Genomic DNA, 288,358 nt, shown 5'->3' with positions numbered 1-288,358 from the left:
GTTCAAAAACAAGAAAGGAATTTCACTGTATATTAGAAATGGAAAGGTATCAGTTACCTGGGAACAGCCATACCCAGATGCTCATATTGCAGCAAGAGATAAGTTGCATTCTACGACCAGGAGCAGAAGTAGCATCACGTATAAAACTGGGACTCAGGGCTGTGCTATAGGTGCAGGTGCAGAACCCAGAATTGTACCACCAGTAATGAACTAAATCCCCAAACAGATGGCCAGAGATTGTTGGCTTTGGAGCTGTGTCTTGAGCAGACTTCAAGAACCACTCACAGGACAGCTGTCATAACTCTGGGCACACATAAATAAATGAGATTGTAAACCAATGTAAAATCAGGCAGTAAGAGACTACAAACTGAAGAAATATAGTCAAAGAAATAAAGATTTAAAAGCTTTCAGTAAAGAACTTTTGACAAGTATCTTTAAAATGTCCCAGAGAATTGAAGGAAAAGTAGCAGCCATAAAAGATGATTGTATGTTTAGTAGGTAATTATCCTCATAGACCAAAATTACTATCCACAAATTTGGAGATCTCCAAAATAATGTAAGTTTTTACAAATATAGGGTAAAAGTATTCAAACCTATCTCTAGAGTATGTTCAGTCTGTGTGTGAGTGTGCACATGTATGTGTGTGTAAGGGATAGTAATGAAGCATATCCTTTAAAGAAGAGGAAGAAATGACTCCAAAGGTAGAAGGAAAAAAATAATGTGGTTAAAAATAATGTGGTAGAAAAAAAGAAGACAAAAGTAAGAGAGAATTTGTTAAGAAAGAAAGAGTAGCTGGATCTTGGTGTTTTCCTAGGTTCAGAATGTAGTAATTTTCTCTCTCTAACATTCCTCTCTAAATTATATTATTTATCAATATGTTTTTATTATGATTTACATGATAATTCCCCAATCATACATATATACATACCCATATATGTATATACATGTTTATGTATAAATGTATTCCCACACTTTTATCTGACTTTCCCTCTGAGCGCTAGACATTATATGACTGCCAACTTTAAAAGTAAATTTGGATGTCTTAGAGGTGTTGTAAAGTTGACTTATTTTAAATTGAATACTTATGTTCCAGCACCAAATGGCTTTCCAACTATTCTTGCCCTTCCTCATCCTAGTATGATACCACAGCTTACAATTTTTTTAAGCCCCAAATGTGGACATTCTCCATGATTCCTCTCTGTATTTCACCACCACTACATTATTGGAATGTATCTGCAAAAGATGTCCATTTTTTTTTCTACCTCCACTGCTATGTCCTGGATTAAGCTGCCATTGTCTCTTGCCTTGACTCTTTACAATAGCCTCCTCTAGTCTCCTAGCTTCTATTCTTAATATTTCCTATAATGCTCAATGTAACAGAGTCTTTTAAAACACTAACCAGATCTTGTCTCTCTCAGGCTTCAATCTTCCAGTGTCTTACTATTTAACTTGGAGTGAAATGCAAACTCTTGACCACAGCCTATGATGTTCTGCTTGATATCACCCCTTCCCAACTCTCCAAACTTTTTTGATGTTCCTCTCTCCTTCCTCAGACTGCTAAAGACACAATTAAATTTTTCCAGCTCTTTGACAACAGAAGCTCTTTTCACTTTGCTTCCTGCCTCATTCCTCAGGCAGAAAGCCTCTTTCTCCATTCTTCATGTTACTAGATCCTGCTGATTCTTCCAGTTTCATTCTAATTTTTGTCCCATACAGAGCTCTTCTCTGACACTATTTAAGAGTACTTCCTTGTTACTGTTTATGTCAGCCACTGATGGTCTTTCTACATAGCACTTAGCATAATGTTTAATGCATGTCCTTGGCTTTTGCTCCATCTCTCCCTGTTTGGCTGCAGCTAGTGCATGAGGACAGGGACTCCATCCATCTTCAACCTACCATGGGTTAGATAACTAGTACATCTGTTTGAGTAATAATTCTGGTTATTTAAGCATGCTGTAATTTAAAAAGAGCTTGGAATGGCAGAATTAATCATATTTGTTTTAATTTCAACTGTCTCCTGTCATCAGTGACCTAAATAAGAAGCTGTATTTATTTATCCTAAATCAAAATTAGTTTAATAAACTTAGGAAAACAAGGTTTTCTCTGAAACATTTTTATGGAACAAAAGATTCTCTAATAGACAAACAATATTGAGAGGTAGAGGAGCATTCCAGGATACTTAGTGAGCATTTCCTATGAAAGAGTAATTCATCTTCAGTGCAGGAAGGGCCTGACTAGCTCTCCGAAGACATAAAATTATACAAACTGAAGCCATTAGGTTGAATTTAAGACATTGAAGCAATAGTCTAAAATGGCCTTGTTTCATGAATATGAATAGCAATTTGAGGTTATGTGAGGTCAGTGGTAGAATAGCTTTTTCTGCTGTCTCATTTGGGATTTTGGATAGAATGGGGTGGTGGGGGTGGGTGTTATATTACTACCATTGAAAGCCGCTTCAAACTCTGAAACAATGCATTGAAAAGCCCATTTTTTTCTTGGCAGCTTCCAAGTTAGAGAGTGTGGGTGGCAGTCGATTTTCTATTTTCACTGTGTGCCAAATTCCTCTGGATTTGATTTGATCCAAATAGCAGGTAACTTTAGTTAAGTGATAAGAAGTTTAGTTGGGGAAGAAGAGGAGAAGGAAAGGATGGAAGTACCATCAACCTGTCATTTGGGGTTTATTTGTTGTTTTTGTTTTACGGGCAAATATAGGCATCAAGGTCTATTTATTCAACTAAATTATTTAGTTTGGGTTTTGTTCGTATTGGCAGGGGCTCTATAAGATTCAGATTAAGCATCCGAGACCTTGTGAGAACCTGTTAGCTCAGATTTACTTCATGACTTAAGTTCAAGGGTGACAGGTCAGTGTATCATAGGGCAGAAGACCCTATGATTTAATCATTTAAACTTTTCATGTTGTGATTTGATAAAAGTGCCATGTAGGGACAACTCCTTGTCCAGGAGATGCCGTTATAGGAGGCAGAAGGAAAAAACTACGTGTAGTGAATTGATTGTAGTAATGACTGATTTTTTTACTCTTCTTAATAACCTTGCTATCTTGCAGTATCCTTCCACAATAATTCATGTGACTTATTTGGACCAAAGAGGTGGAAACCATGACACAAGGAGAGACTGGAAAAGCACTCACACATTGGAGCTTGCTCCCGTGCTGCTCTTGAATTCTGTCCCCATATGAACATACCCAGACTAGCCTCCTGGAGATGGAGAGGTCATTTGGAGAAGATTCAGAGTGCCCTAACTAGCCCTCTAGCCTAACCAGAAGCTGACATTTGACTGCAAACACACTAGTAACCTAGACTGACAGAATTGCAGAGCTGAGTACAACCCAATATTTTGCTCTGCTGATCTATGCATGTTGACAAATGGATGGCTCAGCCACTAAATTTTAGGATGGGTTGTTGTGTAGCAAACACCAGCTGATTTATCAAGGTATGGATAATAGATCCATTCTAAGAAGGGGAAACGAAAGCAAGATCCACCAGATGTTTATTTACTATTGAAAATCATTGGATTAGTAACTGCTGTGAGTTGGAAACCAGATTTGTCTTTAGGAACATTTCAAGTGGTCCAATATGATTGTATACACTTCTACAGGAGAGCTCACTAAACACCTCTCTACTGACTAATACATGATGCAGAGGAGCTAGGATAGTTTTAGGTGTTTTAATTAAAGTGATTTTGTCCTTTTGAAGTTGAGTGGAAGGCTGTTCACCAGCAAGATCTTTCCATTCTGGTCTAATTCTTATGTGGCCTATTTTCCATAATAGTACAGGAAAGACTCCCTAGAAGACTTTATTGCAGATTACAGGGGTGGCCTGTACTGAGAAAAAAATATATTAAATTATAACTTCAAATTTGCTATAGTATTTCCCAAGATCATCATTTGTTTTAAATTCAAGAAGCCAGGTTTGAGTTTATGGTGATGACTGAAGGCCAAAATGACAGCTCTGCTATCTCTTAGAAATTGCAAATACCTTGAAGCATGCCTTCCAACAACACAGCACAGCAAGGGCTCCTAGGAGAAGATGGCAGCTGAAAAGACCAGTCTGGTACCCAGTAAAAAGGAATCTTGCAAGTAGTAATAATATCTCTTAGGAACTGCCTTGGGTGAGCCACTGTAATTTGACATGTCAGTCAAATAAAATAGAGAGCTTTAAAAGAGTTTTTTAAACAGTTTTTTAAAAATTATATTTTAAGTTCTGGGGTACATGTGCAGATCCTGCAGTATTCTTATGTAGGTATACACATGCCATGGTGATTTGCTGTACCCATCCCCCCATCATCTACATTAGGTGTTTCTCTTAATGTTATCCCTCCCCAATGCCCCCACCCCCTGCTGTCCCTCCCCTAGCCTCTCCACTCCCCAACAGGATCCAGTGTGTGATGTTCCCCTCCCTGTGTCCATGTGTTCTCATTGTTCAACACCCGCTTATGAGTGAGAACATGCAAGAAGAGTTTTTAAATTTATCTGAGAGCATCACATTCAAAAGGGATGTTGTAAACATGAGAGACTGTGCAAAGTCTGTTTATCAATGTGTAGAGTGCATAAGGAACAGGTATTCTTTACTATCCCTAAAACAGTGTGGGAGGAGATCAAGACAATAGAAGATACCGCAACAGCGTCTCCCATGCAAAGCACAGGACTGAATATATGTGGGCTCAGGAGCCTTTTCAGTCATAACTGCAGACCCTGATTGAATAAAAGTCAAATGTGTTGGGAATTTTATTAATTATTCAATCAGACAACTGTCTGAGGCTAAACAATGTGATACAGCAAAATTTACAACTATCTAGTACTCTGCCTTTCTACAGATTTCTTCTCATGCAAATTTTATGTTCAAAAGCTGCAGTTTCAGAGACACCAAAATGATCCAAATCATTTTTATACTTCATCCAAAGCATAACAATTGCTAGGACTCCTTGAGTTTATACTATTTGTGTTTGCCTCGGCACTGTTCTAGGTATGAAGGGAACAAAATGTGTTAAAGGGCAATGTTTCCCTTGCTCTTCTTCAAGATGAGCTTTTCCCCTTTAGTCTCTCTTACTCTTTAGGTGTGCTTTGTTTTGCCATGCAGGTTTTCAGATTTGGGTTTTCTTTTTTTAGTTTTTACTGTTTTGGCTTTTGGTTTGTTTTTATTTTGGCAATGCAGAAGACAGAGAATGGACAGAAGAGAATATAAACCAGCAGCGCTTATCCTATTTTGATATCCTAGTCTGCCTGTTGAATCAGAGCTACAGTGCTCCCTCTCTCTGTATTTTTTCCTATCTCTAACAGAGAATGTGGGAAATGGATGAAGCAGGGGAAATAGAACTTTAAAAATTCGAAAACATTTAGTTTTTAAAATAGGCATTGAGAGTTGGGAAGAAGAAAAAAGATGGGAAATTTGTGGGCAGTCTAAGGAATTGGAGAGAATGTGGGGGAATTTTGCCATGCAGAAAGGATGCACAGCAGCTGTGAGTATGGGAGGCTTGCTTGGCAGGGGGTTAGAAATGGAGGGGGGAGCAGAAAAGAGTTTGAAAAGTGTTGCTGTGCTTATGAATTGAATATTCTCTAGGTTTTTTTTTTTTTTTTGAGGGATACAAAGACACATGGAATTCCTTTTTATTTATGTTAGGTTGTGCTTCTTTGAAAATGACTTTATGCAATGACTGAGATATTTTATATAACCAGGGTAGTTGCTGAGAGGTGGCAAATAGAAAATGGCATTACTTCTTTTTCCAATGGCTGTAACCCATTTTCTGCTGACTCTCACTGCACAGATGACCTCTCAGGCTCATAGATTTCATAGATTTCCTCTCACTTCCCATTATTAAAGTCTAGGTGAGTTTTAGTCATGCTTGACATTCAATCTTATTTCCACATTAGTGTTCTTTCCCCCTCTCCTTTTGGTATGTAGCTCCTCAATAAAAGGAGGATTCGTCAGGAGGAAAAAGGTGTCAGTCAGATTCCATCAAGAAATATGCCATAACTCAAAACAGGATAATCAAAGGAGAGTTTATTCAGAAAAGATATTTACAAAGGTAAGTGAAGAGAAAACGAAAAGCATAATGCAGTAGAGTAGACAGGGTTTAGTGGCAGCCAAGCTTTTACCACTCCTGCAGGAAGAAGGGTCAGATGTGGTCACTGGGACTTGGAAGGAGAGTTATGTAAAAGCCCTTTTAAGAGTGGTGGTGACCTGTGTCAAGGGACACAGCCAGCCTGTTTGGTCTTGTAGAAGCAAACCATCATTCTCAGCAAACTGACTCAAGAACAGAAAATCAAACACCACATGTTCTCACTCATAGGTGGGTGTTGAACAATGAGAACACATGGACACAGGGAGGGGAGCATCACACACTGGGGTCTGTTGGGGGGAAATAGGGGAGGGACAGTGAGGGGTGGGGAGTTGGGGAGAGATGCCAGATATAGGTGAAGGGGAGGAAGGCAGCAAATCACACTGCCATGTGTGTACCTATGCAACAATCTTGCATGTTCACATGTACCCCAAAACCTCAATAAAAAGAAATAAAAAGAAGGGAGCCCTAACCTTACTCTTCTATCTCCCTCCAGTTTCTTTCCAGGGTTCCCAATTGGTGAAATCGAACCAGTTTCAGGTGTCAAAAAAGTCTTTTGATGTAGTTCGTGTGGTTGATTTCCTGGGATCAGAATATAGGGAAGAAGGGTGAAGAATGGATCTGGATAGGCAAAAGAAAGCTATATCTTTATCCCATCAAGAGCTGCTCTTCTCTTTCATCTAATTCATGCTTCCAGCACAGGAAAGCAAAAGGTACTACCAACTATCATAGCAGGGAGGAATTATTTCCACCAACTTATAATCCAAGCTGGAATCTAAATGTTTGTTACTGCTGGTATTCTTTATATAAGGAAGTATGGGGGTAAAAAAAGAGTACAAAGGAAATGGTCAAGTAATAAAACAGATGCTATAATTTTTACAGCCCTATCTGGTCATGAGGCCTGAGATGATAATAATTGCTGTTGACTTCCGCCACTCATTCCATGTTCCCCTTGTCTTTTGCCAGCTCCTCAGTTAGTGGGTGGGTTCATTTATGTCTACAGGATCTGAGTGTTTTCTTTCTTTTCTTTTCTTTTTTTTTTTTGAGATGGAGTTTTGCTCTTGTTGCCCAAGCTGGAGTGCAATGGCACAATCTCAGCTCACTGCGACCTCTGCCTCCTGGGTTCAAGTGATTCTCCTGCCTCAGCTTCCAGAGTAGCTGGGATTACAGGTGCCTGCCACTACACGTGGCTAATTTTTGTTTTTAGTAGAGACAGGTTTTTACCATGTTGGTCAGGCTGGTCTCAAACTCCTGACCTCAGGTGATCCTCCTGCCCCAGACTCCCAAAGTGCTGGGATTACAGGCGTGAGTCACTGTCCCCGGCTGTTTTCTTGTCATTTCTTTGCTGTTTTTCTGAGTTTTTTAAATTTACCAGACTATGGGGTAAAGGAACAATAAGAATAGGCCAGCTGAGTTATTTGGGTAGCAGCACCCTAGTTTCTTCCAGAAAATGGGATCAGCACTGTAACTGCTGATTCCTGCTTTGTCTGTTGGTTCACATTTATGAGGAGCCGTAAATGACTAGGAGGTGTTTTCAGCTTCAGTGTATGAGGAATATTATTGTTTCATGGTGGAAGCCTCTTGGGGACTAACAACTACAAATCTACTGAACCTCCATGGCTTAAACACTTTGGTTACAATTTTGTTCTTTTTTCCCCCCATTTCTTCCCTTTTTAACAAAAACTTTTTCTTTCTTTTTTTTTTTTTTTTTAATTATACTTTAAGTTCTGGGATACATGTACAGAATGTGCAGGTTTGTTACAAAAGTATACACATGCCGTGGTGGTTTGCTGCACCCATTAACCCATCATATACATTAGGTATTTCTCCTAATGCTATCCCTGTCCTAGCCACCCACCTGCCGGCAGGCGCCAGTCTGTGATGTTCCCCTCGCTGTGTCCATGTGTTCTCATTGTTCAGCTTCCACTTATGAGTTAGAACATGCGGTGTTTGGTTTTCTGTTCCTGTGTTAGTTTGCTGAGATTGATGGTTTCCAGGTTCATCCATCTCCCTGCAAAAGACATGAACTCATCCTTTTATATGGCTGCATAGTATTCCCTGGTGTATATGTGCTACATTTTCTTTATACAGACTATCATTGATGGGCATTTGGGTTGGTTCCAAGTCTTTGCTATTGTGAACTGTGCTGCAATAAACATATGTATGCATGTGTCTTTATAGTAGAATGATTTATAATCCTTTGGGCATATACCTAGTAATGGGATTGCTGGGTCAAATGGTATTTCTGGCTTTAGATCCTTGAGGAATCACCACACTCTCTTCCCCTAACTTATTGTGGTCATTCTACCTTGTCTTTGATAGTCTGAGTGGCCTTTATCAATCTGAGATGCCATTATTTCCACTGAGATTAGTGAACCCAAAGTGTAATAGCATATATCTCTGCCACTTTTAGTCTTAAGGGGGCAACCACCACAGAGAGCTTCAAAGCTACTGACATCCTTTCATAAATGCTTTTTTTAATGCATTATCTGTTCTCTAGGCCCACCCAGATGTGAAGTAGCTGAGCAAGTTGCACATGATATATACCTGCCTTCTGAAACATTTGGACTTTTTGTATTTTTTGTAATATGTGTGCAAAGAAGTTTCTGGCAGTTTGACCTCAATATTTATAAGCCCTGATTAAGTCTGTATTTTGATTATTTAGCCCTGCAAACTATTAACCCACTTTCTTAAGCTCAAGACAACATATTAATTCTGAATCTCAGGTGGATGTGACGGGACAATGAATTTGGCTCCATCAAATCTTATGTTCTGTCTATTGGATTAACACTCTTAGAATCTATTTTCACAAATGCACCTCAAGTGCTTGTTGGCATACATTGGTAATGCCTTGCCATTGCATTGATGTAAAGGTTTTCTCCTTGTAGAGTAGGCCTTCCATAATTCAGTCTGGGCTATGTGTTATTTTAGCATTAGAGGCAATGAAAGGTGGCAGAGTATGTCTTGACAAAAATGGGCATCAGCTTGAGAGACAAGCAATAAAATACTATTTTTTTCCAGAGAATAATAGTTGAAAGGGGATGTCTCTACTGGCAATGGATGTTCAGAAGAATTTTGAAGTTTAATTTTCGCAGTCCCAACTTCTGGCTAAGATGGAGTAATAGGGATTGAATTTGCCTTCCAATTAAAAAAAAAAAAAGAAAACTGAACACAATTACCAAATAATGATTATCAAGATACTAGACATCAGAAACAGCTGGGTTTGTTGCCTAGCAGATGTAACATGAGTGATATGATTGCTCATCTTACTATCTAGAGAGTGCTTCCAGGCTACAGTGTATTGAAGAAGACCCCAGAAAGAACTTAGTACCCACCCAGAGATGAGAAGACTTTAAGAGGTCAGGAAGACAAGTCAGCTAGAGTACAAAAAGCAGAGTACCAGAGAGAAGAGAGCTACATAGAGAATGAATTGCAGAAATCTGCAGAGGCTCACTTAAATTGAACTAAAATCAGCTTAGTAGTAACCAACATATGCAGGTAAGGAAACTACTAAGGATAAACAAGGAATCACTCCAAAGAATAAAGAGAAAACAATTTCTGGTGCTCCAGTAGGGCTGAGAATAGTACCTACTGTCTTCAGGGGAACAGCCTCATAATTAAAAGGCATTTTAGAGTCCTGCCTCAGTAGTAGTGAAAATTACCTCTAGACTAAAGCTTTAAAATAAGACCTAAAAGAGTTGAAAATAGTCCCAAATAATATAACCATGTTCTTTGCTCTTTATTCTTTTGTACAGGTTTAAATTTCCATCTGGTATCATTGTTCTTTTATCTAAAGGACTTCCTTTAAAATGTCTTATAGTGTAGGTACGCTGGCATTATTTCAGTTTTTTGTATGTCTTATACAGTCTTTATTTCACATTTGTTTTTGAAGATATTTACTAGATAAGGATTTCTAGGTTGACAGTTTTCCTTTCAGGGCTTTAAGGATATCTTTTAGTTTGCACTGCTTCTTATGAAAGTATTGTCATCTTTATGTGTTCCTCTGCACATGATGTGTTTCTTTTCTGTCTATCTCTTGATGTGACTTTATTCTTGTATGTTTATGTGTGTTTGTGTGTGTGTGTGTGTGTGTGTGTGTGTGTGTAGTTTTCTGAGCTTCTGGGATTTGTGGGTTTATAGTGTGTATAAAGTATGAAAATTTACCAGCCATTATTTCTTCAAGTATTTTTTCTTTCCTACTTCCTCCATTGAAGACTCCCAGAACAGGTATATTTGGTAGCTTGAAGTTGTGCCACAGCTCTCTGACGCTCTGTTCATTTCTTTCAATATAATTTTGAACTATTTCTATTACAATATCTCCAACTTCATGAATCTTTTTTTTTTTTTTTTGACAGAGTTTCACTCTCTCATCCAGGCTGAAATGAAATGGCATGATCTCTGCTCACTATAACCTCCACCCCCAGGGTTCAAGTGATTCTCCTGCCTCGGCCTCCCGAGTAGCCAGGGTTACAGGCACATGCCACCACACCTGGCTAATTTTTGTATTTTTAGTAGAGATGGGGTTTCCCCATGTTGGCCAGGCCGGTCTCGAACTCCTGATCTGAGGTGATCCGCCCGCCTCAGCATCCCAAAGTGCTAGGATTACAGGCATGAGCCACCACACCAGGCCATTCATGGCTCTTTTTCTGCAATGTCTAATCTGCTGTTAACTCATTCAGTATAGTTTTCAACTCAGACATTTTTGCTTTTATCTTTAGAAATTTGATTTGTTCTTTTTATATCTTTTAGGATTTTGCTTACTGCATCTTTTCTATAGTTTCTTGAATGTGTGCAATACACATATAATAATTGCTTTAAAATTACATGATTATTACATGTCATTTCTGGGTAGATTTCTATAGATTTTTCTTCTCATTGAGTTTTTCATGAGTTACGACTCCACTTCTGTTAGGATAGCAAATACTAAAAAGAATGATAATTCCAAGTTTTGATGAGGATGTGGAGCACCTGGAACTTTCATATAATGCTGATGGGAATGTAAAATGATATAACCACTCCAGAAGATGTTTGTATTACCTATATAACCCTGCTATTTCAATCTTAGGTACTTATCCAAAAGAGGTAATGTCCATATATTGACTTGTATATAAATCCTCATAACAGCTTTATTTTTACTTGGCAAAAACTGGACACAACTTAAATGCCCATTAGCAAGTGATTGGATAAACAAATTATATTATATCTACAGAAAGAAATACTACTCAGCAATAAAAATGAATGTTGCAATCAACAACATGTATAAATCTCCAACAACAGGCATAAAACAATTATGTTGAGTGTAAGGAGTGAGACAAGTAAAAATAACATAAACTTGTATACAATTCTGGAAAATAAACGCTGATCCATAGTAACAAGAAGTAGATTAGTGTTCTACAAGGAGATAAAGCAGGATAGGAGGTTGCAAATGACAGAGATTACAAACTTTTGCAGATGGTGGTGATTTTAATTATCATTATTTTAGTGATGGTTTTTATGTATGTGTGTGTGTGTGTGTGTGTGTGTGTGCAAGTGTGTCAAAATTGATCAAATTGTATAATTTAAATATCTAGGGTTTATTTTATGTGAGTTATATCTCAATAAAGATGCCTAAAATATAAAAAAGAAAAAAGCCATACAATACAAGCAAAAATCTTCTCTTCTTCATTCTTACCTGCTGCAATGTCTCCCATCAATGCATATGGTTCCCAATCCTTCCTCATAATGGTCTTCCAATGGTAAGAAAGACTTGACAATATTGAGCATTCAATTGTTGCGATAATGCTGCATTCATTACAATCAGACTAGACCTTGTCCTCAGTCATATCTTCCCTGAGATTGCCAGGGATGATGAACTCTTTCAAAGTCACCACCAAAACCTTCTGGTTCTCCTCACATGATTTTAATTGCATGTTAGTGCTTTTTAATTCTTTTTTCACCCTATACACACTCACTAGGGTACTAAATGGAAGATGGGTATCTCCACGATTTGTTGCCATAGAAGGTAAATATCACAGCCATTAGTTCTTCCTCCACCTTTCCTCTGACTGCATCTCATCTCATGTCACATTAGGAATAATTTGAGTACCTGGGACATTCATCTGGCAGTCAGAATTTTGGGATAAGTTACTGCAATAATGATTTGGTTCACCAACCTTCTGAGGTATCCCCTTGATCTATGAGATGTCCACACATCCAGAAGGGCTACACTACACCAATCATAATTCCATTCTTAAAGAATTTAATTAAAAACAAAAAATGAAAAGTTAACCTAATTATAAGACCTTTTTACTTCTTTACCTTAAGTTACTTAATAGCAGCAATGGGTCAAATGATTTTAACATTAACATTTATAAACTATCTGTTAATTTTGAAGAGCTTAGGCCTAGGAAAATAAGTTAAATGCTAGCACAAAAAGTAAGTGAAACAAACATTTATTTCAGTGAAATCTAATTATATCTTAACAGTCATTCCTGTATCACTTCCAAGGTAGAATGATTCTGGACAATATGGATCATGAGATGATTCAGACAGTGTGTTAGATGTTACTACTACAAACAAATCTAAGACTCCTTTTAAGCCCTGTTACAATAAGGTCAACAGGAGGTGAATGACAGGAGGAAGCTTATTGCTTTCCAGGGTAATAAGAAGAGGAACTCAAAATTCCAGATGTTTCTGGAAAGCTAGATAATAATCACAGATTTTGTGCTTCCAAAAGTGTTGTTCAGTCTCTGGTTTTGTGCTTTGCTTGTAAAACAGACATCCATGTGTTCAAACATACTATTTTAGCAATTGGCCGCAAATCAAAAGGAAATGTTTTTATTAGTATGTTTTTCCTTGAGGACAAAATTAGGACATCGTCTTCATGCTATGGAAATTCTCAAGGTGCCCAGAGTTTGACCAGATATGTAGTGGGTTTTCAATAAATAATGATAGTTGGTAATGATGGCATGCTAAGTAGAGAAACAGTCCTTGTATTTGCACCTGAAGACGCATGGACAGTCTGAGTGGCTGTGCTAAGTCCACGTGTGTCTTCTTAAGCACCCCTCCCTCCTGGTGCTCAGGTTGTTGTAAGGGTCATCATATCTAAGCTGCAAAGGAACTACAGTTAACATTAAGTAGCATCACCTTAGTTCATAATTATGTTTGTAACCCAGGGAAGGCCCATGTGTTTGTCCATGTTACTATTTTTACCGCCTGTTCAAACATTTTATTCATATACCTCTACAGTTTTGATTGTCTGTTGCTTATCGTAGTAGTCAAGGCTTTTCATTTTCTTATCCTACCAAGCATTTTCAGTTTGATTTTTCTGCTTCTCATTAAATCCTCTAACCCACTAGATGGGCCACAGTGAGTTAGAGGATTTATAATGGTCACAGTCTTTGCCTTTATAACCTTCTAGAGCATTTACTAGCTATTTGATTTAAATTTAGCAATGTGTTCATTGAATTCCATCCCTGGTCATTATCTGACTTCTCTAAGATTTGGACTGTGACTTTTCAGTCCCTGTCCATCTTCTTTCTTTATCTTGGCACTTCTCAGACTGTCTTAGAAAATCTGCTATAGCCTGTGATCCCAGCACTTCGGGAGGCCAAGGTAGGCAGATCACCTGAGGTCAGGAGTTTGAGACCAGCCTGGCCAACATCGTAAAACCCCATCTCTACTAAAAATACAAAAAAACTTAGCTAGGTGTGTTGGCAGGTGCCTGTAATCCTAGTTACTTGGGAGGCCGAGGCAGGAGAATCACTTCAACCCAGGAGGTGGAGGTTGCAGTGAACCGAGACCATGCCATTGCACTCCAGCCTGGGCAAAAAGAAAGAAACTCTCTCTCAAAGAAAAAAAAGAAGAAAAAGAAAAACAGCTATAGTCTCTAAAACGAAGATATTAATACCATGTGTCTCATAGAATTGCTCTGAGGAGTAAATGAATCAATATATGCAAAAATCTCAGAAAATTGCTTGCTGGAAAGTGCAATATAAATATTAGCTACATACAAAAACTATATAAAATTATAAAGTTATATATATTTGTTTTATATACACATAACACATGTATGTGTACATCTCTATTATATGTTTATCTATTTATTACTATCTTACTGTCCTCCTCCCCTTGGCTGCCTGGTTATTTACACTTTTTCCTCTTTGTATTTAAGTTTGGGAAGTGTCTACTGACATATCTTCAAGCTCTCTGATTCCTTCCTGTGGTCATATTTAGTCTATTGAGCCCATCAAAGACATTCTTCATTTTAGTTACAGTGCTTTTGATTTCTAGCATTTTCTTTTGATTCTATCTTAGAATTTCCATTTTTGTGGATAGAAACCATATAATCATGCATGTTGTATGCTTTTTCTATTCAAGCCTTTGACATATCAATTATAGTTATCTTAAATTCCCTGTTGAATAATTCCAAAATTTATGCTATATCTGAATCTGGGTCTGAATGCTTCCTTTGTCCCTTTAGACTATGTTTTTTCTTATCTTTTAATTTTTCTTGTTTTGCAGTTATTTACTGAAAGTTGAACATTATTTGTTAGGTAACAGGAAATGAGGTAGTTCTTTAAAGTGAGGTTTTATGTTTACCTGGCTAGAACTGGGCTGTTTAATTTTTGCTACAGATGTGGGTATCTGATACTACAAATTCTTTTAGTCTTTTATTTTATTTTGTTTTGTTTTTGTCTTCCTTGTTGTCTTTGGGCTTCCCTAAATATTCCTCCTTAAATAGAGGCAGCATTTGGCACTCTTTCAGCTATGGTCCACTGTTTTCACTATTGATGTGGTGTAAGCTCTGGAAGAGGCAGACTTTTGTTCTATAATCTTATGATTAAACCTCGGCCTTCTAGTGGGGCTTGTGTTTTCATCTGTAATTTCAAAAACTTTTCTTAGCTCCCCTTCCACCTTAGATGGGATGGAAATGCTAGAGTAGGCTGGAGTTGGCAAATTGCCATTTTCTCAGATGGCATAAGGGTCTGGTAGTCTTTCCCCCAACATAGTAGGCCTTGGTCATAGAAAATGCTCTGAGCATAATTCAAAATGGTTACTTTCCCATTCCTCTGCCAGAAACAGGAATTTTTCTCAGTTCTTTACCATGAGAACCTGGTAGAATTCCTGAAAGTAAAACCCATTAGAGTGAGGGAGCTCCCCTAAGAATGGACCCCAGGAGATTCTCATTCTCAAACTAACGTTTCATAATCGGTCTCCAGTAATTTGGCAAGATGATCATTTAAGTTTTCCTATTAGTTTATGGCTCCTGCAACTTCAGCTTCAACCACACCTTAGTGGTGATTCTCTGTATTCTCCCATCTCTCCAGATTTTGGGATAGCAGTTTGCTCTAAGACCTCAGTTTTCTGATGTTCCAAGAAAAGGCATTTATTTTCAGTTTGTTAAACTTTTTTCTAGTTTCAAGGACATAAGCAACAACTTCCAAGCTATTTATAAGTGAGAGCTTGGTAAGTGAAAATGTTAACTCAACAGAGTTTTGAAGGTTCATCCACTCTCCTTGATTTCAATTTAGTGTTTTGTTATTTTGCAATACCTCTTTAAGGGTAATATTATAATCAGTTTAACCCAGGTTTGTGTTTTTGTTTCAAATTTGGTAAATATTTAAAACTCTCATATAATCATAGCCCTACTAGCTCCTTTAGGTTAAAACCTCTCTACTTTGTCACAAATATGTAACCTGTTTATACCATCTGTGTCTGCCATGGAATTTCCTTTCTTGCATTCTTCACATTTCACCCAGCCTTTGAGTCTCAATTCCCCAATAAGACAGACCTTTTCATCCTTTGAGTTTTTATCACTTTGTGTGTATTTATACATATCTGTTGGGGTAAGATGAAGAGATGTCTGTTTAGGGCATAATAATATAACACCTCAAATGGAGAAGTTTTTTTTCTTAACATCATATGTATGTCCGAACTTACAAATTTTGTAAGCAATTAGGGCAAAGAACCTGGCTGTCCTCTTTCTTTTTCATTTATCAGTTGAGAGCTTTCCTTAACATAGGAGACACAGTGAGGTACCACTGAAGAATTCAATTGTATCCATCACTAGAACCCACAAAAAGCAAATACTTTGTCTAGTAGGTTCTCTGCTGCATACTGATGGCCATAAAAGTAATGTGGCCAATTTCTCAAGCACATTTGATTCTCTACAAGCATGAACCTCTCCTTCTTTGACAGTATGCACTTTTTCTGACATCAAGATTCTTGCTTATTAGATCTTTTTGTACAATGTCCAGTCTGCCATATATGGCAAACACTTGACTGTATAGCTGTTGGATTATATCTGAAAGTGTGGATTCTGTTACAGTCATTTTATTTGTAAGATAATTTATGCATCTGCGCTAAACAATTTAAACTCTTTCTTGTTAAAAATAACTGCATGTTTTATAAGCATTTCTATAAATACATCCAGTTTTACAATGCTTCCCATATATAACCAATGTGGTTTCTGCACTATCGACCATGGAGACACATATGTGTCCTGTACTGCTGGATTTGCCAAGAAGTGTTTTTGATGAATGTGTGGAATGCCCTTTTTCCAGAGTCAAACATCTGGTTTTGGCACCAACTTTCAGACAGGCTCTATGCTCAGCACAAAAATGGAATGTACTGGAATTGCTTGGGTAGAAGTTGCTCACGCAATCCACATTTCCAAATGCCAAGGCTTTTGCAAAATTCATTTGAGTTGATTTGAGGTGTGAGGTGAAACCAAGAACAATACTGCTTCTTGCCTAGTCTAGATTTTTGCTAGTTCTACCATTCCATATTAATCATTATGTTGAAAGTTTCTATGTTACAAGGGAAGACCTTATTGATGAGTGACATCAAATAGAGACTAATCAGTAATTTCCACGTCAATAATCAAGGAGGGTACCTGCAGATTTTTTAAATTGCTGCAAAAGCTGAGTGTAACAAGTTTTAGTATTACTAACCTATGTTCAGATGTCAGTATGGAAAAGGCGATTTTGGATTTTTTTCTTAACTGTATCATGTAAAGTAGATTGTTCACTTAAGTCCTTTGGCTTATGTTAAATGGCCAGTGCTGGGCTTTGATCTCTGGAAGTGAGCTCATGCCATATTCTAGAGCTCCTACTATATCCTTTAGTGACATCTTGAAGAAAAAAGAAGAAAGAAAGAATGAAAGAAAGAAAGAAAAACAAAAAGAAAGAAAGAAATGCATATTGAATTCTAACTATGTGTTGGTCATTATAGTAGGTGCTCAGGATATAGCCATGAACAAAACAAAGCCCCTACAAAAGCCAGGACAGGTAAGAAAATGTTAAAATGCACAATGCATAAGTAATATAAATCAAAATAAATTAGAGTGAGAGGATAGTGATAGGTGGGATAATATCTAAGCACAGAAGTGAATCAAATGAGGGAGTGAATTACTTGTATGAATCTCTGGGAGGAGTGTGGTCTGCACTGAGAGAGCAAGAGTGAACAGTAAATACTGTAAGGCAGAAGCTAGATCAACCTGCCCTACTAGAGGCCAGAGGAGTAGTGTGGCTGCAGCAGAGTGTGTAAAGGCTAAGGTAGTAGGAAATGAGACCAGAGAAGTAGCAGCAGAAAGTATCTAATCTAAAGGCTAAGGTAGTAGGAAATGAGATCAGAGAAGCAGCAGCAGAAAGTATCTAATCTAATCAAAGGAAGGGCTTGCATTGTCCCTAACTGTGATGGGAAGATGTTGGGAGATGCATCCCTATGAGCCTAGCAGGGTATAGCAGAGGCAGCTTCATATTAAATATTCATTGAATGGAAATAAAAATGGTGAAAACTCAACTACACATTGTATAAATTTTAAAAATTAATTAGGGCTTTAGAAGGACAGAATAGGATGTAATATTTTGTTCTTTGCCGTATAGTTTCTGTATATATTTTGGATATGTTTTAGATCCTTTCATACATCTAGTGACTTTTACCAAATAGTCACATTAATTCTTTCATCACTACAACAGTGGGACAAGAGGTATCTGCATCATCATAGATGACTTGCTATAGAAGGTCTTGAACTGTTTCCACATGTGCCTTGACACTATTTGATTGCTTCAGCTCACTATTCTGTTGTGGAACACATTAGAAGCATCTCTGAAGTAAAAAAGGGAAAAAGCTATCCGATTTTTTCTTGCCAACCCAGAGTGTATGCCTGTTTCATTCACGTAATCAAAATGGTTTTTTGAGTTTTGCTTTTACTCTGGGTCTGTAAAACAGAGAGGGCAGCCAAAATGTATTTTGACATTTTTATCAGACCTAGAGAGAAAAACAGAGGTTCAGAATTTAGACATAGGTTTTAATTATGAATTATTTAAGTACAGGGAGGCAGTTAAGTGTACAGGCTCTGAAGTTATACCTTGGGGGCATCTATCTCACATTGCCATTGACTAGTTATGTGACATTGGGAAATGTACTTACATTTTCTGGGCTTCAGCTTTCTAACCTATAAAACATGAAAAAAAAAATAGCATTTTCTTCACAGAATTGATGTAACAATTAATAAATTAATGCTATGCATATAAAATGCTTAGAAAGTACCTGGAATATAGATTATAATATGTAAAAAATAAATATTATTATTATTTTTATACTCACTGTGTGTCTCTATACAGATTGCTTAGTATCTGTGACCCATATCTGAAAACTTGGGATTATTGGTATGTACTGTTCAACATTAATAAGAAAAACAAATGAGATAAGATGTGTCAAGCACCTAACATATTGTCTGACACATAATCATAGTGATCATCTTAAAATTGCTATTATTTGAGGTAATTTTAAGAGAGTAATTTATGATTTCTGCTTTTGAATATGATTAAATACTAGATTATACAAATCATACCTTGGTCTGTTGTCCCCATTTAATAATGTATGTTGAAATGGAAGACCCCAAAACAATTATCCTACATTTGTTTGCAATTTAAAAATATCCAATTCAATAAATAAGAAGAAAATGCATGACCACCTAGAGGCAGCCATCCACAGGGAAGGTGAGTTTTGACATTATTGTGTTCACTAGCTGAAGGCAATTCAGAGATGCAGGTCTTTCTATCCTTCACTTGGGTATTTGCCAGATTTATCTTCAGATAATCTGTACTCAAAGTTGGAAGAGGCATCATGTCTGGGCCCAACAATGCCCAGAGGCAAAAACAGCAGCTGGAACATATATCTCAGAAGTTCCCAACAACTCTCCTGATACGTCTCATTGGCCAGAACTGCATCGTATGTCCTCCAATACACTCATCACTTGTATGGAGAAAGGCCTCCCTTGACTGGTTTATACCAACCAGGGTCTACCTCTGGAGTTTGGTAGGGGCATCTTCCACTGAGTTCTATGGGCAAAGGGTGGACTGGAACAAAACCAGGGCTCTGCCCTCAAGGAAGAAAGAAGAATAAGATATATGGTTGACAGCAAATAGTGTCTACTATAGATGATCAACCAAACCTTGCAAAACTACTTTTATTATCCTCTAAAATGAAATTATGTTAAGATTCTTTTTATATGAGTCCAAAGCACTGACCGTTAGCTTGAAATGTAGCTGTTCTCATATTTCTCACCCCAAACTATTACATAAAAAATGCTTCCCAAGCCTTAGATATTTTCAAAGCAACCCTGTCTTTTTAGATACCCAAAGACAACCAGAAGTGGCAAAGAACCTCCCATGGACATTTCAAGTGTTCTGGGTCAGAGATTTTCTTATGACCAGTTGAGTTGGATTTTGCCCTCAAACCAAGTTTCCACATTCCGGAATGCCAGTGGAATGTGAGATAGCCAATGCAGAAGGGAAAATTGTTCTTTTTGAGTTTGTAGTAATATTGTTAGTGTTATAAGAGGGAAAGAAAATGCTAGCTTTGCTCCTTGTTTACTGAATACAGCCTACCATAAACTCATTTTATTTTTCTCATAGCTGTATTTTATTTTCATCTGTGTTGGCGCCTCAAATAAATGTCTGGAAAGACCAACTGGGAAGGATTTGATACCAACAGGAATCACTTTCTAAAAAATAGTTTAATGTGAGGAGCACTGAAAAAGTTAAAACTAAACAGTGGGGAACTTTCCTGCTGGGAGTATAAATTGTACCATCAACATTAACCGTACACTGGCTACAAGGACATAATTAGAGAGAGAGAGAGAGAGAGAGAGAGAGAGAGAGAGAGAGAGAGGCACTTTCATTTGAAATTCCATTATACACTCTTTAATAAAAGTGTTAAATAAAATGCTGAGGAAAATTGACTGTAAATAAGCACTTTCTGACATAGATTTAATTTCCTTAAATGGAGGTACCTACTCTTCTTTATCTCTTAATAGTCTTTATTCTGCTGCCAACACTCTAGTGTCTCTAGATATCCATTATTCATTACCAAATCCAGTGATCCTTTCTCTATTATCCTTCTCATCCTCTCTGCAGTATTTCACTTAATCATTCCCTTCTTGAACTTTTCTTGCCCCTTGGGGCTTGGACTAAATATATTTGAATTAAAGATGTCAATTGTGAATTCTAAATGGAGTGATGGAGCCAGCAGCCACTGGAAGTCAGTGGAGGGTCAGAGATGGGGAATAGTTGTTGATTATCATATAGGAAAAGGCAGTGTGAGTCTACTACCAAATGCATGGTCCTAAGAGTCAGACTCTCTGAGCTCAGAGAGAAAGGTAGAGATCTTGCAGTTAGATTGAAATCTTCTTGGGTTCAATCCAGAGAGAACAATTGGATCAATGTATACTTAAGCCACTAGGATGAAGATACAAGGAAAATGAAGACACAAGTAAATAAGCCAGAGAAACTAGAGGTAAGAAGTAAAGCAAAGAACTTTCCCTAGGCAGCACAAATCACAGAGCAAGGTATGGAAGAGCTATAGTTACAGTGTTTCGTTGTTGTAATAATTACTTTGAAGATCCACAGCCAGTCTTAACGTTTGGAAAAATAAAAAAAGAAAAATATCTATTTTGTTACAATCCAAGAGTCTTCTTTTCCTTTACAAATTGTCATGTCAAGTGAGTAGAAAAATTCTGAGGAGTTCTATGCCTGGGGAATGTAAATGGTGGAGGCACACAGACACGGAAGGGTGTGCTACGTGGCTCAAGTGACATTGGCCTCTCTTATTTTTCTCTTTCCATCTTACTTAAGGATTAGTTGTTCTCTATCTCCTGATTTCTTTAATCATTTCTCTTCTATCGTATAATGGTAGATCTTCCATCTTCTTCTCTTCTTGACAATTTTACTTACTTTTCTGATTTCAAATCTACACATAACCTCTAGTTATGCATTTTAAAACCACTTGTGAAATAGCTCCACTGAGCTGTATCTAGATGTCACCAACATCTCAAGATGAACTCTCTTTCATCAAACCTGGACTTCCTGAATTCCTTATTTTTTGGTTGTTGTTAGTATTGTTTTGTCAGTCACCCTGTCTTGAAACCTCACTAGCCTTGAAGTACACCTTCATCCTTAATCTTCATGCAAATCCTCCTGAATTCTAGACATTCTAACTCTTCCACCTCTCTCATATACATTTAGTCCTCCATTCCCACAGTCATTACCCTTATTTAGGTCCTAACTTCTCATGTAGCCCATTATGATTTTCTTCAAACTGGTATTTCATTTTCCAGTTGCTTTCCCTTTCACTCCATCCTATACAGAGTTGCATAGTAATTTACATAAAGTATATTTCTAATCATTCCCACTACTACTCGAAAACCTTCACTGTATAACTATCACCACTGCCAATATTGTAGTCAAGACCATCATCAATTTTTCATCTGGATAGGCTGCAATAGACTTTTTATAGCCTATTTACTACTTCCAGTTACCTTGACTCCAATCAAGTTGTAACTTGTAAATAAGTGGCTATTTCTTAAATCTAAGGTGAACACTTTAATTTTCCATGTATAGTGCTTCAGTGGTTCTCTAATATTCCCTCAGAAACATTTCTGAATTCCTTTACATAGTTTTGAAGATCTTTCAAAATCTAGAATCTTTTATCATCTTAGATCTTACCTCTCATTATCACTAGCCAACCTCTCCACCTCTTACAACCCTCTAAGGATACAGAACAAAGAGGTAACTAATAGCAGATGTTTCCTCTTATCAGAAAGGCAGCTCATGTGGGTAGGCACCAGTTTACTCTTTAGCAATTGGCTTAGGGCCACAGTGTAAACAAAACCTGATGCTCTGTTTCCACGATACCAGAAACCATGTTGGTTGAAAATAAAAAATTCAGTCAATCATCTGGAGGCATCCCAAATATCCAGATGTTTGGCATCATGTTGACAAAACAGCCAGATGATTCAGAAAGAAATTTTCACTTTTTCAGTTAGAATATGTTTTGGTCTCCTGTAGTTATCAAAGGGGCCAACATGTCCAAGTGACTTTGTTGAGATAATGAGTTCCAGATGGAATTAAAAGCACCAAAAGGATAAGGAGGAATGAGGACTGTGGTTATTGCACTTGTAGGACTCTAAAGACAATAAATTCCTCTGTCTTGTTGTAAATTGTTGTTAATTATCAATAATCTTTGTTGTTATTTGTTTATGCTCCCAATGGGAACTGTGGCAATGGTATCCACATCAAGAAACTTTCACAGATACACTGACATACATTAGGCATGAGTTGACATAAATTGCTCTGAAATGACTGGAGTATCTTTTGTGTACAAACCAATTGATTACCTGGGAGAATCAGGATTACATTAAGGGTTTTTCTTTTAATGGAGCTAGTACTTCTGTACCTCATAACCAAGACAAACTGAAGGGCTGAGGAAAGACTGATACAGTGGCAAAATTTTCCTCCAAACACAATAAAGACTTTATGTGAGCAGTCAGTGCCAAAATTAATATTTTTTTACATCATCTGAAGAAGAAAAATAAACAGTAATTTAATTTACCTATCGAATTAATAGTAAATTAGAAGATGTGCTTCAACTACCTTGAGTGCTATAAGGTAGTTGAAGCACATCTTTTAATTTTACTACTGTTGTTTATCATCTTAGGGAGATTTTCGGCTGAGATGATGGGGTCTTCTAAATATACAATCTTGTCGTTTGCAAATTCTTAAACTGCTCATTAATGGAGTTTTTAAGGCAAAAACATTCACTCCCCTCTCATTTTCTTTCCATGGCCTAAGAATTTTTAAAGATTAAAAAAAATTTTTTTAAGTCAAAAGTTTAAGAAAAGTTTAACCAGTCCAAAAAACACTGAGACATGTGAACAAACCCAAGGAGAACTGATGAAGGTAGTCTGTAGAATTTGTGTCTGAATCTATTAAAAGTGACATTTATTTAAAAGCTCAGTTTACACAGTCTATCACTGAAGTCTCTGCATATACTAGAGATATTCCTTAGTGATTTAAGATTATCTGGACAAACATACACTGCTAGGGGGATCAGCTGTAGCCATTTGTGACTTGGAGAATCTTTGGTTAAAAATGGCTGTTGTCTTAAATGTGTTTATAATTATTCAATGTTTAAATATGGAAGAGTTCCATTGCAAAATTTATCACCAGTTGGTTGAAATTCATGGAAAAATATTTTCATTCAATAGAAAAGTGATGGGGAAATTTTCAACGTAGGATATTAGCAATATACGTAATATGGAAAATTAACAAACACCAACGTAGGCGCTTCTGTTAAGAGTTGAGCAGAAATGATAGCAGAAAACTCATCTCAAAACAGGAAATAACCTAGGTAGAAAAGTGATAATTCACTACAATTTTTCTACTATATAAATGCTTTATTCTATTCAATTGTATAGAAAAATCACATTAATGCGTTGTTTGGTTTTTTAATTTTTTAATTTTTGGGGGTACATAGTAGGTGTATGTATTTATGGGGTACATGAGATATTTCAATACAGGCATGCAATGTGAAATGAGCACATCATGGAGAATGGGGTTTCCATCCCCCAAAGCATTTATCATTTGAGCTTAATGTGTTGCTTAAATGAATATAATTTCTATTTTCCTCAGAGAAAAATTAGAGTAAAAACATCTTATGTGCTCACTGCACCAGTTACACTTGTAACTACATCAGTGACATGTCTCATGAAATTCACCTGGCTAGAAACATGGGGGCTAAATCAACAGAACCTCAGGTATTCTTTCAGCTCTAGAATTTCCTGATTATGCTGAAAAATTGGAAGATTTGTCTGCTCTATGTACAGGAAAAAGTGAGGCTTCATGGGAATAAGCCCTTGTTTTTTAAGTCATTAAAGCTCTAGGTCTTGAAGAATTTTGTGGATTCCAAGAAATAACATGTGGCCCAGCTTCTATGAGACAGATGAGGGCATTTTATTTAAAGAAAAGACAGCAGTTGATGGCTTCCTGTGGGTATAAGTTATTCCTTGGGAATCAGGACACAACTCAAAGCCCTATTAATTTCCGTAGACTTAAACATCCTGTCCACTCACACACATGCATAGGAGTAATTAAAGTTTGAGTGGAAAGCTCTTTACCACATGGGACACAAATATGATGTTGAGAGCAAGTACATGGAATATATACTCTAACATTTGGTTATGATTAACCCTCATAGCTTAAAATAAAAATACATTCAAAGAGCTAGAGTTCGTGCTGAGCTACTTTCATATTAAACTTCAATTAAATCGTCTCATTGGTTCATTGGAGAAGGTTTCCATTCAAAATGAACATTTGTCAATAGATGAATTTATAGACAGCTGTGGTTTTCTTTGGGTATATACAGTGTCACTTTCCAGACCATCTGGACATCCTATGATGGTGTTTCTTATTTGAGTTCTCTCTCTGACATAATAATTTGTCGTCTTCAATCCACCTGATTTCTTCAGAGAGACTTTCTTCTACTCTCACACCTCATGAAACAATAAAAACAACAACAAAAAGCAATAAATTTAAAAGGTTACAGGAGGTGAATAGACCTTTCTAAAGGTCACTGAATGACCTGATGACTCTTCTTTTTTCCTTTTTTTACTATTAAATGGAGCCTCATCAAAGAGAAAGGTCAATTTAAAAACAGAGCAATGCAATATTAATATTTTAAAAAGAAATTGTTTCCAAATATAAATATTTTCTAGGGCTTATTTGCTTGATTTGTTTCTTTAATTTTAGAAACCTTGGCCACTTCTCAAATGATTAAGAAACAACAGCTTTATTTTTCCATGGCTTATCATGCTAACCCATGCTTTACTTACCAGCAATTTTACTCAGAATGATATAACCATGGAAAGAAAATGAGAGGGAAGTGAATGTGTTTTCCTTAAAAACTCCATTAATGAGAAGTTTAAGAATTTGCAGATGACTCGATTGTATGTTTAGAAGACCCCATCATCTCAGCCCAAAATCTCCTTAAGCTGATAAACAACTTCAGTAAAGTCTAAAATTAATTTGTAAAAATCACAAGTATTCCTATATACCAATAACAGACAAACAGAGAGCCAAATCATGAGTGAACTCCCATTCACAATTGCTACAAAGAGAATAAAATGCCTAGGAGTACAACTAACAAAGGACATGAAGGACCTCTTCAAGGAGAACTACAAACCACTGCTCAGGGAAATAAGAGAGGACACAAACAGATGGAAAAACATTCCATGTTCATGGTTAAGAAGAATCAATATTATGAAAATGGCCATACTGCCCAAAGTAATTTATAGATTCAATGCTATCTTCATCAAGCTTCCATTGACCTTCTTCACAAAACTGGAAAAAAACACCTTAAACTTCATATGGAACCAAAAAAGAGTCCGCATAGCCAAAACAATCCTAAGCAAAAAGAAAAAAGCTGGAGGCGTCACGCTCCCTGACTTCAAACTATACTACAAGGCTACAGTAATCAAAACAGCATGGTACTGGTACCAAAACAGAGATATAGACCAATGGATCAGAACAGAGGCCTCAGAAGTAACACCGCACACATACAACCATCTGATCTTCGACAAACCTGACAATAAAAAAGCAATGGGGAAAGGATTCCCTGTTTAATTAATGGTGTTGGGAAAACTGGCTAGCAATGTGCAGAAAGCTGAAACTGGACCCCTTTCTAACACCTTACACAAAAATTAACTCCGGATGGATTAAATATTTAAACATAAGACTTAACACCATAAAAACCCTAGAAGAAAACCTAAGCAGTTTCATTCAGGACAAAGGCATAGGCAAGGACTTCATGACTAAAATACCAAAAGCAATGGCAACAAAAGTGAAACGAGACAAATGAGATCTAATTAAACTTAAGAGTTTCTGCACAGCAAAAGAAACAATCATTTGAGTGAACCGGCGACCAACAGACCTGGAAAACATTTTTGTAAGCTACTCATCTGACAAAGGGCTAATATCCAGAATCTACAAAGAACTAAAACAAATATATAGGAAAAAAACAACCCCATCAAAAAGTGGGTGAAGGATATGAACTAATACTTTTCAAAAGAAGACATTTATGCAGCCAACAAACATATGAAAAAATGCTCATCAGCACTGGTCATTAGAGAAATGCAAAACAAAACCATGTTGAGATACCATCTCACAGCCAGCTAGAATGGCCACCATTAAAAAATCTGGAGACAACAGATGCTGGAGAGGATGTAGAGAAATAGGAATGCTTTTACACTTTTGGTGGGAGTGTAAATTAGTTCATAAAAATATTTTGTGAAGGAAATGACTAGTCATGTAGGAGAAATGCCATTATACTACATGCTTCTTAACAGAGTACTATTTTTAATATACAAGTTTAATATACAAAATACTAAACAATATTATAATGTAATTTTAAAGACCTTAAAGAAAGAGAACTTACTCCCTTTGAAAACCAGTGCATGACTTGCTGCCAACAACAGTGAAATAATGACAAAATTCAAAAAAGTCCAACTGTTTTGCTATTATTAATGTAAAAGAATCAATAGAAAGTTAACAAGATAAAATGATAAGAAGCTAATGGTAGTTTAATGATCATCTCTTCAGGCAACAGAAACGAAACTTCACTCACTAGAGCGATGATTCTGCATCTCTCCCAACTTAAGAGGAAATCATCAGGAAGGAAATGATCCAAAAACTTTTCAAATGCTTTCAGAATGTTCCCATCTAGATTCCATAAAGTACCTTTCCAACTCCTCTATTCTATCAATGGCATCACCATTCTCTTAGTCCCACAGACCTGAAATCATCCAATGATTTTGGGTCCTTCCTTTTTTTTTTTTTTTCAACTACAATTGCAATCGGTGAACAAGTCCCGATGAACCGTGTTTGTCAATCAGTCATGTATTTCCCTCTTTGTCCACCTTTACTTTCTAAATTTCACATCTGGGTACTATTTAGTAACTGAATCCTCACAGTTCTTAACTGACAGTGTAGTCTTTCTAAAATGCTGATTTCATCACATCATCCTATACTGAAGAAACTCCAGTAGTACCCTCTGATGTCAAGCTATATTTCTTTGCCTGGCTGTCCACATTCTCCTAAATTTGTCTGGAAGTTATAGATAGATATTGCTTCCTTCCACCTTGAAGTTTTACTCTGTACTCCAGTTCCACTGTTCCTCCTTCTGCACTCTTCTCTGTCACCTGGATGTCTATTTTACATGACTCGCTTGTCCTCTACCTATTGAATTTGGGATTTCTATGTTAAATAAAGCCTAAGTCAAAGGACTTCTGGGTTAAAAAAAAAAAAACTAGAGGCATTTAAAAGATATTTGCCTTTAAAATAAACTGGGAAAAAAACAAACCATCTTGTTTTCTTTCTGTCCTAACTAGAATCAGAGTAAATTATATAGAAACTCCAAGTAAAGGGGAATCTTAAAAGTTTTAAATTCCAACCACCTTCCAAAGCTAAAGTCTTCCTTAGAGTAGTCCCGAGCTTATGTTCCCTATTTTTCCCCCCAAGAAATTATTTCCAAGTTTTGGCAGTTTTCAGTTCTTCCTCATGTCAAACTTTCTATCTTCCCAAAGTTATGTCCACTGCTCCTATACGCTACTCTGAACCTTTATGACAGCACTTCAAGTATTTTATAACAGCTATTATTTTTGCCTACTCTTCTCTAGGCTGGAAATTTCCAGTTTTTAAAACTGTGTCTGAAAGAACATTGTTTTTCAGACCAGTTACTTTCCTGACCCAGGGAGGCTATTGACCAAGCCTTCCCTGCAGCAATCACGCTACGTGATGAGAACATGATGCTTCATATACTGTCATAGGTGCCTGGCTCCTCTGTCATACATGAGCTCCCTAAAGTCAGTGACTGTGTCTTTTTTTTTTTTCCTGCTTGTATTCTGAGTGCTTTGTCCCAGTTGTTGATGTTTTCATTTTTTTTTAATAGATAGATCATAGTTATCCCCCTTTTAATGCTTTCAGTGTGTCTCTCGTCACAGAAATGAATTCAATAGTCTCTCCAGTATAGTGAGGGTTGGAGCCTCCCTTGTTCAAGCTAGAATAGCCGGGCGCGGTGGCTCAAGCCTGTAATCCCAGCACTTTGGGAGGCCGAGGCGGGTGGATCACGAGGTCGAAAGATCGAGACCATCCTGGTCAACATGGTGAAACCCCGTCTCTACTAAAAATACAAAAAACTAGCTGGGCATGGTGGTGCGTGCCTGTAATTCCAGCTACTCAGGAGGCTGAGGCAGGAGAATTGCCTGAACCCAGGAGGTGGAGGTTGCGGTGAGCCGAGATCGCGCCATTGCACTCCGGCCTGAGTAACAAGAGCGAAACTCCGTCTCAAAAAAAAAAAAAAAAAAAAAAAAAAAAAAGATAGAATAACACATTTCTTAGAATGCAGCCAAAGATTACATCAGCGTGCTTTCTTCCAGCTATACCCACTATTTACTCATGACAAATGAATTTTAAGTTAAAATCCAATTCATTTTTTGCATATTATATCAAATCATATATTCATAGCATATATTAGTACAGAAGCATTTTTTACCCAAATATACAAAAAATGATATTCATTCATGGTAAATTTATTTTCACTGGATCTATCAAACCATTCTTTAAGAACATCTTGGATTCTAATTCTATCATCCTTTGTATTTGTTATCTCTCCTATTCTTTGCTAGTTGTGAGCAAGTCCTCATAATTCTCTTTCCAATATACTGATAAAAGCATACGTTTATTTATTCGCTTATTTAATAACTGTTTATTCTGTATCTGTGACATGTAAGCACTGTTCTAGGCACTGGGGAGTCATTGGTGAGCAAGAGATGTGATCTCAGGCTTCATGCAACTTGCATTCTAGGCCAGTGGTTTTCTAACTTTAAGATGCATTGGATTAACCTAGAAGACTTGTTAAAATACATATCACTAAAATGGCCCCACCACGGAAGTTTCCGATTTAATAGGTCTGGTGTCTAGAGTGGTTGGAGGAGGTAAGATTTTATATTTCCAACAAGTTCCCAGATGCTGTTGATATTAACAGTTCAGGGACCACACTTAGAGAATCACTGTTCTAAGGAGGGATGTACATTTAAATGTCAAGGACATTAAAAGTGAATATGAGTTCGCAGGACTGAGGACAGGTCCTTGCCTATAGAGTACTCCAAGGTTTATTTCATTCTGTGTGTTTGTCTATAATAAAAACAGTAAGTTGGCTTGATTAATTATTCAATATATTGAAGAATAATTCAATATATTGAAGATAAGTAGAGGCCAAATTCATAGAAAATGAAACTTGTCTTAAATGAATTAATCAGTTTATTCAATTAAAATAAAATATTCCATATAATACTTATGAGCTAGAATGCTACTTATGCAGTTGGAGTGATTTTTTTAAATAGCAACTAATACAACAGATTAAATAATATAGTCTCCAGTATTCTGTTCAAAACTAGCAAATTTCTAATAGTAATATAACTTTGAATAAAGAAATGAATGAATAAATAAGGATCAGAAAGTTAAGTGATTTTTCTGAGAAGTGATCCGTAGATAAGTGGCAGAGTCTGAACTTGAACTCATATCTTCTCAAGAGGACAGAGTCAGTAGTACATTAAGGAAAGTAAAAGTTTATTTCAAAGTCATCATCTATCACCTAGGTAAATAGGAGTTACTAAAAGTTTGAGCACTTACTTTTAACAAGTGCTCTTAAGCGTAGGCACCCTGTGAGACAGGAACAATGACGCATCCAAACGTCTTGGAAAGATCCTTAATCTCAGATCTTTAACTATTTCTTAGATGAAAGCCAAATACTTGTACAACCAGTACTGCCAATAGCTGTGATATGGCAGACAGGCTTCTAGGAAAATTTACGGACTGGCCCAGCCACCCAGGGCCTATTTGGCCTGTTGACATGTGCTCTCTCCACACCGCCTGCTGAGCTGGAAGAGGACACTGAAGAGATGGTGTGTGGGTTTTAAAGGTTCTAACTTAGGGCCCTTTCTGTAGCCTATAGGCAGGTGCTCTGCTTCCAGAGTAATACTACACCATAGACCTACCACAATGGTTTGTTTGAACCACTCTTTGTGCTGTTCTGGGGATGAGCCTAATAAATTATAAATCACACTTACTAGTGAGCTAAAGTCTGCCTACACCATTTCAAATACCTCTAGTGTTTATTAGCTCATCAGATGGATGGTTTAGCTTCCAAACACTGAGATGGTTCTGCTTTCCTGTATCAATGACTTTGAATTTTTGACCTGGAAACTTATTTTTGTTTGTTTTAGTCTATGTCTATTTTGGGCACACTGATAATTATTACTGCATTATTTTATATTTATTTACCTTATTAGTGTCCATGTTCCCCCCAGGATGAAGGTTACATATTTTATACCACTTAAATTAAAGTCAAATGAAATCAATTTGAGTTGAGAGTCTTATATCATTGACTGAAAAGGCTTGAAAGAGTCTGGATAGTTTGCACATACAGAGCAGGAAGGTTTATATAAATAGGGACAAAGCAGGCTGCTATGACTGAATCATGCTTTCCCCCATTCATATGTTGAAGTCTTAACTCTCAGTGATGTGATGGGTATTTGATTTGGAGACTGGGCTTTTATGGGATACTTAGTTTTAGATGAAGTCCTGAGGGTGGGTTCCCTATGATGAGATTAGTGTCCTTCACTAATCTAAGAAGAGACACCAGGCACAGCGTGGTTGCTCATGTCTGTAATCCCAATACTCCGGAAGACCAAAGTAGGAGGAACACTTGAGGTCAGGAGTTTGAGACTAACCTAGGAAAAATAGAGCAACCACAGCTCTACACAAATAAAACAACAACAACAAAAAAAAAGACAAAGAAAAGGTTGCCCACACATGGTGGTTCACACCTGTAATCCTAGCACTTTGGAAGGCCAAGGCAGGTGAATCACATTGAAGCCAAGAACTTGAGATCAGCCTGGCCAACATGATGAAAACCCCATCTCTACTAAAAATATACGAATTAGCCAGGCATGGTGGTGCATGCCTGTAGTCTCAGCTACTAGGGAGGTTGAGGCACAAGAATTGCATGAACCTGGAAGGTGGAAGTTGCAGTGAGCCAAGATCACAACACTGTATGTCAGCCTGAGCATAGAGCAAAACTCTGTCTAAAATAAAAGAAAATACATTTGAGGACACACCAGAGAGGTTGCAGTCTTGCTGTCTCTCCCACCCACCCTCAGCACAGCTCCTCAGCACCCCCACTCCCACACTCCCACCATACAACAGTATCTATAAGCTAGGAAGAGGGCCTCCACCAAAACCCAACCATGGTGGCCTCTTGGTCTTGGAACTCTAGCTCCAGAATGGTGCGAAAATAATTTTTTTTTTTTTTTTTTTGAGACGGAGTTTCACTCTTGCTACCCAGGCTAGAGTGCAATGGCGCGATCTCGGCTCACCACAACCTCCACCTCCTGGGTTCAGGCAATTCTCCTGTCTCAGCCTCCTTTTGTTTAAGCTACTCAGTATATGTCAGCCTGAGCTGACTAAGACACAGGCGAAGTGTTTTAATGAAACTTTTGGATGAATTAAACTGTCTCCACTAATAACACTCTTACAATTTTTTTGCAAATGATACAGACTCATTTGACATTTTTAAGACTCATTTTACTGGATCTTTGGGATTAGTTTATTATTTTAATCATTGCAGGTATAATAACAAGATGAGTCTAAATGACTTTTGATGCGGTTACAAACTCATCAACAGTAAGAAAATAGTGGAAAATGCATATCCCTTTTCTTTTCTTCTGCAAGATAATCATTGACATTCAGAGCAATGCCCGGAATCATAATTAACTAAGTTGGATGTGCCATTCTTAGAGTATATAATTTGAAATGCCACACATATTCCACCGAACTACAGCTGTATCTTAATAAAACGTGATAGCAAGCTAAATTGTGTATAAGATTTTGAGGGCTTAGGAAGATCTGATTGGCAGGGAACCAAACAAAGCCATCCTCTGAGTCAGTCAGATGTTCAGATTTCCAGTAAAGGTTCCACAAACAACTACCCAAATGCATTGACAGTCAACTGCCAAAACAACAGCTTCTCTTTTTTTCCAAAGCAGTACTCGTGTACAGTCCATAAACAAACTGTCAAAGATGTTGTACATCTGGACGACACAGTTGCAAAGTTAATTTTGGTTGGAAGAAAACTACATCCCTGGTTTTCATTTGAGTGGAATTTTGATCAGGGAAAGAATGATATTGTGGGCATTTCTAATGTTTCCGTGGACACGTGCAATAGTGCCACAAGCTGCCAAAACAGAGGATTCTGATAAATACAATTAACCCTCTGAGTGAAGTCTAGGACACTATGAAGGCTTTAACTCATGGACTGTTTAGTTTCATGGATCAGCAAGTACCCTGGAGCATTCACCATCACATTATAGACTTGAAAGTTTAAGATTCATATTACAAAAATAACTTTTTATGTATGCATTTTCTAAAAATTAGATAGGTGTCTACCAATTGGATGATGCTACGAAGCTCATGAGAAATACTGAGCAGTTTCTCTTGCCTTACAGGATTGTGGGAAGTTTTGTACTCTTAGAAGGACTAACTACCATTATCAAAATAGTCAAAGTCCTCTAGCACCTTTGCTGATGCATTTAGGACATTAAACCTCTCTGTCTAATATTTATCTCATTCCTCATTTTATTGAGATTCATTTAAATCCTGTGTCTCCAAGTAATGACAGAGAGCCAAACATCTCTTCCCATCCTAGTCCTTTTCAAAAAAAAAAATAATAAGCATGTACATAATGACAGGACTCACTGAAGAGTAATTACAAGTGTGGGGAAAGAAGAAAGTGAATAACTTTCATGATATTGCACAACTGAACCCATATAAAAGTCAGATTCTTTCCACCATGTTCTTAATCTTTCCCACTTCTCCCCTGAGTAGATTATGGTCAACTGCATAATGCAGCTGCCTTCTATTCTGCTGTTGCAATGGATTCTTGATAGTTTCCATCTGTAGTCTGGACCACCTCTGAAGTCTACTCAGTTCAGATTACCACCAAACAAAGAGTCTGAGGCGCCTTCAACACTCAACTATCAGGTTCACCCAGGAATATCTGTCCTAGCAGCCTTCATCACCATTCTAAAAGAAGTGGCCTTCCACCTACATACAGTTGGATAAAATATTTGTATAACCTGGCTCAAGATACTGGCTTTTAAAATATAGGTAAGCCAACAATAACAAAAGAAAGGTTATAAATGGATGAATTGGGGAAACTATTTTTACAAGGATTGAAAACTTGGCCAAAGAATCACCACAATTACCCCAAATAATAATAACTCCTAGTAGAATTACTGTATACAACTTGTTTAATGAATTTTACCTGCAACGTATGGGCAAGGAAAAATATCACCTTTTATGTCAGTATCTCATACTTTTCAAGTATATTAATTCATGTTTTCTTAATAATAATTTTATAACCAATTTAGAGCAAGAATGGTGTCAATTTTACAGCTGAAGATTCTGAGAGCAATTAGAAGACTTGTCTAAGATCATATTGATTGGAATTAAAATTAAAAATCAGATTTTAATATCAATATCTGTGTGTTTCCTACTATATCGTATCTACTTCTGAACCTTTGCACTTAATAAAAATATTTAGGGGAATTAACACGTGGCATCCATTGCTATTAAGGTTTAAGGACCAGGGATCCTAAGTATTAAGGATTATGAATGTTAACTCATGATTAACATTATAATCCATCCATGACACATATTTGCTTCAATGTCATCATAAGTGACTGTCTTTTGACCTCAACATGTCTTAATTACACCCTGTGGACAAGGTCAGGTTCCATCTGTATCTAGGAAATATGAAGCCCCATATATTTTCTAGTCAGCAGGGAAGTAAAGCGTGCTACTAATCTCATATTCTCCTGTGACTTATTTGCAGTATATGTGCTTCTGTATTGATCTTAAAAAGCTACTCTTTATTTTTATTTATTTATTTTTCTGAGACACAGTTTCACTCTTGTTGTCCAGGCTGGAGTGCAATGGCCCAATCTTGGCTCATTGCAAGCGATTCTCCTGCCTCAGACTCCTGAAAAACTACTCTTTTAAACCCATGTTCTACCATCTCTTTCCTCTTGTCCCAGTTCTTAACTTACTTCAATGCCAGACACTTTAGTTCCTTTAGTTTGAGGAACTTTTCTTGTCCTAATAGTCTCTATATATTCAAACAATAGTCGTAACCTTTGCGTAAGCAATCTCAATCTTAGCCTTGCAGGGAGATGTCCTTCATGCCAGTGTTAGTCTGCCTGCTGGGTTCAGGAAGGCTGCTTGGTGATACCATAGATACCGTAGACTTGGAGTCTGATCATGATGGGCTTAGTCATTCATCCCTCACTTTTATCCACTAGATTTAATCTCCACTACAAATCCATCAGGTAGGTATTAAATTCCCAGACAAATTATGAAGCTTATACAAGTCACTTGGCCTCCAGAAGTCTTAGTTTCATAATTTTAAAAATGCTACTACTGTTATTACTTAACCAGGGACTCTAATATTGTCTAGAGATTGAACTGCCCTCGATCACTGCTTTCCAGCCTTTGTGGATTCTCTAGAGATCCTAGAGCATGTATCAAGTCTCCCAGATCCCTTTCTTCCTGGTCAGCTCTACTTTACGGCAATCTGGCCTTCCAAATACCTCAAGGGCAAGTATAAATTAACAAAGCAAAGTATAGCAATTTAGGTGAACACCTTCTTTGCATAAGTTTAAAACAGCAAATGCACATTATATACTATGCAATCTAAAACAATTATCCACTTTAGTTCTTTTCAAATTTCCCTATATTGTTATTCCTCTTTGTACTTGCTACATTCCCATGTTCACTTTACTGTCTTATTTTCCTTCACAGTGCATATTAGTCATTGCTCTCTGGCATTATGTTGTAGATTTATTTGCTTATTTTCAGGATCCCTTTCATGAACAAATGCTCCCCTCATGAAAGGAAGGTTTTCTGTTTTGTTTACCTCTTTTCCCCCCACACATGGAGGGGTATGGGTCATTCATAATTTTTTAATAATATGTGTTAAGGAAGAAGGAAGTAGGGAGCGAAGGAAGAAAGGGAACAAGAAAAGAAGGAAGGAAGGAAGGAAAAAAGGAAGGAAGGGAGGAAAGATGGAAGGAAGGGAGGGAGGGAGAAAGGAAGGAAAGGAGGAAGGAGGGAGGGAGGAAGAGAAGGAAGGAAGGAAGGAAGCAGAAGGAGGGAGAAAGGGGCATGCTTGGGGCCAGTTTGGCAAAGGTGAAAGTTTTAATTTTGATAATAATGATATATAAGACTGAGCATTTATTCTATGTGCTGCTAAGAAACTGATATATACAAATACATATTAAGAGATAGGTAAGATTGGAAAACAAACACAAAGAGGTTCAGTTACCAGTTGTTGGTCACACGGCTCATGCAAGTCACTTGGCCTTCATCTACAGGATGTATTGCTTCTTGCCCGTAGTAAGTAACTGATTCGCTGAATTAAAAAATAAGAGTTATCATCTATACCTATTCAACCAAGTGACTAGATGAAACAACTCCAAGAAGGTTATTAGTATCTGTTATTGAATTCTATAAGCTCAAAAAATCCTCCTTGTTTAGGCAGATTTACTGTGAACACTTGAGATAAGATGACTTGGACAGTGTAAGGGAGAGAGAGAAGGACGAGGCTGGATCATACATTTCTTATCCAGACCCAGGATAGATTAATAAATCTATTGAACTCAGAAGACATCCTCATGCAACTCCAAGGGTATTTCAAGGAACCTTCCCATCTGGAATCTGTGCTGATTCTTTTCATATTGTATTCCCCTAAGGATGACTCACAGGAAATTGAGGTTTCAGAAATATGTTGTGTTTTTTTATGGCATTTCTCTACCTTCCCTGAAAAGTTTTAAAGATAAGTGACCTTGTGGTTATGTTTTTTTCTCATTAAGTTTAAATAAAGAAACACTTTTTCAACTTTCTTTTTTTTACAACTTCTCTAATTGTAATGATGTTTATACTTACATGATGATGATGATGATGCAGTAATGAGGATCCTGTTGATTGTGGTATAAATATTCCAGTAAGTGAGGGTAAAAAGAGGGTGGAAAAAACCTTCAATAAGAGATATAATTGCAGTCAACAACGACAAAAAAAAAAAAAAAAGTTGCTGGGTGAGTGTTACATATATAGAGCTATGCTACATATTGTGAGAGTATGAAAAATACATCACTCTGTCTCACAGAGGGCACAATGTTGGAGTCAGAAGTAGACTAGGACTAGATGTCTCCAGGAAGAGATGAGGCTAGTAGGTATAAAACAGACATCAGGTACAATGACCACACATTCACCGAAAAATGTTTAATTTCAACTGGAGGATCACTCGAGCTTTTGTGAAAGGGTGACATTTGAAATAGGTCTTGAGAGATTGTATAGACTTTCTTTAAAAAACACGATGAGGAGTAAAGCAAAAATTTGCAAAAGGTAGCAGTATTGAGGAAGGAAGTGTCTCCCTCCCTCTTTTTCTTTCTTTTCTTTTCTTTCTTTCTTTTCTTTCTTTCTTTCCTTTCTTTCTTTTCTTTCTCTTTCTTTTTCTTTCTTTCTCTTTTTTTCTTCTTTCTTTTCTTTCTTTCTTGCCTGCTTTTTCCTTCCTTCCTTTCTCCCTCCCTCCCTCCCTTCTTTCCTTTTTTCTTTCCTTCCAGTGCCTTATATACTATTAAATGTTTAATGGGCCAAAGCGGAAGTTCCTGAATTTCTGTTCAGTGTCTAGAGTGATGTAATTTTCAATAAATAATATTTTCTTTTTAATTGACAAATAATTGTATATATTCATGAAGTAGGTAGTGATGTCTTGATACATATATAGTGATTAGATCAGGATAATTAGCAAATCCATCATCTCAAATATTTATTATTTCTTTGTATTAGGGATATTGAATATTCTCTTTTTAATCATTTGAAACTATATATTATTGTTAACTACAGTCATTCTTTGGAGGTACAGAACTGCAGAAATAATCCCTCCTATCTAGTTGTAATTTTTATCCTTTAACAAATCTTTCCATATCCTTCCTTTCCCAGCCTCTAGTATCCTCTGTTCAACTTTTTACTTCTATGGTATCAGCTTTTCTTAGCTTCCACATGAGAGTGAGACCATTCATCGTTTATCTTTCTGTCCCTGGCTTATTTCATTTAACATAATGTCTTCCAATTCCATTCACGTTGCTGTCAATAATAGGATTTTATTCTTTTTATGGCTAAATAGTATTCCATGGTGTATATATATGCCACATTTTCTTTATCCATTTATCTGTTGTTAGTCACCTAGATTTGTTCCTTATCTTGGCTATTGTAAATAGTGCTGCAATAAACATGGGGGTGCAAATATCTCTCTGATATAATTATTTTCTCCTCTCTCAGTAAGTATTATTGAAAAAATGGTTATCATGTGTACAAATGGGGATCTAGGTAAACAATTCTCATTTGCAAATTAAGGCAAAACTTTCAGCTATGTCATTTATTATTTGGAAGTCCAAAAAAGTTATGAAGATCTCTATGATCTCAGCTTTATTAAAATAAAATTTACAAATAAAATTATATATATTTAAGGTATATAACATGTTGTTTTGCTACATCTATATGATATATAAATACATATATTTGATTTTTATATAGTGAAATTAATACCACAATCAAGCTAATTAACACATTCATTACTTTACAATGTTATCTTTTTGTATACATGTGATGAGAAGACTAAGTATACTCTCTTAGCAGATTTCAGCTACACAGTATGTTCTTATTATTAATTATAGTCACCATGCTGTGTTTTAGGTCTCCAGAACATATTCATCCTGTAACTGAAACTTTTTACCCTTTGAGCAACATTTTTCCCCGCACCTGGTAACCACCCTTTTACTCTCTGTTTCTATGTATTGAACTTTTTTAGTTTCCACATGTCAGTGAGATCATGTACTGTTTGACTTTCTGTGTCTGGCTTTTTAAATTCAGCATATTGTCTTTCAGGTTCATCTGTTTTGTTGCAACTGTCAGGATTTCCTTCTTTTTTAAGACTGGACAATATTAGGGTGTTTTAACTTTCAGGGATTTGGGGCAGCAGCTAATTTTAATCAAGATGTTCCAAGGAATAAAATATATAGGTAGTCAAATAAAATGTTTCTTTAACTATATAATGGGAAAAACTCCAGCAGTGTGGTGGCCAAAAAATGACTTGAGTAGCCACAGTGGAGACTAATGGTTTCTCACTTCACTTCCAGACCTGAGCCACTCCATAAACCCAAAGTCCTTCTATTGAAAGAGAAACTGGGTTCCTTAAGAATGGATGCTGCAGCATTGCTGTACATAACATCCTATAAATATTTCTCTAAGCTTTTCCCAAAGGAACTTATAGGCATTTACAAGAGTAAATGTGCATTGGGGAAAAGGAAACACCCACATATATCAGGGATTTCTAGACATTGGTTCTGAGTTGACACTAATTCCTATAAACTCCAAATCCTACCGTAATCTACCAACAGTGAGGGATTATTGTGCTCAGAAAAGAGATGGCATCTAAACTGAAATGCAAATCACCGTAACACCTGAATGTTCATGGCCTACCCCAGGCGTCCCCAAACTACTGCCCGCGGGCCACATGCGGCCCTCTGAGGCCATTTATCCAGCCCCCCCGCCGCACTTCAGGAAGGGGCACCTCTTTCATTGGTGGTCAGTGAGAGGAGCACAGTATGTGGCAGCCCTCCAACGGTCTAAGGGACAGTGATCTGGCCCCTGTGTAAAAAGTTTGGGGACGCCTGGCCTACCCTCTGATAATTTCCCCTGTGATTAGTTTCTGAGTATGTAATGGGAATTCATGTGCTTAGGCAACAGCAGTATCCCCACCTTGGCCCTTTGATTCATAAAGTAAGGGTCAATATTGTAGGAAGGACCAAATGGAAGCCATTAGAACTTTTTCTTCCTACCAGGATAGTAAACTAAAAACAATTGCATCTCGAAACTGGCTAGCCATGGACAGAAAGCAGAAACTGGACCCCTTCCTGACACCTTACACTAAAATTAACTCCAGATGGATTAAAGACTTAAACATAAGACCTAACACCATAATAACACTAGAAGAAAATCTAGGCAAAACCATTCAGGACATACGCATAGGCAAGGACTTCATGACCAAATCACCAAAAGCATTGGCAACAAAAGCCAAAACAGACAAATGGGACCTAATCAAATTCCACAGCTTCTGCATAGCAAAAGAAACAGTCATTAGAGTGAATCAGCAACCAACAGAATGGGAAAAAATTTTGCAGTCTACCCATCTGACAAAGGGCTGATATCCAGAATCTACAAAGAACTAGAACAGATTTACAAGAAAAAAGCAAGTCCATTCAAAAGTGGGCGAAGGATATGAAGAGACAGTTTACAAAAGAAGACATACATGAGGCCAACAAACATATGAAAAAATACTCATCATCATTGGTCATTAAAGAAATGCAAATCAAAACCACATTGAGACACCATCTCACACCAGTTAGAATGGCGATCATTAAAATATCTAGAGACAACAGATGCTGGAGAGGATGTGGAGAAATAGGAACACTTTTACACTGTTGGTGGGAGTGTAAATTAATTCAACCATTGTGGAAGACAGTGTGGCAATTCCTCAAGGATCTAGAAATAGAAATTCCATTTGACCCAGCAATCCTGTTACTGGGTATATATCCAAAGGATTGTAAATCATTCTACTATAAGGACACATGCACCCAAATGTTCATTGCAGCACTGTTTATAATAGCAAAGACTTGGAACCAATCCAAATGCCCATCAATGATAGACTGGACAGGGAAAATGTGGCACATATACACCATGGAATATTATGCAGCCATCAAAAATGATGAGTTCATGTCCTTTCTAGGGACACAGATGAACCTGGAAACCATTATTCTCAGCAAACTGACACAAGAACAGAAAATCAAACACCGCATGTTCTCACTCATAGATGGATGTTGAGCAGTGAGAACACATGGACACAGGGAGGGGAGCACTACACACTGGGGTCTGTTAGGGGGAAATAGGGGAGGGACAGCAGGGGGTGAGGAGTTGGGGAGAGATAGCATGGGGAGAAATGCCAGTTATAGGTGAAGGGGAGGAAGGCAGCACATCACACTGCCATGTGTGTACCTATGCAACAATCTTGCATGTCCTTCACATGTACCCCAAAACCTAAGATGCAATGAAAAAAAAATGCATCTTAGGAAGAATTGCTGGAATTAGTGCCATCAAAGACTTGAAAGATTCATGGATGAGCCAGGTGTGGTGGCTCACGCCCATAATCCAGCACTTTGGGAGGCTGAGGCAGATCACCTGAGGTCAGGAGTTTGTGACCAGCCTGGCCAACATGGTCAAACCCTGTCTCTACTAATAATATAAAAAATTAGCCGGGTGTGGTGACGCATGCCTGTAATCCCAGCTACTTGGGAGCCTAAGGCAGGAGAATTGCTTGAACATGGAAGGCGGATATTGCAATGAGCCGAGATTGTGTCATTGCACTCCAGCCTGGGCAACAAGAGTGAATTCCGTCTCCAAAAGGAAAAAAAAAAAAAAAAGATTTATTTATGGTTATACCTATAATATTCCACTTAACTTGCTTATTTGGCCTCAACATAATGTAGATGGATCTTGGAGAATGACTGTGATGATCATAAAGTGAATCATATGGTAACTCCAATTACAGTGGCTCTCTTGTATATGTCATATCTTTACTGGAAGCAAATGAACACAATCCCTGGCACCTGATAGCAGCTACTGACCTGAAAACTCATTTTTTCTTCATACCAATTTGCAAGGGCTGCCAGAATAGTTTGCTTTGCTCCTTGGCAGGGCCAAAATTATACATTTGCATTCTTGTCCAAAGATATGTCAACTCTCCAGCTCTTGGCCATACAGCATTTTATAGAGATCTTAATGGTCTTGGAAATTCCACACATCACATTAGTCTATTACATTGATAGCATTTCACTCATTAGATCTCATGTGAATATTTTAGATGCTTCCTCAAATGGAAACTAGAGAGTAGCAGATAAACCCAGTAAAATATCTGGGACCTGCCAACTTAGGTCCAGGGATTTGGAGAATATAAAGTTAGTGCTTTGTGAAATGAAACTGTAAATAGACCCCAGGCTTTATAGATGAGATGGACTCTATGTGGCTTATAAAGATGCCCAAATTAGGATACTAGGAAGCCAGTGGCTATGGTGAGTGAGAGAAGGGTAGTCATTTACCCTTTGTTCTTGGAGAGAGCAACTCCAAATAAACATCCTGTTTGCGCCTCTAAGCTAAGATGGTTCCAGAGCTGAGACCCAGAAAGCTCCTCCTACCAGCCTGAAAGGGGCATCCAGAGACTTCTGGTTTGAGGCTTAGAAACTATGCAATTAAGACTCAGTTATTTCAACCAATCAGGATTGAACAAATTTAAATTCTTCATTTGCATATACAGATCTGATTGAGGGCTGTGATGGGAACTTTTCCTACTTAAGCCAGATCACCTCTTTGTTCTCTGCAACCGTGCTTTCATTATACATCTGAGGCTGCATCTCCCCAGCCTCAGATGAATATGTAAATATATATATAAATTTATATATATATATATATATATATATATATATATATATATATATAATTGCTGCCTTTTTTCTCTGCAGATTGCATGGTCTTTTGTTCATACTTCTAATGTGAAAGACAAGTTACAGCACTTTGGACCACCTACCACCAAAAAATGAAAAAGCATAGTGCTTGATGCTTTGTGTATTTGTTCATGTTTGAACCAACATATAACAAATTTAACTGTGCTAATTTAAATCTCCAAAGCATTTTGAGAGGCATGAGGCTCTGGGAGGAAAAGGCTCTGGTGCTCTGCTGTGTAAAGCAGCATTTACACTTTATGACCCAGTAAATCCAGTTGTATTAATCTCTTCTCACACTAATAAAGACATACCTTTGACTGGATAATTTATAAAGGAAAGAGGTTTAATTGATTCATAGTTCAGAGTGGCTGGGGAGGCCTCACAATCATGTTTGAAGATGAAGGAAGAGCAAAGGGATGTCTTACCTGGGGGCCAGCAAAGAGAGAGCTTGTGCAGGACAGCTCCCATTTATAAAACCATCAGATCTCTTGAAACATACTGACTACTATAAAAATAGCACAGGAAAGACCCACTTCCCCATAATTCAATTACCTCCCATGACACGTAGGAATTATAGGAGCTACAATTCAAGATGAGATTTGGGTGGGGTCACAACCAAACCATGTTGCCAGTGATACTTGAAGTACCTGAGTAAAATAGGAATGCCATATGAGCCTCATATAAATGCCAACAGGCTCGTCACCATGAGGGCCTTCAGGAATTTGGAGAAAATCGATGCCTTCTTTTACAGATAACTATTTTTCTTTTGAGAAACAGCTTCTGGCTTTTTCCTGAACTAGTATTAGAGACTGAACACCTAAATCATGGGATATTGAATGGTCAAGTAACCTTAGATCTCCACCACTGTTTGGCACTGTCTGACTCACTAAGACAGGTTGCACATGCACCAAAGCAACGTGTTATCAAGTAGAGATGGTATATAGTCATGCATTGTTTAATGACAAAAAAAGTTTTGAGAAATGCACTGTTTTTGTCATTGTGCAAACATTATAGTGTGTACTTACACAAACCTAGATAGTGTGATAGTGTAGCCTACTACACACCTAGATGATCTTGTACAGCCTATTGCTCCTAAGCTACAAACCTGGATGGCACGTTGCTATATTGAATACTATAGGCAACTGTAGCATAATGGTAAGTGCTTGTGTATCTTAAAATATCTAAACCTAGAGAAATTACAGTAAAAATACAGTATAAAAGATTAAAAATGGTATACCTGTATAGGGCACTCATGGAGCATGCAGGCCTGGATGTTGTTCTGAGTGAGTCAGTGAGTGAGTGGTGAGTGGATGTGAAGGCCTAGGATATTACTGTATACTACTGTAGACTTTATAAGTACTGTCCACTTAGGCTACATAAATTCATTTAAAACTTCTTCTTTAATAATAAGTTAATTTTAGTTTCCCGGATGACTACCATTGTTTATGCACCACATCATGGACTGAAATGTCATTATGAGATGCGTGACTATATATAGATTGTGCTTGAGCAAGTCCTGAAGGCACGCAAGTAATTTGCATGAGCAGGTGCCTCCAACTTCTTTGAGTGACTCTGGCTGCCTTGCTTCCTTTTAATAGTCTCATGATTCTATGACCAGGTAAACGAGGAAGTGAAAACTCAGGCCTAGTACAGATGGTTCTACACAATATACGAACACTACTGAATGTAGACAGAGGCAGCATTATGGCATCATTCAGGAGTGGCCCTGGAAAACTGATGAAGGCAAACCTGACAGTGTCTAGAGGTTGAGTGGTGCACTTGCTTCTCTGTCTTCTCTGGGCTTAGACATACTCAGTCAGAAGTATGAGTCTACACTGATTCATAAACAGTTGCTAATGGTTGAGCTGGATGGTCAGGGCCTTGGGTAACAAAAACCCCACAGAATGAGAATGTAGGGGACCAAAAGGTCTAGGAAAGGGGTCTGCAGATGGAACTTTCAGAATAGGAACAGAGTGTTAAAGCATTAATTTTACATGCAAATGCCCACCAAAGGACTTCTGTGGCAAAGGTGGATAAAATGACACCCTTTGTGGGTGTCAGTCAGCCTCTTTCCTCAACTATTAGAACACATACTAAATGGACCAATGCACAAAGTGGTCATGGTGGTAAGAACAGAGGCAATCCCTGGCCTCACCAATATGTTGAGGCAACAACATGCATAGCTTCACCAAGGCTAGATGCCCAGCCTACAAACAGTAGAGGCCAACACTCAGTGCCATTAAAGCATCATTCACTAGAGCCATTTTCTAGACACTTGACGTAGCAGAAGACTGATTACACTGGAAACCTTCTCACTTGGAGGGGCTACAAATGTCATCACTGGAATAGAGACATATGCTGGATATGAATTTTCTTAATGTACATCATATTTTCTCCAGAACAACCATTTGTGGGTTTACAGAAAGTCTTTTTCATTTGTCATGTTATTCCACATGACATCTCTTCATAAAAAGAAACTCATTTTGAGAACACATGGACACAGGGAGGGGAACAACACACATTGGGGCCTGTTGTCGGGTGAGCTTAGGAGAGGGAGAGGATTAGAAAAAATAGCTATGCATGCAAGTGCAGCAAACCACTATGGCACATGTTTACCTATGTAGCAAACCTGCACACATACTCCAGAACTTAAAATAAAAATAAAATTAATTTTTTAAAAAGAAACTCATCTCACTGCAAAGCATGTAACAACAGACTCATACCCATGGAATTACTTGATCTTACTTTTTTCCCTCATCACTCTGAAGCACCTGGCTTAATACAAAGATAGACTGACATACAAAGAATTCAGTAATGGCACCAGTTAGAAGATACCATGAAAGCAATGGGGTTCTATTTCGCAGGATACAATACGTGATTTGTACTGTTAAACTTGGGGCCTTTGGTACAGGATAATAATGTCTTCATTTGTGAAATGGATGGTTGCATTGCCTTAGGCAGAAACAACATCTTAGGTTGTTGTAGAAAAGTGTCAATATGTGTAGAAGACTTTATATGGGTGCTAAGTAGTCAAAGGGAGTGAACTGTGCCAGTTTTTAAGCTTCTTCCCCTCACCTTCAAATACACACTTGTATAATTTGCTTTATGACCCTGGACACGGGTCTCAGTAAATCACGTTTCTGCTTTGCCAACTGGCTGTATGTTAGGCTCTGCCAATAGGAGTTTCTCAAAATAGATTATAAAATTGGAAGAAATAGAGCAAGAGGCTTGTTCCTTCCTCTCTGCTTTCTGTGAGTTATTTGTTTGTTTGTAATGCCTGTCAGAGGCACCTCAGCAAGACTTTTTTTTTTATCCCGGAGAGAGAGTTCCTTTCTAGAGCATGCCTGAACTCAATTTACAGCTTTTTAAAGATCTGCAGAAGCAGCTTAATTATGTTCTCCCTTAGGGACCCCAGCACCTGCCAAGTAGTACCTTGTCCTCAGAAGTCAGAGTTTCAGCCATGTGGGGGCCCTCCTATAAGCTACTAAGTTCTAATAATTCCAACATCTATCACAAGAAGGTAGATCCTTCTTATGATGGCTTCTCTATGATGTCTTGAATTTCTCTTTTTATGCTTGAATTTTCTTGGGCAACACATTATTCCTGTTAACAAATTATTCTTAGTTGACAAATTCTCTCTGTTGTTGCTTTGTTCCTTGACTGGACACCTACTAATACAAAGCCTTAAAGATTCTACACTCATGTGCATTAGAAAGCAGAGGGAACAATTAAAAGAAGATAGAGAGTAGATATGTCAGACAAGCAGAGAAAGTGGTGTATTATGATAAATTAGGAGAGTTTATAGAGAGAAAAAAAATGGGGGAATGCAAGGTTTGCGAAAACTGTCAGATTGTGATTTTAAAAAATAGACTTTTGAAAAAAATAAATGAATGTGAAGGTTGTTACATAGTTTTGCCGCACAGAATGACACAAAATTTCTCCCTTTGGCCTTTCATACAAGGTTGCATAAAAATTTAAACTGCTTTACAATTCACTGTGGACCTGTATTGCAGGGAGGTGTATTGCAGGGCAGCAAGTAAGTGACAACCCTTAAGGACACAGACGCCCTTGAAGACAGTAAACGTAAACAAATTAGAGAGGAAAGAAGGGGACAGTAGCTAGCTCATTTTCCAGACCCAAACCTCAGACTAAACATAGTTTGGAAAAGAGAATTTGTCTGGAAATCTGGGTGTCTAAGCACATGCTAACAATAAGACTGCTGAGGTCCTCCAAAATGCAAAATGAAAATGAATGATTATTTGTGAATACATTAAATTAAAGGAAGAATATAAGACTACTATCAGAGCATAATAGTTCATTTTGAATCTCTATGTAATGTGTATCTTTGAATGATTTTAGATTAAGTTATAATCATACATTCAGACATGTGATGTATATACAATCAATTTCCTTTCTCTTTGAAGTGATACATTAAGGAACAGCAATGGCCAAAATAACACTCAATCTCTAACACTGTCTACTGAATCTAAACTGGGGTCTCCCCCACCCTATGAGGAGACCCTCTATGACAACATTTTTCAGTTCAGAAACTACCCTTTTTGTGGAGGGACTTCAGAAAAATAATTGCTATGTATTTTTAAGTCTGTTTTCCAATAAAGAATTTACATTATATGCTTTCTTAACTTAATGTCTGAACTCGTAAAGAGTAAAAAAAATATATCATGAGAAAGGGAGCTCCTAACTTCTGTACATATTCGTCTATTCCAAAACATACTACAAACTTGTTCTTAAACTTGCACTTCACTTAGGGTTGCTATGAACCCAGGGAGCAAAATCACGATGACTTCCCCTTACACTCAGAAGCTGGTGTGTATCGCCCCACTTCAAGAAATTCTGTGAGGCTGCCAGTGGGGTGCATAGCAACCCAGACATGGAGACCTTGGAAGTATCTGCAGTTTTATCTCCCAAAAAGAAGTCACCCTTGGCTTGGTTGACAATATATGCCTAGCCTCTATCTGCTTAGCCTCTAGTTTAGTTAAAAAAAAAAAAAAAACTGGGTATAAAAAATAGATTTACTTCAGGGTAATCACAAGGGTGAGTTTGAAGGAGCATGCATCTTTGTAATAAGGTGAAATTGAGGAACACTTGATGGGATCGAATATAGACATCTTAACAGAACTAGGGAATGATCTTAAATAAACCGGTCTTATTAATGCTTCAGCCTATGTCTCTTTTTCCAACTCATATTACTTTAAAAGTATAAATTTCAGATAAATTATGAATATATATAATTAATGAGAAAAACTGAAAAATAACATTCTTATAAGCCTATGACTAGTTAGCCTACACTTGATTCTTATCTCAATCAATACTCAAATCTTATGATTAAATATCAATATTTATAAAATTTATGATGGTGCCTAATATCTAACACATGCCCAATAACACTTACTGATTCCCTCTGTATACAGAGGGAAACAAACACATTTCTGTCTCCCCAGGTAGCCAATTCATAAATTTGTACAATTGGTCAAAAGAGTATGCACAAGTCTGCAACTTAGAATGCAAACTCCTTGTATGTGAAATTCAATCTTGGTAATAATGTTGTTTTCTATTACATGTTTCTTTTACTGTGAGCTTCTTCAATATTTTTGGAATATAATTTAAATTTTGATTAAAATACTGGGAAAATGACATTTCAAATACATTTTCTGCAAAGTTGTTAACCTACGTCAATATACTTACTAGGTTGGTCTTTGCTAGAAATTTAAGATCATAACATTCAACCACACCTTTGCGTAATAATAACCATAAGCAAAGAAAATGTCTCACAGTAGAGATTAAACAACATCAGCTGTAATATGTACACTCTGGGAAAAATTGTATGTTAATAATCAAGAACCAGCTAGCAATTCCATCTCTATTCACTGGATGTTAACATCTCTCACCTGTTTTCTTCTTGCCCGTATTTATTCCCTGTCAGCCAGTTGATCACTTGGATCCAACAGGGTTTTCAGTCTTTCCTGACTCTAAGCTTCTACTCTCCTTCTGAGACATTACAGTTAAAATTGCCTTGGAGACAGATAAATAGCTACTGTATGGGAAATCAGAGAAACAAATATTCCACTTGGCAGCATGCCAGCCCGCTTTCTAAAGATCTTCTGTAGCAAAGTGACAATTAAGACATGCCAAACATGTTTACAATCTCCACTGAATGAAATGCCTCTGGAAATAGAGCAAATGCCATGACACCTTTTGTCTCAAATATTAATAGCCAGCATGCCCTGGACTTGCCTCTGTCAACCTTGAATGAAAGGATTCTACTGGAGTGAAATAAGGTTGAAAATAAGAGTAACTGAGTTATTCTCTGGTGTCCAGATAAATTAAGCACTCATTCCTTCTACTGGAAATGAGTCTGTTAATAATAGCCACCTCTTTGAATGGCTTAGCTGGTCTGCCCTTGTGTTTTGTTTTTTTTTGTTTTTTTTGTTTCCATTTACATTTCTACTTTTCAACATGTTAGATGAATTTTTTGGCTCAGGAGTTTACAAAAGAAGGTACCTTGACCCTAAAGGCATAATAGAATCAGAAATTTTTATCTTAAAGGTATTATTCAGTCCCAGCTCTATATTTGCAGGATGGGGAAACTGTAGCTCATGTTACTTATCGTCATACAGTCAGGCAGTGGCAGGATGAGGACCAGAACCAAGACTAGGGCACTTTCCATTCCAACATAAATAATAGTTCGTAAGTTCAACTTAATATACATTTATCTGCGCCAATAGCAAATGGGAAAATTTCAGCAAAGATTATCGCTAGACAAATTTTCTAGACTAAAAGAAGTAGTAATTTTCCAAGGGACATTTAATTCAATTCAATTTAATGTTGCTTAAACACCAGTATTTCAGGCATGATATATATATTGTCATTCAAGAAGTGATTAATTTGTTAAACCCTTTGATTAGGTCCACATAATGGGACAGATTGTCTCTTGCTTATTGAAAGGCCTGGGAGTATTGCATGCAGAGAGCCTGAACTTGTTATAACTTCCATTCTGTATCCTGAAGTTATGTTGTTGTGTCATTACATTTGAATTCCTCAAGCAGTCAAACTATAATAATTCCTAGGTTGGAAGCCTCTTTCAACCCATTAGTATATAGAAATACTCACCAGTTAAGATACTTATGATGTTAACTTACTGAGCCACCAAGGATATACCTTGTACATGCATGAAATAAAGAGTTTACACAAAAAGGTAGCAGAGAAGAAACTGCTATTTTGTATCATTTGGATGTTACTCTGATGTCCTCTTCATTTGTGGAAACACCTCATTTATTTTGTTATAGCAATCTGAGGATACACCTATTCTGGCCTCCAATATATTGGAATCTTGAAATGATTCTACTTCTTTATTTCTGCTGCCAGGGTGTTTTTTTTTTTTCTTTCTGATGGGGAGGGTATGAGTTAAGAGTGACAGTGAGTTTGCAGGAGGAAGAAGATGCACACTTGACTGTTCCCCAAACATACACCTTACAGTACCAGTAATGGCAAGACAGACTTGGAATTTAAAAAAAAAAAAAAAAAAAAAAAGGAATAGGCAAGTGTGGTAGCTTGCGTCTGTTATCCCAGCACTTTGGGAGGCCAAGGCAGGTTAATCATTTGAGATCAGGAGTTTGAGACCATCCTGGCCAACAGGGAGACCCTGTGTCTATTAAAAATGGAAAAATCATCTGGGTGTGGTGGCAGGTTCCTGTAATCCCAGCTACTTGGAAGTCTGAAGCAAGAGAATCACTTGAACCGGGGACATGAAAGTTGCAGTGAACTGAGATCACACCACTGCACTCCAGCAGCCTGGGCGACAATGAGACTCCGTCTCAAAAAAATAAATAAATAAAATTAAAGAATGGCCTGAGAACCCGAAAAGTTAGGCTGAGGTTGAAAGTTAGGCTCCTTCTTGATGTAAGGCAGGATTAAGCAAGTAGTAGTAAAGCATGTTTACAGTAGTAAATCCTGTCTGGGTTGATTGGTCTTTAGATAATCTGGAAGAGCAGGAGCTGCCCTCCCAAATCAGTCAATGGTTTTCTGAAAGAGCAGAAATCTTGGCTCAGGAAGCAGCTGTTGTTTCTCATGGACAAATTCCCTGAAGCATTTTTATAAGAAAAGTATTGCTGACAACCACTGAGACTGTAATTTACCATGGGAACTGGGTGAACACAGGCCATAGGGCTTTCTGGGATGCAGCTTAGCAAAGTGGGAAAACCACCCTCTTTATAGTCTGACAGATCTGGCTCGGGTATGTGATTCTCTTTGTGCATTTTAGGCATTAAATGGTTGTTGTGATGATGAACATAGCTATTATGGTTACATCTCTCATATTAGCTCCTCATAGAGCTTCTGGAAACCTTGAGATGAATGAACTCTTACCTCTTCCAAACCTAGTGGTTTCTTCATAACTCTGATGGCATATACCATTTGCAATCTTTTCTTATTTTTGTATATATCTTAAAGAAATTCCATTTAAAACTGGGTGTGTGTTATTTCAAAAATGGCATTAGACTTAAAGCTTAATGTGTGACATCCATCAACAAAAACCGGTAATTCGTGTTCAAATAAATGAAAATCTGGGGTTCTGGGATACCTTCTGAGGGCTTTCAGTAATTGTCTGTTTACATTTTTGGTATGAGGTGGTACATCAGACACATTAAAATATGGGGTGATGAATTTATCGACTCTTTGAAGTAATGTATAAAATTAATGCCTCTGTTTTATCCACAGTTGTGACTTGTTTTGGTATGCAATTTTTATTGAGCTATCTATATTTCCTCACATCATTTCTTAATTATTCTAAGCAAACATCTGAAAAATGAGTAGCTAGGAACTCTAGAGTGCACCTATGAAACAGAAGGCAACTCTCCGGCAACTGGGAGCATTTTCACTGTCATCACTACTCTGTTCTGCCCAACTGAGCAAACTGATCCAGACAAAAACTAAGTTAATCATTCTTGATCTTCTTTTCTGCTAAGAGCCATTGTCACATATTTGTCTGAAAGCTGGAAAATAGTGGCGTATAATATTTGCATCTATAATAGATTTGACAGACTTGATCCTTAAGGTGCATACCAATTTCTTCCCAGTCTCATATGGCCATTGACACATCACTTGTTATTTACCTTGTGCAAAAAGGAATTGTGGCACTTGTTAAAACTATCACTCATATGCAGAAATGTTTTCTGAGGATAAAGTATATATATATATATATATATATATATATATATATATATAATGTAATAAAGGCATACTTAAATGTTCAGCGATATAGAATGCATTTCCCCTTTGAGAACCAATGTAACCTATACCTCTAATAACCAGTTTTCCTTTGCTTTTGCAAGATTTACATTTAACTATGCAGGATGGGTTATGAATTATCTGAGAGTAATAGTCTACCCCAAAATTGTTTTATTAGCTCATGTTATCAAGAGCTTGAACTTACAACTGAAACCAAATGTGATTTTCTTGATCGTAGAATGAGGTTTAATTGTTTTAATCAAGAGTATTCATGTCTAACAGATCTGTGTATATGTGTACTTCCTACTTACTTACTCTTTGAGTATAAGCTTGACTTAATGATTCATTTTAATGAATAGAGTAAAAGTGGAAGTGAATATGTATGACTTCACAAACTGGATCATAAAAGCACTCTGGCTTCCTGCTTGCTCTCTTTCTCAGATCACTCACCTGTGGGAAGCCAGCTGCCATGTTATGAGGACACTCAGGCAGTACTGTGGAGAGCTGCACATGGTAAAGAACTGAGCCCTCTTGCCAACAGCCATGTGAGTAAGCCGTCTTTGAATTAGATCTTCCTGTCCCTCTTTAAGCCTTTATATGATTGCAGACGTGGCCAACAGCTTGACTACAACCACATAAAGACCCTAAGCCAGGATATCCAGCTAAGTCATTCCCAATCCTGATCCTTTGGATCTTTGTGCAATAATAGATGTCTGAGTTTCCAAGTATTATGCCATGTTTTAGGGTAATACTGATTTTTTACTGTAGAACTTCTCAAAGTCTTTAAAACCTGTTGGTGTTAGTTGTTTAGGTGTAGGATACAGTGTATTCCAAATTGTTTTTTACCAGAAAGCATTCTTTCCCCAAAGAATCTTAAAAGATAATGTTTCCCTAAATATTTTGGGGAATGGCTCTCATAGAGAATTTTGATAGTTCACAGTAACTTCAACAAGAGATCAGATTCACCTAGTTAAGTAAAAATTTCAAAGTGGTCAATTTAGAGAAATTTGGGAGAGCCCACATGCACTTGGCTCAGTAGGACATAGAAGTCAAAAACATTCCCAACCTTTGATTTTCAGTGCATTTCCTGCAATATGCAGAGGGCATTGCTACACCTAATTGGCAGAAATTTATCAGTATCTGATTAAGTAGATATTTTTCTGGTAACAACCCATTGCCATAATAATTCATGAAAATGTACGTCCGTCATTGTAATGCTGGTCATGTTCCATAGCTGGTTGTAAGAAATTATCATGCTGCAAATGTTAAGCCTTTATAATTCAGCTTTGCCATGGGGAGAGAATTTACAAATTAATAGGAAATGTATTATTTCTTTCCCTTCTGAAACTGAAAGAGCCTCATTCTGCTGAAGAAAATTGCTACTTGAATTCAGTTGAGATTAAGACCTTTACAGGGAAACTACACCATTGCAGCAGGCTTCTTCAGATAACACATGTGGAAAGGCTCAAAGAGGAATTACATGATACTTTGGGTAAAGGGTTTTAAAGAAGTTTATTCCTAGGCTGTTTAACTCCAAAATGCAAACATTGCAGATGGAACTGCTTACTATCTGACCACTTCCCTTGGTTATAACAGTTGCCCATGGATGAGGCAATGTGATTTTGGACCACAACACAAGAAAAGGCTTTAATTTCATTCAATCTGAACATAATCAAGGAAGCTCTCTGTTTAGCCCTTGAACTGAGTCAAGCCAACTCAATGAAACTGCAGGCAACATTACTAGCTTCCTTTGTCAGTCTCATTCTCTTGATTTGAACAAATTTTTGATCTGAACCAATTCTCTAACAGCATGCCTTCTTAGTTCGTGAGTATCTCTCAACTGCATATGTTTAATCAAGTACTCACTTATTTCTATTCCTGGAGCATGTAACTTCCTCTTGGTTGACATTGCTGAACTCCTTAGACAACAAATATAATAGTTTAGCTCCGTGGTGCTAAACTAGATGTGATTCCCCGCCTCCATCCCCCCGACCCAGGAAACATTTGGCAATGTCCGGAGGCACGTTTTGCTACCATGTCTTGGAGAGTACTACTAGAATCTAGTGGGCAGAGGCCACTATTAGTACCAAACATTCTACAATGTATGGGATAACTCCTACATTGAGTATTTTTTTAAATGTATTTCTGTATTTTTAAAAAATGTTTATTTCTCTCACCCTGAACCTGACCTTCTCTTCCAATATATGACTTCTACAGTTGTCTTCAAAACAGAGCCTGAGACAGAGGTGTATGTGATATTTGGGTGTGTGCATGCCAAAGAAAGAGGGTGAAGGCAACAGGAGAGGGCAGAGGGAGGCTCTAAGCAAAAATGTGGTCTCAGCTAGAATCTCGACTCAGCCTGGCCTCATAGGGAGCTCTGGAGTGTAAGTCTGCCTTTTGTCAACCTTATTGCAGTTATTGGCTGTGGGTCACCCATGTTGAGGTGGGACTGAAGCTGGGTAACCTCCCAATGAGGTGGCAGAGAAATGTGCTCCAGAAAACGAAGCAGCTGTAAACTGTTAGCATCTAACACTAAAAGCAGCTGATGACAGGGCTTCCAGCTCAGTAAAGGCAATCTGGCTTAGGCAGCAACAGAGTCCACTAGAGTTGTCATGCATGATTTCACTGATGTTTTTCCAGTTTCACACATGAGTTAGTTGTGTTTCTCTTTTTCAAAAAGAGAAGATGTCCTGGTTAAGATTAATAAACCAAAATAGTTTGGCAGAGATAAAAAAAAATATATACACACATATATATGCCTTGCTGATGAAAGTTATTTACCATAAAGAAAATGTACACAGTAATTACCATAGTGCGAGCCAGTAATTCTTGATTAATGTTTAGGTTGAAAATGTTCTAAGGTAATCATCTTATTTAATTCATATGAGATTTATTTTTTTGATTTGCAATAAATACATCTAACTTAGATGGGTCATTCAAGACTGGGTAAATATTTAGAAGAGAAGATTTTATTTTTAGCAGTATTAACTATAGCAACTTCAATATCTCATTATTAATGTGAAGCTCTTGTAGTATCAGCAATGCCTACATTTGTTTCTTTACCTGGGATCCCCTGACCTGAGCTCATTTGCGTATCCTAACTGCCTATGGAGGGTTTTCACTTTGGTGATCCTACCGGCATCATAACTTCAAAGCATCAGTTTCACTCTCAAACTTTCTCTTCCTTTCTGGTAGCCTCACGATCCTAATCCAAGTTGAAGGCACCAGTATCCACCTGGTGCCCCTCGCACAGTTCAGACTCAGATCCCACTCAGGGACTGATGCAGGGGTCCTCTGACTTCCTGCCAGACATTACGTCCCCTCAGCACTGATTTCCACACCATTGCCAAAGTGACTGTTCTCCAGCACAGATCTGTTCACATCACTCCCTCTTTTAAGGTTTGAAGTGCCTTTTCACTGCCAAATCTAAACTTCTCAGGAAAGAATCACAGTTCCTTCTGAGGAGCCTGGCTGCAGGCCAAAATCCTATGTGAGATATTTCAGGCCCAACCATAGGCAGTTTCAAAGATTTGCCTGGCAAAACTCATGGGGAAAGGTGCCTTGCCACGTTAGATGTGGTGCACAGCCAAAGCACTGGAACTTTCTGGAGGGAGTTGCAATCAGGAACTCAGGCCCAGGAGCTTCCATTTGGAAAGCTCCTTATTGGGGGCCTGGGTTGAGGCACTTTTCTTAACTCTTGACTCAGTAATTTTCAACTCCTATCCCTTTCTTTCTTCCACTTTCTACCCCCAGCCTCCAGAGTCTGTGACAGGCAGGAGCCTTTCATTGGGAACTCCTCAGTGCTGACATGATTCCCCAACCTGTGCTATGGGTTGTCTGATTCTCACCCAGTGCCATTCTATGGGGAAATACGGAATACTTGGGAGCCTTTCTCCCAGTAAGTGAATGAGGCTTGACTGTTAAAGTTTGCCTCTTTGTCCTGCTTGACCCCCTCAACCTCCGGCAGCTGAACACTTTCACCACCCAGCTATCAATTCTTCTAGCCTCAGTTCCTCTAATGCATATGGGATTGATTATTATTAGTTGTAGTACTAGTATCATCATTAGCAAATATTTATTGAACCCTTACAATGTTCTATGAATTGCACTAAACATTTTACATGTATTCGTTCATTTAAACCTAAGAATAATGTTAAGATTTGGAACTCATCCTCACTTTACATATTAGGAAAATGAGGCCTATGGATGTTGACAAACAAAAAGCTTGCTTAGGGTGTGGCAGGGCAGAGGGATTAACTCAGGCCAACTGATTTCACACAGTGTGTTCTTAACCACGTTGCAGTATCCTTACACACACACCCTGCGCAGCCCACACAAGACGATTTGCTAGTGCCTACTCATGCCAAACTTTTGTTTGTCCTTCTATCTTAAATCCAAGGAAATTCTATAGATCTTTTGAGATCTAACTCAGACATGAGTTGCTCACCAAGCCTTTTTGCAACTCAAGTTGATAGTTTTTCCTTCCTCAGAGTACTTGTGCCACTCCTCGTACTCCTTTGCACACCTCATTGTAATATTTATGACCTTGTATTTTGGTTATTTGTTTTCATTGTCTTACCCATGGCTTGCCATTTCCTAGTCAGCAAACATTGATTTGGCTAAGTATTCTAATGATTGGCACACTGAAGAGTCTTGATAAATGTTGATTTAATAAAACATGAGCAAGATAATATTTTTGTTTGCATATATAATTTAATCAGTGAAGAGATTCATACATTTGGATAATTTACTTCTCTCTATATCTAGACCTTGGCAATATTAGAGTAAGTTTTTCAATGCACATATAAATTCTAAATGCTGTTCTCAAATGACTGAGAATCAAAATTAGTTATTTAGATATCTTGATAGTATCTTGATGTTGTGTCTTACCAATCCTGAAGTACCCGATCAATGACAAAATTTGAATATGTACCAGACAATGTCACTTAGTGATACTTGTTTTAAATTTTTCAACAAAAATTCCAAAACATACAATCTAATGTGAAAATTATTTAAAAGTCTAAAATGTTTTTTAAACAAAGTAGATAGAATGATAAAAAAAACTACATATTATTCTCTATTGTATAGTGCAAAAAGGGATAGTATATATAAAAGCAAGGTATTTTGATTCAACGGAATGAAATACAATATTTATTCTGTGAATTAATTTTAGAATCACACCATGGTGATTAATATCTCTATTGAATATTGTTCAAATGTGCCAAATAATGGATTGCTTCCAAGACGGTTCATAGATTTGTTTAAGCATGAAAAAGCTGGATTTTATTTGGCAAGGATAATAATCGTGCATTTAGCTTTCTGCTAATAAAAGGCATCCATTTTACTAGCATTAGTAAATATATTTCAAAGTTAGTTTCTAAACAGATTTTTAAGATTAAGCTATAATTGAAAAGCCTTGATAGTATCTATTATGAGTTTAAGTTTACAAATAAAAATAGTAACTTTCTTGCTTATAAGTAGCAAGAGTATATAATAACTAATAGACTTCAAGTCTGTCTAGTGGGAGAATTGGCTTTAATTCATATGCATACACGCACACAACCACACAATTAATAACTAGTTCCAGCTTATCAGTTAATAGGAGTTAATTAGAGAAATAACTGCTGTTCGTATTTCATTTACTAGTAAGTCATTGGAAGAAGACAGATAAATGAGGAGCCAAGAAAATTTGAGTTATTTATGCAAAAGGAAACTTCAGATGTTTACAACAGTCAAATCCCTGTTTTTATCTTTATTCATTCATTTATCATTTATTTATCGAGCACTTATTACATGTACTCTGCTAGTATCCGGGAATAAAATATTAAGTTAAAACAAATGAATTACATTCTAGTGATGCAAACACATAATAAATATTAATCATCATGAATATCTGATCATAAACTAAAGGAAAGGAAAAAGGTTTTATAGCACATATTACAAAGTTATCTGAATTGGTGTTAAGGAAGGCTTATTAAAGAAAGTGATAATGTTGCTGGGTTCTGAAGGATGAGTAGGAGTTTTTTAGGAGAAAAGGGTTAAGGAGTAAAAAGAGAGTGAGCATTCCAGGTAAAGGGATCATATCAATATCACCTTATGGCAGAAAGGAGAAATCTAGTGGAGCTGGAGTTCAGAGCGGTAGAGAGGGATACAAGATGAGTCTGGAGGTGGTGGCATAAAGTAGGCTAAAAGAAGGCATTGTAGACAATTTGCAAATTTAAAAAGAACTCTTTACCTTCAGTGATGAGAAGAAAATGATACAAAAGCAGTTGAATGAAGGGAAAAGATGGTGTTGACTTGGATTAAGGCAATGGCTATGTACAAATACAAAACATATTTAGGTTACAAGTCAATAGCTTGGTGACAGGTGAAGATACAGTTGAGGAAGAGAAGAAGGTATCAAGGATGACATGCCCAGCCACATGGATGGTCGTGCTAGTCATTGAAATAGATTACACCAGAAGAAGGCCAGGTGTGAGGAGAGATTATGAGAGTCTTGGTTCTGATGAGATGGCTTTTAAAATTCAGGATACTCAAGTGAGTTAGCTTGATGAATCTGGAACAAGAAATCCAAGTCTAAAAGTGCAAAATAGGCAGAATAGACTAGGTAGTGAGTTTTTGGTGACTGTATAAACATACTTTGAAAAGGAATGCCAGAAAAAAGAAAAAATAGTTGTAAATTGAGAGAAGTCTAACCCAAAACTTTTTGTAAAGCTAATTCTAGGAGAACAATAAATGGTTTTATGGATATTAGAAATTGTAAAAGCTGGGGTTTAGTGAACAGAATCAAGTCAAAAAAGAGAGCAAGACCAAAAACTCCTGGTCCTTGAAAGCAATCCCTGTCTTTCAGGAAGGGGTAACTGAGTTATGGTTTGGGAGGTATCATGTATGAAACAAGAGGGGAAAAAATCTTTGAGAGGGTTGTGGGGGTGGCTGGAAGAAAAAGAAAGCAAGTAGTGTTTATGAAGCTTTCCCCATATTAAGATAACTGCAATAGGTTACCCTTAAATGTTTCTTTCAGAAATAACCAGGTTATCCCAGTCTATATTGGAACTGACAAATGAGCATATGCAAGGCCAATTTCACTATGAGAGAAAATTTTATTTTATTCTTTTATTTATTTATTTATTTATTTCTGAGACAGAGTCTTGATCTGTCGTCCAGGCTGGAGTGCACTGGTGTGACCTCTGCCTCCTGGGTTCAAGCGATTCTCCTGCTTCAGCCTCCTGAGTAGCTGGGACTACAAGCATGTACCACCACGCCTGGCTAATTTTTTTGTATTTTTAGTAGAAACGGGGTTTCACCATGTTGGCCAGGCAGGTCTTCAACTCCTGACTTTAACAGTCCACCAGCCTCAGCCTCCCAAAATGTGGGGATTATGGGGATGAGCCAGCACACCTGGCTAGTTTCACTATGAGAGGAAGTTTAAGTAAACTCATGCTAAAACAATATCACGCATTAATTGTAATGTTATGAATATTCAAATAAACCCTTTAGTTTATATAAAAACAAAGTTATGCTTACATTTTAATAAGAAATGCAAATGACAAATAAGTTGCGATTTTACTAGACGAGCAAGAATTAAAAACAACAAAAAAAGACAATTTGATCTAGACCGCTAATAAATAGCTATTTCAAATCTTCAGAGTGTCTAAATTTGCATTTTGGCATTCTACCTAAAATTTCCTTAAGTATCTTTGAACTTTTAGCTGTAACAGTCAAATAATTCTACTTATTTTTGACACAGAACTTATGGGATTTGGTCTTTAATATCATGTGTTCCTTAAAAATTTGAGAAATAAGCCCTACACACTATTCGTTCTTTTTTTTGTTTTGAAGGCCAAGATGTACGTTATTTAATTCCCTCCTGGCTTCAGAAGTTTTACTTTCTTCTGCATTACAAGAGTTAAATATTATTGGAAAACAAGGTGTATCACATGAACTATGTAGCACAGTATATAGATCTATGTAAGAAATTGAAAGAACTCCAAAAGAACCACTTCTTTTAGATTTAGCAGCTGTAAGGTTGGATAGAGAGCATATTCTAGAATCTACATTTAGGATTATAGATTAAGGAGTCTCTGATACTTTCTGGTCTAGTAATTTTTTTCAAATATCTCTCCGGGAAAAACTACTCACTCTTATACTGGCCTAATGGAAAAATTAACTCACTAGAAAATTCCAGATTTTGTCAAAATCTTTATCAAGATTCTCCCTACAAGAAGTAAACAAAATAAAGCTTAAGGGGAAAAAAAGTGATTTCAGTTCATATAATACACACTTTTTAAAAATTCCCCTAATCCTAAGGATAATGTTGGGGGCTAGTTTTAGAATACTTACTGAGCATCAAGTTGTTTAGGAATGAATCAATAAATTTATGTAGGATATGAACAAGTAGTACAAATACTTGTGCTATAAGGCCTAGAAGATTGGTTGGTAACTGCCTTCTTTAGACTTCAGTACCACCAGGATGCTTAATTGTCTTTTTCTTACAAAAAAAAAAAAAAAAAAAAAAAAATTCAGGGACCTGTATTCAGCATTCAGTCTACATCAGTGTCAAGACAAGGTCTAACAATGATAAAATATGACATAAATAGATGGGAATATAATAGAAACAATCTTGAATCTATGTGCAATTTCAAATATCTTATTTCAAATATGAATTTCAGTATGTTTGGTTTGAATGACTAGCCACTGAGGAAAACATTCTTCATGTATTTAGCAAGGGTAGTATCTATCAATGCATCAAAAATATTTCTTAAATATTTTGAATGAAGAGGCGACACAGAAAAACTCAGCATGAAAAGTAACACTTGGAGTTCTACCTACCTAGATTGTATCTAAATTCTCAGCAGCAAGCAGGAGACTCAGAAAATGCTGACTTTAATTACAAACTTTATTTGTCAATACAATTCACAGTTTATACATGGTGCATTCCACCATATGAATTTTCGGAACAGTTATTTGAGAAAATGGGTGTAGCTTTCTTTCTAAAAGAGCCTGACTTTCTAAAATTTTGGTTAGAATTTTTTTTAACTTTATAAAAGTACCTTTTACAAGTTAACTGAATATTTACATTTCTAGCTTAAATTTAAATTTTGGAAAATAAGCATCTATTAGTTTTTTTTTTTTTTAAAGATTCTGGGTTTATTTTTCAAGACTGTAATCTGAATGCCACTTATTCAGATACAGCTCCCACCACCCCACACCAAAAAGTAAAAGAAATCAGTTTTGCAATTATATTTAGGGAAATTATTTTCTTTCTGCATTTTAAAAATTATATATATACAATGTACAGCAGATCTAAGTATGAAAATAAAGGAAAGGGTAGCAATTTATGGGGTGTATTTACTGAATTTTTTCTGAATCTTGGAGCCATCCAAAGAATTACAGGATATAAAATTAAACTAAAAAGAATAATCAGCCTCTTTTATGTAAAAACAAAACAAAACAAAACAAAAACAACAAAAAAAAACAAAACACAGCAAACTCTCAAAATTTAAATTGTGCTATAACAGCTTTTTCTCTAATGTCAGAGATGAATTATGCCTACAATCTGCATTTTTCCATGTGCAAAGTCACAGTGATCCCAACTTCAACTTCTGCCCTCACAGCCAAGTCACAACTCCAAAGGTACACCCACGGAAGGCGAGGACTGTGCCCTGCACTCACCACTGTGCCACCCCCTCTCTCTGGCAAAAGTCACCCAAGGAAAAGAAAGTTACATAAGCCTTTCATACATCAAAAAGCAATTAGAAGCTGGCAGTATACTGTTTATTAGCAAATACTTGTAACACATTATTTTGCTATTATCTTTCCATCAGAATGATAATTCACACCCAGTGTTTTAAATCACCTCAAATAATATCCATTTTTAACAGTTTTCTTCTGTCAGGTCACTTATATATAGATAGATTTTCTTCTTCTGACTTTAAAAAATGTATAGTTATTAATAAATGATAAATTCCAAATACTGCCAGGAAAAAGGGGATTGTTTGGGAGCAGCCAATTTTACCAGCCTGGTCATAATTACAGTGTATATATGTACCACTGGTACCTGAGTCAAATAAATACTCAGAGGGGCCACCTCTGCACCTCATTTCTCTGCAGTGCCTTTAACGCTAGGCAACGCTGAGTGTTGCTTCAATGTCCATCTAATTTGGCATCTATTTCTTCTTCGGGCATCATCACTTCAGTCATTTTACACACTGTTTCCAGCAAGGTATGGTATTCAAACGGGAGAACTGGGGTAAAAGACTGCAGAGGTGAGCCTAGGGGTGGGGGCAGGGAAGGAGAAACCACACATTAGCTAGAGAGGTTCTGTTTCTTCATAAGATAAGGCACTGACTGAAAATTTCTTAGGTAAAAGGCTGCATGAGAATTTCTTGTCATTTACAAAAAAAAAAAAAATGTCATCCATAAATGGTCCATATCTAGGCTCAGTTAGGTAGACCCTGAAAAGTTAAGGACTGATCCCTCAAAGCTACATTGTTACCAGAAACAACTCTAATTCATTCTGAGGCCTTATGGCACATTAGGGAAAGAGAGAGGAAAACAGTCTGGGCACAAAAAGGCATCAGACATTGCTTGTCATTCCACTCATCAAAGAAAGTGGACCAATCCACAAGCATCATCAGAAAGAAAGTGCTGGCTCAGAATTCCACCTTTTCTTGATGGTAGATGACCATGATGGGTGTATCTATTTTGTTCCCCTTTGAGCTCATGCACAATTTAAAAAATGCTACCAGCAACAGTCATAAAGAGCATAGAGAAGTCCTCACCTATGGCTATGCCTAAGGTTCTTCAAAGAGAGGGCTATTTAATGTTCTCAATCACAGCAATCTCTTCGCCAGCACAGTGTGGTGTCAAACCATTCAGATAGATACTGTCAGTCTTCAGTAAGGGAGGCAAGACATCCCTCTCGCTGGTCAGATGGTTCACTGACAGGGTCCTCCTACAAGGAGTCAGCTCCTGGTTGTGGTTTCCAGCCAGTTCTGCCGAGAGCTTCCGCTTGATGGAGGTGGCGCGCTGGAACTTGTCATAAATCTCCACACTCAGTCGCCTCCTGGTTTCTTTGAATTCGGCTGTGACGTTGGCTGTCCACTCAGCAGCGTGTGCTCTGAACTCTCCCACCTGGAGCATACAAGCAGAGAAAAGATAAAGGTGATCAACACACCAATCACCATTTTCTGTGCTTTATCTTCCATTCATTTCATGTTGGGATTTTAAAAATAAGAGTGGAGTAATCTTTAGCAGCACTGGTGGTCTGAGAATTGATGAAATTAGGCAGGGTATACATAGCATGATTCTATATTATATAGATATGGCTCTAAAATTAATCTATGCACTTAAACTCTATGAATCAAATTATATTTCCGGGGCTCTAGATGTGCTTGTTTTTTATACAGGAATCTTGTTGAAATTTCTGATGCTGTGAAAAGGCAATCTCTAGCTTTTTTAAAACATTTTTAGTATTTTTTTCATTTCTATCTAATGTCAAGAAGTATTCGAATGTAGAAAAGGCAGTAAGATATAATAGAAGGAGGAAGACAGAATAAGAGTATGCAATATGAACCCAGGTGACCTTGGTTGGTTCTGAAAACAGCGAGGCTGTTTGCTCAGATGTGAACCTAGTTTTCAGAGATTAGAAATGGTGTGTGCAATAGCTTTGTATCCAACCTCATATTAGTCATTTAGGAGTTCTCTCTTTCCTAAATTAGAAACAAAATATTTTGTTTCTGCTTTCAGGGAATGCAAAGAATAATAACTGGCAAGTCCACTTTGAGGCCCAATTGGGAAACAGTTAAGCCCAAGGCACAGTTTCTCAATAAATGTTTGTGGAATCCATGAAGTTACTCAAGCTGTGAGCTGCCATCTCCTCAACTGTAGAATAGACATCTTCACAGTACACACCTAACAGGGTGGCTGAGCTAATGCATTTTACAAACTGCAAGATTTTATGCATTTATTGTTATGTAGTTCTCTTTTGAGAATTAAAGAAAAAATTTTTGCCATGTCTTAAGCATGTATATGACAAAGTATATATATAACATGTACATACATAACATTTACACATATATGCACATGTTATATATATATGCTTTGTCATATACATGCTATATATATAACATGTTATATATATGCTTTGTTATATACATGTTATATATATGCTTTGTTATATACATGTTATCTACATCTTTGACCTCTTTCAAAACTGTGTTCATATGTTTGTGTCCTAAAACAGAAAATATGACCAGTCCTACGGGAACCTTTATAATCCTCTTAACTAACCAGAATTTCATAATCTAGACTTATCACTTGGAATAATCCCTATTATGGAACAACTCCTCCATTTTCTTCTAGTACTTCTGGTTTCAGTTTCAAACCCACTGAACTCATTTTGTAAGTAACACAGGCTCTCCCTTTCCTCACAAGCAAGTAACTATAGCTCTGTTTAATGTATTTAATTTTTGCTCTCTTGATTTTATTTTTTAAAAAATCAACATGAGAAATATAACTGATAGTGTCTAAATGTTTATAATTACCTGAATTATTGGAGAAGATAGATATGTACATATATTACAATATGATGTGTACATATACTTGGAAAGCCATAGATATGTGTGTGCGTGTGCCTGTGTGTGTGTGTATCTATGTACTCAAAAACAGAAATGAAACTTCAGGTATCCAAGGCAGACAGGAGGATGGTACATGGCAAATCAACTCTTTTTTATCCACACATAATCAGACATACACATTTGGGGATCTACTTTTTATTTTAACAGGACTTTTACTTCCTATTTATCCTGTCCTAACAAGAAATAATTGCTTGATATCTAGCAAAATCAAGCTTTCCTTAATCACTGAGGCAAGTTATGGGAAGCTTGCTGGGAAAAAGGTGCTAAATCTACAGGAATTTATCCTGGAGATACTTACTATTCCTATAAAGGACCCTGTCCATCTGTGCTTAGCTATATAACTGATTACTAAACATGTAATTCTGTTCGGGGGACTCCCAGGTTAGGAAAGGACGGTACCTGTCAGTGGTAACAAATACCCAATCATTCGGATTTGGCTCCCTACAAATTCCATACAGACTTACAAATAAACCCTCCTACAGTTTATATTATTTTTCTATTTTTTACCTAAGTCATGTCTCAAGTCTTGGGGCACTGTCAGAACTGATGGAGCTAAAATGAGATCTATTCTATCAGCTTTATTTTGGTTACCACCAGCCTCTTACCTCACAGCCAATCTTTCATGAACAGAAGGGCTGTGGACTTTCACAGAACCCGCCCCCACTTTACTTTGATAATGGTCTTTTTTTGTTTTATCTTAAAAAATACTTTCTTTTTTTTTTTTTTTTTTTTTTTTTTTTGAGACTGAGCCTTGCTCTGTCGCCCAGGCTGGAGTGCAGTGGTGTGATCTTGGCTCACTGCAACCTGTGCCTCCCAGGTTCAAGCCATTCTCTTCCCAAGTAGCTGGGATTACAGGCTCCTGCCACACCCACCTAATTTTTGTATTTTTGGTAGAGACAGGGTTTCACCATGTTGGCCATGTTGGTCTTGAACTCCTGACCTCAGGTGATCTACCCACCTTGGCCTCCCAAAGTGCTAAGATTACAGGTCACCCATGCCCAGCTTTATCTTAAAAAATACCTTTTTCATATAAAAGTAATAGGCTTTGTGCATCAAAATTCAAATGTTCACCTATTTACTTGCTGATTTTCTGTCTTTTCTAATGAGAATGTAAGTGCTATACACATCCTCAGCATCTAGAACGTAGTATGTAGCACATTTCCAATAAGTACCTGTTAAATGAATAAATATATCACTAGAAATACACATACTCTGTAATCTCATACCACAATGATAGCAATTAGCAGTAGTATTTATGCACACATGCTATCAATTGTTTTTCTTCTATCTGTATACATTAATCTTACTTTCTGACTCTTCTTTTTTTTTATTGCATTTTAGGTTTGGGGGTACATGTGAAGAACATGCAAGATTGTTGCATAGGTACACACATGGCAGTGTGGTTTGCTGCCTTCCTTCCCCTCACCTGTATCTGTCGTTTCTCCCCATGCTATCTCTTCCCACCTCCCGGAGGGGAGCACTTTCTGACTCTTCTATCTCAATTACCATCAATATTTTGCAAAAAAGAAAAAAAAAGGTCTTATAGTATATACATTGTTTTGTACATAGTTTTTTTCCTCATCCAATTTTAATCCTTTTTCCATGTCAGTACTCATTATTTCACTCATAGTTTACATCAGCTGCCTGGCACTCCCCAAGGATAATGGTTGTGGCATGATTTAATCATTCCCCTATTGGTGAACATTTGGATAGATTTAATTTTTTTAGCTATTAAAAATAACACTTCCATGAATATTCTTGTACCTATATCTTTGCAAATGTGTACAAAGTATTACTGCAAGTGGAAACACTGGGCCAAAAGGCGCAAGTATCAAGATGGCTTGTCTGTGTTCCCACCCAAATCTTATCTTGAATTGTAGCTCCTATAATTTCTATGTGTCATAGGAGGGAACCTGGTGGGAGATAATTGAATCATGGTCAGGGGTGTCTTTCCCATGCTGTTCTCATGATAGTAAATAACTCTCAGGAGACTTGATGGTTTTATAAAGGGGAGTTCCCCTGCATTCACTCTCTTGCCTGCTGCCATGTAAGAAGTCCCTTTGCTCTTCCTTGGCCTTCTGCCATGATTGTGAGGCCTCCCCAGCCATGTGGAACTGTGAGTCCATTAAACCTCTTTCCTCTGAAAACTGCCAAGTCTCAGGTATGTCTTTATTAGTAGCATGAGAACAAATACTGATATTTTTTGATTTTGCAAACACTGTGAATTTTCTGTCTGATTTTACTGGAGTGGCAGAATAACGTGCTGGATCTAGACCTCTAAGTTTGAATCCTGGCTCCCCCACATATTCATTGTGTGTCCTAGGCTAAATTTTTTAACTTCTTTAGCCTCAGTTTCTTCTGTGAAATGGGGGAAACAATAGAATCCTCCCTATAGAGTTGGTATAACAAGTAAGTTAATATACTGAAAAGAGCAACACCAAGCACATAGCAGGCACTAGATACACATACAAATTTTACACAATCTCATGACATAGACCTGTATTGCCAGTCAGAGTCTTTTTTATTATGGGTGTCTACTGAGCACTATTTTTAGACTCAGAATTCCCAGCAGCCTCACCATTTCCTTTCTGCACACTTAGATGTAACCTCTGCATTTTTGTAGTGAAAGGCACCTTATCATTGGCACCCACATAGAAAGTATTTTAAATATTTTAATCATCTCTTTATTACAATTTGAATCTTAAGTGGTCCCGATAAGTTGGACAAAGAATGAAAACTTCTTAGATTTGACTGAATTCTCTTGAGACGTTTCACAAAGTCACTGGGATCTCACAGGTTGCACCTGGCAAGCATACAGGAATCAGGAACATGTAGCACCGAGTGCTTTTACAAGTTAGTGATTTCTGCCAATTGGGAAAAGGCTGAATGCAACAAAAGTTCAGACTTGTTGAAGTCCATCAATTATTATTAATACTTTCTTATCTTTAATTGCATTCAATTTCTGTCAGGGTGGTATTTTTGTCCAATTTTAGACACATACATATATATTTTATCATTTCTCTAGAATTTCCAGAGGTTGGAAAGTAAACTCTGCAGGTCATAAGAGCTGTAGTAACAATCTGTCAGAAGTGGGGCAGAACAGGTGGAGAGATGAATGGGAGCCTCACCTCCTAGCTCTGTAACCGCATTCTGTGTGCCCACAGCCATGCATTTAACCTTCTTTGAACTTCAGATTCCTTATCTATAAAATAGGGATAATAACCTATTTCACAGGACAAACAAATTAGATATATATCCAGCCAGGAGCTACGTAATGATTCTTTTGGTCTGCATATACAACAGTGGTACAATAAAATTATAATACTGTATTTTTACTGTATCTTTTGTATGTTTAGGCATGCTTAGATACACAAATATTTACCATTGTATTACAAGTGCCTGCAGTATTCAGTATAGTAACATGCTGTATAGATTTGTAGCCTAGGAGCAATAGGCTATACTATACAGCCTATGTGTATAATAGGCTCTACCACGTAGGTTTGTGTAAGTGCCCTCCATGATGTTGGCACAAAATGGTAAAATCGCCTAATGCCACATTTTCTTAGAATATAGACCATCTTTAAGTGATGCATGACTGTGTATATATGTATGTGTATGTATATATATATACATATATATATATGTATATATATCTGTGGCTGTGCATATCTGTGTGTATTCTCAAAATATAAGGGGCTACACAATTATTAATTATGATAATAGGTGAAGATGATATAGTTTGCCAAGGGTACTTTAATTATTTATTACTTCTAAGGCCTAAATATCTTTTGCAGGAGTGCAGGGCAAATTCACACTGTATAGAAATCTACCCTATAGCAGGTTACACTGTGGTGAGGATACACTGCCTCAATTTCCTAAAGATACTGAAAACAATACATTGACTCATAAAAGAACGGTCATCTTGGGAAACTCACAATGATAGTATCTGTTCCTTTTTTAAAAAAAAAAGTTTTCTTCCTTTTCTTAACTTTCTTTGTTTTGAGATGATAGGGTCTCACTCTGTCTTCCTGGCTGGAGTATAGTGGCACCATTATGGCTCATGGTAGCCTTGACCTCCTGGGCTCAAGCAATCCTTCTGGCTTAGCCTCCCGAGTAGCCAGGATTGCGGTGCATGGCACCATGGCCAGCTAAATTAAAATAAATTTTTTTCACAGATAGAATCTTCTGAGTTGCCCAGGCTGATCTCAAACTTGTGAGCTCAAAGCTTGAAAAGCAGGAGAAAAGAAAGAGAAAAAGAGTCCCTCAAAAACTAAACCAAGGCAAGAAAGAATTAATTATTCACATTCCCTCGCCAAAAAAAGAAAAGAAAAAAATCTTGACCTTCTAAGATTATAGCAGGGGTATCTAATCCTTTGACTTCCCCGAGCCACACTGGAAGAAAAAGAATGGTCTTGGGCCACACATAAAATACACTAACACTAATGATAGCTGATGAGCTAAAAAAAAATTACAAAATATCTCGTAATGTTTTAATAAAGTTTACAGATTTATTTTGGGCTGTATTCAAAGCCATCTCCTGGGCTGCATGCGGCCCATGGGCCATGGGTTGCACAAGCTTGGTTTATAGAAATGTAGTCATTATTCACCAAATAACACATAATCTCCTAATGTACAGACTCATATATTTTACAACTTTAAAGATGCATTTTCTGTTTTCAAAGAAATTCAAAAATAAGTTCCTGAGAATATCACATTTATATAAGTAAAATTTTTTCTTAACAGAAATAATGCTTCTGGTGTTCTGGATAATTAAAACTAATCCTTGTACATTAAAATACTTTTGCTTCATCGGATTTTTATTTAAAAAACATTTTTCAGCAACTTAAATAGTATTTCATCTTCCTATAACCAAGCAATCTGCATTATTAAACCAAGCTGAGGACAAAAAGTGAGCAAAACAGCTCCAAAAAATCACAATGAATGTCCCTACAGGTCACGTAATTTATGGAAGAAAGAAGTCTTTACTGGAATTTCATATATTCTTAATTCTTACATGATGCCCACAGCCCAGGTGATCTGATTTACAAAAGAAAAGGAAGGAAATGGAGTGCTATGCATAAGCAGGCACTTGTTCTCTGACTCTACTGGAACTGTTCTCATCCACTTCACCAAGTTCTCTGTCCTCAACTCGCCGGATCTTCACAGCTGCAAATGGCACTGCTCCGTCCCTCCCAATCAGTGTTTGCTCTTAGTTTTCGAGTCAGCACACTCTCTTGGTTGTTGTCTTACTGTTCAGGTCAATTTTCTCAATCAACTTTGTAGCTTCAGTTTCTTTTGCCCTCCTCCTTAACTACCTTTGTTCTGCAGGGTTCTATTTTCATTCTCCCCGGATAATTACATCCTTCCGATGTTTCAATTACCATCTATTTGCTGATGACTCCCAAATCCATATTTCTAGGTCAAATCTTCACTGAATTCTGCATCTGTATAACTGACTGCTTATTAAGCATCTTCACTTTCCATGACTCCCAGGCATCTCAAACTTAACATGTCCCTAATTGAAATCATTTAACTTCTGGGGTTTTTTTGTTTGTTTGTTTGCTTTTTGTTTTTTTGAGATGCAGTCTAGCTCTGTCACCAGGCTGGAGTGCGGTGGTGCGATCTTGGCTCACTGCAGCCTACACCTCCCAGGTTCAAGCAAGGTGGGACTACAGACACGCACCACTCCTTCCTCAGCCTCCTGAGTAGCTGGGACTACAGACACACGCCATCATGCCCGGCTAATTTTTTATATTTTAGTAGAGACAGGGTTTCACCATGTTGGCCAGGATGGTCTCGATCTCCTGACCTCGTGATCCACCCACCTCGGCCTCCCAAAGTGCTGGGATTACAGGTGTGAGCCACCGCACCTGGCCCATTTAATGGCTTTTTTTTTTTTTTTTTTGTAAATAGAAAAGCTTTATATCATATCATGGTACCACTAAGTTTCCTAAGATGAACTTCAATATAACCCCTTGCTCCTCCTCTTACTAATCTTATCTCAAGTTCTTACTCAAATTTATTCATTAAATCAAATCTTACATCCAACTCCAATTCTTGCTTATTTACCTCTTTTCTTCTCAATTCCTTCACTTCTTTCCATTCCTATTGTCAATATTGTTGAAGGGTCCACCATTTTGTCTCAACTGTATTACTTCTGTGGTCTGCTAACCAGTTCTGCTGACTTAACTCCCTCTCCCCTCAAAGGCATTCTCCACACAGCAGCCAAATTGTCCTGTAATGAACACAAATTGACCTAGTACTTTCACCTGCATAAAACCAATTGATTCCTGTTTAACATACAATAAAGTTCCAGCTCTTTAAAGTGGCTTATATAATCTAGCGGTTACCTGCGGTTTCAGCCTCGATTTTAATTACCATCATCTCAAACTCCACTTTGGGGGCCATCCCAAACCTTTCTTTTATTTCCTCAGATTTCTACTCTTTGTCTGTTATTCTCTCTGTCCAGAACACTGTTTCCCAGTCCCTCTTAAATATTCTCTACTAAACTGGACATCCTCATGGAGCCATCTCTCAATCCCCTGAAATACATTAGAATCATCTGCTAGTTGTGCCCATACCACTCTGTACTTTCCTAGCATTACTGCTCAACACAACTTATTACAATTATTAGTTTGATTGCTCTCCCAACTTTGTGACACTACAGAGGATGTGTCTGCCGTATTCTATTCAGTATTTCCAGTGCCTAGAAGAGTGTACATAGTGAGAATGCAGACAGTATTTGTTGGACAAATAAATGGGTCAGTCAATAAAGGGCAAACAAATCAATCATATTTTTGATACACAAGCCAGTACAAAGAATCTGCTTCCTGATTGACTGATGGGATAATCTTGATCTTCTCAGCAGGAAGATGCAGCCGGTGGAAAGCACTGACTCATAGCCATCTCTATTCATAGTAAAGGTCCAAAATATGTTTCCTCAAACTAACGTTTTAGTCACTGCAGAGACTCCTCAGCATTCTAAGAAGCCTATGATGCTAATATCTCATTCTCAAAGTGAAGAACGTCACGCCTATTGTATATATAGATCCTTTAAATCAGATTTTTTTTTTCTTTCTCCTTACCAGCCCTCTAACTCTTTTCACTTCACTCACCATTTTTCATGGCAGTACTTCACCAGGCTATTCCAGAACCTGGGCTTTATCATCTCTACAGAATGCAGTCTCTGAAGTTAAAGAAAGGTTAACAATTTCACTTTAGAAGAATCACTAACATCTTCCTCTGGAACTATAAATATTAATCCTCTGATAGTTTTTCAGTGGAGTAAAGTCTCATTATTTCAGAGTTCGAGAATCTGCCTCCTTAATAACAGTTCCAAACCTTACAGTCCTCAGGTTATCTAATGTATCTCAAACAATGTCAAGAAGGCCCTTGTCACGGTGGGAACATAATTTAAAAACAAGCACTTGCCATATTTCAACATTTTTAGAGAAATTTTCCTCAAGTACATAAGATTGATAGGATATAGCCTGAGAAGGATGAAAGTTCTCTACTCTAGAAGTTTGCAATTTATGAAGTTTATAGTAAGCTCATTCGTAACCATAAAAAACACTTATTATTCCATTGACTCCAGTCAGCTACGTGGCCGATTTCTTGAAGATAAGGACCACTGCTCTATTTCTTATCAAGTTCAACCATCCTTCCCCTTCCTTCCCTCTCAACACTGGAGCAACTTCTTAAAGTGCTATGAGTATAGGAATTTAATAAGTTTAGTCTTCCCAACTAGATGGTAAGCTTAATGACGGAGACGATGCATTCTGTCAATTTCTTCTCCTCATGAAAGTACTCAGCATGGTAATTTTAGACCAGGCTCCTACACACGTTCTGACTGGTGAGAGAAATCTGTGACCGTTGACTGACACAGCCTTCCTCCTGTACAAAAACACTCCAGAGCTTTCACATAAAGGTGATACTTGAATAGGTTCTCTACCAGGGTGTGTTGGTACAACCTGAAGAGAAAGCAACTTATAAACCAATTTTAATCAGATGAAAATCTTCACGTCCTTTCATAAAAGTAAATAATGTATAGAAGTTAATTCTGACCATGAGTTTCCAGCAAAGGAAGAGATAAGTATATAAGAAGATATTCTTTGAGACATATTTTGAATAGCATAATCTTGAGGCTAATATTAATGTCATGTATGAGGTCAATGTTTATGAGAAACCAGTCAGCTACAGAAACCATTTTCTACTACTATGGTTGTATTAAGTAAAGTGACAAAGAAAATAAAACTTTATTTTTACCAGCTGATTACAGCTATATAAAATAATGGATGCATATAAGCAAGGATATACAGAGTATATAAGAACAGAAACTATGGATTTTAGAAATTACCTATTGAGTATCAATTACATGCCACGTCCTGGGCTTAGTGTTGGCTTTCTTGAGGTTAAAAAGCTATTTAAGTAGTATTTTTAAGTATTTTAAGTATTTAAGTCTCTCTTTACTGGTGTTACATTATGTAGTACACAGCCTATCCAGCCCTAAATAAACCTTGTGGAGGCAGCGTCCTCTATGGGGTGCTATTTATTTGCTCAACACAACCTAAGTATCAGAATTGGACTGCAATTGCCTCTTGATTCGGCTATCACAGTAAAAAAATACCTTGAAGAAGGCATTTAATGTTCAATGTTGTAAAGACATTTAACAATGATTGAGAGTATTTGAGTCTGTATTTCCAAATCATAGCTCTACATTATTAATTAAAGTGTAATTCATTATATTTTACTACACACACGTGTGTGATAAAGGGTAGTTCCTCATCCTGAATTGCATGTTTGCATAATGTTTTCACTTCTTTAAGTTTCCTTGACTCTCTCTAGGTCTACTCCAGGTCATTGGAGTAGTGATTTTCTTGTCACAAAGAGTGCAACATGATTTAAAGAAAATTTTTAGTCTTTTCCGTTTAAAAAAAAAAAATTGACATTGCATTTTTTAAGTGTTTGTTCTCTATGAACTGCATTTCTAAGGAGATTATTTTCCTCCAAACAACTCTGCAAAATGCCAGCTTCCTATTTTTTGCAAGAAAGTGAAGCCAATTTTTGAGGAACAGTACTTACTGATTCTTTCTCTCTCTGATGTTTTTGAGCAATGCCTCTGTGACAGGCGGAGGTATCATCCTACCATAACTTTTGATAAGAGAATAGTGTCCAGGGTCAGTTTCGTCTGAAAATGTTTTCTCCACATGTTAGAAATGAATGTTTCCCCTCTAGCTGGGGTTACCTAGAATTTCACTGTTGAAGAGTAGCTAATACCCAGGAGGTTCTCCAATTTTAGATAACGCTGTTGCATGAGTCCTGTTTCCCATAAAATTCAACAATCACCAAGAAATTGAACATTGTTTCATTTTGAATATGCTGCTTATTTATATAAACTTAGAAAACTCCTCAAATTTAGACTAATTCTAAAGAAAATTATTTATTTTGCTTAATTATCTATTTTACTTTGACCTTCAGAGCCATCCAAAGCTTTGTCCTCCTGAACAAGTCTTCAGCACTTCCATGCCTTTCCATACATTAGAAAACCTAATATTCTCTGCTTCAGTATTTTTACCCAGCCTACCTTCCCCAACCCGTTGTGAGCTTTGAAATCCTCCAGTACTCTTTATAGAGTTTTGATTTATGGTCATGAATAAAAGTGTAAAAAATCAAAATTTTCTAGTATTCTAAATAGTCCATCTCCAAAAGATGAGTGTCCCAACAGCATTATTGCAATTATCTGTAGTCAACCACCTTAGAATAGAAATATGTGGTGTGATTTGGAAGTGTGGAAACAGCAACTCTGCCATGTGTTCCATGGTAAGAGAACAATTCGTATTTTCTTTCTCTCAAAGCCCCTTCCACCAAGAATTCCTTTGACTCACTGCCTTCCCATTCTCACTTTATGTACAAGGTCATTTATTTTCCCCTTGCAGTCCTACAATCTTGTCCTAATCAGTTTCTTCCTATGAAGCTTACCCTGCCTTATCTATATTTTTAATTTGAGTTGGCTTCACTTTCCCTTCTCAAGTAATGCTCAACTGTCTATAAATATCACTTGTCAAAGCTAAGCCAATCCCTGTCCCAGTATCATTACTAGATAAAGAATTTCTAACCGAAGCTCTGTAAGGTTTTTCCAGTTACCAACAACTAACTGAAGTATTGATAATACTTGTAAGAGTTTTTGCTTTTTTTTTTTTTTTTTTTTTTTTAGAAAAGATCCTGTTCTGTACAGATAAAATCATTGTTTTTGATGTGGGTAGAGTAATAAAAGGAGAACCTTTTCCACCTAAGGGGTGGCTTCAAAAGAATCTGAGGCAAAGCTGAGAATTTAGGATTTAAGAATGACTGTTTGGTAATTTTCTCTATCAGAAATAGAACTAAAGAGGTCTTCCTAATCTTTGACCAGGGTTTTTTCCTGTCCCTTTGACAGTGGGATTTTAATTTTAATTTGCTTTTCTCAGTGCTCGCATGTTTATATACCTTAATGCTTCGAGGAAAGTTAAATATTAAAAGCAGCTAGCTGAGTTAAAAATATCCCCCTAGTTAAATTTGTAAAAATAATTAAAAGCCTACTTTGCATTCCAATCAGCAGTTGCCTAGACTGAAATTCCAAACAATTATCATTAATTCATTTTCTAAAGTATTGACATTTCATTGTATGGTTGAACTGTGCTGGTAAAAGGAACATTTCAAATTATTCTGTTTAGCAATCAGGTTTAAAGAAAAAAAAAACCTAAAAGGATTATTTAAGTATCACATTATCTTGACAGAACAGTACATGATGTTTTCTCTGCATGTCAGAAAAGTATATGTAATATTCATAAGGTCTCCTTAACCTAACCTGCTCTTTTTTTGGTTAGTAATTTCTCTACTTCTTAATATCACCCATATTAATGTAATTGTGTAAAGATTAATTACGAGAGTACTTAATCTTTTTAAATAAAGACAATGTCAAGAAAAATAATACAAAAATTTATAGCATTATTTTAAATAATCTTTCTTCTAAAAATGTCTTAAGTATGAAATACAGTGTTAACTGTCTTAATGATGAGGTGTGGCTGCAAAACTAAACACTCACTTGTTGCAGAATAAGCTCAACTTATTTTTGTCATCATATCACTGAGCACCCTTGAAATTCTCTTCACTGCCCTGCTATTGGGGGTCCTTTAACAATCCATTTTATGAAGCGCATCCAAATTACACACTATCTTATTGTATTGTAAAGATGATAATATAGTTCGGATATTTGTCCCCACCCAAATCTCAGGTTGAATCATAATCCCCAATGCCAGAGGTGGGGACTGGTGGGAGATGTTTGGGTTGGGGGCGGATCCCTCATGGTTTGGGGCTGTTTTCACAGTAGTGGGTTCTTGTGAGATCTGGTCATTTAAAAGTGTGTGTCACCTCCTACCCAACTCTCTCTTGCTCCTACTTTTGCCATGTGATGCGTCTGCTCCCACTTTGCCTTCTACCATGAGTAAAAGCTTCCTGAGGCGTCCTCAGAAGCAGATGCTGCCATGCTTCTTGTACAACCCGCAGAACCATGAGCCAATTAAGCTTCTTTTCTTATAAATTACCCAGTCTTGGGTATTTATTTGTAGCAATGCAAGAACAGCCTAAATACAGATGAGGATACTGAATTTCAGAAACAATATGATTTGTGTACTTTGATAAAATTTCATACACTGTTATATGATTGAGTTATAGTAACTACATACAGTTGATTCTTAAACAATATGCATTTGAACAGTATGGGTCTTCTACTTCTATGTGGATTTTGTTCTGCCTCTGCAACCACTGAGACAGCAAGACCACCCCTACCTTTCCCCCCAACTCCTACTAAGCCCACTCAACATGAAGAAAATAAGGATAAAGACCTTTTTGATGGTTCATTTCCAGTTAATAGTAAATATATTGTCTCTTCCCTATGATTTTCTAAATAATATTTTTCTTTTCTCTAGCATATTTTACTGTAAGAATATGGTACATAATAATTATACAAAATATGTGTTAATCAACTGTTTATATTATCAGTAAGGCTTCTTTTCAATAGTAACCTATTAATAGGGTTTTTGTTTTGAGATGGAGTCTTGCTGTTGCTCAGGCTGGAGTGCAGTGGCACATCTCAGCTCACTGCAACCTCCACCTCCTGGGTTCAAGCAACGCTCCTGCCTCAGCCTCCTGAGTAGCTGGGACTATAAGCACCTGCCACCATATCCGGCTACTTTTTGATTTTTAGTAGAGACAGGGTTTCACCATGTTGGCCAGGCTGGTCTCGAATTCTTGACCCTATGATCCACTTACCTCAGCCTCCCAAAGTGCTGGGATTACAGGCATGAGCCACCATGCCCAGCCAAGAAGTTTTTTAAGGAGTCAAAAGTTATACGCAAATTTTTAACTGTTCAGGGAAGGGGGTCAGTGCCTCTCACTCCTGCATTGTTCAAGAGTCAACTGTTATTTGTCAGGACAATGTGAAGACTCTACAAGTACCACTGATGACCAGGGTGGTGGTAGTGATGAAGTGGTGGAGGGTAATCACCTGTTTGTTGTTCAAGTTCTTAAGATAATTTAAAAAATACCAAGTCAAAAGTACCAACTGAATAAAGAGGTGAGCTGCAACCTTGAAGTCATTTGCCAAAATATGCATTCATTATATATTTAGCAAAATCAAAACATTTAATAATGGTTCAAAACTCATTCAGGAAACCTAGATTTAATAGTATTTATTTATAACAAAGGGGCATTTTATGTTCACTGCAGGAATACAGGACAGCCCACTAAAACATGGTTTTGCTTTCTTTCCTCTTCCTCTCCCTTCTCTAAATAGTTCAGCCCCAAAACGGTGAGGTGAGCAGAGCTAGTGTAGTTGGTTTTAGCCGTCAGTGCAGTTGGTTTGGGAGGGAGCCATGGTACCAGAGTGAAATGTCAGAGCCAGACTAGCATGAGAAGAATGTCCACTCAAGGGGTGACAGCAGAGTGGGGTCTGAGATGGGTGATGAGGTCAACCCAAAGAGGGAGGCCCAGCACAGAGTGTCAGAGACCAAGCAGGGTAGAGAGGGCGTCCCTGCAGGATTCCTGGTGGTGGCAGTAGCGGCAACTCAAGATTGGATTGGCTACATACAAGGAGACTGATCAGGTAATAGATTGAGAATAACAAGAATTAGAAGCTTAACCATGGATGAGAAAAAAATTACAAACACGAAAAAGCAGAAAACCAAAAGTAACTCTATTATGTCGGATTGGAACCAGAGATACTGATACGAATTCATGGTTCTCAAGATATATGGATAGATATAAAATAAACAGATATAAAAATATGTGTATGCATGAATATAAAATATATTCCTTAGCTCTGTCAACCGAGAATGTCTGAGAGCAGTGATACCCCCAATAGCAATAAACACCCAAATCTTTTTCTCTAAATATCATTGTCCTTTATCCACTAAAAGAAATCATGGAACTTTGGAGAAATGGAGGATTCAGGGCTAGGATAGAGAAACTGTAAGTTGAGTCTGGAACATCTAATGTGCTGGAGTATAAGGAATTGCTCAAGGAATAATAGGGATATCCCATAAAGAGAAGTTTCGAGGGTCTCCCAGTGGCCAAGCCTTACACAACTTGATCAAAATAAATGACTGTAACAGATTATAACCCATTGATTGCAACAGAAACCCATGAGTCTGTATTCACATAAATAATTAATTGATGGTTTGACGATGAAAGGGATAATCATAAAATCTCAAAATGCCTTTCCAAAAAATATGCATTAAATACACAGGGAAAAGAGTAGGTTTCTGATGGAAAAGGCTGGCAGACAGCACCTTCTGTAATCTGATTAATATCATGAGTCATGGGATGAATCAAAATTCTGCATCATCTGATAGATGCAATGAGGAGCTTTTTCCTGTGCTACTTAGAGTTCTGTTGGGTATCAACTCACTTTGACATTTATATTTCAGTGGCACATTTGAGGAGATATATAATAGTTATAATTAAATGTCACTGTTTAAATTTCAGTGATAATTGTATTTTTTCTAACTATTTAACCTAAAGTGAAGAGTTTTAGATTTACACTAAAATCTTAAAATAGGCACAGACAGGATTAGATCTTCAGAATATCCTCAGAGAGCTCACACACAACATAGGTGAAGGCCACTGCTCTGGGAAACTGCTGGGCAACTCCAGGATAAACCTCTTTTCTTTACGCATTATCCAATCTCAGGTATGTTTTACAGCAACACAAGAACGAACTAACACAAATAGACATCTAGTTGGTAAAATCAAAGATATACTTCTTTCTTCTAGATCTGTGTATCTCTCTGAGTTCCCTTTTTCAGATATGACAGCCATTAAATTAATCATCAAAATTAACTGCATGACGAAGCAAAATTGGGATTTGCTACAAGTGTGAAATCCAGATTTGAAAAAATAGTGGAGCATACAAATCACGTTTCTCCTATTATGAATGTTTAGTGAGAGCAAAAATGGTTTTGTATTATCAATAAGTATAATTTAAATATTTTAGCACTATATCATACTCATCATTTAACATTTGTATTTTTGCACACATTTTAAACATATGTCTAATGTATCAGTACAGAAAGAGTAGTACATCTATGCAACTTATAAATATGCATTCATTGCAGCACATACTAAAATTTTTTTTACTAGTAATGATTTACAATAAAAGTTTGGAGATCATAGGATAAAAGAAAGGGGCTGATGAGAAGTCAGGAGGGAAAGAGAGCATGTCGTAGGGACGCTACTGTGGCGGACCAGGGAGATGAAAGTGGTACTTTTGGAGATGGCAAAGCATGCATCAAAGTGGTGGTATAGAGACTGAAAACGGAGTAGTGCATTTACATGTTTTGTTCATAGAATCACTAGGACTTGTGATGCATAAGCCGTGGGGGTAAGAAAGAAGACATCAGGAATGACTGAAAGGATTCTGACATGAGCAACTGGATGAATGCTGGGTGATATTTACTAAGACTGGGACATTAGAGGAGGACATTGCAACATAGGGATACTAGGATTCTATGTGGGTTATGTTAAATTTGAAGTGGTAAATAAGTGGTTGATTTGTAAAGTATTCCCCTTCCCAGCAGCTCCTGCCATCCTCTTGGGGGAGTTTCCATTTCTATGTCAGTGACTCACCTTCAGACTTTCCAGTACTTTAACCTTTGCTGTAGGTCAATATCCACTCCCATGTTCATAGACTGGATCTAATCTCTGACCACAATTCTAATCACTCAGCTGTTTTACTCTATTTCCACTATTATCCTATACTGTGACTGCATTGAGTCTTGTAGACAGTTTGTCCATTAATGCCTTAGTGAAGTGGCCCCCTTTCGACTCCTCCCTTCACTCCTCTATTCCCCCATGAAGCAGCGTCTTTTCACTGTCCCAGGGCCTTATAAATTTTTTCTTTAGACTTCCATTCTAGTACTGTATCATGGCTACTGGTTTATGGCTATCATCATGCTTCCTGTTTGTTAGACCCTGGTCAGAGAGAGCTGAGACTGTATCTTATTCATCTTTCTATCTCCAGCACCAATCTTAGTGCCTGAAATGTAATGGCTGCCCAACAAAACTTTAAAACCCTGGATTGTGCAGATAAAAATAACTGCTTTTTCTTTAACCTATTTACCCTAAATCCATCATAATACTTCAGACTTATCAATGTTCAAAAATCCAGTTCAATAAACTAGAGGTAGTTATTTTAAAATTTAAAGCCATTAAATCTAGTTTGTATTCATACTGGAAATTCTATCCCAAGAAGTGACAGATTTCTTTTTTTTCTGGGAAGTCAAGGGAAAAAATTATTTAGGTTTCTTGGGCTAAAGCATTCTCTGATCAAGTGAGTTACCAGAATTAGTGTCAGTGCAAGTTATAGATGAGCAGCTGGAGAGTTTAAGAGTGTGAAAAGGAAGATAAGAAGTGAGTAATAAAGATGTGAGGAAAAACAAGTCTTCATTTTGTGGTTCTTTGTTGCTGTTGTTTTTAGAGGCTAATGCATGTATCCCTAAATACATGCTCCATTGGTTTAATAATATCCTTATCATATTTAAATTCCGCCTATAGATATGTGGGAGAAAATATTCAACATGGTTAAAGCAGATCGGGGAAAATGATTTTTCCAGTTTCTTTTTCAAAGGTGAAATTGCTTCTAGAAATTTAAGAGTAAACTCTCCCATGTACAATTACATGGGTGTGGGTGGTTGACATTTATGGCAATCCTCTGAAATAGTTGATAATCCACAGATGATCCAATGTTCACTTTGACACTGGATAAAATAAAATACCCGGGTAGCAAAAGAAATATGAAGCCCTAAGATATTTTCCAAGACTCATTTTAGATTGGAAAAAAAATAAGCAATGTGTATTTATACATTTATTTCATTGTCCCTGTAGTTACTCTTGTACTCCTCCTCATTCTGTTTGCAATCATATCAGTTACAGACCATAGAATTTCTAGGAGGAAAAACACAATATATATCATTAGCACAGAAGAAACAGCTTTGGTTTAAGACCGGTTACTGCCAGCAATTCTGATCTTAGTTATAGCTGTGCTGTCCGCTTCAGAGCCACTGCCATTGTGGCTATTCGGTGCTTTAACTGTGGAAAGTCTGATTTGAGATGTGCTCTAAGTGTAAGATACACATCGATTTTGAAGATTTGTTATTAAAAAAGAACATAAAATATCTCACTCATGACTTTTATATTATTCAGTATTTACATGTCAAATGATAGTAGTTTAGCTATGCTATTGGGTTAAATACAATATATTATTAAAATTAATTTCACCTGTTTATTTTTACTTTTTTAGTAGGACTATTAGAAAATTTAAAATTACATATGTGGCTTGCATTTCTATTTTTATTGGAAATAGAAATACAATATTCTATATATAAAATATAAACATAACATACAAGTAACATATATAGTATCATATGTAATAGCATTATGTATAAAAATATTACATATTAATATATATTATGTATGATAATCTGATATATAGAATATATTTTTACATCATAGAATATACAATATTAATATAATTTATATATGCAATATAGAATATCTAATCTTTAATAGTAATATATATTCTATATTAGTGGTTACTTTATAAAGTGCTAATCACAGAGCCCTTTCAACACTGTCTTTAAATTGGACTACTGTAAATCATGCTTTTATTCTTTTATGAATATATAAAAAATTTCAAAATCAAGAAGATAAACCAAAAGTAAAAGTGGACATGTATTTTGGGAAAACATTGTAAAATCAGAAATATCCCCCACCCTATTTCAACAAGTAAAAGTAGCAGAGAAGGTCTAATAATGCAAAGTACTCATGCACATTAAGTGAATGCTCACAGCTGCCTTTCCCAAACTAAATATAGCACTGCCAAATTAGTTCTACAGAAATGCTGTTCACTGTGCAGGACATGCCCTGTCTTACAAGTATGCTGCTGTATTTTAATTAACTTGGCTAAACTGTAATGAGGATACCTTAAAAAACAGGAAGAAAAGACAGAAAATAAAATAAGGGGTAATGGAAATATTGTGGAGGTGACAGGAACGCAAGGCTGGCCTCTCACCCCAGAAGAGTGCAGAGGCTCACCCTGAGCCTGGTGGAACAGATCAGAAGTGCCGTGGGCCTGTCTCACCAGCTGTGTCCACTGATAACTTATGAATTTGGAATTTGGGGAAAAATAATGCCTCTGAATGTAAGCATAAAATATGGGACTCTTCCATTGTGAAAGGAAATCAAAGAGCTATGCTTTAATATCCTTTTAACAAATGTTCCTAAACAGTATCCTAAGGTAGCATGATGGACACACACACGGCCACCCTTTGCCTGTGGCCTTCAGAGCTGTCCAAAGTATCTACTCATATTCCATGAAAAGTCAAGGACTGTGACAAGAGAGAAAATGAAATGGAACCCCTTCACTCCCACTGCTAGTCACCTTAGGCAAACTTTCATATATAGCACTTATGATATCACTTTATGCTTTAGAGAACACGATTTGACCTATTTTTTTTAATCCATTTAACAGAGAGCTGTGTTATAATGGGTTTCTGTTAAACCTTGGTCTAGTTATTTTATGAAGCCTATATTACATCAAATAATAAAGGGGTAAGAAATACTCAAGGAGAGAAGAGGCAGAGGAGAGAAGCAAAGACAAATTCAAATGCCTCCCCTGGTGCCTTACCAGTATTACCGATTGCCTTTTAATTGGTATTAACTAAAAACATTTTTTTAAAAATCCCCCCAGCTTCATTAGCTTCATTATCTCTTAGTAAATCGATGCTTAGTGAGAAGGAACTTTTTTGCCTTTGTCTGATTTTAACATCTTCAGGGCTCATAACAAAGCTCTCAAAGGCTTTAACTATTCCCCAGTTTCTCTCTCACTAGCCTGCTTTTCCTCCTCCTTTCAGATGTAAAAGTTGGTCGACCATACATTTTGAATAATGGAAGATAAAAACTTTCAGGGAAAGAGAAAGGAGAAGAAATTAACCAGTTCATTTTTCTCTAGTTTTAAAATACCTTCAAACTGACAGTTTCTTCATAGGGGACAATCCATGTAGACATGATTTTGTTTGTTTTGAGACAGGGTGTCACTCCCATTGCGCAGGCTAACGTGCAGTGGCACAATGTGGGCTCACTGCAACCTTGATCTCTCGGGCTCAAGCCATCCTCCCACCTCACCCTCCTGAGTAGCTGGAAGTACAGGCATGCCAACACACCAGGCAATTGTTCTGTATTTGTGTAAAGACAGGGTTTTGACATGTTGCCCAGCCTGGTCTTGAACTCCTAGGTTCAAGCGATCCAGCTGTCTTGGCCTCCCAAAGTGCTAGGATTACAGGTGTGGGCCACTGAGCCCAGCCATGATTGCTCTGTGAGACAAGATACCCAGCTACTGGGAACTTTAGTAAACACAAGAATATGATGCTATTCATGGATGCTGATATGGTTTGGATGTGTGTCCCCACCAAAATCTCATTTCAAATTGTAATTTCCAGTATTGGTGGTGGGACCTGGTGGGAGCTGATTAGATCATGGGGTCAGATTTCCCCTTGGCTGTTAGTCAGCTACTGCAAGATCTGGTTGTTTAAAAGTGTGCAGCTCCTCCCCCGGTCTCTTCCTCCAGTTGCAGCCATGCAAAGCGTGCCTGCCTCTCCTTCACTTTCTACCATAACTGTAAGTTTTCTGAGGCCTCCCCAGCCATGCTTTCTGCTCAGCTGTCCAATTAAACCTTTCTTTATACATGACTCAGTCTCAGGTACTTCGTTATAGCAGTGGAAGAATGGACTAATACAGATGCCAAACATGGATAAATAGAAATTATTTGTAACCATAAACAGGTTCAAAGAGGCAGTGGTGTAGAAATATAAATGTAAAGTTGTTTCCGCCTCAATTAGCAGTGTCATATTAGAGATAAATGCAAAGACCCAAAAAAATGGACAATAGGAAAAATGAATTAAAACAGAATATTTATCAAATATAAAATTCTAGAACTTTGACATTACCCAAGAACTTCTGAGACAACACTTTTGAGTTACTTGCTTTTAATTTATAGAATCTACACTTTTCATCGTTAAGTCCTCCAGTTGATTTGGCAAGGTGGGGAGGATCTGCAAGCAATTTCAAATTTACATGTCTAACAATTCCACTGTATCTCTTAAGGAAATACTGTTTCATGAGATTCAGCTTTAGCTAATTACTATTTATTTAATAGTAATTAATCAGCAATTTATTTAATAGTAATTTTGTAGTAAAATTGGAAGAACTTTTAAATAAAGTTTAATCTGCTTATTTAAAATAAGAAGGGTGACTTTAGTAGCAATTTTTTTATTAGGCCTCCCTTCCAAAAACTACTAATGATGCCATTGCCCTTCCCCTACACAACAAGAACTGCAGGAAGTATGTGAGTCTTCCCACTAGTAAAATGCAGGGTAACAAAACTACTGTCTGTGTTGGATGTGAAACTATATAAAACATTTCCATTTGGAGAGCCTGTAAATTGCATGATGTCGCAAAGCCAGGAACGCATTTAATTCCAGTCAAGCATAAGTATCCCCCCTAACTTTTCCCTCTGGAACTGTAAAAAAATACAGACTTATTTTATGTGTAGTCTTTAATGAAGCACAAATATAAAATACCCACATTAGCATTCAAGTGCCAGAAATAGCATCAGTACACTGACGGTCTTTTAGTATGTAATACTGGCAAAAGGAGAGAGAGGTAGAACCAATTATTTCCTGGAGCTGCTCATTCTGAATTCCTAAGTGGATCAAAGGGAATCTCAGACACATTATCTCGAGTAAAGAACATTCCTGCTAAGTTCCACTGGAAGAAGAAAACTTGTGTTATTTGGAATTAATAATCATTGTGAAGCCAGCATTTCTGGCAAAAGTTTTTAAATTAAAAATAGAAGCAGTAGATTATTTAGTATTATCCATCAAAGGTAACGTATTTTCTCATTGAAGAGGCTGGAAAACCATACCAGTTTCTCATTTAGAGAACCATGGTGAATTAATTTCATGTTAAGAACACACTTTCTCTAAGCACCCTTTTGACTTTATCTAATACTATTACCATGCTTATTGTTCTCTAGAAACATATCAGTTAGATACGTAGCCTTTCCTGCCTGCATTTTTTTCTTCGCTCAACCATAGATTTCACCTTTCAAGTCAAATACATGTCCTTCAAATCAGCCAATTTGCCATTTTATATAGTTTATAAAGTTTAAAAATATTTAAAAACCTTCTTGAAAATGCAACTAATACTTACAATAGAATCAACTGTTAAGAGAGACATTTCACACGTAGGAAGTGGCTACTCTTTAGCTAGAAAACAGGGAATCCTAAGGACCAAATACTTAAAAGTAAAACAACAAAATATTAAAAATCCAAAAAATCTTCCAGCCATAAAACTATCATATCAGAAATAAAAAATGAAATATCCCTGACATTGAGCCAGGTGTGGTAACTCACACCTGTAATCCCAGCACTTTGGGAGGTCAAGGCGGGTGGAACATGAGGTCAGGAGATGAAGACCATCCTGGCTAACATGGTAAAGCCCCATCTCTACTAAAAATAAATACAAAAATATTAGCCAGGTGTGGTGGTACGCGCCTGTAGTTCGAGCTACACCGAAGCTTGAGGCAGGAGAATTGCTTGAACCAGGAGACGGAGATTGCAGTGAGCCAAGATCACGCCACTGCACTCCAGCCTGGGTGACAGAGAATGACTCTGTATCAAAAAACAAAGAAAAGGAAATATTCCTGACACTTTGTTGCAGCTAGAGACTAAGTTTTGAACTGGCTTCTTGTTTGATATATCAAACTTTGTACCACACCTTACAGCAATTAGTAATTACTCAAGATTTTGTTTATTAAAACATGAATCATTTTAGCCTCTTGAAAATTTTAAGCAGCTTATTTGCTAAGCTATTTAAATATAAAATTAATAATCCCTTAAATATTAATTGCCACTGATTTTATATCTGTAAGCAATAACAGAATGAATATAAACCACCAAAATAACTATACTTTGGTTCTACTGAAAACATTTTAAAAAATGAACAAAATTAAAGGTTTAACCATTTTTTTCTGAATTCTATCCCTTCTGAGTTGAATCATTCTATTCATCCATTCAATTCAACAAGCATTTACTGAGTGCCTATTATATACTAAGCACCATTTCACTTGATTTTGATAAAGCAAAACAGCAACAATTCCTTGTCTTATGAGGAATACCTTCTAGGAAGAGAGACACCCAGTAGACAATGGCACGTAAGTGAGTACACTGTATAGAATGGCAGACGTCGGTGAATATGATGAAAATGGAGAGCAGGAAAGGCAGAACCAAGGGTGCTTGAGGAAAAGGAGGGTCAATCTTAAACAGAATGGCCAACGTGGGTCCCACTGACAAATGGTGTTTGATGAAAAGACTTGACAGTGTTGGGAGGTGAGCCAGGTAGGTACCTGGGAAAAGAGCACTGCCGACAGAGGGAACAGTCAGTGCGAAGACAGGAGGACAAGAGTGTGGCTGGTATGCTGGAGGAACTGCAAGGGGGCTAGTGAGGCTGGAGCAGAGTGAGCAGGGGAAAGAGAAGAGGAAGAGAAGAGGCTAGAGGAATGGGGGCTGGATCATCTAAAACCTTTTATGCTACTTTACAGACATTCGCTTTTATTCTGAGGAAAAAGGGAAGCCATCAAAAACTTCTAAGCAGAGAAATGACATGATATGACGCATGTTTGAAAGGATTATTCTAGCTTTCTTTGTTGAGAGCAGACTTTACAAAAATCAAAGGTGAAAGTTAGGAGGTCTGTGGAACAACCTAATATGAGCTCATGGTGGCACAGGAAAAAATGATGAAACAAGTGAGAAGTGTTCGGATTCTGGAGACATTTTCAGATCAGTATTTGGGACCACTTGATAGAGAAATGTAAGACAGGAAAGAGATAAGTTAGGGTAGGACCTTCGTCATGCATTTTTCCTATTTCACCCAGTTAAATTTAGTAAGTTCCAATTTTGTGCACCATTGCATGTGAAGCATATTCTGTATATCCCTATTATAGTATCTACCCTGTAGTGATTATTAGTAGATGCTTATATACGCCCTTGAATCTATAAATTTCTCCTTGAGGGAAAGTGCTACAACTTTCCTTTCATATACCTTTATTCTCAATACCTAGTCCTGACACATCATGGACAATCAAAACATGTCTATGAACAAACAAATCAATGAGTACTCGTGGAATGGAATGATTAGTGCTATGCATATTTTCATAATAGTCCCTAACTTGCAAATCAGAGACACTATTCAGCAAAGTCATTTTTTCTATACTCAGACTGTATTGACTTTTGTTGAACTTGCATAATTTGCATGCTGCACTTCATGAAGCTGCACAATAGGAAAGCAATTCTTACCCTGCTCTGCTTATTTATGACCTTGCTGCCTTGTCTGTGCATTCAAAAACATGTACTGAACATGAAACAGGTCATTAAACCAAAGTTATGTTTAAGTTAACTCTGCTCATCAGGTTCCCAAAGTGTGGTAGAAGCGACACAAATGAGAGCTAAGATGAATTTATATGTGTGTGTATGTGTGTACACATACACATACATATATACATTTGTACACACACATACTATATATATATGTACTATATATTTATAGTATATTTTTACATATATATAGTACATAATATATAGAGTATATATTTATATATACTATATATATAGTGTATGCATACACACACACACACACACACACACACACACATATATATATATAAAACTAGGTATCATAATATATGCTCTCACTAAAAGAAATAGCTTCTCAAGAATAGGCAACAGAGCTGGGTGCAGTGGCTCATGCTTGTAGTCCCAGCAATTTGGGAGGCTAAGGCAGGTGGATTGCTTGAGGTTAGGAGTTTGAGACCAGCCCGGCCAACATGGTGAAACCTCATCTCTACTAAAATATAAATATTAGCAGGGCATGGTGGCGGGCACCTGTAGTCCTAGCTACTACACAGGCCAAGAAAGGAGAATTGCTTCAACCCAGGAGGCAGAGGTTGCAGTGAGCCAAGATCGTGCCACTGCACTCCAGCCTGGGTGACAGAGCAAGAATCCATCCAAAACAAAACAAAATATGCAAAAGGAAATCAAAAGGGCCACTGACATATTACAAACTTTGACATTTGTGAGAAATTCCGTGGAAAAAAACATCATATTTATACTCACAGTCTCCAATTTTGAAAATGAATTTCTTCATATAGTAAGATTTCCCAATAAAATTTATTTTCTACCTAACTTTAGGGCAATATTTCATACAAAGCATTTTTCTCAGAAGATACTCAAGTGCAGGCTGATGTTGAGAGCTTATGAAAATTGCAAAACCAGAGTGGTTATGAAGAAACAGCTGCAAGACATGAGAAGCATTTTTGATATTTTTGTTTTGTTTTTAAACTTTTATTTTAGGGTGGGGAATACATGTGAAGGTTTGTTATACAGGTAAACATGTGGCATGGGGGTTTGTTGTACAGAATATTTCATCATGAAAGTATTAAGCCCAGTACCCAATAATTATCTTTCTGTTCCTCTCCCTTCTCCCACCCTCTCCCTTCAAGTAGATCCCAGTGTCTGTGGTTTCCTTCTTTGTGTTCGTAAGTTCTTATTATTTAGCTCCCACTTACAAGTGAGAACATATGGTATATGAATTTCTGTTCCTGTTTTTTATTTAGTTCTGTTTAGAGACCAAGTCTTGCTCTTTTGCCCAGGCTGGAGTGCAGTGGCACATCTTGGCTCACTGCAACCACCACCTCCTGGGTTCAAGAAATTCTCCTGTCTTGGCCTGCAAAGTAGCTGGGATTACAGGTACCTGCCACCACGCCCAACAAATTTTTGTATTTTAGTAGAGATGGGGTTTTATGTTGGCCAGGCTGGTCTCAAAGTCCTGACCTCAGGTTTGCTGAAGATATTGCTAAGGATAATATCCTTCAGCTCCATCCATGTTCCCACAAAAGGCATGATCTCATTCTTTTTTTATGGCTGTGTAGTATTCTATGGTGTACATGTGCCACATTTTCTTTATCCACTCTGTCATCAGTGGGCAGTTAGGTTGATTTCATGTCTTTGCTATTGTGAATAGTGTTGCAATGAACATTCACTTGCATGTGTTTTTATAATAGAATGATTTCTGTTCCTCCAACTATAAACCTAGTAATGGGATTGCTAGGTCAAATGGTAGTTCTGTTTTTAGCTCTTGAAGAATTGCCACACGACTTTTCACAATGACTGAACAAATTTACAATCCAACTAACAGTGTATGAGTGTTCCTTTTTCTCCATGACTTCACCAGCATCTGTTGTTTTTTGACGTTTTAATATTAGCCATTCTGACTGGTATGCGATAGTATCTCATTGTGCTTTTGATTTGCATTTCTCTAATGATTGGTAATATTTAACTTTTTTAATATGCTTGTGTTGTTGTTTAATTAAATGTGAAAAACCAGACGCTTTAGGAATACAAAGTAACATATATGCTGGATGGGAGCTAGAATTTATCATTGTAGTAAAACCTCCTAAATTATGAAGGCACTACTTTGGTGAGCATATCTGTTTATTTATTTGCTTGTTTACTCACAGACATGTAAGTCAAGTACTTGTCCACCACTCTTGGGAACAACTTTACATGAGGAAGCAATTCAAATGCACATGCTTCAGACTGAGACAGCCAATGTCACAGTTAATCATTTCAAACAGCAGTCCCCAAACTTTTTGGCACTGGGGACCTGTTTCATGGAAGACAGTTTTTTCCCAGACAGTTGGGAAAATGGTTTCAGGATGAAACTCTTCCACCTCAGATCAGCAGTCATTCGATTCGCATATGGAGTGTTCAACCTAAGTCTCCCGCATGCGCAGTTCACAATAGGGTTTCCGCTCCTATAAGAATCTAATGCTGCCACTGATCTGACGAAGGCAGGGCTCAAGCAGTAATGCTCACCCGCCCACCATTCACCTCCGGCTGTGCAGCCCGGTTCCTGACAGCCTATGGACCAGTACTGGGGATCCCTGATTTAAAACACTATCTCCATCCTTTCTAACTGGTGTTATCCTTTCTAACTGGTGTGAGATGGTATCTCAATGTGGTTTTGATTTGCAGTTCTCTAATGACCAGTGATGATGAGCATTTTTTCATATGTTTGTTGGCCTCCTGTATGTCTTCTTTTGTAAAGTATCTGTTCATATCCTTCGCCCATTTTTGAATAGGCTTGTTTGTTTTTTCTTGTAGATCTTTTTTAGTTCTTTGTAAATTCTGGATATCAGCCCCTTGTCAGATGGGTAGACTGCAAAAATTTTTTCCCATTCTGTTGGTTGCCGATTCACTCTACTGACTGTTTCTTTTGCCGTGCAGAAGCTGTGGAGTTTGATTAGGTCCCATTTGTCTATTTTGGCTTTTGTTGCCATTGCTTTTGGCATTTTGGTCATGAAGTCCTTGCCTACGCCTATGTCCTGAATGGTTTTGCCTAGATTTTCTTCTAGGGTTTTTATGGTGTTAGGTCTGATTTTTAAGTCTTTAATCCATCTGGAGTTAATTTTGGTGTAAGGTGTCAGGAAGGGGTCCTGTTTCTGCTTTCTGCACATGGCTAGCCAGTTTTCCCAACACCATTTATTAAACAGGGAATCCTTTCCCTATTGCTTGTTTTTGTCAGGTTTGTCGAAGATCAGATGGTTGTGGGTATGTTGTATTTCCTCTGAGGCCTCTGTTCTGTTCCATTGGTCTATATCTCTGTTTTGGTACCAGTACCATGCTGTTTTGATTACTGTAGCCTTGTAGTATAGTTTGAAGTCCGGTAATGTGATGCCTCCTGCTTTGTTCTTTTTGCTTAGAATTGACTTGGCTGTGCGGGCTCTCTTTGGTTCCATATGAAGTTTAAGGTGTTTTTTTCCAGTTCTGTGAAGAAGGTCATTGGTAGCTTGATGAGAATAGCATTGAATTTGTAAATTACTTTGGGCAGTATGGCCATTTTCACGATGTTGATTCTTCCTAACCATGAACATGGAATGTTTCTCCATCTGTTTGTGTCCTCTCTTATTTCATTGAGCAGTGGCTTGTAGTTCTCCTTGAAGAGGTCCTTTACGTTCCTTGTTAGTTGTATTCCTAGGTATTTTATTCTCTTTGTAGCAATTGTGAATGGCAGTTCGTTCTTGACTTGGCTCTCTTTAAGTCTGTTACTGGTGTATAGGAATGCTTGTGATTTTTGCACGTTGATTTTGTATCCTGAGACTTTGCAAGTTGTTTATCAGTTTCAGGAGATTTTGGGCTGAGACGATGGGGTCTTCTAGATATACAATCATGTCATCTGCAAATAGAGACAATTTGACTTCCTCCTTTCCTATTTGAATACCCTTTATTTCTTTTTCTTGCCTGATTGCTCTGGCTAGAACTTCCAGTACTATATTGAATAAGAGTGGTGAGAGAGGGCATCCTTGTCTAGTGCCAGATTTCAAAGGGAATGCTTCCAGTTTTTGCCCATTCAGTATGATATTGGCTGTTGGTTTGTCGTAAATAGCTTTTATTGTTTTGAGATACGTTCCGTCAATACCTAGTTTATTGAGGGTTTTTAGCATAAAGGGCTGTTGAATGTTGTCAAAGGCCTTCTCTGCATCAATCGAGATAATCATGTGGTTTTTGTCTTTGGTTCTGTTTATGTGGTGAATTATGTTTATGGACTTGCGTATGCTGAACCAGCCTTGCATCCCCGGGATGAATCCTACTTGATCATGGTGGATGAGCTTTTTGATACGCTGTTGCAATCGGTTTGCCAGTATTTTATTGAAGATTTTTGCATCTATGTTCATCATGGATATTGGCCTGAAATTTTCTTTTCTTGTTGAGTCTCTGCTGGGTCTTGGTATCAGGATGATGTTTGTCTCGTAAAATGATTTGGGAAGGATTCCCTCTTTTTGGATTGTCTGGAATAGTTTCAGAAGGAATGGTATCAGCTCCTCTTTGTATGTCTGGTAGAATTCAGCTGTGAACCCATCTGGACCTGGGCTTTTTTTGGGTGGTAGGCTCTTTATTGCTGCCTCGACTTCAGACCATGTTATTGGTCTATTCAGGGTTTCGGCTTCTTCCGGGTTTAGGCTTGGGAGGATGCAGGTGTCCAGGAATTTATCCATTTCTTCCAGGTTTACTAGTTTATGTGCATAGAGTTGTTTGTAATAATCTCTGATGATGGTTTCGATTTCTGTGGAATCTGTGGTGATATCCCCTTTATCGTTTTTTATTGCATCAATTTGGTTATTCTCTCTTTTCTTTTTTATTAATCTGGCTAGTGGTCTATTTTGTTGATCTTTTCGAAAAACCAGCTCCTGGATTTATTGATTTTTTGAAGAGTTTTTTGTGTCTCTATTTCCTTCAGTTCTGCTCTGATCTTAGTTATTTCCTGTCTTCTGCGAGGTTTTGAGTTTTTTTGATCTTGCTCCTCTAGCTCTTTCAATTTTGATGATAGGGTGTCAATTTTAGATCTCTCCTTTCTTCTCATGTGGGCACTCATTGCTATGTATTTTCCTCTAGAGACTGCTTTAAATGTGTCCCAGAGATTCTGGTATGTTGTGTCTTCGTTCTCATTGGTTTCGAAGAACATCTTTATTTCTGCCTTCATTTCATTGTTTATCCAGTCAACATTCAAGAGCAAGTTGTTCAGTTTCCATGAAGCTGTGTGGTTCTGAGTTAGTTTCTGCATTCTGAGTTCTAACTCGATTGCACTGTGGTCTGAGAGACTGTTTGTTATGATTTCCGTTCTTTTGCATTTGCTGAGGAGTGATTTATTGCCAATTATGTGGTCAATTTTAGAGTAGGTGTGATGTGGTGCTGAGAAGAATGTATATTCTGTGGATTTGGGGTGGAGAGTTCTGTAAATGTCTATTAGGTTTGCTTGTTCCAGGTCTGAGTTCAGGTCCTGGATATCCTTGTTGATTTTCTGTCTGGTTGATCTGTCTAATATTGACAATGGGGTGTTGAAGTCTCCCACTATTATTGTGTGGGAGTCTAAGTCTCTTTGTAAGTCATTAAGAACTTGCCTTATGTATCTGGGTGCTCCTGTATTGGGTGCGTATATATTTAGGATCTTTAGCTCTTCTTATTGCAGTGATCCTTTTACCATTATGTAATGTCCTTCTTTGTCTCTTTTGATCTTTGTTGCTTTAAAATCCATTTTATCAGAGATGAGAATGGCAACTCCTGCTTTTTTTTGCTCTCCATTTGTTTGGTAGATCTTCCTCCATCCCTTTATTTTGAGCCTTTGTGCATCCTTGCATGTAAGATGGGTTTCCTGGATACAGCACACTGATGGGTTTTGGCTTTTTATCCAATTTGCCAGTCTGTGTCTTTTGATTGGGGCATTTAGTCCATTGACATTTAGGGATAGTATTGTTATGTGTGAATTTGATGCTGTCATTTTGATGCTACCTGGCTGTTTTGTTGGTTAGTTGATGCAGATTCTAGATTGCGTTGATGCTCTTTTACCATTTGGTGTGTTTTTGGAATGGCTGGTACTGGTTGTTCCTTTATATGTGTAGAGCCTCTTGCAGGAGTTCTTGTAGAGCAGGTTTGGTGGTGATGAAATCTCTGAGTTCTTGCTTGTTCACAAAGGATTTTATTTTTCCTTCACTTATGAAGCTTAGTTTGGCTGGATTGGAGATTCTGGGTTGAAAGTTCTTTTCTTTAAGGATGTTGAATATTGGCCCCCAATCTCTTCTGGCTTGTAGGGTTTCTGCTGAGAGATCTGCTGTGAGTCTAATGGCCTTCCCTTTGTGGGTAACCTGACCTTTCTCTCTGGCTGCCCTTAGCATTTTCTCTTTCATTTCAACCCTGGTGAATCTGACGATTATGTGCCTTGGGGTTGCTCTTCTTGAGGAATATCTTTGTGGTGTTCTCTGTATTTCCTGGATTTGAATATTGGTCTGCCTTGCTAGGTTGTGGAAGTTTTCCTGGATAATATCCTGAAGAGTATTTTCCAGCTTCGATTCATTCTCTTCATCCCATTCAGGTACACCTATCAAACGTAGATTAGGTCTTTTCACATAGTCCCACATTTCTTGAAGATTTTGTTCATTCCTTTTTGTGCTTTTTTCTCTGTTCTTGCCTTCTCTTTTTATTTCATTGAGTTGATCTTTGACCTCTGATATCCTTTCTTCTGCTTGGTCAATTCGGCTATTGAAGCTTGTGCATGCTTCACGAAGTTCTCGTGTTGTGTTTTTCAGCTCCATCAATTCACTTATATTCCTCTCTATGCTGTCCATTCTCATTAGCATTTCGTCCAATCTTTTTTCAAGGTTCCTAGTTTCTTTGCGTTGGGTTAGAACATGTTCTTTTAGCTCACTGTAGTTTCTTACTACCCACCTTCTGAAGTCTGATTCTGTCATTTCATCACCCTCCTTCTCCATCCAGTCTGGTTCCCTTGCTGGTGAGGAGTTGTGATCCCTTTTAGGAGGAGAGGTGTTCTGGTTTCAAGAGGTTTTATCCTTTTTGCACTGGTTTCTTCCCATTTTTGTGGTTTTATCCACCTCTTGTCCTTGTAGTTACTGTCTTTCAGATTGAGTCTCTGAGTGAGCTTCTAGTTCGTGGATGCTGAAGTTACTTCTTTTTTTTTTTTTTTTTTTTAAGCTTTCCTTCTAACAGTCTGACCCCTCTGCTGTAGGACTGCTGAGGTCCCCTCCGGGCCCTGCTTGCCTGGGGATCACCTGCAGCAGCTGCAGAACAGTAAGGGTTGCTACCAGTTTCCTCTTCCGCTATCTTTGTCCCAGAAGGATGCTCACCAACTGTCAGTCCGTTCTCTCCAACAAAGGATAATTTCTTGCTCTGGCTAAATATCTACAACAAGTCATCAGGGGCGTCTGCTCATTGCAGTTACTCAGGGACCCAGGCTGTCATGGCATCCATGAGCTCCTATGGTAATTGTGCTAGAGGGCAAGGAAGATCTTGAGGCACTCACAGGTGCAATTAAATCTTCTTCCTGGCCAGGCACGGTGGCTCACACCTGTAATCCTAGTACTTTGGGAGGCTGAGCGGGGCAGATTATGAGGTCAGGAGTTCGTGACCAGCCTGTCCAATATGGTGAAACCCCATCTTACTAAAAATACAAAATGTATCCAGGTATGGTGGCATGTGCCTATAATCCCAGCTACTTAGGAAGCTGAGGCAGAAGAATCACCTGAACCCAGAAGGCGGAGATTGCAGTGAGCAGAAATCATGCCACTGCACTCCAGCCTGGGTGACAGAGTGAGACTCCATCTCAAAAAAAATCTTCCCATTCACTCACATGAATTCTGCCCACAACTCCTTGGCCAAATCTATTTATATGGTTCACCAAACACAAAAAAGAAGAGGAAGTACAATCCTAATATGTATCTGAGAATACTTCATGATCAATACTAATGACTAGCACTTATACTGGAGAAAGAATAGATGTTCTATCTTGTTTTGAAATAAGAGATTTGATGTGTATGCCCATGTGCCCATGGGCACACGTGTGCATGTATACACAAGCACGTGTGTTGTTTATTAGAAGCCGTTCTTTTCGTTCAAATCAAGTTTGAGGCAGGAAGAGCTAAATTCTCTTATTACAATTAGGGTGCCATCCACTGAACGTTTAACAAATCATCATACTTTGTTGCAAAAGATGATTAAATAATCCCTTATTTGATTATTCAAAGTGCCCCCTACTCTCAGTCCCAACCAATCACAAGCTAATATTCATTCAATAAAGCCATTTATAAAGAGGAACTAAAACCAAGTTCGTTTTGATTCATGTTTGAAAGCACAACTTCTTGTGTTCTCAGCAAACAGAGTTTGATTTTTTTGTAAAATGTGATTTTTTAAAATCTCTGAATACAGGCAAGTGCAATAGTTTGGTTTGCTAAAGAAAGTCTAAAAACAATTTTGAAAACCAAGTTTATGGTGGCCACTTTCCTAATGCAAATTCTCAAAACAGGTAAGAGTCTCGAAATAGTCAAAAAAGAAAAATAATATTATATCTTGATGCACTGAATCCTCATAATGTGCTCTCTAGCTAAAGAAAATGAATTTACTTATAATGAGCTTTGAGGCACAAACTATTAACTTATTTTCCTATTATTTACAAAGGAATAGAAACAAAATTATTCTGAATTTTCATTACCAAATGACATTTTGTGAAATACATGAAGCAAAAAAAAGTTACCATTTATACTGAGAATTCAACCTAAAATTTTAAAAAATGAAGAAAACAAAAGTAATCTTCCTGCACATTTTTATTTTTAAGAAAACAATTGAGCTACTTACTGCCTCTTGGTTTAACAAAAGGAAGAACCCAGACAAGTTCTACCTCAGTTGAGACAGCAAGACACCAGAAAATTTGGGGGTCTAATTCAAGAAAAAATATGAGTAATCTGGGTAGATTTTAGGAATATTTAATATAGAAACTAGTTTTTAAACAAGTCCATGAATATCCAACATATTTGAAATTTCTGTATTCATTTTATCTAGGCTGTTTTGGACTCTGGTTTTGTGATTCATTTCTAGCTATATACATACCCTCAGTTTTTTGTTTATCTTTTCTTTTATGTTTACTTACTATTTCAACCAGATAAAATGTTTAAACCTATAAGCACTCATAACATTTTATGCTTTACATAAAAAATACATTTTATATATATATATATATATATATATATATATACACACACACACATATATATAGTATTAGAACTTTATAAGATTATTTAACTTGAGATAATTTGATGTTAATTTATTCAGAAAGCCATGTGGAAAGAAATAAGCATTCACTAAGCATTCAGCCACATCACACACTCCTCATCACATCTTCACAGCAAACTCATAAAGGAGGTACCATTACCTTCATTTTACCAAAAAAAAAAAAAAAAAAAAAAAATAGGGACTCAAAGAGATTAGACATTTTGGTGATGTTTGCAGAGCTAGTAAATAGTTGAGATAGAATTAAATCTCAGTTTTGTTGGCCTCAAAACCCTCTCACTTTTCAGAAATCATACAAATCATTTCTTTTCACTTGAAAGAATGTAAAAATTTTAGGTTTAAAGATTTCACTGATCTATACCATAAATAATTAGTAACCAAATTAAATACACAAAGCCCTTCTCTGTAGTTACAGAATAACAGATGGGTAAGCCTTGGGCACATGTTTCTGATGAGTCAATATTACCCACATAAGGCAAAAAGAAGAAGGAAGAGAAAGGAGAGAGAAAGAGGAAAGAGAAGGAGGGAGGTGAAGAATGAGGGGAGGACGGGGAGAAGTGAGATGAGAAGACAGAACAGAAATAGGCAATACCAACGACACATAAGAAACATTGTGAGCACTTGGGAAGCAGCATCGCTAAAATGTTAAAAGGCTGGGCCATGGAGTCAAGCTATCTGAGTTCATTATTGATTCTTCCACTTTACCAGCTATACAACCTTTCCCAAGTCACCTCTGTGTGCTTCTGCTTCCTTATTAGCCATTATTATTTGACAGCTGTCAATTTTATATCATTATCTCATTTAGTATTAAAAGAGAAATAACTTAAACTGTATTCTAGAAGAGAAGTGTTTCCATTTCTGAACGCCCTCAAATCATGTTTCATTTTACTATACATTTTGACTTGTTAAGACCTTCCTAAAGTTAGACCCACAAAGGTTCATAGCATGCAACATAATACTGAGGCTATATATAGATATATAATTTGGGGGCTTGGTCCTGCAGAAATGACTGCTCATACAATTCGCTTAGAAATTAGACATGCCTGGGCTTCTGACAGTTACTATTGCCTTCAAGCATAATTTAATTCTTGCCTTGTTTTATTCTCCTTTCCAATTGGCTATTTACTAAATAGACAATAACTTGCTGAACTGAGTCTGTGACTGGAGAAAGGAAGAACTTTCTCCTTTGCAAGATTAGGCGGAGCCAACATTGACCAGCAGATGAACCTCAAAAACTGATTGCACTGATCTTTTCCCCATCACATCATGAAGGACAGCCCTCTCCCTGCAGGAAAGAGAACACGAGCCATTTATTTGTGCCTTAGTTTGAATAGCTCATTGTGACACTTCCTGCTTCTATTTTATTTTATTCTTATCCTTTGGCCAAAAAAGAGTTATATGTATAAGACATAAACCTGAGAAGTTTTACAGTCACTGAATTCTGTGTCCATAGTTCAATTTCAAGTAGTCATTTATAACTACTTTAATATCTCAGTAAGAGAATAATGATAAGAAACACCACCAGAAAAATTGTACCAGAGAACATTGCCTCCCTGCCCTACTAATAGACATCGAAGCAACAATTACAAAGTCTGATACATAGTATGAAGATCAAAGAAAAGAAGGAAGGAAGTGATGCAGGATGGGAAGAAGAAAAAGAAAAGAAAAAAGTAAAAGTAGGCTATGTTAAGAACTGATCTCCAATCAAAGACTCAGTACCTTCTTAGTCAAAAGCTCCTTTTTCCAACATTAGAGGAAGAAAAGTAAAAACAAACATTATAAAGATCAGTAAGCAAATATACCACCTATGCAATCCTCCCAGTAAAGAATGAGTCTCAAACTACCACAAAGAGTTACTCCCAGCACCCAGTGCAGCTCTCATCACATAATAAGAACTTAAGAGCACTTTTTGAATGAATTAATAACTTAGGAACTCATCATTAAATAATTCTAATTCCTAACTGGTCTCCATGCCTTGGCTCAATTCCCCAGGGCACGGTCCACATGGGTTTCTATTAGCTGTGCTCTAAGGGCTCCCATTTCCATAACAACGCTGTGACTGGTGCCCTTTGAAATTATGTTTTATGTGGCCAGAACTATCTTAAGATATAGCTGCTGTATTGCATCCACGCCAGGGAACAAGATTTACATTGTTTTTACAAGAGTGGTGCATGGGGAGCACAACCTGATAGGGAATTCTAGTTACTTAATTCATCTATTTTATGTTATTATGTTAGCCTTTCCTTGGTTCCTTTTTCTTCACCATTGTCTTTAGCCAATATGATCCTTCACTGTAAACCATCTTCCTCCATTCAAAACCAGGATGCCTTTGCCTTTCCAAGGGACCCAACCACAAATCAATTTATTTAACTACATTATTTGCTAAATAGTCCATAGTCTCCACATCCCACTCCTTAAGTGAAGGTGTTACTCCATGTTCTGTTTTTAACTCGACTGTTGACTTACTTTTATAGGTGAGTTCATCTATACTCACAGCTCTCAGGTAGTGATGACCCCAAACTATCTTTTCAGCTTTAATTACTCCTACATTCCAGGCATGCAGATGCAATTTTCTAGAATCGAATTAACTACCTGGATGTCTGTCATGTCTGCAATCACAACCTGTCCTAAATAAAACTATCTCATTCCTCCAATTTATTCAAAGTCTCTCATTTTCCAGTGTTCTGTAATCCTACCCAAAGTTAGAATTAGGGATGTCATTCTCCTTTCCTCTTTACTATACATGGTTAATAGGTTACCAAACTCTATTCCTTTTATCCCCCAAATATTTCTGAAATCTGAACTTTCATTTCTATCCCACTGCTACCCTAGATCCTTCATTTTAAAGCATTTGGATACCTGCAATAACTCTCCCAATTGATTTTCCTGAATTCAGCTTTGTTTGCATCTAATTCATCTTTCTCACTATTGCCAACATCATTCGTTCCACTTACTTAAAATCCTTCAATGGCTCCCAAAAGTTTTCTGAATAAAGCCCTAGCTATTTTCAAATGGCATATAAAATCTTTCAAATTGAAAGCACTTCTCCCACAAGAAATAATGATAAAGTGATCTACTGCACACTTTCCAGGGCCAAGGCTGCAACTGCTTTTTAATTGCTCATCTCTGGCCAAGATAAAGAGCCACCAAGTCTGAGCTCTTTTCCTGAAAGAGTCATTGCCACCCAGAGTGAAATTTAGAGGAGACAAAATGCTACCACCAGATAATTCACAAAACAAAACAACTATGTTCCTTCACATTTCCAGGCCCCTTCACAAAATTGAGATGAAATACAAGTTCAGGGACAGGCTTTCAAGGCTTCTTGGCACTAGCATTGTCCAGTCAAAGTGTGTATTTTTCATATGATACAAGGCCAGTTTACTAAAGTGAGAGCCTCCATTTGCATAAACATCTCCAGAGACTAAGAAATTGTATGGGCAGAGAAGCACTGCTTGGCTATCAGTTCACTGTGGCCAGCTATAGTGCCACCCGCCCCGACAGCACTGGCATGCTTTGGTATATTTATCTCATATGTGCACAGGAATACCCAAACACTGGTGTATGGGCATCAATACAGGGAGTATGTAGAAATTACAGGCCCTTTCAAGCTCAAGAAATGTAAACATTAGGAACCTGAGGTATGCCTGTGCATAGCAATGACACCCTACTCCCTGCTTTCTTCCTAAGCAAGCATAGATTTTACCTTCTGAGTTTTGTGGTCATATCTTACTTCTATTATTCCTCTCTCATTGTAGCAGTATTATTGTATTATCCAGAATATCTAAATAAGCTTTATTTTGTAGGTGGAAGCATTATTTCCTCAGAAGATAGTACATAGTTTCATAGAAAAGATTAGTTTTCTATGAAAACATGTGCCTATCCTCCACTGGAGCTTAAAAAAAAGACAAACGCTTTTACAGACATGCATATGTTTCAGTGGAAAACTGGAAAATTATCAAGCTCACTATTGTTTTCCTTGATGCAGATCAACTATAATTACATGTGGCACTTTTGAATATATAGTGTGTTTCAACAAATCATTTCCTCTTCAAATATTTCAGATGAATTAGCTATATCATGTTGTATTTCAATATGTTTATGGAAAACAATACATAATTTCATTAAAATTATTCTTCATTGCAAACATTTTTTTTTTTTTTTTTGAGACAGAGTCTTTTTCTGCTACCCAGGTTGGAGTGCAGTATCATGATCTCAGCTCACTGGAACCTCCTCCTCCCTGGGTCCAAGTGATTCTCCTCCCTCAGCCTCCATAGTAGCTGGGATTATAAGAGCCGGCCATTAGGCCCAGCTAATTTTTGTATTTTTAGTAGAGACAGGATTTCACCATGTTGGCCAAGCTGGTTGGTATCAAACTTCTAACCTTAGTTAATCCACCCACCTTGGCCTCCCAAAGTGCTAGGATTATAGGCGTGAGCCACAGCCACCTGACTGGAAACAGAATATCTTTTAACATAAAAAGCAGAAATGGAATAAGGGCACATACGACTAGATCTGTATTTTCATACTTAAACCAATATGGTTTATGCAGATTTGTTTTTGAAAAAATAATATAAGACTCGGGTTATTAGCCGAAATCTTTTCATTCAGGGAAGGCATGTGTCAAAGTATGCTTATCACTTGGAAAATTTAAAGCTGTATTTAATTTTGTGTTTTTTATAGTTTGCACCAGTTACATTTTTAGTGAAGAGGATTCCCAATTATCAAAAATGTTTAGTGTTTTTATTCATCAAAACTGAAAACTAGAAATAACCTTGTTGTTTCTTAACACTTTGAGAGTTTTTGAAACTAACAGTGCCTGAGATGACTTGCGCATGGAAAGTAAGGAATACCTATTGAGCAGATCACCTGGCGTCATCTACATAGAGATGATTGCTTCATCTACATAGAGATGACAACTAAAATATATTTAGTGGGTTTTTATTCATTTATACCCTTTAGCAAGTTATTTTAAAATTTAAATTAATAATCATTTTTCCATTGCTTTAGAAATCTTAGTGTTTTGTTTATAAAAATTTTGGCAATGATAATATTTTGATAAATTATAAGGGGCCTTTCTCTTTCGTCACATTCTCTGTTGAATTTGTGACCCCATTTTGCAGTTCCCTACACTGTATTATAAATTAGAAAATATATATATTTGCTCCCATTGAAAGCTCCATTTCAACTGGCTCAACCATCCAGAGAAGCTGCATCTTTTCAGGGTTCACTTAAAGCTTTGGTCATAGCCTTGACTCATGTGAGCTTCTGACAGATGCAATCACCAGAAAGTAGATGCTACCCAGAATACTAGGTAGATACCAAAAGATGTGTGGTAAGAAAAATCAAAACAAAACCCTGCAACGTTTAACTAGCATGAAAACACAATGAAACATCTCATACTTTCAGTTGAGAGTCATGAAGCTCACTGATAAGTAGGCACACAACCTTTTTTTTTTTTTTTTTTTTTTTTCCAGACAGAGTCTGGCTCTGTTAACCCAGGCTGTAGTGCAGTGGCACCATCTCCACTCATTGTAACCTTTACCTCCCAGGTTCAAAGGATTCCCCTGCCTCAACCTCCTGAGTAGCTGGGACTACAGGCACCCACCCCCACGCCCAGCTGATTTTTGTATTTCTAGTGGAGATGATGAGGTTTCACTATGTTGGCTAAGCTGATCTTGTTCTCCTAGGCTGAAGTGATCTGCCTGCCTCAGCTTCCCTAACTGTGGGATTACAGGTGTAAGCAACCACACCCAGCCTTCTTTTTCATTTTCAATGAATCAGTTATGTAGAAATTTAAATTTATTTGAAAAGATGGTGTTATGGCCTAATTTGTGTCTCCTCAAAAGCCATATGTTGAAGCTCTAAGCCCCAGTGTGACTGTATTTGGAGACAGGGATTTTAATAAGGTAATTAAGGTTAAATGAGGTCATAAAAGTGGGGTCCTAATCTGATAGGACTGGTATCCTTGTAAGAAGAGAAAAATACACCAACGAGCACATGTTCACATACTCTCGCTCTCTTTGTCCACGCATGTACACAGAGAAAAGGCCATGTGAGGACACAGTGAGAAGGTACCACCTGCAAGCCTAGGAGAGAGGTCTCACCAGAAACCAACCCTGCTAGCACCTTCTTGGACTTCTAGCTTCCAGAATTATAAGGAAAAAAAAGTCCATGTTTAACCCAGTCTGTTGTATTTTGATGTAACAGCCAGAGCAGACTCATTAGTCCGGAAAAGTATGCTGATTCTTTGACCCAGCTAGTCCTATCACAAAAAGCACTGTTTTTTAATAATACAGGGTTTTTAAATTTAAGCAGGTATTCTATACCAATTTCATCAATTCATAAAGATATAAAATTTCTCTTTGTACTCTATGTGCTTTAGTGGGTTTCAAACTTTTGGACTGTGAACCACAAAAATATTAGTGTATATGTGTATATAACATATTATTTATTTATAATATTGTATGTGTGTATCACAAAACAATACCTTTCCTAACTGCCTGACTGTTTGAAATAGGTTCTGTTCAAGTCTATTTTATTTAAAAAATAAATGCTTGCGTGCATGTGTTTTTAAATCCATTTGAAAGCCAGATGATGACTGGATGTTTGAGTAGTTCTCTTTTTAGCTATGTTACTCAAAACATTCCCTAGCTACAATTTCCATTTTTTCCTTTAGCATCTCAATATACACATGAAGTACACATGAAGAATAGCCATCCATCATATTTCTCACGTTCTCTCCCGCCCCCAGCTCATCACAGAAACCACACTCACACATGTAACCCACATACAATGAGCCTAAGGTTGAGGCAAATCCACTGAGGTCCTATTCAAAGCAAGACGTTTCATACAATTTAAATTGGAGTGTCAAGCATATTGTCTTACTGACTTGTTCATAATAAATAGATTCTGGTTTGATGCTGCAACTAAGATATAGACTAATGCATACAGACTGAATAAAGTAAATTCCCAACTGGGAACTATGATATTCTTGAAGTATGGATAATTTACATTCTTGCTAGTTCATATAGGCACCATGGGTATGATTAAAAAATTATATAATGTGGCCAGGCGCAGTGGCTCATGCCTGTAGTTCTGGCACTTTGGGAGGTAGAGGCGAGCAGATCACTTGAAGGTCAAGAGTTTGAGACCAGCCTGGCCAACATGATAAAACCCTGTCTCTACTAAAAATACAAAAAAAAAAAAAAAAAAAAAAAAAAATTAGCTGGGTATGGTGGTGCGGGCCTGTAGTTCCAGCTACTCAGGAGGCTGAAATGGAAGAATCACTTGAACCTGGAAGGCAGAGGTTGCAGTGAGCTTAGATCATGCCACTGCATTACAGCCTGGGCAACAAAACGAGATTTCGTCTCAAAAAAAAAAAAAAAAAAAAAAAAAAAAAAAAAAAAAAAAAAAAACTATATGACCTTATAGCTTTCAAAGAAAATGAAGAAAACATTTGTAAGGGAAGTTAATTTCATCATTTTCTATCTTATTCTATTTCTTTGGTATATATGCTCAAATAATTCATGCTTGTAGCAGTCAAAGAGTTTGACACTGATGTCTGTGGTCTAAGAATAGATAGTTAAAGGAAGGCAATAGGTACTATAGGTACAAGTTTTACAGATTTGTTGTTCTCTGAAACAATTAGCAAAGTTGACTAAGACCCAGAAGCAAGAAATACACATTTCTTAGTAAAACATTGCTCTGTCACATTCAAACTAATAGTGATCCTAGATAGGTAAATTTAAAATCAAAATTGAATTTCCAAACTGTAGAATTACAAAACCAATATTTAAATTTCAAATTTTCCAAAATTTCATGGGTCAAAATTCTAATTGTCACTTCTACATATATAGTTGTACATGATAAGTAAATGGACACCTTTTTTAAATTGTTAAACTCTATATATAGGGAAAATGGCCATAATGCATATAGCTTTGTAATATATCTATACGTGTGTATGTACAAATTTATATAGAAATAAGAAAAATAAAATAATTTAAAGGTAAAAACATGCACATTATTTAAAACATTCACTATTTCATGCTACTGGTATCTTAATACAAATATTTTCTATTATATTTTTCTTTACAGAATAAAATTCATTTTGTGCCCTTGAGAACAAAAGAAAGAAAACAAAAGAAAAATAAATAATGAAGAAAATTATTTTAGTTACATCCTTTTTCATTTAATTAGAAATTACCCTCAGTTCTGAGACAGCAATTGGCACAGAAACATTTTCTAAGTGAATAAATTAAACTCATATATTTGCGCATAGCCTCATACAGCAAATTCATGCCAAATAGAAAATACTAACATTTTAAAATGTTTAAATATTTGAAATGTAAACAAAAAAATAAGTTAAAATAACCTTTACTGAATTAACTAAATAGAAGTGTTTTTGCACACTTCTTCATTCTCACCTCTTCTTTTGTCTTTTTAGATATCACTCGGAGCCAATCTCCAATCATGCTCAGGACAGCAGCAAAGTAAGCAAGTCCTACAAGGATCCAGAACCACACAACAGGCTTATAGAAGTCCAGATATTCAATATCGGATCCACCTGAAGACATAAACAAAGTAGAACAAAATAACTTCATATTCCTAAAAGTCAACAGTCCAGGTATTGCTAAAATTACTAACTGAATTTTGGTTTGCAAAACATAGAAATCTAGTATTCTTGTCAATGGATCCTTACTGTTTTCTTCATTTTTAATTTCTCATTTTCACTCATGTAGTTCTTACCTATTTTTCAAGAACAACTTAAGTTTTTCTTAATGAGACCTTTCATTGCTTCTTCAGATCATCATGATTTTTCCTTGCTCCATGTTTCATTGACATTTATATAATCTGTCTCAGTCTAAATTATTCGATGTGCACTAAGTTTCTTTTTCCACCTCTATTTTAACAAATGGAAGGTAGAGATTATATTTCTGTTGGTGTGCATTTAACTTAGTATATTTACCTCATTGCCAATAAATACATGCTAACTAATCAACTTAATGCCAAACTGAACAGCAAGTGAACGACTCTAGTGATGGTTTTTATATTAAAGTCATCGGTACAATGAATCACTAACAAATGCCAGAGACAATGACTTGGTGGTTCGCATGAGAACAAATAGAAATTTACAGGTAATACCGCCGCCATTCATTATTCTCTGACTTTTCAGAGAAATTCCCATGACTGCCATAAAATAAAACCCTAGCTCTCAAGGAAAAAATTGGCAAACTCTTTTTCTTTAATCCTTGAAGTACTTCTCAAAATTGGAACTTCATCCACTTGGAACACTAACTCTATCTATGAGAATCCGGGTTCATTTCGACGCACCCTTTGTTCAGTGCCCCATTAATATGGGGGCACTTATTAAGTCCCAACAGTGAAGCTACTTTTATTTTCACAAATAAGAAATCAAATACCCCTCTTGAAAAAAATCATAATTTAGCCCCCAAAAAATCCTCATATAGACAGTTAACATCAATGGGGTACATTGCATGATGGCAAGGAGAATAAAAAAGTACTATGAGAGGACATAAAAGAAGTGATTTTTACTTCTGGAAGAAGGAAAGCAAGAAGGGAAAAAGTGAGTCTTAAGTAATGGGAATCAAAACATGGAATAGTCCAGTGTGGAAAACATACAGTATACTCAAATAACTTTTAGTCATGGATAAATCTCCATGTGTATCGGGTCACAGAGCAGATAGGTAGAAAAGAGGAATCTGGCCGGGCACGGTGGCTCACGCCTGTAATCCCAGCACTTTGGGAGGCCGAGGCGGGTGGATCACGAGGTCAAGAGATCGAGACCATCCTGGTCAACATGGTGAAACCCCGTCTCTACGAGAAAAAAAATACAAAAAATTAGCTGGGCATGGTGGCACGTGCCTGTAATCCCAGCTACTCAGGAGGCTGAGGCAGGAGAATTGCCTGAACCCAGGAGGCGGAGGTTGCGGTGAGCCGAGATCGCGCCATTGCACTCCAGCCTGGGTAACGAGCAAAACTCCATCTCAAAAAAAAAAAAAAAAAAAAAGAGGAATCTAGAAAAAGTATGCTGTGTCAGATTGTAAAGATTTGGTACTCAACAGAGAATAGATAAAAGTCTCTAGGGGGTAAGTCTTGATACTCAACGGAGAATAGATAAAAGTCTCTAGGGGGTAAGTCCTATATATCCGTGTTTGACTATCTGCACAGAAAGATCTAGTGGCATAGAAGAGCAAATTGCCAGGGAAGCCCATGAGAAGCTTTTGTTCTAAATTAGCTAAGAAATTATTGTGTCTGAGTTAGGGCAGAAATGGAATGAAGAGTCATTTTAGAGGCCGGATCAGCAAGGACTGATGGCCAATTAGTTGGTGTGTAAGTGAGAGGAAGAGCTGTCTGATAACCAAAGACCTACATTTGGGAGATGATACCGTAAGTGAATAGGGGAAGAAATAGTGACTTTAAAAAAAGAAAAGTAATTGAAACTGAAACTGAGAGGTTTGAAGTGCTGGACATAATAATCAACAAGATTCTTAAATGCAGATCCAACACTTAATAGAACAGGGCAGAAGATAAGGATTTTCGGACAAACAGCACAGACTTGCTCAATTCACAAAAATTCAACCAGCAAATTGCAAGTATATTAAAGATCAAGTGTAAAATACGGAGTTAATGTTATTGTAGAGAAATTAAATTTTGCTAATAAGTTGCAGGTATATATTAAAAATCAAGTTGAAATTGCAAAGTGGATAGTAAAATCAAGTATAAAATACTGAGTATAATATTATTGTAAAGAAAATTAAATTTTAAGTTGCTCATAATGACAATTTCAAATAATAAAGAGTCAGAGTAAAGAGACAGCATTTTTCTGTAAGGTAAATAATTTGAATAGGCACCAGTTCAGCTTTCTTTTGGGACAAAAATAATTTTAAGGACACATTTTACAAAGTGAATAATATTGCTTTCAAAATATTGTAAAATTTTTACTTTGTGCGACCACAAAATCATTTCTGGGAAGAATTATAGAGGCTAAATGCATCTCGTGATGGTTAAGAGTTGGCCCATGGAGGATGCAGCCCTGAATTCACAGAACTGACTAAAGAAATATGTGTGTAAACCTGTTACATGATAGGCTACCAGTGAATTTCATTTTTTCAAATGTTTCCATTTCAATGAAACCAAAATGACATTTTTTTCCCAAGTACTTTCTCTTTCAAAACCAGAAAACCTTCATCCAAATACTTGTGACTCATTTAACACATAAGTTCACCAAGATGTTGACTTTAGAAGAGTTAGTTCATGCTCAGATTACTTTTTATAAGTCTTCTTTCTTATAAACAGGATGTCACAGTTTGAAAAGAGTAAATTAACTTAATCACTAAAAGGTCTATATTTGGGTAAAATGTTTAACCCACAAGTTTTAGTGGAGTCTAAGCCCAGGGGAAAAAATGTTTTTCCTTTTTAAATTGCCACTCTCGAGATGAAATACTGGCAGTCAGATGATCTAGGAAAAACGAATACTATATGTAAGAAATATTGTCAAACAAGTCACAAATCCTACTCACTTGCTGATATCTAAGATTTATGAATTAATATTCACATTAATCAATTCACTTCATCTAAGAATCTTATCCAAATTAACATATCTGTGATGGAAGGATAACTTCCTAAGAAATATTGTTTGTTTTATTTTTAAATTAGAAATTAAGAAATACTTTTTGAAAAAACTTCTGGACATTTATAAGCATAAATTTCAGTCTAGCTATGTTCAGGAAACCTACCCATTTGTCTCTGGCTTAGTAAGAGTCTAGGGTGATTTCTATTATTGACCTCTTATATAGTCCCTGCCCCTATCTCCCACACTTTGTTTTTTCTCTTTCCACAGACTTCTGAGATGCAGCCCGTGAGATGCCATCACCCGCTCTCCCTCCTAGGTCCCACACCAACCTGGCAGAAATATTCACTCCACTGGTTTTTTTTTCTTTATTGCCACTAAAAACATGCATATAAATCCTTTCCATTTTAAGAGCTTGCTGGCTAATCATAATAGGACACTATACAGATGGTAATAAAAATAGCAAAGAGGTATGGAGGTACAAAGGTTTTGGGAATCTTATAAACTTTTCCAAGTAGTTAAAATAAATCTAATCATCCTGACATTCTTATATGATATGTGACAGCTGCTTTTAGATGGTGTGCTCTCTCTGGATCTCTTCTCCTTAATGCTTGTGTGAAAAACTCAATCAGAGCCTGATCCAATCTAGTAGATTAAACTACAAAAAAATATAGCTCAGGAAAGTTCAGGCTGGTATTATTGCTAGGAAACCATTATCTCCACAAAGCAGGTTTCTCGAACATTTGTTGGAAACAGTCCTTCTACCTAGCATTAAGAAAGCCCTGTCCTAGCTGGCTCCAAAGAATCATTGATTAGGTGACAGAACAACCCATGATGCTGTGGCAGGCACTTCCTAGAAGACTTTTTTTTTTTTTTGAGATGCAGTCTCACTCTGTCATCCAAGTTACAGTGCGGTGGTGAAATTTCAGTTCACTGCAACTTCCACCTCCCGGGTTCAAGTGATTCTCCTGCATCAGCCCCCTAAGAAGCTGGGAATACAGGTACCCACCACCACACCTGGCTAATTTTTGTCTTGTTAGTAGACACAGGGTTTCACCATGTTGGCCAAGGTGGTCTTGAATTCCTGACCTTAAGTGATCCACCTGCTTTGGCCTCCCAAAGTACTGGGATTACAGGCATGAGCCACCACACCTGGCCCCTACAAGACTTAAAAAAAAAATTGGCCCCATAAATCTTGTTTAACCCAGTTAATATGCTCATTTCTGCTGATTTACAGAATATTCGAAATCAGATTGGAAGAGTGGGGTGAAAAGGAAGACTTACTGATTGCCCCTGCAAATGAAATAATTCCATCCTAAAGCCCTCTGGGTAGGTGTTAAGGGGAGTTGCATCCTCACTCTTCACACTTCCATTGACTTAGGGCAGGGCTGTTAGTAAGACCATTTGGCTATAGAATTAAGTCACATTGCCAGCTTCCTTTTGCAGCAGTAAAGCTGATGATCCAATCGCCATCACTCTCATGGACTGTTTGGAGCTCAGGAATGAAAGAACAGTTTGTAATGGCTCCCTGAAATCCGAACAGTAAGTATCCCACTTTAAAATAGAGATGTCATAATCTCAGTAGAGAAAATAACCTATGTCAGCCCACCCAGGAAAGGGGTAGCAGAGCTAGAGTTCAACCCAGGTGTCTGAAATAGCTCCGAAACATAGGCTCCTTCACTGAACACAGTGGTCCATGTCACCTATGATGTCAGCTACTGTTCTTCCACCAGCCTATTTTGCTCATTCTGCCTGGGAAGTACTAAGCTGCAGTAGGAAACACTAAGTTGGACAAGGTGTGCTTCTTCTCAAGGTTCTCACCTAGAAAGTATGTGGGTCTGAAGACAGGCATCATTCCACCAAGAGCCTCCTTACCTTGCTCTGTCCTCTCCCCAGCAGCTCCCAGCCATGGGCTTCTAGTGCTAAAGAACTTGGGCATCCTATGTCCCCTCTCCCTTAAATGTAATTTTCTTTTTCTCTGATTTTTTTTTCCTGAATCACAAAATATTTATAAAGGAAAAAAATATATATCCTGGTTTTAAAGAATAATCTAGCCACTCCAGACTAAAGTTATCAGTTCCATACACCTCTTCTGATTTTCTAAAATGTTATATCTGTTTTAGAATATAAACAAAAATATATAACTTCATTCTAAAGAAAATGGGGATCATCCCTTTAAACTGGCCTATGAGTATTTTAGCTTAAATATCAAACATGGATTTTAATTTTGGGGGGTTGGTTTGACTTTATATTTTTATTAATTGAAGCTATCCCACCTTAATATGAGAGGAAAAGTCTCAGTTTCTGTTTTAGTATATATTATTTTGTTTTTAAGTAATTTAACTGAATAAGGTGTTTCTCACTGCTTCAAGAACTGAGAACCTCTTTTAATGATGTTATAAATGCTGTTTTCATTTTGGCAAATGGAAATGTGACTTAAGCGTTAAACAATAGCTTACCTACTAAACCAAACTTTTCATATGCCATTGTGTCAGAAAACCAGAATGCCAAAAAAAGTGACATTTGAACTTATATTTGGGGATTGTAAATTTTAGCATTCAAGAAGTTGTCCATGTCCCTCTAGGTACTTGTCCTTAAATTGGAAAAACTGCCATGAGAAGAACAGCAGTCTCATGATCATAAAGAAAGAAAAAACAACACATGGCGTCACTCACTCATCCTTTACAAAGATGGAACAGTATATAGATGTACCCAGTTGTTATTCTTCAAATTGTCTTTAAATCTCAATCTAGAACGATTTGGAGTATTTTTCATGGAATGTAGTACAGTTTACTTCCTCTCACAAAGCCATAACTATCAATCACTGAATGCTTTTCTCCTCAATTTTTTCTCCACGTTTTTACAAGACTTCTATATATCCATTCTGAACTCTAAAAGTTAAGTAATTTCTTGGTTTGTCCACTGTCCCCAAGACTTCTAAAACATCTGAGTCAAATCCCATTTACTTCATCATGCAGATGGCTATTCTCTTGTGAATTCTCTGAGAGTCACAAATTAAATCAAGGAGTGACCAGACACTTCACAGAATCTTCTTACATTATAGAACAGAGAAATACCAGGAAGAAAAAAATATATTCCCTATTTCATTGTTGCTCCTGGATTTCATACGTTCTGTCTCACAGGAACAGAAACTAGAGCGATTATTGTCACTAAGTGCCAAGCACAGTATCTAATACACAATATATGTCCATTAAACACCTAAATGAACAAAGGACTAAGGAATATAAAACATCTCCCTGGCAGTCACACAAACCCTCCTTTTCCAATCACAGCAATTTTTCTGAGCCATTGTGATGGTGGTAATGACTGCTCTTCAACAGATCTCACTCGTTGTCAGGGACTTTCCTTGTTATCTGTTAAATTCCTGGCAAATTTTTGCTCAGTGATCAGCTCAGCAGTAGCAATTTAAATACCTGGCCTTTAGACATAGTTGCAAAACTCTTAGTCACCATAAGGTGCTGCTTTCTAGAGGGTCTCTACTTAAACTAACTGCTTGCGGGTGGGAGGGAAGAAGCATGCCATGGTTTTTAAAGAGATTTATGTTCCATGATAAAATCAAGCAAGCTCTGGGCACTCCACTGAATGAGTCATAATTTCAGTTATACAAGAAAACAAATAGTTTGATTACTAAAAACTCCATTTTCAATAATGACTTTGAAAATGTAATTCCAAGAAAACTGAGTCCTCAATATGAGACATACAAATATGTGCTTCCGAATTTAAAAATGTGATGGCAAACGATTATAAAACTGTGAAAACTATAAAAATATAGTAAAGGTGAATGTGCCAGAAGCGGAAAAATTTTACCTTAGTAAGTCCCAAATTATATTATATGTCTATATAAGGGAGCACAGTTGCTGAGCATGAAGCCTGACTGACCTAGCAGGATTCAAAACCACATGTGTGATAAAGAAAATTTCATTCTTTAACCAAATATACTAAATTTCACTGATCAGAAATCCATGATGATGTCTTTGGATGGTTAAATAAATTCATGCTCAGATGGAGTATGTGTTTTCATAATATTAACCATGAAGGTTTCGTAGAACATCTGGATTTTTGCCTAGAATTTTTGGATTTTATTAGAAAACTACATAGTGTGAGGACACTGCTTTCTGAAACTGTAAATTCTTCTCCAGCCTTTTCACTCCTTCACATTACCCCTTACAAAATATTAATCTCAGGTTTGTGAAAGGAGTCTTTTTTGTCATAAAACTTAGTAACTGTCCTCTTTTAAAAAAAAAAAAATTGTTTAAATTTTTGAGAGAGGGACTTGCTTATCACCCAGGCCAGAGAGCAGTGGCACAATCATAGCGCATAGCAGCCTCAAATTCCTGGGCTTAAATAATTCTGAAAGGGAGTGTTTTTAAGGACTTCTCTGGGCAGCCTCTAAACAAGCTATGGAATTGAATTTGTTGGCTTACATGACCCCTTTAAGGTATAGACCCTAGGGGTAGATATTAAAGGAGCTATCAGCCTTGAAAATGAATTTTAAATTGTGTTAGAATGGGTAATTATTTCACTTTTCTCTAATTTTGAAGAATTACCAACTAATTCTGTATGCGTTTTTGTTAAAAGTCTTGGACCTTTGTAAAAGAAGACAAGTTGTAAAGAAGCAAGTGTTCATACATTACCACATAATTAGTAAGACTTAGATTTTAATGAAGAAAGGTTGATTTAGCTCTCAGGAAGGCAAGCACGACTTAACAACTTATCACTCCAGACTTCCGGTCAAATGGAAAATAAAACGACAAAAGTTAGGAAACAGAACATAGAGAATCAACTCTAATTCTCACATACAATTTTGCCATTAACTTTAACTTATATCTACAAATTTAATTATACATCATTATTGGTGCTTTTAAAATCCAGGGGCCAAGGCAGAAAGATCACTTGAGCCCAGGAGTTCAAGACCAGCCTGGGCAACAAGGGAGACCCCATCTCTACAAAAAATACAGAAAATTAGCTGGGTATGGTGGCACGTGCCTGTGGTTCCAGCAACTTGGGAGGCTGAGGCAGGGGGACTACTCAAGCCCAGAATGTTGAGGCTGCAGTGAGCCACCATCGTGCTACTGCACTCCAGCCTAGGCTACAAGAGTTAGACTCTGTCTCGAAAAATAAAAAAGATAATATAAATTGAATAACACTTTGCAAAATAATTTCCTTTCTCTCTTCTCACCTTTTAGGAAGAATTACTCTGCACTTGCTACTCTTAGCAATAGGGGTCTGCTTATTCATAAGTGAAATTCAAGTGTCTACTGATTCTGTGACCTCCCAAGTCCTTTTTAGCCCCAGAACACTGAGCACTGAGAAAAAACATAAAGCGTCATCAGGAAGGAGCAGACAGATGCCAATCACTAAGGTAACCAGTCACGAGAACACGTTCTCTGCATAAATAAATATAAAGTTAAAATTTTCTGGGAAATCTCTTCCAGTGGCAAAGGGACTGAATGCTGAATTCCTACATTCAGTCACATACACAGAATAGGTATGTATATTCATATACATAAATAGGCACCTGAGCATTGCCTATTTATCTGCACCAGTGGTCTTTAAATGCTTTTAATTCACCATCCACAGTAATAAAAAGAAAATATGAAAACTTCTATTTCTATGTATTTCTAAATTTCATTACTTCTTTACTTTTTATTTTTATATATCATAATATTTGTGTAAAGAAGTAATGAAATTTAGAAATACATAGAAATAGAAGTTTTCATATTTTCTTTTTTTTCAAGGTGGAGCCTTGCTTTGTTGCCCAAGATGGAGTGCAGTGGCATGTTCATAGCTCACTGCAGGCTCCTGGGCCCAAGTGACCCTCCCACCTCAGCCTCCCAAATAGCTAGGACTACAGGTGCATGCTACCATGTGCAGCTAATTTTTAAAAATTTTTGTAGAGACAGGAGTCTCACTATGTTGCCCAGGCTAGTCTTGAACTTCTGACCTCAAGTGATCTTCCTGCCTTGGCCTCTCAAGTGCTGCCATTTTGCCACCACACCCAGCCTAAGTGTCATATTCTCTTATCATAGAAAATCTACTTTTCTTGCTCCTTCCCTGGGGACAAGCACTGTTTCAGAGTTCTGATCTAAATCACCCCATCATCACTTGTTCTTAAGATGCTTCTAATAATTATACCAATGTTAAGTAATACAGATCTATTACAATCTGTATCCTAAACATTTATAAATCACTTTTCAAAATATACCTCCTTTTTTTGTAATAACACTGCAGTTTGAAGAATGCATTCTTTAAGTTGCCTTCAGAAAAGTTCAATATAACAATGTAACTGAACCCTGATCCTCCTCAGAGCAGGTTTTGCAAGTTTTGCAGACTGACATCAAATATTAACCTTGTATTATGAAAGGGACACCTTTGTTTCCTTATGAGATTTATAACCCAAAAGAAAGATGAGGACGTTCAAGTTAGACAATGCCTCTTGCTTTTCCCTGGCAAAAACAGCAAAATTAAGTGAGAACACTGTCTTTAGTACATCTAGTAGCAAGAGGGAAAGTTCTAAACAGTAAATAATTGGTATTTCCCAGATGGGGAATTCAATAGCTAATTTTATAGTCATAAGGTACGCAGAAGTAAAGTCTAATTTTGTGTAGCCTATTGGACTATGTGAGGCACTTCTTTTTCAAGACTCTTTTAAAAAGAATCACAATGTCTGTTTTTCCAAAGACTCTTGCAAAGGGCACACATCTGCTACCCAGCCGTTGCCACATCTGGCCCCCAATCCACAATTTCATTCCAAAAACACTCCCTAGACACGAGGACCTGGCAAGTAAAGATTACAGTACTAGGAACAGGGTCTTACAGCTTCACAAAAACCAGCACAGCCACAAAGTACATAACTTACGGAGATAGAATTGAGTCAGCAAAACTAGTGTCAATTTATCTTACTCAGCATCTGTCACAATCATATTAAGTTCTTATGTTAATTATTATCAATGTATATTTCTATAATTTTATATTATTTCCTCTGTCAAAAATAAGATTAAAGTTACAGATTTGAAGATGGGTAACAATATAATAAAATCTAGTAAAAAATAAAGTTGTTTATTTGATTATTCTTATTTGTACATATCTATTGTTCTCTTCTCCTATACTATGCCATGACTGTAAATTCAGGGCCACATTGATACACACAAGATATTTTCATTGAACTTCCATCCTTGGTCAATTGAGAGTGGCTACTAACAGATCTACATAATCTAGTCAGTTTCAAAGTGTTGCTCTCATAAGGTAAATTAAAAACAATTTTTTTCTTCTGCAAAACCATAAAGTAAAAATATTTGTTTCCTAAGCCAGTTTATACAATGGTTGCACATATAATATTGTGTAGGACTCCACCCACTTTCATTTTTATTTATGCTTTTTGTATTTTTTTGGTCTCAGATCATGAAGGCCACATACTGAATTGACACTGTTGGTTGTTCAAAATAACACTGATATGGTTTGGGCTGTGTCCCCACCCAAATCTCATCTTGAGCTTTAGTTCCCATAATCCCCAGTGTCATGAGAGAACCCAGTGGGAGGTAACTGCATCACAGGGGTAGCTTCCCTCATGCTATTCTCATGATAGTAAGTTCTCACAAGATCTGATAGTTTTATAAAGGGCCTTTCCCTTCACTTGTTCTCATCATTCTTCTCCCTGTTACCATGTGAAGGAGGACATGTTTGCTTCCCCTTCTGCCATGATTGCAAGTTTCCTCAGGCCTCCCCAGTCATGCTGAACTAAGAGTCTATTAAACTTCTTTCCTTTATAAATTACCCAGTCTTGGGTATGTCTTTATTAGCAGCATGAGAATGGACTAATACAAACATATACACTATAAGACTGAAACCATATGACATAAGGCCTGAAAATATAGAACCTGTTATATAATACCTATATATTCCACAGTTGCTATAAAGCCTTATTAGTTATATTTAAAAAGTGATAAGACAGCCCAAGATTAATGCATCACACGTATACTTTTTGTTATCACTGTGTCTCACTTTCTCCTGTATTAACAAACTTTCCACTTCAACTTAAGGCAGTTATGCATCTTCAATAAGAGGCAGAAAAATGAGTATTTTAGGACACAAGCTTATCTTATATGGAGTTATAAACGTCTGAAATTCTCTCCACATTTTGCTAATTATAAAACTAAAAGATCTTCAGCAGAGTTATGTACCCTCCTTTCCCAGGTCCCCTATTCAGTACAGAGAGGTGTACATCGTATTTTTGACCAAAAGCAAAGCTTTGTTCATAAAAGTATCTCCATTTTCATGGATATTAGGGGCTTTGCCTCATTGAACCTTAATTAACAAATCAATAGAAACAAATAAACATTAGCCCTCTCTGAGATCTTACAGAACTTCAGAATGTATTTTCTGTTCTAAATATATTTAAGTAAGAAATTTGGGCCAAGGAAGAACAGTAAACAGCCAAAATGTATAAAACTCTTAAAACTAAATTAAGCTAATGAGGTTATTCTGAGAATTTTAGTAACATATTCCTATTATAATTTTTACCATGTTTTTTACTACTTCGAACTGAATTTTTTTAAGAGAATGATTTAGATTTATGGGAGCTGGTAAAAAATGATCCATAATAGATGAGCACACTTACTTTTATCACCATTGTTGTATTTGATTTAAAATTAGAGTTAGAACAATAATAATTGTGGGAAATATAACTGGGAAAGAGAGAGCTGAACTAATAGGCACATAAGACCTTACAGATAAAATAAAGCAAATGGCAGTTGAAATAACATATATGTTATTGAAGAGGAAAAGTTTTAAAATTGTGAGTAGAAAAATGCAGACACTTTAGATCTACATAACCTACTTTAGGTAAGTTAAAAAATGCTGTCCTAGGAATGGAAACTTGAGTAGGTAAGTATCTTAGAGAAAAAAATATTTTAAGTAGCCGAGAACTCCTTCTGAAGTTTTCCCCTTTTTAAAACTAAGGCAGAAAAGGGCCTAAGTAAAAAGGGCAAAGAAAGTTAAATCTGAATTCTTATGCCACTAAAATAATAATAATAATAATAATAATAAATTCACTGCTTTTTCCCCCAAGATGGAAGAAAGGATTAACGGCTTTTAGTGTGCTTCGGCCACTTGGAAATAGCAGGATAGTGCATAAAGATCAACTCTGTAAGCTTTAATTCAAGAAGGAAAATGAGAATTCGCTGAAATCATGAAGAAAACCCTAGAATCCAGGGGAAGAGAACATGGCAAATAGCCCCCATGACACCATCTGGCTGATAAAAATGAGTGAAGCCTCAGGACATAAGAGAGGCAGATAGCTTCCCTCTGTGACTCACCTTTCCATTGTGCAAGCAACCCAGGCCAAGGGAGAGAAGTTGTTTCTCCCAAGCCCTGGAACTAACTTTGGGAGAGGCTTGGGGATACAGTGAGGGAAAGACACTGGGAAAAGCTGCAGGCATTTTCCCAGACCTGGGACAGAGAGCAGGGGCCATTTTTAATCTGGATGAATACAAAGTCAGCAATTCTGTGGTGACCTCGCAGTATGCCTGCACAGGATTTTAGTTTCGGGCCAGAGACTGGAGTGGCTTGCTCTAGAGCGGGGTAGGAGCTTCCACAGCCAAAACCATGGAAAGTGCCTCAGGAGTAGGTGTGGAATTGTGCTCTCCTCCATCACAGGCCTGGATAGGGTGGCGTGAGGAGAGCTGCTGCAGCTGCAGTTTCTCCTGGGCAAGGAGACTTACAGCCAGGGGCAGATTGGTGTCCTGGAACCAGTCTGCATGTGTCATTACTGAGTGCCCAGCATGCACCCCTGAGATTGCAACTCAGTGGGGCCCTTCCCACTGAACCTCCATGGAGAACTCCAGGCACTCAGAGCACCCACTTGCCTGGTTCAGCAGCCTAAGCTGCCCAGCCTTTCCTGGACATAGATTGTGCAATAAACCCCTCTCTGCTACAACCCTAGGCAGAGCTCCAGGCATCTGGAGCGCCTCCTCACCTGGATCAGCAGCCTGAGTAGCCTTGCCATTCCTCTGCATAGATCACGGGGCAGCCGGGCCCTCTCTGCTCCACACCCAGGCAGATCTCCAGGCATTCAGAGCATCTGTTTGCCTGGTTCAGCAGCCTGAGTCATCCCACCCCTCCTTTGCAGAGATCTTGGTTCCAGGGGGCACTCTCCGCTGTACACCCAGGTAGATCTCTAGGCATCTGGAGCAACTACTCTCCTGGATTAGGAGTTCTGATCTCCCCCATCCCTGTATAGAGAACATGGGGTCAAGGAGTTTCCCAGCTCCATGCATAGGCACACTTGATTTATTTTAAGATATTTATCTCTTAAAATACTATTTTATGTTATGTTATTATGATATTATGTTCTTCTTTTCTTTCACATGGGCACTCAGTGGCCATGCACTGGATTTTCCCTGAGTGCGGTGCTTTTACCTGCCATCAGGGGACCTGTAAGCAAACCTGCCCAGTCCAGTCCTGCCTTTCTTGGTTTCCCCCATGCTGAGCAGGGAGCTCAGAACACTGAGCAATCAGAAAATCATCCCATTGCCTGATGCAACAGAAATATTTTCCCATTAAACAAGGATTAAGTATATACCCAGCCTCATTGGCCACAGCTGGCTCTTACCCATAAGTGCCATCTACTGGCTTGTAAATCATCAGCATAGCTCAAGATAAAACCTGCTGACAGAAGTACATAAGGCTATAGAAGCAAAGTCAAAATACCCTGCCCAGCATTCTTTACAGTCACACCCCCTGTAAGAAGCAGGGGAGAGGAGGAAAGAAAAGAAGAACATAATAATAATATAGGGAAAGAAAGAAAAATAAGAATATGCTGTTCACATAAAAATTACAATAATTAGAAGTGGCAGTGTCTCCAGATGAGAAAGAGCCAGTGCAAGAGTTCTGGCACCATGAAAAAACCTTAATGTAGTAACACCACCAAAGGATCACAATGGCTACCCAGCAATGGCTCCTAACCAAAATGGAAACTCAGAAATGATAGATAAAGAATTTAAAGCATGGATTGCAAGGAAGCTTAACAAAAGCCAGTACACGGTTGAAAATCCACACAAAGAAACTTCCAAAGCAATCCAGGAAATGTATGAGAGAAACATCTTAAAATAAATCAATCAGAGCTTCTGAAATAGAAAAAAATCACTTAAGGAATTTCAAAATAAAATTGAAAGCTCTGCCAACAGACTGGACCAAACAGAATAAAGAATATCAGACACTGAACTCTAACCTTTTGAACTAACACAGTCAAACAAAAATAAAGAAAAAAGAATTTTAAAAAGTAAAGAAATTATTTCAGAAATATAGGATTATGTAAAGTGACCAAATCTACAAATTATTGGCATTCCCAAGAGAGACAGAAAAATAGAAAACTACCTGGAAAACATATTTGAAGAAATAATTTAATGATACTTCCCTAATCTTGTTAGAGAGGTAGACGTTCAGACACAAGAAATCCAGAGAACACCTGTGAGATACTATACAAAACAAACATCACCAAAGCATATAGTCACCAGAGTGTCTGAGGTCAATGCTAAAGAAAAAATCTTAAAGGCAACTACAGACAAAAGTTAAGTCATATGTAAAGGGAATGCCATCAGACTAATAGTGGATTTCTCAGCACAAGCCTTACAAGCCAGGAAAGATTAGGGGCTTATTTTCAGCATTTTTAAATGAAATTCCAACCAGTAATTTTATATTCCACCAACCTAAGCTTCAGAAACAAAGAAGAAATAAAATATTTTTCCAGACAAACAAGCATTAAGGGAATTTGTTACCACTACATCAACGTTACAGGAGATACTTAAGGACGTTCTAAACATGGAAAAAAGAAATGATACCTGCTACCACAAAACACATTTAAGTATATAGCCCACAGACCCTATAAAGAAACCACAAAGTAGAAACAGCAAAGCAACCGACTACATAATTGGATCAAAGTCTGGCATATAATTATTAACCTTGAATGTAAATGGTCTAAATGGCCCCACTTAAAAGGCACAGAGTGGCAAGTTTAATAAAAAACCAAGACCTATCCATCTGCTGACTTCAAGAGACCCATCTCACAGATAAAGACATCCTTTGGCACAAAGCAAAGGATTCAAGAAAGATCTATCACACAAACAGAACACAAAAAAGAGTAGAGGTCACTATTTTATATCAGATAAGACAGACTTTCAGCCAACAACAGTAAAAAAAGACAAGGAAGGTATTACACAATGATAAAGGGTTTAATTCAACAAGAAGACTTAACTATCCTAAATATATATGCACCTAACATTAGAGCACCCAGATTCATAAAACAGGTACTTCTGGACCTATGAAAAGACTCAGCTAGCCACACAATAAGAGCGAGAGACCTTGACACTCCACTGGCAGCATTAGACAGATCAACAAAGCAGAACACTAAAAAATTCTAGACTCAAATGCAACACTTGACCAAATGGACCTAACAGACATCTACAGAATACTCCATTCAGCAACCACAGAATGTACATTTTTCTCATCACACATGGAACATATTCTAAGATCAACCACATGCTCAGCCATAAAGCCAATCTCAATAAATTTTAAAAAAATTTAAAGCATATCAACCATATTCTCAGACTACAGTGGAATAACAGAAGTCAATAATTAAGAAGATTTCTCAAAACCACACAGCTATACACAAATTAAACAACTTGCTTCTGAATGAATGTTGAGTAAACAAGAAAATTAAACTAGAAATGAAAAAAAAATTCTTTGAGATAAAACAGAAACAACATAACAAAATCTCTGTTATGCCACAAAAGCAGTGTTAAGAGGAAAGTTTATATAACCAAATGCCTACCTCAAAAAGTTAGAAAGATCTCAAATTAAAGATCTAACATCAAACCTAAAGGAACCAGACAAACAAGAAGAAACTAACTCCAAAGATAGCAGAAGTGACTAAAATTAGAACAGAAAATAAAGAATAAAATCAGAGCAAAACTGAATGAAACTGAGACTCAAAAATATGTACAAATAATTAACAAAACCAAAAGTTGGTTCTTTGAAAGGATAAGCAAGATCAGTAAACAGCTAGCTAGATTAACCAAAGAGAGAGAGACAGACGAGAGAGAGAGAGAGAGAGAGAGAGAGAGAGAGAGAGAGAGAGATCCAAATAAACACAATCAGAAATGACAAAGGTGACATTACAACTGGTACCACAGAAGTAAAAAGATTCTGAGAGACTATCATGAACATCTCTGTGCACGCAAATTAAAAAATATAGAGGTAATAATAAATTCCTATAAAAACATAATCTCCTGAGATTGAATCAGGAATAAATTAAAACCCAGAACAGACCAATATTGACTTCCAAAATGGAAACAGTAATTTAAAAATCTACCAACCAAAGGAATCCCTGGATTAGGTTAATTCTCATTCAGATTCTACCAGATATACAAACAAGAGCTGGTACAAATGCTACTACAACTATTCCCAAAAATTGAAGAGGAAGGACTCCTCCCTAACTCATTCTATGAAATGAGCATCACTTTGATACCAAAATGTGGCAAAAGACACAATAACAATAAAAATCTATACACCATTATCCCTGATAAATGTAGATGCAGAAGTCTTCAACAAACTGAATCCAGCAGCACATCAAAAAGTTAGTTCACCATGATCAGGTAGACTTCATTTCTAGAATGCAAGGTTAGTTCACCATACACAAATCAATAAATGTGATTCACCACATAAACAGAATTAAAAACAAGAACCATATGATCATCTCAATAGATGTGGAAAAAGCTTTTAATGAAATATAACATCCCTTCCTGATAAAAATCCCCAAGAAATTAGGCATTGAAGAAACATAAGTCAAAATAATAAGAGCCATCTATGGCAAACCCACAGTCAACAGCATACTGAATGGGAAAAAACTGGAAGCATTCCCCTTGAAAACAGGAAGAAGGTAGGGATGCCCACTCTCACCACTTCTATTCAACATACTGCTGGAAGTCCATAGCAGAGCAATCAGGCAAAAGAAAAAAAATAAAAACATCCAAATAGGAAAAAATAAGTCAAACTATCTTTCTTCACTAACAATATGATTCCATACTTAGAAAATCCTAAAAATTCTGCCCAAAGGCTCCTATAATAAACAACTTCAGTAACATTTCAGGATACAAAATTGATGTACAAAAATCAGTAGGATTTTTATACGCTGATAACATTCAATATCAGAGCCAAATTAGGACACAATCACATTTATAATAGCCACAAAAAATTTAAAAACCCCAGGAATACAGCTAACCAAGGAGGTGAAAGATCTCTACAAGAACTATACAACACTGCTTAAAGAAATCATAAATAACACAAAAAAATAGAGAAATAGTCCATGTTCATGGACTGAAACAATCAATATTGTTAAAAGGACCATACTGTCCAAAGCAATTTGTAGACTCAAAGCTATCTCTATTAAGCTACAAATATGGTTTTTCACAGAGCTAGGAAAAGCTTTTTGAAAATTCATATGGAACCAAAAAGGAGCCTGAGCAGTCAAAGCAATCCTAAGCAAAACAACAGCAACAAAAGCTGTGGGCATCACATTGCTCAACTTCAAACAATACTACAAGGTTACAGTAACCAAAACAGCATGGTACTGCTACAAAAACAAATACATAGACCAATGGAACAGAATAGAGAAACCAGAAAAAAAGCCACACACCTACAATCATCTGATGTTTGACAAAAGTCAGTAAAAATTAGCAGTGGAGAAAGGATTCCCTATTCAATAAATGGTGCTGGGATAACTAGCTAGCATATGCAGCAGGATGAAACTGGACCCCCACCTTTCACCATATACAAAAATTAACTCAAGATGGATTAAATATTTAAATGTAAGACTTCAAACTATAAAAATCCTAGAAGAAAATCTAGTAAATACTATTCTGGATGTCTGCACTGGGAAAGAATTTGTGACTGTCCTCAAAAGCAATTTCAACTAAAACAAAAATTGACAAATAGGACCTCATTAAACTAAAGTGCTTCTGCACAGCAAAAGAAACTATCAACAGAGTAAACAGACAACCTATAGAATTGGAGAAAATAATTATAACCTATGCTTCTGACAAAGGTTTAATATCCTGAATCTTAAAGGAATTTAAATAAATCAATAAGCAAAAAACAACATGATTAAAAAGTGGGCAAAGCAGTAAAAAGTGGGCAAAGGACATGAACAGACACTTATCAAAAGAAGACATTCATATGGCCAAGAAACATGAAAAAAAGCTCTAAATCAATTATCATTAGAGAAATGCAAATTAAAACCACAATGAGATACCATCTTATGCCAGTCAGAATAACTATCATTAAAAATTTTAGAAACAACTGATGCTGGCAAGGCTGTGGAGAAATAAAAATGCTTTTAGACTGTTGGTGGAAATGTAAAGTAGTTCTACCATTGCGGAATATAGTGTGATGATTCCTCAAAGACCTAGAACCAGAAATACAACTTGACCCAGCAATCCCATTACTCAGTATATACCCAAAGAAATATAAATCATTCTATTAAAAAGATACATACACACATATGTTCATTGCAGCACTATTCACAATAGCAAAGACATGAAATCAACCCAAGTGCCCATCAGTGATAGACTGGATAAAGAAAACTTGGTACATATATACCATAGAATATTATGAAGCCATAAAAAGGAATGGGATCATATCCTTTACAGGGACATGAATGGAACTGGAAGCCATTATCCTCAGCAAACTAACACAAGAACAGAAAACAAACACCACATTTTCTCACTTATAAGTAGGAATTGATTGATGAGAACATGTGGACACATTGTGGGGAATAATGGACACTGGGGTCTGTTGGGGGTGCAGGGGTGGGAACACAACAGGAAGAATAGCTAATGGATGCTGGGCATAATATCTAGGTGATGTGTTCATCTGTGCAGCAAACCACAATGGCACACTTTTACCTGTGTAACAAACCTTCACATCCTGCACATGTACCCCTGAACTTAAAAGTTGAAGAAAAAAAGTGGGCAAAGGACATGAACAGACACTTCTCAAAAGAAGGCATACAAGTTGCTAACAAACATATGAAAAAATGCCCCACATCACTAATCATCAGAGAATTGCAAATCAAAACCACAATGAAATATGATCTCATACCACTCAGAATGGCTATTATTAAAAAGTAATAAATATAATGCTGGTAAGGCTGTAGAAAAGGACATGCTTATGCACTGATCATGGAAAAGAAAATTAGGTCAGCCTCTGTGGAAATCAGTTTGGAAATTTCTCAAAGAACTTAAAACAGAAGCACCATTCAGCACAGCAACCCCATTACTGGCTATATATGCAAAGGAAAATAATTCTTTCTAACAAAAAGTCATATAGACACATATGTTTACCACAGCACTATTAACAATAACCAGGGCATGGAATCAATCTAAGTGCCCATCAATGGTGGATTAGGTAAAGAAAATGTGGTATATACACACCATTGAACACTTCGTAGCCATAAAGGAGAACAAAATCATGTCCTTTGCAGCAACATGGAAGCAGCTGGAGACCATTTTCCTAAGTGAATTAATGCAAGAACAGAAAACCAAATACCACATAGTCTCACTTGTAAGTAGGAGCTATATAATGGGTACTCATGGACATAAAGATGGCAACAATGGACACGAGACTACCAGAGTGGGAAGGGAGGGAGGGGGACAAGGGTTGAAAAACCAACTATTGGGTACTATGCTCAGTACCTGAGTGATGGCATCAGTCTTATCCCAAACCTCATCATCACACAATATACCCAGGTAACAAACCTGCACATGTACCACCAAACCTAAAATAAAAGTTAAAATCAGGCCGGGCACGGTGGCTCAAGCCTGTAATCCCAGCACTTTGGGAGGCCGAGGTGGGTGGATCACAAGGTCAAGAGATCGAGACCATCCTGGTCAACATGGTGAAACCCCGTCTCTACTAAAAATACAAAAAAATTAGCTGGGCATGGTGGCGTGTGCCTGTAATCCCAGCTACTCAGGAGGCTGAGGCAGGAGAATTGCCTGAACCCAGGAGGCGGAGGTTGCGGTGAGCCGAGATCGCGCCATTGCACTCCAGCCTGGGTAGCAAGAGCGAAACTCCGTCTCAAAAAAAAAAAAAAATATTATGTTCTATCTTATTATAGTAGATCCTCAAAAACTGGATTATTTTCAATGTACTCTTTCCATCAAAAAAAAAAAGTTGAAATCATTTAAGAAAAAAATCAAAATATGTGCTAAACAAAACAAAAAAATTCAGAGGCAGATACTTGGTTTCAAATATTAGGGTGGAAATATAAAATTCTGAACAACCAGTGGTTACATATCTTTCATTAAATAAAAAAAAAATATTCAACTCCACCTTTCCATACACCTCCAGTGTCACAGAGTCACTATTTGTCTTTGCCACTGTTATGATTGTGTCCTCTAAGATATGCCGAAGTCCTAATTCCCAGTACCTCAGAATGTAATCTCATTTTCAAATAAGGTTCTCAGGCCAGGTGTAGTGGCTTGTGCCTGTAATCCTAGTACTTTTGGAGGCCGAGGCAGGTGGATTACCTAAGGTCAAGAGTTCAAGACCAGCCTGATCAACATGGTGAAACCCCCATCTCTCCTATAAATACATAAATTAGCTGGGCCTGGTGGTGCAGGCTTGTAACCCCAGCTACTTGGGAGGCTGAGACAGCAGAACTACTCGAACCCAGGAGGCAGAGGTTGCAGTGAGCCAAGATTGTGCCAGTGCACTCCAACCTGGGTGACACAGCAAGACTCTCTCTAAATTAATAAATAAAATAAAAGGTTCTTGTACATATAATTAAGATATGGTTATGGTATACTCGGGTAGGATGAGCCTCTAGTACAATTTGACTGGTATGCTTATAAACAGTAGGGAATTTGGCTGCAGAGACAAACACAAGAAGAAAAACATGTGTTGAAGGAGGTGGAGATGGGAAGGGATGCAGCTGCAAGCCAAGAATTGCCAAGGACTGCTGGTCTCTACCAGAAATTAGGGAGAGGCTAAGAAAAATTCTACTGAGTCAGAGGGATCATGGTCCTGCTGGCACCTTGATTTCCAACTTCTGTGAGACAATAAATTTGTTTTTGTTTAAAGCCACCCACTTTATGGGTACTTGGTTATGGCAGCCCTAGAAAACTCAAACAGCCGTTGCGTTTTGTTACAAACCTAAGTGAAAAATCTAACTAATAAACCCGTTAGGAGAGTAACATAGGTGCCAGGAAAAGCTTACCTGCAACGTAGTCACCAAATCCAATAGTTGTTAGAGTGATAACCACAAAATAAATGGCGTCCAGGGCACTCCAGCCTTCTATGTGTTTGAATATGATCGCGGGCAGAGCCACAAAGAGTACACAGCCAAAGAGTATAAATATGATTGTTGAGATGATGCGAATCTTGGTCTGACTAACATTCCACTTCTAGGGATGAGATAGAAAGGTGTATGTGTAATATATTTATGGAGAGAGAGAGAGAGAGAGAGAGAGAGAGAGAGAGAGAGAGAGAGAGAGAGAGAGAAATTAATTGCATACTCACAAATTTAACCTATAAACTGTTATGAGCAAATTAGCACATAAGCATGTTATTTGCTTTTCTTTTATACTTAGTTTTCAATTGTCTTTACTTATGAAAATTAGGTATCATCAATAAAAAAAATCAGTGCTAATAATGATGCTGCTTTATCCTCACACAGCTTTACAACAGGTAAAATTCTTTTGAAGGTAAATTACATTTGCCCTCAGAATGCAATTTTAGATTTGCATCATTATTATTTACCTGAAGTGCTTTTGAAATGTTTCTATTCTATAGTCATATATACAACTGATTGCAGGCCAAATACAACACAGAACCATATGAAGATAAAGACACCAAAACAAGAATTAAGTATTCATAATTGCTCATTGATAAACATTAATTTCATAAAGACTCTTTTTCATCACTTCCATCACTTTTTCCGATCATTAATTTAATTGATTAGAGCTTAACTTCCACAGTTTGATTCCAACATGAACCAGGTGAATTCTTTCTCTGTTCTATGGTACTAAATTGTACAACTAACAAAGCTACATGATCAACAGGTAAGGATAAGTCTTCAATATTCCTAGGCCATAGCTGTCATCGTAATACCCATGTTAAAAAAAATCTTCTTCTCCAATAAAAAAAAACTCTAGAGTGTAATATATTAAATGAAGTTGGTATATATACAACAGTTTATATCCAACTTTCCATTTGAGGTTAGTTACTATATATTTTCAATCTGACTGGATCTGTCCTATCTACTGTAAAGAATATAGGTCACAAACCACGCTGAATATTAGAGCTTGAGAATTTTTAGAAATAAAGACCTATGAAATCACAGAATGGAAAGGGTACACAGGCATTCCTCTACTCAACCATCCTCATCGTATACGTGAGAGTTAAATGACTTCCTGTTTATAAAGATTATAGAAAAATGCTTGGTACCAAGCACTGAACCATGATTACTGGAATGTCATCACCATGAGGGCATGGAATTTGTTTTTTTATGCACTGTTGTATACGCAACATAAAAAACATTAGCTAGCATGTAGGAGGCACTAAAAAATTTGTTGAATGAATGAATGAAGAATTTAACATTACTATGTTTATGCCACTAACCTGCCCTCTTGATTAATATAAACAGAGGATTCTTTTAAATAAAAGTACAATACCAAAAAAAGAATAAAACTTGAATTTTAGAATAACTATGTGTTATTCCATTTTAATAGTGAAAATGTTTGAGATCTAACTTTGATCTTAAATCTGAAACATGACCAGTGCTAAAACTGGAACTATACTCCAAATTGAGAAAACAATGCTCAATATTTTATTTCATCAGTGGAGTTAAATGTAAATATTTTGTTGAACTTTGTGTGAAAGTAGAAAACATTACTAAATGATGAACAAGGTTTATTTGCAATAGTGGTGCTAGAAGTAACAAATCCTTTATAATCTCACCCTCTAACAGAAACAACTACTTTTTACATAATTTTCTTCCAAGAACACAAGCTTATAATCATAGGAGTATTATTGTTTGTCACTTAAAATTTAACAAAAGCATTAGCATTTTGTTGTTGTTGACTGCCTTGAAGATCTTCATGTGTACTAAACCTCTGGTTCTACTAAATTACATTGTGTAGATACATTTCTATCAATGGCACTACTGAATTAAGTTATATGATCACCTTTATTATGTTTGCTCTCTAGATTGCTCATCTTTCCTAAAGGGGCTTTATAAGGGTACCAAAGCAAATTTTTAAATAATGTGGTACTGTCAGTCATTTACTACTTACGTTAAGATCAAATTTATATTGCCGCCAACCCTCAGAGCAATCCCTCCCTAGTACCATTATTGAAGTTACACAAATAAGAAAATGTAGATTTGAAGGGATAATAACTAGTTTAAGAGAATATAGCTAGGAAACACTACATATGTAATTTGAATCTGGCTGGGCATGGTGGCTCATGCCTGTAATCCCAGCACTTTGGGAGGCTGAGGCAGGTGGATCACAAGGTCAGGAGTTTGAGATCAGCCTGGCCAATATGGTGAAACCCCGTCTCTACTAAAAATACAAAAATTAGCTGGGTGTGGTGGCAGGCACCTGTAGTCCCAGCTACTCGGGAGCTGAGGCAGGAGAATAGGTTGAACCTGGCAGACAGAGGTTGAACCCTAGAGGCAGAGGTTGCAGTATGCCCAGACTGTGCCATTGCACTCCAGCCTAGCAACAGAGTAAGACTCTGCAAAAAGAAAGAGAGAGAAAGAGAGAGAAAGAGAAAAGAAAGAAAGAAAAGGAAAGAAAGAAAGAGAAAGAAAGAGAAAGGAAGGAAGGAAGGAAAGAAAAAGAAAAAAGAAAGAAGAAGGAAGGAAGTGGAGGGAAGGAAAGAAAGAAATTTGAATCTAAGACTGTTGAATTTCTACTTTTTTCTGTCATATTTTTGAGTTTTTCTCGTGCATTTATTAATTCAGATTAAATATAAACATAATTAAAATGCAATGAGTTACATGCCAATAGAGATGAATATAAATTGTTATGGAAACCCTAATAATTGAATGTCTAATTGTATCTGAGGTAATAGAAAAGGTATTTTTTTTTAAATCAAAACAATAAATGTATGTAGTTAAATATCTATCATACTCACAATAAACGTATCTTCCACTTTGGCAATTCCTTTTCCAAATATGGTGCCTAGTTGATCTCCAACTCCAGCCAAGAGAAAACCAAAGAGGGGAATTCCCAGTAAGGCATAGATGATACAGAATATTTTCCCGCCTTCTGTGCGTGGTGAGATGTTTCCAAATCCTTTTAAAAAAATTACATTGTTTATAAATGAGTAATAGTTGTTTAAAACATGAACTCAAGATTGATTTAGAAACTCCTAAATATTGCAAGATATCAATCACTGATTTCGACTAGTTAAGAATCTGTTTGTACTATACTTTTAATATGTTCTAATATAAGATATATAATATAAGCAAATATTTCAAAAATATACAAAGTATAGTTAATATTCCAATTAAATTTTGATTAAGATGATGAAAACTAAGGTGAAACACATGCAATATTTTCATTATTATTTCAAAATAATAATATTTTCATTAAACTTATTTCTTTTTTCTTTTTTTTCTTTATTTCAAATTCTGGGATACAACTGCAGAATTGGTAGGCTTGTTGTATAGGTTTACGTGTTCCATGGTGGTTTGCTGCACCTGTCAACCCATCATCTAGGTTTTAACCTGTGGATGTATTCGGTATTTGTCCTAAAGCTCTCCCACCCCTTGCCACAACCATCTGACTGGCCCCAGTATGTGTTGTTCCCCTCCCTGTGTCCATTTGTTCTCACTGTTCAACTCCCACTTATGAGCAAGAACATGCCATGTTTGGTTTTCTGTTCCTGTGTTAGTTTGCTGAGAATGATGGCTTTCAGCGTCATCTATGTCCCTGCAAAGGACATGATCTCATTCCTTTTTATGGCTGCATAGTATTCCATGGTGTATATATACCACATTTTCTTTATCCAGTCTATCATTGTTGGGCATTTGGGTTGGTTTCATTACTTTAATATTGTAAATAGTGCTGCAATAAACGTACGTGTGCAAGTGTTTTTATAGTAGAATGATTTATATTCCTTAGGTAGATACCCAGTAATGGGATTGCTGGGTCAAATGGTATTTCTGTTTCTACATCCTTGAGGAATCACCACGCTGTCTTCTACAATGGTTGAACTAATTTAGATTTCCACCAACAGTGTAAAAGTGTTCCTATTTCTCCACAGCCTTGCTACCATCTATTGTTTCTTGACTTTTTAATAATAGCTATTCTGACTAGTGTGAGATGGTATCTCATTGTGCTTTTGATTTGCATTTCTCTAATGATCAGTGATACTGAGCTTTTTTTCATATGTTTGTTGGCCACATAAATGTCTTCTTTTGAGAAGTATCTGTGCATATCCTTTGCCCACTTTTTGAGGGGTTTTTGTTGTTGTTGTTGTTGTTGTTGTTGTTGTTGTTGTTATAAATTTATTTAAATTCCTTGTAGATTCTGGATATTAGACTTCTGTCAAATGGGTAGATTGGAAGAATTTTCTCCCATTCTGTAGGTTGCCTGTTCACTCTGATGATAGTTCTTTTGTTGTGAAGAAGCTCTTTGGTTTAATTAGATCTCATTTGTCAATTTTGGCTTTGGTTGCAATTGCTTTTAGTACATTCAACTTACTTCTAGCTCTCTATTGCTGATAATCCTGTTTACTATAAAGCTTTTATCATTCAGAACACACTAAGAAGAGTATATTGCCTTAATTTAAGAGTATTTAGACATGCTTAAGTTATTTAAAGATTAAAGTTAATAGCAACTTTAAAATCTTTGTATTCAAGTTTTTACCAAAAAGCAATATTTAAAAACTTAAAATTATTAAACTTCTTTAAAGTGCTGAAGATCTGGAAGCCTTTCAAGTTTTGTGCAAGGACATCTACTTGTTACTATTCAAGTATCTCAACTTCACTTACTGTTAACAGCAGAAGTACTGTATACACATATATGTCTGGGTTAAAAATCCACTCTTGTTGTGTCTCTCACAATACTTTCCATGCCCTCGAACACAACATGGAAATTTTTAAAAATTATTTTTCTATGTTTCTGTCATCTCAATGCAACTTTTTGGTGATGTGAGGTAAAGGCATGTTTATATAAACAAGGAATTCAATCTCTAAATTTACCAAAGTCTTTTAAGATGTTAGATATCGATTATCTAACAGAAAATCTACAGGTTTGCAATGAGGTAATCATACATCATGTTGTTTAAACTCATTTTACTTTGGAGCCTAAAATTAACTGATTGAAAAATATCAGTCAAGACAAAACCTAGTAAGAGTTTAGCAGTATATTATAGCCACTCCTAGAACCATTATTCCTTAGTTATGTGACCTTGAGCAAATTATTTCCTCATCTGTTAAAAGGGCATATTGTTATTACATACTTCATTGAGTTTTAAGTACCAAATAAGGTACTATGTGAAACGTGCTTAGTCTATTATACGATATGTGCTCAATATATGTTAGATATACTGATAATTATTATAATCACTATTAACAGTAACATTGGTAGAAGCAAAGATTAGAGGATCAATGTATTATGCCTCATCAGTATGCAAACTATTTAATAGCCAGGTTAATGCAGTCATGATTACACATTGTTCTTCCACTGTGTTCTGAATGTTTTGTCAAGTTATGAATGCCATTCTTTATAAGGGACATTGGCTAAACAGCATGCTCTATACTAAGGCAACTTCTCGCATATAAAAGTTGAATGGATTGGAGGTGTTTGTGCTGAAAAAAAGAAGGGTAAGAGTAAAAACAGGCAGGCTAGCTGATCCCAACTATGTGAATGATTAAAACTCGGAAAAGGAAACACACCTATTCTGATGCTTCAAGGAAAAGAAAAAAGGCAATTTGTGCAAACTATGGAAAGTGAACTCATGCTAAAGTAACTTCAGCCAAAACAGAGTAAATGACTATGAGAGTCAGAAAGAAGCCATATAGTGACTTGCAATATTTCATACTTTGGCCTGATGGTCTTCTAGGATTCCTTATAATACAAAGTAGTTATGAATCAGTGGGCAAATAAACATGCATAACAAAAGTAGGTTTTCTAATATCTGCTTTTTCCATGGATTACAATTATTCATTTATACATTCAAAATATTTTATTAAGGACATACTATTTGCCAGGCACTCTGCTAAGCACTTAGGGCTGCAGCTGTGAAGTACACAGACATAATCTCTCAAGTTGACAATCCAGTGTGGACACATGCAGGAGACTGACACAAACGTGTGGTAAGTGTGTGCTACGAAAGTACAGAATGTTCTTGATGCACAAGATTTAAGAATGAGACATGCTGCACACAATAAGTGGCCCTGAAGTTGTGAGCTGAATCTTAGTAGAAGTCACCCAGGTAGCGTAAATAGTGAAATTAAGGTTGAAATAAATAGGTTCTTTGAAACCAATGAGAACAAAGACACAACATAACAGAATCTCTGGGACACAGCTAAAGCAGTGTTTAGAGGGAAATTTATAGAACCAAATGCCCACAGGAGAAAGTGGGAAAGATCTAAAATTGACAGCCTAACATTACAATTAAAAGAACTAGAGAAACATGAGCAAACAAATTCAAATGCTAACAGAACACAAGAAATAGACCGGAGCAGAACTGAAGGAGATAGGGACACAAAAAAAACCTTCAAAAAATCAGTGAATCGAGGAGCTGGTTTTTTGAAAAGATTAACAAATAGATAGATGGCTAGCTAAACTAATAAAAAAGAAAGAAGAATCAAATAGACACAATAAAAATGATAAAAAAGAGATCACCACTGATCTCATCGAAACACAAACTACCACTAGAAAACACTATAAAGACCTCTATGCAAATAAACTAGAAAATTTAGAAGAAATGGATAAATTCCTGGACACTTACACCATCCCAAGACTAAACCAAAAAGAAGTCAAATCCCTGAGTAGATAAATAACAAGTTCTGAAATTGAGGCAGTAATTAATAGCCTGCCAATCAAAAAGAAGCCCAGGACAAGATGGATTCACAGCCGAATTCTACCAGAGGTACAAAGAGGAGTTGGTACCATTCCTTCTGAAATTATTCCAAACAAAAGAAAAAGAGCAACTCCTCCCTAACTCATTTTATGAGGCCAGCATCATCCTGATACCAAAACCTGGCAGAGAAACAAGAAGAAAAGAAAATTTCAGGTCAATATCCCTGATGAACATCAATGCAAAAATCCTCAATGAAATACTGGCAAACTGAATCCAGCAGCACTTCAAAAAGTTTATCTACCATGATCAAGTGGGCTTCACCCCTGGGATGCGAGGCTGTTTCAACATACACAAATCAATAAATGTAATCCATCACATAAACGGAACCAATTATAAAAACCACATGATTATCTCAATAGATGCAGAAATGAATGGCCTTTGGTAAAATTCAACACCCCCTCTTGCTAAAAACTCAATAAACCAGGTATAGATGGAATGTTTCTTAAAATTATAAGAGCTCTTTACGACAAACCCACAGCCAACATCATACTGAATGGGCAAAAGCTGGAAGCATTCCCTTTGAAAACCAGCACAAGACAAGGATGCCCTCTCTTACCACTCCTATTCAACATAGTATTGGAAGTTCTGGCCAGGGCAATCAGGCAAGAGAATGAAATAAAGGGTATTCAAATAAAGAGAGAGGAAGTCAAATTGTCTCTGTTTGTAGATGACATGATTATATATTTAGAAAACCCCATCATCTAAGCCCAAAATCTTAAGCTGATAAGCAACTGCAGCAAAGTCTCAGGATAAAAAATCAATGTGCAAAAATAGCAAGCATCCTATACACCAGTAATAGAGTGCTGAATCATGACTGAACTCCCATTCAGAATTGCTACAAAGAGAATAAAGTCTATGCATACAACTTACAAGAGATTAGAAGGACCTCTTCAAGGAGAACTGCAAACCACTACTCAAGGAAATAAGAGAGAACACAAACAAATGGAAAAACAGTCCATGCTCATGAACAGGAATCATCAACATCGTAAAAATGGCCATACTGCCCAAAGTAATTTATAGATCCAGTGCTATCCCCATCAAGCTACCACTGACTTTCTTCACAGAATTAGAAAAAAACTACTTTAAATATCAAATAGGGCCGGGCGCGGTGGCTCAAACCTGTAATCCCAGCACTTTGGGAGGCCGAGGCGGGTGGATCACGAGGTCAAGAGATCGAGACCATCCTGGTCAACATGGTGAAACCCTGTCTCTACTAAAAATACAAAAAAATTAGCTGGGCATGGTGGCACATGCCTGTAATCCCAGCTACTCAGGAGGCTGAGGCAGGAGAATTGCTTGAACCCAGGAGGCGGAGGTTGCGGTAAGCCGAGATCGCGCCATTGCACTCCAGCCTGGGTAACAAGAGCGAAACTGCGTCTCAAAAATAAATAAATAAATAAATAAATAAATAAATATCAAATAGAACCAAAAAAGAGCCCGTATAGCCAAGACAATCCTAAGCAAAAAGAACAAAGTTGGAGGCATCATTCTACCTGACTTCAAACTATACTACAAGGCTACAGTAACCAAAACACCATGGTCCTGATACCAAAACAGATATATAGACCACTGCAACAGAACAGAGGCCTCAGAAATAATGCCACACATTTACAGCCATTGGACATTTGACAAACCTGACCAAAAAGAAAAAAAAAAAAAAAAAAGAAAGAAAGAAAAAAGGCAATGGGGAAGGATTTCTATTTAATAAATGGTGGCGGGGAAACTGGCCAGCCACATGCAGAAAACTGACACTGGACCCCTTCCTTATACCTTACACAAAAATTAACTCAAGATGGATTAAAGAGTTAAATGTAAGACCTAAAACCATAAAAATCCTAAAAGAAAACCTAGGCAATGCCATTCAGGACATAGGCATAGGCAAAGACTTCATGACCAAAACACCAAAAGCGATGGCAACAAAAGCCAAAATTGACAAATGGGATCTAATTAAACTAAAAGCTTCTGCATAACAAAAGAAACTATCATCAGAGTGAATAGGCAACCTACAGAATGGGAAAAATATTTTGCAATCTATCCATCTGACGAAGGGCTAATATCCAGAATCTACATGGAACTTAAACAAATTTACAAGAAAGCAAACAACCCTATCAAAAAGTGGCAAAGGATATTAACAGACAATTCACAAAAGAAGACATTTATGCAGCCAACAAACATATGAAAAAAAGCTCATCATCAGTGGTCATTAGAGAAATGCAAATCAAAACCACAATGAGATACCATCTCATGGCAGTTAGAATGGCCATTATTAATAAGTCAGGAAACAACAAATGCTGAAGAGGATGTGGAAAAACAGGAACACTCTTACACTGTTGGTGGAAGTATAAATTAGTTCAACCATTGTGGAAGACAGTGTGGCAATTCCTCAAGAATCTAGAACCAGAAATACCATTTGATCCATGAATCCCATTACTGGGTATATACCCAAAGGATTATAAATCATTCTATTATAAAGACATGCACATGTATGTTCATTATTGCACTTTTTACAATAGCAAAGACTTGGAACCAACCCAAATGCCCATCAATGATAGACTGGATAAAAAAAATGTGGCACATATACACCACGGAATACTATGCAGCCATAAAAGGATGAGTTCATGTCCTCTGCAGGGACATGGATGAAGCTGGAAACCATCATCCTCAGCAAACTAACACAGAAACAGAAAACCAAACACCACATGTTCTCACTCTAGAGTGGGAGTTGAACAATGAGAACACATGGACACAGGGAGGGGAACATCACATACTAGGGCTTGTCAGGGGATCAGGATCTAGCAGAGGGATAGCATCAGGAGAAATGCCTAATGTAGATGACAGGTTGATGGGTACAGCAAACCACCATGGCACGTGTATACCTATGTAACAAACCTGCACGTTCTGCACATGTATCCCAGAACTTAAAGTATAATTAAATTTAAAAAAAAAAAAGAGCAAGCCCCATCAAAAAAAGAAGTTACCCAGGTGGCAGAAATAAGTAGGGTTCATGATAAGGCTAAGGAACAACACATGTAAAGTCTTGGAGGAAAAATAAAAAGGTAATTCAGCACCTTTGAGAAACTGAAAGAATTTTAGACAGATAAAAAAGAGAGTGTGTGAGAGTGGCAGCAGATAAAGGAAGAAAAGAAAACTAAGGCTGCATGATGAAGAATCATATCCATGCTCAATAGTTGGCGCTCTGTCATGTAGTCTGAATGACTAATGCAAGACTTTTAGATGGATCCTGTTACATGTTTATTCTGGCTATAAAGAGGAAGATGTTTATAGAAGGGCAAGAATAAAGAAGTGTCAAGTCAGGTTCTGGTATGAATAATAGATGACCTTGGCAACATTTCTCTGAGACAGACACAAATGAAAAATGACCAGGTCTGAGGGAAGCCAAAGGCAGGATCGAAGAAGTAAGGAAGATAACAAATTTGGAACAGATTGATGTTGATATGCCAGAGGAATAACCAAAGGAGAGATCCACTGAATATGGCATGTGTAAGTCTGAAACCCAAGAGTGATATGAACTAGATCTACAAATTATGGGGTAGATAAAAGACCCAGGAAGAACATATGGACTTAGAAAAAAGAGAGCCTAGGACAGAATCCCCAAAAGCACCAACACTTAAAGTGTAGAGCTGTCAAAAAGGGTCCTCAAAGAGAATGGTTATAAAAAGATAAAGGGAAGAGAATTGTTAGGAAAGTCACAGGAAGAGCAAGTTAAAAAGAGAATGATGAACATTGCCAGCTATTTCTGAAAGGTCAAATAAGATCATCACTGAAGAATGTCTAACGAGTTAGCGACACATTGGGCATCAATGACATCAGAAGTGGTCATTTCCATGGAGCAGTGGAAGGAGAAGCCACACAATAGACCTGTGCTCCTGAAGACTGTTTCCTTTCTTTTCTGTTTTACCTTTTATTTTCAAAATATCTTTAACTGACAGAAGAGGTATAATTGTACACAGAACTCCTGCATATGCTTCCTGTACATGTTCATATTTTTCCACTTTGCTTTCTCACTCTCTCCACATACAGACATTTCTTTTTTCCAAGCCATTTTATAGTAAGCTGTAGACATCAGGCCATTTTATCCTTGACTTCTCTGCTGTGTTATTTCTTAAGAAAAACAGGGCTTTCTCTTAAGTAACTACAGTATAATAATCACACTTGGGAAAGTGAACATTAATACAGTATTATCGTCTATACTACAGTCTACATTCAAATTCTTCCAACTGTCTTACTAACGTCCTTTAGACTTTTCCCTATTCTAGGATCCAATTCAAGAGTGCACATTGTATTTAGTTGGCATATCTCTTTAGTGTCCTTTAATATCCCAGAGTAGTGCATAAACCTTCTTTCATGTTTTGTAACTTTTATGTTTTTGAAGAATAGAGGGCAGTTATTTTGTAAAATATTCCTCGATTTAAATCTGTCTGATACTGCCTCACAAATGGGCTGAAGTTACGCATTTGGGGCCGAAATACCACATCCTTCTCAGTGCATCACATCCGGGAATATGATATTAACTTGTCCTATTAATGATGATCCTGACGTTGAGAACTTGGCTATGGTAGGTCTTCAGGGTTTCAGTACTGAAAAGTTACTATTCTTTTCCTTTGCAATTAATAAGTTATTTGTGGGGAAATACCTTAAGAATAAGAGTATGTAAGTATTATGCTCTTCAAACTTTTGTGTACTAGTTATAGTATCAGGAAAAAACAAAAATGCAAACAGTGCTAGAAAAGAAAACATGAAGGGAAACAAAACAATAGGATAGTAAATAAGATAATCCTTTAAAACACTCCCAAATTGTATTACATATATAGCAAGAATATTCTTCTTTAAACATGTGCTTTTCTATTTTAGGTAGTAGAAAAAAAGCCTATAACCATCCCCTTTCTGTTCCCAGTAGATCCCAGTAGGGGAAAGAAAGAATCAGAGAAGATGCAAGTAAAGTTCTTGTCCCCACAGTGTCTCCTCAATGGAACACAGCTTCAGAAATTTCCGTAAGTTATAAAGAATCCAGAAGTTCCTATATGCTGTGCTTAGAGGACAAGGAGAGGCTGAGAGCCCTGGAGGACAGGAGGAAGCCTAGAGTTAAGATGAAGAGTCTGCCATGACCGGCACCCTGAAACCTAGGAAGGGCTGGCAGGACCATGGGCTCTGATGTAAGGAGTCTTCACACTTAACACATTTGTCTCTTATTCGCTGTTATCTACTAATGCCTTGGAATATTCTACAGCAGAGCAATATGTGCAAATGATTCTTCAGGGCAAGCCAAGAAAGCTTGCATCAAGGTAATTTAAGGGAAAAAAAGCTCATCCCAAAGTTTAAGAAGTCAGGAAATGTTCAACTGACCTACTTGGGAGAGTGAACCATTTCTGTACATGATCTGAGAATAGAACTCTAGAACTCAACAACCTCAAACCCATCCTCTATTCTAACATCAACAAACTGAGTACCAAAAACTTGAAGGACTTGCCAAGTCAGCAGGGTGCACTATTTTGACATGGGTTTGCTGATTATCTCAGAGTCCTGCTAAGATCCAACACTGTCCTGTACTGCCTTCTCTAGGTCCCTAACTATGTGGCCTGGCATAGGGCAGGCATCTGAGTTATCCTATTTTATCCGATTCTTTTTTTTATTTTTATTTTTTGCATAAGATGACATACGTCTTTAGAGTCATATTCACAAGAAGTAACCTACCTCTAAGATGACAAATGGTTTTAGAGTCACATTCATGAGAAATAACCTACCTCCAGGAAGGATCAGGGAAAAAATAAATAAAAGACACAACTTTTGATTTTATTTTTATCCTCACAGTGGCATTGCTAGAAATAGGACTTACTGTTTTAATAATAAAAGCCTAGCTGTCAAGAGGACTTAATTTGATCTATCCCATGCAAGTTAAAAGAGCATAAGAAATGAGAACTCCAAGTTTTCATCAATCAGTGACTCAGATTTAGCCTGGAGGCCACTATGGAACATCTTCAGAAAATCTGTCAAAGAATATCCTCGGGAAGCCTATTTACATCACCAAAACCAAAGAGAATTCTAGATGTTAGGATAGCCGATCTACCTTTCACTGACCACAAAATGGAGACAAGTCCCTTGTGGAATATCTGTATTTCATTTTATTATCTCTATGACAGAAAACAGAAGAGAGACCTAAGGGAGGAAGAGTGAGGGATCCTGACAGAACCCTTCTCTGAACATTCTCTTCTTCTCTTTTCAAATATTTCTTTAGCTGCCATTGTACTGAACTCTAAGGCTGAATCTGTGTCTCAGAGGAGGCATCCCTCACAGAATGATACTCCCCATGGCATAAAAAAAAAGGTGGCCTAGCAGTTTTTCAATGCAAAGGGCTTGCTTAGAGCTCCTGCAAACATTCTCCTGGTGACAGTATCAGGTAGTTCTTTAGAGGAGGCTTCCTGATGCTTTCTTCCCTCTCTTCCCTGTGTACAATAAAAGTAAACTTCCTGGCCAGGTGTGGTGGCTCATGCCTGTAATCAGCACTTTTGGAGGCCAAGGTGGGCAGAACACGAGGTCAAGAGATCGAGACCGTCCTGGCCAACATAGTGAAACCCCATCTATACTAAAAAATACAAAAATTGGCATGGTGGCACATGCCTGTAGTCCCAGCTACTCGGGAGGCTGAGGCAGGAGAATTGCTTGAACCCGGGAGACAGAGGTTGCAGTGAGCTGAGATTGCACCACTATACTCCAGCCTGGCGACAGAGTGAGACTCCATCTCAAAAAAAAAAAAAAAAAAAAAAAGGGTAGACTTCCCTCCACAGATGCACCACAGATTCTAACCAATGAATACAGACACGAGTTCAATGATGTGATATTGTTAGTGGATTTACGAGCATCAGATAAAAGATGTCCATTGACTGTAAGCAGTAAGGTAGACTGAGCTTTCTAAACTATTAATATTTTTGATTGTCTGGACTCCCAGCCCCTTCCCTGGTCAATCAGCAGCATCCTTATTGCCTTAATAAAATAGTACTATTACAGCAAGAAGAAAATCAGGCAAAAAAGTATTCAATTTTGTTTTAACTCTTAAAATAAGGTATTCACACTCAAAATGTTTCCCTTGAGGGAAAGTAAAGCTTTCAGTTTATGGCATAATATATGCAATAACAAGAGAGTGGAAGGAATGGCAGTCATTCTGGCTTCCAAAGAGCTTAAAGAATACAGAAGATTGCAGATTAATGAGTCATAATCATCAGGGAGGTGCAGAAGGGCAGTGGCCAAAGGACAGAATTTTGGATCAGGTAGGGAGAAGGGGTTTAATGGTATACTGCAGCTGAATTGGCGGCTGTTTAGGGGAGCTCTAATCATGCCCTTTGTGTTCAGAAAACTGCTAGGTCACTTCTCTTTGTGCCCTGGGGAGTGGTCGCTCCATGAGTGATGCTTCCTCTGAGACAGATTCAGCCTTAAAGCTCAGTATAATGGCAGCTAGAGAAATCTTTGAAGGAATTCTGCATGGTAGCTTGAAATTATCTATAATAAATGATATGGTTTGGCTCTGTGTCCCCACCCAAATCTCATCTCCAATTGTAATCCCCAAGTGTCAGAGGTGGGGCCTTGTGGGAGAGACTGAACCATGGGGGTGGACATTGCCCTTGCTGTTCTTGTGATACTAAGTTCCAATGAGATCTGATGGTTTAAAAGTGTGTGGCACTTTCCCCTTCTCTCTCTCTTTCCTGTTGTGCCATGGTAAGACGCGCTTGCTTTCCTTCACCTTCTGCTATGACTGTAAGTATCCCGAGGCCTCCCAGTCATGCTTCCTGTTAAGCCTGCATCCTTGTGAGTCAATTAAACCTCTTTTCTTCCTAAATTACCCAGTCTCAGGTAGTTCATTATAGCTGTGTGAGAATGGACTAATACAGTAGAAATATGTGTACTACAGAAATTGGCAAGCTCTGTAATTTTAGGTCTTTTTCCCCATCAACCAGCTAACATACCAACACATTACAGAGTAAGAGTCAAATGCAGGGGACTATAGGCAGTCTGTGCCAAAGAGCTGGATGGACACCAAGCTAAAGCCTTTAACATTTACATGAGTACATCACACAAAAAAGTTAGTATCTCTTTTTCACATTGCTTTCAAGGAAAGGCATTCCATGGACAGCTATCATGAATTCCACTGCAAGTGGTAGGTGGATCATCTAACAGGAGGCCTGCATATGCTGCTCCTGGCTAAAAAGTCCCAACTGGACAGCAATTTAATAACACTTTGTAATTATATAATTATTTTCAACGATCTATTTTAATGTCTATCTTCCCCACTCGAATTTGAGCTCCTGAGTATAGAGACTGATTGATTACATTACACACATACACACACACACACACACACACACACACACACACACACATACAGACTACCTATAATATATCTATACATATATATACACAAGTAATTTTTTATAATTGTAAAAATTATAAAACTTTGCATGAGTACTTCCTTATTTACTACTGCATTAAAGAACTTTGCATGAGTACTTCCTTATTAACTACTGCACAACTGACAATCAATATATATTATTGACTAATTGATGCAAATAAAAACACCTCAATATACTTTAGAGAGAGGGTACAGAAAAAGAAAAACTTAGTGAAATACAATGTTTCTTTATGGAAATTCACTAAAAAAAATTAAATCTCTCCCTGAATAAGTAACAAATTTACTATCTTTGCAATGAAAATCCATAGTTTTAAAAAATTATATAATTTAATGAAATTATTTAGAAATTCATCTGGAATAAAATGAATACTAACAGTCAATAAATATTTAAAAGGACACTAATAGGAGGTATATGCTGCTTCAAAATTATAAAGATGTTATCTACAGTTTTAAAAATTAAGATTATGAGGCAAATTAATGAATGAAAACATCATAAAGCATAAAAAGGACTCCAGTATGTAAATGAATTTCATATTTCATAAATACAATATTCTAAGTAATTTAAAGAGAGTTGAATATTCACTAAATAGTGATGAGGTAAGTTCTAGGCTACTTCTAAATAAACTATGTCTATTACACACTAAATATTATAAGACAGATTAAATCATCAAATATTTAAAAACGACTATAAAATATTATGAAGAAAGGACAAGAGAACAATTCTTTAATATAACTACAAGGGAAGAGCCATAAAGAAAACAAAGGATAAATATGACTACATAAAATATAACTGTTGGTACCAAAACAAACATATAGGCCAATGGAACAGACGAGAAACCTCAGAAATAATACCACACATCTAGAACCATCAGATCTTCGACAAACCTGACAAAAACAAGCAATGGGGAAAGGATCTCCTATTCAATAGATCCTTTCAATAGATTCAATAGGTCCTGGGAAACTGGCTAGTCATATGCAGAAAACTGAAACTGGACCCCTTCTTTACAACTTATAAAAATTAACCCAACATGGATTAAAGACTTAAATGTAAAACTCAAAACCATAAAAATCCTAGAAGAAAACCTAGGCAATACCATTCAGGACGTAGGCATGGGCAAAGATTTCAAGACAAAAACACCAAAAGCAATAGTAACAAAAGCCAAAATTAACAAATGAGATCTAATTAAACTAAAGAGCTTCTTCACAACAAAAGAAACTATCATCAGAGTGAACAGGCAACCTACACAATGGGAGAAGATTTTTGTAACTGACCCATTTGACAAAAGTCTAATATCCAGAATCTAAAAGGAACTTAACCAAATTTACAACAACAACAAAAAACAAACAATCCTGTCAAAAAGTGGGCAAAAGATGTGACCAGACACTTCTCAAAAGAAGACATTTTTGCAGCCAACAAACCTATGAAAAAAAGCTTAGTATCACTGATCATTAGAGAAATGCAAATCAAAAGCCCAATGAGATGCTATCTCATGCTAGTCAGAATGATAACTATTAAAAAGTCAAGAAACAATAGATGCTGGAGAGGCTGTGGAGAAATAGGAACACTTTTACACTGCTGGTGGGAATGTAAATTAGTTCAACCACTGTGGAAGACAGCGTGGCGATTCCTCAAGAATTTGACCCAGCAATCCCATTACTGGGTATACACCCAAAAGGATATAAATCATTCTACTATAAAGACACTTGCACACCTATGTTTAATGCAGTGCTATTTACCATAGCAAAGTCATGGAACCAACCCACATGCTTGTCAGTGATAGACTGGATAAAGAAAATGTGGTACATACACACCATGGAAACTATGCGGCCATAGAAAGAAATTAGATCACGTCCTTTGCAGGGATATGGATGAAGCTGGAAGCCATCATTCTCAGCAAACTAACACAGAAACAGAAAACCAAACACCGCATGTTCTCGCTCATAAATGCAAGTTGAACAATGATGACACATGGACACAAGGGAGGGGAACAACACACACCAGGGCCTGTTGGAGCGTGGGGGGCATGGGGAGGGAACTTAGAGAATGGGTCAATAGATGCAGCAAACCACCATGGCACACGAAAACTTAGAGAATGGGTCAATAGATGCAGCAAACCACCATGGCACACGTATACCTATGTAATACACCTGCACGTTCTGCACATGTATCCCAGAACTTAAAGTAAAAAAATTTAAAATTTTAATTAAATTTTTGAAAAAAGATGTCAGAGAAAAAAAATGTAGATATATAACAATGCAAAGGCCAAAGAAAGAACCAGACGTCTCTGTAATTTGTCCTTCCATGACTCTTTTTGATCAAAAAGGTAAGCTTTCATTTTTTTTTTTTTTCAGGACTGAAGATGGCCCAAATCCATCATGTTTGCACTTGTGATTTGAGATATTCTCCTCATTTAGCTTTCCACCACAGTTATTTAAATCTTGGATCATGACTTAAGAATATACCTAGTTACTGAGAAATTTCAGATGCCATAATGATAAATTGACGAACCCCACATACATTCTTGTTTATGTTTGCTTGGGATATTTAATGAAAGCCTATCAAATAGCTGACTTTTACAAACAAGTTCACCTCCATTGAAAGATGTCAGGCTAAACTTGTAATAAGCAACACTTTTGGATAATAGCAGCCTTTCTCCCTCTGTGTGAGACTTACTGAAATGAAGTAACAAAGTTAAACTGTTTAGACTTGTTGGCTGCAGTTTACGTACTCTGGATTGAAGAGTTCTCTTTGACTAATAGGCTGTTCCTGAAAATCTTGAATCCCCTAGCCAGCTTCAAATGTGGAGGCAGTTGTTTATTGTTACATTTATTGACAACAGTAATGATAAAAACAATAATAAATTAAAATTGCATTGGTATAGACTCTTCTAGAATTTAACACATTTTTAAAAACATGTAAGTAATTCTGACTGAAAATGTAAGAGGCAGATCTCTATTACCCCAATCTCATAGAAAGAAATTTTAGATAAGAAAAAAAAAATGCATACTATTATATTATCTCTATATCATAAAGTACTAAGCTATACATAAAAATGAAGCAATCAAATATCACTCCAGCAATCAGTATCATTTCTGTTTAGTTAAAAAATTTTCATTGAATACTACTTGCCAATCACCATGCTAGATATTGAGGAAACACAGATGAAGAAAACGCTGATACAAAATTTTCCAAATTAATAATAAAATCAACTAAATATGCTACCCACTGGCTTTTCTTTATGCCACTAATGAAGGCACACAAATAGACAAAGATTTACTACACTGAAAACCAGGGAAGACAGCATGCACATGAGAAAGGTTCTGATTAAAACACTGCACTTAAACAGCTTGGACAGTATCATTTTGGGCTCCTGTTTACTGTGATCTCTGGAACTCAAGGGCAAGCCAACTAGGAAGTGGAGAGGAAACTGTTTGCATTTCTCTTTTATCAGTTGTGCATTTTCTGGTAGTGCCATATGTCTCATTTTCTTTACCTCCATCATCATTTATCCCTAAGTTAGGTCTACTCAAGTGTTCTATCTACGTAGAGGCCACATGGCTCTCAATATGCAGCATTTAGGCACTGACGGTAGAACAAATTCAAGACACCTTCAAGTAACTCCACACTGGGACAAAAAATGTTAATGTACTGTATCAGGGAATTCTGCAAGGACCTAAGGATAAATGAGGAATGAGGAGTTAAAGGAGCATGAAAAAAGAGGGGAACAAAAGCCTTCCTTCTCAGCATAAGCCTCTAAACAAAAAGTCCATGAATAAATCAAATGGTTAGAAAAATAAACACAATTAACACTTAGAAGAGGGATTACTGTAAATGAAAATAATTTCATAAGATGGTCTGAACTAATGGGCAAGAGCTAAAAAGACAGAGACATTCAATGAGTAAGGTAAGTATTGTTAGGCTAAAATGCCTGGGCTCTTATTCCACACACTACAGCATTCCTATACTCCCAGAAATAACCATCACAAATATAATACAAAACAAAAAATCCTCAATAGCAACAAAAATTTACAGAATAAATATAATAATATGAAAGTATTCTAGGGATAAAATTACAAACAAAAGTTCCAAAATGAATGGCATGCAAAAAGACCTGGAGAAATAAAGAGGCATCAATTTTTATCAAATTTATGCATAAATATAATGCACATTACAGTAAATATTGTGAAATTGTTTTCAGTGGAACTTCATGAACTTATATAAAGATCATCTAAAAATGTTTAAAAAAATGGACAAAAAATAATGACATTAAAAAATACCCTACATAAGAAGATTCATATTAGCAATTAAAAAGTAATATGGTTAAGACAATGTGGTCTTGGACAGGGTACTGAACAGAGAGAGGCTGACCAATCCAAAAGAATAAAGAGCTCAGAAACAGAAGTAAACATATTTGCAACCATGAGATTCTACCAAAATTAGGAGTATTAACTAACCAATGAATAAGAGTGATCAATCCAGTGAGACTAGGAAGGGCCTTCAACTGTCTATATTGTGTTTTATTCAACAACAATAACAACAAAAACTGCATGAAGCAATGTTAACATCTGGTAAAGGTAGATGTGCAATATTTTTCTCTCTAGACACGTCTACATATTTAAAATATTAGCCAGTAGCACAAAAAGAGAGAGAAAAGAATACCTATAAATATATTACATTTATAGATGAAGAAGACATTGGACAATACTCTGTACCAATTATTTTATTTCTTTAAAAGCCAGAAATATAAAATTATTTTATCATGACAAAGAATATCTCTCAAAGCATTTAATATCATATTTAATATTAAAGTACAATTGGATGAATTCTCTTAAAATCAGGAAAAATAATATCCTAAATTTACAACTATTTTTATTATTATTCTGAAAGTTCTAGCAGGTATAATGACAGTAAAGAAATTTTTAAAAATAATTATTTTAAAGAAGAAGACAAATATATTAGCTGTGGGTGGAATTAAATACCTAGTAAATAAAGGAGAATATTGAAAATTAGGAGGCGGAGGTTGCGGTGAGCCGAGATCGTGCCATTGCACTCTAGCCTGGGCAACAAGAGCGAAACTCCATCTCAAAAAATAAATAAATAAATAAATAAATAAGAAAAAAAGAAAATAATTAAATAAAGAAAATTGGAAGATGAATAAAGAAAAGCTCAGTAAAATAGCTGAATGCATGATTAAAATATGGAAAACAACATTATTGTAATATTTTAGCATTATCTCAAATGTACTAAGTGAAATGGAAAAATATTTATTCATGATTTTAAGAGAAATATGAAAATCACCTAAAAGTAATTGTTTTAAGTCATATGCAAGAACTTTAGAGAAGTGCTTGAGCTACTGCAGAATGGGATGAAATGAAGCAGAAATGAACAGAATAAGGTCAGGAATAATGCATACTAATTTAAAAATGTATCATTACATTTAAAAACATCACAAACAAGTTGGAAATTAAACAATTAACGGTGATGGAAAAATTGATTACTCTTTTGGAGAAAAAAAATATGTGAAATAAGCAACAGGCAAAATACAAATAAGATAACAAATAGGATACAGGTAAGTTAACCAAACCAAAATACTTCCCTATTGGTCCCTCTGATTATGTTACTTCCCTTGCCTCAAATGCACATTCTCCCATCCCTGCTGCTCTTGCATGCCTAAGAATTACTTGTTTGTTACTTGGGTTAGATATCAATTCTCTAAGAAACCGTCTTTAAACTCTCAATACATAATCCCTAGACTGAATATGAACTCCTCCTGCATACAGGGTTCCCTCTACTAAGACTAATCTTACTAGATTATCATAATTCATTCTATAATTAATTAGAAGTTCTGTAAGGTCAGGCGCCATGTTTAGTCATCATGGTACCCCTGGTATGGTCATCATGGTACCCCTGGTATGGCTATCTAAACAAAACCTAAGTGCTTCCTGGAGCTATCTTCCTACAGTCTATACTTCGTGGTAGCCTTCTCTGCATTCTACTCAGGCAGTCTCTCATCTTAAATGTTGAGGTTTCCAAGAGTATCTGATAAAGTTTCCGAGCGTGGACCTAATTCTCAGCCAGCTTTTCAATGTGGCTTTCACTGAAATCTGGGTTAAGAAACATGCTATATGAAGATATCCCACTGGTGACTCCCTGAATTATCTTTCAAAATCTCTTTTGCACATGGGTTTTATCTGTACTTCATATTTATTGAGTTGACTTTGGACTAGTACTTTTCCTTTAAAAATAATGATGCTAGCTTATTTCATCTTCCTCTTTTTAGTAATTCAGAGTGTTGACCTTAGTGAATGGCTAGCAGGTAACTGTGGTCATGACTCACTTTGTCTTGCCATTCTCTGTTAGTGACCTTTTTCTTTAACACCTCTTGGGTTGCATTACAACACTTTCTTCATAAACTGTCTTTTCACGGAAGACTGTCTCTTCTCCAGCACCCCTATCCCCATTGACAGATGTGCCAAGGAAGTCTCCTAACTCTGGGCAATACCTTAATCTTTTCCTTTTCCTGAACACTCATGACCTCTACCACCACCACCTTGTTATGTTTAAATAACATAAGTTGTCACCACCGGGCCAGAGCTCTCGAATCTACGTCATCCTCAGACAGCAGCAGGTTTCGCAGACAATGAGGCAGACCTCCTCATCACCACCGCCCTTCCCTTCTTCCCTGCTTCTTAACCATTCCATTGCTACTACCTCAAAGCGTTAAAACAGCCTGTCTGTGTTTTTCCTCACACAAATCCATCTCCTAATAACTAACTCTTTCTAAAGCGCAGCTTCAGTTTTGATATTCTGTAGTTTCAAAACCCTTAATAGTTCCAAAATCTCTCAGTATAAATCATCACTCCTCATGTGCCAAGACTCCCTGGTGTACAATTGCTCTCTACCTTTTAGAAACTTCAGTCATCATTACTCGCTGAGAAAAATAAGCTGAACTTTTCTGATTCCTTCATTTTTATGTTGTTTGCTCCTTCTAGCTGACACAAGGGTGGCCCTTCAATTATCGTGTTGAAATCCTGTCTGTCCTTTCCTCCCACCTCACACCACTTTCACACACAGTCATTCCTTACCCTTTCAACCAGCTGTGATCTTGCCTTCTTTCAACATACATGGTACTTTTCTGCCATTAAAGGAACTATGTATTACTCTAACGTGAACTCTTGTCATTTCATTACAGGCTTTTGTCTCTCTTCTTAATCATAAACTTGCTGGGAACAGAGATTCCCCAGTAACTGTTTTTCTTTCCTTGATATATCTTGTATAGAGATTTGCTCAGAGCAGCTATTCAAGAAAAAATGTTGAATTGAAAAGAATGATCTATAGGTTTTCATTAATAGTGCATATTTTAATTAAATAGACATGTTCAGATCTAGACAGTTCTACTGTTCTAATTATTTGTACTGAATTTTATTTTATTCTGGACTGTCAAGAAAAAGCAAAATTATTGATACATAATACAAAAAAGGGTGATATTTAAAACACCCCTAAAATAATTAATGTACAGGTGTGGTGGGTCATGCCTGCAATCTCAGCACTTTGAGAGGTGGAGGCAGGTGGATCACTTGAGCCCAGGAGTTCAAGACCAGCCTAGGCAACATGGTGAAAACCCATCCCTGAGAAAAAGAATACTACATGTACCTGTAGTCCCAGCAACTCAAGAGGCTGATGTGAGAGGATGGCTTGAGCCCAGGAAGTTGAGGCTGCAGTGAGCCATGATCCTACCACTGCACCTCCAACCTGGACAACAGAGCAAGACCCTGCCAAAAAAAAAAGAATAAAGAAGAAGGAGGAGGAGGAGGAGTTGGAGGAGGAGGAGGAGGAGGAGGAGGAGGAGGAGGAGGAGGAGGAAGAGGAGAATGAGGAGGAGGAGAAAGAAAAGAAAGGAAAAGAAAATTTTAAAAAATTTAATATCATTTGAATACAAAAAAAATTTAAATTAATTTAGAGGCAGAAAAACAACATTAATAATACAGGGAAAAAGAACTGAAAGTGGGATGAGAAAAAAAGAGCAACATACATTTAGGAGATGCCCTTAATTATCAACCTAAGAAGAAAAGCAAGGCTTTCAGAAATCAAAGGGAAATGACACTCCCATCTTGTGCTTTTGTTTGTTTGTTTGTTTGTTTTTGTTTTTGAGACAGAGTCTCACTCTGTCGCCCAGGCTGGAGTGCAATCTTGGCTCACTGCAACTTCTGTTTCCTGGGTTCAAGCAATTCTCCTGTCTCAGCCTCCTGTGTAGCTGGAATTACAGGCACCTGCCACCACGCCCCGCTAACGTTTGTGTTTTTGTTAGTAGAGACAGAGTTTCACCATGTTGGCCAGGCTGGTCTCGAACTCCTGACCTCAGGTGATCCACCTGCTTCAGCTTCTCAAAGTGCTAAGATTACGGGCACAAGCCACTGCACCAGGCTACATCTCATGTTTTCAGAAAAGCGAGTCAAAGCTACTGTTATGCCATCTGAGGAAATAACCTAACCAAACACTGAAGAAGAAATATGGTTCCAGAAAAATATGATTCTAATTATAAAACAGTATCTTGGTGATAAGATCTGTTCATTTTAGAACTTTCACACTTTGTACACTTTTCCTCTATAACACTAGTTTTAAACCAAAGATCCATAGCAAAATCATGTATGGAACTTTAAAAACCCACCTCAGAAAAACTAAATTATTGTCTTTTACTGGGAAGGGAGGATGCTACGTGTGCCTTTAAAAGTATCTATGGAAGTGATTCTGATTCACATAGATGTGACGATCTATATCATAGATGCAGGGTTTGTGGGTCTCGAGCTATATAAGGCTCTGTAGGAAAGAAAATAATAAAAATTAAAAAGAAGGCCTATACATATGAGGAGTCTTAACCTTCAGCCTGGACGTAAATCTGCCTCTGTCTCTTGGTACATACAACAATTTTGATTAGGTTTATCTCTTCTAGACTGCTATGACATTACTATATTACTATATTTTCATTATCAACAATAAAATAATTTTCTTTACCCATAAAAAGGGTAATTGCGACTATTTCTTGAACACTCACTGTCTCACTGCATATCAGGCACCATGCTAATCCCTTCATGTGTACACTAATTTAAACTTGCTCAACAATCCTATAAGGTTTAAGTACAACTAGCTATCCCCACTCTCCGAATGTGGAAAGCGAGATCTACTGAAGTGAAGTAATGTGTACAAAGTCAAACAATTGTTAAATATTAAAGCTGAGATTCAAACTATTAATTCAGTTGCTTGGAGCAAGTGTTTGGGATGAAGGCTTCAAACTTAGTGTTTTTCTCAGTTACATCACAACATATAAATCTGGTTTGGGACAAGCCATTCTGCAAAGATGCACTGTTTTACCTTGTGAGACTGAAAAATAATGTATATATAGGTGCATCAAAACAAATGCATCAATTCAAGTAACTAAATCAAAGGGTTGTTTTGACACTGTGTCAACTTTAAATGATCGAACTTCCTCTTGGCCCAGAAACAACTGTGCCTGCAGTTCAAACAGTATTTCACAAGATGGCTCCCTTGCTATTTTTAGTTGTAACTTACATAATAAAATCCTACATGACAATTGTAAATTTCAAAATCTATAGGAAGTTACAGGTTTCTTATGTTACTTTTTGAATAAGCTTCCACCAAACATTTTTTGGTCACAAGATACATTCATATAATCTAGAATTGCAGCTAAACGTTGAGGGGCTATTCCTTTGAAAAGAAATTTTGCCAAAGAACAATAATAATCTACCTACAAATTGTTTCCCAACTTCCCCAAATGTTTCCTGATACATTGGAAATGCATACTGATCTCATAGTCCTTCTCAGTCTCCACATATGTCTCAGAATGAGAGTATTTAACTGCTCTGAATTTCGAGTATTTAAAGATATGCATTTTTTTTAAATAAATCATGAGCACTAAATGTTGGCCAACTATTTTATCTGAAGCTCAAGCCAATCAAGAGTGAACTGTTCAAGGCATAATAAAATTATATTTCTGTCAATGTTTGTAAATTCATGTGCTATTTAAATACTGATGATCTGATTCTCCTCTTATTCCAAAATGAGAAGAAAAATAATTCAGCAGCATTAAGGAAAGGAAGAAATATTTCTTAGCACAAAATGGGAATAACTTAAGTTTTCCTGCATATTGAAAGGGATCATAAATCAGGAATCTGAGCTTTTATCACAAAGCATTTTCTGGAAATCATACTTTTAAAAGTACTGTTAAAAGATTTTTCCAATATAATTTGGTGGTGTATTCCTGACCAGACTTGGCCTCAAACAATAAACCATAAAATCAACAAATAAAACTCTACTATAGCAGTAAACTGATAGAATTATGCAATTTCTTTGTCATCAAATTGTCCTAAAATAATACATTACACATAACAGATTTTTTTTTTAATTTTAGAAAGTTGGATCTTGGTGAACAGAAGTAATCTAAAGTGCCGGGAAATCATGCTATCTTTGATTCACAATAATTTTTCTCAATTGCAAATAGATTTATTCAAAATTTTTTTCAAGTAGCATAGCAGTTAAGACTTCAGGCTCTAGAGCCCAGATGTCCTGGTTTGAATCCTCGCTTTGATACTCTGTCACTGAGAAAGTTACTACACTTCTCTGTGCCTCCATTTCCCCATACGTAAAACAGGAATAAGAATACATAATATAATGAACATAAAGAACTTAGCACGAAGCATGGCACGTAGTAAGTAGTCCATAAGTATCAGCCAGCTAAAGTCACTTTTATAGTCACCAAGCATAGCTCAGGTACTACCACTGAAGCTCAGAATAAGTGTCTGATGTCAATAAAAAATAATGGTGGCAATCATAGTGATGCCAACGATGATGGCACTTTCCCTCCTGAAACATATTTCAAGTAAGAAGGGGTTAAGTCAAAAATTCTGTTTTCATACTCTTCTCTTTGCAGAATATGCAAAAATAGAAAGCAACTATTTGATATCCAGTCAAATAATCTGTGAAATGAAGTGCTCTAAATTACTGTTCACATTTCATTCTCCTAGCCAGGCAGATATTAGCAGCTATCAGAATATTTAATCCTTCATTAGTAAGTGACAAAATAATTTTACGACAGCAAAGCCTGTTACTTTGAAAGCATTAGCTTTGACATCCCTCAAAGAATTGCTCAACAGTATCTTGTTTAAGATGGCCTATTATTTTTTATATGCACAATATAAACCATGAATGGATGAGGTAAAGCCTCTGATGTTTTTAAGCAAAATCATAAAACGTAAGCATAGACACAGCCAACAGAATTCTAACTTCATCAATACACAAATATGGAAAACTGAGGCCAAAAAAATAAAATATTGTTGGCAATAAGGCAGAATAGATTGAAGAGATAAAACTCAGTTTTCAAGTACTGGCTGTCATACTGAATATAATTTACTTGAAGTGAGGGTGTAAGGAACTAACCATGCCTTGACTACTACCTTGGAGTAGCAATTTAAAACTTATCAACTACTGTCTCAGACAGGAGTGAGAAAGCAAGTTGACAGCCAACCCATCTGAAAGATGTGTAACTATACAATACTGAATTTGAATGATGACAGCTAAAGTTAGGTCATTTAGATGAAAGGCTATATCACTAAAACCACTAAGGGGCATCAGTTAAACTCAATTTAATGTAACATCCATTCGCATTTTAAAAATTCATCTCTGGTATGGGATTCAGCTCCCATGTACACTTTTATTTTGACAAATATCTTCAAAATAATTGATTTGTGTATCTTAGTTTAAAAAAGATACACATTAGAAAATAAGTAAAGGTTGTATGTTTACATTTTTAAAAACTATACCCTCAGCATCAAAAGAGCAATGTCATTTAGCATAAATATCATACAAGGTTTTCTTACACATGGTAGAGGTAGAAAAATTTGACTTAATTCAGTATTTACAAGTAAACTAAGTGTTGGGAGATACATCGGAGATATAGTTCAGTGTTTTCACACTGATTTTTTGCAAATTACTTGTAGACAGTAATTTTCCAAAGGTGACAATTTTTACTTGTTGAAAGTGTTTTCCAAGGCAACAATGGCATAGCCCTTCCACTTAAAAAGGTAGAGACTTAGAACTAACTCCCTAAACCATTAGCAGCAAAGGTGAACATATATCATCAGTTCACTCAAAATTTATGGAAAAACATAGATAGATACCCAACATTCTTCAACATGTAATTCAATACAGGTCTGGCTCCCTGGCCACTAGAGCCAGAGTTAAGAGGTTATCAGTACTAACACTACAAGTTAGGCTCTGTGGGCTTAAAACACCACAATGCCACGTATTTGCTGCATGATTAGGCACATTGTTTAAACTCTCAATGCCTCAGTGTACTTTCCAAAAATGGGAATAATGGAAGCAATCACCTTGTAGGGTTGTTATGGGATGAAATTTTGTAATATATGTAAAACACTTAAAACAAAACCTGGCACATACCACATGCTAAATACTGTTACACAAGAGACCATACAAAAGGCAAGTCTTTCAATCTGATGCCTTAATTTTTCTGACATATGACATTTTAAAAGCCACTGATACCAAGGCTTACCATGTTAAGGGCAAATCAAAAGTGGCCCAGCCAGTGTACAAAGGCAGATCTGTGTGACCTCAAAGTCCTGCCCTCCTATAGAAACAGGCAGCTTTCCCTTGGAAGCAAAACACTTCCACTTCTGCCCCACCACAGATACACATACACAGATACACACATGCATAGCACATACACAAATAGATCTACTTACCTGTTTCATACTTGTTAGAAATTCCTAGGTTTTAATTTAAAAAAAGGATTCTAGGGTCTGGGAGACAGAGAAGATGCACACTTTCTCATTTGATCTTGACGTGAAGTACGACCACAAAAATGACAATTATGAGAAGGCCCACCCTTGCACTAAATATGGACCCTTCTCTTCACAACTATGATGACTATCTCAGATTACACCCTTTATCCTAAATTTAGTCTATTAGAAAACCAAATGCTGGAACCCAGGGTTTTAGCAAGAAATCAACAAGACAACTTCCAAAGACAACTAAGAAAAGCAGCTAGAAAAAAAATTTCTTCATTTCCATAACAATTCAGAGCCTACAGAGAGAGAATATGGAAAATTTTATACTCAGCAGAAGAAAGTAGACTGAAATGCACTCATTGGCAACCAACTATAACTATGCTATTCCACTACTGAGCCTGCTCATATTGAATTGAGTAGAAAGAATATTTGAGGCACCAACCTCACTGTCTGACCACAAATTAGAAACACAAATTCAAAGTAAAAACAAGTAATGCGGCCAGGCACAGTGGCTCACATCTGTATTCCTGGCACTTTGGGAGGTCAAGGCGGGCAGATCACCTGAGGTCAGGAGCTCAAGACCAGCCTGACCAACATGGAAAAACCCTGTCTCTATTAAAAATACAAAAATTAGCCAGGCATGGTGGTGGGCTCCTGTAATCCCAGCTCCTCGAGAGGCTCAGGCAGGGAGAATCACTTGAACCTGGGAGGCAGAGGTTTCAGTGAGCCGAGTTTGTGCCATTGAACTCCAGCTTGGGTGACAGAGCGAGACTCTGTCTCAAACAAAACAAAACAAAACAAAAACCCATAAGTAATGTAAAAAAACAGAAAATAAATATCACCTTTTAGACGCCATTAAAATTGTTCCTCCCATTCCCAGCCTATTTTGCTGATCAATTTTTCCCCAAAGCTATATAATTAACATATAACATGCTATATTACTTACTTTTCTATTAAGTTTCTCACTCAATTTTTGTCTTTGTTGTCTATTTTAACATCTAGATTATATACTCCAACCATCTAGAAGCTGTTCGATGAAAACTCTAAAAATATTTTGCGAGGAAATGAAAGAATGATTTGAAAGAGCATGTCTCTAAAAGTAGTACACTATGGGACCCAGAATATGTTTGGAAATCACAGCAGGAGAGAATAAAACATCATATCTATAAACTTGGAGCCTAAAGCCAACAAAGAATAAATTCACTGTGATTTAAAGACAAAATTAGGGCAAGAAATGGGTAAAAAAATAGATGATTGAAAGAAACTGAATACACAATTGCAAAAGTAAAATCTGCATTCAATGTAATTAAGAAGCAGAAGAGAAATAGTACAAACTCAAGTCAATGATGCAGCTCACAGAATATAAAAGATTTCCCAGAACTACAGAAAAAAAGTAATGGAAGAAAGAATTTTAAAAGATAAACAAAACATATACAGAACTGAGGATACAAAAGCAATATACAATTTTGCAGCATCTTTGAAGGTGGAAAGGCAGAACCATCAGCATAAAATAGCTAAAACTACAATATAATGGAAAACTTTCTTTAAAAACAATGCATTAAGTGTAACAAGTGCAAGATTTTTTTTTTAATCTCTTAAAAACATGAAAATGGCAATTAGTTGGAAAATTGATTACTAATAAAGGAAGGAAAATCAGGTGGATATAACTTCTCCCTGCAGATGCCAGAGAACAACAGAGAACAATTTTTAGAGTTGGGATAGGAAAAGATGTGATCCCAGAATTTTATACCCAGCCAAATTAGCTTTCATGTGTGAAAGCAAGAGAAAGCCATTTGCAAGTATGAAATATTTATTCCATCTATATATCTTCATTTTTAAAAAGTATCTGAGGGTTATATAAGCTAATTGTGAGATAAATCTTCAGAATAATAAGATACAGTCATGTGCTGCCTAACATTTTGGTCACCAATAGACCACATATACAACAGCAATCTCAAAAGATTATAACAGAGCTGAAAAATTCCTATCATCTAGTGACATCATATAACAACCTATTCATGTTTGTGGTGATGTTGATATAGAAAACCTTCCACACTTCTCACTGTATAGAAGTACAGCACATATAATTATGTATAGTACATAAAACTTGGTAATAGAAAATGATACTATGGTACTGGTTAATGTATTTACTATATTACACTTTTTATTATTATTTTTGATTGTCCTCCTTCTAAGAAAAAACATTGACCATAAAAGATATTCCAGGAGAAGTCACTGTTATCATAGGAGATGACAGTTCCACACATGTTACCAATAAAGACCTTCCAGTGGGACAAAATATGGAGGTGGAATACAGTGATTTTGATGATCCTGACCCTGTGTAGGCCTAGGCTAGTGTGTGTGTTTATGTCTTAGTTTTTAGCAAAAATATTTTAGAAGTTTTTATAAATTAATAGAAAAAAAGAGGCCGGGCGCGGTGGCTCAAGCCTGTAATCCCAGCACTTTGGGAGGCCAAGGCGGGTGGATCACGAGGTCGAGAGATCGAGACCATCCTGGTCGACATGGTGAAACCCCGTCTCTACTAAAAATACAAAAAAATTAGCTGAGCATGGTGGCTCGTGCCTGTAATCCCAGCTACTCAGGAGGCTGAGGCAGGAGAATTGCCTGAACCCAGGAGGCGGAGGTTGCGGTGAGCCAAGATCGCGCCATTGCACTCCAGGCTGGGTAACAAGAGTGAAACTCCATCTCAAAAAAAAAAAAAAAAAAAATAGGAAAAAAGCTTATAGAATAAGGATCAAAGAAAATATTTTCAGATATTTTCTTTATCTGAAAATACAAACACAGCTGTAAAATGTGTTTTAAGCTAAGTATTACAAGAGTTAAAAACTAAAAAAAAAAATTTAAAAGTTTGTAAAGTAAAATAGTTACAGAAAACTGTTAATTTATTATTAAAGAGAGAAAAATATTTTCCATAAATTTAGTGTACTCTAAGCAGATAATGTTTTTAAAGTCTACAGTAGTGTGCAGCAATGTCCTATGCCTTTACAATCACTCACCACTCACTCACTGACCCATGAAAGCAACTTCCAGTCCCACAAGCTTCATATATGGTAAGTGCCCTACACAAGTGCACTATTTTTAAAAAATTTTTTATACCATTTATTTTGTGTATCTTTTCTATGGTTAGATATGTTTAGATACACAAATACTTACAAATACCTAACAATTGCCTACAGTACTTAGAACAGTAACATGCTGTACAGGTCAGCAGCCTAGGAGCAATAGGCTATAGCATAGAGCCTAGGTGTGTAGTAGGTTACACTATCTAGGTTTGTATAATTTCACTCCATGATGTTTGCACAATAAGGAAGTTGCTAAATGACACATTTCTCAGAAAATGTCACTGTCAATAAGCAACACATGACCGTATTTATATGGCACACCACAGTTTTTCCCACAGTTTAAGTGACATATACTGGATCTCACACTGGATGATACAACAATTTAGATGACTGGATCACCTTGCTAAAGAATTTTTTTCCCCCTTGGAAAAGTAAAGACAGACAGTATAACAAGTAGCCACTGTAAATGACAAGTAATGACTTTCTATATGTGAAGTTCATATTACAGTACCTGAGTCATTGTTTATGTTTTTAATTTGAAGCCTAATAAGTCATTCAATGGCAGATACTTATGCCAGCAAAAGACCAATGATATTGGCATGTTAAATATCTCTAAAAATCAGTGATTATGAAATAATATAAACTAAGTCAACTATATATAGGAAAACCACTGTAAAAGAAACATGGTCTTATCTAGTTATTTCCCTTTTTTATACACTTCTGTATTATTCTATTTTTATACTAATCACATATTACCATTTATGAGAAAAGACTAATCTAAATATATACTTTGATAACAAAAGAATCGCCCCATAATATTTTTATAAGTGGGGGAAAAGGCATTAAAAACTGGTACTGGATTAAAGGAAAATGTAAACTTATACATACGTATGTCATATCATACATATGCTTTTCTTTTTAACCTCCACCTCCCAGGTTCAAGCAATTCTCCTGCTTCAGCCTCCCAACTAGCTGGGATTACAGGCATGTGTCACCACGCCCAGATAATTTTTAATAGAGACAGGGTTCTACCATGTTGGTCAGGCTGGTCTTGAACTCCTGACCTCAGGTAATCCACCCACCTTGGCCTCCCAAAGTGCTGGGATTACAGGCATCAGTCATCGCACCCAGCCATATATACACATTTTTAAAAACACCCAAAGCAAAAAACAAATGGTCATCAACATAGAATTAATGAAATTATGACCTATACCTAAAAGGAATACTATATAGCTGCTAAAACAATAAGCAAATCTTTAACAAATGATTTTTTAAAATTTCATGACCTCTTATTATGGGGAGGTAGGAAGGTACAGAGAGCTTCACTTATATAATAAAGGAATATATCTATATTAATTATACACACACATACTTCCACACATATATATCCATACCTAAATGACTCCTAGAATGATAAGAAATGGGAATCATGTTTGACACTGTAGGGGATGAGACACTGAAGGATCAGCTGCAGGTGGAAGACTTACCTATCCCTCTATATTCTTTACACTACTTGTTTGTTTCTTATTGATTAATGATGTATATATACTCTTTATTAACTTTTAATAAAAGCATACAGTATTTTAAGTGACCATGCTATTAATTCCTCACTATTTGTATGTCCAATGTTGCCATGTGAAAAAATATGATTTTCTTTCTGCATTGACATAAGCAAAGTACCTATCTTAAGTTGCTTTGATTTATATACCCTTCCTAGGGTTTCCATGAATTTCAAAAGATAACTAGTACTGTCCATCTTCAGACATTTAGCAAACATTTATAAAAGTTATCCAGGAAATATTGTAGAATGACAATATTTGTGATTTGCAATCAGGTCTACGCTATTATTTTTCTCTCTGTCATTATCCACATTAAGAATGGCTTTATCATAACAACCTTCTTTCTATTCTCATAAACCCATATACTCTTTTTTTTTTTTTTTTTTTTGAGATAGGGTCTCCCTCTGTTTCCCAGGTTGGAGTGCAGTGGCATGATTGTGGCTCAATGTAACCACCATGTCTGGCTAATTTTTTTTTTCTTTTATAGAGACAGGGGTCTTGCAATGTTGCCCAGGCTGACCTCGAACTCCTGGACTCAGCAATTCTTAGCCTCCCAAAGTGCTGGGATTACAGGAGTGAGCCACTGCACCTGGCCTATAAACCTACAAGTTCTATCCCCTGATTTCCTCTTCTAAAAATATAGTGATCCCTTTTTCTGACACTTAGATTTCATTTTCTTGACATTTTTCCCCCAAAGTCTGAATTTTTAAAACCAGAATGTCATGGCTTAGGATTTGCAGCACTCTAGTTTTCTCAAGTATAACATTTTGTATCATGTTTACAGAAAACAACTCAGAATCTGCAGGAGGACAGGAGTACTGAAAATATCTGACACTATAACATCACACAGAGCTAAACAGTAGAATAAGACTTTCTTATTTTTAGAAATACATTTCCCTATGGTTCCTTCTGAGCACTATATACTCAGTTTTTAAAGCAGTTATTTAGTCTGCTAGCATCTATATTGGCACATGCTAATATAGTATTTTCTCTCAATTTTTGAAGTAGCACAAAATTGCATTTTTTAATCAATCCGAAAATTAAAACAAATTATACAAGCCAATGGTTCTAAACCCTTTTGTGGTTTATGGACCCCTTTGAGAATCTGATACATGCTGTGGACCCCCTCTCTCCAGAACATGATTACAGTCCTTGAAGCTTATCCAGCTGCCTTGCACTAGTTCATAAAAATTGAGTCACAAACTGTATTTCAATCTTCAGTGAATAGGGAAAAACAGAAAAATACAGCAGCTTATTTTAAATTGAGCAATTTTATTTGCATAATACTTAGGTTACTAACTACTATTAAATACATTATCCTTTGAGTTTTCACAAAATCCTGTGAGATAGCAAGGGCAATTATTACCCTTCATATATTAGAAAGTCATTTAGACTATTCACATGAAGGAAGCAAATAACTCAGAAAAGTTCAATGACCTGGTCAAAAGCACAAACTGAAAAAATATTAGAATCAGGATTCAAATCAGGTTTTCTATTTACAAATCTTATTTTTCCTTGCCTTACATTCTTTCCTTTAGTCCAGTATTTGGCAATAATTTTCTATAAAGGAACTGATAGTAAATATTTTCAGCTTTGGAGGCCGTATGGTCTCTGTTGTAATTATTTGATTCTGCCATTACAGCACGAAGGCAGCCAAAGTCAATACAAAACAAATGGGCACGGCTGTGTTCCAATAATTACAAAAACAGGTGACAGGCTTGATTTTGCTCATGGGTTATAGTTTGCTGACCCTGAATTATCCCCAGTACAAAATAAGTGACCTAAATCTTTTAACTTATTTTCCTAAATAGTTTGAATGCTTTTGTCACTGTGATGTTGACCTTGTTAAGTGATCATTGCCACAATACTCTAAATGCTAATGGAATCTCTAAATGCTAAGTGATATCACCAATAACAGCAAAATCTCCGCCAAAAACCTATGATAAAACTGTTACATATTAATTTTTATTTTTATTTTCAGACAATTTCAATGATGCAACCCTCATCTAGGAAGGTCCTTTTGAAACATAATCCCCTTCAATAATACAAATAGGACTCAGTATTACATGGAAAAAACTAAAAAAATTTTTGCATTAATAGAGTTAAGGAGACACCGTTTGGAAAAGCAAATTAAAATATAAAATTATAGTTTCCTATAATATTTAATGAGTCTGAATATTGAATAACATTAAAGGAGAGTATAAAATTAGTATACATGTTTAAAAAAAGATCATGGTAGTCATCAGGGCTGTCACCAGATATCCTGGCTCACTTGCGCACCCTTAAAGTTGGTTTGGCCAATGCCATGTGAGTGAAAACAACCCATGCACTTATATGAAGCTTTATTAGCCAGTGTTCACTGTGCCTTGTTCTGGTCCCTAAGCCACAGTGATCATGGAAGAACCTGGAAAAACACCTGCAGAGGTCTCTTAGCAAGTACAATGAGGAGAACCCTCCTGTGTTTCCACACTGGACACTGAGTGTAACCAAGAAATCGACTTCTTTTGTAAGGCTACCATGATATGGGTATTATCACAGAATATATCTTAGCATATCCTAACTAATATAAAAGCATAGATTTTTTTTAAGTTTTTAAAAATTTATACTAATATTAATTTTTATTATACTTGGTCAAATAAAAGAAGCACCTCAAGATAACATTATATACTATTAAATAAAAAAAAATCTCAAGATAGCATTATATACTATTTTGAGGTGTGGTGACTCACGCCTGTAATCTCAGCACTTTTGGAGGCCGAGGTGGGTGGATTGCTTGAGCTCAGGAGTTCGAGACCAGCGTGGGCAACATAATGAAACCCTGTCTCTACTAAAAATATATATAAAAAATGCTGTGTATGGTGGTACACACCTGTAGTCCTAGTTAGTTGGGAGGCTGAGGCAGGAGAATCACTTGAACCTCGGAGGTAGAGGTTCCAGTGAGCCAGGATCATGCCACACCTGGGTGACAGAGTGAGACTCTGCCTCCAAAAAAAAAAAAAAGGTGACAACATTACATACTATTTTGATTATTGCATTTTGGATTCTCTATATATCATTAAAATAACTGGTTGGTCATTTCATGAAATGAAAATAAAAATTAGGTGAAGAAATCAGTGAAGTGTGACACAGCCTTGTGAGAATAACTGGTTTGGGACTGAATTTTGTACATTCAAAGTATACCAAAAAATTTAAAAAATTTTTTATGCTATAAAAATAAGAAGTATGGATTAAAGCAATAACAAACAATAAATTTTATTTTATAAATATCAGTGGCAGGAATAAATATGTAAAACATAATACTGGCTTATGCTAAAAATAAAAATTAGTTAATAATAAAGGTAGCTTACCCTAAAAATTAGTATACAGTCATTCAGTGTACAAACTATTTTCATATATGCAACCCCATTTAGCCTTCACAATTCTTGAGAAATACTAGCCCCAGCTGACAAATGAGAAAATTAAAGATAATAGAACTGTGATTTGCTCAGAAAGACAACCCCAGGTAGTGTCAAAGACAAAACCCTAAACCTAAGTTTTCTGAAGTGAAATCTGATATTCCTTGCACTATATCACTTTTTAAAAAAAAATGTAGAATTATTTTCCTTCTAAGCAACTTAAGCAAAACTAGTCTGTGTCAATATGAACAGCACATATTTTAGTTGTAGTATAATGTTAATTAGGAGGTCATGTCTGCAGTCTTCTTTTTCCATCAAGTTAAAACATAGCTTCATAAAGTTGTCTACAGGTACCACTGAAATTATCTATCAAAACATGCATATTTTAAATAGAAGCTATTTAGGCAGAATACGATATTTCATATTCCTCATGATACTATAATTTATAAGAATATAAATTATAAGAATATATATATATATATATATATATCTTCATCCCAAGTTCCTGGCACAGAGCTCCCTAAAACCCTTGTAATTTCTTGAGCAAAAGGGGTACTAGGAGGATCTGTTATTCTAATCATTGGTTTTTGTTCTTGGTTCTTGACAGAGCTCCTAATCCCTTAGCATTTCCTGGGTGATAGAAGCACCTTTTGTTCTAATGAGGTGACTCTTACTGGATTCCTGGATAGCTTCAGGATGGAGGCTGGTCACCAGAAAAAAACAAGCCATGACTGCAAGCTTGGAACTTTCAGCCCCATCTCAATTCTCAAGAAAGGTGAGAGGAACTGGAGACTGATAATCAACCACACCCAAATGATGAAGCTTCCATAAAAATCTCTGAACTACGGGGTTTGGAGAGCTTTGGGGTTGCAGAACACATGGATGCATCCCAGAGAGGGCATGAAAGCTCCTCACCCCTTCCTACATACCCTTCCCTAAGTGTATCTTTCATCTGTATCCCTTGTAATATCCTTTGTAATAAACTGGTAAATGTCAGTAAACTGTTTCCCTGAGTTCTGTGAGCTGCCCCAGATGGAACCCAAGGAGCCTCAAACTTGTGACTGGCATGTGGAGTGGGGGCAGTCTTGTGGGACTGAGCCCTTTACCTGTGGAATCTGATGCTAATTCCAGGTAGGTAGTGTCAGAAATGAATTAAAATAGAGGAAACCCAGCTGGTGTCCAGTGGAGAACTGCAGAAAAATCCCACACATCTGGTATCAGAATGTCCTATGCCAAGTGGTAAGAATATAGTGGGAGAAAATGGTTTTTTTTTTTTTCTTTTACGCCCCTACTTTCCTTTTTTCTTCTCTTGCTTCTTGACTAGGCAATTTCACTCTTTGTTAGAATCTTCAATAAGGGATATTTATGCCTAGAGGGGAGAGGTATGACACATCAACCAAACCTGGCCACTTGCTTGTTGTTTTTGCTTTAAAAATAAAGTTGGAAGGGGAATAAATTTAAAATTAGCAATTAGTGTGCATTTTTAGATAACCTGTGGCTTTCAGTAGTTCATATTATCACTATTCCTCCCAATGCTCTGTTAGAACCAAGAGTTGGCTGTATGGAATTCCTTTCCATTTGGAATGAGTCATATCTGCATTGTACTTTAGATGCATATAAATCACAACAGTTAAACATGAACTTCGTTTGGCACAGGTACTTTTTTTGTAAACATCAGGCAATATGCACCATACCACAGAAATAACAATGCCAATTTTCCAAGAGTAAGATTGCACAAGCCTAAAATTAAAAAAAAAAAAAAAGAATTGGGAATAAAACAAATATGCAGCCTAATTACCAGCTGAAAGTAGACAGGCCTGAACAAACATTATCACATTCCTTTCTTATCAAACGAACACCTAAGACACTTACGAAAAAATTTTCTGATGACCATCTCGTCTAGTTTTAATCACATTCAGAGCAATACTTGCACATCTGATGGTCAGTCAGATGCTCTGCAAAATCTATAATCTAGAATGAACAGCTCTGCCTTTCACAAGTTAGGAAGTGGGAATGGCAAGAAAAAAAATAGGTTCTGTATTGATTCAGGGATTGAACTTCGTGACTATTCCTTGCTTCCAATGTTTGGTAATTTCAAGATCACAACATTTAACAGTGATTGTTTTTCAGAAGATTAAAATATGCTATTGCAAACTTTTCCAAATTATTCAGGAATATGTGAAAGTGTGTTTTGTTTCAGAATACAAGCAATTCCTGACTTGAATTAAACTAGAAATATGGACAACTATGATGCTGGTACCCAATGGCCAAACTTTCTCTTGCTGGAGCTTCTGCTAGATCTATAATATATTGTTATGTTTTCTCCTGTTACCAAAAACAAACAGAATAACTTAAATAAAAGAAAGCAAATTATGCCTAACTTCTGGGAAGATTATATCCCTAATGTTCCCAAATCCCCTTTCTGGTAGCAAAGGATTCTGAGTATTAGGTGCCCTTCTTGCCTGATGTAACATACATATGCAATGAGAAGAGATGATTAATCTATTTCATTATTGCTTTGGAGTCTACGATACTATTTACGTAATGATTCAGCTTTATTCCCTATCACATATACGTTTGCACTCTGCCAGCTTAGCTATCATTCATAAGAAATTTTCTCTGAGAAACACATTTTGACTTAGAAAATAAGCCTACATGAAGATTTTTAAGTGGTAGGAGCAAATATAGGTTTTATTTACATTAATTTAAATAGATGGGATGAATAACACAGAATCAAAGACCCAAATTTATTTCGATTTCTATATTTCAACTACACAACACCAAAAGTACATACTGGAAAAATAATCATCTACTTTAACAAACTTGCATAAAGAAAAATGCAATTAGTTTGTAGAGTAAAAACTGTAAGTCACCTTGTAAAATTCATAGTCTTTTAAGCTGCCTGAAAGAATCTTAACTTTTCTACTAAAAAAAAAAAAAAACAAACTTGCAGGTACACAGTTCTCTGAGAACATGTAAGAGACTAGTGAAATGCCACAGAGTTATGAGTATACTAAATTAATAAGTTAGCACCCAACACGTAGAACCACAATGACGTCATCCTTTGGGAAAAGGCTTACTGACAAATTCCACACCATTGCTTCAAGTCCATTCATTTCCAAGTTCAGGCAGTGGCTTCTGTGGTCATAAAGTTGGACAGAAAACATAATTTTTCCTCATCCTTTCAAGTTTTGTAGTTTTGTACCACATCCAACAGAAAAAAAGGTATTAGACTCCCTGCTGAAAACAAGCATAGGCTTTGCAGTTTTCAGTATAATTTCTGCATTTCCAAAAGTAACTCCTTTTTTATCTGGAATTGCTTGTTAAAACTACTCCAAACTTTTAATTTTCTTCTTGGTGTTTTTTGTTTGTTTGTTTTCATAATCAAGCCAGTATTATACCAAACTGGAGTTTGCAGTAAATCTGTGATTGTTATCATAATAGCTTTAGCAATTCAATCTAGGTAAAAGCAAACTGAAAGCCCCAGTGGCAGGTTCAAAATACAGAAACAAAAATACACACACACACACACACACAAAACAGAGAAATGGTTTAGCCAAATTCAATCTCTACAATTCAGTGGTAGAAAATAAGAGTCCTTTGAAAATATGAGAAATGCTGCTTTAAGGAAAAATTAAGTTTTCCATTAAGACTTAAGAGAAATGCTCTGGGATCTTAAAGTCACTGTAATGACCTTCTTGTTATTTGCATTCTGACACTCAGAGATAATGATAATTGAGTGATAAATTTAGGCAACTCCCAACCCTGATACTGCAGTTTACTTTCCACTGGAGAATATTTTATTATTTCAATGATACTTACATTAAATTGTATTACCATATAACTATATTAATGTATACTTATAATATAATTTTATATATTAATATATTATATACATTATGTTAATATATAATTCATATAAAGTATATATTTTAATGCTGTATTAATATATGTAACAATATAATTATATATGTAAATATACTAATTACCTATTACTATGTCAATATAATTAATATATAATACATAAATTAATATTATATTTATGTAATTATAAAAATTATAATTTTAATGCTTTCAAGTAATAAAATCATCTTACATTTCATTCTAATCTTTAAACTGGTCTTGAAGTAGAATACAGTTGTCTATACCTCATTTTTGCTAACTGCCTTTTCTGCAGTTTAACTGATTAGCTTTAAAAAAAACGTAAAAACTAAAAAAAAAAAAAAAATTAAATGCTAAGCCCTCTAAAGCATTATTCTGAGAGAAGTATATCTCCATCTGTAAGCTTTTTTAAAAACCACATATTTGTCCACCTTTCCCCCTCCTCACTGCTACCTCCTTAGTTCAAGTCAACATCTTTTCCCATACGGATTAATATAATAACATCTTTGTGAGGTGTTTCCTCCACTCAGTTTTCTGATTCTTTGACAACAATTCAGTTCAATTCTGCAGGAGTCCAGATCTACAGATTAAGGGCTCAGTCCACAGGACAGCTTCCAGGTCAGACACCAGTGGCAAATGGCATGCTGTGCTGCCCATATTTCTACCTGGTCAACTGTAAATTTAGGGGTTCCCAGGACCTCTCCTCAGATTGGTTAACTCCCTAGAAGGATTCATAGAACTCAGGAAAGCACTTTCCTTACTAATACTAGTCTATTATAAAGGATATAATACAGGAACAGCCAAATGGAAGAGATGCATTTGAGTATGCATAGAAGTCGGGGTATGGAGCTTCTGTGTTCCACAGCTTCCCCCAGCATACTACCCTCCCACCGCCAGTTTTCACCAACCCAGAAGCTCTCTGAACTCCATTGTTTAGGAGATTTTATGGAACTTTCACTAAGTAGGTATGACTGATTAAATAATTGGCCATTGGTGATTAAACTCAACCTCTGGCCATTCTTCCCTCCCCGGAGTCCTGTGAGTGAGGCTGGATGTTCCAGCTGGCTAATCACATGGTTGGTTTCTCTGGCTATTAGCCCCCATCTTGAAGCTATCTAGCAGCCCACCAGTAGTCATCTCATTAGTATAAACTCAGGCATGGGTGAAAGGTGCTTGTTATGAATAACAGAAGACATTCCCATCACTTGGAAAATTCCAAGGATTCTAGGAGCTCTGGGCCAAGAACCTGGGCCAAAGACCAAACATATTTTTGTATTATACTACATTTTTCACTGGTCTTCTGCTTCAACTTTTGCCTTCTGAATGGCAGCCAGCATCACATCATGCTTGTGTCTTTTGCTTCAGCGATTGCCTACTGAATTAAGAATGTTACCATGACCTGTGAAGTCCTACATGATCTTGCTGCCTCTTATCTCACTAACCTCACTTCTTTTTCCTGCTCCTCTTCCTCCAGTTCCCCAGGTGCTGCCTCATCTGTATTCCTTGAACATGCCAAAATCTGTCCCACCCAGATCTTTGCCATTGTTTTGTCCTTTGCCTTCATTAATCTTTCTGCTTTTTTTACATAGCTGAATTATTTTCATCATTCAGGGTTCAGCTTAAATGTCACCTCCTCAGAGAGTTCTTGAATCAGTCTCTTTAGAACACCTCCCACTCCCTGTTCTGGCTCCATCATCTATTCTCTATCATGAGTTTCTTTCGCTGCATTTATTGCAGTCATTCATGGTCTTGTTTTTAATGTACTGATTGGTCATTAGTCTCTTCAACCCCAATGTGAGCTCCAAGAGGGAGCCAATATACCTTGTATTTCTAGTCTTGTTGAATTCAAGAAGAAACAAACAAACAAACAAACAGAAAACGGGTTGGGGGAGAAGGGGACTACTAAAATGAAGCCTCCTAAAATAATACAACATTTAAAATCTTGGCCATATTTTTACTCCTTTCTTACACACACACACAAAACAACTAGCACTGTCCATGAATTACAAGCCTACTGCCTAAATATTCACTTCACTTTCAATATTTTGACTCCTGTCTCTTCATTCTATTAGTCACCAAGGCGTGTTGATTCTTGCATCTAATTATTTCAACATTTCGTCTTACTCCTGTCCTTCCACATCAACTCCAATCATCCCAGTCAATACATCGCTCTTCCCTGGGTCAATGCAATGCCTCCTAACTACTCTCTCAGATAAACTATCAGTATTCACTAATCCTCTTCCTGACAAATGCATCTTGTTACTTTTAAACTTTTACTTCACTTTTTTAAAAAATATTATGTTCTATCTTATTATAGTAGATCCTCAAAAACTGGATTATTTTCAATGCACTCTTTCCATCTAAAGCAGTCAATATTATTTCCCACTACTTCTTTAAATGATTCTTCTTTAAACAATTCCTTTAAGCAAGTCTATTCCAACAGTTACCTTTCTATCCCCAAAATGAATCCAGCTCATTCCTCTTTTTGGATTTTTGCTTAGTCGTGCCACAGACTGGGAGGGTTTTTCCCCTTCCTCAGTCTAAATCAAAACATTTTCTTCAAGGCACAGTTCAAATCCTGCTTCTCCATGTAAGCCTTTCCTCTCAGTTCCAGCCCACGTGTTCTTTCCTTTTTCTCAATTCTCATAGCACTGAAACCCCTGTTCTATGTAACATTTGATTATACAAGACTTATTTTTGTTATTCTTCAGTCAGTTCATATGTGTAAATGTTATCTCCCAAATGAGATTGTAAGCAGGGACTATGTCCTTACTTCCTTTGTACTCCTGGCAATGGCAGAAGTAGCACAAATCCAGCAGGAGCTCCTTACGTTGACTTACTAATTAAAATGATTCTGAGGATGAATTCCCCTCAACTCCAAGCAGCCATTCTAGATAACTGACGATAGCCAAACAAATCACACTGTCTCTTACTCCGGGTCTTTTCCACATGAGCTCCTGATAACCTGCAAGCCTCCCTTTCCACTTTTCTCCACCCTGCAAATTCCTAATTCTTTCCAGTCAACTGGGACAATGCCTACTAAGGAAAAGGAAGCATTCCTTGCCTCTTTCTCACTCACCTACCTACCCAACATCTATGTAAAGTGTTGCACCTACACATTCCCATTAATTGCTCTTAACTTACAACTCCTGGCACACTGTATTATAAATGTTTATTTACCCACATTTCTCCCTGACTGATCTATATACAACTTAAAGTCAAGGAATGTCTCCTTTATCTTTACAGCAATGGAGTGATAGTGTTTTATTATTTGTTAAATTAATAAATGAACAAACACACTGGCAATGAAATCTGTTGAACGGGCTAATAATTTAGCTTCACAGGTATCAATATGGTGTTATATAATTTTCAATAAGTCATAGCTCAGACTGTATAGAATGCTCATTTGTTTTCAGTTTCAAAAATAATTATTATGCACCTAATATGTATCAGGCATTTGGAGATACAGACAAGATCCAAATAATTAAACATCCCTAACTTCACAGAGCTTGCATTTTACCAGGAAAAGCAGGCAAGGGACTACAGCTTTTGCTCTGATGAGTTGGAGACCATAGAAGAGTTCTGAGCAGAAGGTTTCTGCAATAACCCTGGCATGCGATGATGCTGCTTTGGGTCAAAATGGTGGCAACTTGAATGCTGAGCAGTAGGGAAAGCACGAATCTAATGTAAAGGTAAAGCCAACAAGACTGGTATATGTAATGGAAGTGGGAGACGAGAGAAAAGGAATGGACAAGAATGGATTTCAGTCTGCATAACCACGGAAAAGAATTTGTGAAGAATTTGGAAGGATATGACTTTGGAAAGGGTATTCAGATATACGAAGAGACATTCTAAAATTTGGTCTTAAATTTTAATATTTTATTTTGTATAACGTCCCTTGGGCACATTTCCAAGGAATAGTCAGATCATGTTTGCTTCTTAGAACAACTGATAAAATTGAACAGAAAAACCTTGGACAGCTGTGGCCAACTCTCCATGAAGCACTGCCTGTACCAGGCACCTTATAAAAGCCACTAAAATTTCTTTTCCAAAACTCTCCCAACTTCTAATGTCATTTTAAAATGTCTTATGCAATGCAGCTATTGCTAAAGATCATAATTTCTATGACTGCTAAAACACACTTCAAAGCCCATACAATTATTATGGGCAAAAATTAATAATTATACTTTGAATTTTATGGAATAATGAATTTGATTTCAAATGCACACTTAGGAAAGACGTCAGATGTTTTCCCTTGCCCTAGACTATCGTAACCTACTCCAAGGTTACAGGTGTTGACTTGAAGAGTAAAAGACCATTCAGCAAAAAGTCCTCACGTGGGTCACCCAGAATGACTTAATCCACTAAAGACGAAAGCCTGAGATAGAACAGTAGGAGATCTGGACTCTCAGGCAGCTACCTAAACCACCTAAATGATCAGCTACTGTGCTTAATGGCTATAATTTGGGGTAAGGCTGGTAATAGTGGTTTATTTTTTTTCATGTGTTGAAGTGTATGTCTGCAAAACTTACTGTATTTGGGGATTCAAAAAATGAGACTGTTTATAAACATACAGGGCAACAGTAAGTCTGTATAATGACTGAGTCTCCTGCAAAATAATTTAGTGGTGGTCATGATGAGTTATAACTCAGACTTTTGAATTTTCATTGGCAGAAACAAACCATTCTCACTTGGTCTGTAAGCTTTTTTCTTCTAGACTCTAAGTAGTTTACACAATAAATAGTTATTTCCATAGTAGAAATGGCCACGATGTCTAAGCCCCAAACTTAACCTGTTATTATGGTTGGAAATCAAGGTTGCCATTCTTCCAGATTTTCACAGCCACACAACTTTTGACCTAGCTGATGGAAATGAAAGAGTAAACATAGTTTCCTGATCTCTTAAAAAAGGCAAAAAAAATCAACATGCTAAGGTATTTATTTTGTAAGTGATCCAGCGCAAAGAGGCACTACAGTGAGTTCATATAACAATAGAACAGTACAAATACCTGTAAAAAGAAAATTTTAAGGGAGAGTTCATCCATAAATTTTCCATATTCTCCTATTTAGTATTTTGATATAACCTACTGATATGAAAACTTTGTACATATTTTATGAATGGCATAAAAAATAAGATTGAGACTTTCAGGATTTCAATTTATCCCATAATCTGAGATTAGTCCCATTACAAGGGTAAGCGGAAAGAAAAAATTCCCTTTTTTACATATATTTTCTCACACCTGAAATTCCTTTATAACTGTGATGAGTCAATTACCTTTTTTTCTTTCTTTCTAATTTGGAAAAATATTTGTCTTTATTTTTCAAAACACTGAACCAGTAACTGTAATATCATAGATGTGCAGAAGTCTCCAGAAAATATAAAATATGCTTTAAAAGCATCTCTTTCCATGAGCAAGGCAGCTATTACCCTTCCCAATTCTCACAGAATGACAAGCCTGGCTTTCACTATGGGGTCTTGTGTTTAGGTTTCCTGAATACCTTTTGGGCACTGAATGACAAACTAACAGAGAGAGGACATCTACATGTACCCATTCTGCTGCTTTGGAAGATGTCAAACACATGCGTGGGTGAGTTCAAAAAAGAGACCACATTCCATCACGCAACCCTTTCAACATTATAACAAACAATGCAATTAAAAGTTTAGTAAAACATCAGGGGCCTAAACTTTCATACTTTTTATAATCCTCACATTTCAATGTTAAATTTCACATATTTGTGCTACTGGCAAAATATAATGTATGAAAAACAAGCCCTGAAGTCATCATCATAAGTGAGCATATAACAGGCATAATCTGTTAAAATGTACAGTTAAAATTTACAAATTGAAAAAGGTGATATCACATGAGAACATCCATGAAAAGAATGTTAAAATTGTATTCAAATCCTTTTCTACTACACAAAAAATATCAAAAATTCAGGAAGATTAAAAACTACTCATCTAAAGAAATAATCATTTTGAGCTGTTTATTGACATTACTACTATTAGTCAAATGACTGAACTACGCTGCTCCTAAGTTTTACATGTATTTTAAAGTCAACTCAGCATTCTAAAATAACTAGTTCATTTCCATTATTCCTTTGTTTAAAGCGTTAAACCCCCTTTTCAAAATCAATTTACTATCATCTAGTTTTTCTACCTTAAGTAGATCATTTTGACCAACTATATAAAAAATTTCAAACAAATCGATTTCAGCTCACAAACTGTATCAAAATAAAAAACAAAAATAAGTTGTCTCCTACCTATGGTTGTAATAACAGTGCCAGCAAAGAAGAAGGAACTTCCCAAATCCCAGTGACTGATTTGATTGGAGGTGTTTCCTAAAGGTATAATCCCTGCATTTATTGCTGCCACTATTTGCTGCAAGTTTAAAAAGAAATTTATCAGTACACATGAATCATCACATGGAGACATCAAACAGCACACAGTCCACCCCAGAAACTAATTATTTGACAAAGAGAATCAACTCTAAGATTTTGCTTTTCCATTTAAAAATGCATAATATAGCTTAAAACTTTACGCTGAAGAATTTAATAACAGTTAAGTTATAAGAAACTTACATGTGATATCAAGTGAATTGATTGGTATGAAGATTATAATATTGTTCCAATATGCATTCATATTGTCAACATATTTAATGACTTATTTGAATTAATAACTAAATATAACAATGTTCTCTAGTAAGCACCACAGAGTAAAAATAGTAGGTTGCAAACTATAGTTACAATATACAATAGCTTCATCAAAAAGAAAGGATTTTCAAAGTGCTGCTCATTTCAAATGTTAACCATACGCATCCAAGTCTGGGTTGGCTATAACTGTACCAAGCCTATATCAAAAAGAACTAACAAAACAACTTAAGATGAAAGGAAAAGGCAACAGCATTTCACGATCAAGCTTAAGGCAGTCTATGTAGATCTATACTCTTAGAATTTCTACAGATTTTGATAAATTTTATGACAATGAGAATCACCAAAGCTCTGCATGACAATGAGAATCACCAAAGCTCTGCAGATGACAATCTGTCAGCAGTATCACATAGAGATCACTATTGCTGAGAATGTTGAGTAGTACTAAGAGAAAGACAGGAAGATGACATTATAATCCTTCTTCAATCAGCACATTTTGGGAGGTGGAGGTTGGAGGAGGAGAAACACAAAAGATAAGACAATATGTTAGGAGAGAATGTATAGTAGAAGACAGACATTGCAGGAAATGATGGTTCTGTTGGAAAAATAGCTTTGGAGATCTTTACTATTTAATTTTCAGATAATAGAATTGGAAGAAACATCATTTGATAAGGAAATTAAAGGCTAAGCAAAGAAAAGTGGTTGATTTAAGGTTAAACAGTTTGCTGCAAATGGACAATAAGTACACTCTGAAAATGGGGTACTACTCAAGGAAGTTACTGGTACATGAAAAAGAACAGGTAGCCCACAGCTGAAACGTAACATAAAATCTGATTTCAGAACTGACTGTTATGAAATACATCTGATTTGTCTTAATCTATGAATTAAAAAGTTAATTAAATTACATTGCTTTTATTTACTTTAACAGTGATATTTAAAAAAAAAAAAAAGGTGGGGGGGAATACAAAAAGGCGTAAAGAGTATAATAGAAAGTATCCATAATTCCAGAATCCAGAGACAACCACTGTTAATGTATTACTATGTCTATGCCTAGTAGTTTTGTATCCTGTTTTACATAATTGTATTCTCTATTCTTAGTCAACACTATTACATGCAATTTTATGTCATTACCATATTTATTTAATCATTGCCCAATATGTAGACATATACGTTGCTCTAAAATTTGAATTAATATAAAATGCGCTGTTGTGAACATATTTATGCACAAATATTTTTCAACTTCTGAGCATTTCCCCAGGAGAGATTGCTAGGAATAAATTTGCCACAGTAAAGATTATGAATATTTTAAAGCATTTGATGTATAGTAGCAAATAACTATCTTAGAAGGTTGTTTCAATTTACAACTACCCCCCAACAATTTACAAATGCTTAGGAATACCTCTAATATTAATGACATTTATTTTTAATGAAGTGATAAAATATATTTCCATTTACATAACCCTATGAATAATACTGAACATGAATGATTCCTTTATCTAATATTGAATGCACATAAATATATACATATACATACATATGTACCACACACAGTGAAGTTTGAGATAGCTAAGTCTATTCATCTGACTCTGTGTTGTAGCTATAATGTCAGATAAGGCAGCTCTCCCTTCATTATCTTTCTTTTAAATGTTTTTGCAGTTATTACTCTGTTATTACTGTATAAACTTTAGCATTTAAATCTTATAAAAAATTTCATTTTCATAGGTTTAACATATTTCCATTGAAATATGTTAAATATTTCACATATGTTAAATGTTTGAAAATAGAGGAAATCTATAAATTAAAAAGTAAACACTATTATAATACTCAAACTTCATACAAAGGAATATGGTGTGAATCTCTATTTATTGAGCCTCCCATACCATACCGATTATATATTCCATATAGATCTATAAGGTTATTACCAAATATTTCACTTTTTTCTACTTTGAGTTATAATTGGTTATTGCTGTAGTATATATAAATATATATTGCCAGTCCTCTGCACCAGCAATTCTCAAAGTTTTTATCTTAAAATACTTTTCAATTTCAAAAATTAATGAAGATATCAAAGAGCTTCTGTTAGTGTGGGTTATTACTATTCATATTTCCTGCATTTGTTTGAATTTCTGATTTTTAAAATGTTCATGTAAAAATAACAAGAAAGCCCATATATGTTAATTAAGTGATCTATTTTTACAGAATAATTATGTCTTCCAAAACAAAATACATAGTGAGAAGAGAGGCAGTTTTACAATGTTATAAATCTCTTTTAATATCCGGCTTAATAAAAAACAGGTATATTTTAATATGTTTCTCCCTTCAATCTGTTGGAATAGCACATCACATAGCCACTGGCAGACTTCATTGTACACTCAAAAACTGAGACATGGCCAGGCGTAGTGGCTGACACCTGTAATCCCAGCACTTTGGGAGGCCAAGGAAGGTGAATCACCTGAAGTCGGGGGCTCGAGACCAGCCTGACCAACATGGAGAAACCCCATCTCTACTAAAAATACAAAATTAACTGGGCATGGTGGCATATGCCTGTAATCCCAGCTACTCAGGAGACTGAGGTAGGAGAATCCTTTCAACCCAGGAGGCGGAGGTTGCAGTGAGCCGAGATCACACCATTGCACTCCAGCCTGGACAACAACAAGACAAAACTGTGTCTCAAAAAAAAAAAAAAAAAAAAAAAAAAAAAAAAAGAAGTGAGACAAATTATTATATATTTTTTATATTTAAAAGACAAAAACATCTTAGTACTACAAAGAAAATATCTTTGGCCAAGTGTGGTGGCTCCTGCCTATAATCCTAGCACTCTGGGAGACTGAGGCAGGTGGATTACTTGAGCTTAGGAGATGGAGACCAGCCTGGGCAATACGGTGAAACCCCCTCTCTACAAAAAATACAAAAATTAGCTGGGCCTGGTGGCATAATCCCAGCTACTAGGGAGGAAGAGGTGGGAGGATCGCTTGAACCTGGGAGGTCAAGGAGGCAATGAGCTGTGATCATACCATAGCTCTCCAGCTTGGGTGACACAGGAAAACCCTGTGTCAAAAATAAATGAATAAGTGAATAAAATAAAATAACTTTGATGTTAACAAACCTCTGAGCGGCTCTTGAGGACCCCATTTTGAAAACTACTATTCTGTACTGAACTCGTTATTTTTGTTTGTCTGATTTCATTTTTTACCTGGAAAACCAAAGTAAGCAAACTTATCACTTAAAAATATATAATTTTATCCCACATCTTTTAATAGCTATGTATTATTGATTTTAATGTCTTATTGAATTAAATAGTTTTTCCAGAGCTAAGTTAAATAAGTATAATGACAGCAGATTCTTTATTTTTGTCATATAAAATCATTAATGGTTTAAGTGTTTAATCACTAAATATATTGGCTGTTGTCAAGAAAATGGCATTTAAATAAAATATGACAGCAAGCAAATAAAAAGACATAAAACATTAAGAAAGTAAAAAATAACTTTGAAAAATATTTTAAGAGCAATAAGCATATAGGAGATGGAGCAGAGGTAATAAGTGAAGAAACATAAAATGGTTCCATTTTATCATAAATCAAATAAAGTTCTTGGTTCATAAACTCTAATCTAGTGAATTCATAGGCTATGTAGCTTAAATATATATATATCAAGGCTTCATAAATCTGAAAGAGTTTCTTGTGATAATCATGCTCTTATCTAGTTACTCTGGAGGGAATAGCTTCACGGTTAATAAACATGGAAATGCCACTCTGATTCATGTACACACAAACAATACAGGCACAGGCACAAAGACCTCTAGGATTGTAACTCCCAGGAAGAACTAACTGTTTCCAGTAAAAATCAGAGAAGGAGAATTTAGACAGATTATAATTGCATCAAAAGTATATTTTTAGATTTTATGTACATTTCTTCAACACGTTCATTTATTAAAAAATATTTAGCATTTGTGTATGATACTAGGTGATGGGGAAGCAACAGAAAAGAAAAAAAGTACCTGGTGTTGTAGATGAGAAAAGATAAGGTAGGCCTTCACACTCTGCCCATTAATTAAATTTAATTATTTTACTGACTATAGAAGTTGATTTAATATATCCTCCATAACCAGCACTATTTTAGCTTATTCTTTTTCTCATCAGTGATGAGGTACAACATCACCCAGATAAATGGATAAAGTCCACAAATTATTTAAATTCAAAAGAAGCAAATGCAGACCTATAATCAGAAACAGTAGTATCTGGCAACATGTAGGCTGTAAATAATTATCATAGAGCTGTAATTATTGAAACAGAGGTTTGAGATAGAGCTAAGGATATGTCAAATTACTATGAGAATGAGTCTACCATGAGGTCTTTTCTCTAGAATATTCTTGTAAGTCTATTTTGTATTTTTGTATGAGGTCTCTTGCTCAACATCCACAGGAAATTGGATGCCCTTTCCCACTCACTGAGGTAGAGCTAAGAATCTCTGAAATTTCAACATCAGTTCAGGTCATCAGAGTACTTTTCCAGTGTCTTCATGAGAACTGTTTCTGGGTGTGCCATATTACGTGGCTAAAGTAACATAATCACCTCACTGAATAGATAATACAATTTCACTTTTTCATTAGAAGCAACTTTTCTGTAGAATCAAGTCATGTTGACAACTTGTGAGTAAGTTGAGTGGTTTAGGTTAAGATAAGTGAACGCGGAATCCTATGTATTCCATCTTAACATATGATTACCTGAAATGCCAATTAATAAGAAAGGACTTCCAAACTTAAAACCTACCATAGAGGCAGTAAAGGATAATCTTGATTGGATTCACATTGAATTTTGCTTCTCAGTTTATAGACACACATAGAATGTACACTAGGGAAAATTAATACTTGGTTCCACTTAAGAGTGTAGCATTACATTTAAGAAATAGAGCTCTAGGAGGCTTATACTCATGGACATGATAAAAATAATTATGGAAAATCTTGGTTTCCATGACAATGGTGGCTTTAGAATCAAAGTTCACAGAGTTCTTCTGTGAATTTGTGCATTCTTGAATTGTAAATGCTGATGTCTCAATGCCATCTGGCATTCTGCGACTTTATTCAGCTTTAACACCGAACAATGATAAGACACACTTATTTGTAAGTATATGGGACCAGTACAGGCTTGGCATTCAAGGCAATGACTGACGATCATGAGAAGATTTCTGTCAGTCCAATTCCAAGGAACAGCTTTTCGCATGCTATAATGTACTAGAATGGCCATGTTTTCATTAAAGAAAAAGATATAGGAAATTGAGCAACTTTGGAGAAGCCTGAAGTATTGCTTTCAGAGTAGGCTATATTGTGGATCTTAAAATACAAATGGCACCAGAAGTTCTGATTTTATGTATTTTTCCTATACTGAGATGTTCATGTTCATCAAAACAATACAGAATTCTTCGAATAAATCCCTCTTCTGTTATATCATCATCAGGATTTCATTAAAATATGCTATCACATCTATGTTCCTAAAATTAGAATCACATTAATAATTTGAACACTTTTAAGCTATAAAATAAAGTTCTGAACTGCAGGTACAAGGAGTTAATGCCTAATTAGGTTATACCAATGATGTATGTATAACTGGTTCAATGCTAACTTATTTTAATTGGACATTCAAGGTTGCTTACAATGGCCAAATCTACTTATAATTATACTGACATATATACAATTATACAGCTCCTCAAACAGTAGCAAGTATTGTCTTACCAAATTTCTGGTAGTTGCAATTACAGATCTTTATTTGTGACTATTTCTTTGCGGGGGAACCAGTTCCACCCTGAGAAGAAACTCGTGTTTAGGGAAGGAATCCAATCACACATCCATAACACTGCATCTGACCACTTCAACCATGTAAGCAAGATTGTTTTTAAAAACTTGAAGAATGTGGAATGAGGAAAGTAGAATAATAAATGATACTCTCATTGCCAAAGGACTTTGTGGGAAGATAATAGTAGGTATCATTACAATTTATGGTTACACCACAAAAATAATCATCACCCATCAATAATACACAGTCATATGTGTGTATTGTTGCCAAAGGCTACAGGATCCTCACACATCTCATTCTTAACCTCTGGCTGTGTGTCAACATTATGATTACCTTATTCCAGATGATGTGAACTGTTTTCAATAGTCCTGCTAATAAAACCAGAGAGTATCTCAACATGGCCCCTGCTCTCATAGGCTCAGAATTCACAGACAGCAGTGGTGGAGGCTAGGCAACCTTGACTGGCATGTTTGAAGCAATAAAGAACCACACTGGATTATCCATTTTCTAAACATTTTTTTTTAAATTTACTCGACATATATGTCTGAAATGTTATTTATGTTATTTAAGGACATCAATTATACAAGACACTCCTCCCCTGATGTCAGTAACATGTAGCAGTCTTATGACTGGGCTGCTTCTTGGGCCATTTTACATATCAAATTAGGTTCCAGTAAGGGGCAGCAGGATAAAGGCTTTTTGTGAACTTACATGAAAACCATCTCATGGCACATTCTTTGCACTACAGGGAATAAGTCACAGAAACCAGACCCATCTTCTTTACCTTTTCCTCCTTTCATGATATTCTGGAAACTAAAGTATGTCATTGGGTTCCTCGCATGAATCTAATAATATAGGGTAGGACCCTTAATAATCGACCAAAGGAGCAAATAACTTCTTGAAAACCACGCTACACTAGCATATTGCTCTTCAAGAATATTCCAGGAGCAGTTCTCAGTTAATGCTAACACTAGGTTGAAGCACATAAAATTGCCAATATCTAAGCATTTGGTACATGAAAAATGGCAATTAAATATGAGCATGCAAAAGAATAGTACTTGTGTTTTGATCAACAGTGTGTAATAACATACTAAATTTCACTGCATTGTGATATTGCAGAATTAAGGCTAATTTCCATGAACAGGAACTTGTTACTAGCAAATCAATCTATTAGGCTCTCTTTACAATTCTATAGTGAAGGATATGTTCTTATTAAAGGTAAACCCTTTATTGCTGAGAATGGTATTCTGAGAAAATGTAGACTGTTGAATCCTTATTGGAAATTCACGTTGTATTCCATTTTTCCATACATCTGAGAAATCCAGAGATACTCATATTTAAGATAATTAAATTTCATAGAAGTAATTTCATATATACATGATTTGATATCAAATCTTGTGACTCATTACATGAAACTAGTTTTTCAGAAATTCTGTAGTTATATGGACATGGCACTTGTTTTATTTTTGTCTGGGAAATATAGAGGCATCTGCCTAAATATAAAATACAGAAATCCCAAAGTTACATTCCACAATTAAATGAAATGTTATAAAGTATTAACAAATGTTGGATTTTCAAAACCTAGCATCAATAATCTTTTTCCTTTATAAAAATATATTTCTGATTTCATGTGGAAAAAAAGATGGAGTAGTACTTGCATATTTTATACAAAATATAGGTATTTAAATCATACTATATTTAGAGACCGATAAGCATATTTCAAGGTTCCCCCACAGTATATTTTATAAGGAAGATTTTGTAAGAAATATGCCATAATGTTTTTAATCCATAGTTTTTGTTGGAAAAATTTTGAGTCAAAATATATTTCGTGAAGCTTTTCTTAAATAAAATTTAATTCTTATAACTTAAAAGGGATAGTATTTTTACAGAAAGCAGTTTCTGCACACTAGACTTCAAGTAAGCATGTCTAACAGTAAATATCTTGCTTACCTTCTCACATATTTCCTTGTATTGGGGGATTATGCAATTGAATGTCAAAACTATTTTTAAACAGACTAATGAAGCCTACAGCTTTTTCCTTGCTCTTTTGAAAGTGTAAATTTATTTTCTGTTAGTAGAAACAAAAGCTGAAAATCCAAATCAGGGAGCAACAGATTTGAGCGTGGATATCATCAAAGGGCCAGAAAGCAAGAAGCATACTGCTGGGTATTTGGGTTGTCTTTCCTCATCATATCCATTTAAGGAGTTTTTTTAAAATCATATAAGTAATATAAATGTTATTCAATATTTGGAAACATAATACTAAAGAAAAAAATCACAGTTCCTAAAACAGCATTTTGCAACATGCGTATTTTCATATTTTAATAGTTCTAACAATAAACCTGCTGAAAACTCTTTTCACATAACATAAGCACCTTCCAAGGCATTTTATAGTCTTCAGAACCATAATTTTTAAGGACCTCAATAGCTCACTAAGTAGCTACATTTAACATAGTTTACCTAACTAGTCCTCTACTACTGAGTAAACTTGTCTAATGGTGTCTCAGGGCAAGTAAGCATTCGCTGAGTTGTTATAGAGAAGACTTATACCTCCGGCAAGGACTGAACTTGAAACACTGAAATTCTTTTTCCTTTGAGCCTCAATGAAATGAGCACCGAGGTGTATAGACGAAAACAAAACAAACATGAAGAAGACCCTGTGCGACTCTGAAGGAGCCAGCAACACGCCTGGGAGGCAAAAGCACACTGAGGCTGCATTTCCCCAGCATGCATTTTCCCATGAGTCTTCCTACATTCCATATCATTGTGTGGAATAATATTTTATGAGACTACGAATTTTTGTCTATCTTTCTAGCCACCTTCTTCCCCATCTCAGAATGAGTGGAAGAAAATGGTTAATAAAAGAAAAGGAAAGCACGAAAAGAGGAGGTAGAAGAAGTTAGAAACAAAAAGGCAAGAGGGAAATAGATCACAGTTGTTTAGTCAGTAAGGAAAACTCAGCTCTAGGAGAGGAAGATATTTATCTACGCAGTTCCTTTAAAAGAGGTTGTCCTCAGGGATGGGAACATCACACACCGGGGCCTGTCAGTGGGTGGGGGGCTAGGGGAGGGATAGCATTCGGAGAAATATCTAATGTAGATGACCGGTTGATGGGTGCAGCAAACCACCATGGCACGTGTATACCTATGTAACAAACCTGCCACGTTCTGCACACGGTACCCCAGAACTTAAAGTGTATATTAAAAAAGAGGTTGTCCTTAAAATAGGATTTGAGTAGGCAGGAGACTGACATCAGGGAGACAGTACCAGAAACAATATTTTTGTACCATTTTGCCCAAGACATGCAACACTAACCAACATTTATTTACACGCTATTTTTCTAAGGCCTGAATTCCTAAACTGATGAGAAGAAAAAAGCTAAAATGTGAAAAAGAGTGTTTTTCTCTGTCAATTACACACATCCATAGGGTTCCTAAATTTGGAAAATTTGTTGTTTTTTCCAATAGAAAGTCACTGATCCCTATCCATTTGATTTCCCAGTGCACTTAAGCCTATAGTTCCATAATGGATACAAGTTTAAGCAAAAAGAAAGTGTTTTATGCCTATATAAAAGTAACCACAGGGGAAATAGTTATGAAAAGTATTCAAGTTTCCACAGAAAGGCAATATTTTTATGTAAGTTTCAAAAACAAATGGATTTTTCCCTGTCCTTCCAGAATCATAGTGAGAATTGAAACTAAAAATTCATAGTAACTAAAATATACATAGTGAGGATTGAAAATCTCAAGCTCTGTATACACACACACCACACACATACACACACACACACACACACACACACACACACATACATTGCAACAAAATAACCAGTTAACACAATTTGTATTTGAATAAATCAAACTTCCTACAACCCAAATTAGTCATGAATAAAGGCACTATACTAAGACATTCCAATAATATTCTGATAGAGAGCTCCTGTTTCAGGCCCCATAAAATGTGTATTTCTCACTTTGAGTGGGTTGACTCATTGCCATTAATAAGCCTACAAGAAATTTCTGTGCTTTTAGGCTCCAGGTAAAACTTCTTAATATACTGCAGAGGAAGTTTATTAATGACTTGCTAACATTATGCAGAGAAAAGGAAGTCTTGCAAAACGGTTTAATATGTTTATATTTCTTGGCTTAATGTCACAAAATCAAGACAGCGAAAATAATATATAACTTCCCAAAACACAGTGATTCATACTTATTCAGTCTTAGTTCTTAGGTTTTTCCAAGTTTCCCCCGTCTTTCTCAATTACACACCCATACACTCACCAGTTATAGCAAATACTGAATTGGTTTAAATCCATTTCTTTTGAGAAATAAGAACCTGATAGAATTTCTTGCCTTTTTTTGAGCCAACTGGAATAATGGAGCTATCCTTTGACACCTGTCCAGTAGTTACTACACAAAAACGCAATTAAACCCTTCCCTCAGGCACCTCTGGCTGGCAGGAGAGTGTCACACCACAACCATCAGTGGTGAAAACGAGCTTGGCACATTTCCTCGTGTTTTCTACATTAGTCACTCACATATGCTGTATTGTTCGTCTTCATGCACACTAGGATACTAACCTCAAGAGTGCTTCCAAGCACAGAACCCTATGAAGGGGAAGATGCTTCAAAATTCACATGATAACCATGAGGCTGGTGGGTCTTTTCTTCACTTCCTCTGTCTCCTAACTCCCATAATCCAAGAATATGTTTGTGAACATGTTGGTAAAACAGGCAGAAAACTTTTAAACTGAGTAGGGAAAGAGAAGAGTAAAAAGTCGCAAAAAAAGTCCTTTAGTCTCTCGAGGATTCAGAAGAGGTATGGAGAGGAAAGGTTATGGACATTAGGCAATGACTGAATACACTTGAACCTCACTCACACTTTCATTTTGAAGCACTTGCTGTACATCTGTTGGGGCTGGGTGCAGTGGATCATGCCTGTAATCCCAGCATTTTGGGAGGCCGAGGTGGGCAGATCACTTGAGGCCAGGAGTTCCAACACCAGCCTGGCCAACGTGGGAAGACCATGTCTTTACTAAAAATACAAAAATTATCTTGGCATGGTGGCACATGCCTGTAATCCCAGCTAACAAGGAGGCTGAGGCATAAGAATCACTTGATCTGGAAGGAAGAGATTGCAGTGCGCTGAGATCGTGCCATTGTAATCCAGCCTGGAGACAGAGCGAGTTACTGTCTCAAAAAAATAAAAATAAATAACATCTGTTGGGCATCCTCTAGATAGCTACCTCTCCTTAAGCCAACTATTTAAAACAGCAGTGCAAGACCTGAGGGGCTTCACCAAGAACCTTGTGAGCATTATGCATATAGTTTTACTTAAGAGAGATCAGATACCCTCATACCTTTCACAAAAGCTGCGGCGTAGAGAGGCTAAGTGGGTCACTTGGTCAAAATAAGTAAAATATGCCAAAATAATGATAAAATAACTTGGCAAGCCAGGCTCAGGTCTTGGTGTTATATTAATAGTTCAGCTGTATTACAGCTTTTGGCCTAGCCTTGGATATAGCTATCATCTACAGTATTATTTCTATGTGGAAATACTGAAAGTTCTGAGCAAAAAAAAAAAGTACATTTATAAATAATTTTTTAAAATCAACTAATAAATTTGAATGTTGGTGAATATTTTATTTTATCCACATGTGTACAATGCATTCTAAATAGTCATCAGACCTTGTCTTATATCTTGATGTCGCATATGGGCTATGTGTCCAGTATAATCCTAACTGCTCAAGAATCATTTGTAGTATATTCTATGCTTACTGATTTTGGAGTAGACATAAAATCACTATCAGAAACTGACAGAATACAGTATAGTCATCTATTGTTAAGTGACACATGACTACACTATATTCTGTCAGTTTGTGATAGTGAGAAATGTGATGCTAAGAAAGGTGTTGTTAGGCAATTTCATCATTGTGTGAACATCACAGCATGTGCTTCCACAAACCTAGCGAGCTATTGCTCCTAAGCTACAAACCTGTTCAGCATGTTTCAGTACTGAATACTGCAGGCAACTGTAAGACAATGGTAACTATTTGTGTATCTAAGCATATGGAAACATAGAATAGAGTAAAAATACGGTATAAAAATAAAAGCAGTACACCTGTGTAAGGAACTTACATGAGTGGAACTTGCAAGACAGGAAGTTGCTCTGGGTGAGTGGTGAGTGGATGTGAAGGCATAGGACATTACCGTACACTTAGGGTACACTAAATTTATTTTGAAAATAAAACTAACTTTCTTCAATAATAAATTCACCTTAGCTAATTGTAAATTTTTCTTTATAAACTTTTTTAAATTTTTTATTATTTTGTCCTAGCACTTAGCTTAAAACACATAGTACAGCTTTATAAAAATATTTTTTATATCTTTAGTTCATAATCATTTTTTTTACTATTTAATTTTTTTTAACTTTTTAAGCACTTAAAAAAAAAAAAAACTAAGAGACAAATTAGCCTAGGACTGCACAAAGTCAGTATTGTCAATACTATCGACTTCCATCTCCACATCGGGTCTCACTGCATTTCTCCCAAGAAAGGGAAAGAGGAGACTGAAACATATGTCCAACAAGCAAACTTTCCAAAAGGCTTCTTGAGGGTCTGGTGCCTGTCTTGTCCAACTAAGAGCATTAACAGGACCTAACATGCTCTACAAGTCTGGGAGCCACTGAGAACAAAGAAGAGCTGAGCAACAAGTGGTAGTTCCAGAGAGGGCAAGAGATTACAAGCCCCTGAAACAAAAAGAGTAAATCCCTGTACTTGGTAACTTACATGCACAAGTCCAGAGAATGCACAACCACAGAAAAGATTGGAGCCCCACAGAATCTCCAGGCAGGCTGATTAGGGCTGATTGGTGATTAGGTTTTTCCCCATATGAATCCAGCCCTTAGAGATTTACAGAAGTGACTCTTTATTTTACATGCATAGATTCCATCATAAAAGTTACAAGGCACATAAAGCAACAAGGAAACACACCCCAATTAAAGAACAAACCAAATCTCCACATACTGATCCTAAAGTAACAGGCATATGAACTATCTCATATAGATTCAAAATAATCATCATAAATATGTTCAACAAGTTCAGAAGAAATAATATATGAACAAAATGAGAATGTCAACAGGAGACATAAAATAGAAACAAGAACCCAAAACAAATTTTGGAGTTGAAGAATACAATAATTTAGTGGGAGAATTCACTAGAGTGGTTCAACAGCAGACTTGATCAAGCACAAGAAAAAACCAGTGAAATTCAACAAAGATGATTTGATAGTATCCAGTTAAAGGAGCAAAAGGAAAAAAATAATTAACAAGAGTAAAGAAAGTCAAGTGACAGAGGAGGAACCATCAAATGAATGAATATATGCAACAAATAAAAGTCATATGTAACAGTCCACAGTTAACATTATAGTCAATGGCGAAAAGCTGAAGCTTTTATCCTCTAAGATCAGGAACAAGATAAGGAGGCCCACTCTCACCATTTCTGTTCAATAGTACTGGAAGTCCTAGGTAGAGCACCTTGGCAAGAAAAAGAAATAAAACACATCCAAACCAGAAAAGAAGACAAGAAATTACCTCTGCTCTCAGATTACATGAAAAGACATACAGAAAACGTAAGCGCATATTACTAAGTGAAAGAGGCCAATCTTACCAAGCTGTATGCCATATAATTCCAACGACATGACATTTTGAAAAAGCAAAATTATGGGGATAGTAACAGGCTGTGATTGTCAGGATTTAGGGGGTTAGGTAGAGCACAGAGTATTTTTAGGATACCAAAACTACTCTTTAGGCTATTGTAATGGTGGATACATAACATTATATGTTTGTCCAACTCCATAGACTCTACAACACCAAGACTGAACCTTAATGTAAGCAATTAGGTGATAATGATGACAGTGATGTGATAGTAATGTGTCAGTGTAAGTTCATGAATTCTAACAAATGTGTAACTCTGATGAAGGACATTGATAATGGAGAAAGCTATCATGTGTGGGGGCAGAGAGTATATGGGAAATCACTGCAAAATGTTCAGTTTTGCCATGAACCTAAAAGTGCTCTAAAAAATAATGTATTAAATTTAAAAAATAGAATGTTTGGGATTAGAAAATATGAAAAAACTAAAACAAAACAAAGATAAATATCAAATGTAAGTGATGCTGTCATAAAGACAGGCATAGGGACCAATGGAACAGAATCAAGAATCCATACATACACCTATGCATATATAAAATCAAATGATTTTCAACAAGGGTGTCAAGATATACAATGAGGAATGGATAGCCTTTTCAATAAACAGTTTTGAGAAAACTGGATATCCACATCAAAAAGAAGGAAACTGGACCCCCTTAGCTTACACTATACACAAAAATCAACTGAAGTTGGGTTAAAGACTTAAACATAAGACCTAAAACTATACGTCTATTAGGAGAAAACATAGTGACCTCTTCAAGACATTGATCTAGGCAAAGATTTTATGGCTAAGACCTCAAAAGCACAGGCAACAAAAACAAAACTAGACAAATGGGACTGTATTAAACTAAAAAGCTTCTGCACGGCAAAATAAATAATCAACAAAGCGAAGAGGCAACCTGTTGAATGAGACACAGTATTTACAAACTATTCATCCAGCAAGGGACTTATATCCAGAAGGTGCAAGACACTCAACCCAACAAATACTAAATAATCCCATTTAAAAATAGGCAAAAGACATAAACAGACATTTTTCAAAAGAAGACATACAAATGGCCAACAGGTATACAAAACATTGCTCAACATCACTAACCATCAGAGAAGTGAAAATTAAAACCACAATGAGATATCATCTTACCTCAGTTAGAATGGCTATAATTAAAAAGACAAAAAATAACAGATGTTGGCAAGAATATAGCAAAAAGGGAACTTGTATATACTGCTGGTGGAAATGTAAATCAGTACAGCCACTATAGAAAGCAGCAGAGAGATTCTCAAAAAGCTAAATAAAACCACCATAATATCCAGCCCACTATTGGGTATTTACTCAAAAGAAAAGAAATCAATATATCAAAAAGACATACTGTACTGTACTCCCATGTTTGCAGCACAATTTCCAATAGCAAAAATATGGAATCAATCTAAGTGCCCAACAATAGATGAATAAGAAAAAGGTGTCTCACACACACACACACACACAAACACTATTCAACCATGAAAAATAATTAAATCATGATATTTGCAGCAAAATGGATAGAACTGGAGATTATTACATTAAGTAAAATAAACCAGGCACAGAAATACAAATCTCACATGTTCTCACTCTTACATGGGAGCTAAAATCAATCCCATGGAGGTAGAGAGTAGAAAGAAAAACACTAGAGACTAGGAAGGGTGTGTGGGTGGGAGAGGGGCGGGGAAGAAGGAGAGGTTGGTTAACGGGTACAATCATATCGTTAGGCAGAAGAAATAAGTTCTAATGTTTGATAGCAGATTAGGGTGACTGTGGTTAACATCAATATATATTTTAGAATAGCTGGAACAGAGGAGTTAAAATATACCCAACACACAAAAATGATAGACACTTGGGTAACAGAGATCCTAAATACCCTGACTTGATCATTATACATTCTATGCATGTAACAAAATTTCACATGTACTCCGTAACTATGCACAAATATAATGTATCAAAAAATTAACAGAATAAACTATATATATGCATACATATATTCATTTACTTCTGCATTTTAACAAACTAAATGGTAATAGCAAACTGTTTTCATTTTCTCCACTTTATGCTTTTCAATAACATTATATCCTGAAGTTTACTCCATGTTAGCACATGAAGATATGCCTTCATCTCTCCCTCCCTCTTTCCAACCCCTCACACACAAATATCCACACACACCCACCCATCCAACCCCATGCGGATGAATAGTACTGTTTTATGTGTATACTATAATTTACACAACCAGACCTCTGTTAATGAATGAGTTGTCTGCTGGCTTTTGGTATTAAAAGTAGTCCTGCATAATAAACTCTTTACCAAAAAAAAAATGACTTAAATATAAGACCTGAAACTATAAAACTTCTAGAAGAAAACACAGGGGAAAAGCTTCATAACATTGGCCTTGGCAGTGATTTCATGGATATGACCCCAAAAGCCTAAGCAACAAAAGCAAAAATAGGTAAATAGGACTATGTCAAACAAAAACTCCTGTGCAGCCAAGGAACAATCAGCAGAATGAAAAGACAACCTGTAAAACAGAAAAAGTTACTTGGAAACCACATCACCACGGTATCCATGAGTGACTGGTTTCAGGACCACATCACCCCATAAATACAAGTCCCTTATATAAAATGGACTAAAAGTAAACATAGTGACCTCTTCAAGATTAAGGTCTTCAAGAAGATCGATGCCTTCCAGAAAATCAATCCTCAGTCCCTTATACATAATGGTGCGGCATTTGCATATAACCTACACACATCCATTAAGTCATCTATAGATTACTTACACCAGGAGTCCCCAAACCACAGTCCTGTACTAGTCATGGCCTATTAAGAACCAGGCTACAGAAGGAGCTGAGCAGCAGCCAGGGAGCTTTATCACCTGAGCTCGGCCTCCTGTCAGATCAGTGGTGGCATTAGATTCTCACAGGAGTTCAAGCCCTATTGTAAACTGCGCATGTGAGGGATCTATAATAGGCTGTGCACTCCTTATGAGAATCGAACTAATGCCTTATGATCTGAGGTGGAATTGTTTCATCCTAAAACCACCCTCCCCCGCCCCACTAGTCAGTGAAAAAATTATCTTCCATGAACACAGTCCCTGGTGTCAAAAAGGTTAAGGACTGCTGACTTATAATGCCTAATGCGACATAAATTCTATGTAAATGGTAGTTACACTGTGTTGTTTTTATTTGCATTATTTTTATCGCTGTATTTTTTTCAAATATTTTTTATCTGTGGTTTGTTGAATCCATGGATGCCAAACCCATGGATACAGAGGGCTGATTACACCTGAGAAGAGATTAATATCGAAGATTTATATAGAACACATATGATTCAATAGAAAAAAACAAGTAATTTGATTTTTAAAATGGGCTAAGAACTTGCATAGACATTACTCCAAAGAAGACATAACAAATGAACAGCAGGTATATGAAAAGATGCTCAACATCACTAATTATCAGGAAAACACAAATCAATGAGATAGTACTTCATATATACCCCTTAAGATGACATCATCAAAACAACAGAAAGTAACCAATACTGGCAAGAATGTGGAGAAATGAGAACACTTGTGCACTGCTGGCGGGATGGTAAATGGTGCAGCGGCTATGGAAAATAGTATGGAAGTGCCTCAAAAAAATTAAAACTGGAACTACCATATAATCCTGCAATCCTATTTCTGGGTATTTATGTACAATAACCATACAAAAGAATAAAACACCTAAAAATACATCTAACCAAGAAAGTGAAAGCTCTCTACAAAGAAAACTACGCAACACTGCTGAAAAATATCACGGATGACACAAACAAATGGAAAAACGTTCCATGCTGATAGATTGAAATAATATTGTTAAAATGGCTTACCACCCAAAGCGATCTATAGATTCAACACTATTCCTATCAAATTAAAAACATAATTTTCACAGAATTAGACAAAACTACTGTAAAATTCATAAGGAACCAAAAAAGAGCCCGAAGAGCCAAGGCAATCCTAAGGAAAAAAAAAATCCAGAGGCATTGCATCATTTGACTTTAAACAATGCCATAAGGCTACAGTAACCAAAACAGCATGGACTTAATATCCAGAATTCATAAGGAACTTAAATCAATTAGGCAGAAGACAGGAGCAGACACTTCTCAAAAGAAGACAGATAGGGGCCAATAAAGTTAAAAAATGCTAAACATCACTAATCATCAGAAAAACGTATAAGATCAAAATTACGATGAGATAACATCTCACAACAGTTAGATGGCTATTATCAAAAAGTCAAAAAAATGACAGATGTTGGCAGGACTGTGGAGGAATGTGAATGCTGGTACATAGTAGGTGGAAATGTAAATGAGTTCAGCCACTGTGGAAAGCAGTTTGAAGATTTCTCAAAGAATTTTAAATAGAACTATTATTTGATCCAGCAGTCTCATTATTAGGTATTTACCCAAAGGAAAATAATCATTTTACCAAAAAGACACATCCACCTAATGTTCATCACAGCACTATTCACAATAGGAAAACCATGTCATCAACCAAGATGCCTATCAATAGTAGACCGAATAAGAAAAATGTGGTACATACACACCACGGAATACTGTGCAGCCATAAAGAACAACAAAATCATGTCCTTTGCAGCAGCATGGACGCAGCTGGAGGCCACTATCCTCAGTAAACTAATGCAGAAACAGAAAACCAAATACCACATGTTCTCACTTATAAGTAGGAGCTACACATTGAGTATACACAGCCATAAAGATGGGAACAATAGACACCAGGAACTATTAGAGCAGGGAAGAAGGAAGGGAGGAGTGCAAGGGTTAAAAAACTATTGAGGACCGGGCATGGTGACTCACGTCTGTAATTCCAGCACTTTGGGAGGCCGAGGCAGGTGGATCACGAGGTCAAGAGATCGAGACCATCCTAGCCAACATGGTGAAACCCCGTCTCTGCTAAAAATACAAAAATTAGCTGGGCGTGGTGGCGCGTGACTGTAGTCCCACCTACTCAGGATTCTGAGGCAGGAGAATTGCTTAAACCTGGGAGGTGGAGACTGCAGTGAGCCAAGATCGCACCGCTGCACTCCAGCCTAGCAACAGAGTGAGACTCCATCTCAGAAAGCAAAAAAGGGCACTGTGTTCAGTACGTCAGTGATGGGTTCAATCATACCCCAAACCTCAGCATCACATAACAAATATGCAGATGTACTACCTGTATCTAAAATAAAAGTTGAAATAAACAACAATTATTAAAAACAAAAGAACTGAAAATAGCATCTTCAAGAATATTTACATTCCCATTTTTATTCCAGCATTATTCACACTAGCCAAGAGGTGGAAATGTCCATTGATGGATGAATGAAGAAAGAAAATGGGCTATATACACACCATGGAATATGATGCATCCCTAAATGGGAAGGAAGCCCTGTCATCTGCTACAACACGGAGGAAGCTTGATAATACTATGCTAAGTAAATCAGTCACATAAGGACAAATACTATATGCTTCCACTCATATGAGGTATCTATAAAATGGTCAAACTCATAGAAGCTGAAAATACAGTGGTGGTTGCTAGCGGGTGGGAGAAGGGAAAAAGGGAGACTTCCTGTTCAGTAGGTATAGGGTTTCAGTCATGCAAGATGAAAAGTTCTATAGAGATCTGTTGTACCACAATGCGCACATAGTCAACAATACTGTATTATACATTTGTAAATTTGTTAACTGGGTAGATCTCGTTATATGCTTTTTTTCCCCACAACTAGAAATGTATTAAGTGCCTGATATAAAAGAATAGTTTTAAAAGATGGTATATTCATAAAAAGGCATACTACAAAGCCTCTAAAAAGGGTTCTATAAATTTATATTTAGAGATGTAGGTAGATGTTGACGATATATTACAAAGTGAGATAATCAGGATATGAAAGAATATGTATAATGAAACACAATTTGCATAGAAAAAAATCCCGTAGCCCCTTACAATGCTAGGCACGCAGTAGGAACTCAATAAATATTTATTGATCTCATAAATTTCATTAATTTACCATACCAAAAATTGTTTAAATTCTAAGTTGTCTCAATTCTGTTCACTAACATGTTTTGTATTTATCATCCATGAATTTGTGAAGTCCTCTTTAAAAATCCATTTGTAACCTCACTTGAGAATTTTGGTGATGAGATACTTCACAAAGACACCACCTGCTTTAATTTCCCCCAAGATTCAGGAGGATTTTTCCCTAATCCTAAAATTCTGAGATGTTTCACTAATTCATTCAGCAATGCACAGGAGGCAGCAAGCAAGCACTGGCAAGAGAACAGATGATCAACGCAAAACAGTGAGTCACACCCTTGGGAGTTTGGGGCAAACTGCCGCTCTGTAGGGCAAAGAAGAAGATACACGGATTACTGACTCACAGAAATAAAAAGTGTTAGAATAGCTAGCTCTGATCCTAGAATGATGACGGTTTTTATAAGAGAAAGTAAAAGTAAAAAGGGGACATTAGAAGGGGGGTAGTCTGAAAAACCAGAAGTCATGGATCCAGTGTTTGTTCTACGGCTAACTGGTAACATGTTCTTAGGAAAATGATCAAATTATTTGTTTTCTTAGCTCTGAAATGACAGAGTTTGAATAGGCAATAGCTACGGAAGGTCCCACGTTCCAAATTCCATGAGTTCTTTGAATGTTACATGCAAGTAATTCAAAATATATTTTGAAACAATTTTGCGGATGTTTTCTACGAATTGCCTGCCTTTCGGATATAGTTGCCATTTTTGCTAGTTCTTTGCATTTCCTTTTAGACTCAAACACATTCATCTCAGTTTGGCCTCTATATAAGACTAGCTCGTTTTTTTCCTCTTCTTCAAGAAGAAAGGAATCTCAATATGTTTCTATTAAGAAGGCTTATCTGAAGCAATTCAATCCTGCATCAGAGGAAAACGATAGGGACTAAAGCAGACACACACACACACACGAGCTGTCTATGGATCAAGAAATAATATGATTCTGAAGTTTCAAATAATGGAGAATAAAGCAGGAGTTGTTGTCCCGTCAAAAAATACTTATTTGCATAATAGCACAGTACAGCTGTCCAAGAAAACTGTGCCTCAGGAATGATATCATTATTATAAAATAACATCATTTACCATTTTAATTAAGCCAAATTATTTTAAATTACCCTCATGAAATAGATTTTTAGGCCTGCTTAAATCAAGAGCCAAATGTCATTGTCTGATAAAACATCTCCCAGAAATTAAAACTGATGTGAAGCTTTAGAACTCGTTAACCCGAGAGAAAATAGGAAACCTATATTTATTAAGAATAAAATAATTATACACTCATTTCTGGTAGCATGTAAGCTGTAACATGCACTGTGATATCAATATTGTGGAAGATTTTTAATAAAAAATAGATTTTAGGGGTGAAAGCTACATCTTCTATCTTAAAACAGATGTCAGAATTTGTTTGGAGAAAACAGAAATAAAGAGCTGTGCTACACAGAGCCCATGCAGGAGAATCGTCTAGTATCATCTATGCTCATAAAAATGTATCTTGTTCTTAAGGAATCTTAGACACATTAAATTCGATACCTAGTACCAGCTTCAGAATCCGTAAGCAGCCACCTCCTGTCTCCCTATATCATCCCAGAAGTACACACATTCTCTGCCACAACACCTTAAGCATCTCTTTCTGAAAAGTTCTCTCCTTTCCTACTATCCCAAACCCTGTGTGTTCCCTCTCAGTCCTCATTCATGAAAATTCGTCACAATGCCAAATTTCATAAACATTTTTCCAATTACTCTTTCTAAATGTATTTGATCTAATACCCCTAACAGGCCACTACATGACAGTCACATATTGCTTACATGAGGATATATTCTGAAAAATGCATCCTTAAGCAATTTCATCCTTGTGTGAACTTCACAGAGTATACTTCCACAAGCCTAGATGGCATAGCCTGCTATGTATCTAGGATACATGGTAGAGCCTTTTGCTCCTAGGCTATAGACCTGTACAGCATGTTACTGTACTGAATACGGAAGGCAGTTGTAACACATGGTAACTACTGGTGTATCTAAACATAGAAAAGATACAAGAGAGTGCACCTGTATAGGGCATCTACCGTGATTGGAGTCTGCAGGACTGGGAGTTGTTCTGGGAGAGTAAGTAAGTGAGGGTGAGTGAATGTGAAGGCCTAGGACATTACTGTACACTACTGTCGACTTCATAAACACCATGCACCTAGGCTACTAAATCCATTAAAAATACTTTTCTTTCTTCAATAGTAAATTAACCTTAACTTACTATAGCTTTTTTACTTTGTAAACCTCTTAATTTTTTAACATTTTGACTCTTTTGTAATAACACTTAGGTTAAAATAAACACATTGTACAGCTGTACAAAAAACTTTTCTTTCCATGTATGTTTATCCTATAAGCTTCTTTATTTTTAAATATTTTTACACCTTTTAAATCAAACAGTTTTAATAAGAACTAAGACACAAACACACATATTAGCCTAGGCCTACACAGGGTTAGGATCACCTGTATCACTGTCTTCCATCTCCATATCTTGTCCCCCTGTAGGTTGTTCAGGAATAAGACATGCACGACACTGTCATCTCCTATGATAACAATGCCTTCGTCTGTAATGCCTCCTGAAAGACCTGAGACCGTTTTACAGTTAACTTTTGTATATATTAATAGAAGGGATCCCAATTGCCCTCATTTAACCATGACATATTAGATACAGGTATTAAAGTATCACACGTACACCCAAAATATGCACAACTATTATATCAATTTAAAAACTCAAAAATATTTGTAAAAATAAAATAAAATAATGAAAACAGTATAGTATAGTGAATACATAAACCAGTAACATAGTTGTTCATTGTCATTATCTAGCATTAGGTAGTACATAATTGTATATGCAATACTTCATATGACTAGCAGTACGGTTGGTTTCCTTACACCAGCATCACCAGAAACACTTGAGTAATGTATTGAGATAGGACATTTTGATGGCCACATCATAGGCAATCCGCCCGCCTCAGCCTCCCAGAGTGCTGGGATTACAGGCGTGAGCCACCACGCCGGCCAGTTTGATAGCATCTTTAATTAGATCACAGCATTGAATTCGAATTTCTTCTGCAAAGAAAGTTGGGGGGCATAAGACACCGGGATGAGGAAGGAGGACCTTGGGCTCTAGCAGATGGATTTGTCAGGAAATGTGGCACTTTGTCTTAAGAAAACAAGGAAAGAGTAATTTAAAACCAAGGAAGGAAACCCACAGCACACCGTTTGCGGCTGTCAGCGCTCTGCTGATGTCACAGTGGCTGCGCGTCCTTGGGGTGGGTGAGGTGTGGGGAGCCAAGCCCCTGGCCCTGCCCCCCACGCCCCACACCCCTTCTCTCCCTTCTCAGTTAAGCCATAGCGAGACCTCTGCTCGTGTCAGATGTGAATTTGTTTTATAGATTATAAATATGCATATACAGTGTACGTATAAAGCAGAATGCCTGCTTTTCCTGGTTATTTTTTGTACCATATTGTAAATCATATTATTTATTCTTTACCAATTTTGGGAATAAAAGGTGTTTTGGTTATTTAATATAATAAACAAGGGCTGTTAAACTTCAAAAAAAAATTTAGTTCCATTATCATCTTATTGGACCACCGTCATATATACAGTCCATCGCTGACCAAGATGTCATTATGCGGCACGAGACTGTGTCTGCCCAACACAATGCTGATACCATTATCTATTTCTTTCTGAAATTTTCTATTTGTTCACTTCCCATTGCACCTAAAGCCCAGACCACTTGTCCTACCAGGCCAACCTCCCTCACCTCATCCCCTACAGCTGTCCTGATCCACCAGGGATGGCCCATTCACATCAGATCTTCTATGTGTCTTAGAATATACCAAGTATGTTCTAGCCTTTGGATGTGCTGTCTTTTCCTTGAACACTTCCCGCCCACCCCCAGAAACTTTTATATGACTGACTTTCCCTCCCCCAACCTTATCTAAATGTCATGTCCTCAGAGAAAACTTTTCTCAACATGGCCCATCTGGAGAAGCCCACCTCCCATCTCTATCTCACTAGGCATCTGTAGTCTTCAGAACATTAGCGCCTTCTGAAATTATCTTGTTCAAATAGGTATTTGTTAATTTTTAGTCACCCCTCACTAGCATAGCAGCTCCATGAGAACAAAACTCTGTTTAGTTCTATGTTGATTATAACCCATGCATAAAACAATGCCTTTCAAAAAACAGAAACACAAAATGGATAAACGAACGAACATGGATTTTTACTATTTCTTGCTTTAGATGTGTAGATCATCACACCGACTATCTTACCTCAGGCCTCTACAACAGCTAATACATTATCCTAATAAAACAGATAAATGCAAAAATGATTCTAAATAAGGATTCAGAAAGAGAACTCAAAATAATCAGTATGGGTCCAAATGCCCAAATTCAGATTCACAAAACCATACTGCAAACCAATTCTCCTTTTCTCCTACATGAATGATAAGTCATTTTGACCAATAATTAAATGTAACTTTGTCTTACAAAATTTTACTTAGTAACAACCTGGAATACTTGTCTCCCATGTGTTTGTTATGGTTTATGATGGTTTGCAACAAATGGAAAAAAAAAGCAGAGCAGCAGCCTGCCTCATTTTCTGAGAAGCAGGAGTAAATTGAGTGTTCTGAGAAACCATCTCCTAGTACAGGAACATCAGAACTGCAACCAGGAATGTTTAAATTTTTTTATGGACTGTGATGCCATTAACATTGCACTTTTTTTTTTTTAACTAAAAGAGGCAGAATCACCAAATTAAGCTTTAAAGTAAAGATCAACAAGACCTCCATCATATTCACTAGCTTCAATGCTTAAGAAACACCTAGGTCCCAGGCATCTGAGATCCTGCTGTATGTATTTTTAAAACGCTGCCCATTAAACATAATTTGTAAGCCTCTCCATGGCTATTTTAAGGAAAATAAGATGTCCCATTTATTCCCAATTCAAAATAAAATATAAGAACTCTAAATTCATCTAATAACTATGCATCTCCTTTCTCACATATTTTAGCCTGCCTTGCTTGGAAATCTACCACACTGTTACCCTGCTGGGGACACATATGACCCATAGATGCATGGTGTAGTGACTAGTGACTCCTGGGTTAACAGGACAAAACCTTACTAAGGACTCCCTGCAACGACTCGCCACATCTAGAAGATAAATGAGTTACCTCTGCCCTCTAGGTTAACTTCAAAATGTCTACATGGACGCAAAGCCGTGCGCCTTTATTCACAAATCTCAGAATCTATTTTCCTGGTACTATTAATAGCACACTGGTGCAGAAACCACATGACGTCCAAGGAAAAAGAAGTTAATTTTATTGTATCTGTCACTGAAATCAAATGTGTTCAAATCACCCTTTGTAGCATACAAATAATAGTGACAGGAAAGGAGAATTTTTTATTTGCCCGAAAGGAATATGTTCCTGTTTTAGCAATTATGAGTTCTTGATTAATCCCCTTCTTCCTCTAAGGAAGTGTTAGCTAAATAATAATAACAGATGCATAACTGTAGAAGAGGAACTTTACAATAGCCAAGAAACTATGTTGAGACCTTAAAAATGGAAAATTTAAAAATTAAAGACTTTTTTCCTCAAAATGTGCTTCACTTTAATCTGTGTGGTCATGTAATGGGGTCTACTGAGATCTCCTCCCTTTCCTCTGTCCTGACATGTACTGCTTTACTTATTTCCCTAAGCTTTCGTTCACTGCCACATTACCAAAGAATAAATTACACATTATACTTCTACAAGCTTCTGGTAAATTTCCTTCCTTAGGTACTTCTAAAAAGAATACAAACTTAACTTAGTGCTTCACAAGTATCAGCATTTTCACTCAACATTACTGTAGAGTGAGGATACACTTAACTAGAGCTCTCTCATGTGTGTATAACAATAAATCCAAAAGAAATCTTAGTTTTTTTATATATAGTCCATGGAATACTATACAACAATAAAAAAGAATAAGAGCATGTCCTTTTCAGGGACATGGATGAAGCCGGAGGCTGTTATTCTTAGTGAACTAATGCAGGAACAGAAACCAAATGACACATGTTCTCACTTATGAGTGGGAGCTAAATGATGAGAACACATGGTCATATAGAGTGGAATAACACACACTAGGGCCTATCAGAGGGTTGAAGATGGGCTGAAGGATAGAATCAGGAAAAATAACTAACAGGTACTAGGTTTAATACCTGAGTGATAAAATAATCTGTACAACCAACACCCATGACACAAGTTTACCTATGTAACAAACCTGCACACGTATTCCTGAACTTAAAATAAAAGTTAAAGAAATATATACACACATATATTTTATCCATAGAAGAAAAAAGAAACTCTAGTTTTCTGAGAAACACTTAAAACAGAGTGAAATCACATAGAGAATGTCTTTGAACACATACGCACTCTTAAGCCATCATAAGGAAAAATAAAAGTTCTGTGCAGAGAAACCATGCTCTACCAATCAAATAGCTACTATGAGGTGATAAATTAGGAGAGAAAGAAAAATCAATTCACAAAATGTAAGTCATCATAAAAAAAGATTATCTACAAAGACTGAAAAATAATTGATTCCTTGTACAAATAAGTATGTTTGACCAGGGATCTAAAAGAAAGAATTTTAACAGTTAAAACGTGTAGATACAATAAATATATATTTGAAGGGATAAGTGTAAAGCTAAATATCTGTTCTGTGATGTTTTAATATATAATAAAAAAGGGAAATATCAAAATCTGGAAATGTCACCATGATCTTTAACAATGAGAAATATTCAATGTTTAATTAAATTTTTAAAATCTTACAAGCCAGGGGAATGAGACACATAAATGAGAGTTGAAGCTCATCCTTGTCATGTGGAAACTAATGTATTTGGGGGAAGATAAGCAGACTGCCCTTTTCACATAGTGGTTTCAGTGACCTAGAAGAAGGCTCAAGAATCACCATGACTCTTTGCCTAAGGGCATCATTCAACAATGCCAATATCACTAGAGAGATAATAGAAATTGTTTTAAAAAGAAAGAGAAAGAAAACAAAAAGCCACTCATGCTAAATTAAGATTCTCCTCTTCTGGAATATTGTCCACAGTTCTAATTGACACTTACCAAAGTCTTAAGTAAGCAGAATGTGTGTCTGCAAAGCCCAACTCAAATAATCAAGCAACACTATAACTGCAAAGGAACAGATTAAAACAAAACTAGACCCAAGACACACATGACGATGGATTATAAAAACAAAGAGTTGAATAAGAATTAATTCTAGATGTGGAAGTATCATCCCATTCTTTTACTGATAAGAATATTACCTATCCAATGCGGATATTTAATCAATGATAAAATAGGACTGAATGAGGCCATCGGCCATGCCTATGAGTTCAGAGAAGACCCCATTTGAAGGGCTGAAAGGAGCCACCTTTCATTTCCCAGAAGTCTCTTCTGCAATGTCACAGGTTCTATTCCTCTCTATTTCACTTATTAAAAGAATGAGCCATTTGGACCAACGGACCACAAGGACATTTAAACTTGTATTACTCATCTTCAAATTCTAAACTTCACTTTAAAAAAATCACACCATCATTTCCACAATTCCAACCAAATATCATAAAGCAATTGACACCTTCTAGAAAGTAATCATTAAACTTTATCTGCTACTAACCATTAGAGAAAATTGTCGAAAATTAAAGCGACTGCATGAAACCATAAGGAATGAACTCACAAAGGTAGCAGAGAGCAAGAAAATTAATGTAATTTCAAATGCTGCCAAAAAAACATTTTTCTTGATTAACATTCACCTCAAAAAAAGGAAGCAATAGGCAATAACAGAAGAGTCATTTAATTTTTTCTTTTAAAGAAAAAAAAGAAGGTAAGGATGGGGGAGAGAAGAGAAAGAGAGGAAGAGAAGGTACCAGAATGGAAGGGGACAGGAAGGCAAAGAAAGAAAGAAGCACATGTCTGTAAGTCCTAATCTGAGAGCAAGACCATGGCTACCAATTTAAGAACTTTTACTTCTGTACCATCAGACTCATCTAGAATTTTCTTACACGCCTTTCCAAAGCATTATTTTTTATCATAATTATACTTTTAGTCCATACATGAATATAACCATTCATTGGTTATATTTTACCATTATCCACCAGCTAACACAACTATTCTTAGTAACTGCAGATACAGATTTTTACAAATGCATTTTAGGTGAAAACTCGCTCCTTCTCTGTTGATCCAGTAATTATTCTTCCTGCTGTTCATGTGGAAGCAGGACTGAAAGACAGATCTCCCACTCAGATGCTGGGCTCTCTATCTCTAAGGATTCAGGTTCCACCCTCAAAAGAACACAAAGCACAGCACTATTGTTGAAGAAATGATAAGGATTAGAAGGGCTGAGAGAATAAAAGAGCTTATTCTAGTACAACTCTGATAGGCTCCACTTAATGCAGTTTTGAATGTTGTGAAATCAGAGGTACCTCAAAGACATCATAAATCTAAGAGGGAAGCTTTCTACTAGAAGGAACTCAGTATTTTAGTTTAGATTCATGTTCCATCTCCTTAAAAATGTGTTGTACCAGTTTGTGTCTGTGCTGCCTATCAAAACATGTGAAATCAAAATAGTCCATGCCGCGAAGATTCTTAGAGCTGCTTTACCAAAAACAGCTGCTGTGCAAGGTTCCTCATGACCCACCCTACTCTGCCCCACCAGCGTGAGGGGACTCATGAGTCAGAAGCCCCCTGTATCAAGTCCTCTGTGTCACAGCATTTGATGACTATATTTAAAAACAAGACTTAGAAAATTCTTTGCTGCCAGGCTGAACTGTAAATCTTTATTCAGGACTATGTATTAAGATTGTAGAATGGGTGTAAGACAATTGGCAGGGGGTGAAAGTGGGTTTGATTAAATGGATCTTTTATGGCCCTATGAACTATCCTTTACTTGAAAGCTTTTGAAAAGTGAAAACGTCATTTTGTTGCATTTCCCCATTTCTTGTTTTTAAAAGACCAGCAAATCTCAGGCCCTATAAATGGCTTGTGTTGAACTTTTATATTTGAACTAAAGATTGTTGAACATAAAAAAAATTCTTTGCTGCCTATCCAAAGAAATCATAAATGTTTGAGGTTATGAATATCCCAGTCACCCAGATTTGACTGGGTGCACTGTATGCTTGGATCATAATATCACATGCACCCCACAAATATGTATAGCTATTGTGTATTCACAAAAATTTTAATGTAAAAATTTTTAATAGGAAAAAATAGTGTTACTAAATCAACCCCTAACAATGGTGATTGAAAAATGGAGACACCAAAATGGCAGGTGTACATGATCCCATACGTGCAAAATCATGTGTGGAAAAATGTGGATGTATGGTCACACACACACACACACCTCAGTATATCCATGTATGTTTATAGGTCTAAAGACAGATATCAGCCAACTCTAGGTAAAGGAAATTTCTGATATTTACTTTCTTCTTTCTACTTTCTTGTATTATTTGAATTTTGTGCAACAAGAAACCATTATTACTTTGTGAATGCTGGCAAGCAAGAAATGATAACAGTCCCATAATCCCACAGGGAGCACATTAATTTAGTGTATCTTTGCAACTATTTCCCTTTGCCCCTCCTCTTGCCTTTCCTGATTTACCTCACCTGGTCATGCCCCGCCCCCCACCCCACATGAGGAATGCCCACTCACACAAGTTTTAGCAAAATATTTTATTTGCCCTTTTGCGTCTTTATAATTGTGCTCAGTTTACCATTAGCAAATGTCCTGCCTGTGCATTTACAGACCTGCTGAGTCTTCGGCTGCTCTCTTTGCTAGTACAGCACAAAGCACACAGATGCCTTAAGCGGTGTTTACTGGGTTTGCAATCCAGCAGCAATGTAAAATTAAGGAAGCACGTCCTAGAGGCACAGATCATAAATCTGATTTGGTTTGTAGAGTTGGGTAAAATAGGAGCCTGGGGTGAAAAAATGCAACCCAATAAAGTAGCTTCTAAAGAGGCCATTTGATACTATGGAAAGAAGCATTAGAGTCACCTGAATAGAAGCTTTGCAATTCTAATGTTTGCTGTGCCACTTTCAGCCTCTCAAGCTGAAACAGCCAGCATGGTCTTTGGTTAAACAATATGTGCCTCAACTTACTCATCTGCAAAAGGGTGATAATGAAGAAAAGGCTTTTTGGTTTCCTCACAAAGTAAGACAGAAGATTTATCGAAGTACCTCTATGATGATGGTTGTTGAACTAAATATTTATTGGGTATCTAATATTGCTAGACATGTGCTGCACACATTCCTGTATAACTGTCTAAGAGAAAAACACTGAAGATGGAGTCATGAGGAAGAATCTCATTAAGGTACCATTTGTTTCTTTTTGAACTGCAAGGTACTTCATCTGTCTGTGCCTCAGTTTCTCTATTTTACAAATATGCATTACTATATATGTGCCTAACAGATGTGAGAATTAAGTAATATAATTTAAAGTGTAAAATGATATGCAAATATAAGATAAAATAAACATGGAATATACAACTCTCAGAATTTTAGAGCTATTATTCTAATTACTATTAACAGATCTACACTGGGCAAACCTCACTCTAATACTGGTTTGAGCTCTACATTTAAGTCTTGATTTTAGCTTAGACTAAATAAATTTTCAGCCAAAAAATATTTTAAAATATACAATTTGCCTGCAGAATAATTTCTCTCATTCTCAAATAACCATCCCATCTATCAAATAACATTCTAGCCATTATTTTTAAATAATGCTCCTTCTTAATCACATCAGTTTGAGTGATATTTTATTTACCACTCATGGGACTTTTCTAATTTTGTATCCAATATTAACTTGTTAATCTTCATATATTCTTCAAAGATAAAATTTTCTGACAGACTACTTCTACGTTTATAATAAAAAGCTAGTTATTAATAAATAGTACATGAAAATGTCTCAATTGCTACTTGATGTAGTTATACAAGAAAAAGTACTTTGAAAGCCAGCATGAACATACGGGCAGAGAGTGAGAGCAAGAATGATTTATTCCTCTAAGAAAGTGGCACGTACAGGAGTCCTAGGAAAATTGGAAATGGACACGGTTTTCTTTAAGACTTCTATGTCCCCATTCAGTAGCCCAATTCCCTCTTGGAACTCTTACCTTTGGAGCACTGACATTTAAGTAGCATCCAGTTAATCTGGTAAAATAATTCAAGCTACTAAGTTAATATACATCCAAGAAGGTTACATATGACGTTGCTTTAAAGTGCTTTTTCCAGAGATTAACCCAAAAGACATAAAGTATTTATGGGATGTTTAGACATTTTGCAGGCTATTTTTATGTCCCTAAAATCTATAATTAGATACAAAAGGTTTTACAAGAAGTGTAAAACCACCGGTAAGAAAAGAAAGCCTTTTTGGATGCTTTCTGGACAGCTTGTTATCTGTCCATAAATAAAATGATTTTTAAAATTATACTCTTTCTAAGACTGAGGTCAAATATCTAACATACCTGAGTGCTTATACAAATCAGAATGACAGCCACCAAATAATTGTATTAGGTCGGTGCAAAAGTACTTGCAGTTTTTGCCATTGAAAGTAATGAAAAAAACCACAATTACATTTGCACCAACCTAATATATAATCATGTAGTACACTCTCTACCACAGAAAATCAGCTCTAACCCACTCTTTGTATGTCAAACAATCCCATTCACCCTTAAGAAAGTTATGATCTAAAACATAAATGGATGTGCCTACTCACACACACACACCTTCAATGGCTCACATGCTTAGAGATGCACTTTTTTGAGACAGGGTCTTGCTCTTTAGCCCAACGCTGGAGTGTAGTGGTATGATCACAGCTCACTGCAGCCTTAACCTCCCAGCTCAAGCGATCCACCCACCTCAGCCTCCCAGGAGCTGGGACTACAGGCAAAGCACGTGCCACCATGCCTGGTTAAGTTTTGTATTTTTCATAGTAACAGGGCTTTGCCATGTTGCCGAGGCTGGTCTTGAACTTGGGGGCTCAAACAATGCACCTGCCTCAACCTCCCAAAGTGCTGGGATTACAGGCATGAGTCACCACACCTCACCGAGATTTACTTCTTAAATGTTTCTTTTAAACAGCCCTTAAAGGAAAATAATGAAACCTTCAGAGGTCTAGGGGCATAGAGTGACACAGTTCCCTAAAATGAGAGCAATATTCTTGAAATCTTAGTTTGCAAATCAATTATTCACGTGCATTTTGGATTCTAGTCCTTGCAGATTCTACATGTTGAAGTGCTCCTGTAATCACACTAGAATCTCTGTTCATTTCAACCTACGCTCATTCCCCAGATGATTTTATCCAGCATCTTGATTTGAAATAGCTTCTATATAATGATGACTTCCAAATGTGTATCTTCAGCTTGGCCTCTCCCCAAACTCCAAACTCATATTTGCTACTTCCTACTCAACATCTCCACTTGGATGTCCTAATAATCAACTCAAATTTCACATGGCTGTGCTGACCTGAAATCAGTCTGAGAAATCAGAAATCAGACTCAGCTGTTTTGCTTAAATACCTACACAGCACTGTCCCTTGGTAAAAGCACGAGACACGTTCATCAAGAGTGGTCACTTTATAACCGTGGTCTGAGGCGTTTCAGGGAGGTTGGTACCAGCTTTTCAGCATTGCTTATTAACAATAATGCAATGGATGATTTGCACCTGGTCTTGGTGAGACTCTGGAGAGCTATGTCACTGGGGCTGGTTATGTAGGAAGCATATGCCTATGTGACCAGCAAGATGTAAGAAACCCCGGCTAACACCCCATTGTAGGCTATTGGGTCCCAAAATCTTCCATGCACACATCAGTGGTTCTTGATTCAAGAGAAGAACGTCCTGGTATGGCCTTGCAGGAGAAGCATCGCTGAAGCTGGCACTGGCCTCCTCAGATCACTTGCCATCATGCAGCCTTTGCCTCTGATGCATGGCTTTCCTTGGTTCCTACATGTCTATCATTTTCCTGCAATAAACTGTGGATCTGTAAGCCCTGTTATTTGGCATCCCATAAATCTTTCTCAATAACTGAAACGTGTCTAACTGACACAATTAGTGCAATATCCAAAGCTAAACTCCTGACGTTATGCCCCAAACCAGCTCTTCTTCACTCTTCCCCATCCCAGGAAAGTGGGAGCCCCATTCTTTTCATTCCCTGGGACAAAAATCTTGGGGCTGTCTTTGACTCCTCTCCCTTGCACTGCACCTCTGGTCACCCCATTGGCTCTCCTTTCAAAATACATCCAGAATCTGATTGTATCTCACAACCCCATGGCTACCCGCTCCATTCATGCTCCCCTCATTTCTTACCAGGATTATTACATCAGCCTCCTGCCGGCCTCCCCTGTTTCTACCCACAGTCTTGTGCAGTCTATTCTCAATACCGTAGCCACAGAAATCTGGCTGAAATGTAAGCCAGAGCTGGATACTTACCTGCACCAAAAAGCCAAACTCCTTATGATGATGACTTACCGGGCCCTACATGACCTGGCCCCCATTACCTGCCTGACATCACCTTCTACCTCTCCATCCAAGCATCCTTGCAGCTCTTCTACATGCCAGGAACTCTCCCCTGAGTGAGAAGCTCTGTCTGTGCAGAGTATTCTGCATAAGTGTTATTCCCCAAACAGCTATTAGGCTATTTCCCTCTCTCTTTACTTATAAGTCACCTTATTAGTGAAGCCTCCCTAGTGGCCATATCTGAAATTAATCACCAACACTATCCAACATCTCCTAGCTCTCTTCACTGCTTTATTTTTTCTCCTGAAACTTATTCCATCAAACATAATACCTTCCCCAGAAAATGTAAGCTCACTCAAGGTACAAATTTTCATCTGTTTTTACTCTCCACTGTCTTTCAGCACTTAAGACAATGTACATAGCAGGGATTCAACAAATATTTTTGAATGGATGAATGATTATAGAATATAAAACAATGTTTTGTTTTGTTTTTAAAGGCCATGATCATTGGTATTCTAGAAAAGGCATGTTTATTTATTTATCCTGCAGCTCCAAGTATCCTCTGCTACACAGCCAAGTGCCCACACACTGACAGCAGGTGGAGGAGGAGGCCTAGGATAAAGCCCACCTCCCTGGTATGGAACAACAATCCACGGTCTCCTTTGTTAGACCTGCTCATGTCCCTGCCCCTCACATCCAGATATTCAGTTACTGGAGCATACAATGCCCATTCTGCTTAGAACGTCCGCTAGTCCCCTCATCTTCTCCTAGAGCACTCTAAGGCACCCTAAAATCCAGTTTCCTTTCACATCTTCTGTATCTTCCTAACTCTCATTAAATGCTTAATTTCTCCCTCAGTGCTCCAACATGTAGGGATTCCAGCTCCAGTCTGTAAGTACTTCTATGGTAATGCTATTATATCTATGTTAATATCTATGTCCTTTGATTGACACATAGGAGGGGGTGCCTTGAGAGAAGCCATATTTTATTCCATCATCTTAAATGGCTCAACACCCACCATTGAGGTAAACACATTGGAGGTCCTCAATAAATGCCACTGAATGAGCCAAAATGAGAAGCCTAGCGTAAAGAGAAGATAATCCTTCAGCAGGAAGACTCCGAAGATCTAGACCTGAGGCCACCAGATGACCTTGTCCAAACATGTCAGTTTCTTCACCCCAAAACAGATAGAATATCTTCCCAGCCAGGCTCAGGGAGGAGTGGGGCTCAAATTAGAAAACAAAAAAAGTCAAATCCCCTGTAAGATATTTTTATTATCAATATATAGATAGTAGATTTCACTCTCGTTTAACCCTATAATTGATTCAGCTAACACAGAAATAAATGAAGACCAGGTGTGTCTAATGTGATCAACCTCTATTGGTTTACCATATTTAAATGGGAAAATACTGACACAATCCTGTTGTCCAGAAAGAATATTAAGATCCAGGTTATATACTTTCCACTTTAGAAAGAAAGATATGCTATATGTACATAGGACTATAACATTTATTATTCCTTATCATATGGAATAACAGGAAACGTTACATCAATGTTTATGATTTTTCAAGGCAGTCCATACCAGAACTAAGTGCTAGAGTTTATCCGCAGATTTGAATGACAGTTCTGCCACCACGCACTCTTGGAAACTGAAGCACCCCTTGCTTCAGTTTCCATATAAGGTAAAAGCAGATAATAAAGCACCTACCTCTTAGGGTTGATTAAGAAGTTATATGAGATAATACATGTAAAGAGTTAGAATGATGCCTTGCACCTAGTAAGTGCTTAATAAATTTTCGCTGTTGTTAATGGCATCCACGGCTCTTAAAACTTAAACGATTTGCCATATATGTTTCTGTATTGACATCACATTAGTTTAAATGTAATGGGAGTTGAAAATCATATTGCTCAAATCACATCAGGCTGACAAAGTTATCTGTTTTGGTATCTTTGCCCCCTCTCAATCTTGTCTTGAAGGTCCTGTGTCAAACACAACACTTAGCACATACACACAAGCTTCTATAACAAAAGAAGCAGCTGATCTCATCTGCCTTAATGCTCCATTACTTATATCTTCCCTCACCTCTGCAACCCCACCCTGAGATACAACCACAGCATCAGATCAAGTTGGTGTAGTCCAACCAGAAGAGTAACTAATAACCTAATGGCTGAGACCAGATTAGACTAACTGCACTTGATACTGGCTCACTGTCAGGCTACACACTTCCTCCTCTGTCCTCATTCTCGATAAAATGTAGCAGAATTTCTTCACCAACACTATAGTTGAAATGCTAACCACTCCAACTATTTCCCCACTCAGCAGTGAAAGAAGGCAAGCTCCAAAGGAGCAGACACTCTGGGAAAAATGTCCGACCGAAGGATTCTGAAGACCTGAACTCTCATCGGAATGATGCTATCTAATCCTCAATGTTGTGGTATTGCTCCCCAGTGGACCCACTTACAAGGTTTTAAGGCATGATTAAATGGGAAAATAAATTTGAAAAAACATTGGGAAATTTATAAGAATCATATGAAGGAAGTGTAATTCTAACATATGATTACTGGCGTATTTACCTTCCTCCCTATTTACACACTGACCTTGATCCTTGAAGCCATGGCATTGTAAAGATTTCTTTTATCAAAATAAATTATGTTTAAAGAGTAAATATAATTCATCAAAACCATTGGGTTATAAAGGTGAACAATATAAGAGTACATAACAGGTAATTTATGCATTGAAAAATGTTGAATCAGCATAAAAAAGATTTTTATGAAGCAAAAACAATCAACAGAGAAAATTAATGAAGTTAAAATGGATTGCCCAAGCAGAGCATAAAGAAAAAATTAGGTCATATTTTGAGCTCTGTTTCCATTTCAAAGACAATGTAGCAAAAAGTGATCAGTATTCACCACCAGATTGCTCCTACCTGCCATGAGCTTCAAGTTATCTTTAGAGTTCTGAATAAATCTGAGTAATACTGGACAGTGAGACTCTTTTCAAATTCACACAAGATTTCTCCCAATGTTGTCCTGAAATGCTGGTCATGGTTGGTTTGTTTTTGTTTTCCTGTCCTGTCCAACCAAGCATCTCACTCCAGGTGATAAGAAAGCGACTACATGAATCAGAGACTACAATCCAATGAAGAACCAAGAGAGGAAAACAATGACCACAGAAAACAAACCTAACACTTTCTGAGAACCCAAACACTTTACACGGATTATCGCTTTACCTCACAACAACCTTACTGGACAGATACTCTTTCCTCATTCCAGATAGATCATTTAAGGCCTAAAGAGGAAAACTACTTGTTTCAGATGACACTTCTAATAAAGCACTCAACTGCAGTTTAAAACACATCCTATCTGCTCCCAAAGTTGCAGCTTTTACAGCATGCTGCCTCCACCAAGACATCCAAGAGCTCTTCTTCCTTTGAAACTCAAAGGAAGAGGGGATTCCTCAAAGATTTTTAGTACCTCATAGGATTATGTGGCCCAAAGAGAGAATGAAGTGAAAGTAATCTTACATGAGACCAGAGAAGGGTACAGTTAGGACAATAATGTTAGCTGACACTTTCACTGCCAGTAACTAAAAAGGTCACCATCATCTAAAACTCATAGAGCTCGGTATACAAGTAAACAGCCCTTTCAAAACTTAAAGTCAAATTTTCAGATGCAGAAGTTTCTGAATGTGGTAGAAACTAAATAGATGTCAGAGAACACTAGCATTGGTATTTTTCAATAAAACTTGAACAGACTTGTATGCATATGCTGTAAATTATGAGGGCTGTGAAGGGCAGAGGTAACATTTGGGGATCCATGGCAAGAGGAGATAAGAGAAAGGGTCCTCAAACAATAAGCGAGATTAAAGCCAACAATCATTTCTCCCCTCAACCCACTATTCCAACTCATTCAAACAATGTAAAACCAAATATAAAATAAGAAAGAACATGCTCAGATGATGACTCACAGATAATTTCCATTCCAATTTGAATTAAACCAGGTAAGAAAAGTCCACTCTTTAGGAAAACAGATGCTTATACAATTAAAACATTTTCAACAACCAGTCAAGTCTCTTCTTCTGAGAAAATTCTAAAGCTTACTTCTTAAGATCCTTATTTGAACAATAAATTGTTTTATGCAATTTACAAAAAAGAAATTTACCAAAAAAATACAGTCATCTGTAAAGAGCCTAACTGAAACTTATTGGGATTAATTTTTAAAACAAAATGTTTTTCTGTAAGGATACTGTTCTGCTATTACGAAGTAAATTAAAACTAAATTAGGTTTATTCAAAAACTCTGTATAGTAGTAAATTTCTCTCAGCTGGGAGTTAGAAAAGCAATAATCACTTATCTGCAGATAGTTTAAAAAGGTAGTCATCAAAGTTATGCCCTGGCTAGATTAAAGAAGTAAGCTATAACTTGTTGACCCGAGGGGTACCTATCTCAAGAGGGTCACATCACGAATTCACCTTTTCTATCTTATGATGGCCATTGCCAGGATTAAAGCACATTTCTTTCTTTTGTTTTCCCCACCTTTGCCACAGCAATTTTTCTCAGCTGTCAATGATCATCCTAACGGTGAGGGCCTCCGGCATGGTAAGCCCAACTCCAAGGGTGATCACTGCCGCTTCTAAGAAAGGGCAAAGGGAAATAAAGCAGGAAGACAACAGGAAAGAAATACAGAAGAACAGAAGCAGAAGAGGATGTGGAGGAACACTGGGAGGGAGAACTAAATGAGGGGGAGAATAAAAAGATGGCAGACGCGAGAACATAGGCAGGAAAAGTGGAAATGAAAGAAACTAGGGGCAAGAGTTGTATGCACGAGGTGGGATAGGGCTCCCTCCAGCACACTCAAACTACTGGGCTATGAGTTGTCTCCTCCTATCACTTTCTTTCCCATTTGGGGGAACGGAGGAACAACTCCTCCCATGCCATTACCTGAATGAGTTCGTCCAGCTCCGTTGAATTGACGCAGGAATGTTGGGATATGAATGTTTGCTTCTGAATCACAATGGTGGTCCTCTGCGAAATCTCATGAGGCTGCTCCAATGCTTTGAACACGGTGGCTCCGATGATCAGATAGAGGACAACCACCAGGAAAATCGTGGAGACCGTCTTCCATTTCATCACATTAATGGCCGTGTCGCTCTCCACCCGGGAAGCAAGCACTGTGGGTTTCGTGGAGAACGAGAGCCTCGGTTTGGAGTTCTGAGCGGCAGATTTAGGATCCAGCAAGTCAGGTGCCGCCACTGACAACAACAAAGAATGAGGGTTAGGTTGGAGGAGATGAGAGGGGCATTGGTCGGGCTTCCTCTTAAAGGGGTCTGAGAAGGTTGATTGAATTCCGCTTGCTCTCTTGGTGGAAGGAAGCTCTGGAACCCAAACCAGGATTGCTGTCACCAGATCTCAGGACCACATATATGGATTCAAGGAAAAGGGGCTGGATCTGTGCTCTCTGTTGCTATTGGAGTTCCAAATGAGAGTAAACAAAACAAAGCAAAACAAAACTGGAGTCGAACCAAGAAACTTCAAAAAAAGAAAAGAATGCCTGAAGGCTTCCTAATAAATGTCTAAATTTACATCTGTCCACTATGCCAGTCCACAAAGAGATACTGAACTCCTAAGAGTTGATGGTACTTAACTAGATATTTGAATACTTGGAAAGACGGCTCATGGTTATTACTGTTCTCAAGAACTTTATACCACAAGCAAGCATTATAAAGAACATTCTCTATTTTCATTGTAAAATTTATTACAATAAATGAATTGCATTATAAGAGAATTTGTGAGCCAAACATCGTTGCTCAAAAGAAATCATTCATCATTTTCTGGTAAAAATGATGAATGGTGGTAAATAAACTACTCAATGGTCAAATCTTATCTTTTTGCCTGTTCTCCAAAGTGGGTTCCTGATAAAATATTCCCTGTATTTTGTTTTTCAATCTCCAATGTGTTTTACAAATGAAAGTTATTGCTAATCATTGTGTCAATCCTTGACACAACCAAGAGAAGACAAGTACCTTCCTTCTCAAATGTGAACAATATCAAGAAAAAAAATTAAAACTATGGCTCACACCTTAGACTCTACATGCTCTGTTCAAAGCTAATTGCTCCATTAGAGTGGATTTATATGGTTGTCTTACAAATTGCCATATACTCTGAGGTGACTCTAAATTCATTTATTATTTATCACAGCTGTTCAAAATATCATTAATGGCTCTTTTTTTCAAAAATATAAGAGATACTAGACTTCTACTTGCTAAGAGGAAAATAAACCATCTACTACAGAACATTTCATGGAAAGACAACATTGAACTAAAAGGGGTTAATACAATGGCTGAAAAATAAGAGACTTTTAAAAACCACAAACTGAAACAGAATTATCAACTTAAAGTCCATAATTCTACAGATTTCAGTAACCTTGCTGTCATGTATATAATATAAATTATAAAATAATAATCTTATCTAAAACATACTTTTAAGTAAGTATACAAGAAATCTCCATGGAATTGCACTCAAACACCCTACAGGCACCTGAAATTACTTCAGTATGAGAAGCTAATAAAAAATGCCAATTTTCACATGGCTACCTATCTTGCCTTCTTACCTAACACTGTGAGTTAAATGTAGGCTACCATAGTTTTAATTCACAAAATACATCTCTAATTGCCCATCAGAAAGAAGCTTTGCAAACAGAGCTATTTAAAGCACTAGACCTAAGTAGTGTTGTAAAATGATGGCAGATGACAGGACCCTCAACCAGCAAAGCTCCGAATGGATCTGACTTGGAAGAGATGAAATTAAGCTGTGATGAGGTTTCTGTACCCTGGCTCCAAGTGGAGAGTCCATGTACATATCGCTTATTACAGCAATTTCCTAAGGTTCAACCTACTACACAGAGGAATGCACGTTTCTCTCCTGATACATTCACCTGTTCCAAATAAAGCCACAAGCTAGTAGGCACCTTTCAAATATTTATAAAGACAACTTGACTCAAAATTAGCACTGGACATGTATTTAATGCTAACATTAAAAAAAAAAAAAACTGTTAAAATAGAAGTGCTGATAATAGCTAAAATCACTATCATCTGCAGACTCCCCAGAACCTGCCAGCTGCTTAGTGAGTCTGAGTGAAAAACAAAAGTCATAATTTAAAATTTAGCCATCTTTGGAATAAAAACAACAAAAAAAATCACATAGAAGTTCCACAATATTTCTCTAAACGAAGCTTTCCAAGCCTCTCCTCTTCAGATCTGTGCTATTTGTGATTTTTTACATCAGTGATTTCCACTCTGCAGAACCAGAAAGCACCAAGACTGTTTACCTTGATGACACCAAATCCCAATCTGAAATCCCATTAAGACATTGCCACATTGCATTATATGGTTTGGGGGGAAAGAGACAGATTTTTTTAAAAGATTGTGTGTGTGTGTGTGTGTGTGTGTGTGTGTGCGCGCGCGCGCGCGCGCGTGCGCGGGGGCGTGTATATTAACCTAATACATTTCCTGAAGGAGTTTAATTCTTTTAAGCTGTTGCCTTATTTCTTAATTAGCAGAAATATATGTAATATACATTTGGCAGACAGAATGAACAGAAACTGATGAAATATCAAAATAATACTGAAAAAAAAGGAGACTGTTTTCTTTATCTAATACAGGGAACCTCTGGGTTTCCATCTCCACGCCATTCGATGTATGATCAGGGAGAGAAGCTGCCCTTTCCACACACACTCAGCACCGTCACTACCCACTGCCCTCCCCCCAGCTCATCACAGTCTTCTGTTAATCCTGTGCTCCTGTTCTCGCCCGGGTATGTCTTCGCTCCAGCTGCTACTGACCACCGATTAGCAGGGGAAACAAGCTGTTTTCAGCACCACTGCCTGTCCCACCAGGCAATGGGCAACAAGTGTGACCGGGGTCACCATAGGTCCTGCCTGTCCGCTGCTCCCAAGGGCTGACAATCCTTCTCCATGGGAAACTCCCCCAAGGTGTTCCAAACCCATACCTCAGGCAGATGCAAAATCCCCGGACACCGGCGGGAGAGGGGGGAGAAGCAGCCAGGAGAGGATCTGAGCATGGGTTTGCCTCCAAATCCAGATTATGACCCAACACTTAGGACGCGAAGCGAAGATGGGAACCGGCCGCTCGCTGAGAGGGGGCATTTGCAGTCCTCCCAGGACAGGCTGGGGCAGGAGAGCGTGCGGCCAGAAGGGTGGGGGTACGAGGGGTGTCTCACCTCCTGCTCTATAGCCGGGTCTCTCCCGCGAGGCGCTGGGAAGCATGAGGCATGCAGCATTCAAAATGTTTTTTGAAAAAGATGGACTTGAAGCTTTATTTTACAAACACGCCATTGTACTCACTTCTTATTCAGAGACGGGCTGCGCGCTCCGAGCTGCACGGGCAGGCATTTTCCCCGGCTTTGTTTTACAAGGTGGGGAGAGCGGGGCTGGACGCGGGAGGGGGCGGGGGGGAGCGTGAGAAGAAACGAAATCGCGGGAAGGAGGGGACACCGGCGGGCTGGGCAGAGGGCGAGGCGGAGGCCAAGTTGGGCTCGGGCGCCGCCGCCCCCGCGCGCGCCTGCTGCCGGGCCCGGGTCACCCGGAGAGCGCGGGCGACCCGGGTCCCGCGCCTACCCGCCGCCGCCGCCGCCGCCGCCACGCGCTCAGCCCCGGGCTCCTCGCTGGCCCGGCCCCGGCACGGCGCGGCGCGGGGGCGGTGGGTGCAGCCCGGGCTGCCGTGCGCCCCGGCGTCTTTGTGCGCGAGCCTCGCTCAGCCGCTCTTCGCATGTCTTTGTGTGTCTCCCCCGGCAATGCCCTCCGTGCCCCGCGGGGGGTGTGTGGCACGGTCCGGGCGCCCGCGGCTCCGCAGCCGTCCGCTGCTCTCCCTTCCCGGCTCGCTCCGGTCGCCCCTCGCCGGCTCGTTTCCCTCCTTTCGGAACTCCCTCCTCCTGCCTCCTCCCCCTCCCATCTCACCGCCAAGGCTGGCTTCCCCGCACCTCCTCCTAGCCCTACCCTTGCCTGCCTCGCCCCTGCAAGATGCTCCCTCTAAAGACCCCTTCTTCCCGCCTCCGGGGGGCACAACCCCTTGGCTCACCTGCTGCCTCTTCCCCTCTCCGCCCCTTCCACTAACCCCCATCCCCACCCCCCAAAATCCTCACTCTCGCTACCTGGCATCCACACCACACTGGGATGCCTCCTGTCTCCTTCCTGGTCAGGGTGCCGGATGTGAGACCCGGTGTGGGACCAAGCTGTGGGACGCGAGTCGTCGGACCTCTCTGCACGTGGGCATCCTCCTCGCCCTCGTGGCCCTCCAGACTTTTACAGGCAAGTGTCCCCATTGGCACATTAAGACCCCTGGAGTAGGGGCGATAATGAAGACACTGGCTTCTTCCAGTCTAGACCTTAGGGAAGGGCTAGGGAGTCACCAAACACACCACCACTTCACCTCCGAGGGTGCTGGACTTGAGCAGGGCGCTATAATCAGCCAACCGCCCCTGACGGAAAAGGACAGAGAACGCACCTGGAGCCAGGGCGAAGACATCTAAAGCTGCAAAGGAAATGGAAGAAAACCCGGTTCGGTTCTCTCAGAGCAAGACCTCTTTGCTGCGGGCGTAGGTTTCTAAGCGTAGCCGGTGGGAGCTGCAAGGTGGGAGAACTCTGACTCCAGCCTGAACTCAGCGCGCCCCGACCTCCTCCCCATCAACATCCCTGTGTGGCAGGTACCAGACCCTGCCCAGACTCCAAGATCCCGGCGCTGGGACAGCCAAACTCGCGGCCACAGTGGGGCGGAACGGAACCCCTCAAAGAGGGTAGAAAGCCAGGAGATCAGAGGTTGCCGTCGTCGGAATAGGCGAATTCTCTCACAACACATGGGATGTAGCGGAACTTCATTCCGTTTCTGAACTCTCTTCCTTCCCACTTTCTCAGCGGGAATCCCCTGATGATCTCCACTCTCCCACCCCAAATGCTGTTTGCGAGAGTTTTTCTTCCATAACTGCTGCTCCGCAGATTGGAGTATTTTCCCAGTTACAAGAACTTCCTACTGAAAAATATAGACGTAATTGTAGGGGGAAAAAAAAATCTTGTAAATCTTTTGCAAAACTGTGACCCTCATTGATAAAAATGCAATTTTTTTAGATTCCAGAACACATTCAGCACTTCTTTCCCCTATTAAAAAAAAAATCTTCCTAATATCCTTCCTGCTGGAATTCAAACACATTTTTCTCAACTTGTGTGCACAAAAGTAATACAATCAGATGTCCTTTCTAAAAAGTGAATCTGGTCCTCTCACAATCTTTACAAAGTCTCGAGGTCATCTATCATGTGCTTCCTGATCTGGCTACTCTTTTGCACTCTAAGTCTTCCCAGGCAGTCACCTCCCTCACTGCACACCCCCCAACACACATCAACTTTACATGACTAAGGTATTTTATCAGTAAGGTTCTCTGCAGAAATGGAACACATGTACACACACAAATATACATACATACATGTGCGTGTACGTGTATGGGGGTAACAGATTTGTTTTAAGGAATTGACTCAGGATGATGAGGGCTGGCAGGTCCCTCTGAAGTCTACAGGGCAGCTCTGGCAGGATGGAAACTCAAGCAAGATTTGACGCTTCAGTCTTAAGGCAGAATTTCTTCTTTTCCAGGAAATCTGATTTTTTGCTCATAATTTCTTGTGATGTAGGCCCACCAATATTACCTAGACCAATCTCTTTTTTAAGTCAACTGACTGTAAATGCTGAACATGTTTATGAAACACCTTCATGGCAACACTTAGATTCTAGATTCGTGTTTGATTAAATAACTAGCTACTGTAGCCTAGTGAAGTTGACACATACAACTAACCATCACAAGTGTTATCTTGCGAATCTCCATGCTGTCAAGAAATTTCCCTGGAATCCTGGCCAGTCAGGTGTTTTACCATTTGCTTCCCAGGTCAACTTGTCTTTCACTTATCTTTATACTTGTCACATTATGTTTCACTTCTTTAAACTAGATTGTATGCTCAGTGAGGGCATAAACCATATCTCTCTGTTCACCATAATATCTGCAGTAACTAGCATCTGGTGCTAAATACCTGTTGGATAAACATCGGAGTGAAATCGTTATTCCCAGTAAATAGCTGACATTTTCTTATATTCACCTGGTCTCCCTCCAGGTATTTAGAACCAGGGTATATCCTACATACATAAGAAATGAGAGGAATTCACTATCTTCTGAATCATTTTCTATCCTGTCTCAAAAGCTCTTTGTTCTCCAGGTGAAACTGCCTCAAATTGTTGTGAATTTTTCAGTTTTTCCATTTTGTTCTGCAGCTTGATGATTCTTTTTTATCCCCCCTCTGATTTTTCTGCAAATTTAACCACATCTTGCCCAGCACTGGTCCTCTGTCGAACTGGCTAATGCTTACTAGACTGGGAGATTAATAGTTCAAATATGCCCGTTTAATAGTTTAAATGTGTTTTGCTATACGCTTACACAGTGCTTCCATTTTCCCAGATTCATAGAACTTAGGTCGCACCATGAATCCCAAATGCTGGATTGCCAACTTTCCCCTTTTCCCTGTCAATTCATATGATAGACTGTCCTTCACATCCCCCTTTGTATTATTTTCACATTAGTTCCCACATTCATGTAGGGTGCTTGGGGGTTAGGGGGGAAGTGATGTACCTTGCAGAGATGTTAAGATAAGATAAAAAGATAAAATTCCAGACTGTAACATTGGCAGGAATCATTCCAATAAGGCAAAGGCTCAGCCTCACAAATAATTTGAAAGAATCAAAAAACCACCTAGTACTCGCATAGCCCCATCTTTAAACACTCTGCCCCCTTTAAAAGCCCTCTTGTTCCAAATGTAGACTTACTCATGGCATCTGAAGTAAGAGGGGGGAAAAAAGGTAGTAGACTAGTTTGTATGTCATTCCAACTGGAGGAACAAGGAAATAGGATAGTTTGTCCTCTTTAGCTTTATTACAACATCACTCAATGATATGGTTTGGATTTATGTCTCCGCCCAAATCTCAAGTTAAATTGTAATCTCCAATGTTGGGGGATGGGCCTGGTGGGAGGTGATGGGGATCATGGGGGCAGACGTTCCCCTTGCCATTCTCCTGATAGTGACGTCTCATGAGATCTGGTTGTTTAAAACTATGTAAGCACTTTTAGTATCTGCAGTAACTAGCATCTGCTACTAAATATGTGTTTGATAAATACTTGAGTGAACTCATTCCTTCGCTCTCTTCCTCCTGCTACAGTCATATAAGATGTGCCTGCTTTCCCTTCACCTTCTGCCATAATTGTAAGTTTCCTGAGGTCTTCCCAACCATGTGGCCTGTACAGCCTGAAGAACTGTGAATCAATTCAACCTCTTTGCTTCATAAATTATCCAGTCTCAGATAGTTCTTTACAGCAATGCAAGAATGGACTAATTCACTCAATATATATAAACTCCATCAAAAGTGTAATAGAAAGAAAAAATTGACTATATTTCTTTTATGCTGCAGGACTACTCAACACCTCTTAACTTTAATAAATAAGAAAACCCAAGATATTTAATTTTAAAAATTAGCTCTCCAAAGTTCCATACTGCCCTTATTCTGGAGCTTTCAAATCTATTGTTCTACTCCAACTAGCAGCATGAAATCTACAGGACTTCACTTGTATGTTTATTTTGATTTTTGACCTTAACCTATTCAAAATGTCACAGTGAAAATTAAAATTAAAATTAAAAAATGATCATGTCACTGCCTTTTCTTGTAATTCCAATCATATCTAGGATTTTGGAGTCAAAGAGATGTCTGTGGGTATTCTCCCTCTACCATTTCTGAGTCATGTGAATTTGAAGAAGTTACTTTCTGAACATCAGTTTGCTACTCTATAAAATGGACATAAAACAATGAACTTACAAGAGACTGTTGTAAGAATCAAAGTCAGACAGCATATATGTGCTCACTATGTACATTCCTGAATGTGGGGGCAGTATCCCCCATGCTGTTCTCATGATAATGAGTGGGTCTCTTGAGATCTGATGGTTTATAACCATCTGGCATTTCCCCCACTGGCACTCATTCTTCTGCCACCCTGGAAGAGGTGCCTCCCACCGTGACTGTAAGTTTCCTGAGGCCTCCCCAGCTATGTGGAACTAAGAATTAATTAAAACTCTTTTTTTGTGTGTAAATTACCTAGTCTCAGATATTTCTTCATAGCAGAAACACACAGCAATATCCACTTTCAAGCTTAAAAGTGTGAAGTTCAAAAGTTCTTTTTGTTTGGAATAGCACTACAAATTTTATGTCATTAATACCAATAAAACATTTATTCATTCAGTAAATCAGTACTTATCAAGCACCTACTATGTAGCAGAAAGGGTTTTTTCCAGTATTGGGGGATATAGTAGTAAAAATCCTCATCATAATGGAGTAAACACACTGAGGAAAGAATGACACTAGTGAAACTGTCCATATCTATTCAGTAAAACACCACTGAGTTGCTGAGAGGGTTTCAAATTAAAGCGCCTCACCCTGAAAAATTTTTTAAATGTTACTTTACCATAAAACTTTGCAAAATTCATTAAAATTAGCTGGTTCATTTTATAAAAATAAAAATTCCTAAAATATATGACATTCAACAGTATCTTTTTAACGGCTTTGTATATTTGCTTACATTAAAACAAACATATACACTCAAGAAGAAAGGTAAGTTTTTAAATGTAAACAATGGTCTTTGCTTTATAATAATAGTTCTTAGTCTGATATGATTTCTTTTTAATTTTAAAAATTCATGCAGGTCAAAACACCCATGTTTTGCATATAAAGATTAGTGCTTTAATTAGTGTACATACAACATATGTTAACTATTTAAAATAAGCTAATATTCATATTTAACTTTGCCCAAAAGGGAATAAGATATCGAATAAGGGCACTGAAACAGAAAGAAATCTTTATTTAATGATACTCTGTTATAAGAGAATAAATTCAGAAAAACATTAGAATTTATTCCGTTTTCAGAGAGAGGAAATTTTGCTGTGAGATTTCTTTTTCCCTTTCAAAGCTAAGTGTCATAATAAACTATCACTAGGAAATAAACACTTAACCATATTTAGACTTCAACATTTCCTACCCCTGGCATTACAGGTAAATCCTCCACTGACAATCCTCCACTGACAATGAATTTATCAGATAATTTTTAAGTGTTTCAATACTAGGCAAAGCAATTATAGCAAATGTGATGCTTTTTAAAAGAATCAGCCATAAATCCAGAATGAACCACAGCATTCTCAGTGTTTCTTGATGGCTTTCATCATCTAATGAATTTCTAGCACATCCAGTACTTTATTTAAAACTCATATTTGTTATGAACATTTGCCAGTCCAGCATTTTGCCTTCACCTGAGATCACAAATTCTGTTAGTGCTGAATGTGGCTTTATGAAGAGCAAATCAATGCAATTTCCCTTCTAAAATGAATTCAAAAAACATAAATCAAATAAAAAAGCAAATAGAGGATGTATTTGGAATCTCCTAAAGACATTTTTTAATGTGTTCAATAACCAAAAATGTTGACTTCACTCTATATATAGAATCTAATTTTCCCTTTTACCTTTTTGCATCATGATTAAATGAGCCATATGAGGCTTGCTCAAGGCCACTTGTTAAGTTTATGGAAGGATTGAGATTAAAAAATCCGTGCATCCCCCTGGGGCATATTCATTCTAGAAGAAAACCCTTAAACATAGAAGAAAGTGCTTTTTTGTGGAATTTCAAAATGTTAGGATGATTGCATGATCTCCCCAAATTCTACAAAGTGATCAAAGCAGGACTGCCACCATGCTCACCTCAGCCACCTTTCCTCAGGCCTCTTCTCCACCGATCTCCAGTCCATTTTCCACACTCAGCCATCTGGAGCTCTTACAAATAAAATCTGGCTGTGTTGAAGTTCTTATTAAAATCCTGTGCTAGCTTCCCATTGCCTTCAGGATAGAGACCATATCACTAGACCGTATCCCAGGGCCATAAATATCTCTTTCCTGTCAATAATAATAACAAGAATAGGAATCATAATATTAAGTAACATCTAACAAGGACTAATGATGTCCAGCCATTTCACTCAGTATCTCATCTAATCCTAATAAGACCCATGTGAGGTAAACACTGTTATTATCCTCAGGGAAGTAAAGTAACTTCCCCAAAATAGCACAGCAACTAAGTCAATATACCCTGCTATATAAGGCCCACCCCAGAAGGCTCCATGATTTTCTCTCTGTGGTTTAGTCACTGCCCAGATTCCAGTTTCTTGAACATACCTTACTCTTCCTTCTTTCCTTAGAGCCTGCACAAAAACAAGTCCTCCCAGGCTAGACTGCACCTGTCTCCCCCATTACCAGAAAGAAATAACTTCTATTCATCCTTCAGACCTCAGCAAAAACACATCTTCCTCAGAAAAGACCCCTAACCTCCAAACAAGATCAACCCACGTGTCCCAACTTACACTCTCACAGCACTCCGCACCTTCCAGTTACTACCCCTTCACAAGAATTATTAGTACTTGTTCCAACTGTTCTTTAGTAACTTCCTGTGTTTCCTAAGGCTGCTGTAACAAAGTGCCAAAGACTCATGTAGCTAAAGTAGCAGAAACTTAACAGTCTCCAGGGTAGAAGTCAGAAATTCAGGTGTCTGCAAAGCCTTGCTCACTGTGACAGCTCTAAGGAAGAATCCTGCCTTGCTTCTTTTGGGTTCTGGGGTTTACCAGCAATCCTTGGGTTTCCTTGGCTTGTAGACACAGCCCTCCAGTCCCACAACCACCTTCTGTCTGTCTTCTCGTCATTATCCCTTTGTGTGTAACTGTCTCTGTGTTCAAATTTTCCCCTTTCTAAAGGACACCAGTCATACTGGATTACTGTCTATCCTAGTGACCTCATTTTAACTTCATTACCTCTGTAAAGACCTTATTTCATATGGTCACATTCTAAGGTAGCGGGGTTAGCACTTCAATACATCTCTCTATTTATTGCGGGGAGGGGGACAAAACTCAAGCCATATACCTTACTCTTCCAAGAGGTAAGGGACCTTGTCATCTTGTACCTCAGCACAATGTTTTACACATAGTATGCATACACATCATTTATTAAATTTAATAATCATTAAATTATTAAATTAAATATTATCATTATTTATTAAATGAACATAATAGCTATATTGTAAGGACCCTGCAGTTAAGCAGAATTCAGAATCTCCAGAATTTCAATACCTACAACACCAGGCAGGTAACGTGCCCACATGAAGTGGGCTCAGAGAACTGGAGAAAATATTCTCGTCAGCTTTAGTTGATTACTGCTGTGAGAGAACACAGATCCAGGGTGCTAGACCCTCCAACTTTGCAAGAAAAGCCTGACATCCAAATTGTTTTTAGAAGAAATTTTCCAATTTTTAAGAGGCAACTAACTCAATTTTTAAAAATAACCATTGTTTATGGCAAAGAAAACATGTCTGGAGACTGAACATGGTCTTAAAGTCTCCTGGTTGCACCTTTTGTGTTAAGGTAGCATCAGATATCCTGTGAGATCACACTGACAATAAAATGCAATAGTTCTATTTACCCATATAGTGTAAGTGTCGAAATATCTCACTTCAATTGCAGTCATGCAGGGCCAGCACTAAGGAGGTACTTTCCTCTGGAGTAAAATGTAAATGGTGTCAAAAAAAAACATAGTCATCAACATGAATAATATTTTTTAAATCAACATTAATTCAAAAAATCCACGATGAACCAAAGATTACAATTCTAGACAAAGGCAGGATCTAACCTTGCACTTGCACAAGTTGGCCTTACTTGCCTTACCCTAATCCTTGCCAGCTGTCTGTTTCACTGACATTTACCCTCACTGTTTATGGACTCTGTCTTCCATTGCATTGATTCCCCATTCCGGGAGCTCCAGGTACTGTGCTACATTACAGAAGAAGCAACCCTTCATCCACCCAAAATTTTATGCCTGAGCATGCAGTGCACTGAAATTTTGATGATGTGATTTATGCCTTCTGCAGATTCTCCTGTTCATCTTCCTTCTCTGAAAGAATAAACTATTTCTTTTCCTACAAGGTGGTGCCACTCAATTCTGATGGAATTGCTTTAATTACAGCTTTCTCCCAGGCTTCTCCTTCTTACCTGCTGACTTCTGCAACACTACTAGATGCTTCAGATAGGGATGTGTTTCTATTCTGCAACAGTCTGCTACTGGAACATAACAGATGCAGGCTAGTTACCATGTAATGCTCTTATGTTGACTCAGCTCTCAGCTCAGAAATCACATCTGAAGTGTTTTAAGGCTTGATATTATGGAAAGCACTTCTGACCTTTCCTAAGCAATCACTCAAAATATAGACACTCTCATCTATCATCCCTGCAAACCCCTCCATGAGATAATGTGCATGATTAGGTAATAACTGGGGACAAAATGTTGATTCAGGGTTGTCACAAGCTTCTCTCAGACCTTGAGAATCACAAGACATGTCAAAATCACACCAGAACTAGCATAGCCAATTATGCAAATATATTTATGGAATGTCAAAACATCTATTGGGAGAACAATTGGAACCAGCATGGAAACTCCACTAGTTCAGAATTCTGGTAACTATAATTTGAATAAAAACAAGATATGATGAGGAAAATTAGCTTGGCCCCCAAGTTCCCATGGAATCTGTTTCTTCATACATTAGAAGATAAATATAATTAGAAAAATTTAATTGGAATAATTAATTTAATTAATTTAATTTGCTCAGGACAATTGCCTGATCATATATTCTGAGTATACTCCCCTGTGAAACATTCCCTCTTCGTTACATCTGATAAACTTGATCATAATTACATGTGCCCTGATGTATGCTCATAGCATCTTTTATGCTGTGTGTCTTTTTGTCTACATGTCTGGCTTCCTCGACTAAACTGAAAGCTAATAGGGCAGCTGAAGGAAGGCATCCAACATGATTTGTCTGTGTCCCTACCCAAATCTCATCTTGAATTGTAGCTCCCATAATTCCCATGTGTCATGGGAAGGACCCAGAGGGAGATAACTGAATCATGGGGTTAGGTCTTTCTAGTGCTATTCTCGTGAGAGTGAATAAGTCTCACAAAATCTGATAGTTTTATAAAGGTAGATTTCCTGCACAAGCTATCTTGCCTGCCACCATATAAGATGTGACTTTTCTCCTCATTCACCTTCAGCCGTGATTGTGAGGCCTCCCTAGCTATGTGGAACTGTGAGTCAATTAAAACTCTTTTTTCTATAAATTACCTATTCTCGGGTATGTCTTTATTAGTAGCATGAGCACAGACCAATATAGCATCTCATTTTTATTCTTTAATTTCTTAGTGCACATGATGAGTATTCAAATATTTTTTGAATGGGTGTAAATAATTACCCTTACCCCAACACACACAAAATTACCAGTCTTATGAACTCCAAGAAGGATTTCATCATAAGGATGACTTTTATCATCAAAAAGCATTTAATTCACATCAAGAGACTTTGAGTATATTGAAATTCATTGTGTTTCTTCCATGACCTTCATTATCCCAAGTAATTATATTACAACATAGATTCACATGAAAATCAGCATTGTTTACAGATAAAGGCTGAACTGCCCAGATTTGAAATCAGACCCAGCCAATTGTTAGTTGTGACTTGGTTTCCTCTGCTGCAAAATAGGGGTGAAAATTATATAAATCCCAACTTGTTAGTGAGACCCAAAAGAGTTAATATTTGAAAATGTGTTTAGAATAGTGCCCAAATATATTAAGAACTCAATAGACATTAGTCACTATTCATACTATTATTACCACTGACAGCACTGAAAATTGGAAAGAGGGAAGGAAGATGGGTCTGAGAAGAGAAAACAAAAAGGAAGAGGCCAATTATCTTCTGAGGCTTGGCCCAGGAAACACCTGGAGACTGGCTTTTAGGAATCAAATGAGCCATTGCAATTCAGGATGTAATCAGGTAATTTAGGTTGCAAAGGAGGGAGTCAAATTCTAGCCCCTCTATTCCAGAAAGGAGAGGACCCTGCAACTTAGGCAGCTCCTTCTTAGGGCAGGGAGCTTTTGCTATACACCCAGATTTGGAAGAAATACCCAGGATATAGTCGACAAAGGGCAGATAGGTAAGAGCCAGGTCGGTTAGAAAGGACGAGAGTAGGGGTGTTCACAAGCCTACACTGGGTGTCTACACATCTTTCCTCACTGTTAAAGATGTGAGGATGCCACCTTCTTTACCATTGACATGCTCAGATTTCCCTGAGTACATTTGTACTGTTGCTAACTGAAACTGTCCCTTAAATTGTGTTGACTTTATTTTCCATCTCCTTAGCAACGATGATTGCTTTAAATGCTTTGAGTTTGCTTGATTTTTGTCTCTTTTCATTGTTAACAATGTTGTTTTCTGGACACTGATAAAACATCTTTTCCACAAACAGGTTTTCGATTAAAGTAAAACTTTTGTAACCCCAAGTAGTTGGTTGCTAAGGGGATCAAAGTGTGCGAATAACATATAAACACAATAAGGGCTCCAGGAAGGGAGTTTTCTATTAAGCCAACAGGTATAACACATATACATTACTAAGACTCGTATGCTGTACCTGTTCCTTCTTTGTAGATTATCAAGAATGTCCCTTATCCCCATCACCCCAGTATCCCCACATTATGCTCATCTTAATTAAGACTGAGATGTCAAATGTTTACTGTTCTATTTTTAACAATTACCTATGAAAATCTGCCAGACACCAAGTGTATCTATTAATAGAATAAATTATATTTTTGTTTGTTTTTGTATCTACCCCAACAATGGAATCCTAAGTTTTTTGGTGGTTTTTTGTTGGGTAAAAGAAAAAAAAATGAAAAACTCATTTAGTGTTTTCCATTCGGTGTCAATAGCACATTTTTCAGATTCCAAAATGCCTTTCCAACCTTCTTGGTAATTAACCATAGTGTTTCTTTTGCCTGAAGTGATGGATGTCATCCGTACCATTTTGGTATGTGGCAATATAGTCTTCATACACTGTACCTGCATATTTCTGGCAATGTGAATCTTAACTCCACATGTCTTATCTGGTAACATTGGTGCCAAAAAATCAGTTCGGGGTTGAGTACCCCTTCACTATCTTCTCATAAGACATAGTAGGAATTACATAAAAATTGAACCATCATTATCATTTATATAGTACTACACTAAACACTCCAAAGAGTGGGTGATTAATACATGAAAACCAGATAGCTCTCACTGAAGAGTTGAATATCTAGCTGGGAAGATACATTTCCAGTAAATTCAAAAAAAAGGGGGGGGAGGAAGAAACATAAAGACAGCAGACTTGGAGGAGATCATATAGAAACATATGCTAAGGTCCATTATTTATTGAAGCTGGGCACGGTGGCTCACACCTGTAATCCCAGCACTTTGGGAGGCTGAGGCAGGCAGATTATGAGGTCAGAAGATCGAGACCATCCTGGCCAACATGGGGAAACCCCAGGTCTCTACTAAAAATACAAAAATTAGCTGGATGTGGTTGTGTGCACCTTTAGTCCCAGCTACACAGGAGGCTAAGGCAGAAGAATCTCTGGAACCCAAGAAGCAGAGATTGCAGTGAGCCGAGACAGTGTCATTGCACTCCAGCCTGGGTGACAGAATGAGACTCTGTCTCAAAATAATAATAATAATATTTATTGAAATAAATTACACAGGAGTATTTCCCTGTTATATTTTGAGGATCTCTCATTTAAAATATTTTGTTTGCAATTAGTTTGAAATATTAAATATGAAAGTAAATTCTTAAAAATTCAACAAGTGTGATGACTTTTTTTTTTTTTTTTTTTTTTTTTTTTTTTTTGCCGTGACTCTGACCTAGATTTCCTCAAAGTTTTCTAGGAAAAGATCATTATAGAGTCAATCATTCTATTTTGAAGCCATTACATATAACATGATTGTGATCATCACATTTTATTGGGAGTATTTGTTATATCCCTCTTTCTTCCTGATGATGAGGTCCTTCGGCTAGAGTCCCCATAACCCTATTATCTATGTTCTTAGTGTCTAAAACATGGTAGATTCTCAAACTATTTCAGCAGCCTCAGAGACCTCTTTTAAAAATTATATATATCATGTAATTTTTAAATTGATAAATAAAAATTTTGAATACTTAATGGGATACATGTGATATTTTGATACACAAATTATGTAAATGTTTAATTATTAAATATTTTAAAGTACAAAAAAGAACTGAAAATAGTTTAAACCTGGATTTTAAAAATACTAACATTTGGCAAATTCTCTTTAGATAGATTCCCTCCTTTTTTGAGGAAAAACAGTCACAGCCACAGTCTTAGTTCAGCCCAGCCCAACCTGTTCCTTTCTTCTTCCTCCCTCTCCACAAAATAACCACTCTCCTGGAGTTGGTGTTCATCCTTCTTTTGGGTATAAATGTATTTTTCTGATGTATGTGTGCTACCACAAAAATATAAAGTGTCTTAAAATTTACAAAAATTATATCATAATATATAAATTATTTTCAACTTTTTTTTTCATTGAAAACGTCTGTTGCCAAGATTGACTCATGTTGAGACATGTAGAGCTTTTTCTGAATGATACATTTTCCCTAATCAAATTTAGAGTAAAAATCGTTATCCTCTGAAATCTACTACTTGGCCTGAAGTTATAAAAAAATAAAAAAAGATTCCCAGACAAAGAAAAAGGGGCAAAAAGTCCTTTTCATACCATTTCACACTATCAGACTACTTTGTTAAGCCCTCTCTACTGACTATTGCATGGAAGCAAAGAAAAAACAAACAAACAAACAAACAAACAAACAAACAAAAAAAAACCCCGAGTTTAGAGCCAGGAATCAGAAATGACAGGCAGGCTGGCCCGAAGAGCCACACCAAAAACAGCTCCGCAGACACCAGATTAACACTCACTTTTGAGCACTGGCAAGAAAAGAGGTGGATTCTCTTTTGAAATTTATTTATTTAAAATAATTTTTTTTAGAGACAGAGTCTTACCATGTTGCCCAGGCTGGACTCAAACTCCTAGGTTCAAGCAATCCTCCCAGTTCAGCTTCCTGAGTAGGTGGGACTACAGACATGTGTCATTACTTCTGGCTTTCTTTGAAATTTCAGAAGAGATATTCTTCCTTTCTTTCATCCCACTTTTCTTCCAAAAACATGCATTTTGTCAATAGCCAGACTAAGCCAATGCATGTGTTACTGATGCAAGCTGTCCAAATTTTGCCATCTAATAAAGATACATAACATTTGCAAAACAAGGCAGTGACTTAGAGAGGCTTCGTAGTTAATTACATGAACAAGTTCTTAAAATAATTTGCCTTCACAAAGTCCCTTTTACCATGTGGCTCCTGGGCACCTAATTCTCATTTAACATAAAACTGAGACATTAAGAAGTCATAATTTACTTCTAGTTAGTAGCCAGACAATCACTGCTAAGGAAAAAACTTTGGTTTTGAGGTTCTAAATGCTCTTCATATCTCAATTCATGAATTTCATGCTTAACTTCACTTCTTGCTTTTCTTTTTTTCCCTGAATATTTGGGTAAATAAAGACCAAGTCTAGGTCATTTTGGGAAATATAAGCAGCATGTAAGTTTCTCCCTAACTTCTGGTTCACAAGTATACATATTTAAAGACACCCATGTACAAAATCAAACTTTGAAAACAAATAAAATAGATGACAGCCACTGGCTTTGTAAGATTTATCTTAGAGCCTCTACAAATTAGGAGTGCCTACACACTGGGGTCCGTTGGGGGGAAATGGGGGAGGGGCGGGGGATGGGGAGGTGGGAAGAGATAGCATGGGGAGAAACGACAGATACAGGTGAGGGGACGGAAGGCAGCAAACCACACTGCCATGTGTGTACCTATGCAACAATCTTGCATGTTCATCACATGTACCCCAAAACCTAAAATGCAATTTAAAAAAAAAAGGAGTGCCCCTAAAAATCTTTTTCCACTTTCAATGCTCTGTTTACAATAAATTTTAAAAATACGTTCTGAAAGTATATAGCTAGATATATATGAGTAAGAAAACAAAGCCGTAATTATATAACATCTAATTCCCAACTTAGAACTACTTTAAATAAACACAATATTGAAATAACTAAAATATTTAAATCCTGTATTACTTCAAAGACTCCCCAAATCAGATATAAATGAATCTATTTGACAAAACACAGTTAATATTTAAACACTTTAACACAATACTGTGACATCCCACAAACACAAGAAATAAAGAGGGCATACAGGGGCTAGAAATTGGGAGGAAGTGGGAGTTAGAATCTTTTCTGTTTGGAACAGTGAAGGAATTTAATAATATAACACAAAAAAATATAATTACAAGATATGAACTTCAGCTTGGACATTTCAATATAAAACAACTGTGCTGTCAATGAAGCTTGGCCTTGATGCTTAAGAAAAACAGAGTGGTCCCTGTTTCTCAGCTCCCTAAAGACCATACTCTTAGGTGGTATCATCCTCTTTTTCCCTGACCCAGGTGCCAGCTGTACCTAAAGCAAGCCATGGTTTTCTGGGTTACCTGCATTTCTTTATGGATCAGCTCTATGTTTAAGTTTCCAGGTGAGCTCCCTGGAAAATACTGAGCAAGTCCAGGCCTGCTGGAATTACCCAGGGAAGCAAATGGTGCCTCCTGCAGAATCTAGGCACTGGATACTGCAGCTTCACCACCAAGGTGATACAGCCAAACCATCCTGTCTAGGGCTTGGGCAGTTTCTAAATATTCTGAACTACATGAAATCTAGTTGTTTATTTTTTGGTTGGATTCATATTACACACACACATACACACACACACACACACACACACACACACACAGAGAGATCAGAGGCATTATCTATAGCACAAAAAGTTGTTGAAAATGCAAAATTGACACACTTTGTCTCAGTTATCAAGATATTTTAGATGTTACAGGTAAAAGTGGCACTTTGGCTTAAATGCTTCTCATGGAATCTCCTTTCTCTAACTTTCTTTGCACCACCACAAGGGAATCAACATAGCTTCTTTCTGTTGCAATCAAAAAATGGTAAAAACCTGATAGATAACAATGATTTGTTTTTCCTGTCTTGTCACACACACATTTCCCCCGTACACACATCACAGTACTTTCCATACATTTGAACTGTACTCAAGCAATTTAATCCATAAAATCTTCCCAGACATACTCTGTATGCCTCTTGTCCCTCTGGTGATAATTTATCTGTGACCTTTATAAATCTAACCAGCTGTTAATTTTGGTTTCCCTTTGAAAATATCATGAAGGGAGCTCTATTTCTTTGCTTTCTTTCTCCATTCCATTTGGCATCCTAACCCTCCGGTTCTGATGCGTTCCAGGCCCCTCAGTATGACACTCCATTAAGGAAAAGAAGGCTAATGTACCGTGTATTATACCTCTCCTCCATTCTCCTCCCAATCACAAATGACCTGCTCTGCGTGCCATTCTTTCAGAAGAGTCTGGGCGAGAGAGGACTAGCTAATGTGGTATGTTAATTTATGTTCATTGCTTCTTTCAGACAATATAGATGCATTTCAAGGAGGTATTCCTTAGAGAATTTAATGGTATTATTATTGTTAGCACAGTTCCCCCCTGAAAAAGCAATTTCAGGTACTCACGATATGTTGACTAGAAAATCCAAAATGCAAGCATGCCTGGAGATACGGATGGGGACAGGTGAGCAAGATGGACCTGTTACCTCATTCTGTTCACCTGGGTGACTGCAGCAGTCTTGGAGTTGGTGCCCCTGCCACTGCTGTATCTGATTCTAATCTTTTCTCCTTGCTATGGTCAGACTACAGCTCCGATAATAGCATAACCCAGCTGAAAACCTGCCATTGGCTTCTCACAACCTTAGGGATAAAATTCAAGCTACTGGCAAGAAACAGAAGGTTCTTCAATCGCATGTTTCTCCAGCTTTGTGTTCTGCCTTGCTGCTGCAGTACCCTAGTTCCCAGCTTTATTACTGCTTATTGCTTACTGTTCCCACAAACAGCACTCTCTCATTCTTTCTCTTACTCCCTGACCCAAATCCATCAGTCTAACTTCCACACAACCTTCAAAATTCCTTCCAGGATTGAGCATTGCTTTCCCTCTTTTTTCTTCTCTCGCATGAACCTTTCTGGAATCCTTCTTCTAGGACCAAGTTTATCATTTTAATTCTTATCCCACTATATTATATGTACTCATTGGTTTTCTGGTGTGAGCATTCTCCTATAAAATCAGGATCTGTATCTTTTCCTTCTTGTATTTCAAAATTTCTGACTGGCACACAACACATAGTTGAGTTGGTTGTAATCCATGTTTAAAGAGTGAATAATTGAGTTTGGAATCAGCAAAAATTAACTTAAAATTACCAAATAAATTTTAAAGCAGGCCTTTGATTTAAACAAACCTTCTATGGTCTTATTTGCACAGTTCTATAGCCAACTCTCTCTCAATAGTGATGACATTAACTTTAGCCCATCCCACATCTAATTATCATAAATAAAACTCTAAGCCCAAAACAAGAACTCTATGCCTGAAATGATTTAGATAGTACCTAAATGATCTATGTTTGTCCCACCTTCTCCTTAGAGGTTGCCCTTTTTTGAAGCCTGATACCATATTTGTTTCCCGAGTGTGTTCCACCTGTGTGTAAATATCTGATGTTGTAGAATAGCTAAGGTACTAGCCACAAGATTCAACAAGTTTAGCTCATAAGCTGAGCACATGCCTTGTTCATATCTGAAGTGGTTTAAACTGATACAAAGTGGTACATTAGAAAAACGCAAATCAGTACTGATTGCCTTTGTTTGCTGGCCAGCATTCATCTCTTCTCTTTAAATTAAAGCCCAGACTCTTATCTTGTCTTTGGTTTCCAGTATAATGTTTTTATTCCCAGAGAGCAGTTTTTGGCCTTTTGAACAGGCTTAGACAATTAAGTCTGTCAGAGACCTGTCTGTTATTTAATGAAAGCCATGTATTGGCTAGAGCAGAAAGGGAGAGTGTTACCATTATAATCATAATATTGTGCTGAAGGTTGTTGGCATCTATTATTATATTGTAAATTACTTCAAACTGTTGTATAATTTAATAATTTTTAGAATTTAAAGTCTGTGTTTAACTAATCAATATATAATTCCAAGATGATTTCCTTTTAATAAAACAAACTAATTATTCCTTCTTTATTCCTCCTACTTCTAGATGATTTCCTACATAATTTTGCTCCTAAGAAGTATCCTGAGGATCTCAGGCTTACCCTTCATCATTAGAACTAGTAACAAGGACAACCATCTTTTATTCTGAATTTAAAAAAAAAAATTCACTTCCCTTTTAAATCTGTTGAATTATCCAAACAAAAAATTAACTCTTAAAATATTTCTACGTGAAGGCCCCAAGAGTTGCTGCTAGTGAACTGATTAACTTTCAATCCTTAAGACTATTTGCATATTTGACAGACTATCAGAAGTTTCTTTTTTAAGCTTTATACATGATTTTTTCATCACAAAAATCCCATGCCAATAAAGCAATTAAAATACTTTTTCTCTGGAGATGTTTTTCTTTTAACTTTTAAACCTAGAAACATGTGATAGTCTTTTTTCTGAACCTCTTCCTCCCAAAAAACCAAATCCCTTTAAGAGGAACATTGAGACTCAATCTGGGGAAAAAAAAAAAATAAACCATATATATACTAGAAAACTCACACCTCTAACAAATTTCAAAATTCAAAGAATTGCAAACTTGATTTTTTTTACATGAAAATTGAAAGCAGATGCTTCTAAACATTTTGAGAATTAAGCCACGGCCATATTGTTTGAAGTTGATACTTGGTGGTAATGATAACTCCATTAATACTGAACTTTTATTCTCATATAAGCTAATTAATATGTTACCATTTCCTGACTGATTAGACAAAATATGCAACATTTTATGTATGAACAAAAGTATTTCTAACAGAAAAAATGCTCTAATAAGCTTATGTCCATCATTAGAGCGATGGTCAAAAAAATCATAATATCTATATATTGTTATATATTATATACACATTAAAAACTACTAATTTCTATTAAAATACAGTTGTATCATCCAAGTTTTTCTAACATTCACGTCTTCTGTAGTCAAAAAACTTATTTAGAAAGTTTAAAAATATATAAATAATCTTCTAGTTGCATAATTATATAATCTTAATATTTAGCTTAAATCATATACTTTTAATATTTAACTTAAATTTATTCTTTCATATTTTTATACTGATGAACTTAAGAAACCAGATTCTGTGCTAATATTATTCATCCCATATTTTATAGAGAAGATAATTTATATTCAATGAACACCCAAATCATTGAAACAAAGAATGAGTTTCAGGTGAACACTGTGGACTAGATGATAGAAAGTAACTCATACTGCTTTCAGGCATGTAGATAAATATAGATTCATAATTTTTTCTACAGCTACTCTGATCTGCCTCAACGCCCTCACCTCCTACATGGCATGAACACTTTTTTAAAGGAAATTGGATCCAATTAAGTTTAAAAGTACATATTTGAGCCAATAATGAATACCACACATTTAGGTTTCACTCAGTCCTTTGGGGATATTTGCACTGGTCTTCAGACTCTTTCCTTCTTTTGATCTTTTCAAAGACAGTGTCTGGGCTATTAGAAAATGTTTACCTCATCTCTTGGTAGGAAGCGGATGTAAACAACTGGTCATGCCACACCTTCGTTGTGTGTTAGCTGATGCCTCTAAAGCATCAGCCTGGTCTCTCCTGGAGCATACGACTACCACCTCTCCTTGACTCCTCTGGCCAATATATCTAGTCTCCTTTTTGTCTCTCTCTCTCTCTCTGTAAGTTGTGGCCGAGTCCTGCCTGCTCATTCAGCCTCCTCTCGGCGCTTGCTGGTGGGCACTGCAAACTGAATCTCTGCCAAGTCTACAGGTCCAGGGCAGGCCTGTTGGCTCTTACTCAGTACCTGAGCCACAGGGAAAGTGAAGGGAACAAATATCACAAACAGGAGGAGGGAGTGCCTCTGCTTTCCACTGCAACATGGACACTCCATCTCCCGGCCATGCTGATATGCCATCAACTGCATTGGAAGCCACAAGCCCACCTGTCTACATTGCCTCAGCACCTGCAGGAGGGTCTCCTCGCTAAAAAGGAACAGATGCCAGAGAACATCGGCTGTGAGTGTTCCCCAGGCTTATGGAACACACACATCTGAAGTCCTGAGTTCAGACCAGAGAAGAGGAGACATTTCTGGGTTCTGACCTTCTACCTCTCAATTCTTCTTTTCCATCTTTCTCCCTTTATCTAGGTCCAGATAATGCAGGCTTTTCTTCTACTTCCTCTTCTTGTCTATCACAGGTTGCCCATAAATAAAATTCTGTGATCTAGTTTGGCCAGGCCTTTTGAACCATTAAGTGGGAGATACAGAATTTTGGAAAATCCTTTCTCTTTCAACAGTCTCCAAACATTTCTAATCCCAATTTCACCCCAAAGCAAATGGATACCTTGAACTGACTTGGGAAAACTGTACATTGAAAGTAAAAACTATCTTATTAATATTTTTCTCAAAATAGTACATCATGTTAATTTTATGACTTCTTGACTAGGAAATTTTACTCATACTAACTTATCAAATTAAGGGAGTACTTGGAAGGCATTCAGACTTCCTGGCTTAAATATAGTGTTGATTACCTGTAAATTTCAAATACTAACAAGGATTCTGTGTTTAGAGGTTAAATCACTAATCCAGCAGCATTCACTAAAATATTCATTAGGTTCAGATTATATGCTGGACATATCTCTTGGCACTGGGGAAAGATTCTGTGAACTAGACGGGCAAGGCCTTTGCTGTCTTAGAGCTAAAATTCTAGGGACAGGGAGAAATACATATATGTATATACATAAATTCTAGGGACGGAGAGAAACACATATACATATGTATTTCTCATATATATATGTGTGTGTGTATATATATATATATATATATATATGTTTGTATATATGCATATGTATTTCTCCCTGTCCCTAGAATTTTAGCTCCAAGAGAGAAGAGCTAAACTTGCCCATCTAGTTCACAGAATCTTTCCCCAGTGCCAAGAGATGTGCCCAGCATATAATCTGAACCTAATGAATATTTTAGTGAATGCTGCTAAATTAATGATTAATACATGTGTGTATATATGTATACACACACATACACACACACACGCACACACATACACACAGCAGACAAAAGCAAGTTAGAAGAGTCTATGTACAGAAACAAAATAGCAGACTGTGACTCAAAAAAGTGAGTGACTTTCACATGGAGTGGTTATCTAAAGCCCCTCAGAGAGTGACTTCTAAACTACAATCAGAATGACAAGAAGGAGTCTGGCTATGAAGATAAGAAAGAAAGGAAACAGACATTCAAAAGGCCCTAAAGGGGAAAAGAACAACACTTGGCAAGTTCAAGAACCATAGAGAAAAACATCTTCACTATGGCTCCAGGGTAGATTGCAAGGAGAAAAGTAGAATGAAATTGGAAAGGTCAGGGGGCGATTATGCAGGGCTTTGTAAACAAGGAGAAAGGGTTTGGATTTTAAACATAGCACAAAGGGAAGCCATTGCAAAGGTTTAATTGGAAGGGGGGATGGTTTTATCTTTGAAGAAAGATTGAAGGAGACAAAAATGGAAGTAAAGGTCATTATAGAAATCCTTGTGGTAGTGAGATAGTAGTAGAAACACAAAGCGGATAAATTTAGTTCATGCTTTGGAAGTAAAAATAACAAGATTTAGGATGTGTTGATGGGTGAGGGAAAGAGGAAACAGGAATAATATATTTCCTTTTGGAATTCTCTGAGAAGATATATAGAGGAGGATAAGCATACAGACATCTCCAATCTGTATAACTAATGGTCCTGGATTCTGTCTTCAATTAACTCAGCTTCTGCTGCTAAAAGAAACAAATGTAAGATGCAATCCTGTCTCTCCTGAAAGGAAAAGAGGAAGGGGGAAAGTCAGAGACATGAAGAGTGAGGACCTCTGCCAACCAGCGAATACGTGAATGGTAAGTGCTTAGTGAAGGGGCATGGCCGTGAGGACGGAGAGATGGCATCCTTTGAAGAGAGCTTGGGACAAAGCTTCAATCAAGTCCAGTAGCATTCAAAAACAAATTTCTCATGTTCTCCTTTTCCCTTTTCATTCATCATAGTCTACTTTTCCACTCCCTACGCCCAGGGCTGCTTCTTCATCTCTCTATTATTCTCTCTTTTGCCCTTCATCATCCTCATCGTCACCCTCATTGTCACTATTATTCACTGAGCACAAAACTGGTACACATTTATTTTCTGAGTTATTTCTTGCATCCTCCCTGTAAGAAAGATATTATTAAGCCCCTTGATAGGTACCTTAGGGCTTGGCGAGATGAAGCAGCTTGCCCAAGGTTGCCAGGCCAGGAAGGAGCAGAGCCAAAATGTGCAAACAGGTCTGTCCGACTCTGAAGCCAGTGTTCTTCCCACGCTGCCCTTTCTCTAGCTGATGCAGCCCCCCCCCGCCCAAACTTTCTTCTCTTATTCTTGTTTAACCCATCTTGCCATTGCAAATGTGGAATTTTCTATTATTATAAACAGAAAATAAAAGCTATAGACTATTCAAGCAGAAAGAACTTGAGTGGCAGCGGCAACATAAAAGCAGGTCTTCCCTGTCTTACTCTTGTGCCCCCCACCCACCTCTCTTTCTCGCTTTCTCCTGACTCCTTTTTTGTACTCCAGAAAATTGCTGCTCCAAATGCACAGATATGGATTAGGTGGAAACCATGTATTTCACTGTCACCCATGTGGGTCCTGCCTCAGCTCTCATACCCAAAGCCATGCTGTTTGCATTCCTTCTGCCTGACCTCCAGTTCAGTCCCTCTGCATTTGAGACATTTCTCATATGCCCAACCAGGGTTATAAGCACTTAAAAGATCATTTTGCATCTTTTTTTTTAACCTATAACTTCTATGCTTAAATATGCGTATCTAAACTTCACTCAAAAAGAAAAAAAAAAAAAAAAAAACTTTGTACCTCTGGTTTGCTATTGTCCTAAGCATGGGCTTAATCCAATTTTGGGGTAATAGGTGACACAATGAATACAGCAAGGAAATGGCTGGGGGCAGGGGTTAGGAAAGGAGTAGCTGTGTATACATTTAAAAAAGAATGATACAGCAAAGTAATAAACTTACACGAACTCACTCTTAGCTAGACAGGTATTAAGTTGTTTACATGTAGTTCTTAAACAAACATTTTAGATAATTACTCATATTATTCCTATTCTACTTATAAAGCAGTTCAGTTTCTGGGATAGTAAATAAATTCCCAGGATTTGAATGTGGTTCTGTTGTCTCTACAGCCTGAGTGAACTTTTTACCCCATGTACATCCTGCCTTAAAAATAGAGTGGACGACTGGATGGGGTGGCTCACGCCTGTAATCCCAACACTTCGAGAGGCTGAGGCAGAAGGGTCACTTGAGCCAAGGAGTGCAAGACCAGTCTGGGCAGCATAAGGAGACCCCATCACTACCAAAAAATAGACTGGGTACTGTCCTTTACAAATGGTTTATACATTAAAACATTTAGATGACTATGGCATTATTTTATTAACTAATTTCTCTTTTTCTTTTCTTTCTTTCTTCTTTCTTTTTTTTTTTGAGACAGAGTCTTGTTCTGTTGCCTGGAGTGTAGTGGTGCAAATCTTGGCTCACTGCAACCTCTGTCTCCCAAGTTATATATTAAAAAAGCTACTCTAGATAACCTTATGCCTCTAGTTTTCTTTGATTTTTTTTTTGTTTGTTTGTCTTTTTATAAGCCACTCCTTCAGGTAATATAAATATGACTTTTTTTTTTTTTTTTTTTTTTTTTTTTTTTGAGATGGAGTTTCACTCTTGTTGCCCAGGCTGAAGTGCAATGGCGTGATCTTGGCTCACGGCAAACTCTGCCTCCTGGATTCAAGCAATTCTCCTGCCTCAGCCTCCCAAGTAGCTGGAATTACAAGTATGCGCCACCATGCCCGGGTAATTCTGTACTTTTAGTAGAGACGGGGTTTCGTCATGTTGGTCTCAAACTCCCGACCTCAGGTGATCTACCCGCCATGGCCTCCCGAAGTGCTGGGATTACAGGTGTGAGCCACCGCTCCTGGCAGACATATTTTTAAAAATGAAAGACAGAGGAATTTATCTTTGAGGTATCCTTACGCTTTAAATGTGTTTTAGCATTTGCAGCCCACCAGCCACTGTACATAAAAGAGAAATCTCCAGGAGTTTTCTGTGCCACCAGCAAGGAATCCATCAAGGACGATGCGATGTATGATCACTCAATTTAGATTTCCATATTCATGGGTTGCAGCCATTTCTCAAGTAGATCCAAAGGTCAATGGCAGGTGACAAGCATTCCTCCACTAGGCCTAACAAACATTCCTACCAGACACAGAAATCCAACCAGGAGGCAAAGGATTTAAACTGCAATGAACACAGGATGGGAAGAAAGCACAGAAAGAAGACTAGAAAACTTTCTCTCTTTATTCAAGTAGGGAAAAGTGAGGCCTAAAGAATATAGGAAACTGTGAAGGGTGTCCTCGGGCCTATCCTCATAATAAAATGAAAGCTCTTCAACCAGTAACTAGAAAAGCAGGTTCCTTTCCTCTGTTACCTATGCGAGCTCCTAAGAATATACTTGAAGCTACAGAAGCAGTTCTATAGGGACGCCATATTGCATCTTGTTTAAAAACCAATGAGCAGTGCAATGCCCCTTTGTTAGTTCTTTTTCATAACCTTCCTTGTATTCATGAAAAACTGACATGTGTCATACCCTCTGCGAAATAGAAATACATTCTGAGCATGTAGTGAGGATTTCTAATTGCAGAGTGATTGGAACACATAAGAAACTTGTGTAAAAGTGCTGTAACAGACCCAAAGAGTGATAAATCTGAAGTCTTTCTCTGCCGTGTACCCAGGTATACTGGTAGAACATTTTAAGAGACAAAGTGCCATAGATACGTTTAAAGTAACACAAACTAGTTATTCAAGGTCAAAACTTTCAGAGTTCCCATGCATTTTAGATTTAATAATAAGTTATGATATTCATATAATGTGCTTAAGTAAGCAATTCATCTGATTGAGTTGCCATGGTATTTTAATTCTATGTTCATTATTCAAATTAGTGATTTAACACTTGAATTGTGTGCTCAACATCCAAATTAGTGATTTAATGATACGGTTTCATGAACATTCATAGTATTTGGTAAAGACAAGTAGAAACAAACCTTTTGGGAAGAATACATTAGGAAAAATGAAAAACAAGGTAAAGTACACGTGCACTGAGAAGAGTCTTTTTGAACAAGCCTTGGTTGGTTTGTGTGGGAAAAGGCTGAAAACTCCCCCTTATAACTCAAAACCTGTCCCCAGTCAGGTCATATTTTCATTGTCTCCACCAATGTATATGGTTTGCATTATCACTTGTTATTTATAGAAAGACACACTAGCTACCTTGACACAGAACTTGCAAACTTTTCCCTCTGCACAGTAACTAATGGTTGGTACTTTCTTGTCCCCAGCAAAGCTCAGTAGAACAGTGGTGGGTGTGCAGTGCAGCCTACAGGAGAATCAAAAATCTCAAACATGCATTTGGTATATGCGTGGGGAAGCTAAATTCCCTATACATTGAACAGAATACAGCACCTTTCATACTCATTTGATACATTATGTATTCTTGGTGCAGGGATGGTCCTGAAAACAAAACAGCCTTTGAAAAACTATCAACAGTTTTCCAAACTGACCTGGAGGCTTCTGCAGTCAGAGCTAACATTTAAATGGAGCCATGTATAAGTAACTCTTTCTGACTTGGTGGAGAAAGACTAAAAACTCCCTTTAACAGTCTTCTAACTACCAAATTCCTCTCCACCAAAAAACATGACATTAACAACTCTGCACTAAGGGAAAGCTCAGCAACCATAGGTTTCTTTAATCATGAATTAATACTTACAGAAATAGCACAGCTCGAATAATATAGCTGCAGCTCAGACTTATATCTTATGCTGTCTATGCTATCATTTATTTAAGGTGAAAACCCATTTTGATTAACTGAGAAAACACAGCTTTAAAATTCTCAATGCATTCAAAGCACAACAGTCCGGGATTGTATTTCATTTTTTTTTTTTTTTTTTTTTTTTTTTGAGATGGAGTATTGCTCTGTCACCCAGGCTGGATTGCAGGGGTGTGGACTTGGCTCACTGTTACCTCTGCCTCCTAGGCTCCAGAGATTCTCCTGCCTCAGCCTCCCAAGTAGCTGGGATTACAGGCATGCACTGCCATGCCCGCTAATTTTTGTATTTTTAATAGAGATACGGTTTTGCCATGTTGGTCAGGCTGCTCTCAAACTCCTGGTCTTACGTGATCCACCTGCCTCGGCCAGGGATTGTACTAAGTACAAGAATATCTATCTAACACTTTTACTCTACTTTTGTAAGCTAGAAACACAATGCAAAAGAGAGGAAGCATTCACTTATTTTTTAATTCTTTATTTTCTAGAATTCCCTGGTTGCAATTGTGATTTGAGTTCAAGCATAGAAATTTCAGTTTTCCAGAGGAATTCTCTGTTCAAAAATCTTTCAATACCTTGTACATTTAACAATTTAACATCTTCCACAATCTGTTTGTTGTTGTTGTTATACTTTAAGTTCTGGGGTACATGTGCAGATCGTGCAGGATTGTTACACAGGTACACACACCATGGTGGTTTGCTGCATCCATCCCCCATCATCTACATTAGGTATTTCTCCTAATGTTATCCCTCCCTAACCCTCCACCCTCTGCTATCCCTCCCCCAGCTCTCCCACCCCGCAACAGGCCCTGGTATGTGATGTTCCCCTCCCTGTGTCCACGTGTTCTCATTGTTCAACACCCACTTATGAGTGAGAATATGCAGTGTTTGGTTTTCTGTTCTTGTGTCAGTTTGCTGAGAATTTCTTTTCCCCAGATGGAAGTCACAAGCTCATCAATTTGGTATATCATGCCATGGGATACCACTCAGCGATTTAAAAAAAAAAAGGATAAGATTGAGAATGATGGTTTCCAGCTTCATCCAGGTCCCTGCAAAGAACATGAACTCATTCTTTTTATGGCTACATAGTATTCCATGGTGTATATGTGCCACATTTTCTTTATCCAGTCTATCATTGATGGGCATTTGGGTTGGTTCCAAGTCTTTGCTATTGCAAACAGTGCCACAATGTACATATGTGTGCATATGTCTTTATAATAGAACGATTTATAATCCTTTGGGTAGATTTTAATTTGGTTTGTCTACTTTATCTCTTATCACCCACATGTATGTTCATTTGTTTATTCACTACTTATTCAACAAAGTTCCCAATGTCTAACCCCAGGTCCTAGTCCACGCTAGGGCCCCAAACATTGGTCATTCGACTAATTCATTTCTGCTGCTTCCCTGCCCACTACCCAGAATATATAGGGAAGATATATCAGTCATTGTTAATCTTATCCCAGGAAAATTTCAAGGAAACATGTAGCATTCTCTTCTGAGAGTTTGTTTTTTTATGTCTTTCCAAAAACTTTTTCATCTTGCCTGCATTTTACAGATGGAAGCCACAAGCTCATCAATTTGGTATATCATGCCATGGGATACCACTCAGAGATTTAAAAAAAAAAAAAAAGTATAAGATTGATACATGCAAACTCAGATGCATGTCCAGGCTTGGATGAATTCTCCCAGGCTGAAGCAGCCCGAGCAGGGCACAGAACTTTATGAAACAGCAGGACTGAATTTTAATCCCGACTCTGCTCTTCGTTGAGCACTCAATGGTAAGGCATACTCCTAGCCAAAAATGGCATATCTGGATATTCTCTGTAAAACACTTGTGGCCCATTTGACTTGAATAAAATTTAAGTCAAAATTCATACAAGCCTTTTTAAAAACCAGGAATTGAGAGAGGTTTAGTTTTATTTGTTGTTGAGTATGTGTTTGCTGCAAAGTATGATTCTCAGCAACACATAAGATCAGCTGGTGTTAGACATACATTCAGAAAACCACAAAGGCTCTGAAAATTTTGCATGAAATTTTCCCTTTAATCACTAAGCTTTTTTTCTTAATCTCACACCACTGGAGTTCTCATGAAAGCTTTTAGTCTGAATGATACTCACACTCTGCTTAGAGAGAAAACAAAAAAGATGTTCACAATATTTCTTCTGCAACTCTATGGTTAAGTGCTGAACTGATGACTTAGAGTCAATACCAAATTCACAATTGATAGAAGAAAAAAGTATAACTTTTTTTTGTAATTAGTAGTGCTATATCGGTTGATGAGGGATTGCACGCAGCTATGTGTTAATTCAAGCATGAGAAAAATAAAGATGTTTGTTAAGCCAGGGAGGCCACTATTTAAACCCAGGAATACCTTTGAAGGCCTGTCAAAATTATTTAAAATCAATAAACTTAATTGGAAAAAAATGTTATCAGAATGTTCACTGATATTACTCTATAAATTCTAGATTCCTGATCAATATTCTTGGTAAAATTCCATGAAGAAAACAATATCATGGAGGAATTCTATGCGTTTTCATCCACACAGATTGACTTCCAGACTTCACAGATGTATGAAGCTTTCAAGCCTCCCTTGATACAGATCTAACCACTATTCACAGAGTTCTGTCTATAGACAAAGAATACCTCGTATCAAAATATTTCATTCCAGATAGAGATTGTTAAGGAAAATTATGATTAATTAGATTTGCAAGATAAGAGCTAAGGTTTATGCACTATTAAAACAAGGAGAAAAGTTTAACTACTCTAACATGTAAAAAGTAATTTTCAGAAGTTTGGCAAATTCTCTAGGATATTTGAAGTTTTAACGTACTAATAGAGGTAGCAAACATCAATACCATTGCTTATATTGCTTAAGAGGACTGATGTATATTCTGAAATTATGATTAAAATTAAAGACTTAAAAACCAAAGAAATCCAGGTTCAAATTTAGGCTCTGTTATTTGCTAGATATGAGACTTTGGGAAAGTTACTTCATCTCTCTAAACTTCAGTTCATAGACCTTGCTATGCCTCAACTCTAGAATGAAGATAATAATGTTAACTCTTTATTCAGTTGTTTTGAGAATTAAATTAGAAAATTCAAAGATGCTAAAGTTCTGTGTCTTTTTAAACTAATGCAAAATGCTTAGTACAATGGCCACATGGCAAGCATTCAATAAGACATTATTTTTATTAGTATTGTTCAAAACCCACTATTATGATGAGAATTTATCCAAATACAGCTGTCCATTTTCTGTGTTAAATCTTTTCAAGGAGAATATTAAATCATATTTAATTTTCTGCAAGTTAAAATCAGGCAATTTTTTTCCCTTTATAATGGTGAAATTTTCAATTTTGAATTCTAGAAGGAGCCACATTTTAAATCATTTTCAGTCTTTTCCAGACTCTAAGAAGTTGTGAAATAAACTTTGACTTGATCATCTTAGATAATTTCTAGAACATCATTATGGAGATATTTTTAACCCCTGAAACAAGGGATATGTAAAGTCATTATTCCATGTTCAGAAATAACAGTTTCTCTTTTTACAAGCTTAACACTGAAAGTGGTCTATAATCTGCTCAAACTTCAATACTTCCTTGGATCAAAAGCTTGTGACAAGGAAGCAAATCCATTGCTCAAATTCATATCCCATGGTAAATTCAAGTAATATATCTTCTGGTGTAATATTTTTACCATTACCTTCATCTTTAAGTCATGTTATTTCTGTTTTTCTCAGTTTCATGTAAGAGGAAGACATAACATGTCATTTATACAAAGTAATACAGATTTTAAAAGCTGAGGAAACTGATCAGAACCTATGAATACAAAATCTGTATCTGTTTATTCTAACGGCAGCCTTCTCCTAACTATGTTACATGTACCTTTTGGCCTGAGAACTTTCAAAGCTAAAAGGACAAGCAACAAAATGAGTATTTTACATCAGAATATGAAGTCTCCCCAAGTTCTATATGCTTAAATACTAAGATCAAACTTGACCCTAGTCAAATATAGTCCCCAATCATATTCACAACACCTGGAAAATATTAAACTGATACAGCATTGACAATGAAAATTAATGAATATACACATATATTTGTGTGTGAGTGTGTGTGTATGTGTGTGAATGTATATATCTTTTGAGGATTTTTCCCAATACATACCTTTTTATGCCAAGAACCATCTCTATAAAACGTAGAGCTGCTGTATTTCTCAAATTGTACTTTCCAAATCAAAACCATTTGGTAACAGATATTTTTATTTACCCCAGAGGACAATTCCATTAGGCCTATTTTCCTGGCAATGACCTAGAATTTACAAGTCTGAATACAGCTTAAGATCTAAATATTTCTAAATCACTCCCTTATTGTGAACAATCTTTGTTATACCAGATTTTTCCATGATTACATGAACCATTAATATGTATAATTCAACCAACAGGAAGCTGTAGAATTCCATGTGTTACATTCTGAAGGTATTTTTACAATATAATGTGTTTGTCTGTGTTCTGCTAGTGGTGAATTCTTCAACAGAGTAATTACTGCAAATTGACTGTACTGATATTAGCATCAAGGGACACATCCATAAAACATACATCAGCACTTTTACAGAAGTCACACATTTGTTAGCATGGCAAATCCAAGGACAACAGAATGGAAAATTTATTTATAGGTGAGAGCCCAGGGAAACCTTTTGTGAACATATAAGAGCACTATGAATAACTATAAAGGGGCATTATTTTATTTAAAAAATTATTCAAGACCATACTTTACACATATTAAAGAGGGCTTTCAGATAATTCAAGGACAGGCTTTTCATATGCTGTCTATCAAACTAAACAAGGGTTATGTACATATTTTGAGTTATTTCATATGCATTTAGGAATAACTCAAGACATACATAATCCTTAAAAATCATTATCTCAAATAGTACTCACAAGGTCATCTTTTGATGAACAGCAACAAGCAAGATTACAGTCCTCTTTGGATTTTAGTTTGCAAGGAAAATTGTCACATTCAGAAATGAAATTAGATTCCTTCAGCAGCTCATACAGGGACATAATTAATAGTACAAAGACCCATACAAATTACATCCCTAAAGCTACTATTGGGTTTCATATTGGAATACCAAGGGTTATTTTATTGATAAGAATAGTTACTGCCTCATAGTTTGGCTAGTCCCAAAGTTGTCTTTAACTCTGTTCATCTTTTAAGAAATTCTTGTCAACTTGTCATCAACACATATGCGCGCGCGCGCGCGCGCACACACACACACACACACACACACACACACATTTATCCCCAAGTAGGTAGTATTGGAAAACCACCACAGCCCATCAGGATCCCTAATTATGGCCCAACTTTTATATGTTCCCATCAAATGGTATCAACTTGTAGCTCCACTTTTTCAGGATTTCACTTTTTACTGCAAGGTATTATAACAGGTGATAATTTGTTAATCTATTAATTAAATCAATTAATGAGTTAATTTGCCAAAAACCACAACTTCTAATATGTAACCTAATAGGAAATATCTACCTATAATATAGATATTATTGTTATTATTATTCCCATTTGATATGAGAAAATTGAGAGACTCAGAGAACTAACATACAAATCCAGGTCTGCTGACTAAAAAATCCCATGTACTTTCATCAATGACATCATTCTTTCCAAAGGAAGTTTTGAAACATTACTAGGTGTTTTGTTTGAATAAACCAGGGAAATTTTGGGCTAAAGAAAGATTAAAAACTGGCTAGCCATGTGCAGAAAGCAGAAACAGGACCCCTTCCTGACACCTTACACCAAAATTAACTCCAGATGGATTAAAGACTTAAACATCAGACCTAACACCACAAAAACCCTAGAAGAAAATCTAGGCAAAACCATTCAGGACATAGGCGTAGGCAAGGACTTCATGATCAAAATGCCAAAAGCAATGGCAACAAAAGCCAAAATAGACAAATGGGACCTAATCAAACTCCACAGCTTCTGCACGGCAAAAGAAACAGTCAGTAGAGTGAATCGGCAACCAACAGAATGGGAAAAAATTTATGCAGTCTACCCATCTGACAAGGGGCTGATATCCAGAATTTACAAAGAACTAAAACAGATCTACAAGAAAAAAACAAACAAGCCTATTCAAAAATGGGCGAAGGGTATGAACAGATACTTTACAAAAGAAGACATACAGGAGGCCAACAGACATATGAAAAAATGCTCATCATCACTGGTCATTAGAGAAATGCAAATCAAAACCACATTGAGATACCATCTCATACCAGTTAGAATGGCGATCATTAAAAAATCTGGAGACAACAGATGCTGGAGAGGATGTGGAGAAATAGGAACACTTTTACACTGTTGGTGGGAATGTAAATTAATTCAACCATTGTGGAAGACAGTGTGGCGATTCCTCAATGACCTAAAAATAGAAATCCTATTTGACCCAGCAATCCCATTACTGGGTATATATCCAAAGGATAAATCATTCTACTATAAGGACACATGCACACGAATGTTCATTGCAGCACTGTTTACAATAGCAAGGACCTGGAAGCAATCCAAATGCCCAATGATGATAGACTGGATAGGGAAAATGTGGTACATATACACCATGTAATATTATGCAGCCATCAAAAACGATGAGTTCACGTCCTTTGTAGGGACATGGATGAACCTGGAAACCATCATTCTCAGCAAACTGACACAAGAGCAGAAAATCAAACACCGCATGTTCTCACTCATAGGCGGGTGTTGAGCAATGAGAACACATGGACACAGGGAGGGGAGCACTACACACTGGGGTCCGTTGGGGGGAAATGGGAGAGGGACGGGGGGTGGGGAGGTGGGAAGAGATAGCATGGGGAGAAATGACAGATACAGGAGAGGGGATGGAAGGCAGAAAACCACATTGCCATGTGTGTACCTATGCAACAATCTTGCATGTTCTTCACATGTACCCCAAAACCTAAAATGCAATAAAAAATAAAATAAAATAAAATAAACAGATTTCTGCAACACAGGAATTCCTAGATCCGATGTGTTGTACAAAGCACCAAGAGGGGTAAAATTTATACTACTTCCCAAAGTCATTAACATGTGGTTGTCCTTTCTTCCCCAGCTCAGACTATCACATAGGACCAGTATTTTCCTGAACACACTTTGGAAAAAACTGCATTAAAGTATATGGTTCTTTTTCATATTCATTAATTGTACTTAAAGAACCTGTACATTTTGTAACCTTATGTCCTTCAACTCAGCAAAATTTTTATTTCTTATTTTCTTCCATGATTCTTATTTGTTATCTTTGTTTGATCCTCTTATTTTCTATACCTTTTGAAGATTTTTATTATACATCTATCTTTTCTCTCATCTTTTTTACTGTGTTAATATTTTTCGCATCATCTACAGAATTTCTTGCATTTGTCATTAATGTTGCTAATTCAATTTAGGGGGGGAGTATCTAACTTTGTTTACTATCCCAACATTTCTTTAGACTTCTTACTGTGGTAAAACATATATAATAATAACATCTCAGCATTTCATTCAATTATAAGTATACAGTATATGGTATTAAATATATTCACATAGATGTGCAAGCATCTACCACCATACATCTATAGAACCTTTTCATCTTCAACTGAAACTCTGTACCTGTTAACCACTAACTCTGTTCCTCCCTCCCCCAAGCCCATGGCAACTACCATTCTCCTGTCTCTACAATTTTGACTACTCTAGGTATCTTATGTCAGTGCAGTCGCATAGTATTTGTCCTTTCATGAATGGCTTGTTTTACTTAGCATAATGCATGATTCATCAATGTCATAGCATGTGTGTCAGTATTTCCTTTCTTTTGAAGGCTTAATATTATTCCGTTGTAAGCATAGACCATATTTTGTTTATCACCCATATGCCGATGTATATTTGGGTTTTTTTCACCTTTTGGCTATTGTGAATAGTGCTGTTATGAACATGGGTGTACAAATATGTGTTTTAGTCCCTGCTTTCAAATCTTTTGGCTTTATACCCAGAAATGAAATTGCTGGATCAATGGTTATTCTATTGATTAATTTCTAATGGTTAATTTTTTGAGGAACTGCCATACTGCTTTTCACAGCAGCTACATTTTACAGTTCCACCAGCATTCCAGCTTCTCCACATCTTCTCTAACACTTTTTAATTTTTGCTTTTTTTCCCTTAGTGGCCATCCAATTCCAACTAGGTGTGAAGTCACTTACATTATAAGAAGTGATTTGAATATGGACTGCTAGACCTGTGAGGGCACATACTGGTTTATCACATGATCACGAGCACCTTGAGAGTAGGTAACACATAGTGGCTGCATAGTCATAAAATAGTAAATGTTTATCGTGCAGTGTCAAAGGAGGTAACACTAAATTCAATAAGAGAGCCTAGAAGGGGAGGATACATTGGCATTTTGTCCTGTGGGTAAGTGGGAACCACTGTGAATTTAGAAAAAGTTAATTAGGCTAAAACATAGGTATTTGCAAAAATTTTTCTGGAGGTGAGCCCACTTAGGAAATGGCAAGGTAAGTCATGATTTTATGAGAGAATAAAGTAGGCACATCAACCTAAGAAGGTTTGTAAAATAAGAGGCAGGACCTGATAAAAGAAGGAGAAGTAAAAGGTGACACTGAGTTTAGTGCCTTTGATAAGCATCAAGCAAGAGTGCTGGTGACTGAAATTTTAAAATGTGATTGTAAAGACAGTGTGTTTGTTCTTTCTACTCTCCTACTCTTATTCTTAGTCAAATTAATTCAGTGCTTCCTTTGTCTACTCATTTTACTTCTGCTGATGCCCTTTCTCAATGTTGTATTTGGGCCAGAATATGTTCTTTGTTTCCACAAATTATCAGGTCCTTTTAACTTTGTCACTGACTCATCCTATGACACTAGTTCCTCCATGAACCTTACCAAGTTTCTTTTCCTACCCCTTGTTTTCTTAACTGGGACCTCCAATGACAACACCTTGTCTGGGCAAGCCACATTTACAAAGTGCAACTGAATAATTTTTTCACTACTTGTGCCCTTCATCTTATGTCCTATCTGTGTCTTTCTGCATAAATATTATTTGCTCAGTACATGTGCTCTTGATCTCATGCCCTATCTGCATCTTTCTGCATTTGCTTAGCATGTATCTTTCAGTATCTGATAGGGTTTGGCTGTGTCCCTACCCAAATCTCATCTTGAAATGTAGCTCCAACAATCCTAAGAGCTCATGGGAGGGAAGAGGTGGCAGATAATTGAATCATGGGGGAAGGATTTTCCTGTGTTATTTTTGTGATAGTGAATAAGTCTCATGAGATTGATAGTTTTATAAAGGAGAGTTTCCCTGCAAATGCTCTCTTCCCTGTCACCATTAAGGCTTAACTTTGCTCCTCCTTAACCTTTTGCCATGATTGTGAGGCCTCCCTGGCCATGTGGAACTATGAGTCCATTAAACCTCTTTTTCTTTATGAATTACCCAGACTTAGGTATTTCTTCATAGCAGTATTAAAATGGACAAATACAGTATCCAACCGGATGGTCTATGACAAAATGAACTGTACAGGCTGTGCCCTTTCCTTAAGTTAAACACCAAAAATACAGTTTGTAATCTTGTTAGCTCACCTGAAAATCATCAATGATAGAAATGATGTCTTAATTCTGTGCATAATCCAGGCACAAGTAAATTAAATAATTTAACACACATTTTAAGGACAAATATCTGAGTTTAAAATTCAATATTTTCCACAAGCTAATATGAAGATCTGACTACATATGATTTTCTTGAATGTCCACATTAAGGTAGATAGAGATAATATGAATCCCAGAAAATCTCCAAACCTCATTTTAAGAAAAAGTTAAGTTGGGCTTTCCTATCACTGTGGATCAGAATTGCTCACAGAATTAAACGCTTCATTTTTACCTTGTTTCATACCTCTGAGCTCTTCTCACCAGCTAACTATGGGTTAGCACATACTATGTACCAGGCACTCTGTTAAGAACTTATGTGTACTATCGTATTTAATTTTTATTACAACTTCTGGAAGTGGCTTTTATTATCCTCAGTTTATAGACAGGAAAACTGAGGCTTAGTGAAGAAAAGTGACCTACTCTGAATAAATCACTAAGATGTGGCAGAGCTGCTGACTTAATCTCCAAAAAGAAAACAAAATGGGAAAAAATGGGATGAGGCATAATCTTCCAAGTGAGTGTTTGGTTTCTGACACATTGAGTGCAGATGCTGGACATCTAATAGATTTCCTTATTTTAGCCAGAAATAAGATGGTAGATGAAGAAGAGAGGAGTGAAACAGAAGAATGCAGAAGTTTAAAGGGAAGTGAAGCCTTGGGTCTGGGTTCCATATTGTGGCCTGAAGGTCTCATTCAGACCTTCTTTGCTTGGCTAGTTCAAGCTAGGGAACAACTGGAGAGCGCTCCACTCTGAGCATGGTTCCTTCACATCTGCCACACACAGACGTTGCCCAATCAGCAGTTTCCTGTCAAATGTTTGATTTGAATCTCAAACAGTCTTCAGAATTTGACATGTCTGGTGTATATTATAATGCTGGTGGCCACTGAAAGTTGATAGCTGGCTGCACCTCAGTTACAGATGAGAGAACTGATTTGCTCAAGACCTCATAGCTAGGAAGTGGCTACACTGTATCTAAACACACAAAGCACTTCATGCCAGTTCACAGAGGTAGTCTTCACTTCTAGTGACAGCCACTTGCCTACTTCCATTAACTGGAAGTATCTGTTTCTGCTAAGTCCCAGGATCCCCATTAGTCATACAGTTATGTAAATTGAGGCTCTGAAGGAATAATTATCTTTCCCAGTATCACACAGTTACTTAGAAGCTGAGCCACATCTGGTGTAATCCAAATGAATAATGTCTTTAAAGTCAAACTGGCCCTGGCTCTGATTCCATCTTGCCATTGAACTAGGAGAGTGACCTTGGGCAAGTTATGCAACCTCTCTAATCATCTGTTTTGTCATCTGTAAAGTGGAAACAATAGTATTATTTGTCTTATGGACACATTTTAAGAATTAATGGTAAGAGCAAATGTTATATAACACTGTGCTTTACAATAAGCTTCTAAGGCTGATAAATTATTATTTTCTTACTAGATAAGGGCATACAGCAGAGATGGGTTAAATAATTTACCTAACATTCCATATTGCTAATGTGGGGAATTCACATTCAACCACAGGCTGCATGGCTCAAAAGCCTGTGAACATGGCGTCACTGTAATGTAATATAAAGTACTTAGCACAGGAACTGAAATACATTAACATCTCAATCCAGAGCTCCTTCTCTTATACCATGCTTATTCCTCCCCATTTGTAAAAATGTCCAAAGAATAATATTCCATAATGTTCTGCAAAGTAGCATTTCCAGATTGCTCAGTCCTCGGTTAATTGTAATTCACTGCAGAAAATCCACCTTCATTTATACCTCCTCTGTCCCAAGCACCTAGATCTCAAGATGTTCAGATCTTCAGGGTGTAAATTAAAAATTATTAAAAAGCAAATTGCATGCAATGACAAAGACCCAAGTTTGAACTATCCACAGTCTGAATTGAGAAAAGCACTTGCAGAAAGAGAACATAAAGAGAAAAACTAGTTATATAGTCCATTAAAAAACTTGTGCTTGGTTTCTCAGGATAATGTTAATAATATTCTGAAGTCATAAAATGCTCTCTTCTCAGCCTCCTTTCTAAGTTTTGTGATGACAATTATGTTTAAATTGAGTTCCTCTAACAAATTACAAAATAGCTTACCTTCAAGTTACTTCTCTTCAATATCCAATACTATGTTATTTGGCAATGATTCACTTCTAGTTTGGAATAAAATGGAAACATAACTACAGATGGGGTTTATTGCAAAACTAGAAAAAAAATTTTCCCAAGTGGAGGTGCTAAGGAAATTATTGTGAAACTCACTGGCTTCTGTGGTAAGTAGCTGATCAAGCTACACTTCACCTTTCAAGATTAATTTTGTTTTTCAAGATTAGCTTGTTAAAGGAGGAGTATATTCGAGTTGAAGTAATTTTTTTAGGTCAGTGTAATGGATAAAGATTAAAGACCAATCAGGACACCAAATGGCACTCTCTTGTTAGCTTTAGTGTATGGGCAAAACTTATAAAATGATTCCAAATTTGATTTTGCATTCTTATAGATAGGCTTAAAACAAAGTGACTAATTATTATCTGATTTGTATCTTGTTTTCCTTCAGGTAGAAATAGTAAGCATCTTTTCATTTCTCTGACATTGTCAGTCCAACCTAAATTCTACCCAAACTGAACTCTTCATTCTTCTCTTTTTGATAGCATAATTGCTTTCATGACAACAACAATTGTGACTATTCTCTGCTGCAAGTAAAAATGATCATAACATATTGATAAACCATCTTAAGATTCTATTTTTATGTAAATGACCTTAGAAGAGAGAGAGAGAAGAGAAATACAAGCAAATGAAGTGGCATTCAAAAAGCAGAAGTGCTGGAAATAAAATGTTTCTCAGTGTTTTCAGTAATGTTTAAAGAAGGATCAAACTGAGAGAGAATCAGATAACCATATACTTTTACTATTTATGAAGAACATTTCTTTAAAATATACCAAAGAACAAAGGAAAAGACTTCTCTGATCTAGAAGTACAATTCACTGGTTCTGTTTTTACGTCCCTTTGCAAATTCACTGGGGACAAAATTAGATATATAGAGATTACAAACCAGGAGTGATTCCAGAGCTTGTCTTCAGTGCTGAAAATGTCAGGTGTATCTTGAGACAGAACTTTCTAGACAATGTTCACAAATTTAAATTTAAAGAATAAAGTTTGGACCCAGAAAATGGAAGGGGCTATCCCTTGAACATACTATCTCCCTTCACTCTCAACTCTTAACAGTAATTCTCTATCTCCCCAAAGCCCAGCAGCTGCTGGAACCAGCAGGTAGGACATTCCTAGATGACATAAACAAAAAAATTGTCAACACCCTTCATGTGGGATGTGACTAAAGCTCAGAAGACAATACTGATGAGGCCTAAGGCAAGGAACTGAATGAGGACTATTATAGGGAAGGCTTACTTGCTGAGATTCTTAAAGCCCTGGAGGGAACTGGTGGGTCTACAGTGTCCCTGATGAGATGCAGGGTCTCTAATCTCTAAAGAGTTGAAAATAAAAATAAAGAGTTGAAGATAAAAATAAAGATAAAGAGTTGAAGATAAAGAGGTAGGCTAAATTTTCTGCTCTTGCCCCCAGATTAGAAGAACATAAGCAGACTGGAGAGCTAGAAGCTTCTTCTTTGTGTCTTGGAAGAAGACTGACAACCTACATCACTGAAGACATATAGCTGGCTTCTACCGCCTAAGCTATGTCTCAAGAAAAATATATATATAAAAATAACCGTTATTATGAATAAAAGAGATTACTATAGATTCTACAAGTCTTAAAAAGATAAGGGCATATTTTAAAAAACCAATGCCAATCAATTTGATAAACATGACATATTCTCTGAACAACACAAATTATTAAGACTTAAAAGATTAGGTAATATTAATACTAATTATATTACTATCTTAATATTTATTATTAACTGTTAAATAATTAAATTCACAATTTAAAACCTCCAACAAAGAAAAATCTAAACTCAGGTAACTTCACTAGTGTATTCGGTCAAATACTTAGTAAGAAATAATATACACAACTCTTTCAGAAAATAGTGGAGAAAGAAATTTTAATGGATTTTATGAGGTCAAGATAACCCTTATCAAAATCAATGTCATCAAGGCAATGACATTACAAAAAAAGAAGATGTGAAATTAATATCCCTCATAAACTTAGACCTACAAATTCTTAACAAAATATTAATAACTCAAACTCAGAAATATATAATAAAGTCAATCCATCACAACCAAAAGCATTTATTTTAGGAGTATAAGATTGGCTTAACATTTGAAAATCTATCAGCATAATTCACTTCATTGAAATAATAAAGGGTGAAATAAAATAATAAAATCATTGCAATAGGTATAGAAAAATCATTTCACCAATTATTCGTAATTACAAAGAAAAAGCTCTCAGCAATTTTCTAGGCCAGATAAACAATTTACTGCAAAAAGAAAACAAGTAAGACACACTAAAACCTTATGATTCATAGCACATTTAATGATGAAATATTGAATAACAAGTGCTTTGCCTTTCTAAGATCAGGAGCAAGATGAGGATATTTATTCTTAAAACTTCGATATTGGACTGAGATTTTAGCAAGTGCAATAAGGCAAGAAAAGGAATAAAAGGCATTAAGAATGACAAGGAAGAAGTAAAATAAATCCACAGATGGCATCATTTAGTAAATCCTAAGTCATCTACAAAGCAAATATTAGAACAAATAAATTTATCAAGGTTTGAGGATGCCAACTCAAAACATAAAATAAGTGTAATTTCTATATACTAGTACAAACAATTGGAAAATCAAATTAACTAAACAATACCATACACAGAAACATCAAAATATGTTAAATACCAAGGGAAAATTTGATGAAATATTTGCAAAGTCTGTACTTTGAATACTACAAAACATTGTTGATATGTATTAAATATTTAAGTAAATGGGGAGTTATATTCAAAGATTAGAAGATTCAATCCTGTTGACATGAATATTCTCTTCAAATTGATCTACAGATTAAACACATGCCAATTCAAAATCTAAACAGGCATACTAAAGAAATGAAAAGCTGATTCTGAAATATATTTTAAAATCCAAAATACATAAAATAGCTACAACAAGGTTAAAAAAAGAACAAAGTTGGAGAACTTAAAACTAACATTGAAACTTTTTATGAAGTGATTGTTAAGACGGTGCAAGGCTGATGTAAAGCTAGAAAAATAGATTAATGGAACAGAATAGAAAGTTCAAATATAGACTTACACATATATAGGTGACTGTTTTCACCAAAGGCATCAAATAATTTCAGTGAAGGAAGGGAATGTCTTTTCGACAAATGGTGCTGGAACAACTAGATATCCATATGGAAAACAAATGAATCATAATGTTTATCTCACCATACGCACACACACAAAATCAATTTGGGGGGGATTATAGACCTAGAAGTAAAAGCTGAAATTATAATTTTTCTAGGGAAACACATACACACACACACACACACACACACACACACACACACACAAGAGTATCATCAAAAACTTGAAGCAGGCAAAGATTTCTTACACAGTTAACAGACAGCACTAATCATAAAAAAATTATAAATTGGAATTCATTAAAATTAAAACCTTCTGCTCATCAAAAGACATTGGTGAGAAAATGAATAGACCAACAAAATATGTTTCCTATGCATATATCTGACAAAGGACAAATACCTAGAATATATATATTTTTTTACAAACCTGACAAAAACAGGCAATGGGGAAAGGATTCCCTGTTTAATAAATGGTGTGGGAAAACTGGCTAGCAGTGTGCAGAAAGCAGGAACTGGACCCCTTCCTGACACCTTACACTAAAATTAACTCTAGATGGAATAAAGACTTAAACATAAGACCTAACACCATAAAAACCCTAGAAGAAAATCTAGGCAAAACCATTCAGGACATACGCATAGGCAAGGACTTCATGACTAAAACACCAAAAGCACTGGCAACAAAAACCAAAATAGACAAATGGGATCTAATTAAACTCTAAAGCTTCTGTACGGCAAAAGAAACAATCATTAGAGTGAACCGGCAACCAACAGAATGGGAAAAAATTTTTGCAATCTACCCATCTCACAAAGGGCTAATATCCAGAATCTACAAAGAACTAAAACAGATTTACAAGAAAAAAACAAACCCATCCAAGGATATGAACAGACACTTTTCAAAAGAAGACATATATGAGGCCAACAAACATGTGACAAAATGCTCATCATCACTGATTATTAGAGAAATGCAAATCAAAACCACATTAAGATACCACCTCATGCCAGTTAGAATGGTGATCGTTAAAAAATCTTGAGACAACAGATGCTGGAGAGGATGTGGAGAAATAGCAACACTTTTACACTGTTGGTGGGAGTGTAAACTAGTTCAACCATTGTGGAAGACAGTGTGGTGATTCCTCAAGGACCTAGAAGTAGAAATTCCTTTTGACGCAGCAATCCCATTACTGGGTATATATCCAAAGGATTATAAATCATTCTACTATAAAGACACATGCACACATATGTTCACTGCAGCACTGTTTACAATAGCAAAGACCTGGAACCAACCCAAATATCCATCAACAATAGACTGGATAAAGAAAATATGGCACATATATGCCATGGAATACTATGCAGCCACAAAAAATGATGAGTTCATGTCCTTCATAGGGACATAGATGAACCTGGAAACCATCATTCTCATGTCTATAATACCAGAAATTTGGGAGGCTGAGGTGGGCAGATCACTTGAGCCCAGCAGTTTGAGACCAGCCTGGGCAACATGACAAACCCTGTCTCTACAAACAAATACAAACATTAGCTGGGTGAGGTGGTGCACACTTGTAGTTCTGGCTACTTGGAAGACCAAGGTGGTAGGATCACTTGAGCCTGGGAGGTCGAGTACACAGTGATCCATGATCACACCACTACACTTCAACCTGGGCCACAAAGTAAAACTCTGTCTCAAAAAAAAAAAAAAAGACAGATAACATAGAAAAATTATTGTTATTATTATCATTAAAACACTAAGCAAACTGGCTGTAGATAAAATACCAAAGGCACAATCCATAATAGAATTGATAAAAAATAAAGTTTATTAAATTAAAATTTTCTGCTTGGCCAAAGAGACTGTCAAGAGAAGGGAAAGTCAAGCCACAAGCTGGAAGAAAATATTTGCAATGGACATATCTGATGAAGGACCATATTCCAAAGTGTAAGAAGAACTCTTAAAACTCAGCAATAAGAAAACAAACAACCCAATTAAAAAACAGGTCAAAGACCTTAACAGACACCTCATCAAAGAAAATATACAGATGACAACTAAGCATATGAAAAGATTCTGCACGTCGCTTGTCATCAGGAAAATGGAAATTAAGACAACAATAAGATCCTACCAAAAAAAAAAAAAAAAAAAAAAAAGATCCTACCTCTTAGAATGGCCCAAATCCAGAACACTGACAGCATCAAATGCTGACAAAGATGTGGAATAACAAGAACCCTTGTTCATTTCTGGTGGGAATGAAAAATGGTACAGTCACTTTGGAAGACAGTTTGGCAATTTCTCACAAAGCTAAACATACATCCAGTAATTGTGCTCCTTCTTATCATGCAAAGGTGTCGAAAACAAGTCCACACAGAAACCTACACAGATGTTTACAGAAGCTTTGTTATTGCCAAAACTTGCAAGCAACCAAGATGTCCTTCATTAGGTGAATGAAAATACGCTGTGAAATCATACAGTATCTAGTTTATTTAGATTGGCATTTTTTACTTAATGATATTAAGTTTCATATTAATAATCATGTTAAGTGATAGAAATTTAATTTTAAGAATATTCTATTATTGAAATATAAATATATCTATATTAAATATATCAAATATTTATATTTATATATAAATATTTAAATTTACATATAAATATATCCAACTATATTAAATATTTATATATTTAAATATGCATTTATGTAAATATATAAATATTTGATATAATATTGATATATAAATGTATATATTTATATATACATTTATATAAATGTAGATATAAAATATTTGATATATTTGGACATATTTATATTTAAGTATCTAAACATATTCTGTTATTTATATAAATATCTAAATAACAAAATATTTTTCAGCACTAAGAAGAAATGAGCTATCAAGCCATGAAAAGACATGAGTGACGCTTAAAATCACTAAGTCGAAGAAACCAATCTAAGTAGATAATATACTATGTGATTCCAAGTATATGACATCCCGTAAAGGCAAAACTATAGAGATAGGGAAGATATCAGAGGTTGCCACAGGGTCAGGGAGGGAGGGATGAATAGGCGAAATATAGAGAATTTTTAGGGCAGTGAAAATGAAACTTCTCTGTGTAATTGCTATGTTGGTGGATTTTGTTCAAACCCATAGATAGCATTTACAACACCAAAACTGAACCCTAATTTAAATATCAACTCTGGGAGATAATGATGTATCAATGTAGGTTTGTCAATTTTATAAACTTTGGTGGGAATGTTGATACTGGGGGAAGCTTTTCATGTGTGTAGTCAGAGATAAGGGATATGTGAGAAATTTCTATACCTTTCAGTCAATTTTGCTGTGAACTTAACTGTTCTTTAAAGAAAGCCTGTTTTATTTTAAATAAGTTAACTTGAAAAACATTATTATAAATGAAATAAAGCTTACATTTAAATGAATTATTAAATTATTCAATTTATATGAAAATCAAACACAAGATCTGTCAATGGTATATAGAAATTAGAACAATGTTGCCTAAGAGTGGGAAGGGATTTCCTAGAGAGGATCATAAGTTAACTATTTGAGGGAGTTAAAATTTTCTTTATCTTAATAGTGTGTAAGTCACGTGGTAAATGAATTTACCAAAACTGAACTGTACATTTATGATTTGTGCATTTCACTGAATATAATAGGTCAAATACGGAAATTTTATTAAAAGAAATATGCATAGTTTTAAATGTCTCTGTCATTAAAGAGGAAAAAAACTACAAGTAACTTAGGTTAGTAGACTTCGTAAGAATTAAAATGACAATGACAAAACAAGAGAAAGTAGAAAGAGGAAATTAAGAAAGATTCAAAGAACAAACATTTTGTAAAGAACAATAATAATAAAATTGAGACAGAATCCCAAAAGCTTTTTTAAAAGAACATTAAATTAGATAAATATGCTAATCCTAGTTCCAAAAAAAAGAAAAATAAAAAATATTAATATTTTTAGGAATGAGAAATGAGACAACCACCCACAACTCCAGAAAGAATGAAAAGAATGTAAAGATATATTGTGAATAAATCTATGGCAATTAACTTAAAATGCCAGTGGGAAAGGATAACATTTACTGAAATTTAAAGTTATCAATATAAACCAAAGAAACTTTTGTTGGCCCATTTCTACAGAAGTGAATGGAAGACAAATAAGATCTTCCAGATATTTTCATAAATGAGATCTCTCAAACCTCCTTTTAAAAAATGAAATTTATTTTATCTATACTACTGAAAATACGAAAAGCTTCACAATTTTATAAAAATCTAGCATAAATTAAGTATCAACATGATTGAAATAGATCATACATAGGAATGTATACGCAAATATTTTAAATAGAATATTAACAAATAGAACCCAGCTGTATGTCAACATAAAATCCCAAACTGACCAAGTAAGGTTTACCCTGGGTATGCAAGAAGAGGTTCAAATTAGCATCCACATAATTTAGTATTTCAGCAAATTCAAGAAAATCTTATATGATCACATTAATAGATGTCGGAATGACATTGATAATATTTAACAGCTAATCCCAATAAAAATCTTTAGGTAAGACAGAATAGTTAATAATGGAAATATTTGCAGTTACCAAAATCAAGAGTCAATGTATTCTCAACATCTAAACAATAGAAAGAATCCAATAAAGCCCATGAATCAAGCAGAGATCTTGTTATCACTGTATTTTTCAATATTAATTTGTAAACCTCCAATGAAAACAGATAAAGAAATTAGTTGTTAGAAATACTGTAAATGAAGAGATAAAATTATCTCTATTTTGCTGATATGATTATGTACTTAAAAATCCAAGAGATTTACAAAAACAAAGAAATTATTGGCACTGATAAAAAAGTTGATTGAATGACTGTATAAACAAGGTAAGCAGACTTATTAGATTTTTCCTTCCTAATAACATACTTGGAAAAAGAAAGAGGAGAAAAAAAAAATCCCTTGAAAATAACAATGCAAACTAAATAGAATAAGGAAGAGATAGAACCTGTGAAAGCTGTAAATCCTGTTGTGAGAATTAAAAATGATCTGAAAAAATAAAATTACATAGATAGAATAAGTTAATATAAAAAATTAGTCTTCCTAAGATAAGGATGTATGTATATGTTTGTTTACACATACACACACACATACACATGATGCCATTACCAACAGAATCCCAAGATTCTGTTATGTTTCATTTCCATTTGAATTGCATAAAAATTTAAAGTTCTTATGGAATGAAAATGCATATCAAAAAACTAAAATTAAAATAAAGGGATACTTACCTAACCAGGTATCAGGATATACCATAAAGCTACTGAAATCAAAACAATATAGGGATGGCAGATGCATGAAAAAGTACACCAGTGGAACAGAGAGAGAATGCAGAAAGACAGTGTATACATTAGAATTCAATATTCTTCCAGGGATTATTCAATTTCAGGGAGAAAAAAACGTAATCTGTTTACAAAATTTCTCCTCAAACTGAGTATTCATTCTGAAAACATTAATAAACCTATCTCATGTTACATACAAAAAAATCAAATAGGTTAAGGTATTAAAAATAAATATGATATTACTATTTTAGTAGGATTTCAGTACTAGTACTGAACTGTTTTACTGGTACTATTTTACTAGACCAGGAAAGAAACTAATAAAAAAACTTGTGTAGCAGAAGATACTCTTAATAAAGACAGTAAACAAGTGACAGATTTAGGGAACATGTTTGCAATGCAGATGACAGGTAAGAGTTTAAAAGCTATAATTATATGAAGAGAGCTTTAAAAATTGATAAGAAACAAACAATCACCTGAGGGGGAAAATGAGCAACAGATATAAATATGCTATTCACAGCTGAGCAAATCCAAATGACCAAAAAATATGTGTATATGTAATTTCAATTCACTAACAGGGAAACAGAAACTGAAGTAACAATAAATGATCACTTTAACCCTATCAGACCGACACAAATTTTAAACAGTGATAACACTGTTGGTAGGGATGTGTGGAACAAAGCATGTTCTGTGTTGCTGCTAAAAATGTGTATTGATACAACCTTTTAAGAAAGAAATTGGGAAACATTTGTTAAAATTTAAAAATACATAAACCTTTTGACCGAGCAATCCCACTCCTCAGTGTATATTCCACAGAAATACAGCCACCAGTAAGTAAGGACATGTGAATCCAGAGGTTTATTGCAGCACTCTTTGTAGTGACAAAAATCTTTACACAAAGGAATAAACCATGGCAATCCACAGCACACAATATTATTCAGCTATATTTCATAACGTGATGGATTTCCAAGAGTTATTACTGACTGAGAAAAAAGTAAGATGCAAGAACAATTGTGTGCAATACGGCTTCATTTCTGTATCGCAAACGACAAAAACATACCCACATATATGTGTATATATATGCACATAAGTATATTATGTGACATAAGTTTAAGTAATCATAGGAAAGAATACAGAATAATACATATTAGTCTACACTAGTTAAGGGGGTTTCCAGTTATTAATATTGGTATTACTTAAAGTAAGTGGCATAGGAGAGGTAAATATGAGAGAGTGAAGACAGCAAATAAGGAACAGATAAAGAAACAAGAAAATGTATACTGAAAAGAGGCCGGGCGCGGTGGCTCAAGCCTGTAATCCCAGCACTTTGGGAGGCCGAGGCGGGTGGATCATGAGGTCAAGAGATCGAGACCATCCTGGTCAACATGGTGAAACCCCGTCTCCACTAAAAATACAAAAAATTAGCTGGGCATGGTGGCGCGTGCCTGTAATCCCAGCTACTCAGGAGGCTGAGGCAGGAGAATTGCCTGAACCCAGGAGGCGGAGGTTGCGGTGAGCCGAGATCGCGCCATTGCACTCCAGCCTGGGTAACAAGAGCGAAACTCTGTCTCAAAAAAAAAAAAAAAAAAAAAAAAAATGTATACTGAAAAGAAAGCCTTGTAATAATATTACTTAGATAAAAGTATAAAAGTCTGTGTGCATGCATATTTTCTGACCTAAAGGGGCAATGTATAGCACCTTTATTGAGTGTGCTCTTCTACAGTACTTTTTATGTCTGAACTTACTTAACTGTCACCATAATCCCACAATAATATTCAAAGTATTATCCTCATTTAACCAATAGCAAACTAAGAGGTTAAATTAGTAATTTATCAAGAGTTATGTGATTATTTAGCTTCAGGGTTTAGATGTGAAACCAGGCACTGTGACCCAAAAGCCTTGGCACTTAACCATCATATAGCTTTGCTTTTAACAAATTTATGTCCAAGATGTATTATGACACTAAATTCACAAATTGCAACATAGTATGTATAATATGGTTTTATTTGATTTTTTTTTTTTTTTTTTTTTTTTGAGACAGAGTCTTGCTCTGCCTCCAGGCAGTAGTGCAGTGGCACGATCTAGGCTCACTGCAACCTCCACCTCCTACGTTCTGGGGATTCTCCTACCTCAGCCTCCCCAGTGGCTGGGACTACAGGCAATGTGCCACCACGTCCAGTTAATTTTTGTATTTATAGTAGAGATGGGGTTTCACCATGTTGGCCAGGATGGTCTTGATCTCTTGACCTCATGATCTGTCCACTTTGGCCTCCCAAAGTGCTGGGATTACAGGCGTGAGCCATCACTGTGGTGGCTTAGTTTTAGAAAAATAAAAAACTACTGTGGATACATAAAAAACATATGTTCTATAGATATTTGTTTGAGCAAGAAGAAAGATGTTTAGTCCATAGGCTATTAAATGTGTTAGCACTGGTGGATGGGGATGGATTTAAAGACAAGAGTGGAGCAACTGGTTTTGGTTTTATATACCACTAAAACATGTTTGATAAGTACCCAAATAGTCTCCTACCCAGTGTATAAAAATTAACATATTGCTGAGATGTTTTGTTCTGTTTTTTCTCATTTAGGGCTCTTGGATATTTAAGCAACATTCCTTCAATGGGAATTTCAGGGATGGAAAGCTTCATAAAGGAGGTGGCACTTAATACCTAAGTAAGATTTTAAAAAGAGCAACAACATGAGAAAAAACTTAGGGCAAAAGATTACAAGCCATCTTTAAGCTTACTCCTTCAAGCACCTGGGCTAGAGCAAGTGTTTTTGTATGAAAGCAGTGTTAGAAGTCTAGAAGATGGCATAGACTTGTACAGCCTTGAACACTAGGATTAGGAATGTATTATTCACTGCATAACAATGTGAAGCAAACTGGGCTCCTGCAATGCTACACCCCTTAAAATTGTGCACTAACCCTATGAGAAGCTAATCTGGATGCAGCCTGGACACCTCAGATGGTCCTAGTTTTGGCTCCAGTCTGAAAGTCCTTGACCAAATACTGGCCCCATCCAAAGATTGTTTAATTCCATGTGGCTCTTGTCACCCTTGTTCCACAGATGCCTGTGCAACAGCTGGTAGTTCCGGTGAGTCCACAGGGTGTCAGATATCAGGACAGAAGCACTTGCTCCATTCAGATCCCTATACCTGCCTTAGAAAGCTCATGCCACCTTACTCTGCCAGAAGCCAAATAAATGCCCATCCATAAAGGGCCCATTTTTCCTTTCTCCTGCCCACTTCTTGGCAGCAGCTTTACTTCTACACCTTGCTGGATTTTCCGGGCAATGGTTAGGAAAATCCACAGAGCTGGGTATGCAGATTTGGTCCTTCTCTTTTGTGTCCTAATGACAAGAACATTAAAGGCAGCAAGGTGAGGTGGAGTGGAGACAAAGCAAAACAAATAAAACAGAGCATAATATAGGACTTAGAGTGGACACATCTGAGATAAAAGCTGCATCAAATCAACAGCTTTGAGCCACCTCTCAGGCAAATTTCTTCACCTGGAAAGTCACGTGTTTTGCAAGCCAAAAATTTTATTTTTAAAATCATGCAATAGTTCTGCATCATTGCCATTATTGATGAGAATATATGTCAAAACAAATTCAGGAATTTGGTGCTTGTGCAAAGACATTCACTGGTTGCTGGACTTTAGCTAGAAGACTCTTTGGTGCCAAATCAGTTTATAACATGGTTGGGCTAACTAGGGCACTCAACTATTGATTATGATTGTTGTGCAGTGATTTAATGAAAATACTCTTGCCTCTTTCCATGCTCTAACTGCTTTAATGTAACTCAATTCAAAGTATAAAATGATGTTGAAGTGACATACATATGGCTGAGGGGCAGATTTTAAAAGATGATTCATTAAAGGATTACTGAACTGGCACATTCAGTTATGCACAGCTGGATTATATAGCAGGGTTCTCTTTATCAAGAAGAGTGCACGGGAAGATGCCTTTGTAGTAGAGGACTGGCTGGAGCCCAAAGAGCTTGTGTGTTTCCAAGAATAAATTTCCTTCTCTCACCATACAGGAAAAAAAAGATTCAAAAAAAAGTTAAGCCTTAGAGAAAGTTCCTAAAATGCAAGAAGGGATATTTTGGAAAGGTTTATACAGTTGTTTTACAGTAGCAATAGCTCCATTAAAACAAAAGGCTCATATTTCAGGGCCACCTACTTCAGTTTCAAAATCTGTAGGCTGTGGAAATCCAAGTGTTAACAGCCATACCATTCATACGTAGTGTATCACTGACTTGTTCCTTTTCATTTCTAGTAATTCTTTTTAATGCATGCGATTCTAACCCCACTAATAAATCCAGTTTTAGATTCATGGCCTCTGAGAAGGAAAGATGAAGGAAGAAGTAAATCACTGACTTTCAGTTTAAAAGCCAAAGTCCTTGCATAAATGTAAAAGTTGTGAAATCCAGGGTTGGTTTCTTTCTTTTCCATTTTAGATAAGATAAAGATCATTAGAACTGGAAAAGAAGAGAAAAATAAGGGAAAAGGCAGATTAGATGCTCTTGGATTTTGGGGAACGGGCCATATGCCTTCCCCAAACCCTAGGCCAAGTTAGGCAGAAGGAAGGTTGCATATCTTCAAACAAGTTTGGGGATCTGAATGGAGCCTATGACCTGGAACTTAGTAAGGGAGTGCATTTTTTAAAAATGTCCTGTGCCCTACTTGGCATGACACCATTTGAATAGTAATGGCTCCATAAGATATTCAGCCAAAAAAAATGGCTGAGAGAACAGTAGAAAATCCCCTGTGGACCTAGAATGACACAAGAAAAGAGCCACACATGTTTCTTGTCTGGCAAGAAGAGCTCATAAATTGCCAAACAGATTTGAAGAGATCTGATACACAGGGCAAGGAGGACATGGTTACAACCTGTGGAGGACTCAATAACCAGGGATGTCACAGCAAATGCTACCAAGGCAGATGTCAAAATAGCCACAGCAAGGTCTTGGGCCTCTTAAAGCTTTAGAACCAGAAGAAAACACGGTATTTGGGAAGATCCTGAATTTACTTGGAAAAGATCTTAAAACAATGGAAGAAACTTCCAATTGACTGTATTAGGGTGTTCCTAAGAAAGGGAAACAATAGGCTAGATAGATGGATTACAGAGATAGAGAGAGACAGACAGACAGAGGGAGGTTGGGGGAGGGGATTTATTATGGGAATTGGCTCACATGAGGCCAAAAAGTCCCACAGTGTGTCACCTGCAAGCTGGAGAACTAAGAAAACTGGTGATGTAACACAGTTGAGTCCAAACATCTGAAAACCAGTGGAACCAATGCTGTAAGTCTCAGCCGAGGCTGAGGCCTAAGCAACTGGGTGCTGCTGTATAAGTGTCAGAACCCAAAGGTCTAAGACCTTGGAATTCTGATATTCAAGGTCAGATAAAGATGGTTGTCCCAGCTCCAGAAGAAAGGACAAATCCATCTTTCCTCTGCCTTTTTATTCTATCAAGGACCTCAACAACTAGAATAGTGCCTGCCCACCTTGCATAAGGACAGATCTTCCTTACTCAGCCCACTGATTCAGATGCCAACCTCTTCCAGAAACACCCTCAGAGACGTGTCCAGAGATAATGCTTTGCCATCTATCTGGGTAAACCTTAACTCAGTCAAGCAAACACCTAAAATGAACCATCACATTGACCAAAATTGAATTTCAACCAGATGAAACAGGGAACTTGAAATATAACCTAAGTTCACTTATAGGAAAATGAAATCATATTTCTTAAACATTTGCATTTGTAAGCTGAGAATTGTAGGTACTTAATATGACTACCTGAGACATAAATTTTCACTGCCTAAACATAGATGAAAATTACTGTAAAGTTTAAAAATATGTTCTTAATATCTAATATCCATCTCTCATCCATCATTGAAAACATAAACTCTGTGTCATTTTTAAAATATTTTGAATTATTTAAAATAATTGAAATTACTGTCTTCCCACTACAATTGAATTCCTTTTAAATTATACTAGAAGATTAGAATTAGGCAGATCAGGAGACATATAAAATGAAATTGAAAGGTGATATCCTATGTATGACATTTTACTTGGAGAGTCTTTAATCCCAGTGATGTCTCTGAGAGGATACTGTGGGAATGTAGCATGAAGTATAGCACAAACTCTATAATTTACACATCCAAATGAGTACCATTTTTCAGTTTTCACACGGGAAAAGCATTGAAATCTAAAGGTATTGAGGTTTGACCCAGCATGGTGATTCACGCCTGTAATCCTAGGACTTTGAAAGGCGAAGTGGGTGGATTGCCTGAGCTCAGGAGTTCAAGACCAGCCTGAGCAACACGGTGAAACTGTATTCCTACTAAAACACAAAAATTAGCTGGGCATGGTGGCCCACATGTGTAGTCTCAGCTATAGGGAGGCCGAGGCACAAGGATCGCTTGAATATGGGAGGTAGAGGTTGCAAGAGCCGAGATTGTGCCACAGCACTCCAGCCTAAGCAACAGAATGGGACCCTGTGTCAAAAAATTAAATAAATAAATGTACTGAGGCTCAACATATTTTTGGGATTCCTCTTTTGAAGTTTGCTTCTGAGACAGTATATGAGACCCACAAGAAAATACGTGCTTTCACAAATTTAGAAGCCATTCAAGGAAAGAAGTCTAAGCATCTCTGTAGCCAGACTTTGTCTTTGATTATTAATAATATTTTTAAGCTTGATGTATTTATTCAATAGATTTGGTCTAAAGTATTATTAACAGAGTTCACAGCACAAAGCCATCCTTAGAGAATGCTCCCATTCAAAACATCCAAAGCGCCACACCTCTGAGAGGAACCTAACAAATTACCAAAGGTTTGGCAGAAATGGTAGAAAATGCACATTCAACAAGGGAAATTAATTCTACAAACTTCGATGAATAGATCTATAATGATTCATGGTGAAATAAATTATCTTTTTTTCTTTTTTTATCTATTTATTCCTTTTTTCTCTTAAATGCAATATGGTAAAAATATCTACATTTGTATATATATAGTGGTCCCCTTGCTCATGTACCCTCAATATCTAAAATAAAACTTGAAATTTTTGAAAAATCGTTCCCCTTTTTAAAAACAGAACAATAATATAACAAAGAAAGGAGGGAAAGCATAAGAGAGGCAAGGCAACTAGAGTGTTCTCCATAGAGAATAACCAAGCATACCAAAACCCAGAGAACGCAAGAAGATGCAACCTATAATATGACGACAACAAATCTCTTTAATGATATTTCCTTGTCTCTCCAAAGAAAGAATTGTCTGTGACATTTCTGAATGTTGCCTATTCTCTCCAATTCCAATCACATAGAAAGTGAATGAATTGAAACATATTCCAAATGAAAATTGTAAATATGATTTAATATTCATGAACAGGATGAGTTTTAAATATTTAACAACCATGAGCACATAGACACTGACCAGTCAGAACAGATGTGGCAACTAATGGATGCTAGCCATTAACTGATGTTGTCAAGAACAACTGACATTGTCATATTGGGTGTCTCAGCTGATTATTAGCCCTGTACATTGGTGTTTCTCTAGGGGAGAATAACTCCTTTCTACATGCAAATAGGGTTTTTTCTTTATATGTGAACTCAGTAAGAAACACATAGTCTTTATTGCAACATGCTTTTTTGGAAGGTCTACACCTGACATCAGAAAAGGTAAAAACAAAGTATAATAGTAAGCAATTTTATCAGCTCAGAAGACTTTAAAAGATATATCACTCTACTAGACAGCTGTTCTTTGAAGAGGGCCTACCAATTTTTTATTATAAATATAAACATTACATGGAGAGTCTAGCTTCTGTAGGAGAAAACCAGTTATTGATAACAGTGGAATGAAGACCAGAGGGCTCACTTTATCAGATACGTAGGACACAGCAAATTATGAAGTTACTCCAGAGACCAAAGGTCTTTCTTAGATTTTTTTTTTTTCATGTTGAGAGAGAATTGCACCCTACAACTGTTTCCTGGGTCTAGCCAGTTTCATCTCTCACCTGCAGTGGCACTGAGTTCTCCCTCTCTCTGATTCTGCTCCTGACCCCTCCAATCCATTGGCCATATAGCATCCAGGGAGATCTTTTAAGAATGCAAGTTTGAAATGGGGGAAGGACGGGGCGGGTGGGGAGGTGGGAAGAGCCAGCATGGGGGGAAATGACAGATACAGGTGAGGGGACGGAAGACAGCAAACCACACTGCCATGTGTGTACCTATGCAACAATCTTGCATGTTCTTCACATGTACCCCAAAACCTAAAATGCAATAAAAAAAAAAGAAAAAAAAAAAGAATGCAAGTTTGAACATGACTCTTCCTTGCAAAAACTTTCCAAGAAGTTCTCGTTGTGTTTAGAATTGAAAGACCAAATCCTCAGCCTGACTACATGATTCTGAAATTATTGGCCATGTGTAATTCCCCAACCTCATTTTGACCCCCTCTCCTGTCCACTCACTTGTCTCCCAACAAAAGGACTGAACTCTTCTATCTTCAGACTGTGCATGTATACTCTCCGTGGCATTCTCACTGGCTCTATCCTACTTATCTTTCCATTTCAATTTAACTATCGTTTCTAAAGAGGAGTTCCGTGAGTCTCTAGTTAAGTATTTTCTTATCATCATGAACATATGCATTTAAATAGCTGATGGATTTCCATTTTTGGCATTTATTATCCTGCTCGAACTGTCCCACTAATACTGGCTTTTAAAAATTGGTTCCATAGGCAGGAACCAATAATGAGACACTACAATCACGAGAGCCTCTTTACTATCTAATATAAGATGTTCCAGGCTGATCTACATTTCTTGATCCACACTTGGACCCATGCGTTTCTCAAAGATGTTTGGATTATTTTAGTGGGAAAATGACAAAACCATAACTTTGATGGCAAGTATTCTCATTCACAATCAAAACCACAATTTTAGTTCCAAAGATTGATTTTGCTACTAGATGTCTGGTAATTTTTTTTCTAGACCTTTGTAGTGGACCCAGCTGGGAAATATATCAATATCTACATCATACATATTATTACATACATGCTTTATTATATATGCTCTCAATTGTGTATATGTAATTTATGTAAAATTATCAGCCACTAGTTATTTGCAGTCTACTTTCCTTCATTCTCTCAAAATGCATTTCCAATAGAATACCTGATGTGTATTTTTTAAAATTCTGTATCAGTTATCCAAGGAGTATTTCACAGGTATCTGCCCATCGTTTTTGGCATTTCATGTTGTGTCTATTGGACACTATTTATTTACTTTAATTGACAAGTAAAAATTGTACATATATGGTGTTCAGCATAATGTTTTGATATATATACATTGTGGAAGGGCTGTTCAGGCCAATTAATATATGCATTACCTCATATAGCTTTTGTGGTGAGAACACCAAATCTACTCTCCTAGTAATTTTCAAGTATACATTATTAATTATAGTCACCATGATGTACAATAGATCTCTTGAATTTATTCTACCTGTCTAACTTAACATTTTGTATCCTTTGACCAACATCTCTCTAATTTTCCCAAACCCCGATCTCTGGTAACCACCATTCTATTTTTTGCTTCTATGAGCTTGATGTTTTGAGATGCCACATATAAGTGAAATCATGTAATAGTTACCATCTCTGCCTGGCTTATTTTATATAACACAATGTCCTTTAGGTTCATCCATGTTGTACAAATGATATGATTTCCTACTTTTTAGCAGCTAAATAGTATTATATTGTACATATACCACATTTTCTTTATTCATCTGCTGATGGACACTTATGTTGATATCATACTTTGGCTATTATGAATAGTGCTGTAATAAATGTGAGAATGCAGCTATCTATTTGATAAAATGATTTTCTTTCTTTGGGGTATACACCCAGTGGTGGGATTGCTGGATCTTATGACAGCTCTATTTTTAGATTTTTGAGGAACCACAATACTGTTTCCAAAAGGGCATTACTTATACACATTCCCTCCAACAGTGTGCAAGAGTTCTCTTTCCTTCACATCTTCACTTATTATTTTTCATCTTTTTTGATAATAGTCATTTTGATAGGGCAAGGTGATACCTCACTGTGGTTATAATTTGCATTTCCTAATTATTAGTGCTGGTAAGCATATTTTTATACATCCCTCTGTATGTCTTCTTTTGAGAAATGTCTACTCAGGTCCTTTGCGCATTTGTTAATTGGGTTATTTGTTTTCTTGCTACTGAGTTCTTTGAGTTCCTTATGTAATTTGGATATTAACCCCTTATTAGGGTATGGTTTGCAAATATTTTCTCCTCTTCCTTGTGTTACCTCTTCATTCTGTTAACTGTTTCCTTTGCTGTTCAGAAGCTTTGCAGTTTTATGTGATTCCATTTGCCTGTTTTTGCTTCTGTTTGCCTGTGCTTTGGGGTTCATACACAAAACATTATCCATACGAATGTCATTTTCTCATAGAGTTTTCTCATGTTTTATTCCAGGGATTTTACAATTTCAGGTCTTATGTTTAAATATTTAATCTATTTGAGTTGATTTTTATATATTATGTGAGATTAGGGTCTAATTTTATCCTCCTGAATGTGAATATTCCATTTTCCCAACATCATTTATTAAAGTAACTGGTCCTTTCCTTGTTGTGTGTTCTTGGCATTTGTCAAAAATCAGTTGACCATAAATTGGTAGATTTATTTCTAGGCTTTCTATTCTGTCCCATTAGTGTATGTGTCCGTTTTTATGCCAGTACCATGCTGTTTTTTAATTTTTGATTACAATAGCTTTATAGTAGACTTAGAAATCAGGGAGTGTGATGCCTGTAGTTTTGTTCTTTTTCTCAAGATTGCTTATGTGTTCTTATTGTATCCTTTATATCTGTTAACTCATATTTTTCAACTTTTTGTCTGCATATGCTCCATGCTCTGAATAGTTACTTTAGATATACCTTCCGATTCATTAATCCTCTTTAGTGCTCAACTTGTTAATTGAGTTTGTGTTTCAACCATTACATTTTTAGTTCCTAGATGCCTAATTTTTTGTTTGTTGTTTATATTGACTCTCAGTCCAGTGGTTTGTTGCCTTGGGTATTCAATAAGTTTTGATTATACATATACATTTTTCTGGAGAAAAGCAAAGAAGGTCAGGGGGCCTGACCTGGAAATGCTTTTCTCCAGAAAGAGGCTAGAGGGGTTACTGATCTGAAAGCACTTTAACTTCCTTCCAAGGCTTTTACTTAATGGAGAGGTTTCCAACTGAGACAGAAACCAGGCTCATGATTTCTGCACTGATATTAGTATTTGCCTGCAAGGCAACCCTGATTTTTATGTTTGCTCAATATGATCATTTCAGCTCTTTTTTTTTTTTTTTTGCTTTTATTTGTTCCCCTTGGATCTCATCTAGTTTCTGCTAATCCCTGAATACACTAAAGATCGTTCTTTTTTTTTTTTTTTTTTTTTTTTTTTTTTTTTTGGTAACTTTTTCAGCTCTAACACAACAAAGAATCTGTAAGTGCTGTCAACTGAGAGAGAGTCAAAGGTGATAAGAAAGAATTGAAGCTCCGTGGGCAAAGTGATGCTGGGAGCACAAGCCTCTGTCACTGAGATTTTTAACAGGGAAGAAAAAATTTCCACCTGCTAACCATGGGCTCATCTAGAAATTAATTATCCCTTTCAGGTCATGAATCGATATAGAGTTACTTGCCAAAAACCCCAGAGCCTGTATGGTTTATGTGGAAGGCTCAATTTTATGTGGTTCTGAAATCTCAAGCTAAAAAGCTGACATAAAAAAAAAGGCTTATAACCTGCTAATTCAATCAGATATTATCTGGAGTTACCAAGAATCACCCCACAGAGAGGCAACCATAGTCCAGTGCACACAAAGGACTAGAGAGGACATTTTTCCCAGCAAGGTGAGCACTCTGAGGATATAACATGAGAGAGTCCGATATAGAAAAGAAACTCCAAAAACTCAGACACCAAAAAACAGAGAATTCATGTTGGAGACACCAGAGATAAGAGAGAAATTGGAAATGAGCTTTAAACAAGTTATGTTTAAAATGTCCAGTGTAATGTTTGGTGACTTACCTGATGTCAGCCAGCTCACTAGTTCAAACTGGACAATCTAACTGCAGAGTTCATTTTCATAACCATTATCATATGCTTTCCTGACCTCTCACATTGTGCCTAGGTGAAAAGGATTGACTTCTACAAACTAGCCTATCTTACTCTAATTTTGGAGTTTAGAGCTCTCTCCCTTTAGCTGATATTCTTATATTCAGCATCATAATATCATTAAAACAGCTTACAGCTGTATTGCTAACAGGACAGTAAGATAAATATGGGTTTCCACCAACAATGGAAAATTCATGTCTCTATGGAGCTTGCCTATTACGCTGCTCAGGATAGATGGAAACACCAAATGAACATACCTTTAGCACTTTATGGAAAAATTACCAGATGGCCCCTTGTATAAGCAAAACCTGATTACTGAGAGATGGGAATAAGCAGTCTTCCTGGCTGAATGTGGTTTCCTAATTCATATCACATTTGGATTAGCAAGATAAACAATCAAGTTTTTGAGTCCAGTTCGTTAAACTTGATCAATTATGTGTTTCACTTGTTTTTCTTTAGTATATATTTCTAGACTACTATCCTTTCGATGGAACAGTATTGTTGCACAGCCGATCATTAATTTCTCTCTGTTAATTTAAATATAACACTACATTACCATCAGTAGATTCCGAGAACCTTAAATTGAGAATTTTTGACATTTTTGAGGCCAGCATTACACTGACACCAAGCAAGAGAAAGGCAGTACAAAAAAAAGAAAACTACAGATGAATGCCTCTCGTGTACATATAGTATGTAAAAATTCTCATCAAAATATTAGCAAATTTAATCCAACAGTATGCAAAAAAGAGAAATGCCTCACAGTTAAGTGGGGTTAATCCTGGAAATGTAAGGCTGGCTCAACATTCAAAATTTAATCAGTATCATTCACCATATTAACAAACTATCATAGAAAAACCATACGATCATATTAAATGAGGCAGAAAAAGCATTAAAAAAACCTGAAACTCATCTATAATAAAAACTCACAGCAAACTACGAATAAAAGGGAATTTCCTTAACCTGATAAAGAGTATCTATTTTAAAAACTATAGCTAACACATTTAATAAGGAAGGCTAAATCTTTTCCCACCACTATAAGAAAGAACACAGAGATGTTTGTTCTCTCAACTCCTATTCATTTGGCATAGTACTGAAACCCTAGCCAGTTCAACCAGGTAAGTAAAACAAATAAAAGGCCCACTGACTGGAAATGAAGAAATAAAATTATCCATTCATAGATGTCATGATTGATACAGAAAACCTAAATAATTTTCCAAAAACCTTCTAGAACTAAGAAATGAACTTACCTAATTTATAGGACACATGTCAATATACAAAAATCAATCCAACATATATTTATAAATGAAAATTTATCAATGAAATTTATAAATATTTATAAATAAAAATTGGAAACAGACATTTTTAAGTGCCATTTATAATGGCCCTACAAATGAATACTTAGGTATTAACCTAACAAAAATATACAAAATCTGTCTGGTGGTTTTCAAAGAGAAATCAAAGAAGAGCTAAATAAGAGAAATCAAGAAAGAGCTAAATAAGGCTCACTATCTTGTGGAAGGCTCAATATCGTTTAGATATCAATTTTTTTCAAATTTATCTATAGATTTAATACTTATCCCAGTTAAAATCCTGGCAGGATCTTTGTAAAGACTGTCAGGTTGATTCTAAAATTTGTGTGGAAAGATAAATGACCTAGAAAACATTTTTTTTAAAGAAGAACAAATTAAGAAGACTCACACTACTTGATTTCATGACTTACTCTAAAGCTATACCAGTCAAGACAATATGGTATTAGTGGTACTAAATTATGGTATACAGGTCAACTGACTTACACAAGTGCAAAGGCAATTTTATAGATAAAAGGATCATCTTTCTAACAAATTGTGTTAATGGGGCATTTCTATGCCAAAAAATAGATACCTTGGCCCACACCTCATGTCTTATATAAAATTATCCTGAGGTAAGTTGTAGACCTAAACATAAAACATAAAATTACAAATATTCTGAAAAAAAACCACAAAATAAATTTTTCATAAATTTAAATTAGGAAAAAATTCTTAACTATGATACCAAGAGTACGACCCATAAGAGAAAAAAAAGTTGATGAATTGTATTTCAACAAAAGTAAAATCTTTTTCTCCATAAAAAATGGCTAAGGGAATGAAAAAAACAATCTAATGAAAATATCTGATAATCACAAATCTAATAAAGGGCTTAAATCTTTCATTTAAAAAGAATGTCCAGTTTTAAAAAAAATTAATGAAACTGGGCAACATAACAAGACACTGACTCTATAGAAAAATAAATAAATAAATAAATAGCTAGGCATGGTGGTGTGCACCAGTAGTACTTGGCAGGCTGAGGCAGGAGGATCATTTGAACCCAGGAGTTAAAGGCCACTGTGAGCTATGATTGTGCCATTTCACTCCGATCTGGGTGACAGAATAAGACCCTGTCTCAAGAAAAGAAAAACAAACAAAAAGAAGATTTGAACAGATATTTTAGTAAAGAAAATAACCGGGTTGCACATAACACAAGACAAGATGTTCAATATGTTAAAACCACAATGAGATTCCACTACACACCTATTAGAATGGATAAGAAATAAAAACAAAAACAAAAAAACCCATCATTACCAAGCACTGGCAAAAATGAGAAGTAACTAAAACCCTCATACCCTGCTGGTAGAAATGCAAAATGGTCAAGCCACTCTGAGAAACAGTTTGATAGTTTCTCATAAAGTTAGGTTACATTTACCTTATGATCTGCAATCTCACTCCTAAGTATTTATTTAACCTAGGAAAATGAAAACTCTCATTTATACAAAAAACTATGTTCAGAGCACATTATGGTAAGGACAGCATTGTTGCTAATCATCGAAACTGGAAACAGCCTGAATGTTCTTCACTGGTGTTTTATTGTACCAGAGTAACTTCTCAGCAACAAAAGAAACAAACTATTGATATACACACACACAAGAAGGATGAATGTAAATGTATTAGATTCAAGGCGGGGCATGGTGACTCACACCTGTAATTCCAGCACTCTGAGAGGCTGAGGCAGGTAGATTGCTTGAGTCCAGGAGTTCGAGACCAGCCTGGGCAACATAGCAAAACCCCATTTCTACTAAAAATTTTAAAAATTAGCCGATGTGGTGGTATGTGCCTGTAATCCCAGCTACTCTGGAGGCTGAAACAGGAGAATCATTTGAGCCCAGGAGGTCAAGGATTCAGTGAGCCAAGACGGTGCCACTGCACCCCAGCCTGGAAAGCCAGAATAAGACCCTGTCTCAACAAAAAACGAAATCACACTCAAAAGACTGTAAACTGTATGATTTCATTTATTCTAACATTCTGGAAAAAGTAAAACTATAAAGACAAACAACACATAAGTTGTCTCAGGGTTGGGATGGGAAGTTTTGACTACAAAGGGGCAGCACAAGGGAATATTTTGGGGGTAAAGGAACTATTCTATATCTCGATTGTGGTTGTGGTTACAAGACTCTATATCAAAACTCATAGAACTATATGCACAAAAAATAGTGAATCTTGATGTAAATTTAAAAGTAACTTAAATATGTATTTAATAGATATGTATATTAGTATATTTACATTATATAATATATATTTGTTAATATAAAGTAACAAATACACACACACACACACACACACACACACACACACACACACACACACAAAATAAAATAAAAATCTGTGTCCTATAAGCAGACAATCCCACCTTGAGGGAGTGAGGTTCCTATACCCTTCTCAAAAATAAACCTTAAAAATATGAAAGAAAAGAAGTGAGAACTCAGGCTCACACTACTCAGAACTCTTGAAAGTCAAGGTATGAAAAGTTGCTGGTTGCTTTTTACACACTGCAGTTCAACTCACCTTGACCTCTTACCTCATGTTTCAAAAGAACAAAAACAACCTACTGGGAACAAAACACTTTGGCATCATGCTATTTAATGACCTGTAATCACACCTCTATTAGCTATGCTGCACTTAGCCTAACCAGAGAGTCTGTTTCTCTCATGGGAGGGAGGAATAATAAGGATAATAGAGTCTGAGCTATGCACATGCAGAGCAAGGTCTTCTCTAAGATTCATTCAATGAAATTCAAAATGCATCTAAGCCCTCTATTCTGTGATTTCCTCTTTAAGCCTACATACTCAGAAATGCCACCAATCAAAAGCATTGTACAGAATGTGTAATGTTAAGCTTTTAAATGAAAAGAAAATTAAAAACTGAACTAAAGGAATATTGCAAATATGTAGCTACTCATATAAAAATTCAGTACTTCTCTTCTAAATAACCTGATGGTTAACTTGTGAAAAATATCTTGACCTGCTGCTTTATGTTTTTCTCTTGCACCTGGCTGAAACCTTCATTCATACCAAGGAAGACATCTGATTACCAGACTCAAACCAACAGATATAACTGTGCCCCACCTCAAAATTTACTCCTATTAAGAGGTAGTTTATCAGCTTTTGAGGAACTGTGAAGCATTGTTTTAGCTGATATTGTCACTTTTAATTTGAGACACACACATACACAGAATACAGTTGTTCAAGTCCATGTCATTTCAGCAGCCAGGAAAGGTAGCCAAGAGTACATTTGTGTCATTGACTCCTTTGTAAAATGAAAAATGTAAATGGATAAATATGAATACCTTCATTCTCTTGTAGTGTCCGGGATATACTTATAGTAGAGAAGACAGAGAATTCCAGACACAGGTTTTTCTGCACACCTGATTGGGCCTGAACCCAATTATACTATATCTTTTTTGTGCCAGATTGGTTAGGCCTCTGTGGATGACTCTGCACAAAGTCAGAGTTAATTGGTTCTCAAGTTTAAAACCACTTTTAAAGCATTAGAGAAGCAGGTGAATCATATATTTCTGGATAAGAATCAGAGATGGCCATAAGACTATTAAACAAATTACACTAGATGCAAAGTCTCATTACTCCATATCCATTTTCATTGGACAATTCTTCTTAATTTCTGGGTTTATTATTCACATTATGCAGCAAATGAAGTAAACATAGCTTCTCTCTCCACTTCAAAGAGAGATAAAATGAAACTATATATACATATATATATTATGTAAATGGCTTTGAAAAGAAAATGGCACTATATCTATGCAAGATATTATTATTTTAATAGCTGCTAACACTCTCACAAATACATAGCAATTTTCCAGATAGCAGGTCTAACAGCTAGATTGCTATTTCATATCTGTGATGTGTAAACACTGCTTAAGTCAGTTTAAGTAGTAATACGAAAATGGCGGTTCTGCCCAAGGGCTTTGCATATGTGTTTAGAACAAATGGACACAATAAACTAAATCATCAAAATACACTCCCTAATACTACCTAATACTGATTTTTGCAGACACCATAGAAAGCTACCATAGGAGACATTTTAAAGATGAACGTTTCAGCTCTTAAATTTTCAAAAAATACTATTCCTTCTGAAAATGACTTTGTTGGCCACAGTGGGTTTACTAAGATGATTAGATGTGGTTATATACAAAAGATGAAAGGGAAAATCAGTTAGCAATGGCCATTCCAGTGTTCCCACTGTCTTAATCATCAAGGACTACAGAATGGCAAATCAAACTGATTTAGATCACCTACACTTCTAAAGCATCTAAGAAAAAAGAACACATTACTTTCTCTTTCAAAAAATTCATGCATTCTGATTGCCTTACTTATTACACTATTGCCTTAGTGTAAGTATAGATTTGCTTTACAATTTTCTTATATTAGAAACCTATTAGGTGGAGAATAGGTATTTCTATTGAGTTGCAACTTTGAATAGTATTTAGCACAATTGAGGAATTTAGACTACTTTAAACAGCTAGAATTTCTAGGGCCTCAAAGTTAGAAAGGTCCCTACAGCCCATGTAGCTTAACCATCTTATCACATGCTTACTATACACCAAAAAGTTGTTATTAATTATCTCATTTAATCTTCACAAAAAGTATGGGAGGGAAGAATCATTAATCCTATTTTATATATGGAGAACCACAGTCTTGGTAGTTAGGGAAGTTGCCCAACGTCACTGTTTATAAGTAAGGGGTCTGGAATGCCATCACTAATTTGTCTGATTCAAAATACTTGCTTTTTCCTCCTTGCTGAGCCCCCTCATCTACAACATTTCACTAGTAGCAGGAACTCATTCCTCCTGGCACAACAAATTTTTAGATGGCTATGGCTGTAGATATTTTGATGTCAAACAAGTAACCAGAAAAAAAAAAAAAAGCATGCCATAAAAACTAAAGTTATCATTTGTCATCAATAACTACATCCTGATCCTGCTTGTGGGAGGATCTAAACCTACAGTTTTCCTTTTGAAAATAATCCTCAAAATTGTAATCATTCTACCATACCTTAGTTGGCTTTCAAATTATAATCAGATGGCTTCCCTTTCCTTAAAAAAAGAAAAAAGACTTAGGACTTCTGTAATATTGCATCATTTCTTGATCAAGGTCCCAGAATTTTGCATAATAAATCCAGATGCTTTTAGCCTGAAAAAGCATTCATGTAGATTATCAACCAGCTTCCTAATTCTTAAAAGAACTTCCAAGCTATTCCTACAGAATGCCTTGTTTTAATTAGAGTTGCATCTGATAGATTTGCCTGGATTAATTTACCTGTAAATAGACCAAATAGAACTGTTATTGGGATAATTCAAATTTATTTACTGTTATATATGATGTTATATATATTTATATAATATAAGCTTATCCAACATTAAGCTTATATCCAATGTTATAGATGATTATCCAGAAGCAGTTTACCTAAATACTTGTTGCTTAGTTGAGGCTGATGTCAGTTTCTACCCAAAGGATTTCACCACTACTTCTAATCAGATGCAAGCAAATCATATACAGCATTTTTGTTTTCTACTTGTGGTAGCAGACGGACATGTGTTCAGTTTAGCACATGTCTATACTAAGTGATATGAGAAAAAAAATAGAGTACTAGAACAGTGTTAGCTGGCATCAGATGAGATGGAGATGGCATCTGTAGCTTAACCTAACCTCTCCAGCTCTCTCCATACCTTTTGTTTCTCTTCTGCCACTCTAGAAATTTGACTCCATGAGCTACTCAATTTAACTCCAAGAGCCTTTTTATCACTCACCTTCACCTCTGAGTTTATTTTCATGCCCATTAAACCTAAAAAGTGGTCTTCATCCCATGAGGACTTGGCCAGTGTCTTGGCCAACCCATCAACCCTCAGCAAAGGGGACTCCAGAAGTGCTGATTCCAAGTCCCAATGCCAGCACCTGTACATTACATACTAATTGGAAAGAAGCCAGTATCTCCATATCTCATTATTTTATATAGTGAATTGTTCCCCAAAACTTTGTGATACCCTTCAAATAGTACACAGAACAAACTATTCTATATTTCAAAAGAAAAACAACTAAGGATAGCAATTAACCAGAAATTTCATTTTTGAGGAAATTCCATATAGAAAAAAGTGATATCATGTAATGCCATTATTATATAGTTCGTTAAACAGAATTCAATCACACTCAAAGATAAATTCATAAAATTAAATCCTGCTGTAAAATGATTACTGTACATACAGGAAACATGTCCTATGATCCAACACCAGCATATATTCAGCATTCAAAAAATATTTATTTGGTATATACTATATGACAGGCACTAAAGATGGACTTTGCTACATTCAATATGTACATAGGATTATGCTTTTGATGAGCATTATTCACATTTCTAAGACCATAACAGTATTCTTCCGAGGTGAGAAGTCTTATATAGAGACATCTAAATAATTTCAAATAAAACTATTTGCTAAATAAAGACGGAAATGAAAAAAGAACTTAGGTCTTAGTTCTCAAGATTTAGTTTAAACTATCGTACCTTTTCTTCCCTATTTCCAAGATTCTAAGCCACCTCTTTCCCACTATACACATTAGACTCCCTCAAGAAATAACTAATATTCTAAGTAAACTACAAATAATGTGTGTAAATCTGCATATGAACAAATTGATTACAGTACTAACCACAGCATGAAACCAAAGTAAACATAAATTACCAGAATCCAAATGCAATGGAATTTATAGATACACATGTTGATCGATTTTTACTTTGCCAGAAGTAATACATCACAAATAAAAGCCTGATGTAACATGCCGATTGTATAAAACACACCCAAATTAACGTGCAATTTATTTCAGTGTTGCAAGGTCATGGAAAAAATTCCAGCAACTAACCCTCTGTTGGAACCACCCAATGAGTTTAATTACAGACTTTTATATAATGAAGACTCCCTACATCAAATACTTGCTTGGAAATCTGCTCAGCACACTCTAGAAATTTTGAAAACAAGTAAGGTACTTGATTATTGCAAAGATACTCACAGTAGAAATTCCTCTTTGCTCGTGGGTTCATCATTTGGTGATGTTTTCATCAGGAGTCATCATGCTTTTGATCTTTAATGCCGTTCTTCCTCCAAGGTTTCTTGTCCGTAATTTCCAAAACAGAGTCACTTGTACTAACAAGCCATCGTCCCATACTGTTTCCTTTTTGTGTGTGAATGTTACCCTGTAGATCAGTTTCCTGTACAAAAACAGTCAAAATGAACAAACGCTGTTGTATGCAAGTGAAATGTGCTACTCAAATCCTCTGTTTTTACAGTTTAGTTCAGGAAGAAATTCCCTGATTAAAATGAGGAACTATATCCCAGTTGTTGCAGAGAACTTAAAAGACAGAAGTTTCTTCCTTATGAATGAGCATATCAAAGTTGCCAGTGCCACTTATCCTCACAAGTTTGTGGCTCAAGCATTATTTACACACGAAGCACCCATGTACTCTGTGCAGGCTAAAGACCCTCCCAACTGCTACAGTAACAATATCCCAACTATATTTTCAAATCAGGCTTAGTATGCTTTGAAGTACATAATGTTTTCCATTCCTGAAAGGACAAAGAGATCTGCATTGTCAAAGTTTATTTTTAAGCTCGTGTGCTTGCTAAGTGCAGTGGCAAACCAGCTTGGCTTTCCGTGCCTGTAGTACCATTGCTGGAACCTATTAATGCAAACAGATGAATCGTTGGCTGCGTTCCACATAGACTTTTATTTTTTTTTTCTTACCTTATCTAAATTGCACTGATTATAATTTTTAACATCAGAAATGTTATCCATTTTCTGGGCATGTTTGTTTTATCTGTATAAAAGCCGTGTAAAAAGGTCAAATAAAAGGAAAGTTTTAAATAGCTTTTGCTGAGATAAGAAATTTAGTAATTAGAGGTAGATTCTGTCTCTGCAAGAAGTTCGAGGGAAATTTGGAGACAGTAAAAATGACAACAAATTTTTAAAAAAGGAACGAAAGATGAATAAAAGAGAGAGAAGAGAGATGGAGAGATATCAAAAGTGAGAGCAACAGAGAGAGAGAGGCCTTGACTACTAGCAATAATTTTTCATGTATTTTCTTATTGTTGCTCTGGTTTGCATAACCCCCTACCAGTCTGCTCAACCCACCAAATTTAGCCCACATGTCATCTAATACCAGACTGAGACTTGTGGAAACACACTATTGCTCTATTAAAGCCATAACAAAATACAGCTGAACATTAGGTAGTGGGGTAGTCCCGAAGTAACACAATCTGTATGACGGAATTTCTAGCCCAAATTTTAAACATCTGGTTTTCATACGGTAATAAATGCGATAACGTACATTAAATACCAGTGTTCAAGTAACGTAATCTTTCCATCTGACTGAAACAGTGAATACTTTTCAGATTATATGAGAAATAGACACTTATTTTTACGCACAGGCAAAAAATGACCCTCCCATGGGCACACCCTCATGTGCACGCACATGCGCATGCACATACGCGCGCGCGCGCGCGCGCACACACACACACACACACACACAGCAAGAGCACATAAACTGTCAGCTGTTTTTTCCAGTAATGGGTTTTTACTAGGCCCTTCCTGTGCTCTCTTTTCTGAACACACCTTTACTCAATTGCACTAATTTGTAGGGGATTCGGCTGAAATTGAGAGGAATGGAAGAAGAATTTAAAAATAATAATATGACTTGGACCAGACAGAGATGTGAACCCCTGACCTTTGCCTCATCAGTACAATCTCACACTATATAATCTGAAGTACTCAGTCACGGGCAACCTGAAAAAGAAACTAAGTCAAATTATCCTTCTCCTGTTATAACTTCATGGGAACGAGTTTCCAAATATTACCATAATATAAGACATCAAGTAATGCAGTGCTATAAATGGTGCTAGAGTCCAGAAGTTAAGATCCCTTTAAATTAGCACCTTAGAATTGGATGAACTGATGGAAAAGTACTATTACGGGAGCATTTGCTGACCTTTTATATTTGTACATGGGAAGGCAGACAGAGGGACTTGAAGGACAGAGAAAGCGTGTGGAAGCTGCTGAGACAACAGTCATGTTGGGAATGACAAATGGTAGATTAGTATTAGGTTGAGAGACAAGAATGAGGCTAATGTTGATTGAGGGCTCATGTGTTACAGAGAGGGAAAAATTTTTATTGTGGCATATTGTTCAATCCATCTCTATTTATCAAACATCTACTATGCCCCAGGCACTGTGTTAAGAATGCAATGTTGCGTGTTAAATGCAATCAAATAAATATGTACAAAGTAGGGAAGAAGCAAAGATGAGGAAGGCATTAATTACGTTTGGCAAGATTATCAGTCTTAGTTGGGCTTGGGAGAGAAACTGGAATTTTCCAAGCAGATGACAGGTGGTAGAACATTACAGGCAGTGGAGTTAGCATATGCAGTAGTGAGGTGAGTTAAATGGCAAAATTATTCTCAAAAACACAAATAATGTGAATTATTCAATTCTAAAATTCCAAAATGGGGGCCAGGGGCAGTGGCTCAAGCCTATAACCCCAACACTTTGGGAAGCTGAGGTCAGTGTATCACCTGAGCTCAGGAGTTTGAGACCAGCCTGGCCAACATGGTGAAACCCTGTCTCTCCTAAAAATACAAAAAATTAGCCAGGTATGATGGTGCAGGTCTGTAATCCCAGCTACTCGGAAGGCTGAGGCAGGAAAATCACCTGAACTCGGGAGGTGGAGGTTGCAGTGAGCCAAAATTGCACCATTGCACTCCAGCCTGGGTAACAAGAGCAAAATACCATCTTAAAAAGAACAGAAACAAACACAAACAAACAGAAAACAAAATTCTGGAGAAATTCCGGAAATGGCAGGATAATCCAGGTTAGTACCTCTTAATCATGTGAGTTATCTAAAGAGAAAAACTAAGTCTTGTACACCTTGATCACACCTCTATTACTGGTACATAATTAGTTGACTGATAAACAAATTGCATTGTCACTCTGGCCCCCAGCAAGGGGTATTGGGGATGAGCACATGTTGCTCCAATGATACTCTGTTCTTTCCCCCAGCAAGGAGTCTTGTTCCAAGTATGTCTGAACCTCAAGAATATTGAAGATTTATTCATTCCCTTGTTTCTTGCTGATGTTCAAAACCTCATGAGTCAGGTAAATGGTATTTGAAAAAGCTGGCACAAAATAAAAACCCCAAGTGCTTTTTCTTTATTTGAGCCAAACCCAAACCTTTTCAAAGGCGTGAAAACATGCAGCCACATTGGTTTGGTTTTCCTTTCCTGGGCCGCTCTCCTTCCTGGTGCTGGCCAGCACCACACAGAAGTCTTGTGACATGAGCCATTTCCACGGAATTTTAAATTCTGCCAAAAACAAGAGGGATTGGAAATTTCATGAGAATGGTTATTCTTAGGAGATTTCCATCCCAGATTCCTAACTCGTGTGGCTCAGATAAGCAGCTAAAGTGCACTGCCAGACCTTCTGAGGTCCCCCAATGCACTTATTTCCATTTGCATTTCTCCATAAAGACCTCAGAGTAACAGGACATGCAATGGTTTGTCAGAAATATTTTCTGTATGCCAGCCCACAGTCCTTCTACCTTTCTGGAAGTGGGTTTTGAATGCCATTTACAACACAAACATTGGGATTGAATGTCCCCAGAACATGTTGTTTTTAGATGAGACATGTTTACATTCTCCAGAATCAAAACAACCTACCACAAAGCAACCCTTCAATTATTTTCTGTTCTTTTTCTTCTTGGTGACTTCAAGAATTGTTTTTAGCATATTGTTAAGTGTGTAACTCCACAAGCTCTTCCAATAGGCTCATTTCTCATGTGAAAATTATGTCATAAATATAACCAAAATCTCACTAATTGGGACATTGTATTAGCCATTGCTATGCAACACGCCTACTGCAGAACAGAATGGCTTAGAACAGTAGGCATTTATTGTTGTTCACTATTCTACGGGTCAACATGGCAATTCTGGTCTCATCTGGGCTCATGCGAGCAGGGAGCTGCATGCTGTGTAGGTGATTGCTGACCTTGGCCAGGCTTGTCAACACGATATGAGCTGAATACAGGCTGATGATATAAGGTGACCTCACTGGGACCAGTGAGAGCTTCCATTTGGGTCCTCAGTTGTACAGTTCTTTCATTTTCCTTCAACAGGCGAGCCCAAGCATGTTCTTAGCTTAACCTAAGGATGATTTCAAGGTAATCAGAGGCAAGAGGGGAAGTAAAAATGTACAAGTACATTTTAAAGCCTCTGTTTGGGTCAATTTTTTAAGGTCATATTGGCCAAAGCAAGATACAAGGTCAAACTCAGAGTCAGTGTGGGAGGGTACTCACTACCAAAGGATGTGGGCATACATGGAGGCATGGAAAGTTTGAGCTATTCATGCAACCGATTAACCACAGGCACATTGATGGTAGGAAGCGAGTCATAATTCAGTCAGTTGGATGGACCCAGCACAGTATTAGATGCCTCAATATGTGAAACTAGAGTTAGCTTTCACTACTAAGACAGAAAAGAGAAACCAAACCCCACGTTGGAGTGGGTGGGATGTGTCCCAAGAAAGCACAGACAAAACACCAATCTATGGCACCTGTGTCAGAAGCTGAGTTAGAGAAATGGCCAGAGACCACGAGGAAGAACATGTAATTAGAGCCAAATAAAACCACCCAGAATGACAGAACCAAAGTTGACAAACACTAACAAGCAGTTAAAAGATGACATTTCTCTGGGGTAATTTTAAGAAAGACCTTTTTTTTTTTTTTTTTTTTTTTTTGGATAGGAGAGCAGTCACAAAATTGCCTCCAGGAGACAAGAATTATTGAATGGATTTGATTCAATGTAAGAGTGGGGAGAATAAGGTCACTGGAGAGTATTGTACTAAGGGCACTCAGGCGACTCAACTCCAGCCAATGGTTTTCCTGAAGGACTGAGTGCATACAGTGGCCAGACCTTAAATTTTTTAAAAGAAGCTTGGAATTTTATGTAATATTTCCTGATTTTTAAAACACTTTGAAAAACACCTGTAGGTATGATTTATCATATAGGCCACCAGTCTGGAACTCCAGATTGTAGAGGTTTCATTTCCATGGGCAACCTCTATCTATCTTAAACTGGTTGTCCAATTTCATGTACTAGAACTGACATCAATAAATAAAAACAAATAATTTGCAATTAGAATATAACCAATTAATACAGAAATGACCGCATCATTCTTGAGTACTAAACACACAATTAAAGGCTTCTAAAAGTACTTTTATCTCCCCAAAGCTTTTGCATTTCAAGAGTCTGCATTCTTTCATTCTCTATATGAAACTTGGTTGGGTACTTCCGTAACTCCACTCCAAACCTAACTGACCTTTATTTTTAAATCAACTTACTTTTGACATTTAGTTACATATTAAATTTCTGTTTATAAGTATATTGGCCTAACAACTGTGTTTTGATCTCTTACAGTTTTAATTTCCAGAATGCAAATTTTTTCCTGCATAGATCTCTTCCTATAGCATCTGGAAAATATAGTTATATTTAAATATTCACAATTCTTGGTCTTGTATACCAAAAGTCTATTATCTGCGTTGCAGTTTTCTGGATTTTAAGTTTATTGATTCAGCTTCTCCACTTGCGTGGTTGGCTCCTTGGTTCTTTTTGTTTATTCTCCAGGCAACCTGGAGGGAAGCTCTTTGAAATCCAAAGATCTATTTCTTCTGCGCTGGGGAGAAATCTCATCCTAGACATTTTATTCTTGGCATTTTGGGGAAGACCATCCTGTTTATTTCCAGGAAAGCATGATTTTACTCCAAGTGGTTAACCCAAGGACAAAAATAGGGAGATGAAGATAGCTTTTGTTAGCTTCCTAAACCAGGTCTTCTAAATACATCTTTATTATTCCATATTTAGGCTTTTACCTGGATCTCAGTAATAACAAACACAAATTTCAAAGCTTGATATATTTTGTATTCTATTCTGTACAACCTTGTATATTGCTCTTTCTTCACCATTAACACAGAGATTTGAAAATATATATTAGGTTGATACTATAATTATTGCTGTGTCTAGATAAATACATTTGTGTTGTGTCAAACACATCTTTTTCTTATGGTCCTCTATATTATCTTGACCTCACCTACTTCTCAGACCCTCAGCAACTCCTTTCATCTCAGCAACTGACCCTGAGACCTACCTTTGAGACTGCTGCATGGTTTTATACCTGAGGCCAAACAAGCAATATTTCTGGAGTCCCTGTTTCCTCCAATTAGATTCCAGAAATACACACCACATGGAGTGGGATCTGGCTTCCCCAAAGATGCCAAAGGACCAAGTAATGCAAATTCTTAATTGTTGGGGAGACAACTTTCAGGGGCAAACTTTGTCCTACAGCAAGCAGAAGATGGAATGGAGATGGCATGCAAGTGTCACCTCGCTTCTTCCCCCAGATGGCTGTTTAGATGCAGAGTTTTGCCACAATGATTGTACAAACAATGCCATACAGGCCAAGCAGGGATACAGATGATGATGACATGACTATGTCTCTTCGTGGATCTTTGTGAAGCCACGGTCAGCAAGATAACACACTGGCTCCAACTTTTCTCAGCCTTGTTTTCCTTTCCCTTAACTCTAGTCATCTTGGGATTCTTTTCCCAATAAAGCATTAGCACTTAACTCTTGTCTCAAGCTTAATTTTCAAGGGAGTCCAGGTAGGACCTCTGTGTGCATATATGTATGTGTATAATTAACATATGGTTAAACATAAGTACTTTTATATAAAGAGAGATGTGTATTTATATGTAATGATACAGAGTTATATAGAGATACCTGATGTATTATATGTATAATCATTTATTTCCCTTTGCTACTGTATATAAAATTCATACCATGTAAAATTATTAAGTACTGTATGACTGTATGATGAGGTTATGATGTAAGATATTAATATCAAGAATTTATGAACTACAGAAACTCTAGGGGTTTTGTTCCTTTTTATGGTTTTGTTTTGTCCTTTGCTTGTGGGGAAAAAAGACACTTTACACAAAGTAATAAAGTAATAAATACGAACTTTATAAAATATCAGCCATAAATGGAAATTATCAGTAAGAACACTGACTCCTTAGGAAATTATGGTTTCAGACTCTCAAAACTATATATGAATAAGATGAGTACCTTGAAGAAAACTCTTAGCCTGAAATTTTTTACTCTTTATCTTCTGGGGCTTGAAAGAAAAGTTCTGCTTTAGTTGCTCTGCTAATAGCAGAGGCATACTTTTAAATAAATGTATATTTCATGGTTCTTTATATTTGTCCTATTTTGTATAATATTGGATAGATGAGAAGGTAAACTTCTAATGTCATTTGTAGCATACTTGTATAATGTACTTAGCAAAACAGTATAGATTTTTACTTTTGGTGATTTGGTTTTCTTTTTTTCTTTTCTTTCTTTGAGATAGAGTCTCCCTCTGTAATCTAGGCTGGAGTGCAGTGACATGGTCTTTACTCATTGCAACCTCTGCCTCCTGGGGTTTAA

At 36.8% G+C, this 288,358-nt stretch overlaps 1 protein-coding gene across 4 annotated transcripts; it reads right to left on the bottom strand.

Annotated features, from left to right (window-relative positions):
• Positions 1–59,691: 59,691 nt before the first annotated feature.
• On the bottom strand, positions 59,692–281,321 carry KCNK2 (potassium two pore domain channel subfamily K member 2). 4 transcript variants are annotated; one of them, XM_074385192.1, is made up of 8 exons: positions 214,151–214,268; positions 210,854–211,164; positions 172,468–172,585; positions 129,091–129,251; positions 126,167–126,353; positions 104,708–104,847; positions 62,152–62,503; positions 59,692–61,641 (listed from the first exon to the last, which is right to left on the bottom strand). In XM_074385192.1, the coding sequence occupies exons 1-7, from the start codon at positions 214,194–214,196 to the stop codon at positions 62,186–62,188; spliced, it is 1,281 nt and encodes a 426-aa protein (XP_074241293.1). In that variant the 5' UTR covers positions 214,197–214,268; the 3' UTR covers positions 59,692–61,641; positions 62,152–62,185. The 4 variants fall into 4 exon arrangements, with proteins under 4 accessions (XP_074241293.1, XP_074241294.1, XP_003930403.1 ...); XM_074385193.1 differs by lacking the exons at positions 59,692–61,641; positions 214,151–214,268 and adding an exon at positions 280,845–281,321 and having other exon boundaries at positions 61,761–62,503; XM_003930354.4 differs by lacking the exons at positions 59,692–61,641; positions 214,151–214,268 and adding an exon at positions 214,275–214,535 and having other exon boundaries at positions 61,761–62,503.
• Positions 281,322–288,358: the final 7,037 nt, after the last annotated feature.

Source organism: Saimiri boliviensis, chromosome 14 (genome assembly GCF_048565385.1).
Source record: "Saimiri boliviensis isolate mSaiBol1 chromosome 14, mSaiBol1.pri, whole genome shotgun sequence".
NCBI classification, from domain to species: Eukaryota; Metazoa; Chordata; class Mammalia; order Primates; family Cebidae; genus Saimiri; species Saimiri boliviensis.
The sequence above is the reverse complement of the archived record's forward strand: the minus strand, read 5'-3'. Positions and strand labels throughout refer to the sequence as shown.

Excerpts from the sequence above, each read along its gene's own strand:
- KCNK2 (XM_074385192.1), bottom strand. The coding sequence starts at position 214,196 with ATGCTTCCCAGCGCCTCGCGGGAGAGACCCGGCTATAGAGCAGGAG. Across the intron at positions 129,252-172,467 it reads CACTGTTATTACAACCATAG|GATTTGGAAACATCTCACCA; the intron begins GTAGGAGACAAC and ends TTTTTTTAAAAG. Across the intron at positions 62,504-104,707 it reads CTAAAAAGACAAAAGAAGAG|GTGGGAGAGTTCAGAGCACA; the intron begins GTGAGAATGAAG and ends TGTATGCTCCAG.